We start from the raw sequence: 288,358 nt of genomic DNA, 5'->3' as shown, positions 1-288,358 counted from the left end.
GGTAAAAGACAAGTTACCACTGTTGATAACAAACTGAAAAGTGTATCTTGATGAAGGAGCTGTACTTATCCTAAATTCGGTTTCCTGTCTGAAATACCTTGCATTAGGAGGGAAAGTTCCTCCCTTTGTTTTAACAGCTATTTTTATGCTCCCCAGTTTGCAATATATTTTCTGAAATGCCTGCACTGGAAGTAGTGTCTAGCAACTGTGGTGTATCACTAATTCAGTAGTGTCCCCATAGTTTAACTACAAACATGTTATTTTCTTTGCTTCAAAAGCAGTGAAGTCAACCTCTTTTCAGATACATGCAGTTGATCATCTGTCAGCAGTGGTATCTGAAAAGCTGCTTCCTGGATTTGATGGCAAGCAACTGCATATTGTGCAACACACAGCACAGTGGGAAGTTCTAAAGAACCAATTGGCAAAGGTAAACATTTGAGAAGCACTTACCACCTAACTTTCCACTTTCATAGGAGAGGTCTGCTCCCTTGTTTTCTTGCAAGAACCAAGCTTTGCATTTGTAGTGCACGCATTTGTTGAACTAGTTGTGCCTAAGGCACCAGGTCTGGCAAGCTACTGGTTCCACTAGTTAGGTTGTGCCCAAGGCACCAGTGTCTCATTGTGCTAATGTACTGGTTTCACTAGTTAGGTTGGCCACAAATAATGTTACAAACAATTGTTACAACAAGTGCTGTATGTGGCTTGCTACTATTAGAGATACAATACAGTAGTCTGAATTACAGTGGTACCTCGGGTTATGAACTTAATTCGTTCCGGAGGTCCATTTTTAACCCCAAATTGTTTTTAACCTGAGGTGCTTTTTCGCTAATGGGGTCTCCCACTGCCGCCACGCCACCGGCGCGCGATTTCCGTTCTCATCCTGGGGCAAAGTTCTCAACCCGAGGTACTACTTCCGGGTTAGCGGAGTTTGTAACCCGAAGTGATTGTAACCCGAGGTACCACTGTATAGAGAACTCTTAGCAATCTACTTCTATGTATGTCTACTCAGATGTAATCTCCATCAAATTCAATGGGGCTTACTCTCAGGACTGCAGCTTAACTTAGAATGGTAGAATGTTACAGCCATAGGGGGACAAATGTGGATCATTTGGTCATTGAGCCAATTAATCGGTAGAATTTATCTAGTACTGTATGTTAAAACTACCACCATAATTATTGGTGAGAGGATAGAACATTGGATGAAGTCACTGAGCTGTATTTGTAGTTGCTTTTCAGAGATGGAGCTTGCATATTTAGACAGAATATGACAATTCCAGATAAATATTGACAGTTGCTCAGATAAATATTGGCAGCAGTTTAGTTCTCTACTAGTTGGATCCATTGGGTCTGACCTGTAGGAAAGCCTCATCTTTTAATATGTAACTGATGGAAGTAGTTGTGTACATACAGTATGTGAAATGAAGTGGAATCAAGCTGTTGAACATATGGTTAAAATTTATTCTTTATTCTAATGAGTTCAGTAGTTATTCTCAGTTTTTCAATTGAAATTCAGAAGACCCAAAAATAAAAGTATTAAAGTGCTAATGTGGGGGGACACAGAGAGAAACAACTTACTTTGAATGTAGAATTTGAAGGACAAGTTTTTTTTCCTGTGGCAAAAGATAATGCAGTAATCAATACATGGCTTCTATTCAGATCTTGTGAGGGAACACCAAATCTATACAAATGATGAAAAAAGCAAACAGAATAAAATGGGGAAAAAATACTGTGTTCTTGCTGAGACTAACAGAAAATGATACTGGCTTCTCCTCCCATTTTGAGCTTATTCCAGTCAATAGTACTTAGCAATAAGGGATACTCCATTTTAAAATTTGCCATGAGGGTAGTGTTTTGTGCCTAGCAAGTGTTGGTGTATTTCTTTCCCCTCCCCTCTTCTAGTAACTCAACATTCCAAATTGTTTCGTTTTCCTGTTTTCATTTCCACATTTCCCTTCCCTTATTTATCCCTCACTTTCCCCCCCTCTTCCTATCTCCATTTTACATACTATGTTATTTATGTTATTACTGAAGATGGCCATCCATGTAATGACCTGGTAAGAATCATAAATGAAGCAGTGCTCTTTCCATTGACAATATATCATAGCCCCTGTGGTTTTTAACAGTAATGTTTTTTAGGTGGAGACCGAACCAGATCTCATTAGGGGCAACATCCACATCTTGCTCGATAGCCACTTCCTTAGATAGTATTGTCTTCCAATTTCCAGCCACTGCTTCCTCTAGCTCACCTTCATTTCTATAAATGTTTATATTCAGCAGTATCAGGATTTGTGAGTAGCTTTTTTGTGGTAACAAAGTGAGGCATTCTATCAATGTGAACAACCAGACAGAACTGGAAGCACAGTGATAGAGTATTTTAGTCACTTGGAACCTTCCTGTGGTTGAACTAAGAGCCATTCAGCATCTGTTTTCATCACTCAGATGTTGAAGCTTTACCATTGGTTTCCTTTCAAATTTATTTTCACTATTAGTCCCGATAGCTTTCATCAGCTTGCCTTTCACTGAAAATTTTTCAAGTTTTATTTGTGTCTCTGGAGAATGAGTTTTCCCTTGGTTTGGGGGCTAAACTGTGACGAGTGCTGTCTATATCTAATGCAGGTAATTAGATAGTTCAGGAGCCCAACCCTCCAGCCTGGAATCCTATACTGTCCTCTTTCTTCACCCTCACATTCCTATAGAACCAACAATTTCCCTGACCATCCAGTTTTAATAGAAAATTCAATGAGTGCATATTTAAAACACTTTTTCATCCCCATATCCAAAGGTACCATAGCAGTGCATTTTAATTATTAATGTTATGCTTTAATTCGGCAATTTTTGAAGGCAGACTGCCACTTATCTACAAGATCTTTACAGATGAGTTTTATTTTGTTTTTCTTTGAGGAGCTCTGCAGCAACTGTCATCTCCCTTTTGGTACTTTTGACTGCTTCACCATTTTATTGGCATATGAGATTTATTTCACATCAGCGGTACCAACTGCCAAACAGTTTTCTGTTAAATCATGTCCATTCGCTAGTTGTCCTATGTTCAACATACACTTCCTGAGGCTGCTTCTTTTATTAAGGAGGGGTGATAAAAGCTAGTGTGGTGGGCAGTTTTTCTGCTATGGGAGGAAACGCTTAGGCTTCCATCTTTATATGTGTGTGTGTGTGTGTGTGCGCGCGCACACCCCTTTTGCCTATCATGTAATGATTACAGTATTTTTTAAAAAAATTAAAAAGTTATGAATGCTATAGGACACTGATTCATTACCTTCTTACAAGAAGGGGAGAAAACAGCCTTAGAAATAGTTGGTGTACATAAATAAAGAATCAAGAGCAATAGGTAGACAAATGTAGAAATGTTCAGTATTTTATTCAATAGATTTCTTTTTCCACTAGATGATGCTTTGTATAGCCACTCTGTACCACTTCTGATATTCCAGTATGACATTTTGCCAGCTAAAATGCAATTACAACACATTCAGAAACATGTTTGCTCAAAAAATAAGTCCCACTGAGTTCAATGGGTCACCCCCAGTTAAGGTATATACAGGATTGCAGCCTTAGAATATTATGTGCCACCTATATAACAGAAGTATTATACATTATCCAGGGTTTGATAGCACTCAGATTTCTAGTATATATTTTCATAGGGATTCTCCATGCTCTGAATTATACCCATCTCAATCTAAATGTAGTGGTGTTAAGGGCAGCTAAATAAGTCTTAACAGAATTATCTCAAACTATGCTAATGAGTGGTAAAACTTAAAGGAAATAAAGTTTCTTCCTGCAGCAATAAAACATATATTTTGCAATGCCTTAGGGAAAGCAACTACCCATAGTAGAAATGGCATGTTGTACAAAAAGTATTAGAGACTTGTCAAGAAGGAACAAAACATGGCTTGGATTTAATTAAGTAGTGCATATCTATTTTTTTGATTTGTTGTGCCATAGAAAATCAGGCACAGCATTTATAAGAATATATTCTTTTAGTCACAATTCTTTTTAAAACCTGGCAATCAGCAAAGACTTGTGTGACATACAAAAAACATTACATTTTCAGCAAATTCCTTTGGATACTCCTATTTTCACCTCTATACTGTATTATTTTTTAAAGAAATCTTATACAAGCTGCTGCAGTTATAAGATGCATTTCACCATATTTGCTATACATTTACTCTAGGTTCTACAGAGTGACTTCTGTTTCACAGGCAATGTACACAATATTGTTCAGAATTTGGTGCTGGTACTTATGGTTTGCAGATTCACAATACCATCCATAGTTACTGCATTTTGTCACCCCACGCTATAGATTCTCATGTGCTCACATACACAAAACGTTGACTTGTGCCTGCAGGGTGCCTCATTTTATTGAGGAACCTGATCTGGAAGTACATTTTCTACAGAAATGAGAAAAGGCATTTGCAGACTGAACTCCATGTGCCCACTGTGGGATTGGAGTATTTAGGACAATTTCTATTTAAAAGCAAGCCCCTTAGCGATGACAGTACCGGTAATTTTGGATTAAGCTAATTTTTGGTTTGTGTGAGGGTATTGTTAGCAGAATGGGAAAATGTATATGGGTGCTTCATTTAACCACACACTACTAATGTATAGTTTTCCTGGCCACACTTTATTACTGTAGCCAACTAAGAATAGTAATACATCAATCAAATCCAGACCATTCAGCTGATAAAGCACACAAAATTATGATACTATAGATTAACAAGCTAAAGCCTTAAATGGTATGATTAAGGGTAGGTTCATATGGAAACAGCCTTTGTGAATTCCCTCGAGAGTACATGCAACAAGGTTTAGAGGTGGGCTGTACTGGTCTGCCATGGAAGTATGATATGTGAAATCATGCCAATATATGTGAAGCATATGCAGATGCAATAACCACAGGACAACAGCTTGATGAACTACTACTACCGTTATGGGAACAGGGGCTGCCATGTACAGATGTCAGTTTATGCCAGTGAAGTATTTCCAGATGCATCTGGCAGCAGCCCTGCACATTTCAAAGGCAATTGTGTGGTCTCTTACTGTCTTATATGAGAACCAGCCCTACAAAACAGAACTATTTTAACAGTATAACTAAGACCATGTGACCTAAGCATTTATGTATAGCATATATGGATCTAGATTAAGTAGCATAGGTTCTATTAAATCTAACTCCAGTTATCATATATGTGCCATAGTCATGATTTGTGTATATAAAAAAATATTGATCCTTTGTAGGATTATAAATACTCTTCTACATGTAGAAATATGCATTTTGATTCTGATTATCTTGCTGTACACTTTTCCTGTCTATTTTACAAAAGCTCTGTTTCACGAGTAATCCCGTTTCATGGCTTTATTGCTCCACGTTTTAAAGCAAAGTACTGCAAAAAGAAAGAATAGCAATAGATGACTCCAAATAAATGGGTCAATTTGATGAAGAAATTTCTAAATATTTAGTATTTGTTTTGGTATTCAATTTTGCCATTACCACACAGTTTTTCTAGCCTTCCTTCATTGAATCAAGACCATCAGTAGTCCTCAGCCTATGAATATACACCACCGATGCAGTTAATTATATATTCCCTTCATCTAACATTTTGTTGACACCATCACAGAGTCTCTGAAGGTGAGACTTGTAAGATCCAAATGGATTGTACAAGGCAGCCAAAAATTCACAATCTGAGAAGTGATCAAACACGTGGTTGACTCGTCCATGAGATTTCGCAGTTAGGTGACGCTGAATGATTTCATGAAGCAGGTCTCTGCATTCATTCAAGAGTTTTGACAAAAACTTTCTGTCAAAGGTATAATCCACTTGATGGAAGCTCACCACAGTTTTGGCCAACTGGTGAACTTTCTTCTTGAATTTCTCCATAAGGATGATCTCTTCTTGATTAAACTGGTTATTCCTGTAGAGGATTGCTAACTTGATTACAGTCTTAATGAGATTTTTAATGATCTTCTCCGCTTCCTTTTTGTTTTGTGTGTATTGCCTTGTCACTCTGTAAAGTTCATCCAACACATCACTGCTAGTGTCATCTATCAAAGCATTTGCTATGGATTTAGATGCCATTTTGCCAAGGATTTTCTTCTGGGCCTGGATGGCCAAACCTTTGGAATTGAAGACATCTGTTGCCACTGGAAGAAAATGAGTAGATGTTAGTAACTTCAGTCCATCTGATGCAATCTATTGAATGTAAAAGCATTTTAAAGCACTGTGAGGGGAAAATAACCAAAGTTTCCCACTTCATATATTTCATGTATTGAAATGCTGATTAATTTCCTCATGTAACAATTAAAATTTGCTGATTTACAAAGAACTAAAACCTTTATACTACTTAGGAGGGTATATTTTTTATATTTAAGTACTGATGTTGGTATTGCTATTTCAGTGAATAGTACCCTGTATTGCTTGCTTGAAATATAATCATAAAGGAATCCTGAAACCAGGGGTCAGCAGACTTTTTCAGCAGGGGGCCGCTCCACTATCCCTCAGACCTTGTGGGGGCCCGGACTATATTTTTAAAAAATAATGAACGAATTCCTATGCCCCACAAATAACCCAGAGATGCATTTTAAATAAAAGAACACATTCTCCTCATGTAAAAACATGCTGATTCCCAGACCATCCGCGGGCTGCATTTAGAAGGCGACTGGGCCGCATCCGGCCCCTGGGCCTTAGTTTGGGGACCCCTGCCTGAAACCAATATGGGAACCTAATTACAGACCCTAAAAAAATAAAAATCCTAAAAAAAGGATGGAGTACAACTGAAGAACACAGAGAAATATAATTTATTTCTAGGCAAAATACCCAGAATTTTCAAGAAGCAAGGGTGGCACCTACTGGGCAAAGCAGTTTATCATGAGATGAGAAGAGGCTGAGCAATGAAAGCTTCGCTTAAGTTGGGCTGGGGTACTGATTGAGCGGAGGCTTATCTGTGCCAGCAGCCAAACTCTCCCTTCTGCCTACCAAACATGCTGGTGGGAGCGATTAGAAAGTCCTGAAATGGGATATTCTGAGGGCTGTGGAATGGCTGAATGGCTGAGCCAATCCTGGATCTAGTATATCCTGAGCCGGTCTCACTGCTATTACATGATGGCATCTGGCTGGCTGGTGCTCCAGCATGAAGCTGGTGCAGGCACAGCGCCGCCACCATTAAGCTCTATCATCATGCCCTCTCCACTTCTACCACTGTGAGCAGCAGGCCCTGTTGCTCCAAAAAGCAAAAAAAGTAGTTAGTGGGATCTTGGATTGCACCTTGAATGTACATATTTAAACACTAAATGAGCACTTTGGTTGGTAAGAACAATTTGTTTGTTTTGCGTGGAATATAGGATTGTGGTTCTTTGTCTTAAGTGTCAGATTTCCATGCCTGTGCTGACATACCCTCCATAGGACACATGACCCATGTGCAACACCACAAAAAGCTGCACTGTATAAAGAAACACCTTGTCTGTCCTGAATCTAGTGCCAAACAATTCAGGATTTTTTTTGGGGGGGGGGATTCTTTCTATTCATCTTCTTCATATCACAACATTATTTTATAAACTTCTATTATGCTCCCTCAATTGGTTTTCCTAAATCCACAAAAGCTTTAGCCAATGTTTCCCAACACAGCAGCTGTGGGCACAATACCTGCAGAGAGAAAACTAAAGTCCATCATGAGATCCATCCTTATCTTGGAAAGTTACACAAGTGGGCTAATTCAGACACACTACTCCACTGGAAGAAAGGTAGAGCAATTCTGAGGAATATACTAAAGAAATATGATCTGGCCCTCCAAAAGACTGTTTAGATCTTGCAACAGCTAAGTGGAATACTGCTTTATTTGTTTTTTTTTTAAATCCAGCTAATCACATGCATATGGATTAGCACAAAGCTTTACACATGTCTTCTACTCCTAGACAATATTTGTTGAGAGAATAGCTGATGAACTTTGAATAAAGTCTTACTCAAAAAGCAAACTATGTACATCTGGAAGACTTCTACAGATCAAATCCTGGAACTTGGAATGTGTCCAAGATAGCCTACTAGCGCTCATGACAAAGAATCTGCTATTAGACACAGTCTAAACAGTTTATTTTAACTCTCAGATCATTTAAACATGTCTTTTAATAGCCCAATTTTCACAGATGAAGCTACTCAGATGCCAGATGAGCTATTGTGATCTATTTTAAGAGAAGCAACTGGGATCACATGATGGGCAAACTTGTGTTTTAACCATGTGGTGGGGGGAGAGTCAGTCAATTTAAGAAATGAATAGTGCACTTAATGGCTCACTGGTAGTCTCAATTGTTTGTAAGAATCAAAACTCAATTTTCTCATATTAAGTGACAGCAAATTTCTTTTCCTAACACACACATTCACACACACAGCCTTTCCTGTGATTGCAGTTTATGTCATTTTCCTATCACCAGATCCTTTAAAAGTTGCTCTAAAATGACTGACATTCCACTTTATAACTACCCTAGGAAACCTATTTACAGTAGAATTAAGTAATTCTAAGAATAGCAAACTAGTGCTAGAAGTTTTTAAAATATGACTGACATTATTATATATAGTTTTCTACAATTACTATTACTTTCATTGTCCAATACTTCCAATATCTGATACAAATCTAATACAGTGGTACCTCGGGTTAAGTACTTAATTCGTTCCGGAGGTCCGTTCTTAACCTGAAACTGTTCTTAACCTGAAGCACCACTTTAGCTAATGGCACCTCCCGCTGCCGCTGCTCCGCCAGAGCATGATTTCCGTTCTTATCCTGAAGCAAAGTTCTTAACCTGAAGCATTATTTCTGGGTTAGCGGAGTCCGAAACCTGAAGCGTCTGTAACCTGAGGTACCACTGTATTTTATGTTTTCCACAACAATCCTATAAATGTTTTTCTAAACTGTTTCAGCCTTTGTTATTGAGCAGTGAGTGATTTCTTCATTAAAATAAATAAATAAATCCAGGGCTTAAGTCTGATGTAGTATGAAGGATTAAACAAATTGATGGAGGATAGGATTACCAATGGCTACTAATCATGATGACTATGTCCTGGGGTCTCACTTTACACTAAGCCAGGCATGGCCAAACTTGGCCTCCAGCTGTTTTGGCACTACAACTCCCATCATCCCTAGCTAACAGGACCAGTGATCAGGGATGATGGGAATTGTAGTCCCAAAACAGCTGGAGCGCCAAGTTTGGCCATGCCTGCACTAAGCCAAGCTATGTCTTAAAGGAACATTGTGCCTGATTTCGTTTTCCTTGGGGGGTGCTGCTGCTGCTCTGTTGTGAGCAAAACCATGATTCAACTTAGAATGTCATCCTAGCTGGATTCATGGTGCTTCTTGCTCCAGACAAAAACAAAAGCTATAACCAAAGTTTGATCTTTGGTTTATAGCTCATGATTTGTCATGGAGGCAAGCTATAAGACTAGGTTGGACAACATGCTAAGCCAAAGCATGGCTTGGCTTACAGCAGCAAAGCAGAAGGATGATCGGGGGAGAACCACAGTGGTTGTGATCTCCTTTCTGGGAATAAACTATGGTTTGGCTTACTGTTTTGTGTGAACCAGCTAATTATAATCAATGTCAGGATCAGACACAGCATGAACAACAGGAGAGGGCCACTGTGCTTATGACCTGCTTTTGTGGGCCAGGCTTCCCATAAGGATCTGCTTTGCTACTGTGTTTAACAGGATACTGCACTAGCCAGGGCTTTGGTGTGGTCCAGTGGGACTTATGTTCTTATGTTGAGGTCTCGCAGTTTCCTTAGCCACAAGGAAAATGAATTGCTTTAAACTTAATTCATAGTTTGTTTTAACACAACCCCCGCCCCCATACAGAGACAGAGACAGAGTGCAGAGGGAATTTAAGAGGTTGCTATGGAAAAGTCAAATTCCATCTTACAATGCTTAAATAAGCTTTGAGCCAGTTTACACATGCATCCTGCTGTTTTGTTATTATTTGATTTGAATTCTCTTTCTTCTAAACTGCTCTGATTTTGCTACATATAAATAAATATTCAACTCAACTGGACTGGACTGTTAGACTGCAGCTCATGTAATAACTTGCATGTATGACTGAGGCAGAATTTTCATTACTTCAAGCAGAATCCTCTTTAATGGAATATTGAAAACCAAGTGAGGCACATATATGTGTGAACCAGTCCGTTGTTTTTTTAAGGGTCTGATTCAGTGAGCACATTTATATACACATTCTTCCTTGTAGACATCCACTACTGTGTGCTCTCAAATCCATACTCCCCCAAATATGCTATTGGTCAGCAATCTGCAGGGCTTTTGGAGACACATTTCACACAGCAACAAGCCTGCAATCTAGAGTCATGTTTGAAATTAAAGTTGTGCGATAAGATTGTGTCACTTGCTTAGTACAACAAAACTGCATAGAATACAAAAGAGGCAGCAGCATGCCACACTATAACTAATAATGTTGCCTGGATAGCTCCATTGGTTAGAACATGGTGCTGAAAATACCAAGGTGGCCGGTTTGATCCCTGTACATATGGGACAGCTGCAGACAAACACAGCTTACTGCTTGACCAAAGATTTTAAAACAAATGAATGTGGGTGGACAGGGTGACAGTTGGCTATGGTATTTGTGGATTTGTTGCTGCAGGCTTTGCCTCAACACAACCTCTATGCTAACATTCCAAATTTCTATCCCATCAGGCCTAGATTTTGCATGTCAATGGCAGTTGACAGTTTTAAAACACTATGTATTAACATTTATTTAACTCCCAAAGCACTCCGTTTTTCTTTGCACAAGAGTCACGGGAACATTATCATTAATTTTTAGTTGCTTTTCCTCACAAAAGTGATGCAAAGCGGCTTACAAAAATAGTATAAACGTTAAAACCAGTTATAACACAAACCAAAAATACCAAAAAAGCACATCTATGCAGATGAACGACAGGTCATACTTATCCCACCACACTAAAAGAGGCAACAAATGTATGAAACCCTTCAAATTAAGTAAAAAGGAAAGCTTTTGCCTGGTGCCTAAGAAATAAATATGGCACCAGGGAGAGCATTCCACAAGTGGGGAGCCAACACTGAAAAGGTCTGTGTTCTCATGTGGCCATCCTGCCCTCCTGAGGAAAGGACACAAAGAAAATACCTTTGTTCACGTGGGAAGAGGTGGTCCTTGAGATACAGAGGTCCTGAGCAACTTAAGGTATTTCAGGTCAAAACTGGCACTTTAAATTGAGGCCAGAAACATAATTTGTAGCCAGTGCAGTCATACCATAATTGGTGTTATATCTTTGGACCATCTTGCCTTGGTCAACCATCTGGCTGCTGAATTCTGCACCAGCTGCTGTTTCTGAACCATTTTTAAAGCCCCACATACAATGCAGTAATCCAACCTAGAGGTTAGCAGAGCCTTAGCAATGGAAGCTAGGCTATCCCTGTCCAGCTGGGGGCACAGCTGGGGCACCAGTCAAAGCTGATGGAAGACACTCAGTCCCACTGAAATCACTTGAAGCTCATGCGATAGCAGTGGATCCAGACATTTTCCCAAGCTACGTACATACCTGCTCTTTCAGAGAGATCATAATCCCATTCAGGGCAGATTAATCCCATCTATCCAGTACCAACTAATACTTCCTCAGCCTTATCTGGGCTAAGCTTCAGTTAAACAAAGTCAAGGAATTGAGGGGTAGAAAAACACGGAAAGGAAAAAAAACGGGGTAAATGAGGAACATGATAATGCATTTGGGCAGATACAAGAGAGAGGAGCAAAAGTATGTACTATATGTATGTAATTTCTATACTGCCCTATACCTGAAGGTCTCAGGGCAGTTCACATAAAATATCAAATCAAAACAACAACCCAATAACCCCCCCCCCCAAAGAGCCAGCATTTTAAAAAGGGTATACAGTAGTATGTAGATCAAGTCAGGCAAAGGCCTGGTTAAAAAGGAATGTTTTGCCTGGCGCCTAAAGGTGTATAGTGAAGGCACCAGGCGAACTTCCCTGGGGAGAACATCGCACAGACAGGGAGCCACTGCAGAGGTCCATTCTCATGTTTCCACCCTCCTGACCTCCCGAGGAGGCACATGAAGAAGGGCCTCAGGAGATGATCTCAGGGTCTGGGTAGGTTCATATGGGAAGAGGCGGTCCTTGAGGTATTGTGGTCCTGAGCCGTTCAGATCAAAATGAGGAAGAAGATGGACATGGGAAATAACAGGGAAGGAAACAACTAGAGATGAAAGAAAGGACTATTAGGCCAGACACAAAGAGAACACTAGGCGGTGGAGGTGTGAACATATACAGAGCAATGGGTGGGGGGAGGCAGAAGTGAACTGGATAAACACACTGGAGAGAAGGATGTCATTAACAGCCAGAAGAGACACAAAGATCAGCCAGATATTTCCTCTCCTCACCCCGCCCCCGCCCCCGCCAACTACAGGACCAGAGTGATGCTAAACAGACACAGGTCACTTCTTTTAACTTGAGTTCAGACTTTTTCTTTTTTAACCATGTCTAATTCCACATCCTGACATTTGGATGCTGCTGTCAAACACCTGATAACCTTCAGTTTTAAGGACATGTCTTGCTCTCAGAGATGTAAAAGAACACTTTGGGCATGTTTATAATTGTGAGCTAATGACCTGGAAACAAAATATAAAAGAACCCCAATGGTTAACTTTCACTTCATAATGGAAGATGACATTTTTGAACACTGGCCCTGCACAACACATTTTCAGCAGTCAAACTACTCTCACCCTGACGCTTTCTTTCCACTATTTGCTTTGGCATTTTAACAAACTAATTAGACAAGATGTAATATATAGGCTGGAAACTGCAGTGGGTTTTTTTTTTTTTCTCTACTGAAGCCTGGCCATAGACTACTTAAACCTCTGTTCTGAGTATTTTTAGGATCATAGTACCAAAGGTGACCCGCTGAGACCACTATATTCAAAATGCATACATTCAGAGTTGCCTTTCTACTATGGCAAGTGATTATGACTAAAACAATGAATGGATTATCATACATCACCATTTCATGCTCCAAGCGTTTTACCATTTTTTATCTGGAAGAGAATGAGGAAATTATGCTTAATAGCAGAATTTGGCTGGCTAGCAGGGCCATCACTCATAATAACTTTATCAAACTGTCTGCTTCTGCACTCAGACCATCTCTATTCTGTATCATGTCAAAAAAACAAAGTGGCAGACACTGACCTCACACAATCACATGGTAGATTCTGCTGTTAGAACTGATAGTACCAGAATGAGATAGCAGCTTCAGTGATCCAGCTTATTCCCAATTTGAGCTGACAACCTTAGAAACAGCTCCTGTAGCTGCCCTTTAACCACTAGCCAGGTCTGCAGCAGTTAGCAGGTGGAAATGTTTAGTTCCATGCCTTAAAAACCTTCACCTGCTGATTTGCACATCTCAAACCTTTGTTTAAAAAAAAAAAAAGGAAGATGAGTAGGCCAAGCTGCTTTTATCGGGTCAGATGGCGACTGCAGTTGCCCAGGAGGATTATTTTACCCGAAAATTGCACAGAATTTTTCTGCCGGGGTCCTCACAGGTTATGACACCTTGTAACGGGGGAATGCCCCACCACTCTGTATCCTCAAGTCAATAAAGAAGCAGCCTAGGCCCACTGATCCAGGTAAAATCCTAAAGTCCAGGTATCAACCTCACTGCTAGTAATGAAGCAAATGGCTGCTAAGAAGTTTTAGTAAACTGTCCTACACCAGGCATGGGAAATTTGTGGCCTTCCAGTTGTTGTTGTGCAACTCCCAGCACAACTGATTACTGGGCCATGCTGGCTGGGGCTGACGAGAATCTGACTCAAACAATACCTAAAGGGGCCATAGGTGTCCGCCCCCCCCCAAAAAAAAAATTATTCCACATAGTTATCAGTACAAAGTCTTTGAGTGAGAGTTACACCCTTTTGCACTCAAGTTAGTTTCCTGAGTATTTCTAAAGTCATTGCTGCAGGATACATATGGGTTGCAAGCAAACTGAGAATATTAGAAATATTAGCTTTTTCCAAGAGGGAGACAAAACAGAACATGGGGAAATCTAACCACACTTATTTTCTAGCAAATATACTCAAGCCTCTTTATTGCTCCATTTGGAAACCATAAGAGGTTGTGGGGGAAATTTGCTACAGGATGTGGGTAAAGGTGCAATCGGACACAAGCAGGACAACACAAATTCACATACTACTCTGACAGTGCCATGCTATACAGTAATACTGATCTCATCCTCCAAGTGTTAATCTTTATGTAGCCAGAAGAGGGTGAAAAGAACGACGAACCATCCTCAGTTGGTGTTGGATGATGACTGACTTGCGGGAATGGAGTATCCTGGGAAAGGACACAACTGGCCAGTGGGCACTTTAAACATTCCATGCTGCAACATGTGTTACAGGCCCCATTTGTATAACTAACCCTTGTTTAACTTCTTGGAGATTTTGTCTAAAGTTTTTAGGGCTATAGCCCTATTTGAGTGTCCCAGTTACCCTATGCAATTAGAATCACATGAAGAAGAGTGGCAACAAGTTGCTAGCTCAGCTCCCTGTCACTGTTCTCACCACTCTCTCCAAGTTAGAGGCAAATGTCTGCAATGCAAAGTGGAGCTGGGTCCTAAACAGCACAAGGAGCCTATACATGTAGAAAACATTCCATACTTCAGAAATTAATGCTCCAATTTGTGGAGGGTACAGCATTTTATTTTATTTTATTATTATTTTATGAGAGAGGGGGGAACTAGCCAACTAATATGAGGTTTCAGAACATCTAAATAAGGCTTTGTTGGATGGACCAATAATATAACCCAGAAACACACATTTTATTTTAATCACATAGCTAAAGCATATACTTAGCTGTCCAAAGCTGTGGCAAGAGAAAGCTTAAGTGAACTTGTGGGCTTCAAGACATTATGTGGGGTATATCACAGTCACCATTTTTATTATTGTGACTGAATTGCATATTCTGAAATATTTACTGATTTTGCCTTGAAGAACTGTTTTAGATAAAATCCTATTTTCCCCTTAAAACCATCACACTCACTCATTTCTGCAATACAAGAATTATAAGGCGGACAAACGCAACATGGAAGCAACCTTCAGAACAAGGTATAAGACTGTAACTTCTCAATACTCTGAATGACATTAATCTACTTAACAGGAGAGTGCACAGAGTATTGTTAGTGAGACTATTCCTGTGAGATACCGGTAGATGCCAGTGATTAGTTTAAAACACACAGCTACTAACATAGCTAGCACTGGGTTATCATAATCAAGAACTGCTCTTTTCTCATTTATGTGTAATGACTTTCTTCCTTCTTTTACAACTAAAACATAAGGCAGTGATTCTTAAGTGCTTTAGCCTAGGCATTCATATATTCTAAGCCAAGAAATATGTATGCAAATACAGAATGCTGATTCACAGTTCTTTCTATCTATATGAGGGAACATAACAGAACGTTAACACATTTCCTTCCTCTTTGCCTTTCTGTAACAATAAGCGCATCTGCACAAGTACTGCTGTGCTACAGTTATTAGTTGGTACATCAGGTAACATTAAATTCTTAAACTTGCAGAATGATAAGCACTGCCATTCTGCTGGGAGAACCAGCATCAAAATGAGCAGGGGAAAGTCATGTGATTGTGTAGTAGTAATTTCAATTTACTAAAGCAGATATTTAAAAACTGATAATACAAGTCTGATCTCCCTGCTACTATTCAGACACTTTTACCACTGCACCACACTAGCTCTGGATATGCTTCCTGCCAGTGGTCAGCAGAGAGGGGTGGCACTGAGCACCTGGCCTCCCAGCAGTGGTGTCTCTCCTGCTTGCTGAGAGGGACAGAGGCAAGGTGGCAGTGGAGATGGGAACTGCATGGATGCACCAGTAGAGCTAACCTGGTACTCCTGCCAATGAGCCCTCACAGACCCAACCTGGCATCTCAGCCCATTCAGTAAAGAGCAGCAGCAAGGAGGCCAGGTGTACAGCAGCGGCCCTTCCTGCTGGCCACTCCCTGTCTCTTGACTGAAAGGCAACTAGCTCAGAGCAGTAATACATTGTGAGACTCAATGGGCAGCCTCTTCTGAAGATAGGCAACTCTGCTACATCTCTACACCTGGAGTGACTGAATGATCCAATCACATCAGATGCACATATATGAAAGAATTATCTTGCCCTAGATTCTGTAGAAGATTACTGGAAGGAGGCAACAACAGAACAGGAAAATGTGCAAAATCTCTGATCAGGCTGCCAACTTTGTGGGAGGGTACTCTGAATTAAAGAAATCCTCACTGCACTCTGGTAGTGGTCTGAGCACAATAGAATGTCCTTCTGGGATGTGCACAATGAACATGTATGAAATACAAACACTTACATTTTATAACCTATAGACAAATCTAATGACTGAAAACACCGTTTTCAACGTAAGTCAATCTACAGAGCATAAAGGGGGGCATTCATTTCACCAAACCATAACACAATCCAGTCAAAATCTGGCACTTAAAACTTAGCACAGTGGGCATGTACTGTGGAGTCAGGAATAATCCATGGCTTCATGGTATTCATCTACCTTATGGTTGTTCTTATCTTGGATCATACATGATGTAGCAGTCATGTTTGGGGAAGTAACATGTGATCCGGGTGCCCGTGCTGGTGTCCAATTCTCCAGAAACTCCATTTGTGGTTTCTCTCCTTCAGGGGTATGTGGGGAGTGATATAAAAAGCACGAGTGGCAGCATGAACTCTGGGCTCAAACTTTGTTTCCCTCACGTGGATGTTGCAATGAAACTGCTGTAAAGAGGGTTGTGTTTTTAAAGTATAGTAGACCCACACTTTATGAAGGGGTTATGTTCTAGGGATAGTGCATAAAGCCAAAATTGCATATAGTCAAAACAAGTTGGGTGCAAGGTGGGTGGGATTGCCAAAGTATTTTCCCCAGTTGCCCTCTCCCTTTTTAATTTTAAAAAAAATGTTTGCCAAGCACATAAAGCTGAATGCACACAAGTTAAATGTCCATAAGTTGTGAGTATACTGTTAGGAAGCAGGGAGGCTTTTTCTTCAGTTTCAAAGCATAGGCAGCTGGTATAATAGTTTATTGTGGAGTTTCTCTTGAAGTTATCCTGCATGCAATTCCATCCCTGCCACACCATCACCCCCCTCTCATGAGCTCGGAGATAAAGCCATGACATGCAGCTTTATTCTCATTTAAAACTGCTGCAAAAGAGCTTGTGACCTCAAGCATCTTGCACAGAAAATGCTTCTGGAAAAGCCACAGTTCTCAAAAAACAAAGGCTAAACCTCTCCAGAAAGGTATCAAAAATTCTATGCTGACCTCTCAAAGTAGTTTACAGTTTGCATTTTGACTGTGAGTCCACTGGAAAAGTGCCACATTCTTTTCCTGATCAGTGTAAGGCCAATTGTGAGTCATTGCTTCTGTTGCACTATTTTACTATTCAGGAAACCAATGAGCTGTACAGCAGCTTCACTTTTTTAGTTTATTCATCTCTCTGCCCCAAAGTAATGTTCCACTTCCTGCTGAACCAAGCAATACCTTTAGGAGGAAGTAAAGAGAAAAGAAGTAAGGTAAGGAGGGAGGAGAAACCCCTGGAGATACTGTAGGACTGCCTGAATGCAAAGTTTACTTCGAAGGATGAGAAAACATTTTCTGGTGCACATCAGGTTGATTCTTCATTTCCTTTTCAGGTGTGTATAAGCACAGCAGGGGTTTCATGGTGCAGGTGTCCAGATCTTATACTGTTCCATGATCTAGATTATGTTCCAAGCACCCAATCCTTCAAATGTCTGTTCAGTTCAAGTGAACAACAGGTTCAGTGTCACCTCATTGGAAGGATGTGAAAGAATTAACTGTGGTAGGGAACCTTTGGCCTGTGGGTTCCCCAATATTCAAAGCAGATTTTCAGGGAGCTCAAGAGACATCAGAAGGATTGAATCCAAGCAAATGTAACTTTTTAAAAAATAGTAAAATTAATTACCATAAAAATCATTATGGACATTTTGATATTTCACTGTTTGACCTAGTCATGGTATCCACTCCCATACACCGATTAATTTATGTATCATTTACCTTTGTATCCTGTACTACTTTGAATGGATATATGCACTAACAAAACATTTGGAATATTTAAAGTCAAACTTGTAGCATAGAGATTTATTTTACAAATTCTATTTTTAAGTCAAAAATATGCAAACTTCCAAAACTAATTCAAGGAGAGTTTTTGAAGGTTTATTTACTCACTTGGAGGGAGTTAGCAAACTTAGGTGCAAATGCATTTATTATATGCAACATTTCAAAGATAGTATTTGCTATTGAAAAACTCCCAACACCCTTATATTTGCTCAAATCACCAAACCTTATGAAGCATTTTTTGATAGTTGATCTAGGTATATTTGTACTAGCTTTCAGTGTACCTTGCAAACAAAGTGTTTAACATTTACCACCCCATGAAAAAAATGAAGCCATGTCTCTATTGTTACTGTGTAAATGTTGCTGTTCACATGCTTGAATCCACATGCTTGAAGGAGGAATGTGTGTGTGTGTGTGTGTGTGTGTGTGTGTGTGCATTAATAGTATGTTTGTCTATCTGCAGTGATCCAATGAAAAGAAGTGCCCCTGAAGAAGGAAAAGAATAGTGAAATGTCTTGGACCTTTAAACTACAATAAACTTTGAGAACACTTCCCCCTTTCATTTTCTTGCTGTTCACATAACTACACAACCCAGAAATTATAAAGCTTTGAATGTGGTTAGCTTCATGCTAAGACTGGCTAAGGTATAGGAAGTACATTGCTAACCACTTAGAAATATTTTGCTACTTTTAATGGTAGTGATTCTAAGAGAGAGGTGAGCCTCAGCAACTCAAATGGCAAGTGCACGTGTAATTTGCTTAACCACATGCTCCTTCCCAATCCCTCCCTTGTAGAACCTGGCTATCCTTAACCACATAATCACATTTCCCATAGGGACATTATTCCCTGTGTTTGTGGTGTTCTTTTAAGTTGTGTTAAAATTCATTTACATTTTGTGTTCAAGACTGCCTTAAACCTTTCACAGGGCTGTACTGTTCCCCTGAGGCAAGGTGAGAGACTTTCAGCTCCCAAAGTGAACTTCTGTATCTCTAAGATCAGGGATCCTCCTTTGGCTCATGGGCCGATCTTGGCCCACCAGACTTCCCCATTTGGCACATGAGTCCACCATGCGTAAGCCATGGGCACCCCCATGTCACCTGATGTCATACAGGTAAGGGTGGGGCTTGACCAAAGCTGCTTTGTCCAGCTCCGAAAGCAACTGGCAACCAGCTGGTTGTCAGGATCCTTTGAAGTGCTACACAAAGCAGGAACCCAGTGCTAAGCAGAATCACTCTCCCTTCAAATCAGCTGATCCAAAGGGAGATCAAATTCTAATGAACTTCTGAAGTCCTTTAGCTTTTTAACTTCTCTTTCTCTCTCTCTTAAATATTTTTCTATTCCTTTTTCTCTTTCTACGTTTTCCTTCCTTCCTCCTCCTTCTCCCCTCCCTCTTTTTTGCCTTTAGATTAATGTTTCAGTTTGGATAAAGAAAATATGTTTGACAATAATCTTTGTATTTTTCTTTATAAACCTTAATAATTAAGAAAAAAACATAGGGAGACGCTGAGGTCAGGCTTTTGTGGCAAAAATAACAGGCTCATTCAACATAGGTTGTTCTTAACCTGAAACCGTTCTTAACCTGAGGTACCACTTTAGCTAATGGGGCCTCCTGATGCTGCCGTGTTGCCGCCATGCTGCTGCCGCACAATTTCTGTTCTCATCCTGAGGTAAAGTTCTTAACCCGAGGTACTACTTCCGGGTTAGCGGAGTTTGTAACCCTAAGTGTTTGTAACCCGAGGTGTTTGGTACCACTGTAGAACATGTTAGCTACCGGTATATATGGAAACAAAAAATGTGTCTGCAGGTAGACATTTTAACAGAATTACACAACTCTTAAAGAAGGACATGAACAGGTAACTTGAAGGTTGTGAACATAAATTATTACTGAAATTAAGTAACCATTCAAATCAATGCAAATAAGGATGTAGCAAGAGTCCTGCTGGAGGCTGGATCTGATTTAGTTCATCATCCTATTTCTCAGAATGCTCAATCAGATGTCTATGGGAAGCTTACAAGAAGGGCTCACTACTAAATACATGTATAAAATAAGTACCTTCCAAGCAGTAAACCCGTGTGGGTATGCTGGCTAATCATTTATTGTCCAAAGCACCACTAGCTCAGTAAGTTCTATATTAGAAATCAGACACTAAATTCAACCATTATTTTTCAGCTCTCAAAACTGATCCCTCCTTATAAAATCAGGCTTTATTTAATGTACGTAGATAATGTGGATGTTTAATGCAATAGTTACATGAAATGTCCACATCATTGAATAAGTCTTCTAGACTATCATTCATGCTGCGTTATGATGTAGTGTGTGTGCAAGTTGGTTCAAGACCTATTGAGGTATCGATTGGTTTCTCTTATTTAACTCTAAGCAACAACCACAGGTCAGTTTCTGACCTTATACTGTTTGCCACCTCAGTTCAGTCATTTGCAGAAGAGTAAATGGTTAGATGGGATGCGGGTGGCACTGTGGGTTAAACCACAGAGCCTATGGCTTGCTGATCAAAAGGTCGGTGGTTCGAATCCCCTCAATGGGGTGACCTCCCGTTGCTCGGTCCCAGCTCCTGCCCACCTAGCAGTTCGAAAGCATGTCAAAAAGGCAAGTAGATAAATAGGTACTGCTCCGGTGGGAAGGTAAACGGCGTTTCCGTGCGCTGCTCTGGTTCGCCAGAAGCGGCTTTGTCATGCTGGCCACATGACCCAGAAACTACGCCGGCTCCCTCAGCCAGTAACGCGAGATGAGCGCCACAACCCCAGAGTCGGACACGACTGGACCTAATGGTCAGGGGTCCCTTTACCTTTAAATGGTTAGACAATCACAGAATAATTAAGTAACTTAAAGCAAATGCATACTAATTTTGGATCCATTTCCTCTTTCTAAACTACAGAAAATTGGTACACCTTGACCATGAAAATCTAGCTGAGGAAGAATTAGCGAAACAGGGCCTTGTCCTGGAATTTATTTCGACTGGGAATTTGCTTCTATATTAATAAAACTGTTTGAAGACTTTAAAATTGATCTGCCGCCTGGCCAGAGTTCTTGGATTCTTTAATTTTTGACTTCTGGGTATTACCAAGAACTCCAATTTCTACATGGATGCAGAGGAGTGCAGCAGGCACCAGTAGGTACCTTCAGTTCTCGTAACTTGCCTCAATGGGGCAAGATCTACTGGAAAGAGTTGCTGCACTCACTAGCCTTGAGCTGTTGTGTTTCTCTGAATAGAGAGAGTTAACTTCACTGACAATGCCCCACACCCAGCACAGCCAGCTTTTATGGCCGGTGGTGGACCAAACAGAAAACTGGGACTGTCAGGTCCGCCACTGGGGAACTGCCCCCCCCCACTAGGGTGTCAATTGGTCCATTTGCCAGCTACCCACAGCCGTCAAGACCATTGCTGACATCAGCGGGCCACACAGTTGAGTCTCACCCCCAGCTCTCCTTGTGGCCCCATGCCAAGCTGCAACAACCACCACTACCTGAAGATGGTAAGCAGTTTTAATATGAACCACCAGCACCACCACAATTATTCTGGTGTGAGTTTATTGATTATACAAATAATGAAGCACTAGTAAGTTCTCATTAACTATGTCCTAGTAGTTCAAATACAGTTTTATATCTTACCCAGAAGCAAACTGTGAAAAAGCACAGAGGTGAGGCTGCACACCTAACAGATTCAAACCCAAAAAATAAGTGTCAAAATACCTCTTTTTTAACGTGGGATACACGATTTAGCAAAGAATGTCCTCCAACCTTTCCCACCCCATCTATCCCAAAATCAAGGAAGTAGCTGAGACATCTGTCTGACTTAATTCTAAACCTCCCCTAACTTTAACCCTGCCCACTCTATACTGCAACACAACTGTGTTGTGCAAGAAGGAGAAGCATTACTACTAAATTGGGGAAAATATGTGTTCCAGCTCAACTAAGAAAGCAATTATTCTAACCAGGATGGCAATTTTCACATTAACTCACTCCCCCCAAAGTATTTAAGGGAACATGATGTTACAGATATTTAGCTTAAAATTAGTTGTGCTGAACATCAGTCCAGTACAAATACCTCTAATAATAGTTTGTGGTCAAAAATTTAATACAAAATTTAATACAGAATGTAAGAAAAAGCACAATTCTATTGATCCGTTGAGGTTTAGAAATCAATTACTGTATAATGTTCCAGTGTAATTGCTCCTTAGCAGCATCATTTGTTTTTGGATATTAAAAGGCCAGTATGTGAGCAATTTTCATCTGGAAAATACAGAAAACAGTGAAAGAAACAAGCAAATGCTGCAAAGCCATGGAAGAATGAAATGAACAACATTAACGAGTCCACTGCCAAAACAAAAATTAAGAGCCCTATTTTCCTAACTCAAATTTCCTAACCCAATACATTATTTTATGTTTTTTTTTAATCTCTTCCCTTGCAGCCTTTCTGAAACTGCTTATAAGACACACACACACACACAATGCAGCTTAAATAAAAAGCCACACACACAGTAATCAGAGTCAGGAATAGCATCAACACTGTCCAAAGGCCTGTCTGAAAAGAAAAAGCATAGATGGCCAGCAAAAGATGGAAAACAAACAGGCCTGATTCTTTTTAGGAGAGTGTGACTACCAATATGCTACCTTGCTGTTCAAGGCTGGAGTCCTCTGCATTCTTACCTAGAAGCAGCTCCCCATTGGGAACAGTTATTTCTGAGCAATAATACACAGGATTGCATTGCAACTGAGGCATAGCACTGGCAAGAGGAGCTCATTTATGATCCCAGCATCCACAGAGGAACAGGTTAAGTTATCATCAGGCCCAAAAGTTTACAATGCTTTTTTCTGATGACACACATCAACACAATTAGCAGAAGTTTGTTGTCTTTAATTTAAACACCTGAGTGGAACTCTGGATACACCTCTTTATAACAAATATATTGTTTGGTTTCATCATTATTTTCCTTTTTCTCCATTCTATGTCTCAAATCGTAAGCTCTAACTATACAACAGGCATCAATCCCGCTTAAAACTGAAATATTGCAACCTAAATTTTGGGTGGACAAAAGAAATCCATCCACAGAATTGGGGGGAGAGGTAATTTCCTGCTATTCTCCCCTCTTCCTATAGCCCCTCCACCCAAAGTGCCCTAGAGGTGCCCCCAACACACTGAAACAGGTTTGTCAACTGAGACACAATATACTGTATTCAACTTTTACAAATGCCAACATGTGTTCTACTTTGTTTTCCTTAATTACCCCCCTTGAGAGAAGTTTCACCTTGCTCCATGTGAAACTCAGGAGTTTTGTAGAAAACAGAAGCACACAGGGGCATCTCAAGATGTCAGCAGAAGAACATTCACCCTGTATCAAAGATAGCAGGGGCAATTTGGATGTTTTATCTTAAATCAACTGAATGTTCATGTGAAACGAAGGCCGCTTTCAAAAGGTTTTCCTGCAATCCTTGTGTCATGTCATAGCATGCATGCTGCTTACTCATCTCGCATACAGGAGGGTTGGAATGAACGTGCCGCCAGGGGAACACTGCACTGAGGAGTTGCCAGAGGAGAAAGGTTTAGTACAGTTTCACAATTGTTCAATGGAATTGGATTCACATTTATCCTCTTGGTTGATGAGGAAAGGAAAGGGATAAGTATTAAAATGTTTTTAGCCTCAATGTATTTGTTAATTAGCTATGCTGCAGTTTGTGGATTTCATTTAGCAGGCTGTGTTTTTTTCTGTGCTAAGAAATACACACTCCTTCAACTCCAACTGGAAGGATAAGAGCTATGTTGAAAACATTGGCAAGGTGGGGGCATCAGATAAGCCATGGGGAGAATAGAGGAGCATTCCAGTGTTTTGAAAAGTTTCCTGATTTACTACAAACTGGTGTTCTGACTAGCTTATACCAGCCCTTTATTTAATGCAAGTTTATCTTGCTTAACAAGTCAGGAAATTCCAGTTTTTAAAAGTGTGCCCACATTTTTAATGCATTGTCCTTACCCCATTCCCACCCCTTCCCCAAACCTCTGATTTAAATGGTTTTTGTATTAACATTTCAGAAAGCCATTTCTTTGCTTCCTCCACCAGATACCCCCTCCTCTATGTTTACACAGATAATTGGGGTATTTCCAGCTCTCCACATGCTCTTCCATCTCATAAAAGTAAATGAAATAGTTTACCACATTGACAAGCCTTGTTTCAGACCTAGTGTTACTTAAAAACATACATACATCAAGAGTATATACCCACACTGGAAAAAGAAGTTGTTAACGCCAAGAAACCTCCTTCCTAAAAATAACGATCTTTCAGTTCTCTGTATTACACAACTTCCTTTTGCAAAAGGAACACTGAATCTACTTTTTAAAAAGTATCTTCCCCTTTCAACTTAAGCCATTGTTGCTTGTGTGAATACATAGCACTCAGCCCTTTGAACATTAATAATACTGTGTATTGTATTTAGTTATCATTGCACAAACAAAACGCCATTGGCATCAAGGCTCGTGTTTCTGCATTTTCAGTGAAATCTGAACAGCAGTCTTTAGATGCCTTTTGCTTTCTCCCCTCCCCTACGAAGAGCTCAGTGCTACAGAGAGCACAAATCTCTATTCATCATCTCATATTGCTGCCACAAGGAGCTCTGAAGGAGACGCCAACTGTTTCAAAAACCAAAACCCAAATCTTAGAAAACGCTAAAGTCATACCTTCTTTAGATTCATCTGCCTCGGCGCTCATGGTATCACACTAAATCTCTGGAGATTGCAGATGACGTGCGTGTCTGAGAAGCAGCAAAGTCAACTTCTCAAAAGAAAAAAAGGGGGGGCTGGGATTAAGAGAGGAAAAGTTCTGTGAAACCAACGAATCACAGCTCAGCTGCTCTAAAAGTTTCCGCCTCTTTCGGAATGGCATTCTGAGCAACTGTCTGAAAAGGAGCACCTTTGCAGACACCCATTTCATTTCCAAGGAATCACAGTTTATATATTTTATTCCATTTTAGCCTTTCAAGTGGTGGACTTCTACTCGTTAGAGCCTGCTAAGCAGTGCGAGTGCACACATGCACATGAAAGGCAGTTAAGACAAAACAGCAGAAAAGCCACTCAGTTTTTAATATCTCATTAAGAGGCTGACAAGCAGCATGGGCCTACAACCTCCAATTGTAATTGTCTAAAAAAGTGTTTGGAGCTATTAAGAATTAACTTGATATTTGAGTATGAATTGCTTTATAGAGTGGATGTGGGTGGGAAAGACTCAAGGAAGGAAAAGGTATATTTTTTAAAAAACAATATATATATACACTTTAGCATTGTTTCTTCTAGCTCTATTTTAAAATTCAGCCTGTGGCTTTTTATCTGTCCATAACAGGAGCAATTTTGGTGAAATATTTTTGCCCCTGCCCCCATTATTTGTGCATTTCACACCTTTAATGTCTCAGATCAGATAGATCTGGTGCTAAACCACTGTTTGTTGTAAGCAGAGTTTAGAACCCAAACCATGGTTTGAGAGACCTCCAGGTATAAGGCAGTATATTATTATTATTATTATTATTATTATTATTATTATTATTGGTTTGTGCTTCCAAATGTACAAGGGAAACCATGACTTGCAGTACTTTGTCTGCTTTTACATTCTGCCCTCTCAGCTTTCCCAAATTGAAAGGGGCAGAAGCATATGGAGACAATGTCTGCAACTGTGGTTTCTAAGACATTATACCAAATCTTGGGGCTGGTTTAGATGATACACACCTGCCTGATCTACTGGATAGAGAGGAGAGAACAAGCCTGCCTGCCAACCTCACCCAGACAGCATGCAAACACCACTCGAGTCTCACTATGTGCATGGTTGAGCATGTGTATGATATTATGCCTATGCATATACCAGATTTCATTTAGGAAAAACAACTGGGAGGTTTAATTTAGTGTATGTATGTGGACAGCATTCACATATTATGTCCCTACATGCAGGTGTGGAGCCACCACAGGTGGGTCAAGTACTCTGGACAGGCAGATATGTTCATGGTTCTCAAGGTACTTGGAGCCCTGTCTCAACTGGCTCAAATTGAGTGTGAACCGTAGTTTCCAACCCCACTTCAAACTATGGTGTCCAATTGCAAGCAAAGGTTCATCGTAATACAGACGTAATACAGAATCATAATTCGGTTTCCTTAACCATCATTTAGCGTGGCATCTGTATTATTATTACTACTACTATTACTTATTAAATTTGTATACTGCCCTTCATCTGCAGGTCTCAGTGCGGTTCACAACATAAAATTACAACGTTGAATACTGAACCTTTACTGTTGTAGGAACTATCAGTTTTACTGATAGTGACCTAGCTCTGTAATTAGCCTATTCTTAAGTTGTTTAAAAGTTTTATGCTTTTGTTTTGAAATTGCTTCTAATGAAGTATGTCCTAGGTAAATTGTTTTAGTGTTACAGTTCAGGATGACAATATCAATACTAATGTTGCGCTTTCTTCTTGCAACAAGTCTGCACAATCTAAGTGTCTTCCACAATAGGCTTTTGTGGTGCTCTGTAAGACCAAAGGCTGCTACAATTGTGTCAGGCATGGTAACTACCATGAGATGTATTGCTCTCTTGTGGAAGAGGCACTGTTCATACCAACAGTGCCCGAGGTGATTGTTAGACTACATGTGAAGAAGCTGTCCCTGTGCCCTGTCAACTCAAACAGCAAATGGCGAGTTACCAATCTCCTGAGCATTAAATACTGTTAATGAAAACAAGCAAAACAGAAAAATCTAAGTTATGTTGGTAGAGAATTTACTTGAGCAATGGAACAATATTTAACTTGGGGTTTGTTTGTTTTTTGGTTTGTTTTTTAAGAGTGCTGTATTTTTCCTGAAACAGCAAGTTCAAAGCTCAGGAGTGCTTTTGAATCTGGCCTTGTCTTGCTCTGGTAATATCCAGACTGGATAGTTTTTAATTCATGACAAATAGGGCTGCCTTTTAAGTGTTCACAAAGGAACTTCATCTGGTTCTGAATGCAGGATGATATTAACAGGATTTTTCCACAATTAACATTTTACCACTGTTGAAATATCCCTATTGTTTTCCAGTATATTTCTGACCTCAATTCAAAACTCTCCTTTTGATTGATAAGGTCTAGCAGTCCTCAAAATTCCCTCCTAGGGCCCACTTGAGATGGCCCATGATTCATAAAATGGCAGTGAATGAGCAGAGTTGATAACAAATTGATGGTCAATAGAGACAGAAATAGGTATAATTGATGAGCAATTACTGACACTAAGTTCTATCTAATCTCTTTGTCACAGCAATTTCCTTGTGGCAGGGAATTCCAATACAGGTAGTTAAGTACATATATTGGCTTCGGAGGCAACATGATTTAGACTCTCCATTTTATTTTATAGATTTGTTGTTAGTCATACAATTATTTATAGACTATCTTTTTAGGCACATCCAATAGTGGTTATGTTTTATTTTAGGCAGAATTTGCTGATCTATAGTAAGGTTACCAGACGTCCCTATTTTCCAGGGACAGCCCCTGGATTTACAAATCAGTCCCCTGACAAAATCCTATCATTCCTATTGAAGTTGAAAAGTGTCCCCGGATTCATTGAAAAAAATCTGGTAACCTTAAGTCTAAGCAGAGATGACGTTTATATTTTCCCTTCCACATGCCTCTCAAAATAGTTTTACCCATCCACAATTTCATCTTCCCGTCTCGTTTCACCCCTTTAACTTGTACCCTTTTCCCACTCCACAAACTGTCAGTTTCTTTAATCCCTCCTTTAACAGCTTCCCTCGCCCTGCTTCCCCTTTATTCCCAGTTTATCACTACTCATTTTATAAATACTGGATTTTCCCTAAGTTCCTTTAATGCCCCCTCTTCAGAGGAGGCTCAAACCATCCATTCCTTTCACTGGCTCCTCCTTCCTTCCTTCCTTCAAAGCCAGTTAACCACACTGCCCATTTTCTCACTTTTTCTCCTTTCTTAGCCTCCAACTTTGCATGCTACAGCCCCACTCTTGCTGGAAAGCATAAGGCATTCTGGGCACAACAGCCCATGCCCACCCACCCCAGCTGGCTTAGCCTTTCAAGGCCCAGGGCAAGTGTACCCAGCTACTCTCCACTATGCACAGGCAGTATCAGAAAGTAGCCAGGCACAAGGCACATTTTCCGACTGCTGCGGGTCCAACTGTGACCACGCAGAGATCTCTGGATGCCAGGCTGGCAACTGACGTCTCAATCTGGCTGGTCTCTCCAGCTTTCTTAAGCAGGTAAACAGAAGAGATTATTGCATTTATATCCCACTTTTTTTTCCTCCAAGGAGTACAAGGTCCAATCCCCTCCTACAGTGATCCTGTGATTTAGGTTAAGGGGCTGTGACTGGCCCAGGGTCACTCAAGTGAGTTTCATGGCTGAGTGGGGATTTGAACCCTGATCACCTAGGTCTCAGTCTGACACTCGAACCACATTGGCTTCCAAGAGTACTTCTGCTATGGGGCAGCTATATATATAAATTAAGTAGGTAAATAAATATGGGGGAAACAATATGTAACTTAGAGAAACTTCTGAAATATTTTCCTTGAAGCTTTTCCTGACAGCAGGAGGAGGAGACGGTGGAGGAGAGGGTTCCACTCCCAGCAGCACTGCCACACTTCTCCCCTTGCCAGGCCAGGATCCAGAGGCACCAGGTGCATGTCAGATCAAGCAGTCGGCAGGCGTTAAAGTCTAAGGAAGGAGAAGCGCCAGTGGTGGGTGGCTGTGTTACTTGACTCCCCCAGCCTGGTGAATGCATCTCCCCACACGCACATCACCAGCATAGCTAGCCTCTCGAGCACCCACATTGGGGAAGGAACAAAACACCATGGGGGAAGAGGTAGCTGCAGGGGCCAGCTTGAGGGCAACCGCAGCTGGGAGGAAGGCGGTGGCTGGGGCAGCCTACAGGCCACGCTCCACATGTGTCCCATGCTGCATTTACGGGCAGTGCTGGGCCCATCCGCTGGAGGGTACCCTGCAGCCCCAGTGCTGCTCATGTCGCCCACCCCCCCATCCCTTCCTCCACTACTGATGCCTCCTGTTCTGGGTGTTTTCCCAAACCCTCCACAGGAGATGGGGGGGGTGGATATGGAGAGGGAAGGAAAGTTCTGCTGTGCAAGCAAAAGTCCTTATGCAAATGGTACAACTTTATTGGATCCAACCCTTAGGCTACAATCCTATATCCACTTAAATGGGAATAAGCACTATTGAATTCAAGGCACTTCTGAGTACACAGGTATAGGATTGCACTGTAAGTGATGTTGATGAGAGTGGCAATACATTGACACTGTAGTGCACAGTAACAGACCATGGCATGTCAGTCCCTTTTCCTACTAAGATTCACAAACTTCCAAGCCCTATGGTTCAGTATTTTGTGTAGCAAGAGTTCTACAGGACCCGGAAGTTTCACAACTCCTGGGTTAAAAAAAGAAGAAGACATTTTTAGGATGCTTTATTCAAGGAAAAGTTGAATTCCCATACAGCTATTGGTTTTAATGTGCTCAAAATCAACGTAATTGGTTCCTGCCTTCCACAGATGTGTGATAAGGCGAAATGAAAGTTAATCTGCAATGCATTTATGCAAAACAGGTCATCTAAACTGCATACTAAAACACAGAAGACATCTAATGATGGCTTGGAAGCAAGCAGCTACTTTTGGCACTCACTCATTTTAAAACCTTAAACACATGGCACCTGCCTCTTTCTTGAATGTCTGCTTTTATCTTCAAAAGAGTTTTGCCATGCAGCCGTATCTGTGTATGAATCCCATATGAAATTAGATAGAATTAATGTTACAGATTTGATCTAGTTCTTTCCCCCAAGATAAATGCATAATTCAATAATCTGGACTCAGTTTAAAACTGTGTTAACTGACCCCAATTAAAGAATTCTTATCTTTTCTAAATTTGGTTCAAGCTTTAGAAAATGTAGTTGTATCAACATGCCACTAGATGGCACTTCATCACTAAGAAAGCATATCCTTTTACAAGGGAACAAGTTTGCTGCTGGTTCCTGTGTAAACAACCATTAGAAGCATTAAAACTTCACAAGAATTTTACACAAGTTTTTTTTTCAAACATGAAAAAACTTTATGCCTTGATGGGTGGGATACAAATAAATTATTATTGTTATTATTACTATATCAGTTAAAACGATTAAATTTCAACAAGGTTATTGGAGGCAATCCACATAATCACACAAATGCATTAACATAATTAAATATCAATTTCTTTTTATGGCCACATTCACTAAAATACAGGAGAGAAGAATTAGATAAGTTTGACACAAGTTACTATGGGCTGCATTCAACTAAGCCATTCCCAGAGTACACCTATGGAAATTAATGAACCTAAATTAATCATGTATATAACTTCAATGGGTCTACTCAAAGTAGGACTAGCAATGAATACTACTCTATAGTAGTATCAGAAGAAAAGTAAAAATTTCATCAAGTCTTTCCTATATATAGTTTGAGATACTTTCTAAGTTTGTTATTAATATCGATAAAAGGTAAAGGTAAAGGGCCCCCTGACCATTAGGTCCAGTCGTGTCCGACTCTGGGGTTGCGGCACTCATCTCGCTCTATAGGCCAAGGGAGCCGGCGTTTGTCCGCAGACGGCTTCCGGATCATGAGGCCAGCATGACAAAGCCGCTTCTGGCGAACAAGAGCAGCGCACGGAAACACCGTTTACCTTCCCGCCAGAGTGGTCCCTATTTATCTACTTGCACTTTGATGTGCTTTCGAACTGCTAGGTGGGCAGGAGCTGGGACCGAGCAACGGGAGCTCACCCCATCACAGGGATTCGAACCGCCAACCTTCTGATCGGCAAGCCCTTTCCAAATGTTTGCATCCAGTGTGCTGAAAAACAGAGTGAAAATGACTCGGCACCATATTAACAAAGCTATTTTGCAGCCGTTACATTTGACCTCAAGATTCTGCTTTCTTCTTGTTCAAACCAGATCATTCCAATAGCCATGTAACAAAGCTTATGCACAGTGCAAACAAATACATCTGAGCAGCAAACAAAGTATATGTTTAGTCAATAAAGAAATAAGAATAAAGTGGTACTTATTTTTTCTAGATGTTTAGCTTCACAACTCCTCGGGGAAGCTACCTTACTGTGGTTCTGTATAGCACAGTATTTCAAACTCAGACTAATCATTACTTTTTAAACAGGCTCGCAATGCTTCTCGGATGTTTGTAGACACACAGCCTTTCCCTTTGTTCATGCATAGGTGATTTCACAGCTGGAGATCCACATAAACAGCTAGGGATGGATGGAATTTCAAGTTTGGACACTAGATTTTGGAGTGCCTGTAGCCCTCCTGTTTTATTATCAACAGGTCACTGGAGTACCAAGGTGACATACATGCTTAACAATGATGGTGAGGAGTAATTGTGTGAAAAGCATGCATGCTGAAGTCCCCCAAAACCACAATGAAAGCTTTCTCCAACACCACAAAAACTCATCTGCCCAGGTCTCAGCTATATATGCCAAGCCAGCTCCCTCTCTCATGATCAAACTGTGGATGACGGATGTTTTATTCTGGACAGACCCATCATTTAATACCACCACCACCACCAGGCCACGAGAACAGCTGATAGGCACTCCCAGATTCTGAAGTGCAGCAGACAAAGCAGAGGGGGAAATGACTTTGATGTAATTAGCCCTTCTCTCCCATTTATATACTTTCACCCACCTCTGTATGTCTCCCTATCCTTGGCCCCAGCCTAGATACAAAACTTTCCTTACCCTCACTGTTCAGCCATAATCGTTTAAGGCTTGGAGAGAAGCAAAGCATATATGGAAGAGGCCAGAAGACTCTGCCTTCTACTGTACCAGCTGGTGCACTGGTGCATCAGTCTGAAGTACTTAAGGCACTTCAGCTTTAGCAGCCACCAGGATATGCAGTTCTAGGTCTAGAAGCAAACACAAGCTGCATACATTATCATTAAAAGTGGAGAGAGAGTGAACAGAACAGGCAAATCTATGATCAAATTGATGAAACGTTGACAACATTTCCATATTATCTGGATTGAGATGAAACATTATTCTAAATTATTCTGCAGAATTATATACCTAGTGATAAGATGCAATATTTGATTGTTCCCAGTTAGAGAACAGCCCTAGTACTGATGCAACCATGACCATAGCATTTATCTTAAGTGGAAACTGATGAGGTGGGCTGGAATGCAATCGCAGTTCTTGCTCAACAACAATAAGCAAATGCATCCCAAGTAGTAAGAATGACACCACTGAATTTAAGCCTCCTTGCAAATAAGAACAAATATTAGTCATGTTACAACATGGGTGTTCCCATATTATCACTGCTCAGACATCTAATAGTCACAGAGTGAATTCTGAAAACATTAAAAGGGAGAGTCATAAAGACTCTTAAGAACACAGGAAAGAGAGGAGTGAAAACATAGTGATGTGTTTTGTAAGCTCATCTAACGATTTCAAGGATCCTGCTATAAAAGTGTTCCTTAAAGTGCAATGATTCAACAACAAAAAAGGGCAAGACTAGAATTGTTGCATTATAACATTTGGATTTTAGTGGTCTTTAGAGCACTAACACACACTTTAAACTGGCCCATTAACTGGGGGGGGGGGGAATTTGGGTCACTGAGCATTCAAGAAAAAAAAAAAGAGATATTAACTGCAAAATACTGCAAAATGTTAAGTTATGCTGCGGAGTTCATGTTCTTACAAATGAGGTATTAACTCTTGACTTATACTTTGTACACAAATGCAAACCACACAAATAGGCACCTATGTGTTATGTTATTGTTCAGAAATAATAACCAATACAATTTACTATTCATGCATTTCTCATTGCAAACTCTTATTTATATTGAGCTTAATTTGAAGTCAGGAGTCGAAAACACACAAAAGCTTGTCTCTACCTTTATTAGGACCAATTAGAAAGCTGGCCCTACTAAAAGGTTCTCATTGGCCACATTTGCACATTGCAATAAATCACACATGAGCCACAGTGAGGTTCAGTGGTAGATTAATAATAATAATAATAATAATAATAATAATAATAATAATAATAATAATAATAATAATAATAATTTATTTATACCCCGCCCATCTGGCCGGGTCTCCCCAGCCACTCTGGGCGGCCTCCAACAAATACCAAAATACAATACAGAGTCACAAATTAAAAACTTCCCTAAACAGGGCTGCCTTCAGGTATTTTCTAAATGACAGGTAGTTGTTTATCTCTCTAACTCATGATGGGAGGGCGTTCCACAGGGCGGGCGCCACTACCGAAAAGGCCCTCTGTCTCGTTCCCTGTAGCTTTGCTTCTCGCGGTGAGGGAACCGCCAGAAGGCCCTCGGTGCTGGATCTCAGTGTCCGGGCTGAATGATGGGGGTGGAGACGCTCCTTCAGGTATACAGTGTTTGTAGAGTGTTTGCTCTGCATACGGAAAGTCCCAAGCTCAATTCTTGGCATCTCCAGGTAGGGCTGGGATAGACCCAAGTCTGAACTCCTTAGAGAGCTGTTGCCAGTCAGCGTGGACTATATTGAACTGGATGAACCATAGGTCTGAGACAGTTTAAGACAGCTTCCCAAGTTCCTATGCTTTAAGTGAAGCTTTTAGTTTCACTTTTTTAAAGCAATGGCTTCTCATCTCTTTCAAATTGGGAAGTGTGGATTAACAAGCTATGGACTATGAAGTTGGCTTGCTTAAATTCCTTCTCCCAACAATATGGCAGGAGGAGAGGTGGGGAGCTAAGAAGTCTGGGGTTTGCTGTAGCTCATGTACATAACCCATCCTTTTTTTCTGAGGGTACTCAAGGATACGCAGTACCCACATCTCTTTTTTTCAAATGTTAAAAGTGTGGCACTTACTGTGACAATTTCATGGTGAGTAAAGGCACCTTTTTTGCTTAAAAAGCACTGCACATAACAATAAACCATGGTTTAGCATGACATTCAAACTAGGTCATTATCACTTTATTTGCATACTACTTTTCTAGACTATGTAATTTATTACCCGTCCTTCACAAATGAGCCTATGAGGACTGCTGCTGCAATAATTTAAAATTCAGACATATAAATACTTTAAAACAAATCACAGTCACATGAATAGGGTGGGTCCTGAAAACACACATCTAAGGTGTCAAAGACCAGGGTAAAGAGGTGCATCTTTAGTATTTGCCGAAAGCTGCATAGCGAAAGTGCTAGACACACTCAATGTTAAAGGAATACCTGACAGACAAACGGCAACAAGGAGGGCAGAACACTGCTATACACTGCAATTACAGAGCAGTAAAATCAAAGAGAGAAAGCACGATTCCCTTCTCTGACCTCATTTGGAAAGTATGCAACTACAGCATTTCTCTTGGTATCAATAGATGATGTTCATCCCTCTGGCATATACATAGATACACACTGGTAAGCTCTATATTGTTTGCCTTTCCCAGTTTAGCTCTCTGCAAAAACTACCCTCCAGCATCAGCCAGTGGAAAAACACGATCAACAAAAGTAGATAAATAAATAAACAAGGGTCTGGACAAGGCAAGGCCTAACATAGAGCCAGGGGATTAGGGGTGCTTGACGTGCAGACCACTTGTAGCAGCTACACAAAAGCTGGAGTTCATGTAATATAAAAGCAAAGCACATAAATAAGCAGAAAGCTTCTACCATGGCAGAAGACTCTTTGATCCAGCAGAGATTTTATCAGAGGAACAGAGAAGGAATGTGATTTTCACCCTTCCTTTAGCAGCACCGATCACCTCCCAAAACCTTCTCCAGAAGTTTGGGAGTTCCTTTACAACAGCATGGGGAAATGGTGTGAGGAGGAGTACAAATTGGTGAAAATAGCCTCCTTTCTTTTTGGCTGACAACACCTCTGCTGGAATCAAAGAGCCTTCCTTCGTTAGAGCAACCATACCGCATGTAACCCACAGTGATTTCCCCCATTCATTCTGTGAACTTTTGACTAGGGGGCAAAATGGTATTTCACATACAGTTAATGTAATTCTTTCAACACTTCACTACTTATTCGCCTATTTATTCTGGGAAACCTTTCTAGCAGTCAGCCTAACTTGTTTGTCTTTCAGGTTATTATGTGTTAACTAGTATTCAAATAGCTCTATTTCCATCTGCAGCACAAAGCTATTTCCCTCTTATTCAAAGAAAAGACACTGATATGCACATGGATGCATTAAATACTAGGCGAAAACATGAAGAAAATCTACTACTAAGCTGAAAATAGATTAACTGAGGCAGAAGAAAGGACAAAGACACAATATGTCATTTTGTCATGGCTCATCACTTCCTGATTCTTTGAAGATTTATTTTAATTTATGTATTATTTTATTATATATTATATTATATATTAGTCTAATAAAGTATTCTTTATTAAGTAAATTACAGTTTATAGTATATATGTGTGTTACATTATAAAATGCAAGAAAATATGAATGTGTTTATTGTCCCTTTAAAGGTATTTGACCCATTATTTTGAATAATGTAAATTCAGTGCTCCTCACTTCTCCAAACTCCCTTTTTACTAACAGGTAAAAAGAGGGCAAGCCCCCACCCCATTCCTACTGCAGGCCTCCCAATTATCTTTTGTGTTCTCCAACCACTGGACCCCTCCAGCTCAGCTGACACCCTCTAACTTATCCCTCACCACCTGCATGCCATAGAAGCCAGTGGTTACAGAAAAAGACAATGGTCTTTTAAGAATAGCTCCTCAGAGGAAATAGGGCTATGTGGTGGGTTAGGCCCACCAGCCTTCAGGGGTCCTTAAAAGGCATCAGCATGCTACTGAGACAACAGCTCTCCCAGAGCGAGTCCTAGTCAGCACTGGCCAATGTGAGCTCTCCAGGGGTACTAACAAGCTTTCTTTTGCTCTTAGGGGCCTTGCTGTCTTTCCTGGTTGAAATGTGGCAATGCCAATTTTGCCTGGACCACTAGTCCACTGCCTCTGCCCTGCCCCTGCTCTTCAGGCACATGGCCTCCATGGTGCAGAGCATCAATCCACCCTTGGATGGGGCACTATTTTGCTTCCCAGGCTCATTCAATAAACTGAAAACTTTGCCACTTCCGAGTCATACTAGGAGTTTTAGTCCAAAGCATCTGGATGGCAGTTTGCTAAAGGACATACAGCTCTCTGGTCTAAAAAGATGACTGCCAGCTTATCATAGAAAGGAATCACCACAGTATTCGAATACAAAGGAATACATCTGAGTATCCGTGTGGCAATTTTCTTGACTTCTTTTGAAGGCACTCACTTTCATCCTGCCTGAGTGGTGTTGTGGTAGCTCCATTGCACAGGTTCTTGGAGAGGCAAACAAACCTGGCAGGGCAGCAAACAATCATAGTGTAAGGACAGAAACCTAAGCCAGTGTTAAAACATAGTCAAGTTTTTCTTAGAACAAAACTATTGCTTCATACTGCAGTTCGCTGGACATTAATAACCATAGTTAAGCCTCTGGGCAGAGTTCAGATGATGGAATAGCCATAGTTTAACAAAATATGAAAATAAAGTGATCTATATGAACAAAGTCAAACCTTAATGTCCAGTAACTTTTCTCATTCATGAATAGAATTCTTCTTTTGCTACCACCATACCATGCTCAGTCTAGACAAATGCCTCTTCCATATTCAAAATGAAGGCCTCCCACTAACTTTCTTGCATACACCAATTGAATTATATGCTTAATTCATTTGTGTAGCTCATCAACAAACTAGTTCCAGACCTGCTATGCAAATCTAAATAAGGAGCTATGCAAAGAAAAGCCCTGTTTACACTGCTGTAAGCGTAGACAGAAGATCAGAGGACAATATGAAATACAGACCCCATTATGAAAATGTATTCCACTTGTCTCTATGATTCATGTTTCTATAATGAAAATTATATTTTGTTTTTCCTCCATCTTATATACAGCACCATTAACATTCAGTTGGAAAATTCAAATTTAATATAAAGGTCAACATTGGGGGGGGGGCAATGCAGCTGTATGTTTTGTCATACTAAGGAAAAAGAAAAGCACCAGTGCACCCCACACTGCTAAGTGAAGCCTCCCTTAGTACCAAAGGCGGTGGCTAGGATCATTTAGGATGAGGTGGGGGACCCTGGACCAAAATCAGCCTCCTAGGCCTCTCTATTCAGGCCCTCTGGATTCTTCCCAGATGGTGCCTCCCTCATTCCCAGGCTACACATCATCATGCTCTAAGTGCTTTTGGTTGGCTGTAATGTGCCCTTTAACTGTGTTAATATTACCTGCTTGCCTGTATGGCAAGATCTGGTGTAGTAATTTCTGCCTTGTGTGGCTAGACATGGGTAGGCAAACTAAGGCCCGGGGGCCAGATCCGGCCCAATCAGCTTCTAAATCCAGCCCACGGATGGTCCGGGAATCAGTGTGTTTTTACATGAGTAGAATGTGTCCTTTTATTTAAAATGCATCTCTGGGTTATTTGTGGGGCATAGGAATTTGTTCTCCCCCCCCAAAAAAAATATAGTCCGGCCCCCCACAAGGTCTGAGGGACAGTGGACCGGCCCCCTGCTGAAAAAGATTGCTGACCCCGGGCTAGAATATACTGCCATGGATCTCACTGAAAAATCTGAATGTGCCCATTGGTCTAAATGGGTTGGTGATTTGTGGATGAATGTCACAACAACAGACGTTGGCCAATTTCCAATGATCAGTGATGGGAGTTTTAGCCGAAACCTACAGGCTACACATACAGCTTGCTCCATACATAATAGCATTCTAAATGAACACAGTAGCTGAAGAAACCACAAGCAAGCACCTCTTGAAACAGCACCAAGAAAGGTCTAGTTACCTCCAACCACTCCTTGGTGCCCAGAGAAGTGCACTAAGAAGGTGCCCCAGATAAGCACAGGTTACAGATGTCAAGTTTCCTCACTCCCATCACTCTTGCCTTTTCAACATCTTTGAAAGTCTAAGCTGTGAACAAGAACTTAGCAATTATGCTCATGTAATGAAGAATTTTCTTTAACATTAATCATCAAACACCCTCTTATTAAATGGTTATGTTGGGAAACTGCCAAAAACCTGTAGGCTTTCTGCACGTTTCCTGGGTTCCACCTTGCTAAATGAAGGTGCTGTTCCTCCCAAACAGAAGCAAGATCCAATCTTCTGGCCTGCAGGTGCGGATGGGACAGCGCACAGGCGCATGCGGAAGAATGGGAAATGAAGTAAACAAAGAACCTCTGTACTTCATAGTATTTGTAGTACCAGTCATTACAGGAGATTTTGCCCATAAATTCTGCTATCCTACATTGTGTTGAGACGAATGAACACGCATAGATAGGAAGTGCCATTACACATGTGGGGGGGAAGAAAAATCTGGTTTACATCATACACATAGCATATATATTTTAAGGCAGCATGGATTTAATGAATTTTAACTTGACCCTGGAGGTTTTAACTTTGTCTTGGTATTTAATGTTTCTGTTACTGTGCCAGTTCATCAATTTTTTGTTCTTTCTTTTCTTGTAAAGTGCCTTGTTAGAGCCAATGGGACATCCATTTTTGTTGTTTATGCACATCACCTGGGGGCTAACATTTACAGCAAAAAGTGTACACATGTAAAGAGAACTGAATCTTCTTCCACTCACCCTCCAGGGGCTTACCATCTGAATGACACTAGAAGCGCACCAGGTTGTGGGGAAAGGGCTCTTAGCAGTGGGCCATGGGAAGATGTGGAGGGTTCAGATGTCAACTATACCACCCCTTTTGATGTTAAATATTACCCACAACATGCTTTTTGAAAATACAAAAATGGAACAGATATGTGAACAGCAAGGCTGCAATAGTCACATCTAGTTTAGCCCTTGAAAATGAAGGATACAGTTCCTCAAATGAGGTCCACTTCCTTACCAAGGACAACTTAAGGTAATGCTTCCTGTCAAGTTCCTTACTACATGATGTACATGGAGCGTCACCAGCATAAGAGTATTGACCTATCTGCCATTGTCATTTTCTCCCAATTGAAGCGAAAAAATCATAAACTTTTCCCAACCCATTTGCCCTTGTAACTAGCTCTCTGAAAATTCAATAGTTATTAAAATCAGGTAATGTATTTTAGATTTACTTTTCTCCCTTCACCACATTTGGGCAGCATGTAGAATTATGTTTGCAACTTCATTTGGTAAAGATAATAGAACTTGGAATACACTAGGACAGCTAAGGGCTGCTTTATATACTAAAATATTTTACAAGTACACCAAAAGGTTATGTATGTACATGGCATGAACACCCATAACTTTATATAAGATCCAAGTTCCACATCACATGACACTATGGAAGCAAATACACATTTGCTGCTGAATATTATGTGTTGTTTCCAAATTAATCACTGCTGTTGTAAAGGCAGCAATTCCAACAGTAACTGAACTACTTTTTTTTGAAGAGTATACTGGGTATAGGGAAGTATGCCCACTACTTCCATCAACAGTCAGGAGAGCTGTCCAGATGGTCGCTAGAAAGACAACTAGAACCGAACATTGCCTCAAATTGTGGGAGAGTTAAGCCATCAATATGTTGATCAGGCATGAACACAGAATTGTAGAGTAGGAAGGGACCATGAGAGTCATCGAGTCCAATCCCCTGCAAGGGGGCCCCAACTGGGGCTTGAACCCATGCCCCTGAGATAGCCATCAACACCCTGCAGCCCTATTTGGAAATAATCTTCATGAGAATAACATTCAGATGAGGGGCTGCACCCATTGGCCTTGTACCAGTATCCCTACCAACCTAGCCCCATCATCCACTTACTGCAGGGACATGCCTGTAGAGGAGCCTGTTCTCAGTGCACAGTCTTTGTTTTAAGTCTGAGAGGGAGTCTACTCAGGTAGACCAGGCTCCTTTCTACAGTTTGCCCCAAACAGGACTCCAAAAGAGAGGAAAATTCTAATCACAGTGCTCTTAGCAGTTGCTGAACTTACAACCAGAGCAGAACTGTCTCCTGTCAACATCCTGTTTCAAAAATTATTCCAATCTATCCAAATCTTGGAAAACTTCAATCTGATTTCTGAATGATTGCTACCCGTATCTCAAAATAAATAAGGCTGTTCACACCCTTTCCAGACATTTCTTCCCTAAGCAGTGGGCCAGAAACTCCTCAACCTGTATTACTGGAATGTTTGCCTATCCTACAATTGCCACACATTACATTGCCCCAAGTCTTTTTCTTTCTTGAATTGTGCTTAAAAGATCCAGGTAGTTCACAAATCACATTTCACAAGTACAGAGATGGGTACTGGAATGCTAATACTGGGGGTATGATTTTTGTTTGTTACTATGGTATATATTTTTGTGTTTTTATATTTTATTTTTTTATTTTTTATAAGAATTTATTGACATTTTTTACTTATAATCACATACACCCATAACCACACCTACATTTATACACATACAGAACAAAAACAACTGAGAAACCAAATACAAACATTGCCAGGATTTCTCTTCTTTTTAAGCATCTCATAAAAAAAAAATTTCTTGTGCTTAATCTTGACAGTTGACTTCCCCTGCCTTTTCACCTTCGATTTTATACCCACAATCTACTTTTTAACCTCTCTTTTTTTGGAAATTAAACATAGTTATACATATAAAATAGAACATTCATCTTAATCTTAATCATCCTGATCTATAAACTTAATCCACTCATCTTGTCTTTACATACAACACATCATCATAGATCTTCATTAATCATTTTTATCAAGTCTACACTATCAAATCTACACTTATCAAATCTATACTATCTTCTCTGTCCATTAAACTGCTGCTAATAACATAGGAACTTCAAATATCTCCTTTCTTATTCAAATAAAAAATAAAACTCAATATTGCTGACAGTGTTTACCTTCCGATTTCAAAATACCATGACCAACTATTTTAAATTTTATTTAATACTTCACCCCACACCCCCTCTGTCCATTGTCCTTCTCCTGATGACGCCAGAACCAATCTTCCAAGTGGCTTCTTTCTCCAGATATCCACAGATCCAGGCATAGTTCGGAACACTCCTTGCCACGAGCCTCAGGGTACCCATCTCATCTTCTTCCAGCTGCTCCATTTCTTTATGCCATTCCTTTTCTTCTTGTGAATATCTTAATTCTTTGTCCCTTGCCCCCGAGCTCACACCTCGGGGACTGGATATAACAGATCCTCTCATCGTCTTGGGGCTGCCACCCCCAAAAAACGAATTTTTTTCCCGGAGTAGCTTTGTCGTTTCTTTCCATCCTTCCAACAACCCTCTCAGCTCCTTAGCAAGGCTTTCTTCCAATGTGTCAAAGATTTTAAAAGCCTCCTCTGTGGGCAATTGATTTCTTCTCAAACCCCCACACAAGGCTCTCACTTTTTGATAAAGCAGTTCCAGCCTCAAAGCGTTGAGTCTTTGTTCTTCCGTTAGCCTAGAGTTCATAACAAGTTCAAAGACGAAACCCAGCATGGTGGTAGAGGAGGAGGAAGTGGGTATCAGATTACTATTCTGTCTTCTATGTTCGTCGCCATTTTCCTAAGCCGGAACGCAAACGCCGCAGCTTTAAACGGAGATATTTTCCACTAGTTTACTTCTCAAAAGAAAGTTTCAACAGTCTCATATATCGAGTTTTAGAAACTTTGTAACCAGTACTGTAGCGGCAGTCCCTCAGATTGGTTAGCTTCTTTCACTCGAAGGGAGGGAGGCAGGCTACCTTTCCTTCCCCCCGGATCGTCCAAATAAAAAAAAACCCAGTATCTAGTCCAACAAATACTCACGACCCCCGGGTTTCTTTAGATCCATACATCAAAGGTAGAACTTAGACGCTCATCACAGGCTCTGTCGCCGCATTTGCATCCCGGTTGGGGCATGTCCCCTAAAGCCCAGCTCCGTCGTCCCTTCACCCCCACTCCCCCTTTACAGGGGGGGCGAGGGAAGGGTTCGGAGCTCAACGGGCACAGCCGGGGAGCCCAGGGTGCGGGACGCTCTTCCCGCACCCCAACCGGAGCCCGCTTTGCGGTAGCGGGGCTCCTAACCCCCGGGATGGACTGGGCGCTTCGCAGCCGAAGCAGCCCACGACCACCCGCAATGGCGTCAGCCGCCGGAAGTCTCCGCTTGTTCGTGTTTTTATATTTTAAACTGCCCTGTGACCTCTGGGTAAAGGGCAGTATAGAAATTTACATACATACATACATACATACATACATACATGAATATAAAATTGAGCATCCTGAAAATCTCTTTTTTCTTTTTAGAAACAGTAAGGATAATGCCTAGTGAAACCTCAGGTATGAGAGAGCAGTGAGCAAGATTTCTGGTTACCAAGAGGCATACTTTCACTGCCTTCTATGTTTTGTCCCTCCACTGACTAGTGGAAGCAAGGTAGGTAATATACACAAATCAAATGTGTAAAAATTGCACTGTCACAGAATTTAGTTTTCATTGAAAGAGAATAGAGTATCAGTACATACTCTTTTCTTTTCCCTTTATTTTATTTTTAAGTGAAGAAAATGCAGAGCTCTGGATTACTGGCATGCAGGGAAAAACAGCTTTGGCCTACGCAGGATTTTTGGTTCTAACGTGGGTGCTTTCACTGATGTTTAAGGCAGAAGTCTGGTACAAGGTGCAACACAAGATTGTTCTGAACTATCTACCAGAACAAACTTGAATCACTGCCAAACTCAGGATGCATGTCTTATTCTTCCTGCACTACACCCAACCAAATACACATTATACATACAAAGCGGGTGTATCAAGTATATACCTATTAAAAAGCAAATATTTGCTTTAGATGACAGGAAAAGCAAAAGAATGATTACATTGGTCACCTTAGTTTGCTTACAAATGGAAAACATTGACCAGAGAAATCTGGTTTAGCCACATAACCCAAAACATGTTATACAATGTATAACAGATGTGTGCATGCACATACACATAGACACCTATTCATTTTTTTAATCTTCTTTTTATCTTCTTTCTGAACAACTCAAGAAAATATATTTTGGTGAATGAAGCAAAATACACCTGTTTGAATACTTCCATTCCCCAGTTTCCCCATGGCAGAAACCCATGAAATAAATACCGGTACTTTGATTACAATCACCATCAAACTTAGTATTTCTCCCATTCTATAAACTTGATCATTAAAACACCACCATGTGTCAAGCATTATGATCATGCCTTTTTTCTTTTTTTTTACAGTTTCACAGCAGTAATTTAGTTTGAGCAATCATTGTTCTCGGGAGGTTAATCAATAATATACATTATTCTCTAATTCCTTGAATAGGTTAATATTGTTTCCTGCTTTTAGGCTTGCTCAAATTAGAAATCAAAATGCAGTTTATTTTGACAGAATATGTAAATTTCTAATTACACCCATAAAACCCCCCAAGGCATTTGTTTCCTTTCTTCTCATACACACACACCTTTCATATATAGCAGACATGGGGAAGATGTGCCTCTCCTGGTGTTGCTGGGCTATAATTTCCATCACCACTGATCACTGGCCATGCTGGCTGGGACTGATGTGAGCTGGGGGGTTTGACAACATCCCTGGTAGGATCCCTGATATATAAGCCGCAGAAGCCTCCCACAACTTGGTGCCCTCCAGGTGTTTTAGGCTGCCACTTCCATCAGCCTCAGCCAGCAAAGCTAACAGTCAAAGATAATGGAAGCTTGAACTGCAAGTTGGGGGTGGTCGATATATAGGTTGCATTTATTTGCATAGGAAGCTGCCTTAAACCAATTCAAACCATTGGTCCATCTAGCTCACTGATTGGGAGCAGCAGTTCTCCAGGGTCTCAGACAGGGATTTTCCCAGCTTTACCATTAAATGCCGGAGATGAAATTTAGGACCTTTGCTTTAACACTGAGCTATGGGCCTTCCTATTATTTGGCAACTGTCTTTTGAACTGCCTTGCGCGTACAAATGCAGCAGGCAGGACAGATAGTACAGCACAGAATGGCAACCCCCGAAGCTTTTAAATTGGTATCTGATTGCCTTAAATAGCCTTAACGATGTACATTTAACATATATTTAACATTAAATATTTAAGGCTGCAGTCCTACTTACACAGTGCAGTTGCTTAGATCCTAGCGACCTCTACAGTCACACTTAGAAGCCTTTCTAAGCACACTGAACAGGCTAGAAGTTAACCCATCATTCAGGTGGTGTGTCTGTGTTTTTAAAGGCCAGCCCCACAATGAACCCCCCAGAAAGGACAAGAACAGAACAGAAAGGGCTCTGGGACTGCAAGCCTCTGGAAATTCCAGAGCAGCAGCAGCCATACGCCTTTCACAGCTACAGGATCTGACCCAGCAACCCAACCTGCGAGAGTTGGGGAGACAGTCAACTTCAACAAGAAGCGCCCCTTCCGATGATCCCAATTGCTCAATGGGATTGCAGGAGCAACAGCATCTTATTCTCTCCCCCGCCCGCCCTCCAAAAAAAGAGGAGTTTGCAGAATCGTAGAGTTGGAAGGGACAAGGGTCATCTAGCTCAACCACCCTGCAGTGCAGGAATATTTTGCCCACAACCCCCGAGATGAAGAGACTCAGCTCCCAAGGTTTCCAGCGTCTCACCCCCCCTTAAAAACAAAAACAAAACAAAACAAAAAAAACAGAGCAGCAAAGCCTGCTGAGCTTGCTCCTTTGCAGCCCTACTTCTCCTTGGTATTCCAACTGGGGTGCCAATGGGGGACAGATATATGTTGCATATAAATTCAATTAATAATATCTGTGAACCACCCTGAGACCTCTGGGTTTAGGGCGGTATATAAATTCAATCTAGAATTTCCTCCTGTTAAAGTACTCCTTGAAGCAGTGCTTCAAGGAGTACTTTAACAGGAGGAAATTCTAGATTTTACTAATACACACATACAATCAGCCTATGAGTTTAATTGTTTCTTTGTGTATATATATTTTAAAGTTCCTGTATGCGATTCTTTCTCTCGCGATTTTACATGTAAATGCCTAATAAAGGTTTGATAAGTGTTATATAAATTCAATCAATCAATATAAGCCCTGCCTGGCATAGTTGGGTCACATGGTGCAACACACACACAAACACACAATTTGAATGGCAATGTCCATCAACTTTGGGGGAGGGGCTGGCCCCCTCAAATATTTTATTTGGGGAGGGGTGAAGGGACCTTGGCTCCTAGGAGTTGGCTGCTATCCCAAACCAGCAGGACTATTATGTGAGCGTCATCTGGGGGTGGTTTTCGAATGAGACCAACATGGCAACCTGTGATTTTTAATTTTTATTTATTTATTTTGTTGTGTGTGTGTGTGGTGTGTGTGTGTGTCTACTACTCACTATCTCGCGAAGCCTAAAACGTTTCCCCAGCCAAGAAGGGAAGCCTCCCCTCAGAGCGCCCGCCCGCTCGCTCGCCCCCTCTGTAAACTATTTAAAAAGAGCTACTTCTCTCTTTCTCGTCATAAAGGACCCCCCCCACACATACACACACAGCGACCCCTCCCTCCAGGGTCGCAGCCACGACGTCACACTCACTGTGTACGTAGCCCGCGGAGAAACCGTTGGGACGGGGAGGGGAAAGCCAACGGCGGCGCAGCAGCAGCAGCGGCAGCAGCACCTTGGCGACTCCTCACACAACTCTCCCAATTCCCCGGGGCGCGCGAGAAAGCGCGGCTCGGAGTGACAGGCGGGTGAAAGAAAGAGGTTTCGCCCACAGGGGGAGAGGGAGAGGCGGGGCTTGAGACTTTGGGCCAATCGCAGAGCGGAGGAGAGGGCTGGGGGCGGGGGTCTCACCGGAGTTTTGAAAGGTGCGCCGCGTGAGGTTTCGCCCCCAGTGGCGGCAGGGCGTTGGCCGCTGCTCGCAGCGGGGGAGGGGGAGTTTTGTTGGCCGCTTGTCTCAGGCGCAGAGCGCGGTGGTCAGTCTCTCTCTCTCCTCTCTCTCTCTCTCTCTCTCTCCCCCCCCCCATGGTTTAACCCTTTGTAAAGAAACGGGAATGCGAAACACGTGTCTCTCCATTCTGAAGGTGCTTCAGCCAGCGCTCCTGTTGCTTCAACCGGCACAGGACGCCCGCCTGCAGTGTCATCATCATCCTCTGTCTATCAGATCCGCAACGAAATGTCTCAATAACAACTGTTTATAGAGTTGGAAGGTACCCGAGGATCATCTAGTCCAACCCCCTGCCATGCGGGAATCTCAGCTAAAGCATCCATGGCAAGTAGCCATTAATATCGCTTTCTTTTGACCCCAAGTGCTCAGGGAAATCTGTCAAAATCTTTCTACAATGTCTACTTTTAGTTAAGTATTTTTATTTGTTTGTTTTTTGAGGGGGTTGAGCAGCCCCCCCCCCAGCTATGCCCATGTAGCTAGGTCATCTGGCTTCGTTTTGCAAGGCGCCCACTACCCCATTTTGTGTGCGCGTGTGCAAATACATATATATTTATATAATATATATTATATAAATATAATTCTTTGCTACCAACCATTGGGGGACGGACGGTGCGCTTGGGTTTACGGATCCTAAACCTGGGGGCAGGGTGTTAGGGAGAAATAGCCTAACATTGCGTGCTCAGTGGGCACATCAGGGCTGACCGACTCTTGAGGTCGGTACTATATAGTATGGAAGGGACGCTGGTGGCACTGTGGGTTAAACCACAGAGCCTAGGGCTTGTCGATCAGCAGGTTGGCAGTTGCTCGGTCCCTGCTCCTGCCAACCTAGCAGTTCAAAAGCACATCAAAGTTCAAAAGCAATCGCCGGGTGGTCGAGGGCTGCTTCGGGTCCGAAGCGCCCTGTCCATCCCGGGGGTTAGGAGCCCCGCTACCGCAAAGCGGGGCTCCGGTTGGGGTGCGGGAAGAGCGTCCCGCACCCTGGGCTCCCCGGCAGCGCCCGCGGAGGCTCCGAACCCTTCCCTCGCCCCCCCTGTAAAGGGGGAGTGGGGGTGAAGGGAAAACGGAGCCGGGCTTCGGGGACATGCCCCAACCGGGATGCAAATGCGGCGACAAAGCCCGCGGTGAGCGTCTAAGTTCTACCTTTGAAGAATGGAGCTAAAGGAACCCGGTGGTCGTGAGTAAAGAATCTGATTAGAATTCGTGTTTTCGGAACGATCCGGGGGGAAGGAGAAAGGCAGCCTGCCTCCCTCCCTTCGAGCTCAAACTAACCAATTTGAGTGACTACTGCTACAGAACTGGTTACAAAGTATTTAAAATTGACACATGAGACTGGCAATCTCTTTTTGGGGAAGTTAACTAGAGGAAAATATCTCCATTTAAAGTTGCGGTATTTGTGCTCCAGCTCAGGAAAATGGCGACGAACAAAGAGGCAGGAGTAGAAATATGATACCCACTTCCTCCTCCTCTGCCAGTATGTTGGGCTTCATCCTTGAACTGGTATTGAACTCTGGACTAACAGATGAACAGAGACTCACTGCCTTGAAGGTGGAACTGCTTTGTAGAAAAGTCAAAGTCTTGTGTGGGGGTCTGAAATGGAACCAATTGCCCACAGAGGAGGCTTTTAAAACTTTTGACACTTTGGAAGAAAGCCTTGCCAAGGAGCTGAGAGGGTGGATGGAAAGATGGAGAGAAATGAGTGAGCTACTTCGGAGAAGAAATTCGCTTTTTGGGGGTGGCAGCCCCAAGGCGACGTCAAGATTTTTTATATCCAGTCCCCGAGGTGTGAGCTCGGGGGCCAGGGACAGAGAATTAAGGTATTTACAAGAAGAAAAGGAATGCTACAAAGAACCGAAGAAGCTGAGGGATGATGAGATGGACACCCCTGAACTCGTGGCAAGGAGAGGTTTGGACTGTGCCTGGATCTGTGGACGTTTGGAGAGGGAAGCTACATGGAAGTTCAGTGCTGATGCCAACAGAAGAAGATAATGGACAGAGGGGGTGTGGGGTGAAGCATTAAGTAAAATTTAAAGTAGCCTGTTATGGTAAATTGAAATCGGAGGGCGAATACTGTCAACAATATTTCTTTTTATTTTTTATTCGAACATGAAAGGAGATATTTCAAGTTTTTATGTTATTAGCAGTGGTCTTAAGGATAGAAGAGATAGACTTGATGTGAATGATTTGTGAAGATCTGTGAGGTGGAGTATAAGCAAAGTGAATTTTAGTGGATTAAGTTTATGGATTAAGATTAAGATGTAGATTAAGATAAGAAATCGATAAGAATAAGTGAAGAAGAATTACGACGAGGTATTATTATGACGATGTATTCTTAGCAAAATGTTGAAGATATAAATTGAATGTAATTATACAATTGAATTTAATTTTCTTTTTTTCTCAGGAGAAATGGTTATAAAGTAGATTAAGGATATAAAATCGAAGGTGAAAAGGCAGGGGAAGTCATAGTCAAGATATGGAAATAGAAATTTTTTTTTTTTTAGAAAGATGCAGTAAGATAACTTGACATTGTTTGTATTTGTTTTATTTGTTTTGCATTTGTTTAATTGTAGGTGTGGGTGTGGGTATATGTTGTTATAGAAAAATGCTAATAAATTCTTATAAAAAAACAAAAAACAAAAGCACATCAAAGTGCAAGTAGATAAATAGGTACCGCTCCAGTGGGAAGGTAAACGGTGTTTCCGTGCGCTGCTCTGGTTCACCAGAAGCGGCTTTGTCATGCTGGCCACATGACCCGGAAGCTGTATGCCGGCTCCCTCGGCCAATAAAGCGAGATGAGCGCCGCAACCCCAGAATCGTCCGTGACTGGACCCAAAAGTTGTAGGAACATTTATATATAATATAGCAGGGTTAAACGTTTCCTTATTTAAGTTTACACAGCAGCAAGCGGATTGCTGACTCGTTTGAGTCCTTTTTAATAATTATTTCTTCTATCTTCCTGCCTTCTTGGTTGTTAATCCCTTTTGTCCCTCTTAAAATAAAAATACACATGAATCTGAATGATAACAAAATAAATAGTTTACTGTCAGATTCATTGAGTACATACTTAGGTTACAAAAGATATAAACTATATATTAGTTATTAGTGAATCCTAAAAAGACTTCATCAGAGCATTTACTACTTAACACTTCTATCAGCAGCAGCCTAACCGATCAACGGACCAAACTGACTGTCACATAGAGGCAGTTAGTCCTCTCTTAGATTTGACTGACATATCCCACAAAGGTCAGGCCTTTACCTTTACTGAAGGGCAGTGGCGTAGGGAGCCACTTTGCCGCCCAGGGTGGCAAACGTGGGGGCACCCCCTTGGGGGCGGGGTGCCGCTCCCTAGCATGAGTGCACCCTGCCGTCACGGCGCGTGTGCAGCATCCCAATAGGACTGCGCATATGCGGACATGCGCATGTCCACCCAAGATGGAGGGTGTGAGCGGCTGGCACCCCTTCCAACCGTGCGGCGTCGCGGCAACTTTTAAGGCTGCAGCGCGTGAACAGCAGCACTGTGCTGCTGTTCACGCGCTGCAGCCTTAAAAGTTGCCGCGACGCACACACCCTGGCTTTGGAGGCGCCGATTGCGGGGGCCCGCCCTGAGTGTCACCCCCCCGGGCGGCCTGCCCCCCACGCCCCCCTCACTCCGCCCCTGCTGAGGGGTGTCTCAATGTGTACATGCCATCTATTTAAAGTGCATGACTCCTCCCAAATATTATTGGGAAGTGTAGTTTAAGGATGCTGGGAATGTAAATTAAAGTTCCCAAGGTTCAAAAAGGTGTACCAGACTGCCTCCTATGTGGTCTGAAATATGCTACAACATTTTGCTGCAGTTCCCACTCGTGTATGCATAATACATACCCCCCCCCAACACACACAAACACAATAACAAAAAATCAACAATATCCAGCGAGGCATAAAACCTAAACATATTAAATAACGACACCCAATTTAAAATCACAACCTTATTTCTGTAGATAGTGTGGTGAGAGATACAGTTTAGGTTCAGGTTTACAGGTATGTGCTATTTTTCTTCAATAACTAAATTTCAATAATTTTTTTATGCCATAAGGATATGGTCCATATTTATTTATTTGTTAACAATTTCCACTATTTTGCTATAGGGATCCTGGCAGCACCCATCTCAAAATTTCCTTTTGGCAAAATGTATTCATGGTGTATGCCCTCATATTTAGTAGGGATAACTGGGGAGAAATTTGAATATGTGTTTTAATAATCTTTCATATTTCCTGAATAACTTCATTCCAGAATAAAGCAACCTGTAGGAATCCCTGTCACCATTCATCCTACAGTTTGGTGATGTATTGGAAGTAATATTTGGAAGTGCACAATATTTATAAAGAGGTAGTGGGGCTTTGGGTTTGGTTTGGTTTGTCATGAAAGGAATCTTGAAGGAGCTTGAAACAACAACAAAAAGTTGTTGGTATCTCTTTAGCATTTATATAGCAATGTAGGAAGTAGGCTAAACCTAGACCTGCTGTATTATATGGTCCCAGATAATTTGCCATTATTGTAGCTTCAGCTCCCCATCTGTTAAAGGGGGAAAGCAACACAGAATCCTAGAATTAGCATTGGAAGTGACCCTAAGGGTCATATTGTCTTCAGTATACCATTTCAGACTGTAATGAGGCTGAGCACGAGTAAAAATCTGGGTTTTAGCTCTTTAAATAAACCACACACTTTTTCTACCAAAACATACAAAATACTATACAGAAGTTTAAAAAACTGTAAAAGGCTCAAGTTTAAATGCTATTTTTCAGCTCAAGTTTAAATGCTATTTTTCATAGTAAACGGAAACATTGAAATTTCTGGCTTTTAGGAGCTTAATACCCTGGCTCTCCTTTTCTTGCAACGACAGATTCCCTTATTAATCAGCTGCACTTCCAATTTAAAACCCCCCTCCCTTTAGATCCACAGTCTTCACCTATTTAGGAAAGCCTAAAAAGACCTACCTAATCCTGAGAGAGAAAAGAGACGACTCATTTTCTGTCTGAAAAATGCAGTTTTAAATTGCTGTTACAGGCGTCACGTCTCCTGTTTGTCTTGCTTTCTAATTTTGCAATGTTGCAACACTTATCTCACAAACTTCCTACTAGTACACAGTAATTAAAAGCATATTAGTCTGCTTCAGGTGCAAAGCTTCTGCCAGTCCCAGAGTTCATAAGTCTGAAGCAGAAGCAGTCTTCCTGGCTGGCATAGGAGACAAAATAAAAATCCAAATGTTTTATATATGTGGCACAATCAAAGCTCAAGTAGAGTATTAAACATTGGTCATAGGACCTGTTTGGAGAAAGATACTTATTTTCCTCCTCCTCCTCACCTGAGAAACTCACTTTGTGCTTCCTCCACTTTGCTCTCATAGTGTTTAAAATACAAATTTGAAGATGGATACAATAATCACTTGAAGGGGGGGTCAGTACAAAGGATCCTTGGCCCTAACATCCATATGCTGGGCATAGACACCTCTATAGGTCAGGGTGGAGAACCTGTGGCCATTCAGATGTTGGATTACAACATCGGCTCAGTATACCTGAAGGAGCGTCTCCACTCCCATCATTCAGCCCAGACACTGAGGTCCAGCTCTGAGGGCCTTCTGGCAGTTCCTTCATTGCAAAAACTAAGGTTACCGGGAACCAGGCAGAGGGCCTTCTCAGTAGTGGCACCCGCCCTGTGGAATGCCGTCCCATCAGATGTCAAGGAAATTAACAACCATCTGATTTTTAGAAGACATCTGAAGGCAGCCCTGTTTAGGGAAGTTTTAAATGTTTGATGTTTTACTGTGTTTTTAATATCCTGTTGGAAGCTGCCCAGAGTGGCTGGGGAGGTCTGGCCAGATGGGTGGGGTATAAGTAGTAATTATTATTATTATTATTATTATTATTATTATTATATTATTATTATTATTATTATAGCTAAGATTCCTGGCCATTGGCTGTGCTGGCTGGATCTGTAGCGAGTCCAACAAGATCTAGATGGCCACAGGTTCTCCATCCTAGCTCTATACTGAGAGAGCTCAAGACCCAAATATGCCATTTAACTTGCATCAAACAGTGATTCCCAGTGTGAAGGAAACTAGTGGTTTGGAGGGGAGGGGGTTAATAGCTTTTCCTTTCCTTCTATACATGCATTTATTTACGTAGTACTTTTTTCTGTATAATTCTAAGCACCATATCATGGGTTCCCTGGTGGTCTTCCATCTGGGCACCTCAGCAGACCTGACAAGTGTCCCTATTTTCCAGGAACAGCCCGATTTACAGAAGCCATTGTGACACCTCCCTCTACTGGCTCACTGGTCTCCAAAGTGCTAAAAGGCCTGGTGAGTTCCTATGGTTGGATCATTTCGTATTCGTTACAGAAAGAAGATAGACATGTAAGTAGGATTTCTCTCAGGATCTTCATTCTATGATGATAGAGAATTCCTCTTGAGCTTTGAAGTGTGAATGCCAAAATCAGTTTAGGGATGTAGATCAGGATTGTACTAACTGTGGGTCCCATTTCTCACATTTTTCTTTTTCTTTTCTAGGCTTTCAAAGCTGAGAAAAGGGTTTTCCCGGTTGGGGAGGAGAAGTAAGATTTCGCCTCTCCCTGAGACCTCCACCTCACCCACAACCTCCCCCTCCGCCTTCCCGTCTGGATCCTTCTTTCAGAGGACAAAAAAGGTAAAACGCTTCAGCATATAGATGTTGCTTCCAGAGTAATATTACAGTCATACCTCTGGTTGCGTTCGCTGCAGGTTGTGTTCATCCCAGGATACGAATGTGCCGAACCCGGAAGTACTGGAATGGGTTACTTCCGGGTTTGGCACTTTGTGCATGCGCAGAAGTGCTGGATCGCACTGCACACATGCACAGATTCTGTACCTCAGGTTGTGCTCTTTTCATGTTGCAAACGGGCCTCCAGAACGGATCCCGTTCCCAACCAGAGGTACCACTGTATTCTCTAAGTAAGGTTTCTGAGGAAAGGTCTCTCTGTAACTGTCTGAGGCCTATTTCGAAGTTCAGAAAATAAACATATCCCATGTGGCTCTTTGTTTCCCTGTAGGCTCTGCAGACCTCCTGCCAGCCAGAACTGAAAACCCCAGGAAAACATGAAGGCAATGTCTCTTTCCAAGGATATGTACAGGGTATATAAGAAAGTCCCTAAAACAGTTATAATTGCTAGCCTTCTCTTCTTTTCCATTTAGATGACATAATGTCTGAAGACCTGGAGGGTTCAGGACTATCCATATACAGAATAGGGCTAAGTAACTGCTGCAAGTAACACCTAAGTCAAAAGCTGCTGTTCAGCTTAGAAACACAACTTGTCTTGATCAGCGCCAACTGCTACATCAGGGTGGGGAACCAGCCATAGTTCCCAATTGGGCCTCAAATCCTCAATTTCCCTCAAATCCTGTGACCCACACTGACGTCATATGTGATGTTAGGTGTAGGGCAGGCAGAGACTGGGCAGGATCAGCTGCAAAACCAAGTTCCTTATGGAAAGTTTGTGCAGCGAAACCCTGTGGAAAGTACCACCCATCAGCTGACTTCAACCCTGCTGCATCGGTGGCATAACTGAGTTTCTCATGGGAAATTTGACTGCACAGCCACTCCATACAGAAAGCAGCTCTGTTCAGCATAGGGATTGCAAAGCCCCTTGCACTGCACAGACACACCAAAACAGCATGCAAAACTCATGTTCCATGATGCTGTCTCATACATAGGCATGCCCCTTCTCTGGATCCAAGCCTTGATGTTTCATGTTTGATATTGCTAGATTCCCAACTTCCCATCAGCCTCAGCTAGGTGTGGGCCAATTTCCAATGGTCATAGGGGGAGTTTTAGCTGAAACCTACAGGCTACATACAGCTTGCTCCATACAGGACAGCAGGGCTTTTGTTCAGCCAGAACTCATTGTAACCCATTTCCGACACCTCTCAGGTGGGCGGAATTGCCATTATAAGACAAGGGAGGCGTTCATGGCGAGTTCTGACACCTCTTTTTCTAGACTATGCATGATTGCATTCTAAATTAGCTCAGTAGCTGAAGAAACCACCAGCAAGCACCTCTTGAAACAGCACCAAGAAAGGGTCTAGTTACCTCCAAGCACTCCTTGGTGCCCAGAGAAGATGCACTAAGAAGGTGCCCAGATAAGCACAGGTTACAGATGTCAAGTTTCCTCACTCCCATCACAGCTCTCCTGACTGCTGATGGAAGTAGGTAGCGTACTTCCCTATACCAGTATACTCTTCAGAAAAAAAGTATTTCAGTTACTGTTGGAATTGCTGCCTTTACAACAGCAGTGATTAATTTGGAAAAACACATAATATTCAGCAGCAAATGTGTATTTGCTTCCATAGTGTCATGTGACGTGGAACTTGGATCTTATATAAAGCTGTGGGTGTTTGTGCCATGTACATATGTAACCTTTTTGTGTACTTGTAAAATATTTTAGTATATAAAGCAGCCCTTAGCCACAGGCGCATGGGGAATAATGGAAAATGAAGTAAACAAAGAACCTTCTGCACTTCATAGTATTTTGTAGTACCAGTCATACAGGAGATTTTGCCCAATAATTCTGCTATCCTACATTGTGTTGAGACGAATGAACACGCATAGATAGGAAGTGCCATTACACATATGTGAAGAAAAATCTGGTTTACATCATACACACAGGGTATATATTTTAAGGCAGCATGGCTTTTAATGAATTTTAACTTGACAATGGAGGTTTTAACTTTTCTTGGTATTTAATGTTTTCTGTTACTGTGCCAGTTCATCGATTTTTGTTCTTTCTTTTTTTGTAAAGTGCCTTGTTAGAGCCAAACGATGGCATAAAATGTTTTAATAAATACTCTATACAGTGGTACCTCTGGTTGTGAACGGGATCCGTTCCAGAGGCCTGTTCGCAACATGAGCAGAGTGCAACCTGAAGCGCCGTGTCTGCACATGTGTTCGGCGCTTCTGTGATTCCGGTACTTCCGGGTTCGGCGCATTTGTATCCCGTGACGAACGTAACCCGCAGTGAACACAACCAGAGGTATGACTGTATAGTATTCACATTAATGAGGACAAGGACTTTTGCAACAGGGCTTCCTGCCTCCCAATGTCGTCCCCCCCCCAAGTGGCCTACAGGGGTCAGGAGAACCCCATAGCAGCATGTGTTGGGAGGAAAGGGTGGATCGTGGTGTCTAGCAACCTGAAATGTTTGCACTGACAAGTGTTGCATCAGAAGAGCATGACACTGAATTTCTTCCTCTGCTATCAGTCTGATGTGTTAACCACTCTTGGTACAAATTCATGATCACATAAGAAATCTATATTTCAGCAACAAATTGATTAGAAGGGTGGGAAAAAGTGCACACCTTACCAATCTTCAACATCATACCATGGTTTCCCCAGTTTGTGAATGAGTCAGATTGAGCACTGAACTAAGGATACCAAAAGGTGAGTAGAATGATACATCTTAAACAAACTGTTACACCCGATTTCAAGGAATTATGGTTTATTTAAGCTACGGTTTTATATCCCGGGCATTTGAAACAAACCACAATTCCTTGAGTTCAGATGTAAGAGGGAACAGCGGTTAGTTTCAAAATCGGAAGTTGCATTCTTCAACCTCTTCACTAGGAGCACAAAGAAGAATGGTGGGGGGGAATATATTAAATTGGGGACAGACATAACATTATCCTTAAAATGACCTTCATGCTAAGGAAAGTGTCTTCATAAAAAGTTCATAGCAACTATGGCATTTTCGAACAATGAGTGCCTACATGACTTTTTATTCAGGCATTACGGGTGGGTACTAAATACATGACTATTACAAAATGTAAGTTATTAGCTGAAGAGTATTTTTCATGAACACACTCATTCACCCATTTTCCTTGTAGAAGTGCAGAACAGTACACAATATTGGAATATTGGCATACTTAAAGTGCAACTTGTCAAAGGGTTTACTAAAAAATAATAGTACTTCTCAAAATATAAATTTCCATCTTAAATTTATTATTTTATTTTTTTTAAAGTCTGAACTGCTGGTACCCTGAACTGTAAATTTTCAGTATGCTTGGCTGCCTTTGTGATTCAAATATAAAACTCAGAAACTGAAAAATTAGGGTTTGCCTCTTTTAACGTTGAAATCATTTCCCCATATTTGTCTTTTGAATTAAAATGTGAAGGGTGACAGTGTTTAAAGAGGAAATGCTTTAATACATACATGAAATATAATCGTCACAGCACTCAAACTCATGATCTGCTCCAAAATAGTTGCGCAGGTATTCTGTCCAACATAAGCATAACTTTCCAGAACCCTAGCATGTATCATCCTCGTTGATGACTTTATAGAAGCCCCACAAGGGACATAGGTCACTCTTCAGGCCACTCCAAGCACTTATTTGCTGGTGCTCCTTCCTTCATAAGCAGGGTATTGAAAGGCATGCCTTCCAGTCATTTGACTGCTTCATGGCACATGATAGAGCTATTGTCACCAAGTCACCCCATGGCCTGATCATTGTGTCTTAAAACATCAATTGATTCACAGGAATTTCAGAGGAAAAATTATTAAAATTCAATGTATCAAACAACTGTGCTAGTTCTTTGAAATGCCGCTGTGCATTTCTTCTCTACAATAGTAGCATATATGTTATTGCACAAATTTAAATGTAGGCTAAGTGCTTAGAAACCACCCCTCTGCTCCTTGCACAGAAATCTGCAAAAAATGACATTTAAAATCATATAAAATGTTACAAAATATTAAAATTAAAATGTTAAAAGTATGTGTCCTGAGAATATTACAAAATTCATTATACAAGCCCTTCATTTTTGTTTTATTTACAGCATCCATTCCCATTTTTTTTACAATTAGCATTGTATTGACACTGTTCCCACCCCCAATATTATAGCAAAAATATTATTTGCATTTGAGTGACATCTCTTATCTAGTTTACATACTTTTCTTTTCTACACTTCTAAAATGAAAGAGTAACCCAGAATAGTTGTTTTAGCACATAGAAAACGTTGAAGGCTTTGTGCATTTCTATATTTTGGTCAAAACAGTTAGTGTGTACACTTTTTACATTTTGGCAAAAGAAAAGTGAAAATCTTACTTCAATATACATTGATTTCCCCCATTATAAATCTATAGTATATTTCATACCCCGCATTAGTCATTTTCTTTTGCAGTATTTTCTAAATTTGCTTCAGAAAGGCAGTTACAATGTAAACACTATGATCTAAGTGCTGGGGAGAAAACAGCATCTTTGGGCTAAATGAAAACAAATTCACCAGAAAGAGTAAATAGCATTATTTGTCTATTTCCTGAAACACTCAGCGTTTTACAAAAGAACAATTCGCATCCAGTATCCTATGCAGCACATTCCTATGGTTCATTTCATCAACACTAAAGGTTCATGTATTAATTTTTTTAAATATAATTCTTAAACAGTTTTATGAGAGAGTAATCACATATTTGCATATTTTTAAACAGGGCTTCGATAAAAATATATTCTGTATGTCTCTTGGTTTAAGGAAAAGACTGCCATCCTGATAGCAGCCGTTCAAGCATGGAAAGTTCTAACACAAAGTCTATCCAATTCTTACTCTGTATACAGAGTTCAAATTGCAACAATGATCAACTTGGATTCCAGGGATTAGGTAGCAGCGGTAGCTCAACTCTCAAGAGGTGCTTATTTTAGACAAGTACAACCCATACTCATAGCTAGCTAGGAGGAGGAATTTGGCAACAGATAGTTGTATTTATCAGGCTAACATCATAAGGCTTCCTTATGGTATGGGTCTTTAGAGAAGAATAAATGAAAAAAGACCACGTTCACCTACAAATTAAAAACACAGCAACATACATAAAAAACCTCAGCAACATACATATTTTAAACATTTACTGAATGATCTAATATGGTTTAGGCAAAACCAGAAGCAACTTATTAAATCTTTAAGGCATCAGTGCATCGAGGACTGAAGCTCCAAGAAATAAATATAAACATCGAAAAATGTCATTGTGGTGTTATCTGTACAATCGTCAACATACTTTACATACAATTGTTACCCACTTATAAAATATTTTTCAGTATTAACACCATACTAGAGCATGAATTTCACATCACTTTTCAATACTTCACTGAGTGAGCTAAATCGATCTGGCAAGATTCTCATCTTCACTGTCCCATCAGCTCCACATGAAAATATGTGATTTGCTGGTCCTGTCTCAATCTGCATGACACCTGTCCCAAGATTTCTGAAAATAGACTGTCGAGAATGTTCATTGATGAAAGTGTGAAGAAGACCAAAGTTAGATAGGCTCCATACCTAAAAACACAAAAATATTTCAATATGTGGGTTGGTTGGTTTTTGCTATTGCAAGGACAATACTGTTTGTTTAATCCATTACTTCATCAATACTGTAACTTTGTTTTTTTTAATATATATTATTTTATGGTTTGTACTGCAAGCCTACTTCAACTTCTATAAAGATAAGGCAGGGTATAAATATTTTAATAAAAATGAATTTATAGTTAAGGCAATACTAAATAGTCTCAGGTCTAAGGTAAAAGCAGAGGAGAACAAACATTAAAGTCCTACTCAATATAATTCTTAGGCAATGCTCTAATGAATGTGTAATAAATTTATATTTATCAAAGTCTAACAAAATGGAATTTTACAATGTGTTACCTTTATGTTTCCTTCAGCAGATCCTGTGACAAAATATTCTTCTGTAGGATCCACAGCAATTGCTTTAATTGGAGAATCATGACTCTGGAAAAATTGTCGTTGTTGCTTCTGCCGAAGATCTATTAGACAGGTATAGCCTTTTCTGCCACCTGATATTAATAGCTGGTGTTTGGGGGCATATGCTAAGACAGTTGCTCCAGTATCATGACAAGTAAAGGCTAAAATCCAAATCAATAAAATTGAATAATACTGTATTAGTATTTTATTCGCAGTCTTGTATAAAGCTCTGTGTAACAATAGCGCACATGAACTACAATATTAAACCTAGGTTTTAAAGTGCCAAACTCATGTCCAAAGAAAGTAAAATGTTGCTGATTCTCCTGTTGGCTCTCATGCACATGTTCATAGGATGCAGAAAGTTCCCCTCCCTAAGCAAATGACTATGAGGAACCACTTAAATCAAGAAATTTGTCTTCTATTCATAATGCACGTATTCAACAAGATATTGCCAATAATCTCTAGCACAAGTTCCAGTAATCTATTGGTCAGTTGATTGCGTGTTAAATGAATAGTGTTTTGTGAGGCTAAGACTGTAATAAGACAAGGAACAAGAATGTAAATCTAGACCACAGTATTTGTTTTCCAGAAGCATGATAAAGAATGTAGCAAACTTTAAGGGAAACATAACAATTATCTGAAATATAAAAGCTCTAACTACATATAAATCTGTAGTTTTAAGTTGTTTGTATATATGCGTTAAACTTACCATGCACTAAGCTACTAGAATGTGCAACCAGAGTATCCCACAGACAAATATTTCTAAAAAAAGAGAGAAAGAAAAAAATAAGTGATTTTTTTTTATTGCACTTGCTGGTGCCCTCCCTTTTTATACACATCAAATAGTGTTTGTGTGTATGTGTGTCTACTTCACTATATCATGATAATGCTTCCTGCATTGGATAAAATGGACTGCCTATCTGCAGCCCCTGACAGATTGCCTCTGAGGGAATTACGCTGCTGCAATAATAATTAAGTTCTACTCTGAGTAGACCCACTGAAATGCATGGCTATAATTTCAATTCACTAATTTTAATGGGTCTGCTCTGTTTGATGGTTTTATGCTTATGGAAATCATTTGTGCATGGCAGGATAATTCATTTTTGCCAATTCTTTCCTACCTACTGTAGTTTCCTGTGCACTCCGAAAAGCTGGTCTCAAGGACTGGAGGGCTCTAAGTAGTGTGAAATATAGGGTTGAGGACTGCAGGAGGTTGGTGGAACTGGTGAAATTCAGGTGTCCCGCCTTGTGCGAGTGGAAGCACTTTCCCCCTACTGCAAGCCACCACTGGCATAGCTCAACATAAAAAGTACTTTTTTCAATTGAACTCAGTTTACCACTGTGATCTTGGAACAAGTTTCAGTACCTGTTGTCAGTAGACTGCCCAGCTGTGGCTATCAAAGATGAAGAGCTGATGAAAACGAAGTCACTGGCTGTTTTGTTATGGCACTGCCATGTCTGGAAATTGTAACGGGCATTAGTAAGTAAAGGTTGGAAATAAAATTAATATATAATTTGATCTTATAAACAGCAACATGTATGATATTGTCTAAGGGCTTTCCATAGTCATAATAACAACTTGAATTTGGCCCAGTAACAAATCCTCAGCCAGTATGGCAGGAGTGTTACATGCTGATTCACATCTGTCAGCAACCATGCAGCATGCATCATAGAATCCTAGAGTTGGAAGAGACCACAAGGGCCATCCAGTCCAACCCCCTGCCAAGCAGGAAACACCATCAAAGCATTCCTGACAGATGGCTGTCAAGCCTCCGCTTAAAGACCTCCAAAGAAGGAGACTCCACCACACTCCTTGGCAGCAAATTCCACTGTCGAACAGCTCCTACTGTCAGGAAGTTCTTCCTAATGTTTAGGTGGAATCTTCTTACTTGTAGTTTGAATCCATTGCCCCGTGTCAGCTTCTCTGGAGCAGCAGAAAACAATCTTTCTCCCTCCTCCATATGACATCCTTTTATATATTTGAACATGGCTATCATATCACCCCTTAACCTTCTCTTCTGACCTAACTGTAGTTTCTGGGTTAAGTGCAAGGGAACTGTAACATTAATAGTGCATTGCATTAATCCCACCTTGAAGCCCCAATGCCACAACTATTGCGGTCAAGCTCTCCCAGTCCAGGAATAGTCACATCTATCATACCAGCCAAAGCTGGTAAGGTGTTTTTTTGTTTCGTTTTGCTTTTACTTCTTTTCATTGAACAGAAGGTCCCTAAAACCATATCATAAAATACTTTTAGAAAGTCCTCCTGTTTCAGAAGTGGTTTCCCATTTGGCTTGTGGGCTGCTGTTAAGAGAAGAAGAACGAGCACAAAACCTGCAATTTTTCAACCAAGTATATTTAACAATAGATGTTTAATGTCTTACAACTATTTACTTCAAAGTATGTGTGCAAAGCATAGGAGGAAACCACAGTCAAGAATATAAGCAGCTTATAACAATTAAAATACAGCTTTTCAGTGTCATGGTGCTATCAAACAAAAGCAAGTTGGGGGGGGGGCTTTTTAGGCTCACCAAATATGGTTTGGGTGTGCTTCCATTAAGTAGAGACGTTTTCCAGTTTGTTTGATACAGACTTATAAACCCATCACCATCAACGATCCCAAACTGGGGGGAAAAACAACATTAAGACTATAACACTATATGCAGTTCCAACATATATGTTTGTGTTTGTGTGTTTATATATTGGCCCATCCATTTAAACTTATTGTATCCTAAACATTTAAACCCGTGGTTCCCAATGTTGGGCACCCCCCCCCCATGGGGGGGCCATTTGATTTATAAGGGAGGCAATTTGAGAATGAGGTATTAACAGTGAAAGGCCTTTTAGGCTCCCTCCACGAGAATAGGAGTTTACTTTTTGAATAATAAGAATTATATGTCGTGCGGGAGGGGGGGTCAGGATTTTACAGATTATTAGGTGGGCCATGGCCCAAAAAAGGTTGGGAAGTACTGATTTTAACTTATTGTATCCTAAGCTACTGGAAGGAGCAACCAGAGCATTTCATAGAAACACATTGCCTTCCCCCCCTTTAAATCTCTATGAGATGCAAAAGGGACGCTACCTATTGCCTTGATAATTGAATCTCATCCGTGTAATCCTGGAGTTGCCACCAGACCGGAAACATGTAATTTGTTGAGAATGGCCCCACTCAACATTCTCACACTGCCATCCTGGGCACCTGTCAAATCTGGAATAAAAAATAATCCACAAAGCTTCAACACTTCTTTAAAACTAAGGTATAGTTAAAATGGCCAAAAATAGATTCAATCCTGAATTAAGAATTATAACTGCCTACAAGTATGCTGTTTTCTCTCTCCATCTTTTTAAACAAGGGGCTCTTTTCCTTGCTGGATATTTTCAAACATTTTTTTCCATATACTGTATAATAAATTGGACTATTGCAAACATCAAAATGGCCTAGAAATATTAAACTTACAGTAAGGTAGTGTTGGGTGGGAAGCCATTCTTCGAACATTATTGATAGCCTTCTTGATCATCTGTTAGATGTGCAAAAATAAATAGGTAAGCTGCAAAATTGACCAGAAGCCTTTTAAAAGTAATTAGTGATGTAAAATGCAGACGCTACCAAGTTTGTTTACCTTCATGAATTTGGGGCTGAAACATGGATGCAAGTCAATGAAAGCTACATAATTCCCTCAGCATTAGTGCACACTGATATCAACAGAACTTAACCCCTGAGTGGGGGAGCTTGTTCCACAGGACTAAGGGTCCCAACAGAGACACTCTAGGCTGCATTCTTACCTCTTTTCTTGCCAATTCCTTTCTGATTCCATTAAAATTATTGGAATATCCTGTATATTGTAAGGTAAGTAAGACAGAGGTAGAAGCAGAAGCATGTAAGAGAGAGGCAAACAAACTTTTACAGAAGTTACTAGGAATGAAGAACACGTTTTGCATTTAATCAATCACAGAAAAGTTAGTTGTGAATTATTTGCATTAACTGGAAAATTATGTGTCTAAGTAGCCTTCGGTTAAAGAGCATGTATTACAGTAGGTAGTAATGTAACAGCTATGTGGCACATTCATAAAGTCTAATTTTTAAAGAGTCTCCTAAAAACTCCTGCAGCTTCTCATTCACACTTACATTTGTCTCCCCTGCCCCCATTACTTTTTACATATGCTTCTTCCTCCATTTCTTATCCCCATCTTCTCTACTCCAAGTTTATTTTTTTTAATATTAACCTTTTATCTCTTTATTTTCCATCAGTACCCACTTTGGCTCTTTGCCCCTCAGAAAGAGGGAGGAGAAGCATTCTGATTTGGTAAATGATTAGCAGGGAGGATAGCAGAACTGGAGTGTGGGAGTGGGATTTGGAAGGGCCAGAAGATGCAGCAGCAGCAAGCCCAAATGTTTCCTTCTCCCTCAGTTCATCCATTCCCTCCTCCTTTTCTCATATTTGGCTGGGCACTCTGTCCTCCTCCCCCTCCTCCCCCCCTCTCTTTGTCTGTCTGTCTTTTGCTCCTTTCCACTTTGCGTGGTGCATCTCACTCTCCAACCCCCTCTTGACTTCTGTGTGTGCTTATGCACTCACGGGCATGTGAGCAGCTACTGTACTGGGAATGGTGTCAGTCCACGAAAAGGCTACGAAGCCCACTGGTGGTCCCTTGCCCACAGTTTGAGAAAAAATGTAGAGCAAAAACAGAGTTTAAATTATGTCAAAAGGCAGACACATTAAGGAAAGTGTTTCATCTGCCAATGTCATTTGAAAGAGGCATTCTTCCATAGCTAGCAGTGCCCATTTCTAGGTAAAGATTAGGTAACACAAAACATGTACACATCCAGCTTTGCTAAATACCGCACACTTGCTTTGGTCTTCCTAGTGTAACAGCTGAGGGAGTACTCAAAATTCCTTCTATGTGGATGTGTAAATTGCGCCAATACTTTAGCATGGGCAAGATGCCCAAGTTCTCCCTTTGGATGTTACATAAAAACTAAAAAATTGAACTGAGAATTCAACCTTGCAGCAAAAGAAGATATATGGTAATCACAATACATAGGATCACAGGCCTTGCTACTGTCTGAGCAATTACTATCTTCCTGCAGTATCACTGGGCTCAGATTACACATGCCTCAGAGATTATTTGAGATCTTAGTGTAATCCATTTTACTTTTGCTTTATTTTCTCTACTTTCTGCAAAGGCAAAAATGACTGAGCATGGATACAAAAATCAAAACCAAAGATACATATAGAACCCTTTCAAGCATTTATTTTAAGTAACTAGTTCCAATATTTATAAACTGAAGCTAATCCCTGCTAATTGCATCAAGTTTTATTTATTTTGCTTGTGTTTGGCAACTTTAACTCACATAACTGCAGATAAACCTGCCATTTTTCATCCATCAGGAAATAAAGGGCATGAATGAGATTTGTAAATATATCCAGTGCTCAATATCTTCTGGGCTAATATACACATAATGGCTCATGCATGTCTCTTTAAAAAGAATCATCAACTAAAGAGTGTAATAAAGAGGTTAAATACAAAAACAGTGAGCTTCCCTAATGTAATAGCAAGCAGCTTGCACAGCCTCAGATTCCTACTAGCAGAGCTGATGTGAGAACTCAGAACTGGTGAGGATTTAAAATGTTGGAGAGTAAAAGTAAGAGAGATGTTTTCAGAAGTGTTCTCTTTTGAGGAAAGTGTCAGAAAAGTTGGACCAGAACTAAAACTTCAGAATCGCTTTAGAGACAGCATGAAAAGGTAACCAAAGCTAAGGAAGAAGAGGTCCCTAAGAGGTTGGGGGAATCTAAGGGGATGTTGATGGAGTCAACAGTGGACTAAGTACATTGGACCAAGTGAAAACACAGATGGAGAAAGAATCCTGAAGAAAACACAAACAGAAATGCACAACTGAGGACTCTCTAAGTGACTCTCAGTTCAGCACTCCCACCCCACAGTAAGCGCACAAAATACTTGCCCCTATTGTAAGAGTTTTGTAAGGGGTACAATTAGATGGTGGCATGTAAAGCATTTTGAAAGCTCTAAAAGGTACTATATCAATGTTGTTTTGTAATGAATTATTCTGCTTAAAGGAAACTGGGCTAGGCAGTAAATAAAACTAGCTGGGAGTAACAGTGACTGTAGTAACAAAAGGGACAATTTTACAAGACACAGCTTTTCTATCATTGTAACACCAAGATGGGAAGATCCACAGCTAGTAAATTCTCCCAAGTGCAAAGGTCATATCAAGAGCCAGACATGGAGATCAGTGAACTCAAACAACAACAAAAAAGGACAGCTCAATCATGTGTAAAATAGAAATAAATGGCCAGGGAAGGAAGGCAAGGAAGTAACCCTAGGCTGAACTTGGATCTCTCTCGACGTTTATCCTTTGCACAGCATAAGAAACTTCTGAATAATGGGCATCAGTACCAGGCTCTACCTTTGCCTCCCTTCTCCATCTCTGCCCTTTGAAAGGAACCGATGGCAAAAGAGGCAAGCTGAGGAAACTTAGTATTAGCATGGTACCTTTGGGAATGTTCAAAATGCTTCATGAATTTGTGTCACATTTTCAACCACCATATATGGACAGATTAGTTTTATAATTTCTATGCTACAATTAGGGATTGAGAATTCAACCAGCAACTTCTTAACTGATATATCATGTTCTTAGACAATGTACTATTACTAAACTTTGCTGTTGTTTCCAACAGCATTTGGATTGTCTGCACTGAAGAAAACTGTTATATGTATGGATTCACACTAACAGAAGTGCTGAGAGTTTCTTAAGTAATTATTGTTTTAATCTTTAATAGCATTAGAAGTGTATATATTCTGAATATGATTTATAACACCTAATAAAACTTAAATATTCAATATTAATTGTGCAATAGTGTGTAATTCGAGGCTTATTCTATTGCAGGTGACTCACCACAGCAGCACCTCTGCCAGTCTGGGTACTACCAAGCCAAGGCATGTTGATTGGAGTGCCAGGATTGCTGTGAGTATAAGGAGTAGTTCCCTGAATGTTTCCCAAGTCATCACGAGCGTGGATAACCAAGAAATCATCAGCTCTATAAAGGAAAATGTTCTAATGAGAATTTTATGTCACAAGAAACGGCAGTTCAGCCAATCTGCATCTACAAAGTATAATGCAACATCAATAATTTAGGCTACCATAAAATGGTAAGAAGGGTCTGTGTCAGGCATTGGGGAATCAGCTTTCTCCCCCCCCCCCCCGGTGGTAGATAAGAAGATCAAACAAAAGGAACGCCTTACCAATTAGAATATTTAATAATCACAGCAAGAGAACAAAGAGCACATCTAGAAATGGTGGTGCTCCCAATTAAAGATCACACACCCCTCCATCCCTATTAATCTACATCATTCCTACGTCTTGTAATCTGAGCTTGTACCCTGTGCGCTTTCTGTTCTGAGACTTTCTGAGCTCTCTGTGTCTTTGGGGAAGGGGGGGGGGGGTTGAATGCTGCCCAGAGACTGTGAATCTGTTAACTCTCTTCTAGTGTTTCTTCTACTAGCTGTTCCCCATCCATTATTTTCCAGCTCTTGACTTCTGAACTATGCTCTTCTGCAAACCACTGTTCCAAATCTATACTGTCCTCCTGCTCCTAGGAAGATGCAGGAGCAGGGGGAGAGGGTGGCTTCCACCGTTCCTTCTGAGTGCAGCCGTCCTCAGCATGGTCCCTGACAGTCTGCTGTGTCTGGCCAATGGTCCATCTAGTCCAGCATCCTGCTAACATAATGCCACCCAGTTGCCTGCTTATACTTGGCTCTTTGAATTCAGAATTAAGGTGAGCATATAAACACTTCAGTGTCTGGGTCAAAGCAGACCAGTCTTTTGAGACACCAGGGCAGCTAAGCCAACAGCTGCCAAGGGGAAAAAATGATTGCTTTTGTCAACACAGGTAGACTGTAAAACCACAGCAAATAAGGGTAACAGAATGGCGGTGCTAACATTGGGGAAAAGGTGATATGGGAACTGAAGCAAACAGAGAGGGGGAAAACCCAAGGCTGAGGAGATGAAGAAAATCAGGAAGGAGATCCAATAACACTCTTAGATAAATGTTTTAATAACTTTTAAAAAACTAGTTGGATTAAGAAATTAGCAATGTATCATTATAAGGTATTATTATTATTATTATTATTAATAATTTCATTTCTATACCGCTTTATATTTTTAAGAAAAAAATAAATTCATGTACAGAAGACAATGTCAGGAGATATAGCCAACAAATGAAAAAATATATACCCTTTAGCTTCCACTTCTACAGCATCATCAACCCAAGTGTAGATCTGTGTAGCAAGAATTCCAGAAACATCTAGTTCTTGAACATCATGACTTGAGGCTATTGCAATACAATTCCTGTTGGCCTACAATATACAAGTGTAAGGGGAAAATAATAAGCACAGGACACCACTGGTTAACAATACATTTAATTCGACTACTGCCTGTTCACTAATGAATACAAAAGCCCCATGGAAGCGTGAAGTTATGAGTGTGACAGGGTGTTTAAATGAATCCGCATTGGCAGAGTTCCACATAGCTTCATTATCATTTGGGTCCCCAACCACACCAAACAGCTACTCTTCTTTGGGTGGAAAGTGCAGAAGGTTAAAAACATAATATCCATGCTATGGTCAGGTGCATATGGTCCAGCAAGCTTGTTTCCAAAATTGACCAGCCAGCTGCCCCAGGAAAACCATTATGAGGGTATGACTGAAATAGCTATCTCCTGTCTGCTATCAGTTTTTCAGTTAGTATTATTGCATTTCAAAGGCTCAACTGCATGAAAATCTGCCCATATATATGACTTTTCATTTTTGTTGTACCCACACAGTTCCATTGCAACCATCTATTTTATGTTGGTAGTACTGTAGACCAAAGTTTCTAGAACAGCAGAATTACTGCAACAGAGATCACTGTGCCTTTTGTGCATGCAGAACACAACATAATATTTACTGTAGGAGAAATAAAAATGGTGTTATTACCTCTAGCTAAGGTCTGACTATTTTCTTTAAATATTACAATAGCTCTTCCTTCTTGTGAGCCTGAACTACAACATTCCAAAATATTCATTTTTTTTAAAAGCACCCCATTTGTGTGCATACCTTGTTGACAGCAAAAGCAGTGATAATGTCAGACTCTTTATGGATAATTCTAGCTTTATTTCCAGGGTAGCCCATATCAGTCTCTATCTGTATATAAAAGGGAAACAAAGAGAGAGGGAGTCACACACATACCCTTTTTTAATCAGTAATATTTCTATCTTTCTAGCTCATGCTGAAATATAAAAGCTAAATATTAATCAGAAAGAGATCTGTGCTACTTGAAAGCATGTTACTTTCATTAGTTCTAGATAGTCCAGTAAAAAGGTAAATTGTTATAAAAAATTAAAACACATTTTAAAAGGTGTATCAACTTTGCATCCTATCTACCTTATAACCATTTATCGTCACATCACTGTTATATTTAATGCATAAATAGCCAGAAAACTAGAGAAAGAAAAGCAATTTCTCATAAAGATGAACCATGTCTACCTATGAAATATTTAAAATTGACTCAGTATCTACCATTTAATAGCCTGGAACCAGTCACTAATAATGTGAAATTTGTCAAGAGCAGCAAAAACCATATGAACAATTCTACAAGTCACGAAGGTTTATAAAGTGAAACCTTCTGTTTTTGTATGTTAGGCCTCTGTTACCAAGCACAGAAATACCAGTATACACATTTACCTATGCACTTGTCTGACACATTAGTCAATTAGAAGTATCTATGAAGGTTTTACAGCTTGCTGGTCTAGCCTTCAAAGATAATTACAATTAAAGTCTGCACAATTTATCACATACAAATAAAACTAATCCACAAATCTGCAAGACTTGACACAGTTGACTCTGGGGAAAAAACTCATACAAAAGAGACCAGACAATTGCTGGTATTAGTCCACTTTGTATCTTCCCAATCAATACCAATGAACCACATAATGTGTTACACAGTTAAAACACATACACACAAACAAACATTTTGAATGTAGGCTATAGTTTTCCCATATTACCATTTATTTTATTTCACATATACCTTATTGATTCCAGGCTCTTCCACTGAAGTACTTTTGATATGGTCATTTTGGTCTTCTAATGACTACACCAGAAAAGAATAAATCACATGACAAAAGACAAGATGAGACTAACATGCAACTATGAGGCAAGGTTAACAATTACATAGTAATTTTATGAATATGCAACAACATTTAACTTAGTGGAACAAAATTGTGGAATGCTGCAATAAACTTCTTTAAGTACATTCTCAGAAGTACATAAAAAGAGTTCTAAAGGGAAATTGGACAAACTATAATAAATGTATTTATACCAAACAAATAATACACTCATTATACTGTTCTCCAGCCAGTGAACTTTACTGCTTACACATTAAGCATATGCAACCTTTGTATTTGAGGAATGTGGTGCCTTGGAAACTAAAACAAACTTGGATGGGGGTTGGGGGGGAAGAGACCCTTTGAGTTAAAAAATTTGAGGAACGCTGGCTTAAGAAAAGCCAAGTTAACGGTATTAAATTTCTGTATAAAAACATACAATACATACCTCATTCAAGCACCTTTTCTTTGAAAATATGTTTCTGATGAAGGTTTCCTGGACCATTTCTTGTTTAACGAGGTATTGCCAAAGTCTCTTCACAGATAGTGCATTATTACTTTTAGACCTAAAAAATTAGAGAAACATGTTTTTAAGCATGCCACAGTTTCAGAAGCTTTTTCTGTAAGCCCAGTTTAGTCCCACTACCATTGTAAAACTGGCAGAGAATCCAGATTTGCTCATTGCTCAAATCAAGCAGGCAGGACGCAGGTGACCGCCAAAGAGAATCATTTTTTGCCAGCATGAAATTAATAATCATATTAACCTATTCATATGGAGCCAAAGAACTAATCCCTCAGGTTTGTTTTGTTTCAAGGAAGCTAGGTTTGAAATTAAGATGACCCAGTCTGCGCAAGGAGTGCAGATGTCATCTGGAAAAGCAGCAGAGTGTCTTAGCAAATTTTGATGAAGCACAACCAAGGCAACAGAAAGAAGAAGAAAATTATAAGTAATAGTGTAAAAGATAAAATAGAAGAAACTCGATAAATAAAAATAAGGTGGGTAAAGAAGCTCTCTTATTTCCATAAAAGTCCTTATGTTTCCTTGCACATTAAGGTGAGACTTCCTCCAGAAAACAGCAAAAGGTATTTCATTTGATTTACTTAAAGGTAAAGGGACCCCTGACCATTAGGACCAGTCGCGGACGACTCTGGGGTGTGGCACTCATCTTGCTTTACTGGCCAAGGGAGCCGGTGTACAGCTTCCAGGTCATGTGGCCAGTATGACTAAGCCGCTTCTGGTGAACCAGAGCAGCTCACGGAAATGCCGTTTACCTTCCCACTGGAGTGGTACCTATTTATCTACTTGCACTTTGACATGCTTTCGAACTGCTAGGTTGGCAGGAGCTGGGACTGAGCAATGGAGCTCACCCCGTCCGGGGATTCGAAGCGCTGACCTTCTGATCGGCGAGCCCTAGGCTCCGTGGTTAGACCACAGCGACTTATTTGTTTGTATATGTAGTGTTCGGTTTTGGAGGACTGACGGAAAGACACAACAATATATAACTTAAAGCAGCAGAGGGGGTCAGAGTAAAAGTCAGATTTGCCACCAGCTACAGTCCACTCCAACTCCCATGTTTATCTGCATGATTCATGTTTGCAAACTTGTCGTTTCTTTGCCTTTCCACTTTTAAATATACAATTTTAAGTGTACATTAAAATACAATCTACACGTGCGCACACACAAAATTAGTGAATTGTCCTTAAGTACTATCTGCAGGGGAAACTTGCTTTGAGGTAACACATCCACGCTATGCTGACGTACGCTTACAACACTTTTTAGAATGTATTGCCGATATGGAAACGTGAATGACAACCAGTTTACAGAGCATGAAAAGTACAAAAACGACAGAGCCACTGTGCACACTTACTTAAAGGGGCTGTTTGTTGGCTCTAGCAAGGCTTTGTGGCGAAGTAGTGCAGGGCCTGAAGAGGATGCATCTTGAGAAGTATGAACAGAAATGAAGTTTTCTGGTGGGCCGCCATGCATCTCAAGTCGCCTAAGAAGAACTTGCTCCCAGCGTTGAAGTATCTTTAGTACTGCATGACACAGTGGGGAGCTAACGGGAAGCTCTAAAACAAGAACAAGTTTTCCCTTAACTGCAATATATTGAGGAACTTTACACTCTATTTTCTGCTACAGTACTGCTGTCACATCAATAGCAGATTTTACTCTATGGGTGGAGGCTGCACATTTTCCTGTCAAGATGCACACAAGCGAGACAACCAGAAAGTAAAAACAAAATCGAAGGAGACATAAATTTACATGCTAAATTTGGGCAAGGGCAGTTATATATTCTAATGAACTGTAGGAGTAGCTGTCAAAGCAAAGTTGGAGATGGCAAACTGGATACAAAATGAGAAATAACAGTTCTTTAGCCCAACCCTAAAATCCTTTATATATGTTGTTCGTGTATGTATAAATATTTTTTAGTTACATTTGATCCTGCCTTTCCTCAAAAGAGCTCAAGATGACATACACACCTTTTTTATCTCTGTGAAATAGATAGTGACTGGCCCAAGGTAAGCTAATAAACTTCATGAATAAATGTACATTTGTATCTTCCCAATCCTAGTCTGGCACTCTCAACTAGTACACCACACCAACACCCTGGTATTAATGAAGTTTAGTTCCTCAAAATTATCCTTAATATGACTGCATCTGAAAATTATTTTCAAGGTTTAACACAAAACAGACCCTTTTCACAGTTACATAGATTTTGGCTGTTAGCTGGCCATATGTGCTTTTTATAAAGGCAGTATAAAAATATTACTGCTAGAACATGACTTGGTATGTAACTTAAAATATATGTTTGTTCAACAGGAGCTCAGGTTTAGCCACACTTAATATTTTAGCTGGCTGTTGTACTGGAGGATGTAAAGAAACAGCCTCTCTAAGAAGCTCTGTAAAGGGAGGCACCTCTTCTCAGCTTTAGCACCTGTGGCTCATGATGATATTCTTGCAAAACGTTTACCCTTAAAACTCCTGTCACTCAGTCCCTTTTGAATATTCACTCACAAAGTTCAAGAGGGATCATTACTTCAGCATCCGGACCTTACATTAGCTTCTGATCCACATATTTCAAGAAGGAAAAAGAGAAGGCTAATTTTCTCAGTCCTTAAACAACCCCATCCCACAATGTCTTTCAGGAAAACAAGTTTGCCTTTTACACCAACTAATATTCAACTAGGCTTGTAACTGCAAGCAAGGACTAAAAAACATTAGCAGTATTATGACAACTGACAGAATCAAATATGTATAGATGGAAAATTTAGATATGGACATGCATGAATGAATTATAAATATAATGGAACCATGGAGAGGATAGAGGGAAGTCAAGGGATTGGAGAAATCCCACATTGTGATATTGTATTGATGTTTATTTTATATTGTTTGTTCTGAATAAAACCAATAATTTTTTTTTAAGTAACTGCAAGCAAGGATGTACACTACATATAACAGTTATTTTTTAATAATCAAGAGCTGTATAAATTTTATGAATAAAAATAAGTAAAATGGGTTAATTAAGGAATATGAGGGAATTATATATAAACAAATCCAAAAACTCTCTAAGACAGACTTACCTGAAAGATCATGCCCAGCCATAGGGTAGAAAGTCTTCAAATTCTGGAGGACAAGCTGAACCATAGCCAACCGCATCAGAGACCAACTAAACAGAATATACAAACAAGTATACACGAGCTGTGAAAATATATTACTGGTTTCCCTTTCCTTTTTATTATTAACTAAGGGGTGTTTCTCTGCTTGCTCCACACACCAACTCCCTTCTCCCTGCCTCAGTCGTCTTCCCCAGTGTTTTCCTCCTCAGGACCTCAAAATTTCCCCCACCTGCTTCCATATTCCTCCCCAAGACTACAATGTGCTCTTCCTTCCTCAGCTTCCAAACCCGCAAAGGGTTGCAGTATCACTCCACATCACCCCCCTCTCTCTCACCCACAATGTAATCTCCCCCACCTTCAGTTTTCCCTTCTTTCTCCTCTCTCACTTGCCACAAAATCTGCAAGTTCCACTTTGTGTACAGAAGCACTTTGGGAGTGTGTAGGAGAGAACTTTGCCTCTTCCCTAGATGCCTCCCATTTCATAGATGAAAACAAATGTAGAAACAGTAAAGGGAAACAAATGAATCAAATAATTTCATACCTATATGAATTTGAATTTGAATGTTCCTGACTCTTTAAGTCTGGTGAGAATTCATCATCACCTTCATCATCGCTGCTTTCCTGACTCTCCTCTGAGTCATATTCAATTCTAGTTTGCGATGATGGAAGAAATGGCTAAAAGGTAAATGGAAGTCTCAATCAAGGTAAACACAAAACAAAACACACTTGCTTCAAATACTTAGCGAGATATGCTTATTTAAATTTCAGATTACTTTTAGTATGACTTGGCTTGAAAAGGGTAAAACCAATAAAGAACTTATTTTTTAAATTTCTTTTAACCTTAGAAATACAAACAGGAAAAATGCCAGGCTCCCTCTTTCATTGATACTTACTGTATTTTTCCGTCTATGACGCCCCCATGTATAAGACACTCCTTATTTTGGGGGACTAAGATTTAAGAAAGTGGGGGGAGATGTATCCGTGTATAAGATGCCCCCTAACTTTTGACATTTTTTTGGGTGGGGGGAACCTAGTCTTATCCAAGGAAAAATATTGTTAATTCACATATTCTGCACACCTTTCCTTTTATTTCTTGGCACCATTTCCTTGCCTCCTGTGGCCAGTCCTTAAGCTACTTTACTAATTACCTGGCTTTTTACAAATAAAAAAGCTATTCTGATATGCTCATTTTTTCCACCTGCTTAGCCAGTAATTTAAGGCTAAGAGATTGCTTTTCAAGCAGGGTTTTGGAATAATTCAAGTAACATGTCATATTAAAACACAATTTTAAACCAGAGGTGGAGAGCCTCCTGCTCACAGAACAAACTTGGCCTGCTAGCCCTGACCATTTGGCCCACAAGACTGTTTTGGGAAAGTCATATCTATCTGCCCTACATCTGATATCATACATTTCGTCAGGTGGGTGGGTAAGGGCTTAAAAGATTCATTCAGTGGTGCCAATGAGGGTATCTGCTTGAAGATGCAGGAGTTGATTGGGCTTCTTCTTGAAACTGGATTCTGCTTTTTGCCATGTAAAACACCCACACCAGTAAGGCCAGTCAGTATGTTACAGAATGAGAATCACTTTTGCTTACGGAAAATATTCCAAAAGTGAATAAAAATTAAAATAAAATACCTTTGCTATGAAGTAGTCCCAGATACTAAGTTCAGGAGGAATAAATTTCTCTTTGTAATTCGGGGCATCCTGTTCTATTGAGGGTAAAGTAGTCTGTGAATTCTCTTTTAGAGAGGATTTTGATGACATTCTAAAAAACTTCTGTTGCTTCTCACCATCATCCAGAGGAGAAGAGGCTGCAGAGAGAAAAAGATGCATCTTTTTAGTAAAGTTTGGAAATGACTTACCAGATATTCTATCATCAAACTATTTAAGAATAAATGTTAAAAATCAATGTCTTAATTGCAACACCAAGCACAAGCCTAGTACAGTATTAGCAATTTTTAATATCTCTGGCTTCCAAACCTAGCTCCCTTAATCTTTTGCGTGGACAGCAGAGTCCCCCAAACCCCAGGCGACCCCTAAGCAGAATAATGATACAAGACAATGTGTTACGGGATTAAAACTGGCCACAACTTTATTAAGATTCAGATGTAGGGAGACCTTGGCTCAGGCATTGGGTGTTTTTTCTACCCAGCCCCAAGCCGGGGATCTGGGCAACGTCAGGGTTATCCAGAATGTGTGGGGATTGGGCTGGCTCTGGAGAACATATGTTCAAGCAGAGAGCCCGCCCCCCCCCCATTTGCCGCCATGGGTGGGGGAGAGCAATAACAATCTCTCAGCGTATGACCAAAGCCTCCCCCAATACCTCTTTAACGGGGAACCCTGTTATCACCGCCACACTGGGGGCCCGGAGTCACCGCCCCATGCCCCCCCCCCATTTAGGAAGATTTCTAAAGGATTCCGCCCAAGGCCTGAAACCGCCAAAGTTGTGACAAATTGCTACGGGAAAGTGAAACCTGCCAATGCAGGGAAATTCCTTTCTGACCCTTCAACAGCGGCTTTGACATAGCAGTGCCTGCGTACCTGTGAAGAAGAGGTTAACCTGCAAAATAAGCATTAATTGAGGGAGTGGAGGGTAGGAGAAGCTCTGGAGCTGACTGCTGCTTCCTAGATAAGCTACACCCTCTATTGTGTGGGCTGGGTAGTCCCGCCCCTTACCTGGCCAATCCCTTAGCAATGCCTCCCCCAGGCGGGATTGGACGGTTAACTTGAGTAGGCGGAGACCCCAGGTATCCCTTCTGGGGGAGGGCGCAGCCAGCCGAACTTCCAGCTGTTGCCCAGGAATTCAGGGGGCTGCGCGCGACCACGCAAACATCAACCCCCATTTGATGTGGGGAGCGGTCATTATCTATCGTCTACCTTAACCCTACACCTCCAAAGAGGTGCAATTATACTGCGAAAATTCTTAGCAAAAATTGCAACTTTCATTTCTGCATACCTGAGAAATCAAATCTCCAACTATCATATTACAATGCAGACTGTCAATTTCTATCCCCATAGAAGAGCAGCATGTGGTGCTGCTATTTGCCAATAGGAAATAAAATCCTCACTGGCATGCAGGTTTTAAGAGTACATAATCTATAAATGGAAGTGCACGATAACACAGAAATAATTCAGATTTATTTTTCCAGTATATAATGTCACAAAACGTGCTCATAAAATTCTCCTTAAAAATGCAACTCACTTACCTTGAAGATAAAAACATATCTGTTATAATACAAAGTACTTTAAAGTTTTCTTAAACTTTGGTTTTTAGCTAGCACATCAAACATGCACATGCATTGCTTAATATGGTGCATTAGTTTCTGAGCTCAACAAAAATAACAAAGCTTTCTTATGTTTGAAATGAAGGCATAGGAAAATAAGCTTACAGAAAGTGTTACATGATACAGAACTTGAGAAATAATGGATCTTTTGAATTCTTGCTTCCATTCACTCCCATATAAACAGTAACCACTGTGCTTAACTGCTTTCTTGATTTAAATTTTACTGTTTATGCCTGCAGCACTAGTAGGCTATTTGTTATGGAACTACAGACAAATACCAAACTTATTACAGGAAATGAAGTCTCGCTGACAAAATTCCTTACTCTACAAAATAACTAAGGAAATTTATCTAAAAATGGTTTAGGATTGGTATCTTAAATGGTTAGGAATATTCTTGTAGTACTTTTTCTTATACATGGCAGAGAAACAGAGAAAGAAGTTAATAAAACATGTATATAACAAGACTAACAAAAGAACATAAATAAGTGACAATATAAATAAGTGACAAATTGAATCTAAACATCACCGGATAATTTAGATTGTTCTGTTGTAAAAAACCCCGACAAGTCTTATGTTAATAGTCTATTTAAATGTATAATGTTAATTAGGCAAAAATTCCAAAATGCCCTTTTCTTATTAATCACCCCCCACCTGTATCATGTTTTACACAAGCAGCAAGATTTGAGCATTCCTTAGCTTGCATTGGAAAACTGCAACCATCAGCACAGCCAGTTTGCATTCCATTTGCTATCTAAAGTCCCAAACTGCTTGAAATAACTTTAGGGAGGTTGCACCCACAGAACTACTTTGACATGGCACTTTTCTCTTTTATTTTACTGTTCTTTTTTATCGTCAAAACAACTTGAGCACCCTAAATGAATAGGAATATGGGCTTCTAGTTATTTTTTAAAGCTTGACAATTTGCACTGTACAATATCCTTACAGCATTCAGGACTACTCAGCAGGCTGTTATAATAAAATAAGAAGAAGTGTCATATATATATGTTAAATACGTAAATATCTGAATTTAGCCGAAGGACAACCAGCAGAATCCAAAATGGGTTGGAATAATAAACATCAATTTTGTCTACCCCTGCTTCCAGTTCACAGTGCAACACCCATTTATGACCAAACTGTGGGAGGCAGTGGAAGACAGGAGTGCCTGGCATGCTCTGGTCCATGGGGTCACGAAGAGTCGGACACAACTAAACAACAACAACAAATATCCTCCACTAAATAATCATCACTTTAGACATTTCAGGAATTCAGATCTATTTATGGAAGACTGCCAATCATTCACTCTCTTCCAGAAGTACTGTTATTAAAATATTTAGTCCAATGAGTCAAATATACTGGGCTGGATCTTGGAGGTTTACTCCACCCACCCACCCCGGGTCTCTTGTCATCTTGGCCTCCTCCAATTAGGCCCCTCAGTGTGAGGCCATCCCAATTCACAAATACAAAAAAGGTAACTTTTTAAAGTATTAGACCCGTGACATTTTGGAAGACATCTGAACATAAACTTGCTTTTTATACCAAATCAGAGTACAGTGGTACCTTGGTTTAAGAACAGCTTAGTTTATGAACAACTTGGATTAAGAACACTGCAAACCCGGAAGTAGGTGTTTTGGTTTGTGAACTTTGCCTTGGAAGCAGAACAGGTTCCGCTTCCTGTTGACTGTCTTCCATTTGTAAATTGAGTCCCTCGCTGCTAAGGGAAAGCACGCCTTGCTTTAAGAACGCTTTGGTTTAAGAACAGACTTCCGTAACGGGTTAAGTTCGTAAACCAAGGTACCACTGTAATTGGTCCATCTAGCTTACATCTGCCCCAACATTCAATGGCTTTCCAGTAATGGGAAGCCATATCTGGATCTTTCTTCCTCTGAAGCTTCTGACAGTGATTCCTGCCTTCAAATACTAAAGGTGGCTCAAGTCCCACCTGAAATCATCTTACAAGCATGGAAGGAACACAATTTTATCACTGAAAAATCCACTGTAATCCAGAGTTAAGTACAAACACTGACCAAATGAATTTCCTCTTTTCTAAAGTGAGCTGCCCAATGAAAAGCAGTTAATCCTAAAATATATACTTGGATGAAAGTTCTACTGAAGTCTGTTTTGCTTACTTCCAAGTACATTCACAGATGACAAGAGCCTCAAAGGAATCCATTATCAGACTCCTTTGGAATCTAAGTGTTGACATTACTCGTATCTAATCTGCATACCACACAAGTTTACTGTAGGTTATAGATAATAGAATCATAGAGTTGGAAGGGACCACGAGGATCATCTCTATAGGAATCTTTCACCCAGTGTGGGGCTCACACCCATGACCCTGAGATGAAGGCTCATGCTCTACCAACTGAGCCATAAGCTATTATTCAGGATCATTTGTTTGATGTAATAAAAAATATCTATAATGGATTATATGTGGACATTTGAATACAAAGCAGCATTTTGCTGTGGTCAAAAAAGCAGGATATGTGAATGATGATGTTTAAATAAACTCCTCTCTGCCAAGGCCATTTTGTGTCGCCTATGCGAATCACAAATCAAATGATAAATCAGCCAAAATGAAATGTTAAGCAGGTCACATTACCAGAGGATCTGTAGACACCAAGTTTTACGTTTATATTATTTGCTACCCTACAACAATCTTTGATGGTGACTGGATTCATTTTTCCTATGAACTAAAGGCGGCTTTTATATGCTAAATTAACAGTTAGAAATCCACAGCCATATGCATGGTCATGTGACACAAAACAAGCAGTCTTCATGAGCAAAAAAAAAAAATGTATTGGAAATATTTCTGGTAATTGCAAGCCATGTTCTTCCTTCAATAATGAAGTTATTTAAAACTGATTAAAAGGGATTGTTCCAAATTTATGAATGACCAATGTGGTGTTTTGTTTTGTTTTGTTTTTAATTTTCAACTCCAATTCATATAGTTAACCTGATAGAAATAAAACACAATAAAAACCTGAGGTCATGACTTACAAACAGAAATTTTCCTTTGTATCTTTATTCCTACATGTGCAAGATCACATATCAGCACTGGATTTAAAAGCCTAAGACTGAAGCTAGTATCTTGCCTGCAGGTTTGGTAGGACTATGAGTACTGACGGCTGTTAGAGATTTGGTAAACCCCACACATTCCATGGAGAATACTACTACCTGGTGTGGGCTAGGCATAGAGAAGTGCCTACCTGCCAAAAAGAGAAAACACAGGCTGCTCTTAGAGTAAAGGAATATGGCTACATCAAACAAAAATAAATTATTTTTTCACCAATCACTTAAATATCATGACTATATTTTTAAACTGGCATTTAATAGGCTGCATAGAAAATTAGTTTTAGACTATCAAATACTGGAACACCTAGAACTGTTTGATTAATTTCACATCTAAGGTATGAAGTGGCTATTTCAGTTACGTTAGAAGTATTTACAGCACAAACCAATGTATGTTTACTTTAGAACCAAGCTCTGCTACTTCCATGTAAGAACTACATAGGATTGCAGCCTTAATGCAGTTATTTACTTAATTTAACTATAGCAGATATGAGGAAAGACAGTGCCAGACAGCCTAGCCAGTTTATGCAGAAGGAACAGGAAGGAACAAAGTTCACAAAAGTTTTATATGTCAAGAAAATAAAGAGCGAACTAACCCATCTTTGATGTTTGTTGAACCTGCCCTTTCTTTGGAATCTTTGCTCCTCCACCAAAGACAGCAAACCACATTTTGTCATTAAGAGGGTGGGCCACAATTCTGTACAGCTCATTGCTGGAATGGGTGGCTAGACCGTGGATGAAGAGGCTAAGGTAGACTGCTGTCAAAATTTCACAGAGCAAAACTGTGATCCCAGATTGTGCTTCTTCTCCGGTATGATTTAATAACTGTATTAAAGCCATTATACCTAGAAAGAGAAAAAGCACTACCTAGTTTTTAAACACACACACAAAAAAACATAAAACAATTCTCCCCAGAGACAATCGTAAACTTACTGTGAGCTAACATGTTTATTTGTTATTAGTGCAACCCACCCAAACCAACTGAGTATAATGGTGTAAAAAAAAATGTAGTTTTTTCAACTGAAAATAAATCAATGGATCCTCAGGAACAGGCCTGTTCCCCAGAATGCACTTAACAGAATCAGAGTTTTGGGGTGTTCTTGGAAGCTCAGTTACCCTCAGTGGCTAGCTGTGACTTTTACCAGCGACTGCTGGTACATCAACTACGGCAGTTTTTGGATAGGGCTAGTCTGGCCATGGTAATTCATGCCATAGTATCATCTCAAGGCTTGATTAATGTAATGCACCCTTGGGCCTGCTGTGGGGGCTCCAGTTAATGCAAAACGCTGCAGCTGGATTGTTGATGGGGACAGATAATCACCAGCACATAACTCTGGCAAATGCTTATACTGGCTATTCATATGCCACTGAGTCAAGTTCAAGATTATTGTATTAATTTACAAGGCCCTTAACAACTTGGGACCCAGGTTACCTGCCCTAAGGTATTTGCGGGACTCATTGAAAGCGGTCCCCCATGGCTCAGATATAAGTCTTGTATCCACCAGGAGCTGTGTGCATTTAAGTCCTGTATCCCCAATTTTGGGGAAGAGGCTTCATCCTGTTCACATTCTGGCACCAACTGAAGTATGTTTTTCTTCCAGTAGGCATTTCAACTGAATTCCGATTTTGTAGTTTTAACTGATTTTTACCCTTTCTCTGTTTTTTTGAAGACCTTTCAGAGACAATTGTAGTTATACAGTATATATTGTTTAAATAAACCAAAAAAAAGAAGAGCACTGATTATTGTCAAGAAAGCCAGATAAGACGAATAAATTAAAATCATTACTACCTGGCCACTGAGATGGTGCCGTATTGGGAGTTACTGTTTCATCTAAGCTTGCCGTCCTTAAGGAATGCCGGTGAGAAAGCAGCAGTGTTTGGTAAACTGTTCCAGTGAATTGGTTTGCTTGTAAAGAGCTATTAAAAAAGAAAAGTTAAAATTAAATTAAATTAAGCCACTATTTCTATTAATCATGGCACTTCTTTTATTCTTTTAGAGCAGGCATAGGCAAACTTGGGACTACAACTCCCATGAACCTTAACTAACAGGACCAGTGGTCAGGGATGATGGGAATTGTAGTCCCAAAACATCTGGAGGGCCGAGTTTGCCTATGCCTGTTTTAGAATGTCTTTCAACCTACAAACCTGGTTCACATAATGCTAAACTATAATTTGTTTAGCTTAAGTCTAATTTCCTTTTCCACCAAACTCAACCAGGATCGCTACCATGGTTTGAGGTAAGCACACCAGGATCATACACCAAGGTTTGAAGTTGGTTTGTGAATCTTGTTTTACGCTGTAGTTTGTAGTTATGCTCAAATTTTGTGTGCTGGTTTAATCAAAGATTGTTATACCACTCTACCCATACTACCCACCTGGTTACAGAGTCACAAGCAAAGAATATAAAAGGGTGGAATCTGGGGTCTGTAACTTACATCTACAGAAGGTATAAATAGTAAAAAGGACTGAATGATTATCTTACCATAAGTAGCTATAGTGCTGTTAAATAAGAGATGTAATTATGTTTGTCCATTTACACCTAATACTTCAAAAGACCACAGAACATCACAACCCTTTATCATAGAATACATACAGAGGCAGAGGCTGGGGGGGGGGGAGATGTGTGTATTTTTATACCTTAAGTAGGACTGCAAATAGGGAATTATTTCTCTCGCTGAGCATCAAAGCTCACATTCATTTATTTTAAAGATCATTACCTGTAGCTGTGACCACCACAGAGAGACTGGTATATGCAAGCTGACAGAGATGCAGCTAATGTATGCATTACATGGATCTGGAAGAAAGTTTTAGAGGACACATTACACATCAGGCAAGAGTTGTTGTTTATGCAATGTCGGGACTTCTCGTTTCCAGAAACAAATTATCAAGTCAAACACAGTATGCCACATGGCATAATGTGCCAGCATCTACTTAAAAATGAACAAAACACACTCACACCAACGTGGTCTTAATTAAAGTAATTCCAAGGGCAGACTTTTGTGCCAGATAATACATGTGCGTAGATATAAATGGGTGAAATGCAACATAGCATTAAGTGCAGTATGCGTAAACGGAAGTAAGTTCTGTTGTGCAAGTGGACCCTGTTCTGCTTGCGCAGCAACTTAGCTGAATCCCACCATATTTCCATTTTTTTTTAAAAAAAAAGACTTATTCAAAGACAAAAAAGAAAGTTACTTGTAATAATACTTGCCTTATTATTTTGTACATCTGGATTGGGAGGCGCATGAAGGTTTACTATAGCATGTAGTATGTCATGAGTCAGGTTACTAAGATGCAGCAAAGGGTTGGCCACCACGGTTTTGGCACTTGCAGTACAGGCAAACAGAAGCGGTATTGAACTCTGCTCAGATACGGTATTAGTAGGCAAATGAAGCAACAGTTCCTTGGGCAGGGGAGAATAATAGAAAGCATATTTTAATAGCTGAATTCCTGTAAATACTAGCATGGGTTATTGACAGTGATTGTTTCCTTCTTACGAAATTCCTACTGATGATACGTATACACACTTGAAGTGATAACGTTAATGGTTTGCCTCTTCTCTCTCAAAAATTACTCAAAAGCTAAAGGAAAACAGGAATCCAGTATGTTATTATATAAGCTGGTGACCAGCCTGGCAAATTACTTGCCCTCTTGAATAAGCGATGTTTCGGAAGTGGCCTTGGGATTGGGCAGGGAGCGTAAGGTTTCTGAATTGACCAGGCTAATTTATGATCCATGTCTGATCAGTAAAACTTTCACCTGCTGCACCCCAAAGTTTCGATTTAAGCCCCAGCTCCAACAAATGACTACTGAGACCTGAGCTGGAAGGGCTCTCTCTAGATCTGGTTGCAGGAAACTCTGCCTCAAGCTGGCCCCTATTACGTTTTAGGCATTGCAACACCAGTAATGGTGTTAAGCTAAATTGCCAGTTTGTGTCCACACACAGCAATGAATGTTGCATGAAGCATGTTTCTTTTGTGAAATTCTGTGTCACGTGGTGATGTTTACAGAGGGAGGTGCAGGAGTGAGTGGCAGTTTCAGAATCATTTTCTCTCTCATATAGGAGCATGTGCACCTTTGCCAACGGTTACCTGTTCAGAGTATTTTGGGAGTAGATTCACTGCTGCCTCTTTTTGGTGGTTCATCACCCTTTACCATTTAATGTCCTTCAGTTATGCAATTTTGCTGTGACTGTCTTAGCTTCTCCCTTGTTGTATTTGTATCTTTTTGCTAAGGTAGTCCTCCATGCCACTCTTTAAGATTACAATTCATCTATCTGGGAGTAGGTCCAACTGAAATCAATAGGTCTGACTTGTGAGTAGACATGTAGAGGATTGAACTGTCAACTTCAGAGTAGTTTTTTCAGGAAGGGGAATGAGAGATGGAAGGTGAAACCAACATTCCAAACCTTATTTTCCTCAAAGGAGGAATTTGAAAGGGGAGAATGAGAACAGATCCTTTAGAAATCACAGGATCCCCCCATAGAATCTGTGATTTTTATAGTTCAGTCCATATGCATAGATATAATGCATGTGAGATATAACAGTACTTCTGACAGCTTCCTTTATTAATCAGAGGTGTTATTTTTGCAGAAAACTGAAGTTATTCCTGCTTTGCTGCTGTCCAGATCCATATTGAAAAATGTTGCCCCCCCATTAATGGCAGACTATCTAATATTGCAGGTGGAAGCAGAGTAAATAAAGGACAAATTTGTGCTCTTGGAGCTACTCAATGCATACACAACATACACAACAGTGGGAAGGTGAAGATGCAGCAGAAAGATTGCCAAACCAGTTCAGCAACCTGAAGGCACTAGTCCCAGTTAAGTTAGAATAAACTGTTGCTTGTATTTGTCTACTGTGTAAACAAAGTGACAGTGCAATAAATAGAAAAAAACATGTCTGAAATGAGAAAATGAGTTGATTATTGTGGCATGTGGCATGGAGGTCAGCCATATGTTACAACAATGGGAAATGTCACTTGACACACAAGCTCACTTATAATTCAGTAAGCTTCAACATGACAAACTGCTCCTGTTTTTATCCTAAAAAGGGTGAGGCATGCCCAGCTTGCAGGCCAATCTTTGCCCATCAGGGGGTCAAATTTTGCTTGCTGGCCATTTCCCTCAAATCACGCTCACCCACCCAGCAGTTAACATAACCAGATAAACAGATACTTTCTACTTCTGTTCAGCAGGGAACAGGATTGTACAGCCAAGGCAAGATTTTAATCTCCACTTATTAGCTGATAAACAGGGATTAAAGTGCTTCTCAAAAATGCTGCATAAAGCAGTTAATGTACTTCTGGAAACAGGTGGGCACCAGTAGCAGCAGTGGGGAGAAAAAAAGTTTCCCTCCCCTCTCCCCAGTTACCACCCACCTAGACAAGTGTGTGAGCTGCTTCAAACAGCCCTTTTGTGAAGTAATGTAAGGCACCTCTGATGTTCCCATGTCAGCTGCAACAGCAGTGTGGGGACTGTCTTAAAGCGCTTCCCAAAAGGGGAGTTTTATGCAGCTGCCCCCTTCACTTAAAGGAGAAGTGGTTGAGTGCTTCAAAAAGCGCTTTTGGAAAGGGCTTTAATACAGTCCCCATGCTACTATTTCAGGCTGAAATGGGAGCATGGGGGCTTTCTTAAAGCCTGTGCCAAGTCTCCCCATACCCTCCTGCTAATCTTCTGAGATTGGGAATTTTAAAAAGGGAAGGGGGAGACATGCAAAGTAATGCATCTGGCAGGTGGATCAAATTTGGCTTGCAAAGCCAATCCTGAGAAGGTTCTGCCTCCCCTGTCCTTAAAGAGCTGTGAAGATACTAGGTATACTAGTTAAATACTTATGTGTAGGTGCAAAACTATTTAGGCATGTGTTATTTGAAGAAGAAATTATAGAGGTATCTTTACATACTGAACCAGAAATACATCAATGGGCACTATAATTATATTTTGCCAAAATATACTTTTTCTCTTAACTATTCATATTTTAATACTACATCTATACTACAAGGAGAAAACTCCATACCTGCTGAGATTCTTGAAGCAGTAAAATCAGTTCCATACGTACAGATGCCAAGCCTCCACCATGAGATCCATGAAGGATACAGTAACTTAGAAACATTCGCAAAAGTGATTGATATTTTACAAGCCACTGTCTTCTCTGAAGGTATTCTCTCTGCTGCGCATTTTGCTGTGTGTCTGATAGTTCTTCGGTCATTTCATTTGATGAAGCTTCATCCATTACTGGGCTAATTCCTGGCTGAACATCTTCTGCTTCAACACTATAGTCACAGGTTTTCTGAAGAGCTACCACTTCTCTTTCAAGCCAGTGATACAGCTGGTATCTTAATTTTCCACCATCTACTTCATAGCCAGTAGATAATGTACGAAGCTCCACTGTAAGGATCTTCAAACATGCCCTAAATTTCAGCTGCGCAGAAATGATGTCTTCTGATGAAGCGAAAACCTCATTTTCTGCACCTGAACTGTAGGTTTCTGTATAGCTAGAACTAACTTCATTTGGTTTCTCACTCACTTCCTTCGTCAAAGGTTTCATTACAATACAAGAATCTTCACTTTCGTCATCTTTGTCACTGTCCCACTTTAGCTCAAAAGGCTCATCCTGGAAAACTGTGCTTGGTTGACTCCAGTCGAGCGAAAGAGCAGAATTTGAATGTTTACCTGATGACCCATCTGAAGATGATTCCAGACCATTGACGATAGGTTGTGACCAGTCAATGCTGAGAGGTTTGTTATCTTTTGATTCCAGCGGTACTGGAGAAGAGGGTGAGCAGCCTTTACTAGTGTCCATTAAGCTAGGTGTTCTTCCTAAAGGCTTTGACCTTTTTACCACTTTGGGCATCTTTGATAACACTTCCAAAGCCAGCATGGGACAGCCAGCTTTTAAGTGAGCATACGCAGTTGTAAAAAATAATCTTCTTTCCCCTAAATTGATTTCATCTGCCAGTCCATTTTCTCCTGTTACACAAATCCTCGTGGAAGATAAATCAGAAGACCCAAAATGGCGTCTCAACAAGAGAGGATGTGTCCTTAGGTAATTGTAAAAATTGAACACTGAAGGGTTACATCTTGACACATTGCCTTCATCTGTAAAGACATTGCATCAAAGATTATTGTTAATGATTTATTTATTTCATAAAAAACCCAACCATTTCCAGTTCTAATACAATAAATCCCCTGGAACTACAATTGTATGTAATATTATCCCAACACTATGTTTATAATGTGCAGTAGACTCCCCAAGAGTTTTATATTCAAAACATGTAAGAAAATTATATTTGTATCTGCCTTATAAAAAGAATCACATCATGAATTCATTTAGCTCCGTACTGTCTCCATTTCAAACAATAAACAATTAGTTTATTATTATGTGTAAGAACTTTGGATTCATGCACTCTTGCTCTCTTCTCATATCCTCCAGTGTGACCATGTGAACAGATTTGTATTTCTGAAAAATTACTGTTTCTACAGAAGAAAGAAGTTCGTGTCGAACAGAAAAAGTACATAGCAGATGTCTACAGATATACTTCAAATGATATGATCGTATCAAAGTGAAGGTTTTCAAATACATAGTAACATACCTGAGAATCAGCACTGTAATGATCACTCAAAGCTCCCATTTTCTAACTAGAATGAGACTGTGACAGATTTTCTTTCTGACCCTGCCCACTTTCCCCTTATTCCGTTGTTGAGAGATTCATTTCTTATGTTCTGTTGTGAACAATGTCCACCTGGACTACCAGTCTGAACCAGAATAGCAATTCTATGCTGTCTTTTACTGATATAAACTCAAAAGTTATTTTCTTCAGATGATAGTTTCTTTATATGTTTCCTAACGAAGAGTATATATAAAATGTCCCAGCTTACCTTCCTCGTCCAAAATGGGTTGGCTTATAAGAGTATCAAGAGCATGGCTATAATCCTCCAAAATCCAATAAGCCATACTCCGAAGGAAAGGATCAGCATGTGTGCTTGATGGACTCTCTTTAGCATGATGTCTGCTTCCCAGAATTCTCTTCTGTAGAATTGATTTGTAAGTCCCAGATACTTCAAACTCTGGCTCATAAAGTCTTGCTATTATAAGAGCCAATTGAATATCATTTAGTTTCTCTAGGCAGACCTTTTTGAAACAAACATAGGATTACTTTTAAAAATTGTTTCTGTCAATTTGTATCTCTATTGGGTTTTGTTTTAAGAAACTTAATATGTAAATGGAAAACAAACGTTGGATTGATTACAGCTCATTATTTGGACAGCTTTCTAAACCATCTACCTGCTGATATTTTGCAGTAATATCAGAAAAGGGTATTCAACTAATACCCAACAAGTTAATTAAAAGCAAAGCTGGCTTAAGAAGCTTTTTTCCAATAAATGCTGTTCTTACCTACAGCTTCCATTTTCAATTAACTGCAGTTTATTGTTTTGTCCGAATTTGGAACTGCAATTAGTTGAATTATGGCTTATCTCCAAAAGCCAGAATCAGAAACCAGAGCCTGAAATTGGCTTGTTCAGACAACTATGAAATGACCAATTGCAGTCTGTTGAAAATGGAAGGGGATGCTTTTAATTTTCTTGCTGGTGGAAGAATGGGGAGTGCCCACTAAATCTAAATGGAATCAATATTTATTACAAATGTGGCACATTGATTGCCAGAGAACAGTGAATACAAAGTGACAAAGTTATATACACAAAAGAGTCAAAGAAAAAGTCAATCCTAGACCCATTACCTTAACGCCAGTACAGTGGTACCTCAGGTTACATACGCTTCAGGTTACATACACTTCAGGTTACATACTCCGCTAACCCAGAAATAATGCTTCAGGTTAAGAACTTTGCTTCAGGATAAGAACAGAAATTGTGCTCTGGTGGCGCAGCGGCAGCGGGAGGCCCCATTAGCTAAAGTGGTGCTTCAGGTTAAGAACACTTTCAGGTTAAGAACAGACCTCTGGAACGAATTAAGTTCTTAACCCAAGGTACCACTGTAGTAGCTAAGTCCATGAAATAGGTTATTTTTTAAGCAGTACAATGTCACTAACTTGAAAACATGAGTATCAATATGCACATTTTGAACTGAGTAGAACACTGGGTTAAAGAGAAAAATCTTAAGTGCGTTGAAGATGATGTCACAGTCCCTTCTTTGATTCCAAGTACAGAGGCATTTGAAATCTTCAACCATAGTAAGCCAAGCCAATGGCATTTTTCTTTTAAGAATTCAAGCCTAATATTTTTTCTGCAACAGCACATTACATAATTATGGTAATAATCATAGCCCCTGTTCTAAATATTTATCACTAGTCTCAAAAGTTAGTTTCATCCTGCTTACCTCAACGGCATCTTTTAGGTGACCAGCCAACAAGAAAAACGCTGCAGAATGTTCAAAGCGTTGCTTGCCTAGCAGTGAAAAAGCATTCTTCAATGCAGCTTTACGCCATCTGTCTTCAGTAAAATTGTGTCCAAAGAACTGCGTCATCTTAGTGTCGTTTAGAGATCTGAAAATGCAAATATTTAATACACATGATTAAGTCAGAATGTATTCTAGTAAGTGAGTGGTTGGTTGAGGAGCACCGGGGGGGGGGGGGGATGCTGGTAAACATATTATCAAAATATCACAGGGTAGACCCTACTCAAAGTTCAAACAGCAATTCAACTTGCTTCTGAAAATTTCTAAGTACAATAGGAAAAGATAGGACCACTGGTCTTATCTGCAAGGTATTTCTATGTGCATGCAAATATGTTTTCTCATGGGTCTCAAGCTCACCTAGAGGATGAAGAAAGGAACACTGTTTTGCTTCAAAATAAGTTTCTGGATTTTACTCAGTCTGAAACTATCATCAGATCATTCATGCCTTCGAGTGAAGCAGATGCTGAGTGTACTCTCTGTCGGGTCTTCTGTGGCTCAAGCAGGTATATTGCAGTGTGTGCAATTAGTTTTCAACATTTGCTTGTGTTACTTTATATCATTAGTTTTTGTCTATCATTCCTGTTTTTGTTTCTTAGTTGCGATTGTGGTCTATATGTTTCTCCTCAGTGTGAGTCTTTCTAGTTCCCTCCTGGCCCTGGTGTGATCTAACTCAGTTTATCAGTACAGTACTGTATTTTAAGTAATCCCTGTGTTCCCCATTTTTTTTGTAGAGTCCATTTTTCTGAGTTGCTGTTGTTTAAAAAAAGAGCCATTTATATTCTCACATTTTGTCTGTCTCTTCTCTATTTTTATGATAGTCCTAGCCCTTCAGTTTTATGATAGTCCTAGCCCTAAGTGTGTTGTTGTTGTTGTTGTTGTTGTTGTTGTTGTTGTTTTAAACCTGTTCCAGGCTTTGTCCCTTTAGTAGTGATGAACAAGATGTAAAATTCAGAGCTAACAGCTAGAACCCCAACAGCTTTCTTGGTAATAGATGAAAAAGAGTAACAGAGCTGCACGTCATCTGCATGCAAAATCCTCAAATGGCTTCTCTCAGTAGAAGTAGACCATGCATCAATGGCAAAGGTGCTAACAGGAATCTAACACCTCCAGTATGACTGGTAAAAACTTATCCAACATACCAGAGTCTAGAAAGGACTTGTTAAATAAAGGTCCTATGCCGCCAACTTAAGGTTAGATAGAACTACACCCTCCTGAATGTCTTTGTAAGTGGGACTAAGAAAACATACTTCATGCTTTGGGCCATAATATTTAAAGTTCTATTTCAGGCACCTGAGTTTTCTAACTCCCGCTTGCAAGTTGGCATTTGTAATGCTACTGGCAGAACAGGTGTGCTATGACATCAATAATGAACAGCTACTGGAAATCACAGAAGCTTCAAAAATGGATAGTAAAAAAGTAAAAGTAACCCGGTTAATTATCCACATGTACTGAATTAAATCCAGTTATAAATCTGTACCTGTATAATCCCCAAATCACAGCCTTCTTTTTCATTGCAAGGTAAAAAATGGCTGCATCTAAAGGGTCATTGTTTCTTTGAAAGGCTGCTTTAGCGACCTGTAAAGATAATGGTGTTACCTAAGCATTACAGATTTCATACATTTCTATCTGGATGAACTGCAAGCAATATTGAACAATAATATTTGAGTTAAGGAAAAAACATTTATGTCAGTGCTGCTCATTGTTATAAATCTTCTTCTTCTTTGGCAATCACTCATAGCCATGAACACGGTCTTAACAGCGAGTCCGTAAGTGACTGTGGAGGCTAATTCTGGATCCACACATCCTTCCACAGTGGGGATAAAGGTTTCCAGGCGGGAGTTGATCATGGTGAGGGTTTGCTAAACGTGCCTTCCTCTTAGCACATTTATCCCTTTCGTCCTGAGATTGAGCACCTTACAGAGTGCACTTTGTAGAGTGCACCATAACCATCAGCAAAATAAACTTCTGCTTATTGTAAATGGCTCAAGGCCAGGCGACTCTAAAAACAATGGTTTTAATAATCTTCATCTTATATTTCGATTAAACTTGAAGGTCACTGGTGCTTTTTTTTAAAGAGACGTAGTATGAACTGAATGACTTATTAAAATGAATTAAAATAAATTCCTACAATGATGTATTGCAACAACAAAAAAGCCACCTGAAAATACATGGTACAATGCATATGTTAAATGAGAATTAATGGTTTGTAGCCAACAGAATGGAATTCAGTTTGTGCAATGGGACTTCGCCTTCCTCCCCTCCCCTCACGCACCCTCAAAATCCAGGGAGAGAGATCAGGAACAGGCTTAGGTTCTCATACTTGGCTCCCCACTCCCTTCAGTGTATGAAATGATTGAACTAGGAAAACCAGTGCTGGCTTGACTATGGAATCTCCCTTCCCATTAGAAGAAACCCTTTTTAAAAGAGAGAGACGCTAAACTCAGGTCCTTCTCCTGGTCTTTCACTTGCAGGATGTGAGCACACGTGTGGCCTTCCAAATACAACCATTACACAATGCAGTTCCATACATTTAAATTCAGTGCCAAACACAGGCAGAGATCTTTGAAAATGTGGTCTGAGCTTAAAACACAGTTGGAAAAGGTATTTTCTTCCACTGCACTCCCAGCTATAAATTAAGCAGGGGCTGCAAAAAAAAGAATGAATGAATTGGAGAACACTTATGAGTGTGCTTACAACTGAATCACCTGTAAAGGTGAATCATATAATGCCAAATGACAGAAAGGTGGATGGCCCTGTCCACCTGTTGAAAATCATGGATCTAGCTCGCTGGCTGGATCCAGTTCCTCGCCCCTGATTTAGCAGAAAAGGCTGAGTGTGAAAGACCCTTTCCATTGGTTTTACTGGTAAAGGTGCTACATGCCACCGTCTCCTCTCAGACTATCAATGACTGCAGGACCAAGCTTCCTTTCCATTTGTCTAGATTGGTTCATTTGCCTTTTATATTTCTTTTCTTATCTACTTATCTTTTTCCTATTAAAAAGGTAAAATATAAAGAAAGTACACATTTTAGTTTTAGTTACCCATGCTGAAAACACTGGCGTTTTTGCTTAAGAACATTCCAAAATCATAAAGCAACATGCTATCAAAGTATTTACCTTCTCAATGCATCTGCGTAAGCTATGGGTATTTCGAACCCACCATCCTACACCCATAGCTCTGAGCTCTGACCATGTTGGATCACCTTTTTGCATTGCAGGAAGCATGTTTAGCAGTTCTTCTCCTGCTACTGAATGAAAGGCCCAGGCAAAATGACTAGAAGATAAGCCTAAATTGTTCAAAGAGATTATATTGTTACAGCTGTATAGTTTATAACATGCTATCATGCTAAATGCTTCTTTTTTGTTACTTGTAATCAACATTTCAGAAGTTCTTTGGAGATTTTAGGATAACATCCAAAGGATCCACAGCACATAATTTGGCTTTTTGCAAATAGGCACATTAGATTTACCAGACTAAATATGTTATGTGGGCATTTGATTCTTAAGTTGAACACGGAATTATGCCAATCTCCATGAAGTCCCCATAAGCCTTACATCAGGGGTGGGGAAACTTTTTTCAGTCTGAAGGCCACAGTCTTACTTTGGGGTAGCTAGAATATAGCCTAAAAAGTCAGACCACATCACTCCATTCAGGAAAACAAGAGGCATTGTTAAGAGTTAAATGACACATTCCAGTCAGGCAAAAGCATGAAGCAGTCAGTGCCAGTGAGGGGATGTGAAGTGAAGAGGATAGATGAATTGGGGAGAATCCTAGAGGCTAACCGAGAGGCCTTGAGAGCCACATCTGGTCCCTGGGTCTGAGGTTCCATATACCTGCATTACATGAAGAGCCCCAAACCAAGCCAAAACAACAATTGACCAGGCAGTCCTAGTTGTGCAATCATATGAAGGAAATCCAGTTGCTCAGTGGAGAACTATGAAAGCCTACATCAGCACAATGACAAAGCTCCCGGAGGCTAACATTTCCTCAAAAATCAATTGTTTCTAAAAATGTTGCCCCACATAATGTAAAATTGATAATATAGGCAGAGTGAAAATCATTACCTTGGTGAAGGAGCTGGGCTCTGTGAGCAGGTGGCAGTGAAGTTGTCATAAAAGAGTGAAGACGTACAGCCAAAAGAAACTTTAAACCACATTCATCAAGTGTTTCTCCTCCTATGATTAAATGTTCAGTGTATATAATTTAATTCTTCATGGAAAATCTAGATATTCATTCATCCATCATCTTGTTTCACATCATTTAAATCGCATTAGGAACACATAGACAATTTTATAATGTCAGGAAACCAGTGTGCAGTAAAAACTGATTTATTAGCAATCAAAAACTATTGGAAATTAATATTGTAGACCATTATAGTGTCCATTAATTTGCTTACAGGCAATAAGTATAGCCGAAGTCCTACGTAATTATATTGTGGGATTTTTCAGTGCACAATTGTGTTACATATTACATCCAGAAGGAATATAGTCTGGATACAAAGGAGATTAATGTTGGAAATTTGCTAAATAATACAGTCCAGATACAACGTTGGGTAGCTGAGAATGACACTCTCCTTCATCTCTAAGTACCTACCACTTAATCAAAAGCTGTAACTGCTCTATTTCACTCACAGAGCTCTTTGATTCTCAGAGAGCAGCTATCATGTTATATGCCTAAGCAAGTGTTTCAGTGGCAGGCAACTTCTGAAACAAATCAACTAACCATGTGTAAGACCTGACAAATATAAAATAAGTGTAAAAGGTTCCTAAAGGGCTGAAGCCTACATGGGCTGCCATAGTTGAACTATATCCCAATATGATGCTAAACCACTGCATCCTTCAAAATCAATCCAATTAAATCCTTTCTATTGTATGCCTGTGGAATTAAGTTTCACCTACTTTGGTTCCTCAGATTTCATAGACTTCCAAACCCTTTCATAATTAACAGATACATTCTGTGACTATTAGCAACACTAGCTAATGGATTATAAAAGTATTGGCCTTTGTATTTCAAAGTGCAATCTAAACATGTTAACTCAGAACCAAGTTACATTCAAAGGTTTTTAGCCTAAGAGCTACATCCAACATCACAATTCTCACAACAGAATGTCTCCTTCTTCTCTGCCCCCTGCAGCCTCTGTTCACATGCCCCAAAATCTGCTCTGGGTCCCCAACCTTCTCCCCACAAGCAGTTTTCTGGGGCACAGAGGGGGAGGAGGACTCCATTCTGCCAGTGGTGTCTGTTCCCCTGACAAATGGATATCATCAGATTTCTAAAGCTTGGTTTAACTATGGACTTTTAAGTATATAGCACATCAGATGAGTGTCTAAACAAGCATACATAGAAATTCTGAAACAAATCATTAGAAAACTCACCCTTGCTTTTGTCTCTGCTTTCTCCTATATCAGTACTGGTAATGGCAATTGTATCGACCAAGGCCATCAAAGACATCTGCTCCATCCTGGTGAGACCGGGTAAGCTAGAGTGAAGCAAGTGCCGCGAAAGAACCTGAGCATGCTCCGGTCCAAAGTAAGTTGGACTGTACTGAGAAAGATCAATAACCTTGGGCTTTTTATCTTCTTCATCTACTTCAAACATAGTGAGATCATCCGTATGTAGACTGGAATTCTGAAAGAGATCGTCATAGTTTTCATCTGCCACCTCTTGCTTCTTTATGGTTCTTTGGTTATTAGCCTTCTCTGTACAGGATGTATATGAGCATTCCTCATCTGCGGCAAGCAATGCATATAAAGGTAGTGGTGGAACAGAGTCTATTTCTGTATAGTCTGTAATAGCACATTTGCTAAATGTCATGGGGTCCCGCGTACTGCTCCCACTGGCACAGATTGAGAGAGAACGGTACCGCTTTTCAGGCTCAGGATCGTCGATGGCAATAACTTCTCCAGCAATGCATTTCACAAGATGAGAGAGGATGGCTTTTGCTCTACGCACTTTCCCTAGATCCATGAGTTCCAAAAGCTGCAGAGGATGGTACTGAGGTAAAGTAGGACATAATGTATGTGCTGCTTCAAAGAGGCCAGAATCTTCCATCTCCAGGGACAGATCATATACAGTTCGTTTCCCACTAAGTTTCTGAGCGAGACTTGTCATGGATCTAGTCAATGTCCTCTTGGGTGGGTGACCACCAGATGACTGACTTTGTTTCATTAAGCTTATTATGGATGGTGTACTCCCACTGTAAGAGTCTAGAGTAACTGGTTCTTGCTTTGTAGGAGGCTGCCACTGAGAATAAACATGCATTTCACAATCCATCCCAACTACGAGGATGCCATCACGAACCCAAGATAAAGAAACAGGTAAAGGTGGTGAACCTTCTACTGATGAAACTAAATCCACACATCTTAGCAATATAAATCTAGAAGAGCATGACGTTTTAGCATTTTCCCACACAGGCAGTACGAGCATTTCCTTACCACTTTGTTCTTGCATCTTCCCAGACAGCTGACCAAACATATACAGCTTTGCCCCAATGCCTACTGTTAGGATATGCGAGCCGTCTTCTCTAGACATCCAGTCTAAGTGAACCATATGATTTGTTCTGGGTATTAAATTCTCATTTCCATCTATCACTGAACTGCTGTCAACACCCAGAGAGTCCAATGTTGGGTTTAGCTCATCTAAGTGAAGCGTTTGTTCCAAGATCCAACAAGAGCCTCCTGTAGATTCGCATTCAAAAATTCCAACCGTCACCAAAAAGTCTTGAGATGAACGACTGTTTACAGTTGGTGTTCGCTTATATGCCACAGCTAAGCGATTTGTATGTGCACAGCTGATTTCCAGAGCATGGCCTGGCACAAAAAGAGCACTACTGCTAAGAAGTCCATCTTCTATTAGTAATGGCCATTCTTCCCATATATACATACCACTGTTCGTAATACTCTCTGCTACAGAAGTCACACCTGATTCCACTGCTAATCTGCACCTCCAAAACCTAACCTTACCATCTGAGCATAAAGTTGCCAGAAGATAAGGTGCACGACATACAGGATAAATGGAAGAAGAACTCAGGTGACCTGAAATTAGGAAGAAAGAAACCCTCAGGATACCAGATAAATATATATTTAAAAATACTGTAAATCTCCTAGAGATGACCAGCATTAAATGATCAACAAGTTTAATAAAGTATAACAAGAAAAATACAGAATTTTCAAACTGATCCCCCCCCCCCCGAAATCAGGAAGTACAAAAAGAATAGTACCTTGGTACTCAAACGGCTTGGCTCCCAAAAAAAATCGGCTCCCAAACACCGCAAACCCAGAAGTGAGTGTTCTGGTTTGTGAACATTTCTCGGAAGCCAACTGTCCGACGCGGCTTCCACAGCTTCTAATTGAGTGCAGGAAGTTCCTGCAGCCAATCAGAAGCCGCAACTTGGTTTTTGAACTGTTTCGGGAGTTGAACAGACTCCCGGAACAGATTAAGTTCGAGAACCAAGATACCACTGTAAATCGAAAGTTAACCCCCCCCCCCAATAAATTACAAACCTGCTGATGGTTTGATGCTTATGATCTCTACTCCTTCTGGTAAATTCAATTCTTGACTATAGACAATTTCAGAAGAAAGAGTAAGTTGGCTGGTACTCTGAAGGTTCTCTTTGCAGGCTTGATATTTCTGGGTAAAGGAAGACTGGAGCTTCTCTTGATCTTGAGAAGAGTAAAGCTCTTCTTGAGATTCTGTTTCACATGCCTTGGAGTCTATTTTTTCATCTACAGAAAGTGGACATTTTAGCTAAATGTACTATAAAAGTAGTTTAAAAAAATACAAAATCTATACCCTGTGTATTCGAATTCTAGTCTAATCCTGGCATTGACCTATTTTCTTACAATGGGTTTAAATGTTTGTGAGCTCGGGGTCATGTAACAGCTATCATAAACTACCCTTGGCACACTAAAAGACCTCAAGTATCCGCAAACTGTTACAACTATTTATGTAATGGTTTAGTAGTCTGTATACTATATTTTATTACTGAAATACATTAGCAAGGGACAACAGTCACATTTTATCCCCTTAAGGTCCATATAGGCAGACCCTAGAGAGAGTGAATTTGACTTTTCAAAGCCACACATAGCAATAAGAGCCAAATTATCAGATGGAGCTGTTGACAGAGTTCTTCTTTCAGATATAGGAAAATGTGTAGCCCACAGCAAATTGTTTCAAGACTAACATAGCTCACATGATAGTCTGAAGATGAATGATTTAAGAACTGTAATGCATTCATTCTTGTACTGGAAATGTTATGCTGTCTACAATGCAGCATCTTGAACAATGCAGTCATTTTGGATTATTTACACCAATACAAACTGCCATATTTATATATTTGTATTGATCAAATTAGTGCTACGAAGCACCCTTTAAGGCTCTTTAAAAAATATCAGGTAAAGGTAAAGGGACCCCTGACCATTAGGTCCAGTCGCAGACAACTCTGGGGTTGCGGCGTTCATCTCGTTTTATTGGCCGAGGGAGCCGGCGTACAGCTTCCGGGTCATGTGGCCAGCATGACTAAGCCCCTTCTGGCGAACCAGAGCAGCGCACGGAAATGCCGTTTTCCTTCCCGCCGGAGCGGTACCTATTTATCTACTTGCACTTTGACATGCTTTCGAACTGCTAGGTGGGCAAGAGCAGGGACCGAGCAATGGGAGCTCATCGCAAGGATCCAAACTGCCGACCTTCTGATCGGCAAGCCCTAGGCTCAGTGGTTTAACCCACAGCGCCACCCGCATCCCATATAATTAAAAAATTAGGCTGCTCTCAAACTCTGGATATGATTCAGCCCTTTTGAGTACCATTACTTTCAGTAGGAGGTGTGCTTAATTGCCTCCTTAAAATAAAACACATGCAATATGTTTAACTTTAACTGAATACTACCCATGGCTGGATTCTACCCATTGCTTTTTAGGCAGACACAAACAGACAGAAAATGACTTGTTTTACTTTACTAATATTGGCCTGGTTTGCATTTCCCAAGAATTCTCTCGGTGTGTGCCTCCCTTCCTTTTGCCATGCTGCTGCTGCATCACTGACAAGCTAAAATCTACTTTGTTTTGTTGTTTGAAATTTCCTCCAAACTAGCATCAAGTCATACTATGACCTTGTATTTTCTTAGTGATGAAGCAGCAGGGAAGTAGCAATGTAGAAACTTTATAATAAAGGATAGTTTCTTTGAGAAGATTTTGAGGCAAGGACAAAAAGAAAAGAAAAACTAAATCCCATGCTCCCACACAATTTGAAGAAGAACAAAAAATATTATTGAACTACAGCATTGCAATAATAAAATAAGCAAGCATCCTATCAATGAATGTGCTTTATAACTTTAAAACTTACATTACAAATATAAAGAACCTACCTACTGACACTGGTATGGACTTCAAATGTAATTTCCACATATGTAACATTGAACAGTTCTGAGTATGTTCAATTACTATTAAATAGAACTTTTCAGAAAACCCATTTTTCTGATATCCTGCAAAAATGTAGACAGATTTAGTTATTAGTAGACAATAATTTGAGCAGTTGTTAACTACTGACTGGATAACATTCATCCCTCTGTTTTATGGCATGTATGCATTCAACTTATATACTTGAAGGACCATACATTGTATCAAAAACTACACAGTTTGTTACTTGTTAAGGAATCCTGTTTTTGACACAGATTTAGTATAGCATAAGCTTTCATGAAATCCTGTCCACTTTATCAGATGCATGAAATGTTATCCTGGGTTGTAAGTACATATAAACATTTGGAGGGGGGGGGAGAACATGAAAGTCAGAAAGAAACGGGGGTGCAGAGTAATGTGAGTAGAAGATGGTGTTAATCCTGCTATTTTATTAGCAGTGACCATTCATGCACACAAACACACACACAATATTTAACAAGCCAGACACTCTGGCACACCATACATTTCAAAGGGATTTATTATCTCATGAGAGAGAATAAAAATTGAGCCTTGGGTCACAATTCTATGCACAATTAGTTCAGAGTAAGTCATACTGATTTCCGTGTTGCTAAGAGCCAAACAAGATGTGACAGTAAAGGTGTCATTAGGAAAAACATTATTAAAAATAATAACAAGAGCATGAGGGATTTTCATCAGGTTCTCAGCACACAAGAAGGGAAGATTCAACTTTTACTTCCTGAAACACTATTCTGATTAGGTAAAGGCAGGCTTCTTCAAACTCAGCCCTTCAGATGTTTTTGGCCTACAACTCCCATGATCCCTGGCTAGCAGGACCAGTGGTCAGGGATGATGGGAATTGTAGTCTCAAAACATCTGGAGGGCAAGCTTGAGGAAGCCTGGGTAAAAGTAAGATGGTTAAGTCCAGTCAAAGGCGACTATGCAGTTGCAGCGCTCATCTTGCTTTCAGGCTGAAGGAGCCAGCGTTTGTCCACAGACAGCTTTCCGGGTCATGTGGCCATCATGACTAAACTGCTTCTGGCACAATGGGACACTGTGACGGCAACCAGAGTGCATGGAAACGCCATTTATAATCACACAACCACCCCAAATTGGCTTTGAGGAAGAAAAGCTCTCAGAAGTGAAAAAGGGACTTTTCACATATGTGGGAGGGATGATTTTCACTGTGATAGTAGCTAGGGATTTAAGTCTCTTCCTTCAATGTGGCTCCGTTGAAAATTCCTTTACTTTTGCCACACTAAAATAAAAATTAAAAGAATTTAATTTTCTAATGATGCACGAGTTCTTGGAACTAAGGGCTGAACTAGATGCAACTCTAAACATGGGACTGGAATGCTGGTCAAACTCAATCCACTGAGTCCCTTTATACATATACAAATGATTATACACGCCATGGCAATTTAGCACTGTTGAACAGCAGCTTCTGAACAAAAGGACTACATATTCAGAATTTCAGATTATGCTTTTCTAGACTGAGCCTGTACAATAACTGGTTTACATACACAGCAGAGTGAGAGGAGAATAAAATTCAATTGTAATACAATAAAAGAAGCAATAAAATACAATTAACAATCGGTATGAATAATGGGATGGGTGTGCTGTTTCCATCTTCAACCACAAATCCAGACACAGACCGCCTAAATGAAGCTCATTGACCAGTTTGAGGAAACCCTGCTTTAGAGGTAATTAAGACATTCAGTTTGGCTCTTAGCAACATTTGGCCTTCTGCATTGGCTAGCATGGGAAATCTTTGGCAGATATGCCTTGTGGACATGAACATTTGTGAAACTATTTTGTTTTTAAAGACTAAAAATGAATTTTAGGAAACACGATTATAACTAATGATATTACAAGGTAAATTGTCAAAAAACCAGAAGTTAGTATACAGTCATTTCAGAACGCTTATCATTCCACAGAATCTGTAAGATGTTTAAATTTTAAAATAAAAGGACAATTAAAACAATACCGCAACAGCACACCACATTACAATGGCTACAGCAGGTAGAAAAATTGTTAGGTGGTCCACCAAGACCTTCAACAATCTTCAAGTAGTCCAAGGGGGGCAAGTTCGGGAACCACTGCTCTAAAACATTAACAGTATACTAGCATAAGCCTGTTGCTTACAGGACAGGAATCCCATTTTCTTACTATAATCTAGAATACAATCACTGCTTTAGATTTCATATTTTTACAAATTGTTACACAGTCATAATGCCATTGTACTGAGAAGTTACTAAAGATAGATATGCTTTACCAGAGTCAGGTAGCATGGTGTTTTTCTCAGACAGTCTATTTTCATGATTATTCAAAATGAAATCTTCTTGAAAAACGTGAAGTAGCTGCATTTTCCCACCACGCTAAATAATAAAAAAGCATATTAAAATACATTCTGCCCAAATTAAAAAGTTTCCAATAGAATATGCTGAAAATGTGTGATACTTTGCTGAACACATTTTCAGGAGGCAAGGGGTGGATTAGCCCCTGAGAGGTTGACAGAAAAATCAGGGAAAAGGAGTCCCTAGAGAAGCTGTGAAGTGGAGCTAGAGCAAAGGAAACTGCTTCTTCTGTTGATTCTCTTATGATGGGACCTTCTCCCCGAGAGTGGTAATAATGCCTACTTTTATTTCTTTCTGGCCCAATCCTAGAAGCCGTAGAATAAAAGCAGGAACGGCTATACCGCTCCACCTCCACCGGTGTAATACTGCCTCTCTAACCTCCTACATGATGAGCTGTTGCAGCCATCAAAGGAAATTGGCGCAGACTGAGTTCCTACTACAGTCTGGAATCACAAGGTGAGATGACCCAGGGGTCTCAAACTGACTCACCACTGTGCTGCCAATAGTGTGTGACTCATAATAGGCTTCCCTTAGCATCACTGACACCTCCTCCTCTCCAATGTGTTTCATCTTCTTACACAGGCTGTGTAAAAGCCTCATCCAACTACTGATTAAATGAGGCAATTTTACGCGAGGTGGCAACTGGTTAGTAGCATCCCCTGACTCTGGGCAGAGAAGGGTGGGGCAGTACTGTTATACCTATGCTAGTAGACTCATGCCCAGTTAGAGAGGGCAAAGAGATTCCAGTTTTCCCCACACCAGCTGCCAATGACTGGCAAACTCACTGCAACCCTGGCAGGATACTGTGGTTCCCCTTCTTCACTTCCCTGCTGAGCTGAGCTGAGCTGAGCTGAGGGGGCCAAGGCTGGGAAGCAGTGTGCTTACGGCCAGTTTGGTGGTGAGAAGGAAGGTTAGTCCTTCTCACAACATAAATAAAAAGACAATCTTTGCAAAGCCACTCCCCATTCCTGAGCCAAGACCCTGTTCTTACAGTGCCAGATAGGGCCCTTCTCCTTCCCCAGGATGGGATCATAATGATTAGACCCTGCCTGGCCTCGGTTGGGATGAGCTAACCCTAAAGGTATTGGAATGCCCTCTAGGATAAGGTTATCAGATTTTTTTCAATGAATCCGGGGACACTTTTCAACTTCAATGGATTTTGTACGGGGACTGATTTGTAAATCCGGGGACTGTCCCCAGGAAACGGGGACGTCTAGTAACCTTACTCTAGGAACCACAGAAGAAAACATAGCATTTTGCTCATTTTTTCAGAAGGCATATTATTTCTAGAGAACAGGTTATTTCTTTTGAATAAAATAAAACAATGATGTTTCCACCCACAAAATGCAAGCGCCTTACCAGCTCTGTAATGGAATTCAACTCTACAATGCATCCTGGTCTAGCTGTGGATTGTTGACTTATGATGTTAAAAACTTCACCAACGTATTTCTGTAGAGTTATAAAGGTCAGTAGTTACAATTTGTGAGATTACATCCAGTCATATCTCATAAACCATTGTCTGAATCTTAACATAATGTAATCACTTGGGACTTTACGAGAAGGTATTTCTGCTTTACTTAACAAAGAGTGAGAATTTTTATTTTTGTGAATTCCTTAGGGCAATACAAGTTTTTTTTCTGTTAGGGTCAGGGATGGGGAACCTGCGGTTCTCTACATGTTTTGTGATTACAACTCCCATCATCCCTGGTCATTGGCCATTCCAGGTGGGGTTGATTAGAACTGGAGTCCAGAAACATTTAAGGGGACACAGATTTCCCCATACCTGATCTAAGCGAAGCTCAAAAACATAAAAATCTCCATATAATTTCAGGAGCCAAGATAAATCAAGCCTGAAAAAGATTAGTCATACTTTTTTAAACTACAGGGCAAGCTAGACTTGATGCATGTGGCAGGAGTTTAATCCTCTCCCTGTGATCTTTCTGTTAGATATTATGTAATTAATAAGCCTACTGGCCTTTACTTACAGAAATTCCTGGATTTGATAGTTCACAGAGAAGTTTTTTGGCATCTATTATAGCTTGATACAGTCTCAAATGTTGTCCATCACTTGCAACAAAGCAAGCACTTGGTGAATTACAGTATGCACCTAAAGGCAATTATGAACAGTCCAATTTAGGTAAAAAAGATCAACGAGTACCGATACATTTACACACATTTTTATTCAGATATCATTATGAGTTGTTGCTATGTTCCTTATTTTATTTATTTATTTATAGGAGGGACTTACCTAGGCAATAACTAGGTATAAGGGTAGGCAGCCATGCCACATTTGAAAAGGCAGAGACATGAAGAGAATTAATTCTTGCAAGCTCAGAAACTCCACCAGAAAAAGATAACGGCCCAACTGGATCAACTCTCCAAAGGATAAGTTCACTGTAAACAGCAGTGAGATCCTGTGATGTGCTTGCTGTGCCTGCATCATGAAGTCTCGATGGCGAGAGGTCACACGACTCTTTTATGCTGTCAACAGCCGGTGTCCTTATTGCATTATGATGAGAGGTGGTAAGTAGCAATGGAAGTACTGAATGACAAGCCAAGTCATTAAGATGGAAGCGATGACCACAATATCTTGATTTGTGGGAAATACTGAGTACAACTGAAAAGGCAGATTCCTCTGCAAAGCTGACCAGCCATTGGTTTAGAGACCCATCTGCATGTTTGGAAATCATCATCACATTTGGGGTGAAGATGCTTAATTTTAAGCTGTTGGTTGATTTACTATGGCCTGAAGAGATTAACATCGAGCAGGAACGCCCAAGGCTAGATGGTTTCTGTTTGCCTTGTTGAAGAGCAAGATCCACATTCTTTGTACAGGCGTACATCACTACACTTTTGCAGAGCGAATTTGCATCACCAGTAGGGAAGGCCACAGGAATCCTCGAAACAAACGATACCTAAAAACAGAAATGGTACAGAGAAGCATTAGAACCAGGTGGAACACCTCAAAACTATTTTAAAATTTTATTCAAAAGAGCCACAGTACCTGTACTTGGCGAAACATGCCTGGCTGGTACTCATCTAGCCAATCTACATGCCATACTAACAGTGACCCATCCATAGGATGAATACTAAATAACATGTCTGCATTTTTATTCCATTCAGACAGCTGTACTTCAATCTCATGATCAACAACAGAAGAAGACAAGGGGATATAGCTTGAATTTGTAGCTGGTTTTTCACCAACAAGTTCTTGATTTCCTTTTTGATCTTCTCTATTGCCATCGGTTTCTGGGGAGAAAAAAAGTGTCACTGTCAAGAGATCTGCACACTGAAACCATCCTTATAGTTACAGGCAATGTGATGTTCGACAGCATTTTCTAGAACTCATACCTTGACCTAGCACACATGTCACTTTAGACCTCAGCTAAGTTTGACTGTAGTTTAAAGGTGAAGTGCAGTGTGCAAGTGAACAGGGAGGAAATAGCTGCCACTTCATGCCACCCGTCGCTCATGCCGTGATACTGGGAGTTCAATCAAAGTTACGTTCAAACCAAGACTTGGAGCTGACTCTCTCCAATCAACCCACAAGCTGTAACCAAGACTTGTTCTTGACTTACACCTCAGACTTTGTCTGGCAAAGACAAGCCACAAGTCTAGGTTCAGATGTAATGGTAGCGTGGCAGCAGTGGGAGAAGGGAGAGAAAATTTGCTGTTATTTTTTCCTTGTGCACCTGCATGCTGAGCAGTCACCTTTAAACCATACTTAAGTTTAACTTTTTTTTCAAGTGACATGCAAATGAGACCACTTAGTCAAATATCCATGTTCAATATTCCCATCAATAATTTCCTATGCCTGCCAATAATTTACTATGACTATTTTCAAAAATATTTCATATTTGGTTTATCTAACAAAGCAACGTCCACGTGAGAGATATTCCTTGTTCTGTGGGTAATTCATGTCTAATTTAAAACGCTTTAAATGAAATAATCAAAATCTAGAGGTCATGGCTTCAAGGTTAAGAGTTACACAGACAATGAGCTCTCTCATGAACTTAGGGAAAGAATCCAAAATTTTGCAAATGGACTTTCACACATACAACAGAACTCCTCCTTCCTCTCCTCCCACCACAACCTTCTATGTGCTCTCAAAATCTGCTGGAGAAGATTCCAATCCTCTGGAGCACATTTTAAAGGTGCCTGTTAAGACATACAAACTAAATATTAAATTGGTGTATTATAGGCATCACAATGTTTCCAAAAAGAGTCAAACAAATCAACAGTAGGCACTTTACCTTCATCAGATTTTATCTCTGTCTGATTAGACTCTTCAGTGCTGACCTCTGAAGAAATATGCTCAAAACTCTTTTTTAGTTGCTGTAGAAAGACTTCCATTGATAGGGTAAAATGCAATTCTTTATTATTCAGCCAGTGTACAACAAAAGGCCCACTCTTTTCTTCATTTTCATTAAGACTCAGAGACATGATGGAAGGGAGCAAAGGAATGTCTACAAGCAAAAGACTAAACTTACTTTCTCTTCAAAGATCTACCATAACTTTTAAATTATTTCCTTTTTAGTAAGTAAAACTTAACTGCATTAGAAGATGGACATTAACACACACATGCAAAAATCACAGGACAGTTAACCCTATATTTCTTAATAAAGCACACCCAGAGATATACATAGACCCCACTCCCCTCTGTCCACAAAAAAGAGAATACAAATATGACTGATTGAAAGTAGGTTATTAACACCTCAATGATTCATGTCCAAAATTCAAAGAGCTTTTTAAAGTACACCTGGAGATTTTGGGCATGCCCACTGGGATTTCCAATTTTCTTTTATTTCAGCAGCAGAAACTAAATGTTATCTGACACAAGTAAGGAGACGTGTCCAATGGACAAAGACCAGTCTAGTTTTCTTCTCTTTGGCTGCAAGGTGCCAACATAACCCAACCATGGCATGTGTGATTCACTTCCAAAGAAACTAAACAGATTATATGGCATAGTTTCATTTGAGGTTTTTGTTATTGTTATAAAATTTATATACCACCCTTCATGCAAAGATCTTACGGCCCTGCTTGAGTTAACATAAATTATCTTCTGTTAATCATCTTCAGCAGCAGCCAAAGCCTTGAACTGAAGCCATGCTAAGCTTTATTTCATCATTATTCACAATCTGACAGTATGTCTATATTACTTTTGCAGGATAATTTTAAAATGAGTTGTACCCACTTATAAAGCAAAAATTGGCATTCGCATTCACCTGTAGCTGGGTTGATGCTGGCAGCAATGTGGAAGTGGCAAAGTGCATTTGATTGCAGTGGAGTGTTTCGATGAACTTCGTGAGCGTCTTGCTGATGTGGCAAGTATCCAGTATGTGCAAGTGCTATTGATCTCCTCCTTCCTCGTCGAAAGGGCTTTAGATTTAACTGTTGAGAAAATGACATATTATACAAAAGCAGAAAAGGAATCTAGCAGCAGCAATATAGCTCAGATTGCTATTTCTCAACAGTCAGCAAGTTAGTATGGTTGTCACTTTAAATACAAAACCATAATGATCTGGGAGGCTTACTCAAAGTCAGGTAATTATCTTCTTACCTCTAAAGCATTTTTCATGCTCTCTTTACTAGAAGCATTCCTCTTAAAATTATTAGTTGACTTCACAGGTTCAGGCAAATGGTTGTATCCACCTCCATATAACAGACTGTCATTTGGCAACAAAGTCTCTGCCCAGAGACGGCATATATTATCTTTGCAGCACGTCAACAGCACATTACATACGGCACCACTAGGACAGAAAAAAAGTTTTTAAAATTCCGCAGGGGTTTCTGAATTTTATACTGTGCTGCTACCATATTTTTCTGCTTTGAAGTCAATACTACACATGCATGAGAATGAATACTTGGAAATAACATTTTTTTAAAATGCAAGACATGTTCCTGCCATGTTTCCCCGAAAATAAGACACTGTCATATATTTTTTTTTCCTTAAGAAAACACACTATGGCTTATTTTCGAGGGATGTCTTATTTTAACCGCTCAGCGTCGGTACGCTGCATAGCCACGCCTATCCAGGCCGTCTTAAGGAAGGCGCCGCATCACTATGTCTTATTTTCAGGGTATGGCTTATATTGCGCAAATGCATATAAATCCCGCTACGGCTTATTTTATGGGTATGTCTTATTTTCGGGAAAACACGGTATTCCCTTACCACCCTTCTACTGCAGCAGTATGGTGCAAGTTAGGGCAACTCGAGCCACAGTGGGCTTGGATATATTAGGTTCCTGCTTTGTTTCCCTATAGCCAAGGATATTCGGATGCTATTTGTGCAACACTGGTGAGGACACAAACTTCCAACGTTATATGTACAGTGATACCTCAGTTTTCAAACGTAATCCGTTCCGGAAGACCGTTCGAGTTCTGAAACGTTCGAAAACTGAGACTCAATAGTTGACAGCTAGGTCTCCAGATCTTGCACTCAGCAGAAGCCACGTGGCACAAATGACTTCCGAGGCTTGTTCGGAAACCAAAGCATTTACTTCCGGGTTTTTGGCATTCAAAAACCAAAACGTTCAACTTCCGAGACGTTTGAAAACCAAGGTACCACTGTATAAGTATTTCCTACAATTAGTGTGATTGTTATTAAGTGACTCTCATTCGATGACTATGTTCCGCTCACGGATCTGTAAAACTAAGCAATTACTCAGTGCCGAGGCAGTGATGGAGAACCAAAATGTGGCCAGACAGCGCGCTGCTGAAATCACTTACTATTACTGTGTATTATAGGAACTTTTATGCCCACCAGCCAGGTAGATTAAGGTGATTTTTCATTTAATGTCAGAACACTTGTACGGAACTGATGTCAATGTTGCAAAAGTGTCATCCAGCAGACCTTCAGTGTGTTACGAGTGCGGGATGGTTCACGAGGCTTTGCACTGTGGCAGATATTTTACATGCTGCTTGTGGCATTTTAAGGAAGCCTATTACATGCAGTAGCAGTGGACAGCATGGTGGAGGGTACGCCACTCACCTGACATTTCTATGTTCCCGTTGCTGCTAAATACTGGGGTGTAGAAGGGGAGCAATGAGGTGGTGGTAAGGTCAGTGCTGTGCAAACACACTGCCAAGAGCATCGTATTGGCTCTACCAGTTTGCACTGCATTGACCTTAACCCTCCCATTCTCTGGCCTGATTGGCAGCAGCAACTCAGCTGGAGAGAGGTCAGGTGTGTAGCACAGACGAACCTCACGGTCTACTACTGATTATATAGCTCCATAATCTGATCTTATCTGTTTTGGGATCACTACCGGTGAAGACTTACTTAGATTCATCTGAATAATTACCCAACCATGGCTGATTAAATAATATTGGCACAATTTTGGGAGCACAAGGCAAAATTTGAAAGCATTCACAATTTCTACCAATTCAAAGATGGAACAGTGAAAAAATGCTCACCGTGGCATGTAGTTACTTGTCTTTCGCCAGGAGAACCCATTAACAGACCGAGGATGAACCAAGTAAATAAATGAGAAGCCTACTTCCTGTGTGATTGCTTCTGGTGCTGTAACTGGAGGTGTGACTGCTGATTTCCAGCTATCAGTGTTATACCACACCTTTACAAGACAATCATCCTAGCAAAGAAAAAGTGATATATATTAGTACACCATTTTCCATAATTGCTATACAGGGCTAATTCTTTTGCTTTTGCTCACTCTAAAATAAGCTTTTCAATACAATTGAATAGAATTATTTTTGATAGAATTATTTAATCATGTTAAATGGAGGATGAAGCCACCTTTTCCCTCTTAAAAACAACTTTTAAAAATTCTTCTTAATCTGTGGTTCATAATTTTTGCCAATTATTTTTAACAAACTCCATCCCTTGTCAGAGCTACTTCTTTTTGAAAAATGTAAGCAGCAGCAAAAAAAGTCCATACTCTTTCTGCAAGAAGTGCCAAAGGAGACTTCATTTCTCGCCTGAGTTCTCTGCCCTTGTCCAGTCCTGGTTTGTGTACATGCTAGATTCCCATGACACTCATCCCCCTCTGGTTGTGAGCACAGAAACATAAATATAAAATGCTTTGCACTAAATGCTGACCTGCCTCACTTTGCATGAACTTCTCAGCTATTGACAGATTCATAGCTGGCTTATTTTAACTGAAACTCGTAACTCATTTCTATGTGTGTAAATAGTATGTGTGTAAATAAGGGAAAAGTTTGGTATTTTAGTATGCCATGCAGTTAAGATATCTGAACCATAATCAGAGCCCAGGAAGAAAGAATCACTGAAAAAAATCCAGTATAATAGAAAAAACTGTTACAGAAAATAATAAAGAGAAAATGGAATGTGAATGATGAAAGATTAGATAAATAATCATTCAAGAAAGAGATAAGTAGTTGTAAAAATTACAGAATTAACAGTCTGTAAAATAAAAATGTAGTCTATAGTCCAAGGATGCCAAGAAGTTATGACTACCGTACATGAGATAACAATAGAAAAGCATGAGCATAAAAAGTATCAATGAAGCCCTGGAGAGAAGCTGCTGAAGGACAAGATTTATCATGCTGTTTTGAAGGGCTGTTAAAGGCTTATTTGGAATTGAAATAAGTACAGTATGTGCATTGGCATAGAAGGTGCTATTAAAATAAATTTAAGATCTGAAAAAAGAAAAATATCAATTGAAGTTTTCATAAGATTTGCTAATTACAGAGTAAAAAATGCAATTCAGATAAATGTTTGGGCAGGATATTCACTTAAAACAGACAATACAGAGGCTGATGTTTTAGCAGGTATGCATCTGAAAATATTAAGAAGAAACCTGTAATTTTCGACCATTTGTTTAAGAGAGAGACAGATGAGGGACTACTTTTATTCTTAAGTTTTTGTTTGGAAAATAATGGATTGCACTGCAGAATACCGAAGGTCAACACTTGTTAGACATAATCAATAGTTCTTTCCCACAAGCAAATAAAACCTAACCACTTAATGCTAGGCTGCTGTTATTAATCCTTTCATCTCTCTCAAGCAGAAACAGTTAGAATTTCTTGAGAAAGTAAGGGAAGGGAAGGGAAGGGAGAAATGAAACATGAACAAAATAATTAAAGGAAAGAGAAAAATGTATAACTGAATAATGGATAATTTAAGATTACCGTCTGTTAATGTACAGAGACTGAATTAACTCAATAAATGCATAAACATCATTAGGCTATTGAAAAAAAGAAAAAAAAAGCTTCAATAATTCTCCTCCAGTAAAAACATAATTTAAGAGATTAAAAAATATTTGGATGCCTTTACACTGAGCTCAGATGAGATAAGAAAAGAAAAGAAAAGAAAAGAAATATATTATTGCTGAAGGTGTAACCTCCATTAAGAATACAGAATGGATAAAAGACCCATCTGAACATTAAATTTTTGGCATAGATACAATAGTCAATAAACCTTTTATGATATTTATATCTATCTTTTATTGGAATAGTAAGAGTTCAAGGCACAAAAAATTCATAGGCTTGTATCTAACATGTTCCATGCACAGACAGTACAAACTTCAGCTTGTGCAATGAGACTTTCACCTTTTTCTCCTCCCCACTGCAGCTCTCTTTGTGTCCTCAAAATCTGCTCCAAAGGGGTTGGGGGGCTCTGATTTTGGGGGTGCACAGGGGACTGGAGAGGAAGATGAAGTCTGCATGAGCAGAAGTCTGTTTGGGCAATGCTGGATTCTATGCATACATTCTTTTGGGGGGAATTAAGTGAATACAATGCATTACATAAATTTACACATTATATTTTACATGAGTTAAGATTAATAACCATTGGTTCTAACTGGCAACTAACTATCTATGATTAATCCATATTTGTGTTGCATTATACTATCCTTTTACCAACTTACTATTGTATATTGTATTTGTATTGCAAATAATTCAAATAAATGTTTTTTTAAAAGAAAATGAACACAAACAGGCATATTTCTATTTGCAGGGATGAAGTCATACAAAATAGCTAAGGTAGTATATCTATTAGAGCAACTACTGTCAGTGTTAAAGTATTTTCTTAAATGGGCATCCAGTAATAAATAGCAGCTACCCATTTCCCTTAATTTTGGCACTGTAGCCAAATATGTCAATTTCACAGAAAGTCATTCTGTCTGAAAAACAAGCAGCATCACATGATTGCATCTTAGGCCTTAGGGGAAGTGTTAGTTGCTTAAAACAGATCACCATGTTATTGCAATATTATGCTTCTGTGCTGATTATTCATCCAAAGAGCACAAGAACTGTGAAATCCAATACATTAAGAGAAAATAACATCACACTGGATTTTAAGTTAGCTGATCTTTTATCCAAAATTTAGTTTATAAGGATGACTTATTATAACGAGCAATTTATTTTATTTATAAATTTGCATAGCACTCTTCATCTGAAGATTGCAGGGCGGTCCGGTCCACAACATAAAATGGGAAATTATATTGTATGACTTCTTTTTAATATTCTTGGAGGAAACTAAATTATAGTTTGTGAAATCTGAAATTTGCTCTTCTTTCACAGTTGCTCCATGGATGTGTAGAGTTTGGGAAGATAAGGGCTTTCGCAAAACCACAGATTTGAATAGCCAATTAGCTATGTGGACTACAACTTTCCAGTCTTTGGCTTGTCAACTACTTATGCATGTTGAACATTCTACAAGGCATAGGAGTCTCACAGCTAAGCTCGCTTTGCCCTGCCTTTAAAAGCTTGGTGGTGGTCACGTTAACCCATTGGGACAACTGAGCTTCTTGCCCTGAACTATGACTCAAATTTGGACTGCTGCTTCTAGCAGTCCTGTCATTCCTGTTGCCTAGTCCAAGCTCTGAGGCTGTTATGATACTGTGCTTGTTGCTGAGCCTGTACCTTTAATCTCCCTGTATAAAGATCTCCTCCTTACTCTCAAATAAGAACCTCTTTCGCCATGGTCTGAGTGGAAACCAAGATAAGTAGTACCTATGAACTGCCCTCACCTCCTCTTACTATAGTCACATGAGATAGAAAATGACTTAAAATGTATGTGTAAGAATATCAACATTGTATCCCTGGTTTTATTGGTTCTTTTCATTTTATTGCTTTTTTGGAAAAATGTTTTATTGTATTTTTATTGTAATTACTCTAGGTGTGAAGTTAAAATAAGAGATATATTTCAGATCCTATGAAACTGGTTTACCTTTCCTGCAGTAGCAAAAAATTCCCCATCTGGTGAAAACTTCATTAGCTGAATTTCAGAAGCAGTTCTGTGAACAGCAGAAAAGAAAAGGGGTAAAAAAATGTTCATCATTATTTGATACCTCAAAAGCTTAATAAAACTGAACTTGAGCTAAATATTAGAGCTGGCAAAATCACTTATTTGAAATTCAATTGTTTTTGTTTTAGTTGCAGATGATTAATTGCAAAACTGATGATACAACTTATGTGGTTTGCTTGGCTGTTCACCTACCAAAAACAAAGTTACAACATTAACACAGGTTTTACAATTATAAAGCTTAGTAAAATCTGTTGAAACTCTGTTTCACTTCTTAGCATTTGCATTGTTTGCTTTATTTGTGCTGGATGGCCCTTCTTAGAGTAAAAGGGTGCTAAATATTCATATGCACTTCCATATGCTCTATGCTGTAGAGATGGAACATCTACTACATATTTTGGAAAGTATCTCATATATAACACTTTTTAATCTGGGGAACAACATACAATGATTGGCTCACACCAAATGAACTGAATTGCAGTATATTGCATCTTGTTACTTTCTCAGTTTACCAAATATGAAATTAGACCCGCATTGAGGAAAAAGGAAGTCTATTAGAAAAGAATAAGAATTGAAATATGGATATATGTTTATTATTTGTTTTGTATCTGTATTTTTAAAAGTCTGTTCATTGTGTGTGTTTGTGTTGTAATAATAAGCTAATAAAAAGCATATATTAAAATTGAATTGCAGTATAAAAAGGTACAGGGACCCCTGACCATTAGGTCCAGTCGCGGACAACTCTGGGGTATACTTATCATTTAAATATACTACTTTGGAGTAATGCACCGGTCCACCAGGTTCAAAAATAAGTGTAAATTGGTCTTAATATATTTCTTACTTGCACTGCCAAATGATTCTCCAATTCCGAGCTTCTGTTTTTTCAGGATTTTCATCTTCTGATGGGTTTTCATAATTGACATTGGACCAAAGCTGCAAACAACTGCAAGCCGTCAATAGACGGGAGCCTAGATTTTGAAAATGTGTACACATAAATTAGAATAATAGTAGATGAAGTCAAACTATAGACTCTGAAATAACTGTAACAAACAATATAACTATAAACCAACTATATACTCTGAAATATACACCAGAATCTATAAAGTTTTAGGTGATCAATCTGAACTACTCATAATGAAACCACTTCATTTGCATACACAAAGACTAGAATTGGCAACTGTCCTGCAAGATGGCAAATTGGCAAGAAGTCAACTGGCAAAAACATGCATGCCAATCCAGCTATCAGAATTCCATCTTTATTTGATGTTGCCTAGAGGAAGGGAAGAGATCGATCTAGCTTCACTTACCAGCAAGGTACCTCAGCAGCTTCTCTGACTACACTGACTCAGCTAGTAAAATTCCATTTTTAACTGCCAAGTGCCTTATGAACAGATGGGGCAGGCCTGTGTAAAGGATTCTCTTTAGGAGGCAGGGCCGTCTTAGGGAGATCGGCTGACGTGGCGTGGCGATCCCTCTGGCGCCCCGGCGTGCCACCTCTCGGGAGGGGGGTGGACAAGCAGGGGATGAGGGGCGTGGCACTGGAGCGGCGCGGGGCTCTGCGCGCCCTTCCAGTTCTCCCGGGACGGGAGGTGAGGGCGGCTAGCTCACAGCCTCTTCGGGAGCGGCATGGGCTGCAGCGGCTGTGCTGCTGGCGTGTGAGCGCCCGGCCGCCAGCCCGCCCGTGGGGGAGGGGGTGGGTTGGGGAGGGGGGCACCCGGTATGCCGGCGGGCTTGCGGGGGCGCCCCTGGGGGGCCGGCGCCCTGGCGCGCTGCGCCACTAGCCCCTATGGATGAGACGGCCCTGTTAGGAGGGTAAGCATTAAGAGATGTTGGGAACTCAGTAGACACATACATGAGGAATGATAGACCAGAAGGACTTGGAAGCATGAAAGAACAATGATGGCTGTAGGGAATCTCAATGTCACTCAACTCTTGCTAACTAGTCAAAGAACAGCTTTTTGGTGTCCAGCCGAAGAGTAAGGGATAGTAGGAAGAACTTCTAGATCAGAGTAGCCAGATGTCACTGGTCTCCAGCTCCAACCAGTCCCAGCCAACATAGCTAAAGGTCAAAGCTGAGTCCAACAACATCTGGGCACCATATTGGCTAATTCCAAGTTAGATACACTGAAACCTTAACTGCACAGTATCATGCATAGGGGAGGGGGGAGGGGATGAGGCTTTGAGTTTGCTAGGAATCCTGTAACACAAGTTAGGTGAGCAATATGCATTGTCCTGGTCAATTTCTTTCAAATTAAAAATACTGATAAAGTAGCATGTGAATTCTAAGATTTAGGAAGTGGGGACCGTGTTGTAAGAAATGACTGAAAAGCAGTGCTGTTTATATCAAATTTCCATAGAATCATAGAGTCCTCTAGTCCGACCCCCGTTATGCTATTTAAACGTGTTTTTTTCCAATTCATTCATATAAATGCCTCTTATTCATCCACCCTCAAGCAGAAAAAAATAATCAATTCTGCATAGCATCACAAGCTTCAACATATATTCAAGTCAGTCAGTTACAGAAATACAGAAACCAAGGTTGGGGTGTGTGGTTTGAGAGGAAGAGAGGAAATTTGGAAAAGAAGGGTACTTGAGAATGGTCTACTTCAGGGGATGCTTGGGTTCCCCTGGATTCAAAGCACTCCCACTCCCCAGGCATACCCCTGAGATGGGGAGGCAGGGTGGAGAATTATGCCAGTCCTTCCGCTAACACACTTATTTCCCCTCTAGCCATTCTCTATTCTCCCTAACCAGCATTAATTTTATGCTGTGAACTGCTCTGAAATTTACGGCTATATACAAATTTAATTAATAATAATAATAGCAGTGAAGCATGAGATTGGGTGATTTTTCTATTACATATACAGTGGTACCTCGGGTTAAGAACTTAATTCGTTCTGGAGGTCTGTTCTTAACCTGAAACTGTTCTTAACCTGAAGCACCACTTTAGCTAATGGGGCCTCCCGCTGCCGCTGTGCCGCCAGAGCACAATTTCTGTTCTTATCCTGAAGCAAAGTTCTTAACCCGAGGTACTATTTCTGGGTTAGCAGAGTCTGTAACCTAAAGCGTCTGTAACCTGAAGTGTCTGTAACCCAAGGTACCACTGTACTCCCCCCCACCTCCATCCTACAGGATTGCTCTGCCTAACACTACATGCTTACATGTTAGAAACATGCCTAAATATGAATTCCATTTAATTTGTTTGTTTGTTTGTTTATTATTAATTATGTTAGCCACAATATAATTTATTTAAAGGCAGGGAGAAAGGAAAGGCAAACATTCAGCTGTTTCTGTATTTACCTGTCGGATCCCATGTTAAGTTATGAACCGCATCTTCCAGTAAAATTTGGTCTGACTTCTGCCACTGATAATGTAATCCCTAAAAACCAAACACAAATGCAATACAAATTGTTTCTAAACACTTATATTCAGTTGGCATAGTTGTCAATTAAAGCATAATGAATTCAGAAGACTGATCTGCCAAACTTCCTTCAGCAACTATTGGATAGTATTTCCAAATAACTGAGATCAATGACAAGCTCTAAAAGTTCAGTTCTATAAGCTGAAACTAAAACTTCATTACAATGAGCCCAAAACTTACACAAGAGTTTTGTTCCAGGAGTCCGCATGCAAAGGGGAAAACATTCGAAGTCAGGAACCCCAGGAACCGTCCCACCCCACCCCAGTGAGGCAGAGGACTGCTCCCCATGCGGCTCTGGGAAGGTCATTGCCCTCCCATGACTTTCCCAGAGGCCAGTAAGCAAGTCGGCGCATCTGAAAGAAACTGCTCTATGTTTGGAAATACTTGCATCAAATCTACAGCACGCAAAAGAAACTGGTCTATGTCTAGAAATGTTTGCAACAAATCAAGAAATAAACTGGCATGTGAAAATGCAGAAGCTGATTTCAACAGTAATTTGTTTTACCACCATTTTGATGGTTTCTGTTTTTTATGTTTTTTGCCCGCTCATCATAAAGTGGAAAAACCACATAGATGCTAGTTCCTTACATTTCAGCAGCTTGTAGCTCCATTTGCAACAAAAACTTAAAAAAATTAATTAATTTGTAATTATTGTCTGCATATACTGTACTTTCAATATACCACAAACAATAATTCTATGGTAAACGAAGTTACACATAAGCATAGCTGTCAAGTTCTCTCTTTTTTAAAGGGAAATTCCATTATGCCGAATAGGATTCCTCACAAGAAAAGGGAAAACTTGACATCTATGCATAAGGCATTTTATGTTCCTAAAGTAATAAAGTTACTTTTGATATTTAAAGAGTGCATAAAAAACAAGTATTGCATTTTTCCACTCCCCCCACCCCCACCCCCCAAAATTCTGTTCCCTCTGGAAAAACACACACACCTAGAACATTTTCCCTCCATGGCTTCAAATAAATTACAATTCACAATGCAAATGCTTAGCAAAGGTAGAAAAGATAAATTACTTACAGTATGATGACTACTCTTCTGTTTTAGGTGTTGAACTGGCTCAAATATACAAATCACATTCCCATAAGAAGCTGCAATCTAAAGCAAATAGCATTTTAAAATTAGTTTGTATTTACTCGCAGGCTGTGTTGCTTTCCTTCCATAGCCATAAACTTGTTTGTATCTCCATGCAAAGAGTCGCCATCACAGAAATGGCAACTAAGTTATTCCAAACATACACAATATTCATTTGTTTAGGAAATGGCTACATATAGCTCTATTAAGACTCACAATATATCTAAATACCCTGAGGCTGGAAGCTAAAATGCACAATTACATTTGTTCAATTTATATGGTTCATGTATTTTAAATGGGGTGAGGAAGTGATATGCATGTAAAAGATACTCTGAAACATGATAAGAAATGTGTGATACAGATCAGAATTCAGCATTCCTGGGTGTCAAGAGTTCTTTGAAAAAGAATACATACAAGATGTTAACATGTAAGGAACATTTGCAAAATCTAAAGCAAAAAAGTAAAAAAAAAAAAAAAAAACCCCGTCAGTTTGAAATAAAAGGATGAAAAACAAGCAAGGGTAAAAAAAGAGCAAAGAGAAACAACCTATGTATACAGTATTTGTATGTGAGGCAATAACAGAGACATAAATAGCTATTTTACATATTGCACGGAACTGGAGAAGCAGATCCAAAAAACTTAGGGGAAACTGATGAAAAGAAGTTTAAATATTTTAACTTCAACTATCATCATGTCAGAACTATATTCCACTTTCATGCACAATATAAAATTATATATATATATTATATTATGTATAATGCACTATTATTTTCATGAACAGTTCTTTTTTTAAAAAGAAAACTTTATAGTGTTACTTTTGCAGAAATTATGGAAAAATGCAGTGAGAAGCAGAATCAAGATTAAAAATCTATTACAAAAACAAATTACAAGGCAAAGCAATCTACACATGAGCATGACCTAAAAATGCCAACTAGAATCCTGTCAGAACTGTACAAAATCTAGAGTAGTAAAGGCAATAAGAAGGCAGAAAGGTATTGTGTGCTTAATAAAGAAACTGATAATCTCCAGTATTTCATTCTCACGTCGATCTCAACTGCGAAGAGACATCTTATGTTGGGGGAAAGTTTATGAATTTGGTAGTGTCTTTAAATCCACACCTTTCCTAACAGAAGGATGTTCATTTTCCTTTCATGATCTATGCTTATGCAGTTTCAGAAATAAAAAGAAAAAAGGCAAGAAGTTCAGAGAGTGGATGTATGAGCAAAATCAAGCACACCTTATCAGCAAAGGAGAAAGCAATGTTGGATAAAACAGAGAATCCAGAATCCTAAGACAGTTTCTTAAACATCAAGAGAGGCTAAGAGAGCTCATCAAGAAATCTGTTTTAAGGTAACTCTCAGCTGATTTTTTAAAATTGGTTTTAAGTTTCACTTACAACAGTAAATTACTATGTGTGTCTCCTACTATACAACCATCTCTTAACATTTCAAATAGCATGAAGAGACTTCTCATTCAGGACTTCTCTCCAAGGTGCTATGTTTTGATGCTGGCATGGTTCATGTGTTATATTCAAACACAGTTAAATATTAACTATGGTTTAATGCATATCAGCAGAGTGCTGCTGCAGGCTGCTCTAAGTTTGTTTCACTTTCGTCCCATCCTGGCTATGGCAGGAACAACAAACAGCAAAGCCCTGTATTGTGTCATCAAAATCGTGGTTTGTTTCTTGCCCAAACAAACAACATGTGATAGCCAAGAAAACAAAAGAAGATAGTCTCATGAAAAATCCTGTACTAACTCAGCCACAAGATGTCTTAGCTGGCTATGTACCCACCGCTGTTGGAAGTGCCTGCCTTTGTGTGGACTTGGGCCCACATTCACAAAGAACTTTGTAGCATAATGATGACCAAACTGTTCTTCAAAAACACAGTACTGTATCAGACTCTAGAACACGGGTCCCTAAACTTAACTAGCCTTGGGCCGGTTCCTCTGGCGCCGATCGCGCGGCGGGCCAGAGGGCAGGGGAGCGCATGCCCATATGCGCGCACACTCGTTTTTTCCGGCGCGGCACCGGAAATAGCTTGTGCGTGTGTGCATAGGCCTCCGCAGACCTGGAAGTGCACCGGAAATGAAACTTTTGCATGCACACAAGCTACTTCCAGTGCTGCCCCGCGCCAGAAACGACGCTTGCGCATGCGCACAAGCTATTTCCAGTGCTGTGCCGACCCGGAGATGGGCAGCCGTGCTGCACTGGTAAGTGCGGGCGGCGGCAGCATAATTGGCTCGTGTGGGCTGTATCTGGCCTGCGGGCCTTAGTTTGGGGACCCCTGCTCTAGAATATAAACAGGAGTCTCTAGCAGAGGAATTGAAATAGCAGGATAGCTGGAAGCATAATTTTATCTACTTACATGCAGGTCCTTGTGAAGGGTTAGTACTAAAAGTATTTGAATAGTTTAATATCACCTTCAGACAGGATGGCATTGCAAAAGACATATTACAAGAACAAATCAGATAGGTAAATTTAACAAGAGTAGCACTACTACTTACCTTCCCTTGTTGCATAGAGCAATCTACACATCCCACTTGTATATTTCCATGTTTTGCTCCAGGAATTATTTGTAATCTTTCAAAATCAGTCCCCAATATCACAATATCACATCCTGATGCGTATGCCTAGAAAAAAAGGAAATTGTATAACTGCTCTGTATTTTTTTTGTAAGACAATTCAAAGGAAGGTGTATTTCAGTAATTAATCTTTAAATCCCATTTACCTAATCATCTGGTTTATATGTGTGGCCACATATTTAATCCACTGAACCATCCTTAACAAAAAAATTAAAGCTTTGTATTGCTGCTATGAGAAAAGCCACTTTGTAAGTAGCATACACATCCTGACTGGATAACAGTTAAGTTATTTCAATAACTAGGTAAAGGTAAAGGGACCCCTGACCATTAGGTCGAGTCGTGTCCGACTCTGGGGTTGCGGCGCTCATCTCGCATTACTGGCTGAGAGAGCGGGCATACAGCTTCCGGGTTATGTGGCCAGCATGACTAAGCCGCTTCTGGTGAACCAGAGCAGTGCACGGAAACGCCGTTTACCTTCCCGCCAGAGCGGTACCTATTTATCTACTTGCACTTTGACGTGCTTTCGAACTGCTAGGTGGGAAGGAGCTGGGACTGAGCAATGGGAGCTCAACCCATCGCGGGGATTCAAACCGCCGACCTTCTGATCAGCGAGCCCTAGGCTCTGTGATTTAACCCACAGCGCCACCTGCGTCCCAATAATTACCGGTACTTTCACACAAATTCAGCAAAATACATCTCTTGTGAACAAACACAAGCATTTATACACTTATATAAAGTCAAATCCAAGAAGTTTAGCTTCTGCTTATGGTCTGCTTAGAGAGAGACAAACCATAAGCCTGGGCTCAAACTTCAGACTCAGACATGTTTCTGGCCCCATGCAGTGCAGTAAGGAGCAAAGGGGAGAAAAGCACTTGTGTTTAAACATATAGTTTATTTGGAACAATGGTTTAATGTTTTGTGAGAACTTGGTCTATATGGGGGTGAGAAAATTTTCAGAAGGGTGTGGGGAATGAAGTGTACCCTGTTTCTCTCCTAGCTCCTGCAATCTCCCTGGAGAGGTTAATCTCATTGCACGTATACCTACAACACTAATCTGCCTTTAGGATATTGCTAGAGACTCAAGTAGGCCAAAAAACTGAACTTCTACATTTAGGGACAATGTTAGTTAGTTAGTTAGTTAGTTAGTTAGTTAGTTAGCTTATTATCCCATCCTTTCCTTCAATGAGTTCAAGATGGTATACATGGTTCTTCCCCTCTTCATTTAATCCCAACAACAACCTTGTGAGGTAGATTATGCTGACAGGTAGGGATTGGTCCAATGTCACCCAGTGTGCTTTATGGCCAAGTGGAGACTTGAATCCTGGTCTCCCAGATTTTAGTTCAATACTCTAACCATTATACCATGCTGGCTCTCTTTTGATTACAGGATGCTGTTGTAAGAATTTTAAGGTATTTTATTTATATATAATAATTGTTATTAATGTACCAAAACAAATAAGGCCACATGTCTGAAAACCAGCACAGGAAGACAGGCCTCACTCCCAATTGACCAAGTAGGTATTTCTTTGTCTCAGGAACAAAGGGGGGGTTGCCCCTCCAGCTACTCAGCAGACCTCTGCCTGAGTGATAATCTCTGGCATCCTGATATCTGAGTGTCAAAAGGTGTGATTAACTTGGCTGGGAGATAGGGAAATGTAAATATCTTTTGTTTCACCTGATGGGTTTTTGGTGGAGGGCGAGAGGAGACATGGGGGCAGGGTCCAAGATGCTACCAGACCCTCCCAATTTGTGACATAATTCTAATGTATGGAGGGGTGGTCTTGAGGTGGGGGGGGGATTTCAAAAGTCTATATAGGAGCTTGCGCACCTTTGTTCGGGGTCTTTTGCTTGCAAAAACACCCTGCTGCAGCAGTAATAAATAAAGGGCTACCGCCTTGCTTTGGGAGATTCTGTATCGTCTCTATTTATTCATAAGTGCTCTTGAGAGGAGGGGAGCCCTACTAAGGCTCTCTCCCCTGGGTTCATGGACTCCCTTTCTGGGGTTGAACCTAATTTTTATTACATTGCTATGGACAAAAGTAGATTGTTATATCATAATCTGCTTGAAAGCTTCCAGGAGCACCTAGCTGGTCACTAGTAAAGACACATTGCTGAACTACACTGCAAACTAACAGGAAGAACTCTTATGGCCTTGTCACCCATTAATGCAACTGCAACATTATATTTTGGGTACTTGCACAATATAATGAACACAGAACACTTCTTAGGAATGCAGCTGTATTTTAAATTGTGGCTAACTGAATCTGGAAGTGAAAGCTTTTGGTTTCCTCTTCACACCATCACTGGAGAAGCATATGAGGTTTGCTCAGATAGTGTTACAACAATTGTTGTTTGAGCGGCTCCCAACTCAACCCTGTCTCTCTTTTGATAAGACTTTTGACCAGGAGCCACATTATGCTTTGTTAAAAGAGCATAATCATAACATATCATAGAAGATGTAGAAACTGGGCTGTGCGTTGTCTTAAACCTTATCAAGATCTTCCAGGGCAGCTTTGGAGGACCAACCCTGTATGAACATCCGCATTACAAGTCTCCAAATATGTATTGCCAGGTAATAAGACTAGACACAGCTGCTAAATTCAGAGAGAAGCAACAAGTAAAAAAGCAACAGAAACTGCAATGTTTCTGGAACTCATATTGTTCTTAACATGCAATCAGTCAGACTGGCAGCCTCTGTAGGCAGTCCCCAAAGGGGACAACAGACCACCAATTCTATTGCTTAAGGAAGTTATTAGGAAAATAGCAGAGACTGATGAAAACCAAAGTATCTCCAGCTCAGGCTTAGCAACTCGTTAAGGATACAGTTAAATCCTAAGACTCCTCACTCTTCAGTCCCATTCTGAAGCTGCACCCCATCAACCCCTCAAATGGCAGCGAACTCAAGAGGCATACTGCTGCAAGCACTGAAAATGTGATGCTAGCACTTTAAAATGCTGGCATTTTGTTCTTTTTTGCATGGATTCAGTACCTCAAATTGTTATGCTGGCTCCTAAAGTATTGATTCTGATGCCTAGGAATTTAAATATGTTGCCAATGCTGAGCCACAGTTTTTAATACATTGGCTGAAGGAATTAATAGCCTGTTCAGTGCAATAAACTTAACAGAAATCAATTAAAATATTTATGCAGTTGTGTTAGTCAAGTAGAAGAAAAATATCCACAAAGCAGTAGTGCAGTAATACCTGCACTAGGACCAAGTAAAACTTCCCAAAACAATGAGCAATCTATTGAGTTTATCAGATTTTTTCTTCATGTTACCTTAAACAAAAGAGTGTGTGGGACTTCTTTTTTGCTGGGTATAATACAAATACCTGTCTTAGTTTTTAATAGTCTAAAAATGGAAATAGAGAAGGATGCTGTCACCTAAATGTTTGGTCTTGTCTGATAATAGGCATGTTTCTACCTAATGAAATTAATGGGATTTACACCTACATTTAAGGGTTGAATCTTAAATTAGATGGTGCAAAATAGAAATGTTTAGTCTCCCTCTGAAAAGCAGAAGCTGGAAGACATTCAGAACTTTCTTTAGCAACACAAATCAATGCATATCATTGCTATAATATTACAGCAACAATGTCCATGCACTCCCAATTGCACTGATGGTCAACACTGCTTAAAACAAAACAAAACACCCACAGTTTTCCTCATTGCATCTCTTGACATAACAATATAGAAAGGGGTGTTGGGAGAAAGAGCTTTTCCTATGACAAAGATACAATCTTAATAAAACATCAACTTATCCTCCACACCAGTGGCATTTTTTCCTACTTCTAGAAACTTTTCACAACAGAAAACTTATGAATAAATAGTTGAATTTTCATTTAAACAAGGAAAAGGCCTTCCAGGTCACCTCTAAGATAAAAATGTCCCAAGCTACTTGTGATGTAATCACTTCCTTGAATTCACACCAACAAGCAGTTACTGTTGACATTACTATGTTCTTGGACTATTTGATAAACAGTGCTTATGTTCATTTGCTCATTTTTAAAACAATGAAGAACCTGTCAGACCTTGAAGAACTAGAATTTTACTAGATGGTGCCATAATAAAAACATGGAGGGTGGCTCATAGAACTCAGCAAGCACAAGGTCCCAGTTTCAATTCCTGACGTCTCCAGTTAACCATCTCAGGTAGAAAGGCAGGGAGTAGTGGAATAATTCTGCAGGGAACTTTAGAGAACTGCTGCCCATCAGAGGAAATAAATCTAGGCTACTTGATCCACTGATATGACTCATATATGGCTAGATTTGGAAATTTGAAGCATTTAACAATTTTAATTTTAAGAGTGTACTTTTTGTTTTCTCTCGTAGTCTGATTGTTCTAACTCCTTTTAACATGTCTTAAGAACTTCTTGCTATTTTGCCAATCCAATACTTTGCACATGCTATGGGAGTGGAGTTACTTTCATGCCCCTTAGACTATTATGCAGAGGACCATCTTTTTATTATTGTTTACCTACTTGCACAACTATTGCAGGGATGGGAGATTAAAAGATAATATAATATTTTCCAAGACACATGCTACAACTACTTTGAATTAATAGCTAGTCTACAGTTTGCATGTATAAGACACCTCCATGTATAAGACAATCCCTATTTTTTTGAACCCAAAATTTAAAAAAAAAAACCCAGTTAAACATCAAACAGGGTGGTGGGGGGTGCACACGTGTGGGCAGCAGCAGAGCATGCTCCACTAACACCCAAAATTGGGCAAATTTGTTGAGCTTTCTTCAGAGTTCACCAAAGCTGGGCTCCCAGGAGGGACAGTGGCTACAATGTTCCGGCAGCTTCTTCACAGAATATAAGTGGTTTTTTTAAAAAATAAAAACAAAAACAACAACTGTGCATTCACCATCTGTGTATAAGACAACCCCAAACTTTTTACTAAACTTTTAAAGCAATTTTTAAAACATTGTCTTATGCATGGAAAATACTGTGATTTTAAAAGATCAGTTGCATTTTACTTAAGTTCATAACTTGGAAAACTTTCACTTTTCCTGATGATGTACAAAGTACTGGCAAAAAAGAAATGCTACGAAGTTGAATATAGAGAGATAGAAAGATACACACACACACACACACCCCACAGCAAGTCTGGAACACACATTCCAAAATAATACTTCCCATGTTTCTGTTATGGTATAACAACTGGAATCAACACAGTAGGTTTTCAGAACTTCCAGCACTGTCTTAGAACAAGTGTTGCAAATACTCTGAAAGACTGTAGTAAGACTCATCAGCTTTTTCTGGTCTACCTCTGCAACAAAACTTAAGAGTTTAACCATTTCATTCCAATAAATATGCAGACAAAATCTCAGATAATTAAATGTTGTAGCAAGGAGATATATGGCAGAAAGAGCCTAGAAACCAAACGTGCTTAGAAGTTCAGGCCCAAGTAACAGAGTTGTTCAATAGTGGAACAGACTCCTTCAGGAGGTGATGGGCTCTCTTTTCTTGGTGGTTTTTAAGCAGAAAGTGGATGGCCACCTGTCATGTATGATTTAGTTAAGATTTCTGCATCACAGGGGGTTGGACGAGATGACCCTTGGGATCCCTTCTAACTCTATGATATCAAGAAATATATTTTATTGCCATCCTATTAAGTAGCGTTAAAACGCAAGAAAAAAGTCTCACTATGAAACAAGTTATGAAGAATAAATGTTTCCAAAGACCACCAAAATATGCTTTATTCTCATTATAATTAGTCATAACTCAGGGAGGGCTATTGTTTTGTTTTTGTCTTATTATGTATGTTGTGTGTTGTTTTTTTGTATTTTATGTTTCTGTGATTCAGGAGTACAAAGAATATACAGTGTACACGCAATGCAAATCCCTAAGGAAAGGAGTAAGATCAAACTGTATTTCCCACACAGCTAAAAGGAGGAATAAACCATGTTTCAGTTTCTCTATCTCCAATTTCTAACTTGACATTATGTATAAAACAGGAATTGTGGCTTACAATCAATTCCAATCAACTGCAAAAGCAAGTGAACTTTAAAATACAAAATGAGAGCACAAAGTACATACTAATACAAAAGCAAACCAATAACTCCTCTCTCACAAACACATTTAAAAGGCCATATAATGTTTAATCAGGCAAAGGTCTGGTTATAGAGAAACATTTTTCCCTGGTACCTAAAGATATGTATGAAGGTGCCAGGTGAGCCTCTCTGGGGAGAGTATTCGACAAACAGGGAGCCAACACAGAAAAGGCTACCCTCTGGGACTCTTACAGAGAGGGAACACCAAGAAGAGCCTCAGATGATGACCAAAAAATAGTACTAATAATTAAGCCATAAGGAACTGTATATGCCCAAAAGTTGTTTCTAGCACGACCCTTTGTCTTGATTGCCCAATCACACACATTTTGTCACAAGTGCACAAGAATGCGAGTACTGCATTTCAAACCTCAAAGCCAAATATATAAACACCACGCTCAAATGTCACTTCCAGATGTTTTCGATTGGAAAGCACAGCTGTTACATAACAGGCAGGGTGATCAATAACAGCCTCAGAAACAAGACAATCACAATCTAGATGTTTCCAGGGGCCCACAACTGCCCTATCTCTTGGCCAGTTGTCCTTGATCTCCCTTCAAAAGAAAAGGAGAACTCTGCCTCCCTGAACACGTTTCAAACCGTAAGGCTCTAAAGCAACAACAACAATAATAATAACAATACAAATTAATAAAAATAAAGGGAGATACCTCTGAGCATGTGGAGAATGCCTCTGTGGCATTAATGCAACCCGACTCACCCTTACGCCCAAGCACTTCGGAAACTAACCACAGCTCAGATGAGGAGTGCGCATTATTGCAAAAAAAAAAAAAAAAAGGTAGAGCAGCGGCAAAAATGCTTGCAGCAGGAAAATAAAGGGAATTGATCTGCCCCGTCATGGCAAAGCAAGGGCCCGATCTCGTGCACGCTCAGCTCCCGACGCCAACACAGGCTCGGCTCCGGTCTCGGGCGTGTTTGAACAAGGCACCTGCCGGCGGCCGAGCGTCCCACCCGCACCGGTGCCATCGTCCCTGACGCAAACTGCCCGCCCGCGCGCCCTCTTCGCCTGCCGGCCGAGGGAGGCCGAACGCTGCCCGGGGAAGGGGCGTCGTCGGAGGCGGCCTGAGAGGTGGAGACCCGCTTGCCGCGGTGGCACCGGAGCTGAGGAGGAAGAGGAGGAAGACTCACCGTGAAGGGATGCCCGCCGACATTCCCCACGGAGAAGCAGTTGTCCCCGGGGTTGACAGCCCCCGTCAGCACCTGGTGCAGGTTCATAACGGCGAGGCTTGCCTCCCGCTTTCAGAACCGACGCTCTCCCCCAACGGGCAGGGCAGCTGAGACACCCGGAGCCGCTCGGCCGCGGCTAGTCCCGCAGGGGGCGGCGGCGGCAGCGTCGGTGGCACATAGTGGGGGGCGGGGCCTTCCTCCGAGGCTCCTCCCCTTTGCGGGCAGAGGCAACGTCCGTGACCTCAGGGGGCGGGCGGAGGAGCCCCTCGCGAGCGCGGACTTCCTCCCTCAAACCGGCTTCCTACTGGCCCTCGCAGAGCTCTCTCTCGCTCAGCCTACAATAGCGGACCGACCCTCTCATGCGAATCGAACCATCGCGAGAGCGGGATCGACCATGACGTCGTCCGGTTCACCCAGCAACCCGCGAGCTCCCTCCTTCCCCCCCCCCCCATTAGGGATCGTTTATGTACGCGTGCGCTAGGACTATGAGAGAGGGAGGGAGAGAATAAGGTCCGGAACATGCGCAGTTGCGGCTGCGTGCCTCTGGGAGCAAAAAAGACACGGAAGCCAGAGCCGCCCGCGCGCAGGCGCATTGGTGGCTCGGGAAGGAACGTCGACTTAAGGGAGGAAGGAGCGCAAGCGCAGTAGAACCGTTTAGTAGTCCATGGCGGGGTGTGGCTGTTGTCACGTATTCGTCATGACCGTGAGGAAGGGTGGCGTGGAGTGGAGTGGGGTGGGGGAGAGTGTGTCGGGCTGGGTGTGGTAGAGGAGCCGGTGTGTTCTGTTCCCGCAGGGAGGATCCTGGAGCCAAGGCTACGCAGCTGTGAAAGTGTCCAGTGAGGATGTGGGAGGAGGATATGAGGAGACTGGGAGCCAAGGGATGTACGTGGCAAATTGGTGAAGAAGCGCGGCTCTGCTGTTAGAAAATAAAGCCTTGGAGAGGAAAGTTAGCTAAAAACTATCCCTACCTTCCTCTTCACCAAAGTCTCGATCTGGATCTCCTAATTCCATTTTTTTTAAGCCACTAACAAATGTCTAGGAAGCAGAACACCGTTAGCAATTGCATGAATGGCACTGCATCTGGTCTGGCCCTAAAACGACCTTGTACCCTTGTTGGTTGGCATCTTGTCAGTCCCGGGACGGCTTCGGGGGTGAAGTCAAAACCGTTGGAGAATGGCATTCACCTGCTGCGGCTTTCATAACTGCTGCCTCCTGCATTGCTTTTGCTGCATAAGCAGCATCGAAGTACCAAGGCAGTGTGTATGGAGAACTTGGGCTGCCCAGATGATATAAGACCTTGCCCCCTCCCTCCCCATACCTCCCTGATATAGTCCAAAGGAAAGCAGAGCAATACATTTGACGCAAGCTTGGCTGCAGGAGTTGCTGGAAGGAGACAAACAAGACACATTCCAACCCCCTTACAGGCTCCACTTTGGATTTGTATAGGATTTACTCCTCCTTAGACTTTTTCTCTTGAAGATGTCCCACAAGGCAGTGAGTACAGATGGTTCCGCAGAGTTTACTCCTGAAGCCTTTCTCACAAATGAGTATGGCCACAAGGCAGTGGAGGTTTAGGATCGGAGTTTTCCTTCTCCTATATGGGGCTACCTTCCCATGTTGAGTAGCCTCATCTGCCCCACTCATTTCCCTAAACAGCACATGCAGAAGTCCGCTTCTTGACTATTGGATCCACTATTGGTGTCCACTCAATCAGCTGGAGTCTCTTCACATGCAGGGGATACCTTAATGTGTGGCAAACCGTAACACCTGCCTTCTGTTTGTCCAAAAACAAATTAACAGTTCTGGATAATTTGTAAATAGTAACTGACCCCCCCCCCCATAGTAATCCTGGAGCACTCTCATTGTTACAGTATCATTACACACTCAGCTTCCTCTGCACTCAAAAAAATAGTTCAAACTGTTTTTGTGCATTACGTTCCCATTATTAGTCTGCCACTTTGAAATATGCAGTAGCCATAAAGTGCAACATTTTTCATATTTCAGTGGGGCTTACTGCTGAGTAAATGTAAATAGGATTGTAATTATATTAAGTGTCACTGTAGTTTGAATATATTTTCAGAAAAGGTCAGGTTAACTCGTCTGATGCAACTGGCATTATGAATTTAGCTTTAAGTCTTATATAAATGTGAGGTGACCTTATTGTGCTATATGTCCTGAGCATTGTTTTAAGGCGAAGCTGGTTTAAAAACATTTAAAATCAATAGAGTATATTTTCCCAGATAATGTGACATGACCTTGTGATGCTGGCAAGGAGAAGGTATTGGGGTAAAGTGAGGGAAAAGTGGTGTGTAGAGAAAACAAAAATGTGTTTTTATAAAACTTGATACTTTAAAAAAATTATCTGAGTTCAGGTCGGTGGAGTAGTAGAAGAAGAGTTGTATACATGGAATATAGTTAATCCTGTGCATTTTCTGGTTATCCCAGTTACTAACAAATGCTAAAGAGAATAATGTGGGATTCCAAAATAATTGTCTTTTAGTATAATGATTTTAGCAGCACTCTCTTACACATGTCTACTTATTCCCAGTAAGTAAGCTTACTCTCTGGTACATGTATATAGTATTGCAACCTCAATTTAAACTTAAAAAATCAGCTGGTTTCCAATTCAGCTAAAGGTAGTTCTGAATATATACCATTGACACCAATGTGACAGTCGTCATTAAAATCCTAATGCTTTCAGTGGAAGAAAATTCTATGCATGGTTTATTTAGTGCAATCCTATGCATGGATTATTTAGAAATATACCACTGTGTTAACTGCTAAGTATGCATAGGATTTCCAGAATAACCTAAGCACCTTTACTCAGAATTTCTGATGAACAGTACCAGCTCCACAATAATCTACTGTGTGGAAATGTCCTTCGTCTTGACTATTTTCAGCAGAATTGAGGTCTTGGTATAAAGAAACATGAATCTGTTTCTTAAAGTTTAGGACTTCATTTGTGAACTTAGGCAACTTGCTATTTTAGTTTTTGTTCAACTGTCTAAAATCAGGCAGCAGTTCTTTCTGAAGTTCCCCTCTTTTGGTTATCATAAGCAATTAACTGTATGGCTGTTCATGATCATATGTTACTGACTACTGAAATCCATGGGATGGAAAGCAGAAGGCTTAAATGAGAATGCAGAAGAGAAGAGTTTCAAATTGGGGACTTTCCATGGTGTTGGCAAACCTATTTAACAATTATTTCTCATAGTTCAGAAATATCTACAGAAAAGGGACACCTTCAGTGAAAAATTAACATTGAGCTGCAAAAAAAGAGTAATTTCTATGCAGTATTCGAGAACATATTGGCAGAGCTACTCATGGAGAACATTGTTTTAAGAAGTGAAATCATGGTTTTAAAGTTTCAATACCAACAAAATTAATCACAATCCTGAAATATCAAATAGGTTTGGGGCAGAATATTTTGCTCTGATTTTTTCCCCCCTGTGCAATACTATACCAGAAATGGTTCGTGCACATTTGAAAGCCTTTTTAAAAAAAGAAATGTAACTAATGTATTCATGAATGCCTATAAAACTTATCTTCAGTATCCCACTACAGAGATATAAGCATTGGTGCGTTTCAAAAAATACTTCACTATACCATATTACAGGAATGTAAACTGCCCGCTTATGAGCACATGCCTCATCTACCTTACAGTACCTCTCTGTCTCAGACATAGTTCTTTGCTAGCACTTCCTTTGGAGAACCTTTAAGTGGAAACTGAACCTGGAGGAACCTCATGAATGCAACTTATGAGCTGTACTAACGAGCTCTAACACCACCTCTCAAAATCACTAACTTGCATGCTTTGGAACAAACACACTAACAGCCTAGTAATAAATGTCTATAGATGTAAAGGAATTCCCCTTCTTTGTGCCTGCTCCATGAGATGTCCGGAGGTTGGCAAAACAGGAACAGGCTTTTTCTGCAGTAGCTCCTTGCTTCTGGAATGCCCTCCCCAGGGAGGCTCGCCTAGCACCTGTTACATATCTTTAGGCACTAGGCAAAAACACTCCGCCCATGCCTTTGGCTAATATAAACAATGGCCTTTTAAGCTGTTGGGGGGTATTGATTTTTTGTTTTGTTACTGTGTTGTGTGTTTTGATACTGTAAACCTCCAAGTGCTCCTTGGATGAAGGGTGGTATAGAAATTTAATAAATCGTAGAATCATAGACCCGTATAGTTGAAAGGGACCCAAGGGTCATTTAGTCCAACCCCCTGCAATGCAGGACTTTCAGCCAAAGCATCCATGACAGATGGCCATTAATAAAAATAAATAATAATTACTTAGTAATACTAAGCAGAAATATTTTGGATCTTTTAAAAATATACCTAAGTGCCTAGAGAGGGATAGAAGTCCTGTCTAGGCCAAAGACATTGAGGCAGGATACACCTGTCCTCTTTGTTGTGAGCACTCCCTTGGAATGTTTTCCCAGTCTGCATCTGTATCAAATTGTTTTTAAGATGTTTGTTTTTAAGGTGTTTTAGTGTTTGTTGTTGCCAGCCTGAGCTCCTTTATTTATTTCATGAATAAATAAATAAACAAACAAACAAACCTGAAGTTACTGGGAGGAACTGATGGTCTGGGGGGTTTTGAATTTACTCCTGAGGAGACTGAAGTGGAAAAGGGAAACTTTGCCACTCTGGAGAAAGAAGCACACTGAAGCAGCCACCCTGGGAGAAGAGGGCCGCTGAAAGCTTTGTTGTTGGGAAAATATGCAGACCACAGAAGTGAAGCAGCATTTCCGAAATGAGGGCTTGCATACAGCTGACCCAATGTGTTCAGCTGCTTCCTTTGACCCCTTTGCCAGGTATGGCCCATGTACCCCTTCCCCAGAATTACAACACACTGTGTATAAGCAATTCTATGCAGTTAGAATATCTTGATATTCTATATCATTGATATTAACTTCTCTTTTTGTTACAGATCAGTATCGTGCCATTTAGTAATTTTATTCAGTTTCACTTTTCACATTGTTTGGATGTATTTGTACTGAAAACACCTTAGGGCCTCCCTGGCTATGTTGACACATGATACTTCGGCACACAAAGTCCTTGCATGTGAAAGCACAGCGTGGATTTCTGGGCAAAGGGGCTGTTTACTTCTTAATATTAGCAGCACAGAACCTGTTGGCATATGAAATCTTCTTTCCCCCTTAACACTGCAAAGAATTGTGCATGGGACTTAAGGAAATAAGCTCACATATCTGCTGTATCAGATGAAAGGCACATCTAGCATCTTATTCTCACAGTGACTGACCAGATATCTGTTGAAAGCCCACAAATAGGCCATAAGTGCAATGAACACTTGTCATTCATAGCAACTGGTATTAACTGGCATATTGCCTCTAACATGAAGGCTCTAAACTTAGCCATCGTGGATAGTTACAACTGATAGCGTTATCCTCCATGAATTTACAAAACATCTATTAAAATCATCCAGGTTGGTGGCCATCACTACATCTTGTCAGAGAGAATCCCATCATTTAACTATGCATGGTGGGAAGTATTTTTTTAATTGTCTATCCTGAATCTTCCAACAGTCAGCTTTACTGGATGTCTATAAGTTTCGTGTATTGAGGGATATTTTCTCTTTAAAACTAGCCCCTCCCCAACTAACCTTTCATCACAAGTAAGTTGCTTCATCCCCTTGCTCTTTTTGGTTGTCCAGTTGTGAAGCCTTTCCAGTTCTAGTCTGATGAGAAGTGACCATAACAATAAACATCATCCCAAGTGTAGTTGCACTGTAGTATTGTGTAATGGTGTGACAATACTGGCAATCTTATCTTCAATCCCTTTCCATTTATCCCTATCGTGGAATTTGCCTTTTTCAAAGCTGTTGCACAGCTATCCACTGTGCCCCAGTCTCTCTCATTCCTAGTCAGCCAGCACCAGTTCAAGCTCTCTTAGCATAGCATAGTATGTGAAATTAGGATTTTTTTGCCCTAATGTGCCATCAGTTTTCACTTGCTTACATTGAATTGCATTTGCTATTTTACTATCCATTCAGTTTGGAAAGATCCTTCTAGAACTCCTGGCAATATTATTAATATGCACAATTTGGTGGTTATCAGCAAGCATGGCTACTTCACTGCTCACTTGCAATTCTATAGGGGTGTTCTTTTTTACATTCTATAAGTGTGCAGTCTTTGAACCTGGGTACACAAGCAGTAGAGCTGTACATTCATAGTTATTCACATGTAACATTCAGCAAGTGAACAATCTTTAGTATGCACACATCTACTGCAAGCAAAAGGAAACAGATTCAATGACTTCTTACAATTGAAACAATTCCATTTTACTGGCAACAAGGCAGGGCATGTCAGTCATGTTGTACTTCCTGAAAAGGTTTCTTACAAAGGTTTACATTCAATAATAAGAATTGTGGCAGTGTGGAATCTAGTGTTGCTCTTCATTTCCCCTTTTTCAAACTTGCTCCAGTGAGCTTTACAACTGAAGTTGACCCATGGGGGCGAGAAGAAGAGAACTCCTAAGACTATTAAGTCCAAGGTCTAAAATTAACTAGCTTCACCAATGGAGTTTGGAAAATAAGAAAAATAAAGAGCGACATTGCATCCAACTCTGCCACTATTCTTACTTGGTAGGAAACTGTTTCAGGAAATACGGTACATCGGGACTGGCATGCCCTGCCTTGCTACCAGCAAAAAGTAATTGCTTCAATGACGCATGTGATAAGGCTCATTGAAGCCATTTCCTTTTGGTGGCATCATTGCGATTGCACATTCTGTGAATGACGTATGTGAATATATGAATGAGTGTACATTCCTTGAATGTACTAATATCACTAATGAGCAAGTTAAAAAAAAAAATCTTGTTCATAAAGCTGATCTTTGGAGGATCTGCACCTCCTACATCCCCCCTCTGAGAAAACTGTCCATTTTCTTATTCTCTTACTTCCAGTTCCTTAATCATTAACTGATCTATAGGAGAACTTGCTGTGCCGCAGAAACAAGATTTCCTAGACGTTACTACAAGCGGAGAACACATCTGAACTCTCAGGATCCAGGTAAAACGGTGATTCGCACCCAGCACTTAGCACAGGTATTTCCCGGCTCAAAAGAGGCAAAGGCAGCATTCTGCCGGGAACAGCCAAAGCCTTTGAAGAGCACGCTGCTTCCCGATTGGCTGGAGCCGCGTTTCTGATTGGCTGAGCATGTCCGGCGGGGGCGGGAGAAGAAGGAAAGCCCTTTCCCCCATCACACGGCCGGCCTCGGCGCGTTTCAACTTTCGGGGACCGGCGGGGTCCTAGCGCCCTCTTCCGAACGTTCCGGCGCAGGCCAGAAGCGATGGAGGAGAGGGAGACGCCGGCAACGGATGCGGCGGGGGGCAGAAAAGACGAGGAACCGCTGCTGAGTAGGCCCGCGCTTCCCGCTCCGGCGAGCGGTCCCGAGGAAGAAGCGGAAGACTGCGGGGGGCTCTGGGAGCTTCCCGTGGAGCTCAGCGCGCGGAGGCCGGAGTGCGGCCGTTGCGGGTGAGTGGATAGAATGAAGGCAGGCCGCCGTTGCGCGCGTAGGTCACGTGACACCGCCTGTCCGCCCGCGTCCCCTAGTGGCAGAGAGGCTACGGTGCACCTTCGCCACCACTTTCCCCCGCTTCTCAGTTTTATGGTGCCTCTGAGGAAAAGAAGGATCTCTCTCTTCTCTTCCCCTCCCCTCCCCGCTTTGTTACTACCTTTAAAAGATATATATATATATATATAATATTAGATCAGGCTTCCTCAAACTCGGCCCTCCAGATGTTTTGGGACTACAACTCCCATCATCCCTACCTAGAAGGACCAGTGGTCAGGGATGATAGGAATTGTAGTCTCAAAACATCTGGAGGGCCGAGTTTGAGGAAGCCTGGATTAGATTGTTGGCTCGTTTGGATAAGATAAGTTAAGGTACTGCTGCTTCCCCCCCACCCACCCACCCCCCGCCATCAAGAGAGCCAGCAGTGGCGCATAGTGGTTAGAGCGTCCGGCGGCGAAATCCAAAGTTCAAATCCCTACTCAGCCACGAAGCTCACTGGGATGCAGCGAGACATACCTCTGAGGAAATATGCATAGGATCCCCGTTACATTTGGGTTTGACAGAATATTACATCTTATGATCTAACCATATAATGTGACCTTTTTGAAGGCATATGCGATAGCCACAAAGCATCATGCATTGGTTACACTGTGCTGCCATCTAGTGAGCAAATGTGTTCTTGCAAGTTTTTGTATTAAAAAAAACACACCCCTGAATCTAAAAACACCCCTATGCATCTTATTTATTTTGGCAGTTGAAGTAATAGTGGTTGACTGTGGTCCATGAATTTCATCACATCTATTCAGATTACTTACTTAGCAGTATGCAACCCCTTACATGTTTATAGAGGCACAGTTGATCTAGGAAATTAGACAGACAGACACACACACACACCCAAACACAATTTGCCTGTCTGCTTTTCCTCATAGGCTTTCTTGCTGCCTCCTCAATTTTCTAATTGGATTATGAAATCTTAGCTTGCATTTATGAAAGTAGAAAAGAAGAAGAAAGAAACCTGTCTAAAATTATTTATGTATAATATGTATGTATGTGTCAGTCCAAGAAACTATGATTCAAATGTTTTAACAGACCAAGTGGAGGATTCAATTAATTTGCATAGTGGAGTCTTGCAAATAACTGCCTTGTGCTCCATAGCTATGAAGTTGACTGAACTGGTGAAATTTAGTAAACCAGAGTTCCTGTTATAAACTATTATTTCACAGTTCCTCTGTGAACTTTTTATCATACTCATGCCAGTGCTTCTGGGCTTTAGAGATATCTGCTAGCCTTGACATTTTTGCTCATAACAAAATAAGAAATAAAAAAATTCCTTCCAGTAGCACCTTAGAGACCAACTAAGTTTGTTCTTGGTATGAGCTTTCGTGTGCATGCACACTTCTTCAGATACACTGAAACGGAAGTCACCAGATCCTTAAATATAGTGAGAGAGTGGGGAGGGATATTACTCAGAAGGGTGGTGGGAATGGGTGATTGGCTGATAGGTGTGGAAAACCTGTTGACGACTGTTAACGACTGCAATTGGTCTTACAGGAAAAAGCAAGGGATGAGATGGCTAAAGATAGCTTTGTCATGTATAATGGGATAAGAATCCAATGTTTTTGTTCAGACATTTTTGCTCATGTGAGTCATGGCCACCATCACCAAGAGAGGTTTATTAAATTTAACTTTTGAGATTTGTCAGTCAAAGAGAGAGAGAGAGAGAGGAGTATTTGAAATAGCTCATTCGTAATTCAGCGGAAAGGCTGCCTTGACTTAGAGAATTAATGCACTGGCTAATTTGCTAGATGGAGGGAATAAGCTTTGCAGGTGAAGAGAGATGTTTTAGTCCCTCCTAATTAAGTCCCTAATGGGTATGTTTCAAGACATCAGGGCTTTTCAGATGTAAGCTTTTCAGAAAAAGATAGGCCTTTCTGTCCATCTCGTGCCTGACAGGGTAGAATTACTTATATGTACTTCTTACAGTGCTTCCTCTAACATAAATTTGACCTTGATAATTGTTGCATGGTGATGTTAGGTGCTCTTTTTGCAACAATTTCCATCATTTAATAGATATATCTGTATAATCCACCAGTTCTTTGAAAGACTCTGCTATTTCAGGAAGCCTGTTGTTGTTGTTGTTCAGTTGTGTCTGACTCTTTGTGACCCCATGGACCAGAGTATGCCAGGCACGCCTATCTTTCACTGCCTCCCGCAGTTTAGCCAAACTCATGCTAGTCACTTCAAGAACACTATCCAACCATCTCATCCTCTGTCGTCCCCTTCTCCTTGTGACCTCCATCTTTCCCAACATCAGGGTCTTTTCTAGGGAGTCTTCTCTTCTCATGAGGTGGCCAAAGTACTGGAGCCTCAGCTTCAGGATCTGTCCTTCCAGTGAGCACTCAGGGCTGATTTCCTTCAGAATGGATGGGTTTGATCTTCTTGCAGTCCATGTGACTCTCAAGAGTCTCCTCCAGCATCATAATTCAAAAGCATCAATTCTTCGGCAATCAGACATCTTTAGAAACAGTTTTTAGTTCCAGTCCTCTTTCAGACATCCCCTCCATGTCTGTCCTAGTAATAATCTCGGTTTGTAGCAAGTATTTGCATGTTTTGGTCTTGTGGTAACAATGTTACCGTATGTATTGACACTTGAGCAGTGCTTTCCAAACTTCTCCAATTCCATTTCCCCTTCTAAACCTACTCTACTTTCCCCTTCTCCCAATGCTTTGCATGCAGAAGGTCCCAAGCTCAGTCTCTAGCATCTGTCCCAAGCTGTGAAAGACCCCAGTCTGAAATCCTGGTGAGCCATTGCCAGTGCTGAGCTAGATGGATCAGTGGTCTGATTTAGTGGATTGCCGGTAGTTGTTTGATTTGGTATAAGGGCGCTTCGCCTGTTGGTTGGCAGATGTGCCGAGATCCTCATATGTAGCAGAGTGCATGTTAGTCTGCTTTTGTGTACAAGGATGTATAGATGAGATAATGGGGTATTATTTTGTAATAGAATGTGTCCCGGTCCTCCAACTCTTTTTGCCCATCTTCTGCCATTCGTCTGCTTATCCGATACATACAGCTCTGAATTTAGTATAGGAATTGTGCTTTGCACTCCCCTAGAGCATCTAATGCCTGCGAAGGGGACATAAAGATGCTCTTGGAATAGAAGAGGATGCAGAGGATGCACTTTTTCAGGAAATGACCTGAAGAATGGGAGGAGAAGTGGTCCTCCTCCTGCTCCTGCCTACTTAAGCTGCTAAGTGTTCCCAACTCTCTCCTCAATGTACACTCCATGTACCAGAATCAAAGTTGTGTGGCTTATAGGGATGAGCAGTTCTGGCAGTGGTAGCTATGGGATCTAGGCCATGTTACAAGTGTGTGCACATGCTGTTCATCTTGCCCAGATGCGTTGGACCATCGTCTCATAGTTTCTGTACCAGCCTATTTTTCTCATATTGGCGAATAACATCATTTCACTTATATGAAAGGATGTAAAGAAAACCAAATGGATGCATCCTTGGAATAGTTTCCTGCCTCTAGTAACACCAAATGAGCCTAACTTCTGAACACTGTATTAGGTTTTGTTTTGAAACACCGCAATCCTTTGCATGTTTACTCAGAGGTCTTTTGAGTTGTCACACAGTGTTTAATCCTGTGGTTTAATCCTAGGTAAGTGTGCAGCTTTGTCACGCAACATTGGTAGTCTGGGAAATGATATTGGGAATTGGATGGATAGGTAGATGTTGGGAATTCTTAGAAAACTTGAATAGGAATAGTTGGTTTCACATACCTTCTGATTTGTTTGGCATTTGTTTAACAATTAGGATTGTTGCCAATACTGGAACATCTTTTTGACTACTAAAATCTAGTCACTGGAATATCCCTTGGATATCTCTGGCACCAGAGAAATGTGAACCAACATATTTGTTTTTATTTCAATCTCATACTTGCATCAATATTACAGGTAGGTAGCCGTGTTGGTCTGCCATAGTCAAAACAAAATAAAATAAAAAAATCCTTCCAGTAGCACCTTAGGGACCAACTAAGTTTGTTCTTGGTATGAGCTTTCGTGTGCATGCACACTTCTTCAGATACTTTGCACACAAAAGCTCATACCAAGAACAAACTTAGTTGGTCCCTAAGGTGCTACTGGAGGGATTTTTTAAATTTTATTTTGTTTTGCATCAATATTGGTATACTCAGGGCTTTTTTCAGCTAGAAGTTGCCAGACCTTAGTTCCGGCACCTCCTGGGTGGGCACCATTGCCATTATAAGAGAAGGTGTTCATGGTGAGTTCCGGCACCTCTTTTTCTGAAAAGATTACACTGGGTATACTACATGTTCAATTCTTAAATGTGGTAGCACAGTGAGTTAGGATCACATTTTAAGACCTGGTTGGGGGTTGATTATTACATGATGAGTTCTGATCTTTTCAGGCCATCCGCCCCGCGCTCATTCCATTTGGCTGCTACCTGTTTTGATCTGTTGACATTAAAACACACACACACACAATTAGACATCATTGGATGGCCATGTCCCTTGACGGATGAGAACAAAGAGCCTCTGCCTGTAGCAGTGACTAATCTTGTTAATTAATGTCATTACCTTTTGATTTGCTTTGTCTTCTGTGATTGTATTAACTGTAGCCTTGCCTTGAGGAATGTGTCTTATTGTATGGGACTGAGAAAAGAAGGATATTTCAGTGCAGATTGAAACATCATAAACTGTATCAGTATTGTTATAAGAATCCTAAGGTCCCAAATATAAAATAAGCGTTCATAAATTTACAAGGCAAACACATACATAAGTATATAAACCACGTGTCTAAAATAGCACAGGAGAACAATCCTGAAGTCATTTTGACACTCCCAGTGACCTCAAATATTTCTCTGCAAGGAGGAAGGCAATGGGAAGGCCTCTCTCCATTGTCTTTTGCTTACCTTTCTTAAGGGCGTATTTGTGTGGGCGAATAGGATGAGCTTGTGACCTGGATTCAGGAATTAAAGTATTTACCATCACAAAAGAGTGGCCTGGCTGTCCAAGTAATGCAATCAGTGACCATTTTCAGGTATCCTGGCAGACAGGATTTCTTCTGTAGACCGCCTCTTTCTGTGATGTATGTATGGTGGTTTTTTTTGGGGGGGGGTGGTCTCTGGCTACAGGGTGGGCAACTTTAAAAATCTTTAAAAGAGTTTGCACACCATTTTTCTGGGTTCCTCTCACCCCTCCCTGCATGGCGGGAGTGGGGGACCCTGTTGCAACAGTTTAATAAAGATCATGTTTAGTAGCTGCTTTGCTTCTCCATATTCTCTGGTTGGCCTGTTATTTTCTCCTACCAATACAGAACCTACCGTGTTTCTCCTAAAATAAGACACCGTCTTATATTTTTTTCGCTCAACAAAACACAGTATGGCTTATTTTCAGGGGATGTCTTATTTTAACCGTGTCGCATCGGTACGCTGCATAGCCACGCCTCTCCAGGCTGTTTTAATGGGAGGTACCACGTCACTATGGCTTATTTTTGGGGTATGGCTTATTTTTGGGGAACGGCTTATATTTCGCAAATGCATAGAAATCCTGCTATGGCTTATTTTATGGCTATGTCTTATTTTAGGAGAAACAGGGTACATAAGGACTCTATACAGGCTCTTGGATACTCCATAAGGGATAAAGGAGCAGTTTTTTCCCCCCTTAGAACAATTATATTCACTGAAAAGATGACCTATTTTTGAACAACCTATTTTTTGCCTTTCACCACATTTCACATATTGTGGTAGTGGAAAAAGAGAACACCCCCCCCCAATTGTCCACTTACGAAGTGTATTAATATTTCCCCAAGAACATTCCATTTAATGAGAAATTTGAAAAAACCACAAAAAAACCCACTGTTCCCAAGATTTGTATTAATGAGCCTTTGAATCATAGACTGGAGGTATCTTTTTAAACATGTTGGAAAATGGTAAAATGTTTTTTCTCTATAAATATACACTCTTATAATTGGTGAAAGGCTTTTGTAGTATAGTTTGTAAACCCTTACAAAAAACAACAACACCGACAGCAAAATAAAGTCAATGCATGATAAATCTATTGATATCATTGGAACAATTATATTTGCTTTTGCATCCTGGAAAAATACATATTTGATTGACATATACGTTGATCATTATCTGGCTGTAATAACCCTAGTAAAGGTAAGTCGCCACTTGCCATTCTTTAGGCAAAAATGTCTGTCTTCATCAGCATTTACATCCTGCTTGATATCTCTTTAATCTTAATTGCTTCTGCCAAGTCCTCAAAGTTTAAACAAAGATTCTGGCTGCAGGCTGTGCGTATAAGACATCTAGCCAACTGCAGGAATGAATTGTTGCCTGAGACAAATGTGATAAGGCCTTCAAAATACTGAAAGAGAAATGTTCAAGAGGCTTTTGTTTAAAGCAGCAAACAGTGTAAAATACTTGCTATTATTCTTGCCCTGCCACAAAGATATGTCTTAAGTATCGGATGATTTTTTTTCAATGGAATATAGTGAATAGTTTTCAAGAGGAAATAGGCTTTTGGATAATCCCCTTGCTGCTGCTCTCACAATCAGTTTTGGTACTTTTCTGTATTGGCTGCTTTTTTCTTTGTTTTGGAAATTCTTGGCAATATTCTCGGATTTGCAGAGTAGGGATTTGCAGTGACAGAAAAGGGAGCAGTGAACCAAATGTATTTTCTCTGCAGGTACCACTTGTAGAGAAATATTAGAGCAGGTAGACCTGCGGCAACACACCTGTTCTAAAATGGAGATCTCTCTCCCATGAAGGATCCACAGGGAATAGCAATGAGAGGCTCCTGCATCCCGATTGACAGTGTTCTAGAATCTGGCTTTGACAAAGTTTTTTGGGTGTGGCTGCATCTCTAAAGGTACTCAGGGGGCAGTATTCAAATAATTGCACTTGTGGTTAAATAGCTGCTTGCAAAATGGGACTTTGCCCGCTCGCCTCCTCCTCTGTGTCCCCTAACCCTCCAGGGCAGAACAAAAAATAAATAAAAATAAAAAAAATCCTTCCAGTAGCACCTTAGAGACCAACTAAGTTTGTTCTTGGTATGAGCTTTCGTGTGCATGCACACTTCAGGGCAGGTTTGGGACAGCAAGGGTGGAGGAGAGGGGTCAAAGTCCCACTGCTTCGAAGCCTCGAAGTATATGTTAAAGATAGACAATATGTTAAGGAGTTTAACAATAAAGAGTAGAGTGTTTTGAAAACTGATGTATGATACCAATATTTTTATTGTAAACACCAAATTACACATGTATTGACAATTTCTGATAAAAACGTGATATTAACAATGTGTCTCTTACGTGAATTGTGTATTAGTTCATGCTTATCAAAATAAATAAAAAGTGTTGCTGACACACACACATCCCCAATGACAAGAAATTCTGTTTTGGCGCCCACAATCCAGTTCCCAGGAGCCATTTGGCTCCTAGCTTTTCTATCACAGTTTCTAACACTTATGAGGAGATGCGGTTTTTAAGGCATTGAGGTCCTGAGCTGTGTACAGCTTTATAGGTCAGCACCAGCACTTTGAATTGGGCCCAGAAACTAATTGGCAGCCAGTGACACACACACACAAGCCAGATTCCCAATGTGGAATGAGAATGCATGGCAATTGTTGTTGTTGTTGTTCAGTCGTTCAGTCGTGTCTGACTCTTCGTGACCCCATGGACCTGAGCACTCCAGGCACACCTATCCTCCACTGCCTCCCGTAGTTTGGCCAAACTCATGTTAGTAGCTTCAAGAACACTGTCCAACCATCTCATCCTCTGTCGTCCCCTTCTCCTTGTGCCCTCCATCTTTCCCAACATCAGGGTCTTTTCTAGGGAGTCTTCTCTTCTCATGAGGTGGCCAAAGTACTGGAGCCTCAACTTCAGGATCTGTCCTTCCAGTGAGCACTCAGGGCTGATTTCTTTAAGGATGGATAAGTCTGATCTTTTTGCAGTCCATGGGACTCTCAAGAGTCTCCTCCAGCACCATAATTCAAAAGCATCAATTCCTCAGCGATCAGTCTTCTTGGCAATTAGTCACACTAAAATTAGCCATCCCAAATTAATGTATGTAAAAGAGAGAGAGAAACACAAGTTCACAATGTGAGGCACACAAAGTAGTTGCGTGGCTCTTTGGGTTCAGAAACTCAGTTTTCTACTTACTGTAAGGCAGAAAGCAAGCGGGAGAAGACTTCAAACAAAGACACTACGCGAATAGGATTGAGCGATATATCAATATTATCCAACACCGGTTTTAAGTACACATCATGATAATTGTTTCATAATATTTGAGCTGGCGATATATGGTGAATCACAATGTGTGTAAGGGCTAGGCTAGGCAATATCTGGTTTTCAACATTGTGATAACTCACCAGCTAGACTGATATATGGTGAGTCCAGCCAGTGGTAATATAGTAACATCTTTATTCATGGCAGCAAGCAACTAAAAAGACACACAAAACCCCAGCCCTGTTGTAAGAATTTTAAGGTATTTTATTTATATATAATAATTGTTATTAATGTACCAAAACAAATAAGGCCACATGTCTGAAAACCAGCACAGGAAGACAGGCCTCACTCCCAACTGACCAAGTATTTCTTTGTCTCAGGAACAAAGGGGGGGGGGTTGCCCCTCCAGCTACTCGGCAGCCCTCTGCCTGAGTGATAATCTCTGGCATCCTGATATCTGAGTGTCAGAAAAAAAGGTGTGATTAACTTGGCTGGGATATAGGGAAATGTAAATATCTTTTGTTTCACTTGATGGGTTTTTGGTGGAGGGCAAGAGGCATGGGGGCAGGGTCCAAGATGCTCAGATCATTGCTACCAGACCCTCCCAATTTGTGATGTAATTCTAATGTATGGAGGGGTGGTCTTCAGCTGGAGGGGGGCAATTTCAAAAATCTATATAGGAGCTTGTGTACCTTTGTTTGAGGTCTTTTTGCTTGCAAAACACCCAGCTGCAGCAGTTCTAATAAAGGGCTACCGCCTTGCTTTGGGAGATTTTGTATTGTCTCTATTTATTCATAAGTGCTCCTGAGAGGAGGGGAGCCCTACTAAGGCTCTCCCCCAGGTTCGTGGACTCCCTTCTGGGGTTGAACCTAATTTTTATAACACTACCCAAACCAGGTGAAGCTAATTAAAAGCAATCACTACCTCCCTTAACTAATTCCTGGCTGCTCTGCTACTGTGCTGTGCCTGCAAATTCAATACACAACATAAACATTGTAGTGTTATCACAGCTAAACATTGTAATCTACCGCAATGTCTGAAATAAGGATGGAACTATACAGAGGTGAACAGGGCAATGACCTGGCAACTGCTGCTACTTAGGAGTCGAAAATGAATAAATGACAACATTATCAATCATCACACACTCAGTTTTATCAGCTGCTTCTGCTTCTGTCACCTAGTAGGCCTGCTGGTAGTCCGGCAGTCGCAGATTATTTGTATTCACTATGACTCATCACTGTATTTTGGATTGTCCTGAATAACAACATTTGGTAGCCAAGCCCAAAACCAAAAGTCTTGACTGGATGCATATTGGCTTGCCTGCTGATGAAAGTTGACCGTGAGATGATTGATAATCATCATTTATCAATTTTAGACCCTTAAGTAGTAGCAGTTGCCAGGACATTGTCCTCTGTGTAGTTCCTTCCTTATTTCAGATATCATGATTTATCGATATATTGCGATGTTTAGCTGGTGATATATTGCAATACTGAAAACCAGTTATTGCCCAGCCCTATATGCGAACAGGAAGAAGTCTCAGTGGTCTTTCCTTGGTGCTTTGTAGATTTAAAGGGATAAGCATGCTCTCCATTGCAGGCTAATAAAAATACATAAGCAAGGTAGATACTGTGTGTATGTACTTTTGTGACAGGCTTTTATTCTCTTTAAATAATTACCCTGAACACTTAGAGTGATATGGACAGCTCTTTGTGGTTCTCAAGAACAGAAATCAATAGAGTAAATAAATAGAGATGAGTGTCCTTTAAAGCTTCATTGAGCAAGTGATCGTCTCAATCCTTCTCCACATCTTTTCATTTTGACGTGCTTGCAAAGTAAATCTATATAAAGCTTTCTTCATAAATCATTATAGGCAAGGTGGGTGGGTGATCCAAAATACACAGATAACAATTAAAGAGGCTTAACAAAACAAAACAGGAAAAAAACTCCCACAAGCTTCTGTCTTCCTTAAAGCATAAAAGTACTCTGCAAGAAAGTATTTGACAGAGATGCTGTGAAATAGCAATGCTTTGTTGTTGTCTAGATTGTTGCCAAGGGACCAGAAATCACACTGAGTCTTCTCCATCCAAGCACTCGTTGCAAAACATATTTACCTAATTGTTTCTCACTTCAGAGAGATAATCATTTTATTTGGCAGTCTTGGATTTTAATATTGCTTTTCAGTGAACTTTTCTGAAGTTTGACTCATAAAGGGCATACCTTTGGAAAGCAAGCTGTCTTGTTAGCTTTCTTAATAGAACAGCAGGTTAATTATACACTTCGGTAGCTCAGGTCTTTATAGGATGATGAAAGTAGCTGTATGTTTAAAGCCAGATGTGCACTTTCTGCTAAAGGACATAATTCTCCGTGCATTTTAAAGCCCCATTTCAAACACTTAGGTTCTCGCGGTGAAGACATGTGAAGGCGCCTTCTTTTATTGCATACGGTATATGACATTCTTCATGGCAAATGCATGTAGCTGCCTGCATCCAGACCCAGACAAGGGACATAATCTTGGCTCTCTGTACTGAATAGTGGATGTGCTAAATGGTTGTCTTACCTTGGTAATGGACTGGATGAGAGCCGTCAAATTGAAGCTCAATGCAGATAAGAATGAGGCACTGTTAGTGGGCAGTTCCGTAGACTGGTTGGCTGGAGGTTGCCTGCTCTTAATGGGGTTACACTCCCTCTGAAGGAGCGGGTACACAGCTTGGGGGTCCTCCTGGATCTTTTGCTGTCATTTGACGCTCAGGTGGCCTTAGTGGCATGTAGTGCTCACTAGAAGGACAGATCCTGAAGTTGAGGCTCCAGTACTTTGGCCACCTCATGAGAAGAGAAGACTCCCTAGAAAAGACCCTGATGTTGGGAAAGATGGAGGGCACAAGGAGAAGGGGACGACAGAGGATGAGATGGTTGGACAGTGTTCTCGAAGCTACTAACATGAGTTTGGCCAAACTGTGAGAGGCAGTGAAGGATATGCATGTGTGGCGTGCTCTGGTCCATGGGGTCACGAAGAGTCGGACATGACTGAACGACTGAACAACAAAAGTGCCTTCCATCAGCTTCGGCTGGTGGCCCAGCTGTGCTCCTGTCTGGACAGGGATAGCCTAACTTCTGCGTTCTATTCTCTGGTAACCTCTAGGTTAGAATACTGCAATGCATTCTATACGGGGCTGCCTCTGAAGACGGTCTGGAAGCTTTAGCTGGTGCAGAATTCAGTGGCCAGGTTGCTCACTGGGGCAAGATGGTTTGAGCATATTACACCGATCCTGGTCCTACTGTACTGGCTGCACTGGGCCCAATTCAAATTTCTGGTTTTGATCTATACATCCTCAAATGGCTCTGAACCGCAATACCTCAAGGACAACTTCTCCCCTAATGAACTGATCCTGACTGGTATGATCATCATCTGAGGGTCTTCTTCATGTGCTTCCTCAATGAGAGACCCGGATGGCAGCAACACAATTAACAGTGGCTTTTCTGCAGTGGCTCCCCGTTTGTGGAATGCCTACCCTAGGGAGGTTCATCTGGCACCTTCATTCCATACCTTTAGGCACCAGGCGAAAGTTTCTTTATATTCAGCCATTTGGCAGATTAAACATTATATGGCCAGTGTGGTGTAGTGGTTAAGAGCGGCAGACTCGTTATCTGGGGAACCGGGTTCGCGTCTCCACTCCTCCACATGCAGCTGCTGGGTGACCTTGGGCTAGTCACACTTCTCTGAAGTCTCTCAGCCCCACTCACCTCACAGAGTGTTTGTTGTGGGGGAGGAAGGGAAAGGAGAATGTTAGCCGCTTTGAGACTCCTTCGGGTAGTGAAAAGCGGGATATCAAATCCAAACTCTTCTTCTTCTTCTTCTTCTTCTAAATGTGTTTGTGGGAGCCGGTTAGTTGTTGTTATTGTTGTTGTTGTTATTATTATTAGTAGTATTATTATTTCTTTTGTGCTTTCATTTTGTATTTTTATGTTGTGAACTGCACTGTGGTCTTTGGATGAAGGACAGCATACTAATTAAATTACTACTACTACTACTATTACTAATATTAATAGTAGCAGCAGAGCAATTTGTTCTCAGCTACCTGGTGTTCATAATACACTTGTTAACATGAAGTGAGGAGTTCCAAAAATATACATGTAATAATAATATTCTGGGCGGCTTCCAACAAAATATTTAAAAATAAAATAAAACATGCTAATCCTTAAGGAAAGTGGTAAGATCAAACTATATTTATACCACAGCTTTCTTGTGGTTGAAATTTAAAAATAAATAAATAAAAGATTCTGGGTGACAATAGATCAGTTTTCAAACAGCAAATTATAAAAAAGTAGTTTTACCCTGGGCTGAGCCACATAAAGTCTAAACCATGAATAAACGAATAAATTTAAAAAAAAAAAAAACATGGTTTAGTGTTGCGCATGCAAGCTTCTGGGAGCCTGTGCAAACCCTTGGATTCAAGCAATCCCCTCTCCTGCTCTTACACAGCCAGGAGGCGTAAACCTCTCTCCCCGATTTCTGGCTTGTCATTATGTACAAACCAGGAATTGTGGTTTACAATGAACTCTAATAAACTGCAAAAGCAAGTCAGCTTAAAACTGTGGGTTATGAGCCTGTTTCATTTAACACACTGGAGTTTATTTTAAACCATGATTCCTGATTCACATGTAATGAAAAGCCAGGAATCTGAGAAAGTGAAACTGAATCCTCCTTTATTTCTTCTCCCAGCCAGGCAGCAGGACGTTAGCGGAGAGGAGCAGAGGACTTGAGTCTGAGGTTTCACTTGGATTTGCAGAGGTTTTGTGCACATCAAGTTAAATCATGGTTTAGTGTTGCATGCAAACTGGGCCATTGTCGCCTCCTTCTCTGGTCCCTCGTCTAATACATCTGTTAGTTGTCTGGCACAAGGCTGTATTCGGTCATCATCAGACATTTTGAATGGGTAAAAATAGATGAAGAGGCCATTTTTTTATCTCGATTCCAGACACAAATTTAGTGCATGAGATACCGGTATGTGGAGCTTCCAAACTTGCTTTGCGAGTTCAGGGCGTCATACTTGCACTGGATCAATCTGATGTGGCAAATATGTGTCTTTAGCCTTTCTTATCCTATTCCCTTCAAGTATCATAAAATTTACACACCGCTTGTGTTAGGTTGTGGGTGGACACAGCAGATGACACAGTGATTTCCAAACAGCTCTTGTTTACTCTCAGGCTGGAACAGAAGTGAGCTGAAGGGCTCCGCAACCTGCTTATATAGAACTCAGCTACAAAGCAACAGTAACAACTTTCTGTAGTTACCCAATCCCTGAACGTCAGTTTACAATCCTTCATTTGCATATGCGGACCTGAGTGAAAACTGCAGCAGAATGAACTATATACACACACCCCTAGTGGCCTAGGGTGAGAACTTCTATACATAACAGCTTGATTGTAAACAAACAAACAAAACTCTCAAAGCTGTTTACAAAAGATAAAACAGTATAATCAAGGGAAATCCACAACCCTAAATTAAAACACACAATGCTTTAACAGATTAAAATCCCCTCAACTTTCAAAACTCCTGGGTAGGTTTGTCTACAGAGGAATGTTTTTAGCAGGCACTGAAAAAGAATACAATGAAGGCACCTGCTTGATATCAATAGGCAGGGAGTTCCAAAGTAAGTGTCAGTTCTACCACACTAAATGGTCAAGTTCTTTCAAATGCAGAATGGGTGCTGTGTGGCACCTGTAGTATTGCCAATTCCACCCATCGAAGTGGTCAAGTGGGCACTTGTGGGGTAAGGCGATTTCGTAGATAAACTGGTCTCAAGTTGTGGTCCTGTGGTGCAAACCACTGAGCCTCTTGGGCTTGCCGATCAGAAGGTTGGCGGTTCGAATCCTTGCGACGGGGTGAGCTCCCATTGCTCTGTACCTGCTCCTGCCAACCTAGCAGTTCGAAACTCCACCACTGCAAGTAGATAAATAGGTACCGCTGTGGAGGGAAGGTAAACGGCATTGCGGCGCACTCTGGTTTCCATCAGGGTGTCCCGTTTCACCAGAAGCGGTTTAGTCATGCTGGCCACATGACCTGGAAAGCTGTCTGTGGACAAACGCTGCCTCCCTCGGAGTGAAAGCGAGATGACTGCCGCAACCCCATAGTCACCTTTGACTGGACTTAAGCGTCCAGGGGTCCTTCCCCTTTACGTTTTTATACTAATAGTAACACCTTGAACTTGGCCCAGTAGCAAATTGCCAATGTGTGCAGATTTATGAGCACAGCTGTTATCTGCCAACAAGGCTGGATAGCTCAGTCCATAGAGCATGCGTCGCTTAATCTTAGGGTTGTGGGTTCGACTGGACAAAATATTCCTACATTGCAGGGGGGTTGACTAGATGATCCTCGTGGTCCCTACCATTATATGATTCTGTATGATTCTAAGGCCTCACTTCTGTCAGCCATCATGCTGCAGCATTCTGCACTAACTGCAGCTTCTCGATCAGGCGTATTGCAATAATCCAGTCTTTAAGTAACCAGTACATGAACTTCTGTGGCAAGGCTTTCCTGGACTAGGGATGGTCAGAGCTATGGTTTTGTACTGATTGTGGTTTGCATCTTCTCTAAGGCCTATTCTTTTTGAGCTTGGGCAAAAATTGAGCTAACAGAACATAAAACTAGACTGTAGAGGGCAGTGGTGTATTTCATTATCACATATTTTTCCTGCTTTAAAAATTTGATACCGAAAAATTCTCACTGGCTCTTTAAAACAATTTCCTTATGCCAGTATATGACACAAGAATGCTTAATGCTTCTCTCTTTAATTCATTTTAAAGATATCTCAGCTAATGTAATCCCATTCATTTGACCTACAATATATGCATTCCGTGTTTTATAAACTAGTAGGAAAAATCCATGTAGTAAGTTGTGCAGAGACTGTAAAAGAAAACACAAAGCACATATTTTTAAAAGTATTTCACAGATACTGTTTTTTTTTAAAAAAAACACAACAGATTTTCTGTAATGGACGGAAGGAGGCAGTTTTTGAAAATTCCACCTTTCTCTTGCAGCCCTCTATTCCACCTCTTTTCCTCCCACCAAATGCTGTCACAAGGGTTTCCCCAACCCTTGGATCAGATTTGGGGATGGGGACAAGGGCTGCAGAAGGAAGGGGGAATGATAGAAAATAGGCCTCCCAGCGCCCCTTCATGGAAGCCTCCACAGGATCAAACAGCTTCTATGAATAGGAACCAATGGCTAAAATGTTTTGATTTGAAAGACAGTTTGTTGTTGTTGTTGTTCAGTCGTGTCCGACTCTTCATGACCCAATGGACCAGAGCACGCCAGGCACGGCTATCTTTCACTGCCTCCCGCAGTTTGGCCAAACTCATGCTAGTCGCTTCGAGAACACTGTCCAACCATCTCATCCTCTGTCGTCCCCTTCTCCTTGTGGCCTCCATCTTTCCCAACATCAGGGTCTTTTCTGGGGAGTCTTCTCTTCTCATGAGGTGGCCAAAGTACTGGAGCCTCAACTTCAGGATCTGTCCTTCCAGTGAGCACTTTCTTTAAGGATGGATAAGTTTGATCTTGCTGCAGTCCATGGGACTCTCAAGAGTCTCCTCCAGCACCATAATTCAAGACAGTTAAAATGATCTTTTAATCTACTCCTTGACGATACCTGATGGGTGCCTATTTTTACATGTTTTATTACAAATACTGTGTGTTTTAAATTCTATTTTCCCTCTCTGATTAATTTTTTTTGGGGGGGGGGTTATTGGGTTGTTCTTGTTTTTATTTTGATTATGTATTTTGTGGTTTTTATATTGTGATTTTATCCTGTGAACCGCCCTGAGACCTGCTTTTGCGTGCAGTGGCGGGGAGAAACGAGCAGCATCTCCTCTGCTGCCCGCCACCCGCAAATGCTGCTCGTTCCTCCCCGCCTCTCGCAAAAGCCTGCCTTCGTTCCATAAGATGCACAGACATTTCCCCTTTTTAGGAGAGGGAAAAGTGCGTCTTATGGAGTGAAAAATACGGTACATTAATCTCAGGCATTCTCCTCCGTTTTGCTTTGCATAAATTGTGAGCCAATTTGTAGGATTCAGCAGATAAACAAAAGAGCATCAGCGCTCCATCAGTGGTGTCAGGATCGTGCGGAAGCCTCCCATGAGTAAATGCACTTGCTAGGCTGGCTGGGCGTGAGTGATATTTATTATGTACATACTTACAAGCCGGAGCTCAGTTCTCACGCATCCGATCCATCACTCTCAGTTGCCAGCAGTGCCAGCTTACGGGACCGCCTCCAGCAGAGTAGTCTGGGTAAAGTGACACACCTACGCTGCTCTCATTGCTTCGTCTCCCTTCGCTCCATTGCCGAGGGAACGGCGACTGGCTCTCCGTCCGTTCCTGAGCTGCTGGACGGCTGGCGGTGCTGACCCTCTGCAGCATCAGGGACTGCCTCCTCCACCTGACTGTCTTCCTTTAACCCTTTCTCTTCCCTCTCTCGTTCCTGCCTACTGCTTTCCAGAGCCAGTGTGGTGTAGTGGTTAGACTCGTAATCCGGGGAACCGGGTTCGTATCTCCACTCCTCCACATGCAGCTGCTGGGTGACCTTGGGCTAGTCACACTTTGAAGTCTCTTAGCCCCACTCACCTCACAGAGTGTTTGTTGTGGGGGAGGAAGGGAAAGGAGAATGTTAGCCGCTTTGAGACTCCTTCAGGTAGTTAAAAGCGGGATATCAAATCCAAACTCTTCTTCTTCTTCTTCCTCTTGGTCGCTCCTCTCTCTCCTCTCTGCTTCAAATCCCTTTCTGACTGTCCCGTGACAAGTGGAGATAGTCCGTCTTAATGAGTACCTGTGTATTATATAAATACACAGATGGGCTTCTGTGGAAGAAAGTGGCGTCTTTCACTTGACCCCTAATCCATAGATGACCTACTGGTTTCTAAGTGCCAGGGGTATGGCAGATAGATGGTATCCAGGGATAAGACCACCTCTGGGGTGGTACACTGAGGTTAAAAAAAGAAGTCGATAAAAATGCATAACTTTCATTCTGTAGTTTTCTTTTATGCTAAATACACACCTTTTCCCCTAGCCTGAGATTGATTTCTGATACACACACACACACACGGACCCACTCTTTGCTTTTGACTGTAATTCATTTTAATAGATTTTAAAATAGTTGAAACTTGGGACTCTACAGTGAAGGGCAGCTAAGAAATCTAATAAAGATAATAATTTCAAGTACAGTATAGATAAAATCTAGCACTAAAGATCTATTATTATTCTCCCATAAAGCAAGTAGGTCTATTCTATTGTTAGTTTGCACACATTCAGTATATAATATAATTTCAGAGCATATAAAGACACTGAGCTTTTAATGTGTTACAAGATTTCCAACTACTTAAAATATATGTAAGTTGTCTGCACACATGCTCCAATACTCGTTTTCCAGAAGCTACGCTTCATTTTTCTGGCCCTAGTCTTGTCCCTTTTAATACCAACTTAATATGCAGAAATTAAGCAGCTACAGTGCTTCCAATATTTTATATCTGTTCCAGGAAAGAAACTCCATCAGCCTCATTTCTGCAAGTTCTGCTGAAGGTACTGGTCATTTAAAAGAAAGTTGGCAATTCTAGCTCCAACATAATGAAAAGCAGTGTTTTTTAACCCAAAGTTCTGTACTGATGTCCTTTAATTACTTGGGTCCCATTAAACTCAGCTGGAATTCAGTGTATAATTTACCTGATATTTTAAAATTCCATTCTACTTTGCAGAAGAAAATACGTGAGCTACAAGTCACTTTTGATTGGTGTTGGTATGTCAGTGTTGGGAAACTAGAAACATATTCCAGAGCTGGGATGGCTCAGTTGGTAGAGCATGAGACTCTTAATCTCAGGGTCGTGGGTTCAATGCCCACACTGGGTGAAAAGAGGGTTGGACTAGATGACCCTTGGGGTACCTTCCAACTCTACAATTCTGAGATTTTATGAGAAAGTGGTATAGACCGCACTACTTTAAACCTGCTTTGAGGAAATTGGGGAATAAACAAAGTGAATTGATGCTGACCTAATCTTGGAACAGAAGGTGCATTTGAGAAGTTTCTCACCTAATAAATGACTAAATAGTCATACTGCCGCTTTAAATAAGGTGTATTTATAGAAATATAATGGCAATTCCCAAATATACTATTACCACTAGAGGGCATAATATACTGAGACCTCTTTATCCAACAGACCTATGTAAATTAAAATGTCCCATGTAGTAGAAAGTAATGTTTGGGTACATATTCTTCATATTATGCAGATCATATTTTTTTTGTAAAAAAGTCTCTTCTGTACTTTATCACTTTCTGTTCCATTTTAGTTGATACTACCTGAGAAGTCATATTCTGATTTTTCATGGTCAGTGGTCAGGCATGACAGAAGCTGCAGTCCAACAACACCTGGAGGGCCAAAGGTTGACTACACCTGTTATATCAGTTTCAGTGAAGAGAGTGTGTGTGGCATTGTTCAAAGAAATTGGTAGTGACTGGAAAGTGGCACAAAGGCATCCATTTCAAAATTCTGAAACACTGCTTAGTGTCCCCCCCCCCCGAAGTCTTTCTTAATTAAGTTTTCCAAAATTTAACACATACATTTCAATACATAATAAAAAACCTTTTTTTCCGACTTCCCACCGCCTTTTCTATGGTGTTTCTGTTTCTCTCCCTCTGCTGCACCATATCTTCTATCTCTTTAACCTTAACAAAACTACTATAGGTAAAGGTAAAGGTAAAGGGACCCCTGACCATTAGGTCCAGTCGTGTCCGATTCTGGGGTTGCGGCACTCATCTCACGCTAGGCCAAGGGAGCCGGCGTTTGTCCGCAGACAGCTTCTGGGTCATGTGGCCAGCATGACAAAGCTGCTTCTGGCGAACCAGAGCAGCGCACGGAAACACCATTTACCTTCCCGCCGGAGCGTTCCCTATTTATCTACTTGCACTTTGACGTGCTTTTGAACTGCTAGGTGGGCAGGAGCTGGGACCGAGCAATGGGAGCTCACCCCGTCACAGGGATTCGAACCGCCGACCTTCTGATCGGCAAGCCCTAGACTCTGTGGTTTAACCCACAGCGCCACCTGGCTCCATAACAAAACTACTGTACCAGTAATCTTTAATCCCTTCTGTTGCTCATCATTCAAACTCTGCTCATGTGTTCATCATATAATAATATTTCTTTAAATAATCTGAAAAGGATTTCCATTCTTCCACAAAACCTTCACCATAAGGTTCTCTTATTTTAGCTGTTAACTTTGCCCTGCAAGGACTGGAGTTCTAATTATTTCTGGAGGCCCAATCGCAAAGTTAATTCCATCAGCCTACCATGAGGTTATTTTACATGAAACGTCTGCTAAGTTTGCAGCCCTGATTAAAATTTCTCTTTAGAAGGAAGCATCTTGGATTCAAGATGCAGTGCCAGCGGACGTTTAGAAGGTTCAAAACATTTCTATAGGGTCTTATTTTAAGGTGTAAAAAAAGGAACTTGCACACCTGGGAGGGCAGGGAGTGAGAAAGTGGTAAAATTCTATACATCAGGTGTTGTCAGACTGCAACTTCCATCATCCTTGACCATTGACCATTTTGGCTAGGCCTGATGGAAGTTGGAGTCCAACAACATCTGGAGGGCACCAGGATGGGAAGAGCTGCTCTACTTATCTACTCAGAAATAAGTCCTACTCCCAAGGGGGTACAGAATTTCAGCCTAAAACATAAAGGGGAGAGGGCTATGAGATTTGATATCTAAATGGAACATTCCATGTGCGTGAGCTGTATACATCTTAAGTACCTAATGCTGGAGACAAATGAGATGATATAGACTCTGTTTTCAGAGACTGGCAGTGGTTAGAAATGGAAATTGGACACTAGGCCTAATTTAGCAAAGCTGTTCTTATGCTGTCAGGTACAGTCGATTTCCAAAACATTCGGAAACCAAAGGGCGGCTTCTGATTGGCTGCAGGAAGCTCCTGCAGCCAATCGGAAGCCACGGAAGCCCTGTTAGGCATTCGGCTTCCAAAAATAGTTCAAAGACCGGAACAGTCATTTCCGGGTTTGCAGCGTTCAGGAGCCAAATGGTTTGAGAACTAAGCTGTTCAAAAACCAAGATACGACTGTATACATTTTTATGTTTGTGTTCATATGAGCTCTGAGAGGGGAACTGGAAATTTCAGCCAATTCCCTTTCTGTGATTTTTATTTTATTTTATTGGTGCTCTGAAAAAGGTATCTGACAGGGTGAATATTGCTGCCATCAAAATCCACAAACTGCTGACTGATAACTCTCACTGCTCTTAGAAATGCAGGCGCTGGTGGTGATGTGTGGAACAGAAACATCCTCTAAAGTTTTCATTAATGAATTGTTCTTAATGGCTACGTTTAAATACCATTAGCACTACACCTTGTTCAGCAAAATGAATATAATAAGTATCTCATGTCATACTCACCACTAAGTCAACTCACACCACTAAGCAAGATGCATTAAAAATGACAACACTAAGGTTCATTAGTTCTTGACTTTCCCCTGCTAAGTTAAAAACGAAAAAACAATAAACTTCAGCAAATTTCCCTGGCATGAGATTGGTTTTTAGTGCTCTTGGTGTCGTCCAATGCCATTCAATTAAAATATAGACATAAGTCAAGTAATCATAACACTGTTCCCTTTTTACTTGTGGGCAACTTGCATTACAATTTGTTAATGGAAATTACCCGCATAAATCCTTTCTTTTTAAATGAGCCAATAGAACCCATAATCCAGAGTTATTTTCTATTCTTTATTTAATTCTCTCCTCACTTCCCCCCCTCTGTTCCCTTTCTATCAAATGGTCATTGGAATGGAAGAGTGAAGAAATGCTTAGTCAGATTTTCTGTCATAGTAATGTTCGAGTAAATAATGTGTTACGATTTGTTCTTTGCAGCAATGGATGGGCAACGTTCCCCCAGGCTAGATCTGAAGTGGGCTTGACTGAGACATACTAATTAGGACTCCATTTTGATTGGGTCTAGATTAGTTTTAAATTTTAATTGGGACCCATCATCTCATGGCTTCAGATTGTCAGGATCAGCCACCTTCTCCTAAAGCCATGTTTGCAAAAGGGAGGTGGGGTGCCATGGCATTCCAAGGCCTCAGAATTACGACCTAAATTCTGTTGTGCGAGTATGCACAGCCTTATCTTTTGTTCCCAGGAACAAAATGATGCTTTTTGTTTTTTCAGCATAACCTTGGCCTTGATCAGGAGACCTGAAAATGCTGTGAGCTCGTCTTGCTGCTGCCCAAGTTTGCGGGAAATGACAGGCTGGCAGGCAGCTTAGTTAAAAAAAGAACTTATTTTGAAATGGGCATGAATTTAAAGGGGTTCGTGGTTGTGGGAGTGAATAAAAGAAATTTGGCTTTTGAACTCTATCAGTATCTAAACTGGGTGCTACCACTAGTTCTTTGCAAAGCAGATCAGTCAAATAGCTGTTTGTCTTGCCATTCTATAGCAAATTCATCATTGCATTTTGCAGGGATTAGAAGCTTGAGGAAATAACGTATTTGTTATTTCCAAATAAACATTGGAAGCTTCTGCTGCCAATTGGAAGCCCCATCAGACGTTCAGCTTCCAAAAATAGTTTGCAAACCGGAACAGTCACTTTCAGGAGCCAAAATGTTCAAGAACTAAGCTGTTCGACTTCCAAGGTACGACTGTATTTAATAACGAGTTACCCACTTTTATATTTTTCTTACATATTATTTTAACCTTTTACTTGCTACCTATTTTCCTCGCTTTCTCTTTCTGTACATATTTATCTTTCCTTCTTTTTCTCCAAAATATGGTTGCGGCACCATAGGTGCGGCTCACATGGCAGTTCACACCTTATCATGGGTGAAGCTCACCTGGAGTATGGAGTTATGGAAGACTTACACAAAGTTTTAATGATGTTTTCTCCCACTGTTGGGATGCACTTAACCTCCACCTGTGGACAGCAAGTTAAGACATTATTGGCTGTTTCTGCAGCAAATGTAGACAGCTAATTACTTTGCACCTTTCCCCAGGAGGGCCTCAGAGCAAGGAAAAGGTAAATAGAAGAAGATTAAAGCTCTTCCAGATTACCGTATCTCTGGACTGCATTCAGAATCAATCCTCTGATTATCATAATTTTCTGTACGGGTGCATTTCGCATCAGCCCTGACTATTGGCTCTGCTGGGTGGTGCTGACAGGAAGTTAGAAGTCTCCTGGAGGACCAGAGCTTCCTTATCCCCAATTTACTGAGTCTTGACCAACTCAAAAAAAAATACAAGCAACAGATGTCTTCACAGAACAAATCAGGAGACTTCTGACAGGAAAGTATTAAGTTGTTGAGTTCATTGAACACAGAACTGAACATTTTCTCTTTTTAAAGAGCTACTGCAGATTATGATGCAAATCAGAGCACCAAGGCACCACATGGTTGCCTTGGGTCAGCCCCAGTCGCTAATGGCAATCTATTTGTGGCAAGCCTGAACTAATGGACACCTTGGCCTTTGTTGCCTGTGCAGATTCTGCTTTCCTCCAGACACCTGTCTCTCTTCCTCCCTCATAACATTTTAAAATGCAGCCCAAAGACATACAGGTATGTACTGTATATTTATGCTCCCAATTGTGCAGAGATGATTTATCTAAAGGTAAAGGTAAAGGGACCCCTGACCATCAGGTCCAGTCGTGTCCGACTCTGGGGTTGCGGCGCTCATCTCGCTCTATAGGCCGAGGGAGCCAGCGTTTGTCCACAGACAGCTTCCGGGTCATGTGGCCAGCATGACAAAGCCGCTTCTGGCGAACCAGAGCAGCGCACGGAAACGCCGTTTACCTTCCCGCTGGAGCGGTCCCTATTTATCTGCTTGCACTTTGACGTGCTTTCGAACTGCTAGGTGGGCAGGAGCTGGGACCGAGCAACGGGAGCTCACCCCGTCACAGGGATTCGAACCGCCGACCTTCTGATCAGCAAGCCCTAGGCTCTGTGGTTTAACCCACAGCGCCACATCTAGCGTATCTTATATTTAAGCATAAGCTTGAAATGTGGTTCTTCTGCATTCTACTGTCAGGAAAGAGGCTCCACTTATATACATGGAGAGTTGTGTCTCCAGTAGCCTCAGAGCTACTTACCCATACATTGATTTGAGACTAAGAACTTCCAGTGGCTCGTCTTACTTATTTAGGGAAGTTCTATCCAGCCGTCATAAAATATATCCCAGGGTGGGATAGAGCAACCGTGGCTTCCCCTTTCAAGGGCCTGTAATTGTGTGCCTTGCAGACCTCTCATTTACCCATTTAGAAACACCAAAGAAGCTTTTTGCCTTGGTATTCTCAATCACATCAATTATAATTATTGAAATAAGGGGAATAGCTGTAGCCAGATTCCCAGGGTCCATCCCAAATCTGAGTTTTGTGTAAGCCTCAGCACGATAATGTCTGCTTCACCCTGCGGTCCCACAACCAGTACTCCCTGCCTGATGTAGATAGTTAATGCAGCTGCTCAAGTAATTTAATACTGTCCTTCCTTCCCAAGAGTTCATTAGCTGACTTTGATGTCCTAAAAGTTGAGCACGAATATTAAACTCACCAGGAAATATATTGGCTGCTTTAAAGGCCTTTCCAGTGGGGATGTACTTTTATGTGTCTCTTCTGTTATTAACTCCAGTAAGTGACACTCTACTACTGTAACCAGTGTCTTTCAGACATTTTTCCACATTTGTCCCAATTTGGACTTGTTGAGTTGTGACTGAAAATCATTACAATCTGATGGATCTTTGGGAGTAATGAGAAGTGAATTGATGATGTCAGGCTAGGTGTCAACGAGAGAAGAATCAGGATCAAAGCTGTCATTAGTTGTCAACCTTTTCTTTGCTTAAAAGGAAACCAGCAATTAAATGCACGTTGAATCCTGACTGAAAGCAAGCAGTTCCTTTCTTTGAACTTTTAAGATGTGAAACCCTTCTCCTGTATTTGCCCTAGACATCTGGGTGAATAGCAATTCACTTTGCAGAAAGCCTTAGTGTGTCTAGACTACTCTGCCATTAGTCTTGACCACCACCCTTAAACAATCTTCCTCAAATCACCGCCTTCCTCAAATTTTCTGTGTATACCTCTCTTTTTTGGGGTATGTTTATATGGCTGTCTCTAGCCCTGTTCAATCATTCATATTCACACGGTTCTCATATCATGAGGGAGCACGGGGGCTGTGCTTGGTGGCCTACTGCCATGCATTGGTGGAAAAGTCTGAAAGGAAGAACCAGTTTTAAATGTGTTGGTGTGACGAAAAAGTTGGTTTTGCTGGACAGGTTGAATCAACAAGTGTTTCTTTCCCTACCATCAAATGGTTAATGAACGGCAGCCTCTGATTGGCCTTGGTTCTAGGAGGGAGAGTTTAAAAGGAGAGGATTTGAGGAGAGACAGGTAGTTAGGAGTTGGGGGTTGGCTAAGGATTTGAGGGAGTTAAGAGGGTTGGTTTTGCGGGGTTGGAATTGAGGTTGGAGAGGTTAGAAGACAGGTAGGGAGACAGGCTGGGGTATAAAGAGTGAATGGGAGAAAGAGTTGCTTCTGGGTTAAAAAAAAACAACTTCCGCTCTGAGCATATTGTGAAGGACAGAGTCTGGTGTCCTGTAGAAGGAATAGACCAGAATTTTACTGGGAGGCAGAGGTTGAGCCAGGAGAAGTAGGATCTGGAAGGGAACAGCCTACTTGGGACCCAAATCTAGTCTGGAGGGGAGAGATTCTTCCAAGGAAAAGAAGAAACTCCCAGACCCAGTGAAGGGAGGGGATGTGGAGAGCCCTTTGGTCTATTACTTAAGGCATAGCTGTCAACTTTTCCCTTTTCTTGCGAGGAATCCTATTCGGAATAAGCGAATTTCCCTTAAAAAAGGGGAAAAGTTGACAGCTATGACTTAAAGTACCTCAGGAGAAGGATTGTTAAAGGGGGTGGGTAACTGAAAGAAAATCTCACTGTATGAAGGAACTAAACCTATAACTCAAAAACAACTGAGGACGAATTAAAGTGAAATTGCACTGTTTTCTTGAAGTAACCTAAGTTTAATCCATGTGTGTTATATACTATCTTGCTTGATATAAATCTTTATTTAAAGAAAACCTGTCTGAGACTCTAACTTACTAGTTATCCCCTCAGAAAGCACCCCCCCTTCCCGCGCGCAGGATACTCAGGGCTAGAATTATAAGAGGAAAGGAAAGGAAACATTTGAGCAAAGGGTTGTTTAGTAAGGTGGGGGCAATTTATTTGAGTGAGAGCGGGCCCACCGGCGTGAGAGGAAAAAGTCCCAACGCTCCCGTCGCAGTTGGCTCCCATCATGATTAAGAACCAAATCGTGCAGACCAGGTGCCCATGTATGTAGAGCAGGATCTCTGCTTCAGACCTTGCCCAAACACATGTGGATGTGGATGTGGGGGGGGGGGGAGGAGGAGCAGGGGTTGCAAGAGCAGAACCAACTAGTGCAACCCTGCTCTGCCCCTTGTGTATATAATGGTAGTCTTGCAAGTATGATTGCCCAAAGAGGGCTTCATTTTCAGGCACTCTGGCTGCTTCCCTGTAGCTCACACAGGATCTCCACCCAACCTCCGCCCCGTCCTGCCACTCAAAAAATGACTAATCTTAAAAGTGATTCCAAATCTACTGGGCACAAAGTGAAGCGATATGTCTCAAATTTGAGAATGGACATGATAAGAGGTGGCAGATTGGCAAGCTTGACGCAACATAAAAGAACTTTTAACGGTTAATCCGCTCTCCCGCTTGTCTTTGACTCTGACTCATACTCATCATCTGCATTTTGAAACACACAAGCCTCTTGTTTTGGGCAATTGGATTATTAAAAATGGATGGCTTTCTCTAGAGAATTCCCTGCTCATTTTCAAATATCACACTTTATTGAATCATTCATTTAAGAGGAAAAAAACGATCTACAATCTCATTCTTATGTAGGAAATTAGATGCATATTATATCCCTATGAATAGATTGAACTGAAGATTGTGAGCACCTGTTTCGGTGTTTTTCTATGCCTGTTTTTAATTTTTACAAGAAACATAATTCAGTAACTCTGATTTCTCCCCCATTCTTTTCATATAATTTTCTGATGGTTATTACATTGGAAACAAGAAATGTTTTGAATATTTTTCTCCCCAGTTTGTTTTTCTGTACACCTGTGATCATATTATTTTACTGCCAGCTTCAAAAGAGCCATATGCAACTGTGTTTGAAAAGTGTCCTAATGATAGAGTTTGCAGTTGGAAAATATTTATATGAAGATGGGAATTAGTAAACATCCTTTTGAGTTCTAACCAGGATTATCCCTTTGGGTTTTGGTGCTTAAAACCATTTTATGATCTAGATGGTTAAGCTGTACTGAGAGATTAGCACACATATACAGCTCCTATTTCCTAAAACTAGCCACAAAAGCTCATTTAGAGAAGGCTTTTATCACTTCCCAAACTTTCAAGCACAAATATTTACAGAGTTCCTGAAGGAATTGTAACATGGGCTGGGAACCTCAGATTTGGACTCCTAATATGGCCTTCCAGAAATCCTTTTCCGCCCCCTTAGGAAGGAGGGGGAGTTGCGTGCATCACGAGCCCAGCTGTTGGGTGTGGCCGGCCTCATTTAAGCCGGTGCGCGGCCAGGGCTCAGCCTACTCTTTCCTGCTCCCCTCAGCGCGATTTCCCACCCTCCCACTCTCTAGGCAGCGCCCCCTAGCACCCCGTTAGGCAGGTTCGCTATGACCTTGCTATGGACCTCGGTTGGTCGCCGTTAAGGGGCCTGGTAGGAATTTTCCCACTTGGCAAATTGGCTTCCGCCTGGTGGTTTTTCGCCTACCTCGTAGCAACTCGTCACAACTTTGGTTTGGCGGTTAGGCATTGGATTATCCCAGTTAGGATCTCGGTGGGGGGGGGAGGTTCGGCCATCACCTCCCCCCAAGGCTCTGAAGGGTACGTCAGTAAATGAGTCCGGGGGGGGCGTGTCCCTGTCCGAAGCTGCGGTGGGTGAGGGCCAAAGGCACGCCCCAATCCGGTGATCACTGGGTGAGGCCCTAGCTGATGTGCAGCAGCAGGGTCCCTTACCTATCGGTGGTTAACCCTTCCAGGACTGCCAGCACAACGTGCTGGAGTCGGATATTTGTTAGCTAGTTCCAATGCCTAAGCCAATACCGCTCAAATTCGTAACCAATAAAGTTGTGGCCTTTTATGCCCATTAACTTTATTTCTGGTGTCCTGTGTCATCATTTCTCCACGGGAGGGATCGGGTATTGACATGCAACTTTCTAGTTCACTCTCAGAAGTCTCCTCCAGCCACATCACCTCCCAAACTCCACCCCTCATCAGCCTTGAATAGAATTGTAGAATTGGAAAGGACCATAAGCACCATCTAGTCCAAACCCCTGCATTGCACCCTGGGGCTTGAACCCTTCTCAAATGTTTTTGCCTGGCTGATCTGTGTTATTTAACGGTTATCATTATTAATTTTATGACTTGCCATTCACCAATAGATCCCAAAACAGGTTACGGCAATTTAAAATTCAGAAGTAAAAACCGGTAAAAACAGATTATGATCACAGGAATAGGGTGGGACGCTTTTATCAAAATCTGTAAAAGGTTAATGAGACTGCATTTACCCTTACAGAAGCCGTGCTGATTCTGCTTCAGCAAGTCTTGTTCTAATATAGGCTTTTTATATTTCATAAAGCTTTTCACCATTTTTCCTGGAATAGACGCTAAGCTAGCCATCCTGTTGTTTTCCAGATTCTGGCTGGTTCCCTTTTCAAACATGAATGTTACATCAACCACAGTCCTTGGGTATGGAAGCTGATCTTAGGGATAAGTTACACATTTTTGTTACAAGATCAGCAATTTTACATTTCAGTTCTTTAAAGAACCCAGGAGAATGCCAATGATTTGTCCATTTTTAATTTGTCAATAATATTAAAACTTTGTCTTTTGTCACCACTATTTGCCTTAATTCCTCAGATTCCCTTTCTGAGAAATAGGGATAGGATCTGCCCTATCTCCTTTGCTGTGTAGACAGAATAATTCATTATAGCTCTTATGTGATGTATTTATTTTTAACGTTCATACCCCCAACCCTTTTGTCAATCAAAGACCAAGGTAGCTTACAGAGTTAAAATTTGCAGCAGCACAAATTGAACAGAAAAAATGGGAATGCAATAAAGCAGCCAATTAAAACAGTTGGCTCATAAGTATTAGGAATTGGCTGCAGCCTCCAACTGAAGGCAGCCTTGTGTGGAATATGGCCCAAAATTATCCTCTGGATTCATTTTCACTCGCTTTCATCTTGCTGCCAACATCAGCCAGGCATTCTGTACATATCAAACAAGTACGATGAAGATGGAACGAAAAGAAACAATAGTGTTGGAATGGATGTTGCACTTATGATGATCTTAGATGGAATCTCCACAACAGGGAGCCTTCTGGCTTCACTTGAAAGGAAGGGAAACAAGATGGAAACTGGTTGGACACAACAGGACGCACTTTTTATCATTGTTTGACATTCATATTATATCATATTGAAGAAAAAATCTTTCAGGAGTGGGGGAGAATATAAAATTCTTATCTATGAATGTCATCATACCTGACTATTACAGGCTAGAATTGGCTCAACTGAAAGCTGTATAATTTACAAAGGCTTTAATCAATATTTACTGCAGTGTGAAGGAAGCAGGGATCAATATTATTGAACAGGCCTCCACATCATAAGGCCCATGGGCTGACTATGGCCCAAATCCTGATAATTCATGCCGCCGTAGAGGAATTCCAAATGCGCGCTGTTTCTGGCCATTTCGTACCACTTCAGGGAAACATTTACAATCCATATAAGACCATGAAAAGTGTTGTCTGTGGTGCATCATTAGGTCTGATTGCATCGTTCCTACTCTCCCTGGAATTTAGATGCACGTAACAGAAATGGTGCCAGCTTTTCCAGACTATTCTAGCCAGCCATGCTACGTAGCCTGCTTGCATCTGAAACTCCCTCACTATGATTTTCTAGGAGAGTGAAATCCTGGTGTGCTTGTGCTGTTTAACTCAGCAAGGACCATAAACAGAACAAAAACGATGGCCCAAATGAGAAATACTACTATGCTCACATGCACTCAAGAACCCAACTAACACATACAGGTATCCTTTTGAGTCTTTAACTCACATGCCATAGGGTAAGTTATACTAGAAGAATTAGCATTCGGACAATAGACAAAAGCTTAGAACCAAAGAATTTATGAATTTACATCGTGCTATCTGGGGCTAAAGGGAGTTCCTCCAACAGCATTTGAAGGGCCAGAGGTTCCTCATGCCTGGTTTAGCCAAATACAACTTAGACCCTATTTGAATGCCTACTGTATGAAGGTGACAATGGTGAAGACATTTTTCACCTGTCCTTAATGTCCAGATCCATGAGGACGGCCATCACCATGGATAAGTGATGGCCAAAACAAGGAAGTAGTCCCAGGATTCCAGAGAGACAGGAAGGTGAGACATAGCAGGTTCAGGACCTTGGAGAAGAACCATGGAGAAGATTTCAGAATCACAGTTAGTACCATATTGGCCTGAATATAAGCCGCACCCGTAAATAAGGTGCACCTTTAAAATTCGGGGGGGGGGGATAAAAAAGACAATACCTGAATATATGCTGCTCCCTTGAAATTCTGTAGGCGCTCACACCTGTAAATGGCAAATGTAGAAGAAAATCCTACGGGTACTAGAGAGGACCCACAAGTGGGTTAAACACCTGTTCGTAGCACCGTAAATGCAAATAAAAAAATCAATACTGCACTGTAAAATATGGGGAAAGCGATGAATGGCATTAGAATTAATTGCACAACAGTCTCAAGCTCGTAGTTCAGCAATAAAACATTTTTTTTGTTCTGTTTTACCATATGTCTGTTTCAGCAGCGATATCGTAAAAGCCCATTTTTGTAAGGTCACAAATTTAAGCCGCACTTTAACTTTTCACGGTCAGAATTTTTTTTTTGGGGGGGGGGAGTGCAGCTTCTATTCAAGCCAAAAGTTAGTAAAACGGTGAATTGACTTCTTGCAAATCTTCATGCTAGATCTTTGGTTTTGAATAATATATGTTGGGGAGGGGGAGGTGTGTAGATAATTTATGAACATATAATAACTGCCTGTTGCCATAATTGCAAGCTGAGATTACTTGAACTCTTAGAATGGTAAACAAATATAATTTTAATTGTCTAATGTAAGTATAAGCATAAATAGTTAACACCACTTGATGTTTCTTTAATGAGATTGCATTTGAACAGAAAATGTGCAGTTACTATAGAAGTTACTATAGGAATCCATAAGGTGTGTGTTGACCTTCAGACTTTGTAGCATTTGGCTTTATCTCACTTTCTCTCTTTTGGGCTGTTGAACTCCTAAGTATCTTTTACTGTTTAGTAAAATTGATTTCCTTCAATATGTGACACGACATCTGATTGAATCACAAATGAGCTGCCATCATTCAATCAGAAACATCTGCTTCCTAATATTGCAGACATTGGATTGGATCCAAATAATCTGCTGGGCGAGTGGAAGCACTTCTGCTAGGGGGAGGAATGTCAATTTCACACCTACATCTTTCTGTGCTCCCTAAAAACCCATGCTGGAAAGTTGTAGATCTGCCATCTGCAGCATTTTGTACCACACCCTCCCGCTTGGGCAAATGTACTAGAAGACCCTCAGAAGTATATGTGCTCCTTCCAGATGTACAACAGAATCTTAATACGTTGCTGAAGTACCTCTGTGCCTGGGTGGGAGATTTATATTTGATTTTAATATTTGTATTCCATTTTTCCAATGACAAATTCCAAGCTCAAAGTGGTTCAAAACCACTATACTGTCAAACACAAGAAAGCAAATTAATAACACATTTCATCAAAATGATTAATGCACTTCCATAGTAATTCAAAATATCAGAAAATATAAGATATTATTTATCAAAATGATTAGTACAATTCAACAAAGTCATAGCAACTATGTACATTACGTGGAGTGCCACTGAAGGAAATGGGATATAAATTTAGGAACATCTAAGACACTATGGACTTCCTTTCTGTAGGACTATCAGGGCCGACCCTGCTATTGGGCAGAGTGATTTTGTGTGTTATGAAAAGTGAGCAAATTGTGAGTTACATAATTTAGTATTCATGTCATTATTCGCTTCTGGGAGGAAGTGCTTGTGGGATTTTTCATCTCGGAGGAAAAGAACTTGGCCAAACTTGGATACTATGCTCCAAGACTTGGGAGAGAAGATGCTATTTTCTATTCCACCTCGGGCAGTAAAATGTCTTGGTCCAGTGCTGACATTTATGCCATACTGAGTGATGGTGCCTTGCTGAAAGCAAGGATTTGAACACGTTGCTGGAACCATTCATCCTCATTTATTTTCTCTGGTGTGAAGAATGAATGAATGGTAGATACAGACTTCTGAGCTCTTCTGTTGCACAATCCCCAATGACAAATGTAAGGGCAGAAGCAGTGCTCTGTAGATTTACCCTAAATGATAGGTATGGTTTCTGAATACATGGTCTTATGTCTGTGGAAGCTGGTGTGTTCAGGCACATTTAAAAATTACTATGCTTGGAGGGTGCGTGTATACGTGGTACAAGTAAGATATTTCCAACTGTTCAGTGTTTCTGAATTTTCACCTAAGATTTTCTTTGCTTGTTTTAGAGCACCTACAGAACCACACAGTTGTTTGGGTTTTTTAAAACATAGCAGAAAAGCACTCAGGCAAATGATGAATTAAGAAAATAATTTAAGAAATGGATAAGATATTTTGGAAAATATAGTTGGACAATGTAAAGAAATTACTAAAGATGAAGGACAATGAACGCAGGAAGGGTAGACGAGAGGAAGTCAAGCAACAATGTTAAGGAAAGAAGCAATCTTTAACAAATAATTTTTTGTTTTTCATTTTGGTATTTTGTAGTGTGTATAGTTTTTGTTTTTGTATTTGTGGTGTGTTTGTAGTTGTTGTATTGGTTTATTTTAAGTGTTTTGTGGGTGTTTTGAAAAAAGTTAACAAATATATTTTTTAAAAAAAAAGAAAAGAAAAGAAAAGCACTCAGGCAAAGATGCACATGCTACATAATAAAACTGCATTTATACATTAACTCCTGATATATATTATATATTTCTACTCCTTTCTATCCTGTAGCCGTCCTGAGAAGGTGTGTTTGTGTCCATTCTTGCCAGTCCACCCACTGAAAGTCTCCACCTGTTTGTATATCATCCAGCATCCAGCAGAGGTGAGTAAGGTTGTGGGAAATGCAAAGGTTCAACTAGCAGTTAGCTCAACAAAGAAGAAATAACGCAAGTGAAAACTGGCTTAAGCCCTGTGAAATTCAGTCACTTTTAAAGCTGTTATCAACCTCAGCAACAGTCTCTAACCTTATATGCTAAAGCTTACTTGTTTTGTGTTTGCTCAAGCTGTTTGCTGTTTTCTCCAGTGATGAGAGAAATAATGCAGTTTAGAACATACTTCCTTTGTTTCATTGGAGCTCTTTTGAGTATTGGTTTGCAGATATTCCAGATTTTAAGTGTGAAATAACTTTCCTTCACTCTATTTTTTCTATCAGCTAGAAATAGTTATGTATACATCATATCTCCCGATCAACACACATTATTGTTGCAAGCTGCACACAGCACATGATTATTAGGCATTGCAGAAATACTGTAAATACAAATATAGGTATGTGTGGTTCATTTCCTGAATATTGTTGTTTTCCTTCTTTGTACATTTTCAAGTTCAGGTATATGTTTGCTTGGTAATAGGTTGGACCCAGTTGTTTGGGGATAGGTATACCATTATTTTGTCAAGGTATATTGGTTTTTAGAGGTTTTCTTCCTTTTCCAGTGAGTCAGTTTTTTCAGTTTTATAATACAGGCAAATCCAGTTTTGCGTGTGTTCAAAGAATGACGTAAATCTCTTTGTTTTGTTTTTATAACCATATGAATTGAAGGAAAGTCGAGTACTACGGACTGTACCCCTTCTGGCTGCTTGTCTACCTGAAGAAAAATGCAAAGTCTTGATTGGCCGTCGCTTCAGTGAAGACAGGTAAAGAGCACTGATAGTTTAACTTCATTTTTTTTTCTATGAGCAGTTACTTGTAATTGTAAATTAACTTTGTTTTAATTGGTTCAGTGTTTTATAGTGCACATACAATGAAGGTGAAACAAGCTAATGTTCCAGTGTGCCTAAACAAAATAAAACAAATTTTAGACACTCCCAAGAAAATGGCAATTCTCATTGCTACTTTTTACATCTCTGAATCCATTATTCATGCCCTGTTTATTTACTATATGAATTCTTTCACATCTGCTTCTTGGCTTTTTGCTATATATCTGCTATGTATATATTCTCTGTCCAGTAAGTTGACAGTGCCTCACATAAATGTGTGCTTCACTGCCATTTTCTTTGAGTAGGAGTCACCTAAGTTGTTGCGTACATGAAACAATGTCTGCTCACACAGTAAGAAAGGCATGGCCAAACTTGGACCTCCAGCTGTTTTGGGACTACAACTCCCATCACCCCTAGCTAACAGGACCAGTGGTCAGGGATGATGGGAATTGTAGTCCCAAAACATCTGGAGGGCCCATGCCTGCAGTAAGACTTTCCCCAGTCTTCTGCCTGCTCTACGCCACTGCACCCCCTAAATTTGTTTTGGCAGGTTGGGGGAACCCTCAGAACAGGCTTAGGGGATGTGGGGGGTGGGAGCAGTGGGAGGAAAGTCTCACTGCATGAGTAGTCCATGCATGGATACCACCCTATGTTCACATCTAGTATAAGTCTCTGGCTTTGTGTCAGGTTTGCATCCATTCCAAACTTCTAAGTCACATATCCCCTAACTCTGTGGGGGGTGGGGTATATCGATTTTTTTGCCCAGGACTGGTATGAGGAGCAGACCGCAATGTCAACTTCACTCAGCGGTATATCACTGGTGAAACCGCCACCGCTCCTGAGTCCCTCTGCTAGCAGCATCCACTGGAGGGAGCCAAGAGTCCCTTCCTCCAGCAGGCACTGCAAGTAGAGGGACTTATGAGTGGCAGTGATGGTTTCACCAGAGATATGTAAAGGTAAAGGACCCCTGGATGGTTAAGTACAGTCAAAGGCAACTATGGAGTTGCAGCGCTCATTTTGCTTTCAGGCCGAGGGAGCCGGTATTTGTCCACAGCCAACTTTCCGGGTCATGTGGCCAGCATGACTAAACCGCTTCTGGCGCAACGGAACACCGTGATGGAAACCAGAGCGCGCAAAAATGCCGTTTACCTTCGCGCTGCAGCAATACCTATTTATCTACTTGCTCTGGCATGCTTTCAAACTACTAGGTTGGCAGGAGCTGGGACATAGCAGCGGGAGCTCACCCTGTCACAGGGATTTGAACCACTGAGTGAATATATTACTGAGTGAAACCGCCATCCCACTCTGCCATCATATGACACAGAGGGAGAAACAAGCTGTATCGGCAAGGCACCAATACAGCTTTTTCCTCCCTCTGCATCTTTTAAACTGCTCGACTGAGGAGTGTGCAGCTGCCCCTGCCTCAGTCGAGCAGTTAAAGAAGCCCCCAGCCCATGCTGGCTCCCACAAGCAAGCGCTGGGGTGGGGGCACCATGAAACTGCTCCGCTGAGGGGGGCGCGATTGCTGTTCTCAGAAGCAAGCAGTTAAAGGAGCCCTGATGCTCTGCATGCAAGCAGGGAGAGCACTGGGGCTGTCTCAGCTGGGGAGCGGTGATCTTCCCAATTCCCAGTTGAGCTGCGCAAACATGCTGCGTTGTCCCAGCCCGCGAGCCCCTGGGTGAAACCGCCTCAAGGTGAGAGCTGGGGCAATTTCATCCAGTGTCTCGCAGGCAGAGGGCAGTGCATCTTGTTTTTTCAACATCATGGTATATTGCCAAAACGCGATGTTTGGCTGGCGATACACCGCCATGTTGAAAAGCTGGCATTGCCCAGCCCTGCTCTGGGCAATGTGTCATCATCCAGATGTCTACTGATCAGGATGCAAGTTACTTCTCTTTTCTCAAGGAAATAAACCAGGGGTCAGCAACCTTTTCCAGTCATGGGCCGGTCCACCGTCCCTCAGCCCATGTGGGGGGGATGGACTATATTTTTTTGGGGGGGGGGAGGAATGAACAAACTCCTATGCCCCAATAATAATCCAGAGATGCATTTTAAATAAAAGCACACGTTCTGCTTATGTAAAAACACCAGGCAGGCCCCACAAATAACCCAGAGATGCATTTCAAATAAAAGGACACATTCTACTCATGTAAAAACATGCTGATTCCCGGACCGTCCGCGGGCCAGATTTAGAAGGCAGTTGGGCCACATCCGGCCCCCAGGCCTTAAGTTGCCTACCCCTGAAATAAACTATAAATGCAAGAATTAGTATTAGTAACTCCTGAACCTGCTCGTGGAATCTAAGGCATCCCAACCCTTTTTAAGCTACTCTTAAGTGTTCAGCTGTTACCTCATTAATAATAATAATAATAATAATAATAATAATAATAATATTTATTATTTGTACCCCGCCCATCTGGCTGGATTTCCCCAGCCACTCTGGGCGGCTTCCAACAGAAACCAAATACAAAAATATCAAACATTAAAAACTTCCCTAAAAAGGGCTGCCTTCAGGTTTTTTCTGAATGTCAGGTAGTTGTTTATTTCCCTGACCTGTGATGGGAGGGCGTTCCACAGGGCGGGCGCCACTACCGAGAAGGCCCTCTGCCTGGTTCCCTGTAGTTTTGCTTCTCGCAGTGAGGGAACCGACAGAAGGCCCTCGGCGCTGGATCTCAGTGTCCGGGCTGAATGATGGGGGTGGAGACGCTCCTTCAGGTATACAGGACCGAGGCCGTTTAGGGCTTTAAAGGTCAGCACCAACACTTTGAATTGTGCTCGGAAACGTACTGGGAGCCAATGCAGATCTCTCAGGACCGGTGTTATGTGGTCTCGGCGGCCACTCCCAGTCACCAGTCTAGCTGCCGCATTTTGGATTAATTGCAGTTTCCGGGTCACCTTCAAAGGCAGCCCCACATAGAGCGCATTGCAGTAGTCCAAGCGGGAGATAACCAGAGCATGCACCACTTTGGTGAGACAGTCCACGGGCAGGTAGGGTCTCAGCCTGCGTACCAGGTGGAGCTGGTAGACAGCTGCCCTGGATACAGAATTAACCTGCACTTCCATGGACAGCTGTGAGTCCAAAATGACTCCCAGGCTGCGCACCTGGTCCTTCAGGGGCACAGTTACCCCATTCAGGACCAGGGAATCCTCCACACCTGCCCCCCTCCTGTCCCCCAAAAACAGTACTTCTGTCTTGTCAGGATTCAACCTCAATCTGTTAGCCGCCATCCATCCTCCAACCGCCTCCAGGCACTCACACAGGACCTTCACGGCCTTCACTGGTTCTGATTTGAAAGAGAGGTAGAGCTGGGTATCATCCGCATACTGATGAACACCCAGCCCAAACCCCCTGATGATCTCTCCCAGCGGCTTCATATAGATATTAAAAAGCATGGGGGAGAGGACAGAACCCTGAGGCACCCCACAAGTGAGAGCCCAGGGGTCTGAACACTCATCCCCCACCACCACTTTCTGAACACGGCCCAGGAGGAAGGAGCGGAACCACTGTATAACAGTGCCTCCAGCTCCCAACCCCTCTAGCCGGTCTAGAAGGATGTTATGGTCGATGGTGTCAAAGGCCGCTGAGAGATCCAGCAGAACTAGGAAACAGCTCTCACCTTTGTCCCTAGCCCGCCGGAGATCATCGACCAGCGCGACCAAGGCGGTTTCAGTCCCATGGTGAGGCCTGAATCCCGATTGGAAGGGATCCAAATGGTCCGCTTCTTCCAGGCGTGCCTGGGGTTGTTCAGCAACCACCCTCTCAATCACCTTGCCCAAGAATGGTAGATTTGAGACTGGGCGATAGTTGGCCATATTGGCCGGGTCTAAAGATGTTTTTTTAAGAAGCGGTTTAATGACCGCCTCTTTCAGCGGGGCTGGGAAGGCTCCCTCACAGAGGGAAGCATTCACCACCCCGCGCAGCCCATCGCCCAGCCCCTCCCGGCTAGCTTTTATAAGCCAGGATGGGCAAGGATCAAGGAGACAGGTGGTTGGTTTCACTCGTCCAAGCAGCCTGTCCACATCCTCAGAGGTAACAGACTGAAATTGATCCCACGCAACTGGACTAGACAGGACTCTGACACTCTCCCGCCCTGGCCCTGCTCCCACGGTGGAGTCTATCTCTTTCCGAATCTGAGTGATTTTATCTGCAAAAAACTTTGCAAACGCATTGCAGGAGATCTTGGGGTCCGTACACTGTGTTTGTATCTATTGAGTTTTCCACCAGTTTGGGAATTATGATGATGATGATGATTGTTTATTGAATCTAAATAGTGCCCTATATTCAAGGGTCTCAGGGCAGCAACCCAATAGCCTCCCCTCCTTTCTGACTTATGGCTAGCATAAAGACCTTGTGCATCCTCCCTGGTCCCCTAGTTTTTGGTCCTCTAACCAGAGCCATCTTCAGAACAGAGTGCCCTTTGCACTAACCTCTCTTGTCATTTATTGGGCTTCTGTCTTTAGTGAAGTTCTAGCCCAGTTTATCCTGCTTCCACCTAGGTAGTTGCACTCCCTAGTCTGTCACTATTTAGAGAATTGCCACCTGAGGAATTCTGACGCTGAGTCACAACCACTGAATGAAAAGGCCCTGGAAATGTGCGTTCAAGGTTTGGAGGTATAGTAAATGTGATGGTATGAGCGGGAAAGATAAGATGTTTTGAGAAGTGCAGAGAAATGAAGTAAAGCACACCCCAGCCCAAAGGCACGCTGAAGCAGCATAACATGCACCTCAAGATCAAATTTTAGATTTCATAGTGTGCCTACTATTGCTCAGTGTAATCTTCTGGCAGAAATCTTTTCAAAGAAATGTTATTAACTTCATAGCACAGGGGGGGGAAACACCAAGCATTTTATCTATTTACCGTCATGCTTAATTTAAAGTATCCCATAAATAAATAAAGCCATATCCTGTAATGTATAATACTTTATTTAATTATCATTGTGTATTTTTGGCCAAGTGCTTGTTCTATTATTCATCATGAAAGTCCTGATGAAGTAGTGAAACTATTATTCTAGGATTTACTTAACTCTTTTGAGAAATATTTTTACAAGCATTTTTAAAACCATCAATGCTATTTCAGATGAACAGCAGAGTATCCTAATACAGTGGTACTTCGGTTCTCTAATGAAATCTGTTTGGCTTCCGAAATGTTTGGAAACCGAGGCGCAGCTTCCCATTGGTTGCAAGAGCTTCTTACACTCAGCGGAACCCACGTTGCATGTTCGGGTTCTGAAAAACATTCAACAATGGAAGCATTTACTTCCAGGTTTTCGGTGTTCGAGAACCGAAACGTACAACAATGGAGCGTTCAGGAACCAATGTTCCACTGTACTTTAAAGCAAACACTACCAACAGATTAGTAATAAAATAATCAATTTTTCCTGTCATTAACTTATTTTATTGGAGCTTCTAGGGTGATTTTGCACTTGGTTAAGCAAACTTTTGTGCTAATTAAATTCTTTGAAAGCCATTTTTCGATATTATCATAGCTCTGCATTTTTACTTTTTAAAAAGTTAAAATGAGCCCATTTGTATTTTCTGATATCTCTTATGTATACTGTATATCCTCCCTTTGTTATTTTAGCTTTTTTAAAGGTTCCCCCAAGACCTTCAATTTTAATTTTAATAAATTAAAATGCTATTGATGTTTCAGAAGTACTTACAAGAACAAACTCTTCATATTTTGTGCAGACGAAAAGCAAAACCAATCTAAATCTTCAAAATTCGTCACAGATCAAACTGAAAAAAATCAATCTGAAAAGTTTTCTATAAACTTGCAGCACTGAACAGCCGAAATACAACAAAAATGTATTAGAAATGAACAAGTTCAGTGGGGGGGGGGGGACACATTGAAAAGTTGCTGAGACTTTGCAGAATGGGCAAGAGTTTACCTCTCCAAATTCAAGGTGGAAGCAGCATTTTTGGAATGCTCATGTCTATAGAGGAAATCTGAAGAAAATGAAATAAATGTAGCTCTCAAGTGCAGTTTTGTGGTGATGGTGCCAACTAATTATGGGATGTATTTTACTGAGTACATCAGCCATAGACAATAAGTATGGTAACTATTCTAGGAAAAATATAACTTTGGAGATAGAGTGCAGAGAGCAATCCCTATCTATGTTACCAAAGTTTGTTTCCTTTTTGCCACAAAGAGATGCCTAAAAATAGAAGAGAATGGCAAATATAATATGGGATTTTCTTTATGAAATATAAGTCTGATAAAAGTAACCTGGGGTCTCGGTCTGTAAGTCATAACTGGCATTACAGCAGACAGCATTTTAGATTTAACAAATTCTGCTCAGGAAAGCGAACTATATCTAGGAATAGCATGAAATCCCTGTCCTTTCTTAGATGAAATTGCATGGCCGTCTCAGCCCTGCCTTAAAAGTGGAACAGCAAAGGTGACACTCTTCAGATAAATGCATCCCATGTGGCATTCTAAGCTGCGAAGAAAAAATATGGTTCTATATAATAAAAATATGGCTTCCAAAACAAAAAGGACTTAGAATTTTAATCTCTCTTTCAAGATGGGTTTTGAAAATTCCCATACTGCCCTACAAGTATCTGTATGCATTCTTAAATGGAAATTCTTCTGCTAATATATCAGCAAAGGAGTCTGGTTTTTTTTTTTTTCAATTTGCCACAACACACCACCCACAAATGTATGAAGGATCATTTATACTCATATCAACCTGGCTCTGCACCAAGATCTTTTGAAACCATTCTGCATGGATTCCATACTGTCTGAGATGGGGTAGGTAGCAGTTAGGGAGAGGCCCTTATCAGTTGTTGCGTCCCACTTACGAATTCTGCTCCCGAGGCTCATCTGGTACCTACAGAGGTGTGTTTTTAGCAGCCAGGGAAAACCTTTAAAAAATAAATAAATCTAGACTCTTTAACTCAGGCATAGGCAACCTCAGCCCTCCAGATGTTTTGGGACCACAATTCCCCTCATCCCTGACCACTGGTCCTGTGAGCTAGGGATCATGGGAGTTATAGTCCCAAAACATCTGGAGGGCTGAGGTTGCCTATGCCTGCTTTAACTTGGGCAATGTTATCCTACTGTTTTTGGTAGTGGTATTTTTTAATAAAAAAAAAATCCTGCTGCACTGTTGGTGGTTGTTCTATTATGTATTTACTGTTTTATATCTTTTTGTATGTGAATCACCCTGTAAATATTGTTGTTGTTATTGTTAATTGAATATATATACCACCCTATACCTGGGCATCTCAGGGCAGTTCACAGAATAAAATCAAGCTATAAAACCACAAAATACCTAATAAAAATAAAAACAACAACCCAATAGCGCCCTCCTCCCCACAAAAAACCCCACATTATAAAAGGACATAGGATGCAAATCAGATTAACAAAAGGCATGGTTAAAAAGGACATTTTTGCCTGGCGCCTAAAGACGTATAATGAAGGCCCCAGGCAAACTTCCCTGGGGAAAGCATTCCACAAACGGGGAGCCACTGCAGAGAAGGCCTGTTCTCGTGTTGCCACCCTTCAGATCTCTCAAGGAGGAGGCACATGAAGAAGGGCCTCAGAAGATGATCTCAGGGTCCAGGAAGGTTCATATGGAAAGAGGCAGTCCTTGAGGTATTGCGGTCCTGAGCTATTTAAGGCTTTATAGGTCAAAACCAGCACTTTGAATTGGGCCCGGAAACTAATTGGTAGTCCATGCAGTTGGACCAGGATCGGTGTAATATGCTCAAACCGTCTTGCTCCAGTGAGCAACCTGGCCGCTGAATTATATAAATCCATTCAATGAATGAATAAATGAATGAATGGGGATATATGAAAATTCACAGAGGGTACCCACCTTGCAGTCCTTTCTTTCACCATGGAGGGAGCAATTCATCATCGCCAAAATGTGCTACCCCCATGGTGCTTTTGACACCCCCGGAGCTAGTTCCAAGGAGTGTGTGAGGAAGAGGTGGGGGGAGCCCCATTGTGCAAGTGAAAGTCATTGTTCATAGCTTCCTCTGATAGGAATCATTTCTTAAATCCTGCCCAGAGAATTTACTCCTCTTTGTTACTGAAAGAATTGGGGCATTTGGACTCCGAGGATGCCCAGTTTCCCCCACTTTGGACAGTGAAGGCATAATCTTTTAAAGTGTCTTAGGGGTTAACGCAGGGGAATTGAGTTTCAAGGATGAATGTCCATCTCAACTCCTGGGGCCGAGGTCCCTTTGCCCTCCCAATAAATTATTTAAGGGGCCTGCCACCCCCCAAGTTGATGGGCATTGCCATTCAAATGGTGTGCATGTGCTGTGTCTCGTGTTCAATTATGTGGGTCGGGGCTTAACCTGTGCCCCGCCAATATTATATTCAAGTTGGCACACCTGGTCCGTCTACTGTGCAGCTCAAAGGATTCCCCCATAAGTGGAAACACCATTTTGCCATTGAAATTATTTTGAGCAAGGATGGGGGCCTTTTTTGTCCTGGTGGGGTGACCCTTATCTGTCCCCACCCCTGCAGGCCAGCTCTGACAGTAGCAGGACAAGCTACCTGTCAGTGACTCAGCATATTGATGTCAAATGACTGACAGGTGACTTGTCCCATCCACCTGTCAGAGTCCTTTGCACGTGCTTGCAAAGTGTCTGGCAGCCAGTTAGTTGTCCGGCACATGTGAACCACAACAGAAGGGGCATGGCCAGCCCTATGCTTGTCAGCACCAAGTATATGGTTAGCAATGCTGCTTTCTGCAGGGAATCACTGTGCAATCAAGTTCACCATAGGTATTTGCTCTTGCAGCTAACACAGCCACACCCCTACCTGACCCACACTTGATGTTACATATAATGCCAGGTGTACAGCAGGTAGGTGGTTTGGGGTACGATGGCCTCATGGGCCAAACAGCCCTGTGGGCCAGAGGTTGCCCCAGAGGTTCTCTGGATTTTGTGGTGGGATGAATTGGACCTTAAAAACATTACAAAAGAGAGCACATGTGCTCACAGCTCTGTTGTCCCTACTACCCCTTCTGATTGCTTCCTGAGTCCTAGCAGACAAGGGCTTAGTGCTTGTGCACACGCCAGATATCAAAAGCTGAGATTTGTGACCTTGTTAGTTTGATTAACTTTATCTTACTATGTGAAAAGTATGTTCATTTTGGGGTTGGGAGGACCAAAGAATGGAGCATGTGCCTGTGTATGTAGACCAGTTCTGTGAAACATGCACCACTTCTGTGGAGACATTTCCTTCTGGCTTCTCATATCAGTTGAGGACTATGATAAAGGCACAAAACCCACTTTCATTTATTTTTAGTAATGCTCCGTCCTTAGCGGCTGGAAAATGCTTGAAGTGGAGTACCTCTACCTCAATCAACGCTTTCAGTTTGTCCTCAGTTTACATTGAAGCAGCTGCCGGGCTTTTCTCAGCCTCTTTGAAGCACATAAGGCTCAAGAGGAAAGTCCTTTCTTTGTAAGAAAATCACGTGTATATAGAATGCAACTTTTATTTTCCCCCTTACATCCCAAGATGTAAGATCTTTACAAATCTGACTCTGATCTGGAGGGGCAGGGGAATGTTGAATTTTGGGGTTCCCCCTCCCTGTGATTCCTTGAGTCTTGGGAACTTCAAAAAGGATGAAGCAACTCTGATTGAAGTGGGATTTACTATTAAAACACCTGCCACTGCAATATCTTTGTTTCATAATGGTGTTACAGTCTTCTATGGATTCACTCCTGCATAGGTTGGTATTGTAGGACAGGTTTTTTTGTTTTGTTGATTTAAGTAATCTCTATGTTAAACGCAGACTATTGAAGCTTTTATTTTAATAGTTAATACTACTGTATGATTGGGTCAGGGATGAATGTCTTCTCAGGATCTCCCTCAGCTCAGTGATTCTGTAGTTGCAAGCCTTTGGCTTGTGAATATGGAGGACTTCAAGAATGATCAAACCAATTTCTTTTGCTAAGTAGATAGCCTTCTCCAGGTCTGTTAAGTATCTTTTCCTAGTTGGTAAAGCATGATTCTCTTAATCTCAGGTCGTGAGTTTGAGCTCCATATAGGGCATAAAGATTCCTGCATTGCAGGGGTCTGGACTAGATGACCCTCGTGGTCCCTTCCAACTCTGCAATTCTATGATTTTAATGTAAGCTAAGTAGCAGCTGACATATTGAGGTGGCAGTGCTTACCCCGACTTCCCGACAGCTGTGTCACTGCTGATTACTAGGAGGAACAGACCACAGCGGAGGAAGCCGCACGGACGCCTGTAGCAGCGCGCCCAGGGGCAGGGTGAGCCACCCATAGGGGTGGGGTGGGGTGCACCTCCCCCAGAGTCTGCTTGCTTTCTCCCACTCGGCCATCCTACAGCTAGGGGGGGGAGAGGCAGAGGGCAGACCATTTGGGCAGCGCGGAGCCTGCACACTCCCAAGCCACTGCGTCTCTCCCACTGCAGGCCCCACAGTGAGTGCCACCTAGCATTTCGTCACCCCCCTCAGTGGTGACACCTTGCTTGTCAGGAGGTCAGGTGAATGCTGCTGCTGAACTCTGCCGTCCACTACTATTTAGCACCATAAGTTGTCACAGAAACTTACTAGAGTGGGGGGGGCATGCCTTTCTTCTCCCCTATCCTGGCTGGAGGTGGTGTCAACAAGCCTTGTTGGTCTGTGGCAGGAAGAATAACAAAGAACCCTATAGCACAATAAAGAGCAACAGAGGTATTATGAAATAAGCTTTGCGGGCTAGAGTGCGTTTCATCACATCCTGGCAAATGCGTACATAACTGTACCTCGGTGGTCCCTCGGGTTACATACGCTTCAGGTTACATACTCCGCTAACCCAGAAATAATGCTTCAGGTTAAGAACTTTGGGCAGCAGGAAGTCCCATTAGCTAAAGTGGTGCTTCATGTTAAGAACAGTTTCAGGTTAAGAACGGACCTCCGGAATGAATTAAGTACGTAACCAGAGGTACCACTGTAGAGGAAAAAGTGTAAACTGTGAGACCAGAGGGAAGCCTAATGTAAAATTTAAATTGTGCCAAGGTTAAAGGCATGTAAAATAGGCACTGTGGCCATTCATAAAGTTGTGTTGATGAGAATGCAGATATCCTGGCATAGATATGAATTAAGAAGTCATCATTAAATGTGTTTAATGCACTGTTCGGTGTCCCTAAATCTAATCTAACAACAACAACAACAACAACAACAACAACAACAACAACAACAATAATAATAATAATAATTTTTTATTTGTGCCCCGCCCTCCCCGGCTGGAGCTGGGCTCAGGGCGTTTAACATCATAAAACTATCACAGTATACAAAGAACATAAGAACAAAAAAACAGGCAATCAATTAATTAAAATACACCTTAAAATTAGTTCAGAGCAAATTAAAATCTGGACAGATGGCAGTCCACAGGTAAAATTGTGAGTGGTTAATATTCTCCAGGGCCAAGTGTTAGCACTGGTCTTATAAAGGACCTGTGAGCGGGCTGGGAGGCCTCTTTAATGCTTGTTCTTATACAGAAAGAGAAGAATCAGACTGAACCCCAACCAAAGGCCTGGCAGAACAGCTCTGTCTTGCAGGCCCTGCGGAAAGATGTCAAATCCCTGGGGCTTTGGTCTCATGTGAGAGAGCGTTCCACCAGGCCGGGGCCATGGCCGAAAAGGCCCTGGCTCTGGTCGAGGCTAGTCTAATCTCCCTGGGGCCTGGGATCTTCAGGGTGTTATTATTTGCAGACCTTAAGGTCCTCCGTGAGGCATACCAGGAGAAGCAGTCCCATAGGCTGAATGCAGCCATTGGATCATTTTATAGCAACCGCCACTCCCTAATGTCCATACATGGTTTTTGCTGCCTCTGAAGGAATAAAACTGTTCCACCATTTTATGTTTTCTTCTTTGTTATAAAATGGTTGGCTGCTTCCTCTTTTTTTTTAGGGGCTCTTCTCTTCGAAAAGGTCTACATTATACAGGAGGGTTCGAAGCTAAGCCCGAGAATTTGCCAAAGTGAAATGAAACTTATAGATTTAATGGGGGGGGGGAGAGATGTTTGGGGAAATGGAAACTATACCAAGGTTCCACTTCCCCCTCTGATTGACTAAGACATTTAGGGAGGGACTTGAAATAATTTATATATAGGGAAGAAAGAGAGAGAGTGGGGAAAATGCTATAGGGGAGAGAGAAAGAGTTGGGGCATAGGAAGCTAGCACCATTGGAGCAATGTAAAAGGAAAAGCCTAAAGAGAAGATTGCAAATGGAAACAGTCACTGAAATCTGAAACAGATGGATATTGATAAACACAGTCTTGTCTGTGTTTAGGATCAGTTTGCCTTGTATTGTTACTATGCTCTAACGGGGAATTGTTCAGTTGTGGTTTTTTTAAAATAGGTGTTTCTTTAAGAACATATTTTTCCAGAATGTGTTACCATATAAAAACCATAAGTTGAAAATGGTGCTTTTTTGAGTTTAAACAGCCCGACCCCATGCCCAGAAGAGAGGGTTAACTGAGACATTAAAAAATAATACTTCCAAAGATCAAAGAGCTGTTTAGTGAAGGCAGCCAAGGAAAGAAGACACCTGATTGCTAACAGTGGAGAAGTCAGCAAAAAAGGAGGGGTTGGCAGAGCTGGTTTGCTTGTTTCCCGTCCCTCTCCTGGGGACGTCTGGTCCATCACACCGCTCTTTGCACACCAGTGTTGTTCTGCCTCCAAAGGCTAATAGCTTTCTTCAGTCTCATTTACCAAGTTGATGGGAGTGCAATGAACAGGTTTCTTTCCCCATGCATGTAGGTAGTCCTTGAGAGAAAATGGTGTTGGGTGGAATTATTTGGGGAAGACTGTAAATAAGTAGCTTCATTCCGATGAATGAAGAATTGGAGTTTCCTAAACCAGTGGGGCTAAGTATGTTGAACAGATTTGATATGTGTGAATACTTAGAATCCAGGTTTATCATGAGGTGAGATGGGATAGACAGGATCGAAACAGATGAGCAAGTTCTATATTTGTACTCATCAGAAAGAAAGAAAGAAAGAAAGAAAGAAAGAAAGAAAGAAAGAAAACAAACACTCAAGTCACCTTTTCAATATTTGTGTAGGTACCCTGAGCTGGCATCTGTGTGCAGAAATAAAAATACCTTAGTATTATATCCTGGAGCTGGAGCAGCAAATTTGGAAGAGGTCGACTTGAGCTCACCTGATCCCTATGTGATCATTATCATTGATGGAACATGGAGCCAGGCCAAAGATATATTCTTCAAGAACACCCTTTTTCGAATACCTAAACAGGTAAGTTTTAACGCTCAGACTTAAAAATGAAGTGTGCTACTGCCTGAGTCAGTTCCCTTTGCAGACTTGCAGACACCTGCAACAGAGCATTTGTGTAGACCTTTTATTATTAATTTAATATGGAAAATGCTACTCCAAGAGCCCCCTCTGCACATTATGCATGGAACTGCTAAAAGTTGTTACTGTTGTTGTTGTTGTTGTTGTTGTTGTTGTTGTTGTTGTTGTTGTTGTTGTTGAAAACAGTTTTTTTTTAAAAAAAATAATCATTGGGGTAAAATTATTGGAAGAGATGCTTGAATAACTCAAGACTGGAGTTTTTGCTGACCAACGGCTTTACATATTCACATGTTAATGTAGTAGGAGGGTCCGCGACTCCTTTTAGTAGCTGAAATACTAGTCCTGTTTCATGTTGTTTTTACTCAACTATGCATGTGATCAATACCATGACCTAAGAGAATTTTTCACAATGATGGCTTCTGCAGCAACACCTGGTATAATCTCTTTATCAAAAGTTATCTTCAGCAAAGGTAACCTTTGGTTACATTGACAGTAGCCCTTGTGTGCTTGATAGAAATTCCACATTTAGTATGCTGTAAGCCTTTCTGACAGGTTTTAGATCAGGCTCAGAAGTCCAAGGTCAGCAACTCACAGAAGTATAGAAAACTGCCTTATACAAGTCAGATCATGGGTCAGTCTAGCTTGATAGTATCTTTATACTGACTGACAGCAATTCCACGGAGTTTTAGGCAGGAGTCTTCCCAGCCTTATCTGAAGATGTCAGGATCCGAACCTGGAACCTTCTTCATGGAAAGCATTTACTGTACCACCGAGATGCAGTTCTTCTCTAAACCACAAGCCTTTTAATATTAGCGTAATACAAATTTATTTAGTTATTTTGTTTATAGAAGAATATTGCATCCTGCTTTTCTCCTGCGTTTGAAAACTACCCTGGCTCCAAGAAGGGGTTGCAAATGAAGTATAAAACCACAAAGGTAAAAACCAAAATACTATTATCATTAAAGCAGTTGCAAAAAAAAGCTAAAAGCAGCACACACAAAAACCCCACAGGGCACAAAGAACACAGAAACTGGAGGTAATGGTAAATTAATTAAATTGATCAACAGCAGAATCGAAGGCTTTTTCTCCTTCTTTGAAAAGAGTATTCAAATGCCAGTGGAACACAAATAGAGGAGAAAGGAACAGTGGAGAGGGGAATTCCTGACAAAGGAAAAAAGAAAGGCAAAGTGACATATGTCCAGATTTGTACTTCTACTGAGATTCAAGAATAGAGGCTAGAATGGAGGTCTGTGAATGGAGTGCCTTATATCTCAATGTATGGCCTGGCTAACCCAATTGGTTAGAGGGTGGTGGTGATAATGCCAAGGTTGCAGGTTTGATCCCCAAATGGGACAACTGCATATTCCTGCATTGCCGGGGGTTGGACTAGATGATCCTCAGGGTCCCCTTTCAACTCTACAATTCTATGATTTGATAGAGGTGGAATACTGATCGTCCGTGTAGTGTTCCAAGTGAGTAAGAATATATATATATTTTAAAAAAAGATTCTCTACCACAAGCCAGGTTTATTACCTTCTCATCAGTTTAATGTTTGTTTTGCTTTTGTTTATTAGTTTTATTAATTTCAGAGTGGTTTTCATGGCTGAAATAAAGCCTGAAAGAAGAGCAACTTAAGTTAAAGCATTATATAGAGACATTTAAAAATAAAAATGAATTAATGCATCGTTCCAGCTCACAAGCTCCGTTAGTTAAGCTGGTCCCTATCTGCTGTAAAATTCTCGTGCAATTTATTATCACGTTCCTTCCGCATATCATTTTTATTCTTCTGTTACAATTTCTTTTTTAAAAAAAAAATTGCTGAAGGTTTTGCCCGTATGTGGAACGGGAACCATCAGTACAGTTCTGAGTTTGGTCATCTTAAGCATGGTGAACGGGTGGCTGAGAATTTTGTCAAGTGAACCTAATTGATTATAGGTTGTTTGTTCCTTGCCCCCCCCCCCCACTGGACGGATCTAACCCTTGAGGGAAGCAGGCACTGAAACAGTTTGGAGCCAGGTTTTTCAGTTTGAAGGGAGAGAGAATCCAATAAGGAATGGCGGAGTTTTCAGGTGTGTGTTGGCGTGTTTAGTGCATTGTATGAAATACAGTGGGGTGCAAGGGTTGTGGACGCTGACTTAGAAGATCTGCTCCCTGTTTAGGAGTGCATGTTTTCTTCCAACACAGGCTGCTTATATATTTGTAAAATGAAACAAATATCACAAAGACACCCTAAGTCCCCAGTGCGCATTCAAAGGGTCTAAATCCTGTAGCATCGCTACTGGAACTTTCCACTACTTGCGGGGTAGGGAACATATTATCTTGCTGTTATTGATGTACTATTAAAAGCAGAAAACCTTGAATCCACATATAAAAGAAATACAGCCATACCTTGGTTTTCGAACAGCTTAGTTCTGGGATGTTTTGGCTCCCGAACGCCGCAAACCTGGAAGTGTGTGTTCCAGTTTGTGAGCTATTTTTGGAAGCCGAACGTCCGACGAGGCTTGCAGGAGAAACCGCACTTTGGTTTGCGAACGTTTTGGAAGTCAAACGGACCTCCGGAACGGATTCCATTCGACTTCCAAGGTACGACTGTATAGGATGGGGAATTAATAAGTCTAGCACTCTCTTAGCCAGTTTAGGAATGTGTTGTGCTTAAAACTATTTAGTTGTGACTGTACACCTCCCTTTTTGGTTTGAAGGAACTTGAAGTCATGGTTCAGGAGAGTCTGCTATTAGTAGGTGCAGACAGTAGAAGGGAACTACTATTGCAAATGCTATTTAATAATAAAATCCTTTCTATTCATGGCATGCTTTTTTGAGAGATACTTTTAAACAACATAACAGATGCAGGGAGCTCTCAAATCTTACTGTATCAACTAGCAACATGAGTTGTCTATAAGGAAATTGTTTCCACTCATTCATAAAGGAGCGGCTTAAGGAAATGAATATCCCATACAACTAGGGCAAAGTTTATATGTACTGTACTGTGTTACTAAGATATTGGTCCACACTCCCCTCAGGCATGAATAGGCTAAAAATTATTAAGAACCAATAGCTACAAATATTTTGCCTGTTTGCTGTTGTTGCAGAACCTGAATACTCGTGATGTGGTCAGTTCTCACAGTGAAAATTGAATATGGTCAGAGAGAGTCAGTCAGAGGTTGGCATGTAAGAAAATGAATATTTCAGTTGCTTTGCTGCACTTCCAACACCTAATTCAACCCTAGCTTTTTAATACAGTAAAACTACTTAGAATGGTTGGGTCATGGCATGGTAAACAAATATTTTTGGCTTGGTGAAGGGGAAACAATCTTACAGTTTCTTCAACATTTATCACCAGTTGACCATAATATTTAACCTGTCAAAGGTGTGTGTGTGTGTGAGAAAGAAATTTGCTAACCTGTCAGTGCTAAACTCAAACTAAGAGCTTTCTAATAACTTTATTCATTAGCTGAAATCTCTTCGGAACTGTGCTAAACAGCTGAAAATGAGACATAATAACTGCCTGCAAAGTTCATAATAATGTTCTTTTTCATGAAATTTACATCTGAGGACTGTAATATCCGGCTGCTGCTATCGGTAAAAGTTATTGTTGCATGAACTGCAGCTTCCTTTTATGGCCCCAGAGATCAGCCAAACACGGGTTTAAAAAGCATCTCCCATATTTTACTGCCATTAATACAAAGGTTATATTATGACACTATTTTCTTATAATCAAGCTGTCTAACCCTTTGAGAGTAACCTGTATAACACAGAAGTAAAGCGCAATCCATGCTTTGCTTCTGCACAAATTGTGCAGTATTTCTCTTTGCTCTAGAGAATTACTAAGATCTTCTTCTTTCAAAATAAGTTCTCTTTTTCTGCCAGCATTTATTTGCTTCTGAAGTTGTTGAAGCATAGTTTTTATTACTAGAAATAATTTAAATTTTAATATAACAGTTGCCACACAGAAACTTGCAGTAGTTGCAGATTGCACTTTTGCCAAAAAGTACACCTGAGCAAATGTGTGTGTTGAGGCCAGAACTTTGTTACATTAAACACAAGTCCATCTCTAAAATGACAATTGTGTGTTTAATTCCCTTCTTCTCTTTCATAATGCCTCCAATCCTATATTCACTTAACCTAGGAGTAAGTCTCATTAAATTTAATGGTACTTACTTCTGAATAGAAATGTGTACGATAGTATGCTAAAACAAACCACATAGTACATTTTTCTCCCATTCCTAGAAGCAGATAACTCATAAAACACTTTCAGGGTAATACTTGGAAGATGATAGATAGATAGATAGATAGATAGATAGATAGATAGATAGATAGATAGATAGACAGACAGACAGACAGACAGACAGATAGATAATTTTTAATGAAAAATATGTCAAACCTCCCAGATCTAGAAACTTCAATTGTTTGTTAACAATGCAGCAGACGTTTCAGCTGTTTGATAATTTTTGATATAGTTTGATACTATGTTTTATATATGCTGTAAGCTACCCAGAATGGCTGGGGAAAACCAGCCAGATTGGTGGGGTATGATGATGATGATTATGATAATAATAATAATAATAATAATAATAATAATAATAATATATTCATATGCATTTGTTCACACACTTTGAATTGGAATCAGTGATACTGAAAACCTCAGAGCTGTGGTTTGTTTTTTGTGTATTCAAAATGGTTGACATACATATCTGTAGCAGAGGTAATTATCTATGTTGCGATGGGGCTGGCAAATAATTGCTTGCTACCAAAGGTACTTAAGTGAATTTGAACCTTATCCAATTCATAATCAGAGTATGACTTCTGAAATCAATGGACTTCTGTGTGACTTAGCTGAATGTCACCTAAACTTCCTGGTCCCCATATAACTCTGCTTCACTAATTATTGGTCATTCTGATGTTTCTGGGGTCATGAGTAGCAGTTAAGGGATGTCTTTCCTTAGAGAATCCTAGATACTGCTCATTTATTATTATTATTATTATTTAAGTGGCATAATTGGGATTGAAAAGATAAAGGCCAGTCTTCTATCTGGTTTTTAGTTTTCTATATAGGGAGAGCTTTTGATGGATATTTCTACATTCGGTCTCCACCTTCAGCTACAAGCAGTATATAATACAATCACAGTTGCATGGTGTGAATCTGCTGATTGTGTGGCTCAGTTTTTAGTGTGCTGTTCAGCCTTATGGACCTGAGTGGATGGAGGAGAGAGGCAATTGTTTAGAGTTAAAATTTTCATTAAATTGTTGGAAGCTGCTTACATGCGTAGTTCTCATTCTTGTTTCAGATTTATTGCTGTTTATCTTGCAGGTGTTGATCAGACTTTCCATAGAAGAGCTTATAATTATGGTTTAAGCCTTTTTCAGGCTTAATAAAATGCAATAAATAAAATGCAAGATTCCTCTCATTTTCTTGTCCTAAAGTGTAAGTGTTGCATATTCCAAAACGCATAAAGAATGTTCTAGGACTATAACAAAACAGTTTCCCCATCTTTCTCCTTTTACATGTAAATTATGTATATGCATTTTGTATTTCAGCATACGAGTAATTCTAGCATACTATTTTTGCAAACAGCATTTCTTGCAGATAATCACATAAAATTACAGGTTTCTAAATGTATCCTCTGTATGAGAGATTCTGTTTTATTTTCAGGATAAGGAGTACATTTTATCTAACATAGCCTCCCACCCTTTCCTATCTTACATTTTTGCAGAAGTTAGTTCTGCTAAATTCAGTGGGATTTGCCATCTAAAAAGTGCCTCCAGCTTTTGTGTATTTCCCCCCTCCTCCTACTGTTCTCAGATTCTAAATAGTGCCATTTGAATATAGATATAGAAGAGGATAAGATTCCTCTTAGTTTACAAAATACATTTTGAATGGGGTGTTTTTAGTGTATTTCTGTTTCCACTTGGTTTTAATGTATCTATGTGGGAGTTGTGGTTATTTTGGTCTGTTTTTTGGTTGTAAGTTGCTTTGGGTTGCCCTGGGCAAGATAAAGTGGCTGACAAATTTAATAATAATAATAATAATAATAATAATAATAATAATAATAATAATAATAGATCAATGCAGGTGCATAGAGTATTGCATGCATGAAGCTTCAGAAAACCAAGTTGACAGAGCTTGAAGAAACAAGATAATGTCTAGAAAATCCCGGACCATTTGACTACTCAGTTCTAAACTCTTGTAACTATGTCTGAATAATGTTATTATTCTGTGTGACTGACTTTTATATCTGTCTGGGAAAAATGCATTTTTTCAGTTAGAATAGGTCACTGGTCGCAAATCTTTTGAAGACCGAGTGCCCAAACTGCAACCCAAAACCTACTACCATAATTTATCGCAAAGTGCCAACACGGCAATTTAATATGGCAATTTAATTAATATACCGTAATAAAATGAGTGGGGGGGGGGGCCTGCCAAACACACACGCCTTATAAACGCTTCCTATGGCACGTGGAGCAGAGACACACAGAGTTTTGGGGGGGACATTGCCCAGAGTTTTTTTGGAGGGGGGAGATTGCCAAAACTTCCAGAGCTTTTTTGAGAGGCTTGGATCACAGTTGTTGTTTTTTTTTGTGGGGAGAAAAACACTCACATGAATTATAAACGCGGAGCCGAAACAACACATAGAGCTTGGGGTGGCATTGCCCAGAGTTTTTTTGGGGGGGATTGCCAAGACTAGCAGAGCTGGGGGGGGGGGCTTGGATCACAGTTTTTTTTGGGGGGGGGGAGAAAAAACACTCACACGAATTATAAACGATTCCTATGGCACAAGGAGCAGAAACAACACATAGTCTCAAGGATCGCAGGCAGCAACCAATCAACGAAAACCCTTGACAAAGCCACCAATCACGCAAACTACAGCCTGCTGGCTGTAAAAAAATCCCACCAATGGCTGGGGGCGGGGAGGCAGGAATATAGCTGCTTTGGGGAGATAAACTGCCTCTAAGCTTCTGCTGGCCGGGTGGGAGCAGTTTACTCATAAGGAGGTGTGGGGGGAAGCTGCTGGCCAATTTGAAAACCCCAAACAACAGCACTGCTGGCGTGATGGCGCGTGCCAACAGAGGGCTCTGTGTGCCCACTCTGGCACCCATGCTATAGGTTCTCCACCACTGGCATAGGTAGTCTGTGTGCCTCGCTCAGAGGATGGAAGGGAATGTATTGTCATAGTAAGTTGATAGAATATGTTTGCAAAACATAGCTTAAAGTTGTCCCCCCCTTTTTTTTTACTGAGTATTGTTGTGTAAAGCCATCGTTTGTAATGCTTCATATACTTTCCAGGAGCACATCCATGTGCTTTACAAAAGCATACTACCCTGTGATGTTTTGGTGCAGACACAACTGAGAGAGGCTACGAAGGGGCCTCGCATGTACCACAGGCCTCCTTGCAGCAGCTGTCACGGTTGGCGAGGGGGATGCAAAGGAAGCGTTGCATTAAGCTGGCCCAGCAGATGCAAATTAGTTCAGCGAAGGGAACACGTTGGTGCGCACAGCAGGCGCGGCTGCACAGTTAGGCTACTGGTATTTTGCACGAAGCAATCACTCCGCGCTGCGAGAGAGGCTGCATTTCACGAAGGGCGATATCCATAACAGAGTGGGGAACAGATGGCTAAAAAGCACTTGACCTTATCATACTTCATTATACGAATAAACAAAGTTGCCCAAGCTTTTTCCTCAGTAGCAACAAACCAAATAGTAAACAGAAAACACACACTTTTAATCTTTCAGCTGTTGGAAGCCTACTTTGGAGAGCACAGCAAGAAAGGTGTATCTAAAACAAGCAAATGTTGTGCCCCCTAATAGACCTGCAGGCATATCCCAAAAGGAACAAAGCCACACAAATGTATAGCATTGCATTGTGTTGTAATGTTACTGTTAGGCGACTTCAAGAATGGTTTCTTTTCAGCAATTCAAGAAAATAAAAACCATGCCAGGCTTCTTTTACTTCACTGGGGTTATGTTTGTGAGTAATTGTTCAATCACAGAAGAAAGGATGGCCCACAGCCCAACCCAGGGGCCAGGAAACTTTTTCAGCAGGGGGCCAGTCCACTGTCCCTCAGACCTTGTGGGGGGCCAGACTATATTTTGAAAAATAAATGTAAAATGAACGAATTCCTATGTCCCACAAATAACCCAGAGATGCATTTTAAATAAAAGCACACATTCTACTCATGTAAAAACACGTTGATTCCTGGACCGCCTGCGGGCTGGATTTAGAAGGCGATTGGGCCAGATCCGGCCCCCAGGCCTTAGTTTGCCTACCCATGGCCTAACCCGGGGGTCTGCTCTTTTACACCTTTGCCGCGGCTCCGGGGCGGATACGCCTGTCCACTTCTCCAGCTGGCCAGCAGCAGCGGCCGCCCTCCGGAGGCTGAGGGTGCTGCTGCTGTGCTGCTCTGCTCATGCGTCGTGCCTCGTTTCTGCCAGCGCAGGCGCAGCAGCAGACAGCAGCAGTTTCCCTCCAGAGGTGTGGCTGCTGCTGCTGGTGTGGAGCTGCTGCTGGCTGCTGCATCGAGGCGACGAGGTAGGCAGCTGTGGGCTGGGCCAGGGGCGGCGGGTGGTGGGCGAGGGTGAGGGGGGAAGCCCTCCTTTTAAAAATGGTCGAGGAAGCTGTGCCTGTTTCCCTGCCGCTGCCTCCTTCACTCCTGGTTCCGCTCGCAGCCTCAGACCGCGCTCTCGCGGGCACGTGTCTCTCTCCGCCCCGTAGCAAGGCCGGGACTCACCCTTGCCCAGGACCCGCGTTTCAGGAGCCAATGGGTGCATGTGTCGCGAGGGGGCTTGGAGGCTCCTAGGAGCCCGAGCACGCACAGCAGGGACGTGGCTGCTTAAAAAGGCTGCATGGAGGAAAAGGCAGTTGTGCGTTCTTCCATAGCAGCGTCGAGCGGAGCCGCCGCCGGACCTCACCAGGCAAGGTTAGTCACGTCGCCCCCGCCTTCCAGGGCGCAAAGCTGGGCTGGCTGGGAGGAAACCACCATCGAGCTCTCTGCCTGCCATGGGCGGGGGGCTTTGCAACCCCCCAACGAGTCCCTTGGGGTGGGGGACTGGGACTGGGGAGGGGGAGTCCAAGTTGGCCGCCTGCGCCGCGCCCTCCGGCTGTGGCCTCTCCAAAGTGGCCTCTCCAAACGCGCGGCGCAAAGAGCGGCGCCTTGGCTTTGCCCCGGTTTGGTTGGGCAGCCTGTGGCTGGATGAGATCCGGGGGATTCCTCCTCGGCGGCTGAAAGAGGGGCTTGTTCTCCCGCGCTTTCTTTTCTCCCAGTTCTAGGTCACTCGACCCACAATAGCACTTCTTTAGTCTCCTTGCCGCACGCGCTCTGGCAACTTTTCAGGCTCCGGCTTGCGTAAAAACTGGGAAAGCTTTCTCTCGCTTCCTTCCCCCTCCCGCTCTCATTTCCTTCCCCCCTCCCCCTCCGATGCTGCTCTCCAACCACCTACCTGCTTGTCACAAGTTTTGACCCCCCCCCCACTCCTTGGAAGGGTTTCATTATTGGAGCTGAGCTTGTCCCCTGCTGAGGTAAATGACTTATTGCTCTGCTTCGACCATGGGCTGGTAAAGAAAACCAAACCTGAGTAACTTATGCAGAGGCAGAATTTACTAGGTGGGGGAGAAGCCCCTGTCGTGACTTCCAGGTGTTTGGAAGCACGGACAGCCCACCAAAAAGAAAACTTGTGAAAATGCTTCCTTCGCGAGGGCAAGGAGTAATAGGGGTGGAGATGGGCCGAAAGTCCAAAGGAAATGATTTCTTGAAGGGGGAGGATGTACTACGGGAGGCAGAATAAAGGGCTGGTTCTGGATAGGAGAATGACGCCCCAAAAGGTTGCAGTTTTTCCTCTGTCCTGAGTGTGTGTTAGGGGAGCCTTGACAAAGCACTTGTTGGCGTGGAAGAGAGGAGTCCTAACTTGGATCTGTGTTCATGTGCAAAATCTATCGCCATTGTCATTAAGGGGGCAGGGAACACCCCTAAAAAGGTTTGAACACTATGAACTACTACAGCCACCTGTATGCAAGTCAGCACAAACATCACAGGCTTCTCTGGTGCAATTCTGTGCTTTATTTAGCAAGAGAGGAGGTTGGAAGAGGTGAGCATAGCCTCTGGTCTGGAATATTAAGGGTAAAAGACACTAAGATTATTGTAAAAGCCAGCAGTCTTCAATTAGACATGGGACAAACATTTAACACAAGTGTGCAGTTGAGGACTCATTTTTTAAAAAAACAACAACAAATCAAATATTTGTATGCTGTTGCAACCCACCTTGGATCAGGCTGTGACCTGGTAGTGGTCCCCAGGTTGGATAAAAATGAATGATTTAAAAAAATAAAAAATAAAAAATGGATTTTTTTTATTTAAATCAGATTTTTTTTATTTAGATCGGATTTTTAAAATTTAAATCGGATTTTTAAAAATAAAATGCAGTGTTATATTTGTTTTAAATGTCGCAGTGGTTTTGCGGCTCCCAGTTTCTTTTTTTCCCTTCAGAAACGGGTCCAAGTGGCTCTTTTTGTCTTAAAGGTTGCAGACCCCTGGCCTAACCCTTTGACATATTCACTTAGTGACCTTTTCAGAAAGTACACATCCATTCATTTTATAGAGAATACATTTTTTTCCAGAAAAAAAGGGGGGGAGCAAGAGTTCAGACCCTAAATCAGGCATAGGCAAACTCTGGCCCTCCATATGTTTGGGACTACAATTCCCATCATCCCTAGCTAACAGGACCACTGGTCAGGGATGATGGGAATTGCAGTCCCAAACTTCTGGAGGGCCGGAGTTTGCCTATGTCTGCCCTAAGTTCTTTAGTTGTACTTTAAAGCTGAACAATCATGAAAGGTGACACATCAGTAAGAATTTTCTCCATTGTTGTTGCTCTTCATTCCAATAACAAGCAGAATCCTGTTCCCAGCTGATGTGAGGCAAATCGTAATAAAATTTCCCTGGAACCAAAGAGGATCAGCATCTGTTTCCAGCACGGGTGACCAATCCAGTTCCCTGTATTCAGCGAGAGGCAGGCTGTGCAACAAACTGCTGTCTTGTTGGTTGTTTAGAGATGAGCTGAAATTTTGTAAAGTGCAGCTTGCATATTGAAATTTTAATTTTAATCTGAGGAGAACTTTCCATTGAACTAAGTAGATTAAAAAAAACGGTGTGTTTATCATTCAGTCAAATTCTAGGCCACAGCACTCCTCTTGGGAATTGCGAAAGAAGTTAATGCCTCAAGGAGCCCTGCAGTTCTGAGCTAGCTCCCAAGGGTCTGCTGGAGTAAGCAACTCAGAGAAGAAAAAGAAACTCTAAGGCAGTGGTGGCCAGACTTGACCCTCCAGTTGTTTTGGGACTACAATTCCCATCAGCCCTGACCACTGGCCCTGTTAGCTAGGGATGATGGGAGTTGTAGTCCCAAAACAGCTGAAGGACCAAGTTTGGCCACCACTGCTCTACAGGGATAATGTATCTGGAAGTAGAATGGGTGGGCGGGCTCAGCAGCCTTCCTGTGTTGTGAGTTGCAATTTCTCATTCACTTTTCTCCTTGCTTCTGTTGTAACCAGTAATGCGTGGTGATACTAAGTAAAATATCCAGTTTACGCATGCAGCCGTGTCTGTCTTCCTTGAGGTGAGACAAAGAACCTACTGTACAACAGGGCCAACCTCAGGAAAGTTTCCGATCTCAGGAGTAAGGAAGCTATATAGTCCATAAGCTAGTTTCAAGGCCCAAGTTTGGGGGAGCTCTCTGACCTGACTCTGCACAAACTCGGGCACTTATGCTGTGGCAGTTTACCCTGTGTGACCTTTCTCCCAACCCGTATTACTATGACTGAGGTGCAGCAGTATATGATGTGGTCAGGACTAAAATCCTATGTACACTGCATAGCAACATGTGAAAGGTTATGGACAGAGCTACATTTGCTTTCTGAAGCCCTTGACTAAGTTTTACATCAAGTCTGTCTATATTTTGTGATCCATAGTTATGCCTTATTCATGTAACTGGAAAACTCTGTAGTCTTCCCGCAAGAAACTTTCAGGTAGCTTCAAGTGTTGTAATACAATGGTACCTTTGTACTCAAATGGCTCCCGAACAAATCAGCTCCCGAACGCCGCAAACCTGGAAATAAGTGTTCTGGTTTGTGAACGTTTTTCAGAAGCCGAACATCCGACATAGCTTCTGTGGCTTCTGCTTGAGTGCAGGAAGCTCCTGCAGCTAATCAGAAGCTGCGCCTTGGTTTTCAAACAGTTTTGGGAGTCGAACGAACTCCCGGAATGGATTAAGTTCGAGAACCAAGGTACCACTGTATACAGTTATTGACTCTCACGTGTGTGTGTGTGTGTGTGAGAGAGAGAGAGAGAAAGAGAGAGAGAAAGGGTTAACCTAAGCCCTGAGCTCAAGTTACCAGTGTGGGTAGGGCTTAGCTTGCTCTCAGCAGCCTCTGCTCCCTCCTCCCACTGGCTTCCCACTGTGTTTCTGGGAACAAGCAAAGGAGGAGTCATGTATCCGTGGCTCCCTGCAAGTGAACTGAATCTCTCTAAAAGAGAGATTTAAAGTCTGCATTTTTGCTAACCCAAGATTGCATGTTTCCTGTAACTTCTGGAAACTCTCTGAGTTTCCCTTATTTGCAAAGTGAAAGATTATGTTATTCATTCAAGCCTAAGTATTTTAATGGGGAATGTTTGTTTAAAGGTGGATTAGAGAAGATGTGCTTGGAGCTATCGCGATTGTGCTAACTCTGCTACGAGAAAATAGATCTTTCTCCCAAACCTTTCTCTCAGTCATTGAGTGCAAAGCCCTTGGTTTATTTCCTTTTGTTCATATTCATATGGTTACTGCAAACTTATATGTATGGAGAATACCTCTATATAAATTCAGAACTCAGATATGTTTTCCTGAATATGGACTTTCTCAATCTTTCCTCTTCATTATGAACAAAACCATAAATACTTGTAAAATTTGCAGCACCTTCACTCGCAAGTGCCATCATTTATCAGCTTTATTTATTTTCTGCCAGTTTTCACTATTGGAAGAGGTTTAATCTTCTCATGCTGTCACTGATAATTTTTTTCTTCACAGAACTGAACCGCGGGCTTCTGATAAGAACTAAAAGATGTTGTCATCTTGCTGGTCATTAGTTGGAAAAATTATTTTATACTTGAGGTTGTTGGTGGTTGATAAAACATCTTTCTAAAATAACCTAGTTCAATAAGTCTGAGCATTGCTTTTTAAAAACTGAGCTTCTGGAGAAGCTACATGTACGGCTGATTCTTGTGCAAGGTTTCTTCATGGAAGGCACAGAATATTATCATGAAAGCATACACTTGTTGCTTAGGCTTTTTTTTTTTTTTAACCTTGGGGCCTTAGGCAGATGTCATAGGCGATGCTGAAACTGGTTATCAGGGAATTGTAAGAAACCTTAGCCTTGGGAGCAGAGCATATACTCAGGATATTATAATAATAATAATAATAATAATAATAATAATAATAATAATAATAATACCCTACCCATCTGACTAAGGACATGGGTGGTGCTGTGGTCTAAACCACAGAGCCTAGGGCTTGCTGATCGGAATGTCGGCGGTTTGAATCCCTGCGACGGAGTGAGCTCCCGTTGCTCGGTCCCAGCTCCTGCCCACCTAGCAGCTCGAAAGCACATCAAAGTGCAAGTAGATAAGTAGGTACTGCTCCAGTGGAAAGGTAAACAGCATTTCCGTACGCTGCTTTGGTTCGCCAGAAGCGGCTTAGTCATGCTAGTCACATGCCCCGGAAGCTGTACGGCGGCTCCCTTGCCCAGTAAAGCGAGATGAGCACTGTAACCCGAGAGTCATCTGCGACTGGACCTAACAGTCAGGGGTCCCTTTACCTTTACCTTTACCTTTACCCATCTGACTGGGTTGCCCCAGCCACTCTGGGCAGCTTATAGCATACAGTCATACCTCGGGTTACGTACGCTCCGGGTTACAGACTTTTTGGGTTACGAACTCCGGTAACCCGAAAGCGCAACCCGGAGCGCGCACAACACGCGGATGTGCAGAAGCGTTCTGCGCAGTTCACACATGCACAAACCACTTCTTCCGGGTTTTTTCTGTGCTTGTTTGGGTTGCGTACTTTTCAGGTTACAAACTGTACCCTGGAACCAATTACGTACGCAACCCAGGGTACCACTGTATACAAAAACGTAATAAAACATTAAACATTAAAAACTTCCTTATACAGGGTTGCCTTCAGATGTCTTCTAAAAGTCAGATAGTTACACATCTCCTTTACAGCTGATGGGAGGGTGTTCCACAGGGCAGGCACTGCTATTGAGAAGGCCCTCTTCCTGGTTCCCTGTAGCCTCACTTCTTACAGTGAGGGAACTGCCAGAAGGTCCTTGGAGCTATGTAGATCTCAGTGTCCAGGCTGAACGACAGGGGTGGAGATGCTCCTTCAGGTATTCCGAGCCAAAGCTGTTTAGGACTTTAAAGATCAGCACCAACACTTTGAATTGTTCTCAGAAATGTACTGGGAGCCAATGTAGGTCTTTCAGAATCGGTGTTATATGGTCCTGGCGGCCACTCCCAGTCACCAGTCTGGCAACCGCACTCTGGATTAGTTGTAGTTTCCAAACACCTTCATGTAGAGCACATTGCAGTAGTTCAAGTGGGAGATAACCAGGGCATGAGTTGCCCCAGCTTTTTTGGGAGGGGCAGTGGCTAGCAGTTCCTTTCTAACTCTCACATGGATGATACTAGCTGGCTACCACTTGGCTACTTGTAGCATGGAATGATAGCTTCAATTTCGCAGACTCCATGTGTCTACTTCAGTGCAGGCAAATCTGGGATTTGAGTTGACCCTTCTGGCTTCAAGACAGTAGATAGGAAACCATACTATTGATTGATTGATTGATTGATTGATTGAATTTATATCCCACCTTCATCCTGAAGGAACCCAGGGTGGCAAACACAGTTTAAAAACAAAAACATTCTAAAGCAGTTAGAACATTCTGATTACAATTACAGTTAAAAAATCTAGAAGCAGTCATAGTTAAAAACACACTAAAAGTAAAGGTAAAGGGACCCCTGACCATTATGTCCAGTCACGGACGACTCTGGGGTTGTGGCGCTTATCTTGCTTTCCTGGCCGAGGGAGCTGGTGTACAGCTTCCGGGTCATGTGGCCAGCATGACTAAGCTGCTTCTGGAAAACCAGAGCAGCGCACGGAAACGCCGTTTACCTTCCCGCTGGAGCGGTAACTATTTATCTACTTGCACTTTGACGTGGTTTCGAACTGCTAGGTTGGCAGGAGCAGGGACCGAGCAACGGGAGATCACCCCATGGCAGGGATTAGAACCGCCGACCTTCTGATCGACAAGCCCTAGGCTCTGGGGTTTAACCCACAGCGCCACCCGTATCCCTTCATACTAAAAGTAGTCACAGTTAAAAACATCATTTCATCTCCTGATCTCAGGGTTGCCAGGAACAGTATTCTTCAGCCACCAAGTGTCTGGGTGATGCTTTTAAATTGTTGCTGAAAGTTAATGATGGAGACAGATGTACCTCACTAGAGAAGGCATTCCACAAACGGGGAACCTATATCAATATTGCCTGAATCTGTTGAGGGCATAACTCTGAGCAGTTACAGTTTCCCAGCATTTTGGAGCTTGAAGGAACATAGAAAACCCTTAAAATGAAATATTAAACCAAAAACCTTTTCATTAACTGAATACAAAATTGTATTTGTGGTTATGTGTAATGTTTGTGCTGTAAATTAAACAGAGCAACTTAGGTTTGTCTTTCCCTTTGACACTGCATGCTGCCACACAGGGCCTGCTCTACCATTAGGCAGAATGAGGTAGCTGCCTCAGGCAACAGATGTTGAGGGACAGGAAGCGGACTGAGCTGTATGTGCCATCTGGCCCCTACCCTGTGACACCTAAGCTAGCTGACTGCCCTCAAGTACATTGCCCCATTGTCAGTGTTGAAGAAAGACCCAACTACCCGTCCAGTCAGCCTTTGTCTAGGAGGGGAGGGGTGCCACCTTGTCGTTCACCTCAGCCCAGTTTCCTAAAGTTAGGGGAAAGAGAAACGCTTTCACTCGTATTTCCTATTGGTTAAAATGATAATTTTATGTTTTAACAGTGCAGTCCTGTGCATGTTTGCTCAGAAATATTGCACTGGGTTTACTAAGTGAGTATAGGATTACATGGTTCATGCTACCTCATCAGATAGGTCAGCCATATTTACCTTAAATACATTTTGCTACTGCCTGTGTCTTCTCAGTTCATAAAATGTATTTGTTTACTATAAAGGGTTCTTATATTTTTGTAGTGTATTTTTACATGCAAATGATATACAGTAGAATTAAAAAAAGACATGCTCTGTCACTGCAGAAGGAGGACTATCCTTTGAGACATTTTATTTTTGTTTCAATCTATGGGCTTCAAACAAAAGTGGTAGTCACTGGGACTACGTAATGTTGGTCCTTTTGGTATGTTTTTGGAGCGGTGTTGTACAGAATTTCCTCAAGAAGTTTTCTTATTCCTTTCCCCTGTTGCTTTTTATTTTGTTTGTTTTTTAAACTTTTAACCTAACAGCACAATGTACAGTAATTGGAAGTGAATGCTGTTTTCTTGTAGAGCTGGCTATCTTATGTTTCTGGGAATCCTTTAATCTTCTTGCTCTTTCTGTTTCCTCCTGGATTAGCAGGAAACTGTCAGTCACCATCATCTGCAGTGATGCTGGTGGCCTTCTTTCTTCAATAGCTGTGTATTTTGTCTCTGTAAGTATGGGGGAAAGGTAAAGATAGATGCACCAGCCTTGTCTTGGACTGCTAGAGCTGGCAGATAAAAAGCATTTCCTCTTTTATTATTCAGCGGCTGCACACCCATGTTATTCCCTGTTCCTTACCAGATTTAGACTGCCACCCCTATTGGAAGAAGGATTTGTGCCACGTTCATTGTGCTAATTGTAAATAATGCCGGTATGTTGTAAACGATAATGACAGTGATGATAAAATAAGTAGAAGCCAGAAGAAGAGACAAGGGCTCCTTTTACATCTTAGAGGCTGTTTTTTTAAAAGAAGAATCAGGGAAAAGATAGGTAGATTAACACTAGTCTTGAAGCCTGATGTTTTACCAGCTGTCTCTGAAGAGATGGAGATTTTTCACCCTGTCAAGCTAGAGGGGAATATTCAGTGTACATAAACTACATTTTCCCACTACAGATATAGCAACACTTCTTTTTTCTTATGGTACAACATATTATTTCCTATCTTAATTATTTTTTTCCTTCGGCTAATTACTCACTCCTTTCTAAATGGCATTGAAATGTGTATGGTATAAACACTTTACAATATCATTTTTAATTTTAAGAAATCCTAGGCATTCCTAGCTCACATTGGTCTACCTTCATTTCTGAGCTGCTGCATTAAAAAAGAAATGTATTCAGTTTTACTATCTAGTATATGCAAATAAATAATGCTGATGAAATGCACATGATAACAACATCACTCAGCTAATAACTTGACACATGCAGCATATACTCTGCAAGCATGGTTATTTTCAATTAATTCTAATATATGACTCACAGCACATGTAGAAATGAATCCTTCATAGTAGTAGTTGCCAAAATACACATTCTTTTGCATTAAGTGAGGGTAGGGGCCTTACACTCCAAGGGCAGAGGCCAACATGGTTGGGCAGAGGGGCATCTATCCCCAGTCCAAACCCACAACTCCAGCTTGCACAAAGGCAGTTTGGATTGCAGCCCCACTTGAGTAATTGAGACCTCCAGGTATAGGGCGGTGTATAAATTGAATAAACAACAACAACAACAACAACAACAACAACAACAACAACGCAGTTGTGTTCTTAGTGATTATTCAGATAAAAGGAAATCTGATCATAAGTCAGAGGGTTCCTTGGAAGATTTAGACAAACCTGAACAACAGACAGTGTATGCACATTTTATATGTGTATTTATGCATATATTCATATTTTTAGTTAAGAGGGACTTGCCTTGAGGGCAAATGGGGCAGTCTTTACATGCATTCACTCTGTAAGAACTCACCCTGCCCTGGTTTGATTAAGAAGTCATAGGTTTGCCATATTTCAGAAAGTAAAGTTGTTGAGCCTTCTTAAGGAAACCACAAAAATTGAGAGAAACCTACACTAAAAATAGTGATTTTGAGCTGTTCCCACTGCTTTTTCCCATTACATTGCCATATATCAGGGTTTCCCTTGACATTTTGCCACTTCGGCAAAATTCCCTCCTGGCACCATTTTTACACCCGAATACCAGGACAGAATTTTCCTGATATATGGCAAGCCTAGACTAGTATAGCAGTAGGAGACAGCTGCTACTGTGTGGACCTCTTTTGTCTTTTGGCTCACCAGAAGTACATATTTTTCCCTCAGTGTAAAAATAGCCTCAGGTTTGGTCCTGAGAGCTACCTCTCAGTCCTTTGCCCAGTTTCACTGGGGTTGGTCAAAAAGGCATACCCAGAGGCAACCGGGGCACAGCTTTTAGTGGCTTCCATTGCTTAAGGAAGATCCTGAAGTTGAGGCTCCAGTACTTTGGCCACCTCATGAGAAGAGAAGACTCCCTAGAAAAGACCCTGATGTTGGGAAAGATGGAGGGCACAAGGAGAAGGGGACGACAGAGGATGAGATGGTTGGACAGTGTTCTCGAAGCTACTAACATGAGTTTGGCCAAACTGCAAGAGGCAGTGAAGGATAGGCGTGCCTGGCGTGCTCTGGTCCATGGGGTCACGAAGAGTCGGACACGACTGAACGACTGAACAACAACAACAACAACATTGCTTAAGGACACCTCCAGCCAGTCATTTGGCAAACAGCATTGTTGCTGCATTTAGCAAGCAAAGCTGTGGGGCTTAATCCTTGGTCAGCAGTGATGGGAGAGACTGACACTGCAGAGCCACCAGCCAGCACGACTTGTGCAAGCTTCTGGCAGCTTAGGGGGCACAGAGACTGCTTTGAGGGATGAGGGGAGGTGGTGGAGAAGCCATGAATCCTCTTTCACCTTCTATTTTTCAGCTAATTTTTAAACAAGCTTCAGAGTTTGTTTCCAAGCCTGCCCCAGATGAACATAGCCACTTGAATTCTTTTACTCTGATCCTTGTGAACTCCAGGAGCAGCAAAATGTGCATTTCCAGTAAGGTGCATGCAGATGGGTGCTGTCAAGAGTGCAACTCTTCATGCTGGCTTGTATGGGGTTATGCATTCATTAGCTGCTTGGTTAATGCAGTTACTCTAGCATGCCTGTGCCCACCTAATATAAGCCACCTTCTACACATGGATCCTGCTCTCTGCATTTGATTCTGAAAGTTGTCTTTCCTGATAGAATTGGGGACAAGGGCTTGTATCCTGTTCGGCTGGGGTTTGAACCTTGCAGAGGAACGGGAAGCAGTAACAAGCACTTATTTCAGTCAAGTCAGACAGCTTAAGAAAGATCAGCACCATGGGCAGCTCCCTGTAGGTCCTTTTAGCTGAGCTATACACCCAAGGTACCACTGTATATAGAAGATGTCTCAAGAAAGGGTAGAGTCGCCTTCAGGCATGGGTAGGCAAACTAAGGCCTGGGGGCCAAATCTGGCCCAATTGCCTTTTAAATCCGGCCCACGGACGGTCTGAGAATCAGCGTGTTTTTACATGAGTAGAACGTGTGATTTTATTTAAAATGCATCTCTGGGTTATTTGTGGGGCATAGGAATTCATTCATCCCCCCCCAAAAAAAATATAGTCTGCCCCCACACAAGGTCTGAGGGACAGTGGACCGACCCCCTGCTGAAAAAGACTGCTGACCCCTTAAGGCTTAAGGAAGCTGGTAGGACCTCACTTCACCCCACCCAGAAACTGCCTGCAATTATTTAAGAGCCCTTAAATGATTCTGCAGCCTTGTTTGTGTAGGTTCTCTGTTGTTCGCTTGTGTTTCTTTGGTGGTGAGAGAGGTCGGGATTGGCGTAGGGTGTGATTGTTCATTTGTGGTTGGCTGTGGTGATCTTTGGTTTTCTGTGCATATATTAGAAACATTGTCTCCCCATCTCACCCATCCTACCCACCTCTTTTCCCCTTCTCTCCCTAATGTCTCAACAACCAAAACTTATTTGTAAAAATGTTACATGGGGGGGGGGATAAGAGAGAGACATTGCACACACTTTTGTAAATTAAGAAAATCTTTAATAAAAAAAAGTGATTCTGCAGCCAAATGCTCCTATGCAGCTATGGAGTAGGAAATGCTACAAGGAGAAAATTCAGACACATTCTCAGGATGGAACGGTAGAAGTGGAATGACCTGTAAGTTGTCCGAAACAGAGTCCTGTTTTGGGTGACCGTGGTGTCCCAGATTCAGGGGACATAATAGTTTGGGGTGCAGTATGATGGCAAATAAGGAATGGAATATGTTTTTTTCTGGCAAGGGGCAGGTGAGGTGGGGTGGGGTGGGGGAGATCTTACAGTTGAGAAGAACTTCTATTGAAGTTCTAGTAAACTTTAAAAATCATTTTTTAAAAACCCATTAATTATCCCATTTCTTACATTCCTATCTTTTCTGTGTGTTCAGATTAATGGTAACCTATAAGTAGGGATTTGTCATTTTGTTTCTTTTGTGTACAGCAACTAACACAATGTTAAGAGCATTAACAGCAACTACAATATACATGGCAGCTCTTCACTGAGTACTAGGACAAAATTAGGCCACAGAATACTTTTAGGCTCTAGGTGTTGACCCTGTGGCAGAATGTCTTAAATGGGATAAAATTGGGTTTGCTTTTTATCTTTTATTTTTCCTTTCATACTTGTATAATTTAGTTCCATATGAGGAAATGCCACTGTGGGAGTAACTGTGTGTGGTTAAATGCATTTCGCAGATGGCAGTTTTTTTTATATTTCTTGGATGTATTTTGATTTTAATATCAAATGGAGTATAAAGAAAAAAATAAGCATTGCAACTGTTTAAATTATAATGCAGAATGTAACAACAAGCAGCTGTGGCGCAGTTAATCTTCCAAAGCAAGACCAAGTGTTGACAAATTTTGGAACATCTCCATTTTGCTTCCTTACAAACCCAGCTAACTTGGCCAGCGGTACTATTGCCTCATCAATCACTCCTCCTAGTAGCGAACTCAGCTGGTGAGTGCTGACAGGATTGTTGCCAAAACAGGGCTACTGAGAAAGAAGGTGGAGGTATCAGCACACTCAGGTGAATCTCAATATATGCACAAATCCATTTTTTAAAGCCTCCCCCCCCAAAAATGTAAAGAGGCGACCTCATAAAAAACAGTGAGGACTGAGCTCAGTAGCCAAGGAATGTAGTTAGGATGGGAAATAAAGCATGGAGAAGTGGGAAGTGGAATGTCCCACTTGACGGAGATGCCTGGCGAAAATTCTGAACAGAAGCACTTATTTTAGCAGTGAGGCTGCACTGCAACATTTCGTTGCAGGCCCTACATCTTTCCTTCTCTTTTGTATGTGTGTCATAGCAGCCCTTCTTAATTCACAGCTGTGTTCACTGAATTTCATTTTATTGCTTTCTGTCTCCTCTTCCTACTTATTTAGAGCAAAAGGGACACATTCAATGCTATTTGGTAATCTATTCCTATCAGCTGAATCATTTGCCATCCCTTCCGGTTAGATTTTATCCATAATTCTGAATTTTTAAAATCTTCTTAGATATTCTTTTATAAACATTGCCCTACATAACTTCCTTCACTTCCCTTTCATGGGTCAACAAATACTCAGTGCCATTAACAAAGAAAGAAATGGAAGTGTAAGTAATTAGTAGCCCTCAAAGCATGCCGTGCACAGGTATTATTTTTGTCTTTTGGCACTTCTGATATTTACAGTTAATTTAAAGTTAAATAGCTCTGGCAATCTGCATAATTACATTTCTTTTCTTTGTTTCATGGCCCTGCCTTGAGATCCGTACTCTGCTCTGTGCCTGCGCTTCCTTGCAGCACTTTTCTTGTCCATTAATTATTAAAAGAATAGCACTGCATAAAATATTGATCTGTTGCCTGACATTCATTTCAGAAATATATGCAGAGCAAAAAAAGGTAACATGAGGAGCCTTTTCAAAAGCTTGCCATTCCACTGTTCTGATGCCTGAGCAAAGACTTTTAAAAATGCTAATTCTGCTTTACTCGCTATTAATTATGCATTCCATAACTATTCAGTATGAATATTTTTCAATGGCGTGCTATTTTTTTTTAAATTAAAAATTGACATTTTGACCAGTCAAAAGCATACGGCTCTGTAAAGGGATGTCATCTTAGTGATGTTTTATGCCCCAGAAACCAAGAGGATACTACTTGACCACATAGTAGTGATGCCTGGTGATAAAAAAAATTTCTTAGCGTAGACCCAGAATATCTCATAGTCAAACTTACCTATGGTCAGCTCCTCTCAGGGTAACTGATACCTCTGAGATAACACGCTAACAGAATTGCACTAATTTACCTGATTTGATAGCAATACAAAATGTTGATGGCACCAGCCTGCCAAAGGAATAGATTCCAAAAATTAGGCAATGGTTTCCAAATACGTAGGATGCTGGGATCATGAAGAAAAGTGTTAACCAACTCTGTTTCTCTGAACAGAACTAAAGTATCACACTTTTGGATTATATGGCACCCTTTTCTGAAACAGCCCCAAACGTGGACCCCTCATATCCCGTCCTGAGGTGAAGCTGCATCACTCTGCTTCAATATCATACATGCCGGCTCCTATGGGCCGAAACACCCCCTTTAAAAAAATAATAATTAGGGAGCCAGTCCCCCTCAATGTTCAGAGGACGTTCAGCTCTGCTCCCTGGCTCCTCGCAACATCAGGACGTCGAGCAACATTGCGAACGTGATGTTAGGCTGTTAACGTTGGGCCCTCTCTGTCATCTTGTACTGAGACCCCTGGAAAATGTTGGCTCGCTTCAGAGTACAGTTGTACCTCGGAAGTCGAAGGGAATCCATTCTGGAAGTCCGTTCAACTTCCAAAACAGTTGAAAAGTTGAAAAGAAAGATCCTGCAGACGATTGGCTGCAGGAAGCTCCTGCAGCCAATCGGAAGCCGCAGAACCCCTGCCGGACGTTCAGGTTCCAAAGTCCGTTCACAAACTGGAACACTCGGTTTGCGGTGTTCGGGATCCAAAACGTTTGACTTGCAAGGCGTTCGGGATCCAAGGTACGACTGTACTGCAAAGCCATACAAAAAAACATGTTACCGAATTTATATGCACAGAAGCAGTTTTCCCGTAGGGAGACTAAAACCCTTCACTTGGGAAATCTTTGGGTTGTCTGTACAGGCTTCCTACCTGCAGTTCCATGTTAGTTGAAAGAGAGAGGCGCTGTAGTCTCTTTTCCGGCAGCTTGGTCATGCAATTCCTCTGCCACTTTTCTGATGGATGATATTTGTGCATGGCCAGTGTGGGAGTGTCATCAAGTAACATTTTGATTAGCAAATGGCAGAAGACTTTCCAGGTACACTTTGAGAGTGTGGCAGCCACCCAACATATGGGGACCATACAATCACCTCGCCCATGTTCCTTATTCCTTAGCTTTGAATTATTTTATTTTAATTCAAGTTTCTTCTAGCAAGCAAACTCCTGTTTCTCAGATGCTTACTGATAACTCTCCATCTTCCAAAGTTTTGGAGCAAAATACTTCTCATTGATTCTCTTGTGCTGTGCATCAAGACTAATATAGGGCTTTGTCTAAATGCCAGCTTCTAGCTGTAAAGAAATGCATTTAATAAGATGAGCTTCCATACCTTGATAGCAGCAATCATGTAGGAAATTATAGGGGAAAGGATTTATGACCAAAGTGGAGATGGAAATTTAATAAGAGGCTTTCATCACAGCCATGGAAAAGTCATGGAGTTCTTTTAAGTGCAGTTCACATAATGCATAAAATGCACTTATTTTCCTAACATTTCTGTAAATATCTCATAGGTAGCGTGATTACATACTCATATGGAAGCATAAGAACATGAAAAGCAGAAAGGTTTCGTGACATCAATTTACTTTTTCTGCCTATCTATTCCTAACAGTTGCATGGCAGCTATTCCCTGTAGAATATAGCAACATGGAGCTCTTAAAATGCCACTTTAAATTAAAGTCAGGATGTTTGAAATGGCTAACTTATTTATGCTCTTGATGCAAATTTCAGCAATGGGCTGAAGCTTACTTTTTGCATTGCTTTCTCTGTCAAGAAGGCAGCTGGTGGAACTTTAGCAGCAAGCAGAGAGAAGTTAGAGCTATATAAAAGCAAAAGGAAATATGCATCCCTATTCACCTTAAAGAAGGCATTTTATAAGATTTTGACACGCAAAGCTATACTTTTTACGATCTGGGCCATATTGACAAATAGGTAATACCTGCACGATATTTCACATTGCCTAAGACCTGTATCTTTTGCGTGTGCTGTTTGGATTCCTTGCTTCTCATTGCTTTTGCATTCCATTTAATCACCACTAATACGTTGCTCATTATATCCGCCTGATTTTAATATTTATTCTGTTAAAACCTCAACATCAAATGTTGCAAAAGAACCATTTCCCCACTTCATCTTAGAGAAGAATGAAGGGGTCTTTATTTCTAAGAGATACCTTTTTCTGGGATATCAGGAATCTGCAGCCTCACCGTTCCACCTCTTTTTGGCTATCTGCTACACCTGTCCTCTAATCCTATTATAGTAGTCTTGTTCTACTGTTATGGACCAGCTGGATACAGAGGAATGGCAGGAGGCACCAGCTAGGGAACCCCCAAGGTAAAGAAGGCTCAGAGCTTGGTGGTGGGACAATAATGAGTGGTTAGAGGGAGACGGAAGCAGACTGGGAGGAGGAGGTGTTGGAAGCTGAAGAGGTAACAGGGTTAGGTGAGCAGGAAGAGGCCGTGGCAGAGAACAGGCCAGAATCAGAGGCAGAGGCTGGTAAGGAAAGGGGCCAAAAGGCAGAGGGGAGGGGGGCTGCTGAAGAATCCAGGGAGTCTCCCCCTCCCACTGCAACTAGCTCCTCTTCTCCCTCACGATCCCTTCCAACTACAGTTTTATGATTCTATGATTCCTCTTGATCATTGCCATATCCTTTTGGTCATGTGTACTAATGGTTGAGCCTGAGATTCCTGCCAAAACTCTTTCACCTTTCATTACAAAGTTAGGTGAACCCAGGGCTCTGTCTTGTGACAGTACTTGTCAGTAAAGGGTATCAACACCCACTTTTTTGCTGCCTATGGCAACCATTTTGTGCTAGCACCTATGATACTTTTATTAATACAGTGGTACCTCGTTTTCCAAATACCTCCATTGTCGTACATTGCCGAAAACCCGGAAGTAAATGCTCCATTTTCAAACATTTTTCAGAACCCAAATGTGTGATGCAGCTTCCGCTGGGTGCAAGAAGTTCTTGCAACCAATGGGAAGCTGTCCCTCGGTTTTTGGACACCAAACGGGCTTCCAGAACGGATTACGTTCAAGAACTGAGGTACCACTTTATATGAGTGCTGGCATGAAGTGGGGAAACCCATATGTGTGACTACACAGATGACCACTCAAAGAACCAAAGATATAAAGGCTAGCTATTTTCCTTACCTACTCAGCCTGAGCTTAGAGCTGGTTTACCTAAAAGTTATTTATAGGGAAGAAAGTGAGACTACAGAAGTCTATAAAAGAGAAGTATGTGTTTTACAGTTCTCAGGAACATTCAGATGCATTTCTTTATAAGCAGTAGCCAAGAATTGGATTCTGCCATCTTTACTTACTTGAACACAGCTCTCATCTGTGTTTAGTTCCATTGACGTCAATGAAATCTACTCAGTAAGCACTCCATTCAGATCAGGAATGTGAACATTTTGAATAGCTGTATTTTAAATTACAATCAGACTTGTGATTAAGGACAGTCTGGATTTCTCCCTAGATCAGCAATTAACTTTAAAAAAATGTTCTTTCATTTAAAGTGACACATAGTTGTCATTGTGTAGAAACATATTTCAATATATTACAATGAGCTACTGAGGATAGCATAAAAACAAACATAATCTGTTAATGAATCATTAGGCAATAAGCCCCTTTGTGAAGATAAGATTTAGTACAAAGATTGACACTCTGGTCCTGATTTTGCAATTTTTTTTTTTATAAAAAATGAACTATTCTGTTCTCAGGATAATCAGACACTTGTAATATATCTCTTACTTGCTAACTATAAAATTGTAATGTGTGCATTAACTAAACTATCAGTCGTATGCTTTGCTGATCCATTTGCAAAAAGGTGCTGACTAGCAGCTGTAGATGAAAATGACGTTAAATAAAGTATTATAATGAATCTGCAGCAAGAAACTTCAAGCTTTCTCCTCCACTCATTATAAAATGTATTAAAGTAACCTGCAGACAGGGCATATATTTTCCAAGTCCCTCTAAAGTATTCTAATCACTCACTAATAATCCATATCCATTTTGACCCATTTTCCCCTGACAGTCCTAAAAATAAAATAAAAAACCAACGAAAGCTAGTATTGTCGAGTTGGAACTAAAGTAAACATGACTGTCCTTTTGCTCCTCTGTGACTCCCAGTTGTATACAGAGTTGCCTTTTCTGCCACAAATGGAAGAAAATAATTAATGCTTCTCACGATGAATGGCATTCGCCCTGCAAGAAGGATCATCTGACATTCTAGATTGATAGACATGGAAGCACAAAGTGGGCAGACACTGTCTTGTACTATACTTTGAGCCATCAAAAAGGAAGTCCTGGAACTATCTTACTGGGGCACGTTTTCATCAGTTCAGTATATGCTGAACATGTTATAAGGCTGGGGTAGCTTAGTTGGTAAAGCATGAGATTGTTAACCCCAGGGTTGTGGGTTTGAGCCCCATGTTGGGCACAAGATGCCTGTATTGAAGGGGGCTGGACTCAATGACCCTCATGGTCTGTTCCCACTCTACAACTCTATGGTTCTATGGATGATTTAAATATTCCATGAATTGTTTTTATAATGAAACAAACTATTTCCCCACCACTTTTACTAAAAGGTATTCTCTGCAATTGCAAGTATGTGGGTGGCAATCCATCTGCCCTGTGATCATGTGTGGTATAAAGTTGTTTTTTTTTTTAAATGTATATAAATATTTGAGATCCTGATCAGCTGTTGAGTCTGGCCATATGGAGAGGACAGTAGTACCATAGTCATACTTCTCCACAGTTATCATTGTTAGCAGGGAAGCTAACCTAGGGCTTGCTGATCAGAAGATTGGTGATTCGAATCCCTGCGACGGGGTGAGCTCCCGTTGCTCGGTCCCAGCTCCTGCCCACCATGCATTTCGAAAGCACGTCAAAGTGCAAGTAGACAAATAGGTACCGCTCCGGCAGGAAGGTAAATGGCGTTTCCGTGTGCTGCTCTGCTTCACCAGAAGCGGCTTTGTCATGCTAGCCACATGACCTGGAAGCTGTACGCCGGCTCCCTCGGCCAGTAACGCGAGATGAGCGCCGCAACCCCAGTCGGACACAACTGGACCTAATGGTCAGGGGTACCTTTACACACACACACCACAAATCTAGGCTCCCACATAGATTTAGGTGTGCATCAGTGTTGACAAACCCTGGAATAAATTCTCAACTAGATTAGAAAACATTTTGTTATCCCTAACATCTTGACTCAGGTGAAGGCGTGCCTGTTCCTTGGTTCTAGAGAGACTTACAGGTATGAACTTGTCATTTGGTTAATGTGACTGTCAAGTAGGGTTTTTTAAAAAAAATAAAAAATAAAAAAATCCTGTATTTCCTTGACACTACAAGGTGTCTACTAAATTCAAATTCCATAGAAGTAGAACAATCGCAAAAACTAAAAAGCCCAAGGAATGCTGAGCTTGTAAACCCCTAAGATATCTTGCCTCTCCTTCAAATGTCAATTCTGCTTAAGTGGGGAAAAGGAGTTGTGGATCAGCGAGCACATTAGAAGTTCTAGCACTGCATAGCATTTTATAGAGGTTCTTTATTTAAGGACTTGAAAGGTCAAGTAGACCCCCAAAATACCCTGCAACCAACCACCCCGACAGCTGAGCAGTGTCCCTTCCTTTTGATGGTTTTGTCTGCCAGCCCCAGTACTCACCTTGCTGTGAGGATCCTGTGGCTTTATTTCCTGTAAACATCTGTAAAGTGAGGGAACTGGTAATATCCATCAGACATTTTGTCAAGGCTTTTTATTTCACTATGCTTTTAATGTTTAATTTTTAGTCTTCTAATTACTTCTAATTACTGCGGGAGGCAGTGGAGGATAGGGGTGCCTGGCGTGCTCTGGTCCATGGGGTCACGAATAGTCGGACACGACTGAACAACAACAACAACAACAATTACTGGTTTTTGCTTTTCAGTCTGACTCCTGGTTTTAAGCTCTCTTTTTTATTATGCAAAAGCCGAAGTATGGTAACAGCTTTATTAGAGAACCGACCAAGGTGTCACAATGCCATGAGCGTTCTCCAACTTTTTGCATATATGAAACCTTGTAGTTACTTGGTTCTGTTTACTGTTCTAATTGGAATGCTCCAGAATAACTGTGAGCTTTTGTTTCCAGAAATAAAAATGGATGAATGTCCATTGTTGCTTTTTCCCAGTGGTCCTTTGTGCAATCTAAAATCTGTTAACGCATCTTTCATAGTGTAATCTAATTAAGTTTGCATAATGCCTCCTGCACTCCATCTTAAGAGGGCTTGTTGCAAGCTGCAGACTTTGGGACTTTTCCATCATGTGTGGTTTTCCTTTCTCATTCCGCCCCCCCCCCCCCCGGATGTTTTGTTTAGCATCCAGCAGCGCTCGGAGGATCTCAAAAGCTTATTATTTGGTGACATTTCAGATGATGTTAATGAAAGCTTTACCCTACAGTGATTTTCTCATTTATTTTAATAACTTAGCATTCTTTTGTGGCAGTGGGTCTGAAATACATGCAGAGCCCCAAACATGCAGGGACATCCCATTATCTTAAATGAGTGGAGCAGGTTGCGGTGGGGGGTGGGGGGGAGAGACACTCCATATCTACAATAGGATACCTGTACACACATGCATAGGACACGGGTGGTCTAAACCACAGAGCCTAGGGCTTGCTGATCAGAAGATCGGCGGTTCGAATCCCCGCGACATGGTGAGCTCTCGTTGCTTGGTCCCTGCTCCTACCAACCTAGCAGTTTGAAAGCACATCAGAGTCCAAGTAGATAAATAGGTACTCCTCCGGCGTGAAGGTAAACGGTGTTTCCGTGCGCTGCTCTGGTTCGCCAGAAGCGGCTTAGTCATGCTGGCCACATGACCTGGAAGCTGTACGCCAGCTCCCTCGGCCAGTAAAGCGAGATGAGCGCCACAACCCCAGAGTCATCTGCGACTGGACCTAATGGTCAGGGGTCCCTTTACGTTTTAACCAAGAGGGGAAGGGGCAAGGCAGCAGGAAGGTTGGTCTGGTACAGCCAACACAGCAAAGACAATCAGCCACTGTGTTTGTGCTTCCTTCCTGCCCATCTTACTCTTCTTGGTTACTAACAGTGATCCCCACATTGGGAAGCCAGGCAAACAATACTGTTCTACCTTCACTGGCTGTTACTTTTAGAGACCCTAGTCAGTCTCCCTCCCCTCTTCAGTGGCAAAGGTTGCAACAAAATCCACCCCCATTCCCTTCTTCTTTTTGTAACTGCGGCTGTGTTGTGGAGCTCATGTACACACAACTCCCAGATGCACAACACTCTGGGGGGAATGGCAGTTTGGAACTTTTCCTGCAGCATACCCACTCTCTCTCTCTCTATATATATATAAATATGTGGAGGGGAAAGACATTGCAGCAACTGCAACTGATAGCCATTGTCATTTGGAAGCCCGTATACGCTATGGGTGGCTCGATCTTCACTCCATAATTGTGTCCTAGCAACACCCCTAAACTGTCAGAGCAGCGAACCTATCACTGTTATCAGGCATCATCAGCAAGTTGTAAGTATTGAACACTTAATAATAGCCAAAACCCCCATTTTAAGAGTAGTTTATAAATTCACCTGTGAGCTTCACTTGTTGGCAGTGGAAATAAACATTGGCTAATTTACCTGAAGTCCACACAGCCAGCCTACCTCTTGTGTATTTTCTGTTGCTTTAGTGTTCCTGGATGTTTTTCATCTGTAAGTGTGGACTGTGATGCTCAACACTCACTCAACCTCGGATGTTTTTCTCACCAACCTCTCTAATCATTTTCATTGAAAACCATCATTGATTTTGCCTGCCAAGCTTTTCACCTTGTCAAACATCTGAAGAGTTCTGAGAAGTCTGTTCTTTAAATATTATTTCCAGATTGTTCTGTTTGAAATTTAAATTAAAATAATAAGAGTTTTATCACCCCAATTCACTTCATAGCATTGATCATACTCAGAAAGTGATCCTTATAAAACAGCCCGAGGAAGGAATTGCGTTCATTTTTTCCATGTTACAAGTACAACCAAAGGGAAATAATAAGGTAATCTCCGAGGAAAAATATGTTATATCTGTGTAGAGCAAGAAATTAAATTAGTAAATCAATCATAAACCTGAGAAAGAGGCTTACTATTAGTGTTCTATGGGGAAATAAAAACTTTGTTGGAGAATCGTTATCGTAAGCTGCCCAGGGAACTTCATTATTGGGTGGCATATAAATACCATTAATAAATAAATGCTGCTAAGCCAGGTAACAAAATGCTTCACATGGTCAGACACCCCTTCTGAACACAACACCACAGTGCAACTTGAAACTCGATATTTGGTTGGCTGCAGCTTTATTCAGTCCCTTAATGGGATTAGAAATCCCCTGCCCTGTTTGGGCATTCAGTTTCCATGTGTGATTGGAAGCCATCGTCTCTCCAAGGCATTAGAGGAGGGATGCTTAGAGAGAGACGAGAGCGCCCCGAACACAATGACAACATACAAAATGCTTATACAAAAACTACAAGAATTTGTGATAAAACCGAATCCTAAATCTACTCATCACAGGAAAACCTTCAGGAAGTGGTTCGACCATGATTGTATAGTCGCCAAGAAAACACTAATCCACGCCTTCATTTGTCATAAGGAAATCCCATCAGAGGCTAACAGACAAACTATGCTAGAAGCTAAAAGTAGTTATAAAAAACTCCTGACAGCAAAGAAAAGAAACGCAATTAAGTTAACATGGCAGCAATTGATAGAGGCCTCCAATTCCAGTAATCCATCATTATTCTGGAGAATCGTTGCTGCACAGCCAGATAGGGGCCTACCACAACTGTCCTGCTGTATATCAATGAAGGCCTGGGAAACATACTTCCATAACTTATATGAAGAATCTAGCATTGAGTTCCATGCATTAGACATATCACAAGACCAGCTACAACCATGGCCACCAGTCTCAACAACAGAGACTCATCTACTGATTGACCAACTAAAGAACGGGAAAGCCCCCGGAAACGACTGTATACCAGCAGAACTTTTTAAGAACAATGCTAATTGGTGGGCCCCCTTGTTAGCCTCCCTGTTCACATATATAGATAGAACAGCACAGATTCCAGAAGACTGGGGGACTTCCATTATTATTCCTATTTATAAAAAAGGCTCTAGGGCTGATCCTGCCAACTACAGACCTATAAGCCTCTTGAACATTATAAGTAAATTATATGCCAAGCACCTCAGCGAGAAACTGTGCGAATGGATAGAAAAAGCTAACATTCTTGACAAAGCACAGGCAGGATTCAGACAAGGGAGATCCACTATGGATCACTGCTTGATCTTACAACACCTAGCTGAGAAATACACGTCGCATCACAATATCCATCTATTTGCTGCATTTGTAGACTTCAAGGCAGCCTTTGACTCCATCCCAAGATCTCGACTCTGGGACAAACTCAGTAAGACATCCATAGACCGACGTCTGCTGCTATTAATATCCAAACTTTACAATAACACACATCTTCGTGTAAGATATAACCAAGAAGGCCAACTCTCTAATTTCATCAGAACAACCAAGGGAGTTAAACAAGGATGTATACTAGCTCCCTTGTTGTTCAACATCTACATAAACTCCCTTATAGTCCACCTACAAGGGGCGGATCTACATGCCCCAAAATTAGCAGATAGAAAAGTGCCTATTCTACTTTATGCGGACGATGCAGTTATCCTGTCCCAGACCCAGATGGGCCTCAAAAGAGCTCTTATCAGTCTAGCCCAATATTGTAGAGTGGAGAAATTAGTAGTGAATTATCAAAAAACAAAAATTATGGATTTCTCTAATAAAAGGAAAACATTCAGATGGCACATAGAGAAGCAAGAGATTGAACAAGTGACGTGTTTTAAATACTTAGGAGTTGTATTTCAAGCATCAAGAAAGAAAAATGCCCACATTAACTATAGCTCTGCTACAGCACAAAAAAGCACAGCGGCAATTTTAAGATTTCACCGTACTACGGGAGGAAACTTCATTCCCGCCGCTATCAAATTATTTGTAGCAAAACCAACAGCACAAATATTATATGGAGCACCACTTGTTTCTTTCTCTAATTTAGATCCGTATGAAAAGATACAGTCAGGTTTCCTCAGATCAATCCTGCAGACACCAAAATGCGTTCCAAACGCTGCCCTGCGTCTGGAAGCAGGTTTACAAAGGATGGAAGCCAAAGTATGGGTAAGAACCCTATTCTCTTGGCTAAGGATAAACAAATCGCCAACTGGACTGCTTCCCTTGTTGCTACTTGACAAATTTCAATCTAGGTTGGCGTAAGGGCATTCCCAGAAAACTGGCCATATATGGTCTCTCCCCAGAGTATCTACTAAGCCTAGACATGGGAAGGGCCAAAAACATAATTAAAGAAAGATTCAGGGATATTGAAGTCCAAAATGACTTCAATCAACTTTCGATAATGTATAAATCCCTGTATAACTCTCAAAGGCCCCATCTAGCAAATTATTTCAAAATACTAGACAACGCCAAACACCGATGGGCTTTCTCCAGGGCTCGCTTTAACGCTCTCCCGTCAGCCCATCTAGAGGGACGATACAACAAGATCGCGATCGAACAAAGATTGTGTCCCTGTAATAGCAACGAGATAGAAACTATTGGGCATGTTATTTTACATTGCCCATTATATCGAGATTCAAGAAAAGAGCTGATTGAACCGATTCTGAGGAAACTGCCTGGTAGCATAGATGATACCTATACCAGACTTCTCCTAGCAGATAAAGACCCCGAAATTACCAGGGCTGTGGCAAAGTACTGTTACATCGCGACTAGAATCAGACGAGTAGTGATGTCAACAATAGACTTCGAACTTTAACCCCGATGGAACGATAATAGTTAGCAGAGACCAATGAATTTAAATTTTAAACACTAAAAGGCTGAAATTTGGCTTGGGTGTGGGCGTCGGTTTTATGAATTGGCCCGCATTCCTGTTTTTGTTTGTGGCATAACACAACTTACACCAATATGTGGTTTTATAAATTGCTTTCTGGTCCTTGACCATAATAAAGATTTTACTATGTGTGATTGGAATGGCGTGAGGACAAACTGGCTGACTGCCCTCTCCACCAATCTCTATGCCTATCGCCACTAACCTCCATGCAACGGAGGGTGAATTTCTGCAGCAGGGAGCCTGATGTACACATGTAGCCACCCTGTATGGTTGAGAACCCTGATCATGCATGAAATACTGCAGCTAGTCCTGCAACAATGGAGGGACAGTGGTGCCGAGCATATCCACACTCATGTGTGGGGAAGCTGAATGCCTGAATAGGGCTTACCTTGATTATGATTCTGCAGCCTTCTTATATGTTGTACCTTAGATCTGCTATCAGTTACTGCTTTGGGGCACGAAGTGAATATAGCAGGTGCAGAATCGCAGTGTCCATTGCTCAAATGCTCAAGAGATCTCCCCCACCTTCGATACCCTTATGAAACAGACTCAGATATCGAAAAGGAATCCATAGTGATTTAACAGACACGATCTGATCCGCACCACACATTTAAAACAGATCCAATGGACATTTAAACCACGCGACTTCTCCCAAAGAATTTTGAGAACTGTCGTTTCAGGGTGCTGGGAATTTTATCTCTGTGGTGAGGAAACTGCACTTTTCTGTTATCTCAGGATTCTTTGGTGAAGCCATATGCTTATAAATCACCATCTTTCTTCCCAATATCTGGTACAGTGGAACCTCGGTTTTCGAGCGTCTCAGAAGTCGAACGTTCCGGCTTTTGGACGCCGAAAACCCGGAAGTAACTGCTTCGGTTTCCGAACGTTTCGGAAGTCAAACGGTCTTCTGGAATGGATTACGTTCAAAAACCGAGGTTCCACTGTATTGGGAAGGGGTGCTGGAGGTGGGTACTATATTTGTGAAAAAAAAGGAGTCTCTCCAGGATGAAATGTTAAGAAAAATTTCAAAGGCAATGGATTTTGCATGTGTCTTGACACTTCAGACTCTCTCTCTATCAACTCTTTTATCATCATTGATATGAATATTAAGAGGATGTGCTACTTTGGCTTTCCATCCAAATCCATTCCATGCTATTATGTCTGAATCTGAAGGATCATAATGAATAATGTCTGAATACTATCGCAAAGGCTACTGTGTCATTTTTCAGAGGCTGTTTATAAATCCAGTAAAAGCCTTTGCAGCTGATAAAACACACAGCCTAATGGGAGATTGGCATTTGTCTTTCTTGAAAAATGTTTAAACGTATGTGATAGTGTGAAGTGCTTATCATTTAAGGCAGAACTAATTAATCAACTTAAAGTATTTTTAAAGTCTGCAAATATATATTAAAAACTCTCCAATAAATCACATGAATTCATTTTTATTGTACCTTTTTATAACAGTGTGCTAACTTTCATTTATAAAATATTTCGCAAGTACATTTTTTAAAAATTAACCCTATACGGTATTTTAAAATGGTTTAGGTTTCGAAAAAAGTTTTGCTGTGAAATATAACACGTAAACAAATAGAATGGCAGGATCTAAATCAATAAAGGAAATGATCATGATATAGCAGATTCAAACCAGAGTTTCAGAATCACGTTTTTCCAAAACATTATTATGCTGACTTTTTTATTTATTTAAAATCTTTTTAGACTGCTGTTCAGCAAAGCTTCATAAACAGCTGTGCTAAGTGCAAAAGACCAAATTTATTCTAAGTACTGTTTGCCTTACTATTTATTATATAACTGTTTTTAAAGATTATCAGTGAATTATAACAAAAAAATGTTGCACTATAGCAGGCATAGGCAAACTCGCACTCCAGATGTTTTGGGACTACAATTCCCATCATCCCTGACCACTGGTCCTGTTAGCTAGGGATCATGGGAGTTGTAGTCCCAAAACATCTGGAGGTTGCCTATGCCTGCACTATAGTATATACCTATGATAATTCTCAACTACAACAAAGTATAATGGTGCATATTTTAAGGACAGCTTTTCAAAATAGAGAGCTCTTGTAATAACCTGTTCCTTTAATCTACAATTGTTGTTTTCAGGTGCAGCTGAGAACTAGCCTTTCAAGTCAGTATGTAATTCGTACCCAGCCTACAAATGCATGCCTGTCAACACTTGAATGTGCAGCTATTTCCCTGGCCATCATGGAGAAAAATGATGGTATTAAAGAAGTAAGTAATTTTACTCTGCTAATGGAATAATAGGGTGAGAACAAGGCTATTTCACAAACAGGGCTGTATTTATTGGCCAAGGACCATATACTGTACTGTGCATATTTGTAGTTGCAATTGGTTAACTTCAGAGATTTAACAGAAGGAAGAAGCAAAGTTCTCATAAGCATTTTACACTTCCTTGCATTCCATACATCAACATCTGTCAAAAGCAGCTGCATAAGTACTGCTTTTGGGATACTTCATTCTATACATTTAACTGTGTTGTTAGTAAAGTTGCAACCGTAATCCCATTTACCTGGGAGTAAGGCCAAGTTGAATTCAGTAGGACTTACTTTGAAGTAGACGTAGTTAGGATTACGGTGTAAATTACATCTTTTTTAAACAAGATATTTTAAAAACTCAGCAAAAATATTTACAGGTTCTAAAGTGAACCACAGACATATGTATAGCACCAAATTTAGACCCCTGGTTCTTTGTTCTTCTGACATTGGCTATTTACAAAAGCAGAATAAAGGTATTAGTGTTGTTAGGTTGAAAAATGTGCCACTCCTCTTTCCCTTTGAGGTTATATAACTCCTTTTCTTATATTTCATAACATTTCATGTCGAACCAAAGGTTGTTGAAGTCAGGCTAAGCAATTATCTTCTTTCACGGTAATGAAATACATAAATGTTTATAAATAGGTTAAACAGTTGCTCTGTGGTCCAAAGGCATCTGTGGTGAACTCCGAAGAATAATAAGTCACTGCCAATCCAATTTCAACCAAGCAATTAATAACAATCATTCCTGCATGAGATACTCTGCAAAGATGACCTGAACAACCCTTGAAGTGAGCTTGAAGATTAAAATATATTTGTAAACTCATCCCAATGACTTGAAGCATTCTTCTAGCCTCTGTGTATGACCCACTGGGTTATTTCAATCTACTAATCAGCTTAAAACTGTCAGATGTCATTATAAGAATTGGGAACATGACAGCTCTGGAGTTTAAGTTTATTCTACTGGGTCAAAGAACCAACAATAAGACATTAGCCTTTGCTGTGCAAGTGGATCTCATGGGTCTGTGATGGAAGACTCTGTCAAGATTCTAAAATGTCTCCAATACACTTTGGTAACTAACACTGGAAACGCTACATGATTGTTAGCACTCCAAATGAGAATCCTAAGAAACAGTACCATAATGACTGCTTCTCGTTGTGGGCTTTCAGAATAAATAGGCTTTGGGACAGGGCTCGGGAACCTTGGCCCTCCATCTCCCATCAACATCCATCACCATGGCCAGGGATAGGGAGAGCTGTCATCCAGCATCATTTTGTCAGCCACCACGCCCACCTGCCCTACACCTGACAGGTGTGACTCAGTTGAAAGTTGGGTTTACAGGCATTATCAATCACCTGATTATCAGGCGTGGGGCAGAAGAAGCTACAGCTTGGATGGGACCGGAGTTTGTGATGCATGCAAAGCCTTGTACATCTGCAGGTACAAAGCGTTGCTCCTTGGCCTGCATGGCTTGATTTCAAACCATGCTGGCAAGGGGATATGGGTCACCTGGTCATATTGTGATGTCAAGTGACTGACAAACCTGACCCGTAGGTGATGAGGGAGATGAGGATCTGTGCCCCAGATCCAGTTCCTCACTCCTGGTCTTTAAATGAGTTTGTGGCCTTCACAACGATGGATACCCAATCTTAGGTAACCTGCCAGGTTTCTGTTTCAAGCTGTTGAGATTTGTAACCAATTTTTTGCTGAATTGTTAATGGGCATTGGCTGTTTCAAACCTATCTGAATTGCGTTTAGCAATGAAAAACATATTGTTAGTGAACCTCCCTGTATTTTGGTGTTTCTTTACTCCCAGTTTTATGGAATCAAATATATCCTGTGTGTATTTGGAATATGTTTGCACATTCAGAGTAAGAGAGTGGGTGGCACTGTGGTCTAAACCACTGAGCCTCTTGGGCTTGCTGATCGGAAGGTCGGTGGTTCGAATCTGCGCTACAGGGTGAGCTCCTGTTGCTCTGTCCCAGCTTCTGCCAACCTAGCAGTTCAAAATCGCACCAGTGCAAGTAGATAAATAGGTACTGCTGTGGTGGGAAGGTAAATGGTGTTTCTGTGCACCCTGACACTTGTCACGGTGTCCTGTTGCACCAGAAGCGGTTTAGTCATGCTGGCCACATGACCCGGAAAGCTGTCTGTGAACTAATGCCGACTCTCTTGCCCTGAAAGAAAGATTAACACTGCACTCCATAGTTGCCTTTGATTGGACTTAACCATCCAGGGGTCCTTTACATTCAGGGTTGATAAAGTTGCATGCAGTTCAAAACTCTGCCTACCCTTCTTTTATTTTAGCCTTTGCAAGAAAAAATGTAGTTTTCTGTTGTGTTCCCCCCGCCTCCACCTTCCCACTTTTACCTAGCACCAACACAGTAGAGCCAAAATTAAGAACACAATGAAATATGTCCAGGAAGCTTAGAGCACGACAACAACAAAAACATTGTATTAAGATCTGCAACTACTTTAAACAATGTGCTTGGAATTCTTCTGATCATTTTTATATCAAGCACACATTTCAGTATATTAAATATTCCATCTCAACATGTGATAAAATCCAGCCTGCAAGCTTGAGCATAATTCAGTGGAAGCTCCCTTTGAAATCAGTGTGAGTTCCAGTGTGCTCAGGAGTGGGATATCAGTCATTTACTTGGTGCCATGACAAGCCTATGTGAACTCAAGATGAAATAGTATCTGAAACCTATGTATAAAAGCTTTTCTCTCTCTCTTTCTCTCTCCATCTGTCTCCTTTTTTCCAGACTGTCCTCCGTCCTCTTCAAGCCCTCTGCTCTTTCCAGCTTCAACACGGCGCCCAAGTTCATCACAGCAAGGAGCACCTTCTTAAAAATGGTTTATATGACAAGCCCATGCCAAAAAACAAGCGCAAGCTCAGAAGAATGGAGCTGCTAGTGAATAATGTTAAAATTTAGCAATGTCATGTAGAATTAGATTTATTTATTTTTTAAAGAAAGAATCTTTAAAATAATGAAGTGGAGCTTGATATGGATTTAATCCAGACAATCATCTCTTTTGATAATGGACAAAGTTCAGGTGGCAACTTGCCAAGGAGTTCAAACCTTATAATAATAATGAAAAGCAGAATGCCTGGACCATCAGGGAATAAGCAAGAGATATCCGCCCCCCATACTCTCACCCCTGTTTATCAGTCTGTGATCTTTAGTATGGCTTCTTTAAAAAAATTTATGGGAGGCTTTTGGCATTACTGCACAAGGAATATATATTTTTTACAAGGCAGCGGTTAGAAGAGAAAATTCCAGTATGGGGATTTTGATTTGCAACAACAGTGGGAATGAAATAATAATTTTAACATTTCCCCCCCGTTTAATTTCTTGTTCTGATTAAACAATATATCATATAAACCTTTATGTCCAGTTCACATTGCGAGATGTCGGTAAGAACAGACTAGTAAATGTGATCATCGGAGAACAAGGTATTTTGTCCTGTAACTCATGAGAGCAATTACACACTGCGATACACTTGTTTATGATGGTACATTGTCAAGGGAGAAGGCATCTCCAAAACATGCAATGGATGTGAGCTAGGAAGCTGCAGCCAATCATAGATCATGATTAGGGAGCAGAGAGCTTAACCATGATCAGGCAACACACTAAGCCAGTGATGGCCAAACTTGGCCCTCTAGCTGTTTTGGGACTACAGTTCCCATCACCACTGGTCCTGTTAGCTAGGGATGATGGGAGTTGTAGTCCCAAAACAGCTGGAGCGCCAAGTTTGGCCATCACTCCACTAAGCCAAATCCTGGTTTAGCTGCTGCACTGAGCTAGAAGGGAACAGGGAGCAGCAAAGCAGGTGCAAACCTCACTCCAGGAGCCTGCATGCTTCTGCAGCCCTGATCAGCCATAGTTTGGCTTTCTGTGAGTTGCAAACTGTGTTTCCCACAGCCTGGCCATAGTAATCCATGTTTGAAGAACCTCACAATGGGATTGCTACAATGCACTTTACATGAGCTACCATTGAAGGCAATCTGATAGCCTCACCTCATGCAAAATGCAGCTAATGCAAAACAGCCTAGCTGTTGAGCAAGTCAGCTAGATGGGACCAGGAGGCACTGATCCTTAAAGCTCTTCACTGCCCACCTTTGAGCTACCAGGACAAATTTAGGACATAGGTACTGATATGAAGAAAAAAAGCTGAAGGAGCATCTCCCCAATATCTGCTAGCCTGTGTTCTAAGTTTGGCAGATAAGGCCCTCTTCATGATCCCACTGGTTGATATGGCCTGTGGGGCAGTTGGACTTCACAGTGGTGGCACCCTGACTGTGGAATTCCTCCCCAGGGAAGTGCAGTTGCACCTCACAATGTTAATATTCAGGTGTTGATTAAAAACCAATTCATGTGTGCATTTGGGCAACAAACTCTCTGGGATTCCTCAGTTTTGTTATTAATACCAATTTTTAATCTCATTTTTAAAGATTGTAATTTTTAGTTAATTATTAATTATTGACTGTGTTTTTTACGTCGTGCACTGCCCCAAGCTCCTTTAGAAAGAAAGGTGGTATATAAGTGTAAATAAATAAATAATAATGGGTGGTATCTGACAAAGTAGTTCCATTAATGCAAGGACTTCGGGCTCCACGAAGGAACTGTGCCTTACGTCTTTCTTGCACCCCACATGTGCCACCTAGGTGTGTTCTGGGGGTTCCCTCAACCCTCCAGAGCACATTTGGGGAGGGTATGCAGGGAGAGAAAGAGGAAGTTCAGTTGCACAAATGTAAATCCTTGCGCTGACGGACAGGGCCGTCTTACCGATAGGCGCTAGGGGTGCGGGGCACCCAGGTTTCGGGCTCTCAGGGGTGCAAGGCCGAGAGCCCGGGGCCCGAGAGTTGAGTCTGGGGAAGAGCCCGCCCGTTGGTTGGAGCGCCCCAGTGGGCTCTTCTGCTGCGGGCGGCTCTGTGCCGTGAGTTCAGGGGCAACCGAGATGCTGAGGCGGCCAGCCAGCTCCAGCCTCCTGCACGCCTGGGACTGGGCAACCGGGGAGGGCGCTGGGCGGATCTTTGCACCCCAACACCGCATATGCTTAAGACAGCCCTGCTGATGGAACTACTTGGTTGGAAACCGCGCAATACTTTTTAGTCATGTGTCAGGGATTGACATTTTATAGCAATGTTACTATTGTAACACAAAATGAATATGTGGTAGAAGCTGAAGAAGAATGTCCTGAATCAATAATGTATGGTTAACTGTATTTTGTCTAGATGAAAGAAATTAAATCAATACTACTGAAAATATAGGTTGCAAGGAAACACTGTTAATGCTGACATAGAACATTCTTACTGTAGATGTATCCTGGCTGCAGCAGTTGTTCCTGTGAAAGCAGCAGCAATTAAGCTTTGTAGCCAACATATTCCTCTTAATGGAGGATACACTCGCTTCCTTTGATTAATTTTTCCTTGCTTCAGACTCATTAACGTAATAGTATTTTCTTCTGTACCAAAAATATCCCCCCCCCACCTTCAAGTTCTGAAGAAGAGAGGAAAATCTAATACCCTAGATTCACAATTAAAAATGTCTTGGTATTATTAGTCAAATAACCCCTTCCATTTATAACACCACAGTGTGATTTTTTATTAAATGTGGATTAATGTTTCATGTATATGAAAGAGGTCTGTTTTGGCACCCTTTGCAAGTCTTCTTAATACTTTAGTATGTTTTTACTCCTTTGGAACTACTCAAAATAATGCTTTGTATAATGAGATCATTTGGAATCTCAATCTTTTAATTTTGTTGAGGATTTTGTACATCTAGAAGTGGAGCTCTTCCTGTTTGCCACATAGAATGTAGCTGGATCAGCTTTCTTCATTGTTTCTCCTCTAATAATTAGTTCTATTAACTCCATCTTACCGTATATACCCGAGTATAAGCCGACCTGAATATAAGCCGAGGCACCTAATTTTCCTACAAAAACCTGGGAAAGCTTATTGACTCGAGTATAAGCCGGTTCACCTTTGCCGCTGTGGAGGAGGAGGAGGAACGAGCAGCCCGAAAGCAGCCCTTTGGGCTGCTCCTTCCTCTTCTTCCTTTGCCAAGTTTGCATTTATGCAAGCAGTTCAGGAATGGAACAAACTGCCTGGGGAGAGTAAAGAACCGCCGTTCTTGTACACTTCTTAAGGAGTGGTTGACTGGGGAGAGCGGGTGGCGGTGCGAGCGGAGAGAAAGGGCTTCTTTCTCACCACCCCCACCGCGTGCCTCTCTCGAGTATAAGCCGAGGACAGCTTTTTCAGCACAAAAAATGTGCTGAAAAACTAGGCTTATACTCAAGTATATATGGTATATCCATGTTTATTAGAAGTATAGCTCACTGGTTGCTACTATTTTCAGGAAATGTTGAACTGCTTTTCAGTTTATAAGTTACTAGCAGCCTTATACACAGCATTGTTGGGAAATTCTAAGAAACAAGCAAAAAAATGAGTGCAGTTGTGAAATAAGTGGTCAAAATTGGTGCAGTTTTGAAAGGTTCCATCCGCCATCTTGATTCAAAATGGCATCCAGTTGTAGCCAAATATAGACAGAGTTACTGCTCAGTGCACAAAAGGCTCCTTCCATACACTGATGGGACTCTGAGCCAGTGGAGAATCCTGCTAGAGAAGGGATAAGGAGCCTGATTCAAATTAGGTGCTTGCTGTATCACTCTGGGGACCTCTAAAAAATGATTGAACACATGCCAAAATTGCCAAAATGACCAGAAGAATCAGAAATCAGGAAGACCAAAATTTTAATAAGGAATGAGGAAAAATTATAACTTATCTTAAAGACCATTGTAAACAGTTAAAATCATTAGTAGGGTTGGAATATCACTAGTAGTTTAAGGGTGAATTCTGGACACAATGGAGATGTAAAAGATTTGGATCATCATAAAAGATGCAGAAAGAAATGATTAATAATAAGACCCACAAAGGGGAGGATGGAAGTGCAGGAGATTCCTAGGAATCTTGTTTTTAAGATCTATGTTCAATATATAGCTGTAAAATTTTGATCTGAAAAACCAAATAAATTTAAATAAAATTATTGAACACACATAACACACAGCTTAAACACATATAGGTCTATCAAGATTAGTGACACAGTGTGTTTTATGGTTGATTGCATTGTCTTCATTATTTACAGAAGAGATTGTGTTCCTTGAGGAGTCAGGCTAAATGGACATCTGGGAGACCTGTATAAACCTTCCACTTCCTGTAACAGCCTTCCTGGGCATACATGGGAAAGGAGAAGAAATCCAAGCTCTTGTTTCATGTGTAGCAGGGATCATGTCCATTGACTGTGCAAATGTATTAAGCAATTTATTTGTCCTCCAAGTTGGTCTTCAGTTTTGCAGTATCTTCTTTTAGTATTTTGGGTTCTTTCTATTCAATTTGTTGATGACTCTTCCCCATTTGTTAAGAGAAAAACACTTCAATCTGGCCCTTGTCTTATTTTAGTTTATCTCTTTAGTATTTTCCCCCCCAGAAATGGTATTGAAAGAAAGCATCACGAAAGTCTGGACTTTTTACTGATGCAACAGTTTTAGGGTTTGTGGTATAAGTTTTCTGAGCAAGGATTGAGCTCTTAACTTCACTTTTCCCTCTATTCCTCATTACTGTTAATTATCCAAATGAGAGAACTTACAATGAATTAATGTTGCATTTGAATACTTGAGTAATTTCCTCATGTTCCTTTTCTGTATTACATAGATGAGTTTTGTTATTGCAAGTACAAATTACATGAACCTTTTGTCAAATGTGAAGGCTCGGTGTGTTTCTTTAAAATGTTCAGAAGTTGCAATCAAAGAACTGCCGACTTGCAAGTTATTTTAAGGAGACAAACTTTTTTTTAAAAAAAATGCATTGATAGAAAACAAAGTAAAATTGACTGCAATCCCCTACCTACCTACCTTGAAGCAAGCCCCATTGAATTTTGTGGGACTGCTAAAGTGGACATCCATACAGTTGCACTAGCATGAATGAGATTTGTGATTATGCCTACTCCAGAACAACAGTGTGGCTTTGTCGTTCACCGCTCTGGTGAAGCTGTGTTGATTTGTTGCCTCTGTACTGGCAACAAGTGAACTCAGTTGTTCCTCTCTCTACCTCCTAGACCAGTTTTGAGGATAGAACAGATTGCAGTCATACCTTGGAAGCCGAACGGAATCCATTCCGGAAGTCCGTTCGACTTCCAAAACGTTTGGAAACCAAAGTGTGGCTTATGATTGGAGCTCCTGCAGCCAATTGGAAGCCACGGAAACCCCGTCAAACGTTCAGCTTCTAAAAATAGTTCACAGACCAGAACACTCACTTCTGGGTTTGCGGCGTTCGGGAGCCGAAACGTTCAAGTACTAAGCTGTTCGGAAACCAAGGTACGACTGTATTACCAGCTATACCACCTGGACATCCTTAGCAGAAAGACATGGCACTGGGGTGTGTGTGTGTGTGTGTTTTAAGCAACGTAACAATTTGTTGTTGTTATTCATTTTATAACCTGTGGAATCCTTTGGAGAATCATTAGCAGCAGTTAACAAGAAGCGATTATCTGTCATTGAATAATCTGCACCTATCCTGTAGCAAGTTACTCTTGGATACGAATATGGTCTCCATGTGCCCAAGTCCAAATCCTGCTATATGTACCTATATAGTCATTGTCTTGCCATTTAAATCAGATGTGGTAAAACTTCACTGACCTACAACTCCCATCAGTCCCTGCCAGCATGGGAGTTATAGTTCAGCAACTACTGGAAGGCCAAAGGCTCCCATGCCTGATTTAAATATTCAACTCCATATTTGCTTCAAAGCACATTTTGTTAAGGACATCACTGAAATCAACGTGCCTTTTAGCAGAGCAATTGGGGCACCAGCATTTTAGAAGAAAAAAGTATTTATTTTTTCTTTCATTCAAACTGCTGCTTCGGATATGTGCAGGTATTAGACAGGCATAAATACCTCATCCATGGTGTGTGTTGGTGGTGGTGGGGTTTAAATGGAAGAAAATAAATGTTCATTTCTTAACTCTGTGCTCAGTTCAGGAGACAAAAGAAAATATGTTGACACGGCAGAACGGTTCCCGTTACATTGGTGATTTCTACATGAAAATAGCCAATACAAAATTTAGAGAAGGCAGAAGCAAGTGCCTGGGTGGCCAATGACTCCAATGAGAAAATCATGTTGGAACCAAAACAAGCTATGTAAAATGCATGATAAGACTTAGTGCTCAATTTTAAATTTTAATTGGCTTTGGTCGCATGAGGCAGGCCGACGTACAGTTAAGGTGAATTCCCAAACAGCTTTTTGACATGCTAGCTATTAGAAGTGTTGTAAGTAGTCCGTGGTAATAAAGGGGGGGGAGAGGTGGGGGGGGGAGAATCCAAGAAAGATGCATTAGTTAACCTGAAGTGATACCAAGTGGTCACTTGACATGAACAACAAGCCTTCATTATAACATTAAGGCTATAGTGTGCAAATTTGGAGTCATTGCTACTAAAACAAGTTTTAAAAATCTCCTTTTCAAGTAGAGGTATTAAGAATTTAATGCTGCATGCATTTTTCTGAAGACCCGGAATTGGTGGCACTGCCGTCAGTATTGTTGGTAGAAGGCTGTGGCTTTCAAACTTTCTGCCTTCAGAGAACCCTTTCCACATCAGCCGGTCTGCCAAAAAACCCTTTTGCATCTGCCCACAAACTCATGTATTGCACAGAGTTTTAATGTATGTTCCACTTCACAGAAGACAGTGCCCAAGTAGCATGCATGGAGCATAAGGAAATGGCAGAATGCTGAGGAAAAATAGAAAAATGTGTTAAGCCAGTCCAAAGTGGCGTGCCTCACAAATTGCCTGAATTTGGGTGGTACTGTTACTTACTAACAACTCATCTCCAGCTGATACTACAGGTGTAAATACAGCCTGAGTATACCCAGAAGCACACCCAACCCTGTGATTGCATGTTGCAGGGATAGACCCGTTGTTCAAAGAACTGTGTCTGCTGTAGTTGTTGTTGTTCAGTCGTTCAGTCGTGTCCGACTCTTCGTGACCCCATGGACCACAGCACGCCAGGCACGCCTATCCTTCACTGCCTCCCGCAGTTTGGCCAAACTCATGTTAGTAGCTTCGAGAACACTGTCCAACCATCTCATCCTCTGTCGCCCCCTTCTCCTTGTGCCCTCCATCTTTCCCAACATCAGGGTCTTTTCCAGGGAGTCTTCTCTTCTCATGAGGTGGCCAAAGTACTGGAGCCTCAACTTCAGGATCTGTCCTTCTAGTGAGCACTCAGGGCCGATTTCCTTGAGAATGGATAGGTTTGATCTTCTTGCAGTCCATGGGACTCTCAAGAGTCTCCTCCAGCACCAGTCTCCTGTCTGCTGTTACTGATCTCACAGAAGAACCTCAAAGAAGTTTCTGAAGGACCCAAGAGTTGGCTGCTACGCTGCTTGCAAACAATAGGCATTTGAGATTGAACTGAAACAGACTGGCTTCATGGTTACAAGGAAATGTGCCAAAGAAACCTTAGCACAGTTTTAAAATTTAGAACAGAATCTTTGTGTCTTTAGCATAAAGAATATGAATAATATAGTATGTACTGCTTGTCTTAAATGCTTGTGGTACCTTATCTCAAAATCCTTAGAACAACCTGGCAACTACTTCAAGACTAAAACTTAAAGATAATGGTTTGTCTGATCCAGTGAGTTTATGATGGAGTTGAAATATGAAATATACTCGCCTCATGCTCTTAAGCACGACATCAGAACAGCTATCAAACTTCTTAGAATATTCTTTCTACTTCCAAAGTTCAGAGGTGAATGTAGATACATACTGCATGCAAGGAGGAGGTATCAGCAGCCTGGCGGAAAGGGTAAAGAATGGAGTATTCTGGAAGAGGGGAAGTGACTGACTGGAACACTGAACAGGAACACTTCACACCACAACCTTTCGTTGCAGGTCCTACTTGTTCAAATACAAATGTCTACATGTCAAGAGAATTCTCGGCATAAATATATTGGATGAACAAATAGATGGACCACTTGTAGTGTGTGCCCCCCTCAAAAAAATTGTGGCATTAAGGCATCTTTTACTCCTGATAATTGTTTCTCCCACAGGCTATAGAGGCAAAATTGGTAGTTCCCAGATTTCTTCAAGGTGAGGGGGTTTCCCAGTCCTGTCTTGCCAGGATCCATGGTGTTGGTCAGTGAGCAATACTGAAAGCTGCCACAAGCCAGGCTTTATCATAAACATAAGGGAAGCTTGATAATGAATCACAGAGTTGGAAGGGACCCTGAGGGTCATCTAGTCCAACCCCCTGCAATGCAGGAATCTTTTGTCCAGTGTGGGTCTTGAACCCATGACCCTGAGATTAAGAGTTTCATACTCTACCAACCGAGCTAGGTCCTAGCTCTGAAAGTGTTCTGAAATTTTATTTTACTCACCAAAGCAAGTGTGATTGTTCCTAACTCAAGAAAGAAAATACATTAATGTATTTTCTTGCACCGCAATAACGTACAGCTTCAGACATCTAGCACGCTCTCACCACTGTCCTGCTGCAAATATCATTATGAAGGTTGCTGTGCTTAGCAACTCTGTAGCTTGAGGGTTTGGGCTTCTGGTGTCTGCTGCCTCCTTTTTCATTAGTTATTTTAGCCACAGCTTACAGCTGTGGGTTAGGCCTGGGAGTATTTAAGCAGAAGCACTGTCCGTGTAGCATTGACATGAAAGTGCTGCAATAGCAGGGCCTGTCAGAAACCAGCATTAAAGAAATATATGGGAGTTCAACTTGGAGAAACTTCTCTCCTTCTCTTTTTAAAAGTTCATTAAAGCATCTTAAGAAGTGTCAGCACAAAGCAGCAAGTTTAATGGGGCCATACAAAGCCCCGGTGATGCTCAACGCAAGATTTAGAGGCAGCTCGTCTCCTATTGTTCCTTACCTGCCAGTAAAATGTTTATAACTGTGCCAATTTATGAACGTATCAGCATCTTGCCAGAAACTAAATGTAAGGTGCTCAAGTCTCTCCTGCAACTGTTATTATTTGTTGTTGTTCAGTCGTTCAGTCGTGTCCGACTCTTCGTGACCCCATGGACCAGAGCACGCCAGGCACGCCTATCCTTCACTGCCTCTCGCAGTTAACTGTTATTATACTTTGAGATAATTTTACACGATAATGATTCCACGTGGCCCCAGCGCATCACATTTCAGTACAGATTGGCTGTCAAATATACTCGGAAATGTAAAGCGATTTTGACCAGCAACAACAAAACCACAACTGGCAGGAGAAGAAGAGAAGCAGAAGAGAAGCAAATTTGTTCCATTGGTTGCAATCTTGAGTAAGTTATGTATGTTCAAGATTCATTAAAGACTGGGATACTTCTGCACTAGACTCGTACTCGAGGGGCTGGGATCGAAAGACACATGGCTGTTGGGTCCTCACTCCACCCTCCCCGAGCCACTTTGCGAGGCTGGGATCTGATCAGATCCCCGGCCTTGCAAAGCAGCGCTGGGCTGGCTGGCTCAGGGAGGGTGGCATGAGCACCACAGACACACACACACCCCAGCATGAAAAATGCGCCTGGGGTGATTGCCCCGGGACACACACACACCCCATGCTACGCCCCTGTTGGGTGTTGTTGCCAGGTTGCTGAAGGCTTCACCGCAGCATCAGAAGAAGATGGCTTTATAGAGCTGGTAGGCATTCTCTCTTTTTGCTGTGCCCTGCAGATTGTGCCAGGAGTGGTTAGTGCAGCAGGTCAGTTGCCTGCTTTTGCTCCCCCCATATGCCGTTTAGTAGCATCCTGACACATTAATGTAATGCATCATATTTTTCCAGACACAGAAATAAGTGACGGGGAATAAAGCTGCTAAATTTCTCTCTGTTAGGCTGCCATTAAAGACACATGAGCAGGTCCAGTTGTTTTGTCTTTTTAAAGGTAAAGAGATATAGCACCAGGGATGATGAAATGGAATTGGTGGTGACAACTTGCTTTGGCCATCACTCACCTCTTGGAAGAGCCCTTTGAATTATCCATATGACCACTGTCTGAGTCTGTTGTAGAATAAGGGATGGGTGAAATAAAGAGTGAATTAACTATTGAAATTCCAGATAGATTAACTCTAATGTTTAGCACCCTTCAAAGGTTTGCCTCCACACTTGTTCTGAATTTTCATCCGTGGCTTTGTGGCATGTGGCTGTCAGGAGAGCCTTGTCTGCTAGAGAGGGGTAGGGGAGGCTCTAACCCAGGTTAAGAACATGCTTGGTAGAGACACGGCAGGTTATGTTGCCTCTCTAGGAAGAAGCTAGCTGACTTTCAAGAGAAGCGGTGGAGGCTCGTGGCTTTCCAGGTGTTGTTGGTCTAAACTCCCATCTATTGATTTTTGATCACACTGATTGGGGGTGATGGGAATTTCTGCAGCTTCTCTATTCCTGTTCAAGAGATTAGTTAGAATAGATAGCTGTCTGATCATATTGATACCCTGTTTTAAATAGTTTCATCTTCTGTTTGTTCTGTGTATCAGAGCAGCAATTTTTTTACAAGCTCTCCTGTACCACACACAAAAAAAAAATGTTCCAGTTACAGGTGGGTAGCCGTGTTGGTCTGCCATAGTCAAAACAAAATCGAAAATTCTTTCTAGTAGCACCTTAGAGACCAACTGAGTTTGTTCCTGGTATGAGCTTTCGTGTGCATGCACACTTCTTCAGATAAAAAAAAAAATGTAAATGTAAATGTGTAATTCTTTGTATTAGTTCCTGGGTATAGTGCATGATTTGTTATATGATCACAGTCATGCTATTTCTCCGTTCCTCTGCTTCTATTATTATGCATTGCGCAGCACGCTTCCAACAGGACTATAAATTAGGACAATAATTCCATCTGGGTTTCTGGTGACAAAAATAGAAAATTTAAGCTGTTTCTGAAAGTTCCTGATGATGGTGAGACCCCTCAAGTGATATTAGCAGTCTCCTGGTGTGTGGCTGAGGCAAGTTTATTAATTCCCTTCCCTTCCAAGAAGATGTAATTAGTAATTAACCACAATTGCCTTGTCCAGAGGAAAAGTTACATGGTGTAATTAAGATGAATGCATGTGGTATTACCAGGTGTTCAGATGGGTAAAAATGAATTAATAAACAAAGGAGCAAATCCATTGTGAAACTCAACCGCAAATGAATCATTGGCTCACTTCATAGGATATCTGTCCAAGGTCATCACGTTAGGAATCACTATGGCTACCACCCGGGCTAAAGGGGGATTAATTCACCTCCGAGGTATGCTGATCAGTGTCTCCATTTGGTATAAGAGTCTACTTTGAAGTCAAGCAGCTCTTTGAATGTCCATAATAGTTGTGTTTTATTGTATGGCTGCTGACAATTGGGACAAAAAAAGTGCCATTGATCACAAGAGCTGATGTAGATAAGCAACAGAAAATTATTCACAGAACAGTTGAAGAAGTTCTGGAAGTATTCCTAACAAATAAATTAGGCACTTGCAATATTGAGAGAATGTTGACTTTGAGACAAATGCCACTGGACTTTGACCCAAGTTGAAGGGTCAACTTTTTTACCTATTTAATTTTTATTATTTATTAAATTTGTATACCCCCTTCATCTGAAGATCTTGGAGCGGTTCACAGCGTAAATAGTCTTACCACTATAGACAAGTATATATTTTTTCTGGCATCCTAGCTACAGCCCCATCTTCTGTATAACTAAGATGAAGCAGAGCCAAGATATCCTAGAACCAGGAAACTAGTCAACAAGCTACCTTTATTTTGCCTGTTTGATAAATTGGCTGTTCTTAGTTTAGTTGTCTGCTGCATTGCCTTTATGAGCCCCCAATTAATATGTGGTTCCTTGATGTGGCAACATACCGGTACTACAGTTCCTGTTCATTTGTGCCATTGATGCATATCTCTTGTACAGTCAAGTCTTCTATAGGTGATGCGCTGCATGCAATGAGCATCCAATTTGCCTTGCTTTCCTTCTCCAACTTTAGAACATAAGAAGAGTCTTCCTGGATAGGACCAATGGTCCATCTACTCCAGAATTCTGTTTTTCATACTGGCCAACCAGACACCTAGCAGGACCTGAGCACTCTCCCCTCTTGTGCTTTCTTGCAACTGGAATTCAGAAGGCTACTTCTGTTTGTCCGCCTTGCCCTATGACATTTTCAGTTCTGGGTCATACTTATTTACCTTCTCATGATAAACTTGCCCTATATTTCCTGCATCCTGATAAGGATCAAGCTCTTCAGGGCCCACTAGCCACCTATTCCGCCTCTTTGTCCAATTGATGAAGGAAGATGTTTATCAGAAGAAGGGAGCATACTGGCAAAACTAATCTAGTTGAAGTTGATAAGAATGGATCTAAATTTAATGATTGTTGATATGCCATTTTAAACGTTGAAAGCATATTGCATTCTCTGGGCTCATCCACACTTCCGCTTGTGCCATGTCTAAAAAGCATGGGTCCAAGTGGTTTTCCACTTGACTCATGCTTTCTAGGCATGAATCCCTGCAGTTTTCGCCTTGCCCTGCTTCTTTCCTAGGCAAAACCTACTCTCATGTGTTAGATCAGAACTAATGGCATTCTGGGGGAAATCTGAATTGCTGTTTCTTGCGATTGAGCACTAAAGAGCAGTTTTTCCCAGTGGGAAAGCAGTAGAACAAGAAGAAAGGTGAATAAGCCCTCTGTTTCATCCATAATCCTGTAAGGCAGATAATTCTCACTTCTGTTGCCCTGGGCTCCTTTTAGAGGAAAGTCGGGATATAAATAGAATAAATAAATTATGTACTGAGCTGCCCTGACCGTGATTACTCTGAAGTAAGCCCATTAATTCAGCAGAGCTTTCTTCCAAACATACCATATTTTTCCGTGTATAAGACTAGGGTTTTTTCCTAAGAAATAATGTCAAAAATTAGGTTGGCGTCTTATACACAGATACATCTCCCCCCCATTTTCTTAAATCTGAGTCCCCCAAAATAGGGGGTGTCTTATACATGGGGGCATCTTTAAGACAGAAAAATATGGTACTTGCATAGGATTGCAGTCTGAAACTTGAACAAGTAACTTCAGCAAAACTAAGTTTTGTTTTTATTTGCATTCCAGATATCCAACTTGTATTTCACCCCCCAGTAATATATACTGAAAAATAATGATAAACTGAGGACATGGCTAAGAATGTGCACCAGATTTAGGCTTTAAATTCTCCTCATCATAGTAATCTTTAACCAACATTAAAGCATTCGGCATTTTTTTGAGAGCTTAATGTACAATCAGCAATGCCTGTTTCTGACTTATTATTACCCCCATATATTTATCATTTAATGTACATACATGCTTCCAATCTGCATTCTTCTGGCACTGTAAAATGGCCTTTATAGTCAGAATATGAATGAAAATAATGCCTGCGACCTCTAATAGCTTAACTTTAACAAAACCCACTAAGAACTTTAATGGGCACCATTGCTATTCCGCTTTTAAATAATAACTTCTAAAGGGCCCTTTTGTAAGGAAAAAAAAGCATTGTAGCAACATGAGCAAGAAGTAAAGTTGCCGTGACTTTCTTTACTCTTCGCTGGGGGAAAATGAGCAAGTCACAAATATGTCATCCTAATGAAGTCTTCTTGTGATTATATTGCAATTTGGTCCCTGCTGCTTGCAAATGGAGAGTCACTTCCCTGCCCTGACTTTCTAGCACCCAGCCGAGTTAATGCAAAACGTGTAAATCTCTTCAAAGCAAGAAGGTTTGCCATGGCTGGATGGAATTCCACTATGCTGAGGTATCCATTAGGTTTGGAGACAAGCTAATTAGATGTCTGTCTTTTGGTGGGGAGATATTAAGTCTTAAATTCTAGGGCGTCTAAAGTTTGTGCAAATCCAGGCATCAATCAGTTAGACAAAGGGAGAAAAAACAAGTCAATTTTATTAGACTACAAGACTCAGTCAGTTGATTATACTGAGAAAAAACAGGACTAGTTACTTTAACGGAGGGTTTGCTCTTGTAATTGATTAACTGCCGCCATCTGCTCTATTGACCTTGGTTAATTTGTTGTATTGCCTGTCATTCCTTATCTTGTGCTGTGTGGAGAGGATTTTTAGGTAAACACCGACATTGCTAAAGTCAGAAGGGAACTTCAGCTGCCTCTGTAGTTTAAATTTAATTGTATGCATAGTCAGACTTTCTTGTTGAAATCACTGTTGTGCTGTTACTATTTCAAGCACAGAAGCTTATGCTTGAAGCAGAGGAGAAGAAAAGGAAGATGCTTGCCGAGCTGATGTGAAACAGGCCACAACTTTAATTCATGAAATTTCCATGAGAGCAGCATAAGAAGAATAGGGAAAGGGCCCCATCACCCTTCTCCCCCCCCTCCTAAACTGAGTTTATGCAGAATCAATTTCTGGTGGCTTTTTGTTTGAGTGGTTACTAAAAGAGCAGATCCAATGTACAAAAGACAGCCATCCTTCTCCCACAACCCACCATTTCTATCCCGGGAAGATCATTAGTTTAGAAAACGTATGGAATGCTAGAACTCGGACAAAATGTGCTGAGGTGTGGGAACGTAGAGAACAAATTAGCTGCCATTGATTTACTGGCTTCCTTGTTCCAGAAGATTGCTTCTCGTAATAATGCTAAGTTTTTGTTTTTAGGCCTTCGATAAATGTGGAGTTCGAATGAAGAAGTTTCTAAAAGCATTGGTTTGTAATCCCCTATAGACCTCTTGAACTTGAACCCACCCCCTTATACAAGTACATAAATGTTAGAAATGTGCTGTGTAAGCTGGAAAAAAGTACTATGCTGATAGTGAAGCTAGGACTGTATTAAAGATAATCACATATGGAGCTGTTTTAGGCTGTCCAAGCATTCATTCACCTAGACTAGGAATAGGTTGGGTTGTTGTTTTTTAACAGACAGATGCAGCGGACTGCATCATTCCAATAGTTCACATAAAGTGAAACATAACACTGGTCCTGAAAGACCAACATTGGCTCCCAGTAAGTTTCCAAGCACAATTCAAAGTGTTGGTGCTGAGCTTTAAAGCCCTTGACGGCCTCGGCCCAGTATTTCTGAAGGAGTGTCTCCACCCCCATCGTTCAGCCTGGGAACCAGGCAGAGGGCCTTCTCGGTAGTGGCACCCGCCCCGTGGAACGCCCTCCCATCAGATATCAAGGAAATAAACAACTATCTGAAGGCAGTGCTGTTTAGGGAAGTTTTTAATGTTTGATGTTTTATCACATTATTATTATTATTATTATTATTATTATTATTATTATTATTAGGGAGTTGCCAAGAGTGGCTGGGGAAACCCAGCCAGATGGGTGAGGTATAAACAATAAATTGTTTTTGTTGTTGTTTATTTACCAATTTATTCTGGAACCTGGAGGTTAGAAAATGTCAGACAAACAAACAATTAGTATATGGAGTACCACTGAGCATTAGCCAGAGGAGGGAACTACAAATTGACTCTTGTCCCCTACAAGAGGTTCCTTATAGGCCAGAACAGCTCACACTATGGATTTGATAGTGGAGAAAATCTTTGATCTTGATCCTCACCTTGTCTTGCTCGTTGGACCTTGCTTCCCACTGGCTTTGCAGAGAAAGGGGCATTATTACATTCTGGGCCTGTCCCCTTCAATTCCATCCTGTGATTCTTCCTTATGCTGCTTAAGAGGGAAAAAACTGTACTCAAAGGACTCACCTGTACAGCTGCAAATAAAACGTTTTAAGTGTGTCAATTGCAATATACAATGTGACACTAGATGGCAATGGTGAGCCTTATGGAAAATTCAATGTATTTTTAAGAACAGCATTTTCAGACCGGTTTTTAAATGTGTGTAGATTCCACCAAAGTTTGCTTTAAAATTTAATTCTACCAGTCTCTGATCATTTTAAAGAGATACCTGTGCCTAGGTTCTTTTAAATATTGTTAAATAGTTCCTTCCTATATCTTGTCTAACTTTCTGAGGTCATTAAATATTTTTTTCATGTCTTCCCTCTAGAATTCTGCACATACAATGTAGCTTCATCAGCATATTTAATTAACACCCCATTTAATTCTTCTTCCAGCTCATTAATGGAGATAGAGAAATGGTGCTATGATTTGCATTCTCTAATTAAGTAAGGGGGGGGGGTAAAGAACTTCTTGTGTTATACTTAAAACACTTGGATGCAGGGAGGGGAAATCCTCATTTAGTCCTACCATTTAGTGTTATTTGTCCTACCATTGCTAATATAGGAGGAAGAGATTTTGTTGGAATTAATGAACAAAAAGCGACATTCTTTGACAGTTAAGAGTCGATGAAACTCCATTTAATGGCATTATCCAATGTATTCTCTTTTCAGACTTCACTATGAAAAGCCAACAAAATCTTAGGATGGGAATGCTTTTAAAACCACGCAGGATGCTAGAAAGCTCCTGGATTCTTTTCTTTGCATCATGATGACTAATTAATAGAAACAGCTTGATAAATGTTCAAGTTCAAGAGTCTGGCTTTCTCTGAAGCTATTGCATTTGGGATGGCAGTCAAGCTGAGACGAGAAAGTTATTGCCTCCAGACTCAGAACTTTGATCCTGCTTTGACTGATGTTGTAGAGAACTGAGAATTCTTCCAGGTGATGCACCATAAATTCCCAGAAGTTTTACCTTCAGGATGAGGCTGGAGAAACAGTAAAACAACCAGTATACATATTTAACCCTCAAAGTGCATTGTTACATCTTGTTCCCCCCTACCTTATACCGTCTGCCACTATCCCCCGCTTTACCAAGATTGCTGCAGGTGAGTACCAATATTTATGGATAATGTCAGGAGTTTAAAGCTAATCTTACTTGTCTGATATGACAAAGCACCCCGGGTGTCTACTACAATGGCGAAACCCCAACACGAGAACCTAATAGAATGAAAAATTGGTACTTAGCTTAACAGGCTGGAGAATCTTCAGCTCAAGCTGAGTTCAGAGCGATAACAATATGTCTGTTTGAAAAGCTGCTCTAAAATACTCAACTCGCAGGTACAATTTCCACATTTATAGGTATGTTAAGAGAAAGAGGCACTCTCAGCAGGGTGAGGGGACTGGCTGAGGTCAGTAATACAAAGTGTTTCTTCTTCCCTGTCTCCAGAAAAAGGAGATGGGGGTGGTGATTTTTGTCATAAAGCCTTCTTGTGTGCAAGTGTATTTTCTCAATTTCTCAGAGCTTACCTAGATGGCACTTCCCACTTCCTCGGTTGCCCAGTTCAAGGAAGGTTTCTGTTGAGGCGCTAGCTAGAGGAATTACAAGCAGGGCAAGAGCCAGTAAATGCATGCCTGGTTTCAATAGGTATTTGGAAACCATTCAGAAGCAAAAACCTTTCAGAGCATTTTCCCACTTAGTAGCTGTTTTACTTGACCTCACTTTTACGTCAATAACTCTGGGGAAGAACAGAGTTAGGACACTGGGCTTTTTGTTTGTGGGAAGTAGAGGAGGGTGTGCTCAGATGCATTAGCGCAATACATCTAACCCTACAAGGTGCATTATACCCATATCAAGACATGACTTATCACCTTAATAATCTACAGGACAATATAATACTCATGAAACCAACATAGGTAACAGTATCCACAGCACAGTTGGTCTCTAAGGTGCTACTAGAAAGAAGTATCCACAGCAGGCAAACATACAAAACCGTTTTTTGTAGGCAGAGTCTGTTTGTTTCTGCACTTCCATTTGAGACATCGTGGGTTCTAGGAAGCTCCTGCATAGGTAAATTCTAAGCCCATAATTTAACTCTGGACAATGCAAGCTGTAGGTTTAGTCGATAACATTGCTTATTAGGTTGGAATATAGGTTCAAGACTGGATGTTATGCTCCCATAAAAAGTTACATTCAACTGCATAGCTTGATTTTCCTTGTATGTGTGTGTTGGGACAGAGGGGAACTGCTTTAGTTGCAGTAATTCAAAGAGTAACTGTTGCTGCAGTGTCAAGTGACACCCTGTGCTTGCTTAGTAGCATGGATCTGTGTAGTACGCCTCACTGTTAATTCAAATATATTTTGTGCCAAGGCCCCATGACCAACGGTCCCCTAGTGGATGGATAAAACACACAAACAAACAGATTTTGGTTTATGGGTTCAAATAGGCCACAACTTTATTGGTTACAGATGAGTGTGGTTTGGCTTATGCATTGGGTGAAACCAGACTATATATCGACTCCCACCTGTCTGCAGGGACTCCATCTAAGGGTAAACCACCGATAGGGGGAGCCCTAAGACTTATATCAAATAGGGGGTCCCCATTGGGGCAGTGGCGTGGCCCTAGCCCACCCTTGGCATCAGACAGAATCCACACCCTTGGATCCCTTTCCTTAATGAGGAGGGGCAGGCGGAGGCTACAACCTCCCCTCCAACTAAACAAAGGCTTACCCAATGCCTAACCTCACAGCGTTGTGACGATTGCTACGAGGTAGGCGAAAATCAAATGGCGGAGCCAATTTGCCGAGTAGAAAAAATCCCTGCCTGGTCCCAACAATATGGCAACTGACGATTAGTCCATAGCAAGGTTGTAACGCATCAAAGCAGAAAAAAGAGGACAAGGTGGGTGGGATATCTGGCGAAGGGCACAATAGGATGGCCTCCCCACTGCGCTGGAGTTTAAATTCCCTGCGGACACACCTTCTGTTGGCACTGAATGGTTGGTGAGGCCCGCTTCTTGAGCGGGGCCCCACCCAGGACTGATGGTGTGGGGAGGCGACAGCAGGACATGCTCCAGTCTCCAGCCCTCAGCTGGGTGATGCAGGACCTGGAGCCCAGCCACAACACCACCCACCAGATGACATATCGCATAGCACTAAGGTACTGGGCTGGGCTGGGCTGGAACAAGAGATCCCATTGTTGGGGTCACAGGGAGCTGCCATTTGCCATGCTGTTGTTTCAGGTGACTGCCATTGCAACAAACTTGGTAAAACATGGACCCTAGAACTCAGGGTTTATTTGTGTTATCGGAATGTTATATTCTGGGTTAGGCAGCAGCACAGGAAGTCAATATTTGAGCTGTGCCCTCAAATGCCACTGAAATATAGATAAAGAATAAAATAAGAATAGTGTTCTATGAAGAATGGGTGGAAGAGCTTTACATTTTACGATACTGCAGGGCTGGGGAAATAGATTCAGCAAGAAAGGTGGATCCTTATCTTCCCCCATCCGCTACAGGCTAAATTTGACAGGTGGATGAGGCCAGTCACGCATTAATCAGCTGATGACACAGTATGCAGATAACAAGCTATCATTGGGACTTGCAAAATTCTGTGCATGGAACTGTAAGGGTCTGACAATCAGCTGATCACTGGAGCTTTCACAGTGCTGTGCATATTATAACAATTGACTTCCTATAATGTTATCTGGGCTTGTTTTTCATAACTGCATTTATGTATTTTTGCACAATTGCATCTCTGACTTTAAAACAACATACCTTGTTGTAACTGGGTGGATGAATAAGACTTTGCATTGGGTTTGTATGGCCTTTCCTTACTCTTCTGAACATAAACACATCCCTTATCTAGAAAGCTAACATGTCCGTAGACGACTGTTAAAACATATGGGGGTTTTAGCTCCTGAAAATGTCCACATATCACAGTCTGCAGTTGGGATATATATGCATCAGCCAGGTGTGGACAGGATAGGAAAGAGATGAAAGCAGAACATAAGAAAACCCCTGCTTTATGGTCCAAGGAGTCCATTTAATACAGCTTTCTGTTCCCAAGAGTGAGTGGCCAGGCAATTCCTTCCAGGAAAACAACTGTTTGTCTCAGTCCCTTAACTGACATACAGAGGTACCTTTTAGTTTCTATAGCTACTGAGGGACATATCCTAGATGCACAAGTGAAACTTCCTTCCCACCCTCTTCTCTGCAGCTCTCCCCATCCTGAAAAAAATATCCAGATCAGTAGGGGTTTGTTGTATGGGGCTGCAGTGAGAAGAAGAAGAAGAAGAAGAGTTTGGATTTGATATCCCCCTTTTCACTACCTGAAGGAGTCTCAAAGCGGCTAACATTCTCCTTTCCCTTCCTCCCCCACAACAAACACTCTGTGAGGTGAGTGGGGCTGAGAGACTTCAAAGAAGTGTGACTAGCCCAAGGTCACCCAGCAGCTGCATAGGGAGGAGCGGAGACACGAACCCAGTTCCCCAGATTACGAGTCTACCACTCTTAACCACTACACCACACTGAGAAGGGAGAATCACCTGAAATCAGGCAGAGGAATCTTCCACCTTTACTTCTTGTGTGCTTGTTTTAAGCTGTATTATTAATTAATTAATTAATTAATTTAATTTAATTTGTATACCACCCTATACCCACAGTTCTCAGGGTGGTTACAACATCAAACCAATAAAAGCAAAAACAACCCAATAACCCCCCTCCCTTGCACTAAACTATAGCGTAAGGTGCACAAGAAGTCATGCATTAGCTGATGGAAATTCTTTTATCTGTCAAGGACCAAGTGAAGTGTGTTGTTTGACATAAATTCTTTGTTTTGAAAACTGTTTCCTTGTAACCAACTTCTATTATTTCCGTAACTTGGGTGGAAGTGAGGTGAGTGCAATGTAATGGGGCCTAATATCTATAAGGTGGCAGTTATATAATTTTTATGGCGTGACAAAGCCCAGGAGCCATTAGTTAAATATTGCTGCCCTTTCCAGCCTTGGGACTTGTTATAGAGGTGGATAAAATGATACTTTAAGCGGCTGAAAGGAAGTGTCTTAATGGAGACATGCTTTTACTCAAACCACCTCAAGCATCCATTCCTGTAACACTGTGGTGTTAACCATAATGAATTCAAAGGTTGGCAGGCTTCATTTCTTTGAGATGTGATGCTCAGGTTCCAGCTACTTTCCCTTCCTTTGAAGAACACTGCTTTAAATATCACGGGGGTAGAACATAGCAGAGGCAGTGTCTGTTTTGTTTGGTACCCTGGAAAATTTCTTGTTTGTTTTTTTCAGCCAAGCATTTAGACTTGTTTCTTGAGAACAGTGCGATGGCCGTTTCTCATTAGTCTTTCTTGGCAGTGATCTTAAGACATGCCTATCCAGTTCGGCTTAAACGGTGTCAGCACAGTTACCGCATGACTAACAAAACCACCCATAAATAAGTAAATCTGTATGCACCCCTCCCTCCCCCTGAAGCTGTCAACCAGGGCATGGAGGGATGAGATATCCAGCCAGAATTCTACTCACATTCTCCATTTGTGACATTTCTGTTGGCTGCCAGAAAGGTTGAGCAGAAAGATACTACCTGCAATTCTTTTAATGGCTGCATGTTAACCTGCCGTTTCACCCACTTTCATTGGGCAACAAATTACTGACAGTCTCTTAGATTCTCATGGACCAGAAAATAGACAAAACAAAGAGAGAGAGAGAGAGCGCACATTTTATTCTAAAGTGCTTTGTTTTAAAACAATGGGAGCACTGTTACAGTTCTTATGTTCCATTACTCAACATGTTTCTTTTTATAGATTGTTCCTTGGTATTCTGTTCTTCTTGGGCTTCGGGCTTGCAGGGAAAATAGTAATGAGTACCAGACTAGGCAGATTAGGACCCTGGACAGTTCCCTGTGGTCCCTGCTGTCTGAATTAAGGAAAACATTGTCTCAGCCATGGACCAAGATCAGATGAGAATTTAAGAGGGCTGGCAGGGCCTTCCCTTCCAGGGGCTCCATCCCACTGGAAGATCGGCAAGCCATCTTTAAGGCGCCTGTAGCCTATTCTCTACTTGCATACTCCTGCAAAATAGAAGAAGAATATTTATTTGCATCAGCCACTAACCATAGCAATAAAATAAAATAAAATAAAATGTACTGAAGATAGAGGTAAAAAGTTGAGTATAGAAAATACATTTTGGGGGTTTACATCAATAATCAAATAATAGATCTTATTCTAATTGCCCCCACTAAAAACCTTGCAGTTTTTGCTGTCACCTAATCATCTTGATTTGTTAAAAGAAAGGACACAGTAGCAATGGTTGAGCGACAATAATAGTGGGGTAATAACCTCCTGCAATCTCTGGAGTCATTCTCAGACTCTGAGGATGATGGGAGAGCCATTTCCTCACACCACAGAGAAGGAACAATCAATCAAAGTTAAAACCATGGCCAAGGCTGCTTACAACGTATTTTAAAAAATCACAAAACTACAAACATAATAAAAGTAGTCATAAACAATAAGCAAACCATCAAAAACTACACAACCAAATGCAACAATTTCCGCATAAATCATAAGATCCAAAATAAAGATACAAAAATGAAAAGCAGCAACAACAGCAACAACCGCTCTCCCCCAAATCTCCTAAACAGTATTCCAGCCCAAGATTCTGTTCAGCAGCCTCAGCTTTTATTGCTAGAGTCAGTCAGGACTCTGCTCTTCCCCTCCCCTGCCCCCAGCCAAGTGGGAAAAGGTCTGCAAGGCAAGCTGCAGGTCTTCCAGGACTCACAACCATGATGGTCTCTGGCCTCTTTAGCAGTTTGAGGTCTCGCCCTTGAATGGGCCATCTAGCGTAGCATCTGAATCTGAGTCCTCCACAGACAGATACTGAGATTCTGGAGGAGAGGGAAATGACACTTGATAGGCTATACTAGCAGGGTGTTCTCAAAATATGCCTATAGTCACATATTAAGACAGGAGAAAGCTGAAGCTTCCTCTAGAGTTGCTGCTGAATTTTGGGTCTACCTGGAGTTTTCAAGTTCATTTTCTCTGAATCAAGTTGGACTGAGCTGATTTCTCAGCGCTGGGGCACGAGTCACTGGCAGAGGAAGTGACATCACAGCCTCAACATAGACAAGTATGTCAAGAAACAGTTGGGAAAATGCCAGGCAGCTGCGTTCTTCCTCCTCAAGTGCCCCTCAGTATGATTCATCACTTCTCTGTCCTGATGTGCTTCTGCGATACATATCCAAAAATATGTGCACACAATACTGTAGCAGAGTCCAAGCAGAAACTAGGCACAGAGGTGTGGAATCTAAGCTAATTTATTATGTACAATATCAAGTGTTACCGAACAAAGGAAACATGGCTCCTCTCTCCTTCTTCTCAGAGAGAGGACAGCAAAAGCAAAAGTACAACAATAACGGAACAGTGTAACTGAACTTCCGTTCTCACGACTCCAATAGTATGGAATGTCAACACAGACATGGGATGAAAACAATCACACATCAGCAGCGGAGAGAATGAAATCCCAACAATTGACACATTTTAGTAAGGAACGGCTCATAATCTTCACAAGACATCTCCATGAATCCTCTGGAGAAGCCAAACATGGATCCAGTGCCATTAAGAACATGCAACCTAATGTATGTGTTATTGAATGAAAACATGAGGGGTGTTTTTGAGGAGACATCTGTTCAATAGGTCAGCACAATGGAAGTGAAACACATTTATGTCTTAGGCAACTTCACTTACAGAACCTGGAGTTATTTGCTTCCAAAGCTTCCATAGGTGTGTAATGTTATCTAGTATGAACATTTCCAACAAGCATCTGTTAAGCCATCTGTGTTAGTTAACAGCATGCTGTGCTCACTGCAGTGCTTCATATATGTCCTGTTCAACCCCCACTTGCCTTTTCACCTTCAATATAGCTGTCTCCTGTCTAATGTGACAATTCCACTAGGAGCCTGCATATAATGGGTATTCTTTATTTTGACTTTGTCAACCACCTTGGGCGTCTCTTGATAGACAAACAAAGTAAAAAACAAACCACAAACCACTGTAATAAACTTTTTGTTTTGTTTTTACATTTCTGCTAAAAAATGTCAACTCCGCTTTCCCCTTCCAACAGACTGCCAAAAAACCCCAATCAACAACATCAAAAATAAACATAGCAACAAGCCACATCATTAAAATAATGAAATGCATAACACAATACTAAACTAAAAGCAGCAAAGAACTCGGAGCACCCACTAACAAATAACAACCCAAACAGCAGGAGAATCAAAAGCCTGCTGAAAGAGAGAAGTTTTCAGCAAAACACCAGTAAAGAAGAGACTAATATAAGTTCTTAGGGTAGGCAGTTTCATACATCAGATGTCACTGCAGAAAAGGCTCTCCAGCATGGTGCCACCAATAGTATCTCAGAAGGTCTTGGCTCACAAAAGGGGGCAGTATCAGCTGATCTCAAAGGACAGGTAGATTCGCAGGGAAGGAGACAGTATCTCAGTTAGGTTAGTTCCAAACCACTTTGGACTTTAAAGGTAATAATCAGCGCCTTGAGCTGCACCCAATGATGAACCCACCCCAAACAGATGGGAATGCGATTCAGTGGCCTGGTTCTTTTAATCCCATTAGGTAGCACCCCTGTTGCATGGGATGTGAAAGCAAAAGCCTGCTGCCTTTTCTGACGACAGCAGCACGCTACACATATCTGAAGAAGGCCTTGGAGGCCCCCAGCACAGTTTAAGGTAGGGGTTGCAAGTATGGTCTTCTTCTTTGGCGATCACTCGTCGCCGAGTAAGATTGTCTTCCATAAACACGGTTTTAACAATGAGTCCGTAAGTGGCTGTGGAGGCCAATTTTGGATCCACACATCCTTCCACAGTGGGGACATTGGTTTCCAGGTGGGAGCTGATCACGGTGTGGATTTGCCAAGCGTGCCTTCCTCTTAGCACATTTCTCCCTTGCGTCCTGAGTTTGAGTGTCTTCAAAGCCCATGGCACCTTTGGTAAAGGCTGTTCTCCAATTGGAGCGTTCGCAGGCAATTGTGTTTCCCAATTGTTGGTGTTTAGACTACATTTTTAAAGATTTGCCTTGAGACAGTCTTTAAACCTCTTTTGTTGACCACCAGCATTACACTTTCCATTTTAAAGTTCAGAATAGAGTAGTTTCTTTGGAAGACAATAATCAGGCATCCACACAACATGACCAGTCCAACGAAGTTGATGTTGACGAAGTGTGGTACCCTGTAACTTCCATCAGCCCCAATGCACAGTCAATTGTCAGGGGTGGGGTAAGTAGAAGTCCTCACTGCCAGGTAGGAACCAAATTGACTACCCCTGGTTTATGATCCATGATCAGCAATAACACCATGGTTTTGGTATTTTTAAGGGTGTAAGACTGGCACGTGTAGTGGGAAACGGACAAACCTTGCTATTTTAATACCTTGTTTTATGTATTTGTGGTACCCTGCCCTGGAGTCTTGTGACAAAGGGTGGGGTATATAAATCTTTTTAAAAAATCTTCCACCATGACAGTGGCTGCATACTATAGCTTTGCTCCCTTGCAATCACGACGTTGTGTTAGGCCTCACTTCCTCTTTCCAAACCAGACACAGAACTCACATAGAAACACACACACACACAAACTTCTCCTGCACTCTATAGGCTCTGCACTTCCTGAACTGCAAAAGCCCCATGGAAGAAGTTATATTGCAGCTTCTTTAACTGAAATGTGGGAAGCTGGAGAAACTGGCTACCAAAGTGCCTGAGATCGCTGATTTTGTTTCTGAGGGAAGTCCTTCCTTTTAATTTTCCACACTGATTCTGCAGTTTGGCTACAAGTCCTCTGCCTTTTTCTTGAATTCGCATGACATAATTTGGATAAACCAGAATCCCACCTGTGTTCCTTGGGCACTCTCACCAAATTCTGGGCAGTCCTGCTCACTTTTCCCAGATGCCCAGCCGATCAGTCATTTCTGTTCCCATTCTGCTAAGCAGAATGAGATGTAGGCTGCATCAGGCTTTCTGGAGGAAGAGTAAAGCCTTTACTCCCCAGCAATCCTGAATTTGCCCTTCCCTTCCCTTCCCTTCCCCAGTGATCCTGGCACAGCCAAGAAAGCAGCATCCATGCTGTTAAAAGTAGTGTGGTGTTGCCTCTTTAAATTCATGCTGGTTCTCAGCTGAGAATGGGCCTTCAGCAGGTCAGCACCATCACTTAAGAACTCAGTTGGGCTCAGTTGTTGATTTCAGAGTATGTACTCTGATACTGCTTTCTGAAACCTGTCAATGCTACCTGTAACCTTGCTTGGGCTGCATATACACTATACATCATACATTTGAAGCACATGACGACCCCCCCCCCCCAATATCATGGGGATTGTAGCTTACCTGCCACCAAGTGACAGTTCCCAGCAATTTTAACAAATGACACTTCTGGGATTATTTTGGGAAAGTCATGTGCTTCAAAGGTTTGGTGTATATGTTGCCTTGGTGTTTTAAGTGCTCTTAGCCTAGCCAGGGAGAGGGAACAGACCATGGGAAAGCAAGCTGAGTTTAAATCCCCCACCTCTTTCTACCTACTTTTTTGTAGTATTTTTATGTCAGTTATTCCCACCCACCTACCCACAGCCTATTTGTGAAAATAGTTTTGACACATGAATTAATATACTGTAGTCACATTGCAATATCACATATTCATGACTATTGAAAGTTGTTTTCTTTTTTTCCGCCTACATTGTTTGATTAAAGGTAAAGGGACCCCTGACCGTTAGGTCCAGTCACAGGTGACTCTGGGGTTGCGGCACTCATCTCGCTTTACTGGCCGAGGGAGCCGGCGTTTGTCCGAGAGACAGCTTTCCGGGGCATGTGGCCAGCATGACTAAGCTGCTTTCTGGCAAACCAGAGCAGAATACGGAAACGCCATTTACCTTCCCGCCGGAGCAGTATCTATTTATCTACTTGCACTTTGACGTGCTTTTGAACTGCTAGGTTGGGAGCAGGGACCGAGCAACGGGAGTTCACCCCAATGCGGGGATTCAAACCGCCGACCTTCTGATCGGCAAGCCCAAGGCTCTGTGGTTTACTTAGTAGCAAAAGATGTTCAGGTGGTTCCCATTAGCTGCAGCTTCAAAATTAGGAGGGATCTATCCCTTAAGGAGTTTTGCTTTCTTACTCCCTCATATTTCCCCTTTCCCCCTTTATAGACAAAATTGGTTTTCTTTCTATACAGGAGCTTCAGCTTAAGTAATGGAAACACTGGTGCTTCGGCATTTCTGACCAAGTGCTTAAATGTGATTTATTGCATCTTGTGTGCAATTCTTGGAACTCGCACCTTTAAAATAAGGGGTGGTGGTGGAGATGTGAAACCAGTAATGGAAATCTTGGGTTGTACACTTCTAAAATTAATGCTGCTGTTGAAATGGAATGTATGGGTGTACACTCTCACATTTTAGCTCACTTTCCTTCTGCCGGAGTGGCAGTGCCAACAAGCCCTCCCAGAGTGATGTAAACAAATGACAAGGCCCCAGAGCCCTGTCAGATCTGCCCCACTTTAAACACATTTCATGGTGGTCTAATAACCCCCTGGCTGGGTCCAGGACCTGCCATTCTACAATGTCATGGAGAGGCCCTATATCAAGAGAATTGTGGGAAATTAATGGCATCTTCCCAGATGCAGCCACCCAGTGTTCACCAGTGTGTGGTTGCTGCTGCCCTGCTAGTAGTGCCACTCCCACCAGGGGTGAACTGCTGCAAGAGGAGGGTGCCCACCTGTTTGTGGAGGACTGGGACCACCCCTTTCTCAAACCTGGGGCCACATTATTCCTTGACTCCCCAAAGGCCTAGCTCCTACTCTGACCAGAAACCCATCAGACAGTTTTGGCCAAATCCTAAATCTGCTCCCTCAGCAGTATTGCACTGCCATCGAAGGGATTTGCTGCATGGAGTGATGGGCATGCATGTTTTAGTTTCTCATTTTTTTCCAATCTTAAATTAAGTCAGTTGTTTGGATAGCTCAGTTGGTTAGACTCTGGTGCTGAAAAGGCCAAGGTTGCAGGTTCGATCCCCATACGGGACAGCTGCATATTTCTGTATTGCAGGGGGTTGGACTAGATGATCCTCAGGGTCTCCTCCAGCTCTATGATTCTACATTTCCACATCAGTTTGCAAATTGTGTGCTCTTTTTTTTTTTTAAAAAAAAAGGTCTCACAAAAATTCACCAGCATTTTAGTGAAAAATTCACCTAACTAGGGGTTGATGTTCCTGCTTGCTTTGACCCCAACCCCACCAACCCACCTTCCCCAACCCCCAAAGCCCCCTCTTCCTTTACTTATGGTCCATGCCCCCCCTTATCCTCCCCTAAAAGGTAAAGGACCCCTGACAGTTAAGTCTAGTCACGAACGACTCTGGGGTTGCGGCGCTCATCTCGCTTTACTGGCTGAGGGAGCCGGTGTTTGTCCACAGACAGTTTTCCTGGGTCATGTGGCCAGCATGACTAAGCTGCTTCTTGCAAAACCAGAGCAGCGCACGGAAACACCATTTACCTTCCTGCTAGAGCGGTACCTATTTATCTACTTGCACTTTGACGTGCTTTCGAACTGCTAGGTTGGCAGGAGCTGGGACCGAACAATGGGAGCTCACCCTGTTGCGGGGATTCAAACCGCCGACCTTCTGATCGGCAAGCCCAAGGCTCAGTGGTTTATACCACAGCGCCACCTGCGTCCCTTACTCCTCCCCCTACTCCTTGCCAAATCTCTGCAGCTTGCCTGCACTCCCTTGCTGCCATGCCACCCTTCTCGCTTGACCCAGCCTCACCACCACAGCAACACCAGCTCACTCACCCAGACCTCCCCCACCAGCCTTTTCTAGCCCACTATCCTGCAAGGAAGGCTCTAGATTCCTCACAAGTCGTTGCACACTGTACTTGTCAACCTCATGTACATACAAGCACACTCCCAACATTTGGGTGCCATACCTGTATTGTGGCCATTTATGCAGGATTTATTCTATTTGTTTTAGGAGATTTACAGCACCAGAGTCAATTTCTGCCAGAGTTTTCTGCCGGTTCCTGCTCTGCTAAAGCAGTTTATCAAGACTTTTCTGTGCTGCTAGGTTGCTGCTTATCAGTTAATGATCTGTGCCATTGAGTGGGAAGCAACAAGAAGCAGCTAATAAAGGCAGCTTAACTTCCTGGGGTTGCTCACAGCTAGCTTCTCTGTGTCTGTAAGCCAATTTCTCTTTTCTTCCCCCCCCCTCCCCCAATCTAAATATCCTGCTCAACCATAACAGTTTTCCTATAAGTTCTGCCAAAGCAAATATTTCCCTCCTGTTATCTCTTGAGGCAAGCTGAAGTTCTATAAATTTTACTTTCTAGATGTGCTTTCTACTCCACAAAGACTCTGTGTCTAAATGGAGTTTGTTGTGGGGACTTTCTTCTATGTTGGGGTTGTGGGGTAGTCTTTTGGGAGGTGCACATCAAAGGGTTCCATGTCTAGTCCCCTCCCCTCAAATCTTGCTGCCAAGAAAAATGTGACATGATGGAAGTCAGCCAAAAATACATTTATTATGCTAAGTACCAGCACACAAGCCCACCAGCCCTTTAAGGCATGGGTAGGCAAATTAAGGCCTGGGGGCTGGATCCGGCCCAATCGCCTTCTAAATCCAGCCTGCAGATGGTCCGGGAATCAGCATGTTTTTACATGAGTAGAATGTGTGCTTTTATTTAAAATGCATCTTTGGGTTATTTGTGGGGCATAGGAATTTTTTTTTTCCTTTTCAAAATATAGTCCTGCTCCCCACAAGGTCTGAGGGACAGTGGACCCGGCCCCCTGCTGAAAAAGCTTGCTGACCCCTGCTTTAAGGGCTGTTTCAGAACCATGCCCACAGTCTGATTCAGAGATTAGGAGGCAATCCAGCCATTTCTTTGTTTAGGGTGGTTAAATCAGAATCTGTGTAGTTATTGCTCTGTAAGTTTCCTTCGTGGGATCGCATCTGTTAGATTCAGGACTAATGGACCTGCAATGGTGGAACTCAAGACTGTAAACCTCTGGATTAGGAAGAAGAACCAGATATGTCTAGGTTTTCCTTATTGGCTATGGGCTTTCCCTGTCAATGAAGTAATGGCTCCTCCTTTCCTATTCTAAGGCCTGGACTGGAAGCCTCCGCCCCCCTGCAAGCATTTTTAACCTGTGTAGGTCCCTTGGATGAAACCAGTGCTGGTTCCTGCTAAACTAAGGAGCTGGCTCTTAGCTTTAGGCCGCATCTGCACTGTACATTTAAAGCAGCATCATACAACGTCAAACAGTCATGACTTCCCCCAAAGAATCCTGGGAACTGTAGTTTGTTAAGGGTGCTGAGAGTTGCTAGGAAACCCCTGTTCCAGAGTTTCCTTTGAAGGGGGCTTGATCGTTAAACCACGCTGAGAATTTTAGTTCTCTGCGGGGAAATAGGGGTCTTTTCAAAAACACTGCCGCATTGGCCCGAATATAAGCCACACTTTCCCCCAAATTTCCGACTGTGGAAAGTTAAAGTGCGGCTTATATTTGCGACCTTATGATATTGCTGCTGAAACAGCTGCCTGTGAGGGCCATCGGGGGTGCAGGACAACGGCACCCTTCCCGACCACAGCTCCCAAGCCTCCCCTGAACTGCATAAAAGAAGGGGGAAGGCCGCTGGCAAAGCAGTTACTGTGTTTGGGCTTCAGTGGTGAGAGAGTGCTTGTTTGGGGCGGGTGCTTGTTGACCCTCTTTTGATTCCCCCCCAACCCTCCCTGGGCAAGCCCTGTGTGTGTTCCTCGCTGTGTGATTGTGCTTCATTGGGTGGGTGCCTTTCAGAATTCCCCGCTCCAATTTTAAGGGAGCGGCTTATATTCGAGTGTGGCTTATATTCGGGCCTATTTTATTTTATTTTATTTGTATGCCACCCATCTGACGGGGCTGCCCCAGCCACTCTGGGCGGCTCCCAACAAAATATTAGAAATGCAATAAATCATCAAACATTAAAAACTTCAGGTGTCTTCTAAAAGTCAAAGTTGTTCATTTCCTTGGCATCTAATGGGAAAGCATTCCACAGGGTGGGTGCCACTACCAAGAAGGCCCTTAGCAAAATACAGCTCCCAGGATTCTTTGGGGAAAGCCATGGGACTTTAAAGTTTTATGGAACTGCTTAAATGTGTTGTGCATATGGGGGTTTATTGAGGATTGTGACTCTTGTCATTCTGTTGGACTTACCTGGCATAGTGGGGAGAGGGTTGAACTATCCTGACTAAGGGACTGTTCCCTTTTACTTCCTGCAAAGGAGCTTGCCTACTCTGCCTGGGTGATGGTGTCCTTTTCTCCCAAACAATCTCTGTTGAATGGGAATGTATATACTATATGTTGCTTGTAGACACACGGCAGAATTATATCCCAAATAAGCACTGGAAGTGAAAAAGGGACATGTCAGAATTCATTGTTTGTTTTCACTGCAGGTCAAAACAAAAGCCATACTTTATGACTGCTGTACATTATAGCAGTCAGTTGTTTGCAAAGTGCTATGTATAATGTTGGTGAGCTGTGAAGTGTTCCAGCTTTTTTGCTCTTGTTTTTTTAATGCCCTGGAAGGCTTTCCCCATCTTGCAGCTGCAACCTCTGTGCTTGAGGGGAGAGGTGCTTGCTGACATATGAACCAAAAGCATATGCTGCCCCTCAGGTGCGAATATTTTTTACACCTACATCATTGATGGAGTCAGTCTTGTGGAAGATCCACGACCGTGATGAAATATAGCGCAGAGGGCATGCCCTGCTATCAGCAGAACAGTGCAAATGTCTTCTGATTTAAACAATTTTCTATAGTATCCCTTTCCCACAAGCATTTGCAAAAGGGTGCTGAAAGACACTGACCTGTTCCTTGTACGGCATTTCACTTCTCTTTCAATATTCCAGACCTCGAATGAGTTGGCTGTTAACTCCAGAGTACTAAAATATCTGATATTTGTGAGTTCTGAGTCCTGCCTCATGACAAGCTCTATGCAATTGCTATTAAATAATATCGGGACAATTGCCTCTTTCTGAAAAGCCCGTTGTTTTCTGCTTCACTGGAGACTTGAAGAATCGGGAACCAAGCTCACAAACACTAGAATGTGTTCGTGAACCAATCCATCTGTCAATCCACGTCTTCCCACTAGGCAAGCCTCCCTTTCCCCGCACACCGTCCTTTCCCCCAATGGCATGTGTGCGCCGTGTGAGTAAAATGCACACAGTGCTGCAGCAAAGGCTTTGCAAGAAGAGTGACTGACCCCTTGTCAACTTTATAGACGATACATCTACTTGTCCACAATGACCCTCTTAGGGATCAGCTGAACGCCTTGCCAAAAGTAACAGGTTTAAGCAGAGGACATGCGAGATCTGAAATATTTTGCAGCTCATAAACAAAGCTGGTGGAGTAAGAAGCAAAGAGGAAACGCAGTAGCTTGCTGTGTTGCTTGTGGCACCTCTGTGGCAATGTGGGGATATTTACTAGCCTGCGATCACTTCCCATGAAAGCACTGTATGAATAATTCATGGCTATTTGGGGATTTGCAAGGATTCCCACCCCCCTCCCTGGCATCTTATCACATTGCACTGGTAGATACTTTTATTTTATTTTTATTTTATTCATTAATGAAGCTAGACGATACCTTCATATGAGGTCCCCAAAACTGGAGCCTTTATCTAATGCTTTTGATTCTGCCTTACTCCTCATATATATATTTTTTTCTTATCTTATAATTAGGACTGTCAACTAATTAAAGTCCTAGCGGCCAATTAATTGGGCTGATTTAACTTGGCGCTTAATCAGTTTAAGCAACTAAATGCTACAGAACCTCGATAAATCTCTAGGGGCTTCTTTTCAGAGAAGCCTGGCACTCTGCTGCTCCTGTTCTAGCACAGTGATGCCCTACTGCAACACTGCATACATAAATGAATAAAAAACACTGATCTGGAAGGGCTTTTTCTTAGCAGAGTACGTTCCCCTGACATGCCCGCAGTCAAAAGACGTCTGCCTTGATCACATGCATGCATGATCCCGTGGAGGCTGTTGTACGTGGATGGAATTAATTGCATTTTCATAAATAAAAAAAACACAAGTGTCCTGCTGAATGAGGCCAATGGCTCTTCTACTCCAGCATCCTGTTCTCACGCTGGCCAACCAGATGTCTGTGGGAAACCTTCAAGCAGGATTCAAGCACAACAGCAGCACCCCCCTCCCCTCCTTTGGTTTCCAGCAACTGGTCTTCAGAAGCATTGCTGCTTCCTTCCAACCATGGAGGCAGAGACACAATAGCTGTCTCCTCAATGAATTTGTCCAATTCTCTTTTACTGCCATCTGGGTTGGTGGCCATCACTGCCTCCTGTGGAAACAAATTCCATAGTTTAACTAGGAAAGCTACATCCCTTTAAAAAAAACACCAAACCAACAACAAAAACAGGAATGATTCTGGCTATACCTGGAAGGGGTTAATTAGCTAACCTGTATATATTTAAGTATAAAAGAACTTTTTAAGCTTTGCCTTATGAAACCTCTCTGTAAAGCTGTGAACTTTGATCTGCATTGTACTTCTTTCTGGCAAGCTATGACTAAGAGTCTGGAGATAACACAGAGAGTAACTGTCCTTGCACAGAGAGGAACTGACTGTGTAGGTCAGAGATAGGATGGCCTTGCTGGAGTGCGCATGAACCAACTCAGGGCTAAATGTCCTTTTGCCTTATATGTACAACAGGAAATGTTCCTTATATGGACAAGAGGAAGATTTCTGGGGTGGGAAGAGAGCCAGAGAACTGTCTATAAGAACTGTCTGAAAATTGACTAGTTTTGTACTTGCTTGGATGTCTGAACACCGCAGTACCTCTGCATGCAGGAAATAAATCTTTCTCTGAAGCCAGCAGCCTCAGGTGTCTTTCTGCTTCCATGTTTTCTCACCGGGCGCAACCATGGGAACCTGTAGGGGCAAATAAGGCTCCATACCTACAGTATATAAAGATTGCTTCAAGGTGATTCCTACCACCCACTTAAATATCGAGGACAATTCTAGGGTGCTCATGTATGCAGGAAGAAATGGGAGAGGCACTGTGTGAACCAGTCTTTAGGACAGTTCTTGTACTATAGTATTAAACCCCTTCATTGTTTTGATTATTTTTTATGATGCTCTGATTATTTTTTGTGATGTTTTGATTATTTTTATGATGCATTTTGTGCTCCGTATATTGTAATTTTGTATTGTGAACTACCCTGAGACCTACAGGCATAGGGCAGTATACAAATTTTAATAGCAGTAATAATAATAATAATAATAATAATAATAATAATAATAATAATAATAGAATGCTCCTGACATAAACCACTTCCTACTGGAATGAGGTTGTGCAATGACTGTGATCTTCCCTCTTAAGATTGCATAAAACTACTGTATCAGGGTTCAGTTGCCCCTGTTGGTACACATGGAACAGAGGCAAGATTGCATATATATACATAGACTTTGTGGGCTGGAGCTTTAAGCTGATTAAAATGTCATATCTGAGCAAGCATGCATAACATACATGCTGCTGTTCTTGAGGGTGCCAGGATTTTTTTTTCCCAGCAAGAGAAATAGGAAGCTGCCTTCAAACAGAAGCTCTGTACAGATCGCCATCTTAAAATGCAGCAAGGTTGTTCTTTTTTCTCAATTCGGATCCAAGCTGGTTTGTGGGGAAGTACATCAAAACAAGCCCCCCCCCCATGACATGATAGATATGGATTGTGGCTAATGTCGTGTGTACACCACTTGCCAAACTAGTGGTGAGAGCACACAGGATGCAGGGCAAACACATTCTATTTGTCCATCTGGCCAAAGCTTGCTACCTCTGCTGTGACTCTCCTACCAGCCACTAGGAGCCTTTCATGCCAGACCTACCGTACTTGTGATGAAGTGGCACTTTTGGGATGATGATCATAGCTGAGGAGGCAAGGCTGAATCTTCTTCCATGCACTGTGATGACACGCTCCAATGGACACCCTCCATGCCACAATTAGGCTTAAATATCCCTTCCTATTGTCTCCAACAGAAAACTATCTTTTTCCAACCTAAAAGAAGTATATGGACTTTAAAAAAAGTTGGTGGAATTGGGGGTGAAAGCACTAACCTTCTCACGTGCTGTGATCTTTCCAGCAAAAATGGATCCCAGTGCAGCAGTTATCCTTCTGCTGTTGCTAATAAAGAGGGGTTTCCATAGCCAGTTTAATGCTTTCACCCCCGGCTGCAGTCCCCATGAAGATAACACCCATCCTACCCCACCCCAGCACCTAGGTTTCAAAACAGCGGCCATGTTTTTTCTAAGTCTAACTGCAGGGAGAAGGAAGAGTGAGAGCCTCTCTGTATATGTTTATGTGCCTATGCAGGCAAGCATGTGCAATTTTCTGTGTGAGTTTGCTGTATGTATGTATGTATGTATGTATGTATGTGGAAGGTTGCCCATGAGAGAATGCAGCCCTTTGGCGGAAGAAGGGTCCCCACGCAACTGGCAGTGACTCTTACACAGGTGCCGTCTATATGGGACACAAGGGGCTCCAGCTCCCATGTTTTGGGGCAGAGGGCTGTGTTCCCCCTCCCAATATTGAAGGGGCTGCCACCCCCCGCTGCTGGGCACCCTTCACACGCCCCAGCCCCAGCCTCCGCCCAGGAGCTGGGCAGTGGCTTTGACGAGCAAGCGTGAAGATCTGCCCTCCATGTGTCCCACCCCACTCCACCCCACAGCACCTGCTACCTGCTACCTGGAGATGTCAGGGACTGAATCTGGGATATTTTTTTTTACATGCAAAGCATCTAACTCTGTGTGCGTGCAGCATGGTGTGTATGGGTTATATCCCACCATCCTTGTTTCACGCCTTCACCCCCCCCCGCTTTCTTCCCACTGTTTCAGCTTTCAAGCAAGTATCCCACCCCCACCCCACCCCGATTTTGCACACGTCTGTGGGTACGAACAGATCCTGGTGCTGATGAACCAGAAGAGGCAGTTCAACCAACCGGCATCTTGGTTAGAGCCTGGAGAGGTAGAAGAAATGTACTAATTGACAGAGTGATTTACGGATGTTGATAATCGTTCTCCCTGTGGTCGGCTTTGTCATTTACTAGTGGAACCAAGATTACTCTGCGATTTATAACACTGGACTCCTTTTAAACTGGTAATAACTTAAAAATAGCCTTATAACTGGCAGTACCCACAGCTGTCCATGCTGTTGCTCTTCCTAACACCCTCATAAGGGAATTGTTGTGAGCATATTTCGTTATATAGCTTTGCCTTCCTCATTTGCTCCTGCTGGCCTTCACAAGGGGTGCCACAAAGCCTTTCCGCCACAAATTTTCCTGGCCAACTCTTAAGGTTCTATTTTATTCACAGGCTCCCCTCTTTCTTTTATCTTTAAGCTGCCCAACATTTTTATTTTTTGTTCCCATAAAAAACGAGGGTATAGAAGCTGTTTCTTAGTCCCCCACAAATCTCCCTCTGATCCCTTCCACTTAAATATGAGGAAGAGGAAGTGCAGGGACGAGGCACTCTGCCCTTGTGAGGAGATCTTGAAAGATTACTGTTATCCTTCAGAAAGAAAATGAATGAATATCCTTGCAGCAAGCCAGTCTGGCTACGTCTGCCCTAGATTCTGTTTCTCCCGTTGTAATTTATATCTTTCTAAACTTGCTAAAAAGCACAGCTGCTAAGCCAAGCTGAAAAGGACATTTAACAATTTGTGGCCCCATCTGCACTATGCATTTAAAGCATAATTACAAATTTGAACATTCGTGGATTGCCCCCAGAGCCGTCTTAAGGGGATCTGCCGCCCTGGCGCGGCTATCCCTCCGGCGCCCCCGCCATGCCGCCTCTCCGCCGCCTCCCTCCCGTGCTTGCCGCCCCTTGGGAGGGGGGTGGGCGAGCGGGAGATGAGGGGCGTGGCGCTGGAGCGGCGCGGGGCTCTGCGCGCCCTTCCAGCGCTTCCGGGACGGGAGGCGAGGGCGGCCGGCTCGCGCTCCCGCGCGCATCCAGATGGCGCGGCGCAGCCGGGCGGCGCGGTTGGGCAGCTTATGCTCCATCGGGTGGGCGGCCGGCTGCGCGCGGAGCGCGAGCTGACCGGCTGCGCCGCGCCACCCGGCTGCGCGCGGGAACACGAGCCGGCCGCCCTCGCCTCCCGTCCCGGAAGCGCTGGAAGGGCGCGCAGAGCTGTGCTCCTGTGCTCTGCTGGGCAGCCGGAGGGCGTGGCATGGCCGGTCAGCTCCCTTGCGGGGAGTCAGAGGGCGCTTCCGGCAGGCGCTGCCAGCGGGGCTGGAGGACGGAGGCGCCCTCCAGGCCATTGCGCCCTGGCGCCCCGCGCCACCAGCCCCAATGGATGAGACGGCTCTGATTGCCCCAAAGAATTCTAGGAAATTAAAGGTGCTGAAGGTTGTTAGGAGACCCCTATCAACTCCATCCGGCACAACCAATGGGCAGGGATAATGGCAGCTCCTATGCCTTTGTTGAAACATTCATTTATTTATTTGGAAGCCAATGTAGACTTCCGCATCTGAAGGTCATTACTGACTATATTCTCCAGAGTTGACATCCTTTGACTTCCTCACACTTCTGGCATCCTGCTATTGATATTCCCTTTGTTAGGAATCCTCATTTTTTCTAACAACCCACTCTCTGGAGAAATTTCACATGCTGTGTGCTTTGGGATGGGCCCTCCATTCATTTGTTGACCCAAGCCCAAGCGTAACTTTTCAAAGGCTCGTGTTGTATAACTCTACTAGAATGGCTAAAAGGTCTCTTTTAGCACACAGTGATAGGTGAGGAAGAAGGGCGGACACTTTCTGCGAGTAAGATAGAGGTTACACTTCAGTATCTGGTGAGGGACAAAGCCTCCCACTTCCTGTCTAGTTTGTTGGATCCTTGTGTTTTTCAGTTCCTATCAGCAATGTTCCATTGCTCTACACCCAACATAAAAATAAGCTTTGTGGGAAAGAACAAAATTATGTTTTAAGGGTATGTTAATGTGTGCTCTTCTTAGAATGGCCTTTAGTCCTGTGGAGCTATTTATATACTACAGAACATCTTTGTGTTATTGGACCTAACTGGCTGACCCACCCACCCACCCACATGTTTAATTGTTTTCTGAGATGTGGAGGAAAAAGGAAAACTGGGACGTTCCAGGATCAAATCAGAAACCGGAATGGCTTCTGTAATTCTGGGACTGTCCCTGGAAAACCAGGACACTTAGAAGGGTATGTTATACACAATCCCACTTTCAATACTGTTTGTGGCTGCAAAGGTATTGGGGCAGACTGCTTTGCTTCCAATCTGTGTGTGTCCCATAGTTTTCACTTGAAATACTGTAACGTTTCGAATGAGAGTATGAAATTTACTGCATGTGTAACCCTGAAAGAAAATGTATATAAAATGATGGTAGATGGTATTTGACTCCAGTTAAGTTGTCGAAAATGTATAGGATGCATGATAAACTGTGCTGGAAGTGTAGACAAGAGGATGGTGAATTTTATCATATGTGGTGGACATGCGATAAGGTCAAGGTATTTTGGGAAGCGATTTATAATGAATTGAAGAAGATGTTTAAATTTACCTTTCCCAAAAAGCCTGAGGCTTTTTTGCTGGGCTTGATGGGAGAAGAAATAGCCAAGAAGGACCAAAGACTGTTCATGTATGCGACAACTGCTGCGAGGATACTTCTTGCCCAAAAGTGGAAATTACAGGAATTACCAACGATTGATGAGTGGCAGACGAAGATGGTGGAATATGCTGAAATGGCAAAACTGACCGGCAGGGTCAGAAACCAGGATGATTCAAGGTTTCAAAGAGATTGGAGTAAATTTGTGGATTATTTAAGATTGAACCGAAGAAGTTTGAAAACACTAGTAGGATTGGAATAAACCTTTGACAAAGGTTAATAGATTGAACTAGTAAAAACTGAGCGATAGGATTGGACTAGAAAACCTGCTGACGAGAGGGAGGGGAGTCAAAGGTCAGCAGAGCATAAATTTAAGTTTGTATGTTTGCAGATGTTTTATTTGATGTAATTTGAATTAATTGGAAAATAATAAAAATTGATATATATAAGAAAAAGAAATACTGTAACGTTTCATAGTATAAAGGTTCCAAGTTTGTCATTGTTTTGTCTCGCTTTTGTGGCGCTGTCGTAGAAAAGGATCCCTCCGGACAGTAATAACACGGTAATGTTGGGGAAGCATCACAGAACAATTAATAAAGTGGAATGAAGTGTGGATGGTCCAGTAAAAATCTAGCACTTAGTGCAGTATTATCGGTCAATGACAATGACCACCGGTCTGGAGTGACCTTCTATCTGTTAGATTGTACCTATGATGCTGACTGTTCCTAACATAACTTGGCAGTCCCTTGAGCTGGGCTGGTTAATCTAGCAATCAAAAGCAAGATGGCTTTAGCTCTTATGTCAATAGTTCTTTTTGCTGAATGGCAGCGGAACAGTGAGGATGCCTGGTTTAGCTTACATTGGCTTATGACAAATATTTGCCCTTAATTACCTGCCGCACACATGCACAATTCCCAAAGAAGGGGTTTGGTCTGTCTAGCACAATGTAAACAACCGCATTTGGCAAGGAATGGCTTAGTCACTTCACACCCAAGGTACTGTGTTAATAAAAGAACTAATCACTCTTTATAAAACTTTATGCAAATATAGTCAAATTAGATTTATTAAAATGATGAAAGAGAGCAGGGGATTTTTTAATAAGTAGTTATGTTGTGCAGTATCTGTTCATAAAGCAGATGTAATGATGCATTATAAACTCTGGGAAAATGTAATCAGTCTAGAAGAAAAAAAAATTATAATGAAATGGTTGTTTAAACACTGTAAAGCTAATGTTATAGTAATTACTTCCCAGCGAGAAAGGCATGGAAGGCATTACGCAGGCTGTGTTTGATTAGTGATCTTGCCAGCAACATCTGGCTATTTGCTCCATTTTATTTTAATACGATTAATTTAATATGATTATCAAACTTAACGTGAGGGGCAAAATAAATAAATAGTTAGTTAGTTAGTTAGTTGCAGGTTGGAAATGAAGTCTTTGCAGCATCCATAGTTTCACTACACAGTGTGTTTCTTTCTTTTGTACTAAACCAACTTTTGAGTAGGAACTTGATGTGCAAGTGGTTTTTAAAATTTTATTTAGCCTGAAATAATTAATTGATTATTTCGTATATATTATTTTGCCCCCACCAGTGAGTGGAGAGCAATACACGTTATGGGGTTATCCCATTAATGACCTTTCAGAATCTCTGAAAGGAAGTTAACATTGAGAGACAGTGATCGACCCATGAACACATCGTAAGGTGAGCTACGGGCATTTTGCTACCTGAGAAAAAGGACAAGGTGGCGCTCAGTAAACTGAGCTGACCAAAAGTCCAGAGGTAGCATTATTATCAATTTGCGATGGGGTGGATGGTTCGCAGGCTATGAAGGGCTTGCTCACAAACTTATTGACATCTGCATGAGTTATGATAGCTAGGAAGTAGAAGCGGCAAGCAGAATATAAAATGGAAGAATAGTATGAAGAGGTGTGGGATATAGCTATTAATGATAAATTAACATGTGCCATTAAGGTAAGATGGGGAATACGCAGCAGAAATGATTTTGAGGAGATAGGGAAGGTGTTTGTAGAATCTGTACTGTTAAAACAAAAAGGGGTCAAACCATCGCAAGAGGTGTTGAAATTTTGGGAGGCTGGATAGTTACAATGGAATGGTCTCCGGGGTGGGGTGCACATTTTTATTCTTATTTATTTGTGATTATTACTTTGTCAAAATATAAAATAAGAATTAAAAAATTAGAGGAGAAGAAGCAGCAGCAAACTGAACCGCAAGTCGACTCTTACTTCAATAGTGGTGATGGCAGTGCCGGATTTACGTATAAGCTAAACAAGCTATAGTTTAGGGCCCCACTCTCTTGGGGGCCCCTAAACATTTTAAAGGGAAAAAAAACTGGATGTACATTTCCAATTGTATTTCATTCCAACAATTACTTTGATAAAATACATATTTTGTTATGTGCAAATTGCTTTAGATACCTATTGGGTCCATAAATTACCATATAGCATATACTCAACACAAAAAACAGTGATAATTTGTTGTTGACAAAGGACAGCTGGACATATAAAGGGCCCCATTACCTTCAGTTGCTTATGGCCTCATCAAACCTAAATCCGACCCTGGTGATGGGGCAACATCCTTCATTATGACCGAGGACTTCAGGCTAGCTTAGAGGGCGCAGGGCAAACTAAGTACCACACCCAGCTCTGTCCACCAACACCTCGCCACTGCTCTGTGTCCCAGTATCTCTTTCCTTAGGCTGCCTCCTCACTCTGTATAATCGTAGGGATGACCCTGATGCAAAAGCAGTTATTTGAACTCAAGTTGTCCAGTCCAAGCCCAACATTGTATCCATGGCACTTTCTGGATCATGCGTGTTTATATCATGTTGTAAGGTGTTTATGGATGAATCCAGAAGGATTTCAACGACGATGCTCTATTGTATTTTTGTTTGTAACCTCTTGATTGTGAGCCTTTGGAAGGACACTAGGCTTTGAAAAGCAGCATATAAGTTTAATAACAATAAAGTTGTTGGTGGTGTTGTAAGAATTTTAAGGTATTTTATTTATATATAATAATTGTAATTAATGTACCAAAACAAATAAGGCCACATGTCTGAAAACCAGCACAGGAAGACAGGCCTCACTCCCAACTGACCAAGTATTTCTTTGTCTCAGGAACAAAGGGGGTTTGCCCCTCCAGCTACTCGGCAGCCCTCTGCCTGAGTGATAATCTCTGGCATCCTGATATCTGAGTGTCAGACAAAAAGGTGTGATTAACTTGGTTGGGATATAGGGAAATGTAAATATCTTTTGTTTCACTTGATGGGTTTTTGGTGGAGGGCAAGAGGCATGGGGGCAGGGTCCAAGATGCTCAGATCATTGCTACCAGACCCTCCCAATTTGTGATGTGGGGTCTTGAGCTGGAGGGGGGAATTTCAAAAGTCTATATAGGAGCTTGCGTGCCTTTGTTCGGGGTCTTTTGCTTGCAAGACACCCTGCTGCAGCAGTTCTAATAAAGGGCTACCACCTTGCTTGGGGAGATTTTCTATTGTCTCTATTTTATTCATAAGTGCTCTTGAGAGGAGGGAAGTCCTACTAAGGCTCTCCCCCGGGTTCGTGGACTCCCTTCTGGGGTTGAACCTAATTTTTATAACATTGGCATCTATTTTTTGACCATTCTTTTATGAACTGCACTCGTTAACTCCCAATAAATGGGAAACTAATCATGTATTTATTAATTGTGGTCCAATAAGTTGTAGCCTATAACTGGGGAACAAGGAGAGTCACTTCATCAAACCCAATTCACAATATGGTATGTGAACTTTTGAGTTGTACAGAAGTCTTCCTCCAGCTGGATTTTTAAAAAAATAATGTGGATCTTTAAATGTAGCGACCATATCCTAGCAAGGAATAATTGATCAGCAGAACAAGAAATAATTATTCATCAATGCTGTAAGCTGTGACTAATTTGACCAAAAACAACAGGGCATCTGTTAAACAATGAATGATCCATTGAAGGTCTCCAAGGATCTTCCCTGCTTTTTGGAACAGTTGTTACTAGATGGGAATTACAATGGAATGAAGAGCAATTTCATGCTATTTTGAGATTGGGACAGGTGAAGTTTGAATAACTTTAGGATCAAGAAGGAAAGGAACCAGTGACGTCTGCTTCAAGAAGCATGGGCTGTGCCAACAAATTTGTGACTTTATCTCTTTGAGAATGCCTCCCCTTTCAAATAAACAGAGCACATATGGTTCCCACAGGGATAATCTACAAAGTGGGCCTGAGAGATTTGCCCTTTTAGTGTGTGTTTGCTAAGTGTGCTTGAATAATAAAACACTATCCTTTTTCTTTATTCTTATTAATTTGAATCAATGCTTTTATTACAGTAATTTTGTAGAGGATGATATTTACAGAAGTGCTTTTAATGGATTCCTGTTTATTTTTTGTTTATTGCTTTTTTATATAAAAAATAGCAATATTACAGTGCTTTACATTATTTCAGAGGGGCATGATAGGTAGAATTGTCCAAAAGGGAAGCAAAGTGTAGGAACAAGGAGTTCAGCTTAAAACACAGTCTATAAGTGCGTTTCGGAATCATATCTGTAATTACAACCATGCTATGAAAATGCAGGAAAAAACCCTCCAGCCTGATTTATCTTTGTCAGAGTAGTAATAATAGTCTAGAAATCCAAAGGTATACATGATTCTAAGAAGAGCAATTTATCAACCATTTCATTTGACACAAATTGAAATTAAGCTACTTCTCAGACTCTAGAGGTCACTTTGCAACAGGAAGAATTCACGGTATAATGTATAACCAGCAGCAAAAATATATAAATGAAGTAAGCACAGTTGAATGACATTTGTGAGTATGAAACTAAAATGGCAATGGCGCCCACCTGAGAGGTGCCGGAACTGAGTTTCGTCTGAAAAAAAAAGCCCTGGTTATTAGCCTCCCTGTGATTGGGAACCTGGATAATAAGTAACGTACTGATGGAAGATGGAAGGAAGTTCTCACTGGGACAGAAAGGGTGCTGAAGGACAGCATCCTCCACAACATCTCAGGGTTGCAAGTTGGTTAGGAGATGTAAGGACAGAAGCAAGGAAGCTTTGGTTCTGTTGGGGCACTGCCTCAGAGGACGGAAACGTCTGAGGTTGTCCCCCTCTGTACCTGTCACCTGCCTCATTCTGCCTAACAGTAGCCCCAGTCCTTACATCTGGGGACTATGTGTGTCTGAATAAGCGCTGCGGGTACAAGGCAGCTGAAAGTACTTCAGTACCACCTTTGGGGAGTGGGGCACCTACATTTCTGACTCAGCTCAATAACAACAAAGTTATCCTTTTAAAATTTATTTCGTGGAGCAAAATAAAGCTACACTAGTGGTAGCACCTCACTTTCTTTTATTCAGCCCCCAGCATCCGTTGTGCTATCAGTATAAGGCAGCAAGTGGAATAAAATATTTCAAGGCATAAATTTCAAGTAATTTGGCAGCAAGAGGAATACAAATGTATTTTAATTGGAGACGTGAACATAGAAAAATTGCTGCTGGTGCAAATAATGAAAGGATTATGGAGTTTCCTGCAGACTGAAGGAACAGTAAAAACTGAAATATTAACCCCACGTGAAGGCTGATATTGTGCAGGGTTTTTTTGTGTTTTACTAGCTTCATCCATGTGCATGGATAAATCCAATTGTTCTGCTATTATTCACAGAGGAATGTTGTTGTTGGAACACGTCTGTCTCGAGAGACAATGGGGTTTGCTTCTGGGAGGTGAAGTCAAACTGCTACATTAGCAGCACTGAAGTGACCTCCCCGGGGTGCAAGCCTTGGTGGTTGAGTATGGAGGTTCTGGGATGCCCAGACAAGAACTCCCCCACCCCACATCCCTGCTGATGTGGTCCAAAGGATAGAAGAGCAATACGTTTGGCACCAGCTTGGCTGCAGGAGTTGCTGGAAGGAGGTGTACAAGGCATCATTCAACCGTCTTAGGGACTCCAATCTGGATTTGTGCGTTGTATACTCCACAGCCTTTTCTTCTCCCAAAGATAGCCTACAAGACAGCAGAGGTTTAGAATCCAAGTTTTCCTTCTCTCAGATGAGCTATCTTGCCATGTTGAAGGCTACGTATTGTAGAGTGGAATCCATACTGCACAAACCGTGTGAATGACTGTCGCACCAACCGGACATTGATATACCAGGTTTTGAGCATCGGGGTCTAAAACTCATGGGGTGGCGTAGACCAGAGTGCATGGCTGGCTCTTGTGATGCCAGGGGGCTAACTCAACAGACAGCAATCTTATGGCTGTAAAAAAGAAAGAAAGAAAGAAAGTTGTGGGAACATTGAAAGAAAACCTTATGCATTAAAAAAAAAGATATTCCATGGAGATTGGTGAATTTTTAAAAGCAATGTTTTAACATAAGCCAAAACACCTGGGAATCCTTTGAGTCTGGCTGGTGGCCCTGAGACCAAACTTGCCACCCTTTGAAAGGCTCTCAGTGCCAAAGCCCTGAGCACAATCATACTATTGGCTCACTTATTTACACGAGGCTTTCACATGGAACCACCCATGATGGTTCTTAGAAACCTCATAGGTTTCCCCCTTTATATTATGGTCATAAAAATAGGTTTGTGAGTACCACCCATGCCTTTCCAGTTGGTTTTGCCCTGCCTTTCTTTCACATAGATAGCCCCGGGCCCCCCACTACCGTCATTCTTGCATCTGATTTCCTTCTCATTTGCATCCTTAGTTCAGCAGCAGCTTCTTCCTTCCTCTTCATATGTTATCCATCTCTCTGTCCATGTTTGAGGGAATGTGAGTGTGCTGCTGGGCCTGGACTGAGGGCAACTGGTCCTACCAGGCCAGATTTAGGGCCTTGAACCAAGCAGCCATTGTTGAAACTCTGTTTGATTAATTAGAGGTCGACTGCAGCAGATCGGGCTGTGAAAGTCATAGAGAGTGGAAATGCCATAAACTTTTTTAAAATGTACGGACTTATATATGGAAAGGCTCCCACTCTTGGAAAGACTTTGAAGCAGCCAGAATGATTTAAGCAAGCGCAAAATATGGAATTCATCGAAGTTAAGTTAAGATGGCGACCGTTGAGATGGGACTTTTGGATAAGAACGAGAGGCGCCGCGCCAGGGGGGTGGAAAAGAGTATGGACATAAAATCCACACAGTCAGGATGGATTTTGGTTGTTTTATCTCACTTGTGAAAGCACTCAGTGGCATGAAAGAAAATGAAAAGAAGGACAACATCAGAAAAGAGATGGAAGACACCGGACTACGGAAGGCAATGAAATTAAGAGGATGATCGAGATCCTGATTGTCTGAAACAAGGGAAGTCTTAAAAGAAAAATCTAATAATTCGGCAATTTATTTGGACTTATTTGGACTAATTGGGTTATATGGATTAATTGATATTTATAAATATATGATGTGATTTTTATGATTGGAAAAGCTAATAAAAATGATTTGGAAAAAAAAGAAACTCTGTTTGACTTAAGATAGCTTTTTCGATGAGGACTTTGAGAGTCTATTTCTATCGCTGTCCCTGCATCACTTCCAATCTTGATAGGTCGGGAGGGCAATGGGCTCCCAGCCTAAGGGCTTTGTTGCTGCACACCTGCCCAATTAAGGGTGCTTTTCTTTTTAAAAAAAAATCCTGCAAAGAGGTATGCTATTTGATCTCAATTGCAATTCTGCCATTGTGCATTCATGAAACTCTCTGCCCTTGGAACCCTGAGCTCTCGACAGCATTAAGGTAACAAAACATGCTAAATTTTGAGTGAAATATCAAGAAAGAAAGTAATTTATTTTTACACAGCTGTCCCTGCTCTATCCGACTCCAGTTGTGTGATATGATCAGTGTTTAATTTCAAGTATTTGGAGAGTTTGAAGTGGCAGAATATTTCCCAAAAGCCGAGACAGCTTTAGGGGGCATGTGAAATGAAACTCATAGCTCTGAGGAATCTGATTCAACAGAGGCCCCTCAGGAACTCTAAATTAAACTTCCTCTCTGTGAAACAAAGGAATTCTTTTATCTACTCCAAATGCTGTTAAACACTAGGCATTCTCCTTTTGGACGTACTAAAATTTCACTTCATACCAAGCCAAGAGCAGAAAGAGATTACTGAAATAAAAATAAGCTAAAACAATTGTAACATTTAAAAACCGGCCCTGGAATCTGCTGAGGTCTCCTCAGAAGTCCAAAACACCCAGAGAGCTGTGCTGCCAGAGGTAACACACCACATGGTTCTTGCGCCTTGGTCTGGTATATGACATGGCAGTGACATAACAGACTTGCAAGTTTCTGTTGGCAATTACAATACATAAAATATTATGTGGTAATTATATACAGAGGGCTGGCCATGATGCTGAGGAGATGCTCCTGCATGTCCTGAGTGCTCCTCTCTGGCTTGCCCATGTTCCTCCAACTCCCTCCCCTATTTCCCTCCTCCTTGAGGGAGAAGGTGGTGAGGCCTGGCAGGGTCAGTCGGGACTTTGGTGATGGGAATTGGAGGTGGGTGAGGTTGCTGCTCCTTTGCACCTGCAACGCCTGGAAGGGCCCAGAAGCAAGCAGGGGAGGATCACAAAAGGCCAAAAGGATCAGCCCGGGCCAGGCTTTGCAATTCTTCCCATGCGCTCCCCCTTTCAACCTCCGGTGTTGGGATTCGGACAGATGAGCGGAGCAACCTGCCTGCCTATCACTTGACATCACAATTGTGCCATGCGAATTGTCTTGCCCACCTGCCAAAGTTGTCCCACAGGGATCCCCACCCTTGGCCTAATGGGTTAGTGTTCTTGTGGTGAGAGATTGGCAATGTCTAGGGGGTGGGAAGGTTGTTGGGGAGCAGGGTTGTAAGTGAGGTTGGTGAGCAAGCAGGGGTGGAGCCTCTAGTACAGTGGTTTTCAACCAGTATGCCGTGGCACCCCGGGGTGCCTTGAATGATGGTCAAGGGTGCCGCGGGCAACACTGGCCTCTGTCCCTCTTTCCTTCCCTCCATCATCTGATTCCGTCTTGCATCTCTGCCTCCCAAAGGCTTGAGCAGCCTTGGCTACAAGCCACCCAGGTGAATGGTGCCCCTGGGGCAGGCCAGGAGGTACTTCCCAGGCCCCTGTGGGGCAGTGTGAGGAGGTGCCTCTCTTTGGGGAAGGGGGGCAGCTCAGAGACCAGGGGTGGCAGCTGTGGCTGCCTAGAGGACACCCAAGGAGAGGAGATTGGAGAGGAGGCTGAGGGAACACTCTACAAGGGTGTGTGTTCGAAGAAGTGTGAGAGGCCGCCAGCTCTGCAGGCAATGGGTGACATAACTGGACTCCTGAGCCCCACAGGGGTGCTGCAGAAAGAATGCAGTTGCTCAAGGGAGGTGTGGACTCAAATAGGTTGGAAAACTCTGCTCTAGTATATGACTACCTGCCAGCTGATAACTCCTCACAAATGAAAAGCTTATGGCACCATAAATTTATTAGTGTTTGAAGGTGCCACTTCTATTGCTGCTACTAGTAGGAAGCATCTATATAGCAAGATTCAAGTGCTCAAAAATGCTTCCTATATTATCTCAGCAAAAGCTTAAAGCAGCTTCAAGTTTTTGGCATTTCAGCAAATCCAATATTTATACATTATCCTGTCTTATAAAGAAATGGAAATTGCATATTGCATGTATAAACCTTGAAACACACTCTAAATTTCTTCCTGCCTAGCCTATATTTCTATGTTTTTCATGGATGGGTAAGTGCAAGTGGTGTGAGTGATGTACCCTTGTTTGCTAGCTCGTTGCTGGAAATGGTGGAGTTCTGACTGACTGCAGGAAAAGAAGCTTGCTGCTTGAGGGTATGTCCCTCAGAAGCCATCTTGGCTATTCTCAATGCTGTCTTCTGGAGACTAAAAGGATGTGGACCAGAAGCACTCAGATATTTCCAGCTTACCTACCCAGCAGTTTCTTTACCTACTGAGTATTTACTTAGGCTTGTGGAAAGATGTGGTATTTTACTGCCCTGATTTATAGTGAACAAGTTTCAATCTTGGCCACTGCACCGGAGTTTGAATTGTGGAATTAAAATGACACATCTGTACAACTGGAGTTGGAGTTTGATTTTAAATTATTGATTCTCATACCTTCAAGGAAGTGGCTCAAAGAGGTTTGTAAATCCAGGGAATATTTCACCAGGGGGTAGGTAGATTGGGCTTTCAGATCTAGGTGATGGTATATTATGTTTAGAAAGTGCATGAGTAAAAAGAACTGTAAAGGGAAATTTTACCTAAATAATAACACACATGCACACCAACAAACTTGGCTCCATCTTTGTATCGTTCTCCATTTTTATGTGACTATAATCTGCTAAGTTGTCCATCCTGGTCAGTCTCTCGTGAATGTATATCTTAAGGGTCTGAACAATGTTCGCATGAACTAACATAAATGACTGATGGATCATACTTGGATTAATTATAGATTAATTATGTATATCTGGGACGCGGGTGGCACTGTGCGTTAAACCACAGAGCCTAGGGCTTGCCAATCAGAAGGTCAGCGGTTCAAATCCCCGCCACAGGGTGACCTCCCGTTGCTCAGTCCCAGCTCCTGCCCACCTAGCAGTTCGAAAGCATGTCAAAGTGTAAGTAGATAAATAGGTACCACTCTGGCGGGAAGATAAACGGCGTTTCCATGCGCTGTTCTGGTTCGCCAGAAGCGGCTTAGTCATGCTGGCCACATGACCCGGAAGCTGTACGCCGGCTCCCTCGGCCAGTAACGCGAGATGAGCGCCGCAACCCCAGAGTCATCTGCCACTGGACCTAATGGTCAGGGGTCCCTTTACCTTTACTAATTATATACATAAGGGGTTAATATCTAATATAGAATCATAGCTGAAAGAGAAGTTCAGAGTTGGGAGACAAGGACCTGTATAAAAGTAGTTGGAAAATTAGACTCGGGGAGATCTCTTGGATTTGGTTGCATTATTTGGTTGTTTTTTGGTTTGGATTACTTATTACTTGTTGGGATGGACAGAATCCGGCTTGACAGGTCACCTCAACTCATAGATTATTTGTGTCTGGGAATGTAAATGATACCTATCTTATATTTTTGTTACCTGCCCGTGCGAAGCTTGTGAGAAACTTCTTGTGCATGCATTCTTCAAAAAAATTGTTAACCTGCAACTCAGATTGACTCTGCCAACTTGAGTTTAGTAGGTCAGTGAGTTGCCAGGGACTAGCGAGGGCACCTAAATGAGGAGGTTGTAGGATAATTACTGGTCCAAACTAAAAAAACTCCATAAAAATGAAATCCTACAATATGCACCCCAAAGCAAAATATTCACGGTGCAACACCCACCCCCCACTCAAATATAAAAGTAAATAATGGAAACTTTGTCTCCTAACAGCTTCCCAAGCTTTGTAAGAAACCCTGCCCATTTATGAAATCCTGTTGTCTTTGCTGTGCAACATATGCAGTATGCTGGGCAAGAGTTGGTCACCTCCATGTAAGGAACTTTTGCAATAGAGGCAGTGACTATTTTAGGTGGGTCTGATATATGCATGAGTACTCATGTGCACTGAACCTGGAAGTGACCCCAAAATGCCACCAAAAATGGGTGGAACGGTAAAAGGACCCCTGGATGGTTCAGTCCAGTAAAAGGCGACTCTGGGGTTGCGGCGCTCATCTCGCTTTCAGGCTGAGGGAGCCAGCGTTTGTCCACAGACAGCTTTCCAGGTCATGTGGCCAGAATGACTTAACTGCTTCTGGTGCAACGGGACACCATGACGGAAGCCAGAGCGCGCGGAAACGCCGTTTACCTTCCTGCTGCAGTGGTACCTATTTATCTACTTGCACTGGCATGCTTTCAAACTGCTAGGTTGGCAGGAGCTAGGATGGAGCAATGGGAGCTCACCCCATTGCACGGATTCGAACCGCCGACCTTCTGATTGGCAAGCCCAAGAGGCTCAGTGGTTTAGACCACATCGCCACCCAAGTCCTCTTTAGGGTGGAACGGTGCAGGGACAGAAATGGGTGTTTGCAGGCTTTTTCAGTGGGTGTTTTGATTAGATGTGATTGCACATAAGTGTGCGGTGCCTCAGAACATAACCCTTGCGCAAATCAGTTGCTGCGTGTACTCTAAAACAAAAACAAAAAATCTGGTGGTAAATTCCTAGGTCAAAATGAGTTGACAAGGGCATCCCTTTTTATTATGAATGATAAATGAGCTATTCTCTCCCCCCCCCATTATAACTGACCTGGAAGCTAGTCCCCCTCCCCATCCTCCTCCCTGCTGAGTTGTACAAGGACAACACTGAATCGAAGGAGTTAAGATGATAGGCAGGGCTACAACTGGGCTGGTTCTAGGTAAGGAGCTAGGATGGTGGGGCAGTGACCCATTTGCCTTAATGGACCAGCCTCCACTGCCTGGAAGCAAACCAGGTCCATAGCAGTCACACAGACCAATGAACAGAATAAATAGTCTCCTGCAGGGTCAAGCTATTGGGCTGCAGCCCGCATGAATATAATTTGAACAGGTGAAGTTTTTTTTTAAGGTATGCAAATACTATTATAATAGCATTTAGATAGCAAGTTATGGAATCTTGCCTTTTAGAATGTCCACATGGATTAAAGCAGGGCTGCCATATGCCTGGATTTTCCTGGACATAACCAGGATTTCAAAGGTGGAATTGATGTCCAGGGGGAATTTCCGAAAGGTAGTGCTTTGTCCTGGATCTTAGGCAAGTCAGCTTAGGCAAGTCGATTGAAAAATCACATTTTGTTTGAATAAAGAGGCTTGGCAATGGGAAGCAATTAGAGAAAGGAAATCGACCTGAGCCATTTTGGCTTCTTTCATAATGGAGCAAATATAAGATCAAAGGTTGGGGAACATATCAAGGTTCATTGAAACAGTAATGTGAAACTTGGCAAAATAAAAAGCTGGTAGAATGAACAAGGTGATCTAAAGGGGGAAGAGCAGAGTTCCTAACCACGTGATGATTAGTCATTGTTCTAATTGCTATGTGTTCCACTGATTTCATTGTTCCAAAGTGGTGCTACTTCTGGGCATATTAGTATTCTTTCTCTAAATGAAAGCATGATAGTAAAATTGTGTGCATTGACATGGCTCATTAAAGGCGGTTCCACTGAGTTTATTTCCCTGCCTGAAAAGATGGTGAGTCATATAGCCAAACATTAAGGTCTGTAGACTGCCCCAGAGCTGTATTCAAGTTGTTTTTTTTTAAAAAATGAATTTCATAACATGTTCTTGTTGCATTTTTGTCCCTCTTTGCTAATAGGTCTCTTGACCCATTCTGTTGTGCAGAAAGCAATCATAATGTCTGACGGAATAATTTTCTGTTCTGCATTGCCGATTAAGCAAATACACAGAGCAGGACTCCAAAAGTCTTTGGTGTATAAAATCACTGGAGCCCAGCTGCTCCATTAAGCTCTTCTCGTTTGCTTTTAAAACGTGCCCCGTTTTTACAACTTTGGCTTTTATTTTCTGGAAGAGGGTACTCACAGGTACGCTTCACCTAAGGAATATGCAGCACATCCATCTCTCTCTCTCTCTCTCTCTCTCTCTCTCTCACTCACACACACACTCACTCACACAAAGAGAGAGAGAGAGAGAGAGATAATTACTTATCTTGACTGCTACTACACTACAAACAGTTGAAGCTGGTGGGAAGAAACATACATGGAAGAGATTCTCAAAACAAAAGTTAATCTGTTGGGTTTGTACTTTCCCTCTCTCATTTTTATTTCCATCCAGTTTTTACTGATTGAGCACAAAATCTAGAAAAAAACAATAAAGTGCCTTTTTTATAAGCCTTGGTAGCCTCAAAGGAACTGTATTACTTTTGCTCGGCAGAGAAACGACTTCAGAAATAGATAAAACTCATGCTTGATGGCTAAGGAGAGAGGGAGTCGTTCTGCAACCAACATTCAGCAGAGCATTGCCATGCAGCTCCAATCTGCTTCTTTTTAGGAGGGTATCAGTCACAACAAGAGTGTTTCAAGATGGATTGTTTTGCTTTTTCTTTTTTTTCCTTTTCCATTTCTTGGAAATGTGTGGAGTCGCACATATGAGAGGCCGTCTGGCTCGCTGAGTGTTTGCTGGGAATGGCCGAGGGACATTGTTTATGGGGAGAAACAGGACAGTTTGCTGATTGATTCTTTTATAGATCCATTCTCTGGAGCCTGCACGCAGCAGAGACTGCTGTCTGTAGTAATATAATAATTCCTGTAGTCCCCGAGAGAGCTTGTTTCATATCTCATCAACGCATGCAATCTGATCTGGGTGGAGCAGACAAGTGCTTGATTTACAGAGACCTCCATTGAGGCATTGGGTATCAGCATTTGCGAGTAGACAGCAGTTGCGGTCGAGTCAGAGACAGACACCGACAGATTTAGCACGCCTCAATCTGACTGTAAATGTAGCCCAGGGAACACATGCACAGGCTTGCAGTGTGAAGAAGAGCATGCCAGGAACATGCAAAGGGCTCAAGCACTATAAACAGCACCTGTGCTGCCAAATGGTGACGGACTTGGCAGCCAATTCCTTCTGCCGAGGCCCCTGGAAGGAGGATTCTCAAGGTCACCCCAATGTTTTTGCCAGGAGTGGTGTGGTGCTATAGCATTCAAACACAAAAACTCCTTTCCCCCCTCCCCTTGTAAGACCAATTAGGCAGCTCAAGTAACACCGGTGCCCAAGGCATTCTCAGATTTAATCGTCTAGGCTGTAAATAAAAGCAATGTGACCAGGAAAACAATCACCATTACACTGATTGCTCTGGTGGAATGTATAGTGATTCCAAGTTTGGGGTCAAAGGTGTCTTATAATTGTTTTGCTCTCTGACTTGTTTTCAGTCACCGAAAATAAATAGGTGGGGCAGAGAAGTGACCACAGGCATTTCTTTTCATGTGCACTGAGCGATACAGCTATACGTTGCTATTTTTCTAGGAATAGAGGTGTCTGAACTCATCATGGACTTCTCCCTTGTTCTCTTACAGTGGCAATGGCGCCCACCTGAGAGGTGCCAGAACTGAGTTCTGTCAAGTTCTGGCTGGAAAAAAGCCCCCAGACCTGATTTCATAGCATCACTTAGCAGTGTGATGACAGCATAAGAATGTGATTGTGTAGTTGCAGCTCAGTATGGATTTGTACTAGCCAGGAAACCCACTGGAAAGGAAGGGTCATTAAAAAGCTGCCTTACTCAGATGGGAATTCCCACAGACGGAAATTCCCAGGTGTCCAAAAAAGTTATTTATGTATGCCACTACTGCTGCCCGTGTTTTGTTAGCCCCAAAATGGAGAACGAGCGAGGTCCCAACTAAAGAAGAATGGCAACTTAAACTGATGGAATACGCGCATTTTGTAGACCTAACATATAGAATAAGAGAACAAGAAGAACATACATTTAAAGAAGATTGGAAAATGTTTATTGAATACATGGGGGTACTTGTGTACACTTGAAAACGTTGGCAGCATTAACATAAATTCAACAGTGTAAATAAGTTGTGATGGATATAATAATGGAATAATAAATGGTTTAGTTTATGTAAACTATGCAGGAATTTATGTTATGCAAAATGAACCATGGAAAGAGAAGAAGGGAAGTCACTGATATTTTAAGGTTGTTCAAATGAGTATTCTAAACTGTAAAAAAGAAAATTTAATTAAAAAATTATTTTAAAAAAACCCACACAAAACCCTGCCTTATGGAGATTACAGAGACCAATTCAGCCCGTAAACCCCATCGTCACGCCAAGTCTATAGGCAGGCATTAAGGTGTCAACCATCCAGCATAATTTTTCTATTTTGGGTTCTCACCACCATCTCCTGCTTTGTGAAACATCTTGCCTGACAATATGAGTGTGCCTGAGCACTATTTTGGGACATTTTTGTTTGTCCTAATGAAGAGATTGCCCGACTGTAGCTCTTGGAATTCTTTTTTCTTATGGACCAACATGACTACCTTCATTTTTTAAAAATCTGTGTTTATGCTGAGTCAGAACTTTTGTGCCTCTATAGCAAGTCTGGGAAACCCGAGTTTCTTCAGCTGTTGTTGGGCTCCACTTTCCATCAAGCCTCTCCAGCATGGCCAATGATAAGGAATTATGAGAGTTGCCATCTACCAACAACTGGAGGACCACAGGTTCCTCATCTCTGCTCTCATGGTTTGAGTCTCTCCTACCATTCTACCTGATACTGTTTTCACTGAAGATGCCAAGGGTAGAACCTAGAACCTTACATGCAAAGCCACTGGACCAGCCCATCAAGATGACCAGTGCTTTTTTCCTGAAAAAAGGTAGTGAAACTCACCACAATGTTTGTTTGTTTATTGTTTCCTAGTCACAGTCCCTCCACCCCGGGGTGGTGGCTAAGTATAAGGTGTGATTAATAAACTCAAGCAGACAATGATATGGATTAGAAATGGTCACAGCTTTATTGATTACAGATATAGGTGGATTTTTTGCTCAGGCATTGGGTATTTAAATTTAAAAGGCTAATGGAACTCAGTTTTCCCCCAGTTCCTGCTCACAAAACCTCTTGATGTAAACAATGGATTTGACAATTCAGGGCAGATTTCTGCAGTAGCATGCAAATGATTGGATTGGCCACTATTTGGCAATGTGGCAAATTGTCACTATTCGGAGAGGCAGGCAGAGCTAGAGGCCCAGTCCTTGTCCCATTACTTCTTTCAGGGCTATAAATGCTAGGGATAAACATAATAAATTGCTGACTGCATTTCAGCTGGAAAGGTATCATTGGCATAAAAGATGTGAGAATATGGTCGCAGAGTATTTCTTTTGGTGTACCATCATCTGGGTAGTTGACATTTATTGCTATTTTATTAGAAAAGGCTAATTGGGCAATTAGCGGATGTTTTCCCCATAATGCTCAGAGGCAGGCAGATTTTTTATATTTTATTATTTGTATAATTGTCAACTGGCTCCCTAGCAGAAATGTTTCCAACCTATTTTTTTTTCTTGAGTTGCGTGAAAGAAAGAAAGAGGCTATAAATACAACTAGCTAACTAACTAGCTGAAATATTTAAAATCTGAAATACGGGAGGCACATTACAAACCTGAATTAACTTTAAAGTAAAGAAAAGGAGACCTGGCCCATAGTTTCCGTGATTACATGTTCCAGCCAAGACTCATTAGGAGTATTTTTAAAAGGCATTTTTGCAAAGAGCTGCTACTCTGTTGTTTGCTATACAGAACACATCTGTGAGGCGCTGCCTACAGATTGTTTCTCAAAATAGGCAAGAGTTCCTTGTTTGTGAAATCTGCTATTCAAACATCTGGTGTTTTCAAGATATTTCCAGAGGCATGTTGTTCTCTTTCTTCACATGCCCAGGAGTCAAAAGTACTAGAGTAGTTTCCGACTGTTACTTTCTCCTGGGAAGAGTCATGCTGGGCAAATTGTATGAAAAGAGAAAGCACCATTTGCATTTTTTTTATACAGAGCCCGAAGTGACAACATGTGCTGTTTTGGCCCACAAAGGAGCCATGTGACTATTCCGATCGCTTCAGCATTTTTTTTGTTGCAGTCGCAAAGATTCTGCATAAAGGCAGATTCAGCATTGTCCTTGACTTTATTTAGATTCACTGTCTGTTGAGTCAAAGCTTCACATACAGAAAAACCTGACAAACGTTTCTCATTGGAAGCCATTTTACCGGTCCAGGTGTTTCCAGAAATCCCTGGTGTGGCATCACGATACCTTTTATTAATCAAAAGCATGTCCTTGTGTTAACTAGCATGCTGTGCAACACAAAACATTCTCTCCTGAGAAGGTGTTCCATTCATTTGGTTTCTGCCTAATAGAATGGCATGACCATTAGGTTGGGGTCTGATCTCCCTGGTATTGAGAATGCAGACTACTGACATTTCTCTGGAATGTTGCCATTATCAAGCAACAGAATGCACCTTGCACTGGGAAGAGTTATAAAAATCTAGACTAAGCAAACTTCAACAGAGTGTTGTCAAAGAAGAAGAAGAAGAAGAGTTTGGATTTGATATCCCGCTTTATCACTACCCAAAGGAGTCTCAAAGCGGCTAACATTCTCCTTTCCCTTCCTCCCCCACAACAAACACTCTGTGAGGTGAGTGGGGTTGAGAGACTTCAAAGAAGTGTGACTAGCCCAAGGTCACCCAGCAGCTGCATGTGGAGGAGCGGAGACACGAACCCGGTTCCCCAGATTACGAGTCTGCTGCTCTTAACCACTACACCACACTGGCTCTCCACACTGGCTCTCTCAAAGCAGGGAGCTAGAGTTGCAGATCACATGGAAGGGGACAACTGATGGTATCTTGAAGATAAACCAACAGCAGTCTGCCAATTTAGGTGCAGAAGACTTTTGTGTAGCCAAATTTTCAAGAGAACTTCCATCAAATGTCCAGGTTCTGTAATCTGAATGTAAGATCTGGCCTGATGTCTGTGAGACAGTGATGGAGAAAGATGGACTCAACCAAACTTGGCCAAAGAAATTCCTAGGAGATTGTCGTGGATGTGGGTATCAGTGCCAGAACTGTTTCATGTTCATGCCTGCCTCTGAGACCAAAACTCGGGTGTGGCTGAAGCTCCTGGGAGCCCAGGGACACTTGACTAGAAGGTCAGCACTCAGTAGTGGAGAGTTGTGGGGCTGCGCAGTTTAACTGACCTTCCTCTGCCTGAATGGCTGCTGCATCAGGTCAACTCATGCTCAGAACAATCCTATACAGCTACATTCAGAAGTAAACACTGCTTAGTTCAATGGGACTTGAAGGGCCAGCATGTAGGGGATTGCAACTTCAATGGCGTTTAACTAGTAGATCTTAGGCTCAGTTCTCCAGCAGCAGTATGAGAATAATAATGATCATTGACTTTACAAAAATTACAATGAAATGTATATGAAAACATCACCATCTCTACACAAAGTGATATATGCTAACCATTCAATTAAAAAACAAACAACAGGAACCTCAGAAGGAAGAGTCGATGCTGAGAGGTGAGGTCTTGCCCACGGAAAAGCCATTCAGTTGAAGTGTGGTCTGAAGTGCTTCCAACTCTTAATTCATTCCCAGGCTATACTGGTTCCTTTCATTAGTTATTAGTCATATGACTGAGAGGAACCCAACTGCTGTTGTTTTAAAGGTAGAAAATACCAGCAAAAAGACAAATGGCATTGAATTAAAGGCCCCAAATGTTTCTTCTGACAGCTTAATGATCTATGTATAACTATGATGCATGGCTATTTAATGGTCCTCAAAGCTTTTCTGGGAGCCCTGGACTAAACAGGATTTATCTCTAAAATGAATTATTTGGTGTTTTTGAAGAATCAATGATATGGAGCCCCTCATAGAGTTAAAGGACGAGGAACTCATTCCAATGAGAGATGTTTTCCTGCTTCCAGTCTTGTGTCACATTTGCACTGTGTTTCTTCAAGTTACCAGCAGATTAACAAGTGTTTCTGGGTATTGTCAGTAAAGACCAATCTTTTGTGGCCTTCATTGTGACCCCCAGTGCTTCACAGAACTTCCCAGGAAAATATACCCCTCCTCAATACCATGGAAGAAAGGAAGGTGTGCAACAATCAGTGTTGTTAATACGGTAAATAGTTTTGTTTACTTTGACTGGTATTCCCTTGGAGACAATTGTGTTTATGGGTGGTTGTCTCATGTAGCTCCATCTTCTCCTTTTCTTAATCTGGACAGGGTACAAGCACAGGAACTGGGCATCCCACTGGTCCATGCTGCCCAGTCAGACCAACCGATTTGCTTTTCAGTCCTGTCCTTACCATCCTTGGGTACCAGCACACCACCAGCCAGGCCACCTGGACTAAGGAGAAGAGGTAGAGCTCTTCATGCTACAGCAAGGCCTATGTCTTAACCTCTGCCAGTTTGCCTTTGCTGTCTCTTTTCTGGTGGGATACAACCAGATACCAGCAAAATCAGGTTGCACAATTAAAGTTGCACAACAAATCTGCTTCCTCTCCAAACAAATCAGATTTTTTGTTGTTGTTGGCATCCGTCTGTTTCCAGAGACAATGGAATGTTCCTCTGGGGGTGAAGTCAAACTTCTGTGTTTACAGCACCAAAGTGACCTCCCTGGGGCACAAACCTGGGCAGTGTTTATTGAAGTCCTTGGCTGTGGCCTGGGAGGTTTGCCTGGCACCATTGTTATATATCTTTAGTTACCAGGCAAAAACTTTACTCTTTAACCAGGGCTTCGGCCTCTAAAATACATGTGGCTTTTTAGAGTGGGTGGGATGTTTTAATGAAAAAAGAAAAAGAAAAAAGGTTGTAAGTTGCTTTGAGTTGCCTTGGGCAAGAAAACGTGACTGGCAAATGTAATAAATAATAAGAAGAATTCCATATTATTCTTTCCTTGTGCAAAATTATGAAGGTGTAGACTATCAACCTTTCAATATCAAAGCATAGATTTGAAAGGACCGGCAGAGAAATTAAGAAACATGTAAAAGAAGAGTGAGTTTAACATAGCTATAGCAATTGCTTTTTTTAAAAAAAAAAATGAAAGCAACCACCGCCCCCCCCCAAAAGCTTAAAGGAGTGTGATTATTTATAAATCTGTTTTAAAACTCCTGAGACAGAAACGACCAGAGGGAACACAAACAGGCACAGCAGCCAATGACTTCATCCAGCGCTCTCTTTCTCCGGTTCACTTTTCGCTTGCTTATTATTGGCTTTGCTGTCTGATTCCAGGCAGTGCCTAAATGGCTGATGGGGGAGAAATTATTCAGAAATAATAGAGGATAAAAACCACAATCTATGAACCCGGTGGAAACCTGCAGGGACTGCAGTAGTGCACACCTAAATATTCCTGTTAAGTAGGGAGTTTGTTTTCACAACTTAAAGACTCGAGTTTTATTTCTTTTTGTGGATGTATGTTTTAAATGCTGAATGTAAAGGAGACCTGAGGCGAGGCAAGAAGAAAGAGGCAGCCTCAAGCGGGATGGCTGAATCCTTTCCTAATCTGCTTATCTACCCTGCACATTTGTTGGCAAATTGCTTTCCTAGTAGGCGCCACTTAACCAACTACTAATCCACTTTTATACATTAGCACAGTGCTGTTTTTCTAGAAAATGAGGTGCCAGAACTCACCACGAACACCTCCCTCGTTCTCTTAGAATGGCAAAGGCATCCACCTGAGAGGAGCTAGAACTGAGTTCCTGTGAGTTCCCCCTGCATTGGATGAGGGAACGGCAGGATGAATCCTCAAGCTGCTGGCTCATTAAGAACCCTTCTAGAGGAGTGTGTTTTCAATTTCCTCATGAGTAAATAGAGCTCAGATTGAAGAACTGTCTTGCTTTGCACTTGGTACTGGATACCAAGCAATGGTTGAGTTGTGGATTTGAAAGGCAAGCTAAGATTGAAAACCTGAAGCCCCCTCACCCTTGTCCCTCAGAAGAGATGAACAGTCCTATTGGTAGTAGAGTGAAAAAGGTTCAAGGTGCAATTCTGCACACACTAACCTGGGAGTAGATCCCACTGAATTCAATAGCACTTATGTCTCCACTAGGACTGCACTGTCAGGACTGTAGATAGGCTAAGCCAGGTGGGGCCCTCCAGATGTTAGACCACAGCTCTGGTAATAATAATCATAACAACAACAACAACACCCTGCCCATCTGACTGGGTTGCCCCAGCCACTCTGGGCAGCTTCCAACATATATAAAAACACAACAAAACACTAAACATTTTTAATAAAAAAACTTCCCTGTACAGGGCTGCTTTCAGGTGTCTTCTAAAGGTTATATAGTTACTTATCTCCTTGGCTCAGGAGGGTCACATAACTCCATACCCTCCTGCACAATTTTATGTTCCTGTCTCTTTTTCTTCTCTCTTAAACATGACAGCCATTTTGTATTCTATCACATCCCAAGGCAGCCATCTTGTTATGCCACCCCCCAAATGGCAGCCATTTTGTGATTGGTGCTCATGCTGCTTCCTGTACCTGTGGAGGCTCCCAGTACATCTTTGTAGCCTGGAAATCAGGGTTCCAGAATGCCTGAGGAACAGCTCTTCATTCAGTTCCCTTTTTATTTGCACATTCCCAAAGTACCGTAAGGTTTTCACATCAGCCTGCGCTTCAGTGGTTGCTAGAGTTTTCGTGTGCTTACGCCAGGAAAGATCTCGACTTTTTAAAATGTTGTTGAAAAGGCTGTCGCAAAGTATGGATTTCAGGCTGAGAAACTGAATGTCTACAAGGCATTGTTTACAGTGGCTTTCTCCATCTCAAGCTGCCATATCTGTGACAGCTTTGCCTCTTAACGATTAGTTGACATGACTTTTACTCCTTAGCCTGACGTGAAGCTGTCCATTATATTTGGAGAAGTTTTAATCAGTGCCAGGAACTATGACATATTAGTGAAATGTCCTTCAAAGCTGTTCTTGCAGGCATTACTGCGACTCTAACTCCTTAGGCTTGAACTGAAGACATATCTAATGACTTGGAGTTAAATGTAACTCAGTGAGCCACTGTCCTAGTGGCAGATATAGATTATGTGTCCAGCTGTCAGAGTAAGTTCACAGTGTATGTTTTTAATCTTCAGAGTTAAAGTAAACTTCATATTTCTGTTGAACAACAACACTGCACCCTAATAATACCAGAACTTTAGCCCACTGTGATGTATTTTTGTGCTTTGCAGGCGCTACGCAAAATGGTACTCTTGATTATACTTGTTTCTCAAAGTTGTCGTCTAAGAAGAATGATCTCTGTATTCTTGTCTGGCCAGATGGAACTAAATATACCACAATGCATAAATAGCAATAGCACAGAGTCACAGCCAGACTGCATCTCCTGCCCACCCCTCCCTATCCATCTTTGCTTTACTTTATTCAGAACTTCCTTCAATGCAACTAATTCCCAGCATACCGGTTAAGCACCAAACTAGATGTGATGCACCACCTATATAGCAATTTAATCTGCCTCATTTACCTTAAAAAAGCAGTGTAGGTGAAGATCTAGTATTCACATGACCACCTAGGGAAGTGGAGTGAAACCTGTCTCCACCTTTGCTCACTGTGCAAGAGTGTGCAGGTTCCTCACTGTGTGGGTGTCAGGGACAGGCCAGATGAGGAGGAGTGGTGGAGACCTCCACCCCAGGAGACTTCCAGACAGGAGGAAGATGGAGATAGCATGGACCCAGGTTCGTGGTGGCTGTGGCGTTTGCCTTCCTAGGGTATACATATAGGAGAAGGAGTGAGTAAGGGGTTAAGTGGCTGGCCCTAGGCTGTCCAATAAACAGAGGGGGGGAGGAGCTAGGGGCAGCTGAAGAGAGTCAGTTAGAGTGAGAGTTAGAGAGCGGGGAGTTAAGGAGAGTTGATGAAGAGCTGTTGATAGAGAGAGTTGGTTGGTGGGTGGTTGTTGAGTGTGAGGGTTGGTGGTGAGGTAGAGTGGTGAGCGTAGGCAGGGTTGTAACCATTATCTTAAGTTGTTGAAGTTTTTAAATAAACACTTATTATTTTGTTTAAAATTGCACCCTGACTGTGAAAGTTATTACCAGGGAGGGGATCCTGGTTGGTGGCAGCGAAGCGCGTGGTGGCACAGGGATCAATAGTCCGTCAAACGACCGGGGACCCTGTGTGATCGCCACAAAACTGGTGGCAGCGACGGGATAAGATCAATACGCCAGCAGGAGACATCAATAAGCCCGTGGAGGGATATTGAAATCGTTGTGCCTGTTCACCACAAAATTGGCAGAAGCAGCTGGGGTTAAGCAATACACCTGGAAGGGGAAGGGTAAATCTGTGAAGTGATAACCTAGCCCGGGGGGTGTAGTTGTGGTTACCCAAGGACGCTGCAAGGCTAAGATAACAAAAGGAGAAAAGAGAGCTCACAAATCTGTTCTGGCAGAGGGTTTTGACTTGGGGTCGGAGGAAGTAAGCTTAACGGGTAGAGAGAAGACCCATAGCAGAACTTTGAGGCCCGAGTCTGGAGAAACCTAGCCAGGGGGAACAGTGCTGAGAGGAGATTTCTCTTATTTTGTTAATTTAACTGTCAATCCTCAATCACACAATATGCCACCTAAAAAGACAAAGAACCCTGTGAGGGAACCAGCTCAAGATAGCTCTGAAGGGGAGGAAAATGGGAATCCTCTGAGGGAAGAGCAGAGCTTAGAAGATGAAACTAATATTGTACCTGAGGTGAGAGAGCCACAAGTTTCTATAGAATTAGAAAAGTGGAAACTAGAACAACAATATAAATTTGAATTAGAAAAAGTTAAGGCTAACCAAGAATTAGAAAAGGAAAGAATTAAGGCTGAGGTGAGAGAGAAAGAACTGAGATTGCAAGCTGAGGAGAGAGAGAGACAATATAATTTAGAAATGAAGAGGATGGAATTGTCAGCTCTGAGCAATCAAAATAACAGCAACAACAGTACACCTCAAACCGTTAACAAAGTAGATTTAAAGCGATTCCCTGAGTTCAAGGAGAAAGATAGCCCAGAGGCTTTTCTGATATCATTTGAGAGAGCCTGTAAAGATTTCCAAGTGAAGGATGAGGAGAAAATGGTGATCTTAAGGGCTAGAATTAGTGGGGTACTGGCAGAAATATACGCCCAAATGACAGAAGAACAGTCAACAGATTTTGAGATGTTTAAACAATTAATTTATACGAGGTTTGGAATTACCTCAGAACAACTAAGAAAAAAATTCAGGAGTGTGACAAAGTTGAGAGAAGAAACGTATGCTCAGTTGGGGGCAAAAATTACAAATTACCTCAAAAAATGGTTAGAGCAGGAGGGTGCGGATTCAATTCAAAAAATCAGAGAGGTTATTGCGTTGGAGCAATTTTATGCCACCATAACTGGGGAGCTGAAATATCTTGTAAAGGAAAGAAGTCCTAAAACCATCCAGGAGGCAGCAACCCTAGCTGACCAAATTAATGAAATTAGGGACCATGGATTTGATAGTCCAAAATTTGGCGGGAAATTGTGGGGGAACCCCAGAAACCAATTTCAATATGCTAAAGGAAGCTCTTCTCCGGCAATGAAAAAGGGAAACATACCACAGTCAAAAAGCCCAAGTGACGTGGGCCAAACTAACACCCATACCTCTGAGGTAAAAGAAAATAAATCTAATTATACTGGGGGAAGAGATATGAGGTGCTGGTCGTGCAATAAACTGGGCCACAGAAGCTTTGAATGTAGGACTGGTGAACAAGTTAAATCTGGGAGCACAAACACTCAAAAACACTCTTATTGTATCCACTCAGTAGGGCAGGGTGAGGCTAAGCAGGTTGCCACGGAAACCGAAGCTCTAGCTAGGCCTGAGACAGAGGAGATTCCTGAGGCCTCAGTAATACACTGTTACTTGATTAAACAGAATGATTTGCTCTTGAGAAAGTCAGGAGAAAATATTTGGATTGAAAACAAAAAATATCTAGGGTTAAAAGATACCGGATCCCAAATCACAATTGTTCATCCTGAGGTAATCAGTCCCAATAAAGTAATTCCAGGAAAAACTATAGAAATAAAAGGAATCTCCAAAGAGCCAGTTAGACTCCAAATGGCTGAGGTAAACATTAAGTTACATGACTGGAGTGGAAAGTGGCAAGTGGCCATTTCAGAGGAAATCCCCACTGCGGTGCTTATCGGTTGGGATCTCCTGGAGCATGTACAGAGTGCGTTTGTTATTACCCGCTCCAAGGGGGGCCAACTGTCAACTGATACTGAGGGAAGCGAAACAGTTGCCAATGAGGGCAGGACTCAAAGTCCTCAAGTTGAAACTTTGAGTGAGCCAGGCTTCCTAATACCTTTTAAAACTACTCAAAAGACTAATTTCTCTCAGGAACAAAAGAATGACATAGGACTAAACAGCTGTTTTGAGGCAGCAAAATCTACTGTTCCATTAACCCCTGATTGCCCAGAGAGGTTCTGCTTAGAGGAGGGGCTGTTATATCGTGAAGCCCTTAGCACACCTTATAAAGGGGGAGGAGGAAACCGCAGACAACTAGTGGTTCCTCACATGTATAGAGAAAAAATCATAAAGCAAGCCCATAATAGTATTTTTGGGGCACATATGGGGATAACTCGGACCAAACGAAGAGTGGCACAAAATTTCTATTGGCCAGGAATGGGGAAGCAAATTAGAATGTATTGCCAAGCCTGTGACATTTGCCAGAGGTTAGGACTCGACTTGGCACAACCCGTGCCTAGAGCAACCAAAAAGGGGAATGAAATGCAACTAGCCTGGGAGGAACCATCCCAAATCGTGTCCAAAATAAATAATGCAAACTACCTTATCCAGCAGGGGGATGAGGGGCACAAGGTAGTTCACGTAAACATGATTAAGCCTTACCAGAGAAATGAAAGCTGGGCTCTCTGTGCTATCCGAGAGGACCCAGAAGAAGCAGAAATATCATGCTGGGAAGGGAGAGGGGAGCAAGAATGTAATATACAAGAAGTTAAGCTAGCCCCTACCTTAACCCATTCACAGCAGGAGGAAATAAGAAACATCCCACAAAAATTTAAAACGATTTTCAGTAATACTCCAGGACTAGAAAAAGGGGTAGTCCATCACACTGACACCAGGATTGCAAAGTCTTGTGATTTCATATTTGCTATGCCGTATGATGAACAGAGTCAGATGTGGTTGCAATGCAAAGCCAGAGCCAATGCTCCATATAACCACACCATAATGGAATATGAAAAATACATTCACATGGGCATTAATCCAAAGAAGATTGTGATGGGTGTTCCATGGTACGGCTATGATTATACCTGTCTAGGTTCAATTAAGGCCCGTGTTTGTTCAATTGCAAAAGTTCCTTTCCAAGAGGCTCCATGCAGTGACATGGCAGGACGTCAGCGCCCATATAAAGTAAACATTGATCTAGTAAACAGTTTTATTTCCGGGATCCTGTGGGATGAGGAACAGGAAGCCCCATATTTAGAATGCAAGGTCTTTATATTTGACATTGGGGGGCAGGCCTGGAAAGCTTATGACTGGTCACATATTACCACAGTGGCGATTTGTGAAAAATATGACCCTGAGCTTATGGGTTATGTCCATTCAAGAGGAGTCAGAGTTGTTTTAAAAAGTGACCTATCTGTGAGATCAGTTAGAACAACTATTCAAAGTTATGACAAAACATTCATCAGTTGGAAATATAGAAAGAAAAACATACTGAAAGTTATAGTTGCCAGGGTGTCCCATCAACTTTCTATGAAAGTGAAAGTGTTTCCTACACTAGAGATTGTGTGGTGGGAAGTTGGGTACCCTGCTGCTCATGCAACACAAATGAATGCCCAAAATGAACGTGGTTACACAGCATTAACATGGCCACCACGTCAAAGACATAAAAAAGTAGTCTTCAAATTGCTTGAAGTGGGAACTGATAATTCAACACAGACCAAAGATGAACTGACAGCAAGGGAGATTGCTAAGAGCAATAAGCAATTGGAGCTTTTTAATCTACTTTCATTAAGTAAACCTGTGTGTCCAAAAAGCTTCAGCAAGCTGATTAAAAAAGCAGCTTTCCACAAACTTCTGAAAGCAGTTCCCAATGAATTCAGAAGCCAGATAACCAGTTCTTATGCTGCTTTTGAGGACTTGGAGACGTTTGCACAAGGCATCGAGCTTCAACACTTAACAGAGATCCTGAAGGAGAGAGAGGGTGATCCAAGAGAGCTTTTGACCCTGAGAAACAAAGACTCTACACAGATTGGAATCCACAATCGTTACAGACGCATCGACTGCAGGGATCGGGGTGGGACTGTGTCATATGGCGGAGGAAGACAACTCGCATCCCATCACGTGTGGCAGAGAAAAGACTGGTGCCCAGAGAAAGACACTTCTTGTGGCGGTTAAGGACAATAAGGAGCGTGAAAGGATCCTGGACATCATTGCAGATGCCTTAGCACGAAGACCCGAAGGCAAAGATTAAAATGGACAGTTACAAATTTTCTTGCAGTTAACTAAAGGTTTAATATTGCATGATCTATTGTATATAATGTGGGAAAAAACAATTATTAAGCCAGTATAAGATGAGGAGTTAAGGTTAGTAAACATAGGAAATGTTTGTTTGAATTAAGGTGTCACGCAGTTTGATCAGGAGTATAACTCTGTGCAGTTATCCCTCCTGAATCAAACTTATTTAAGGGGGGAGGTATGTGGCGTTTGCCTTCCTAGGGTATACATATAGGAGAAGGAGTGAGTAAGGGGTTAAGTGGCTGGCCCTAGGCTGTCCAATAAACAGAGGGGGGGAGGAGCTAGGGGCAGCTGAAGAGAGTCAGTTAGAGTGAGAGTTAGAGAGCGGGGAGTTAAGGAGAGTTGATGAAGAGCTGTTGATAGAGAGAGTTGGTTGGTGGGTGGTTGTTGAGTGTGAGGGTTGGTGGTGAGGTAGAGTGGTGAGCGTAGGCAGGGTTGTAACCATTATCTTAAGTTGTTGAAGTTTTTAAATAAACACTTATTATTTTGTTTAAAATTGCACCCTGACTGTGAAAGTTATTACCAGGGAGGGGATCCTGGTTGGTGGCAGCGAAGCGCGTGGTGGCACAGGGATCAATAGTCCGTCAAACGACCGGGGACCCTGTGTGATCGCCACAGTGGCGGCAAACAGGACACACAGAAGAAGAAGAAGAAGAAGAAGAAGAAGAAGAAGAAGTAGTGCTGGGATATAATGAGTAAGGAGAGTAAGGAACAGGAGCAAGCTAGTAGATGCACTAGTCTTGAAGAGAGACATGATTTAGAAGTGGTAGAAACATTTGAAGGGCTAGATCAGGGGTCCCCAAACTAAGGCCCAGGGGCCGGATGCAGCCCAATCGCCTTCTAAATGCGGCCCGCGGACAGTCCAGGAAACAGTGTGTTTTTGCATGAGTAGAATGTGTCCTTTTATTTAAAATGCATCTCTGGGTTATTTGTGGGGCATAGGAATTCATTCATATTTTTTTTCAAGATATAGTCCAGCCCACCACAAGGTCTGAGGGACAGTGGACCTGCGCCATGCTGAAAAAGTTTGCTTACCCCTGGGCTAGATCCAATCTGAAGGGGTCCTCAGCAAATTGTGGGCCTGCTCCTACATTAGCATCAGAAGGCTTCACCAGCAGCACCAGTTGAATGAACAAGACGCCATTATAATGGCGAGGAACCATCACTTGGAGGCATTCTGGGAAATTTAAAAGGATGGTTTATGGCTAGCTGCCTGCTTCCTTGCACCAGGAGCCCAGCAGGTCAGGTCTTGGAGGTTGATGTCAGGCCAGAGAACCAGAAAAGCAGTAAGAAGTGTTATTCCAGTATCTGAAATTCATTAAAGGAAAACAAGACATGTAACTGTGTGCTATACAGCAAGGGTATGTTTAGTTTGCCCCTAAATGGGGAGGGATCGCGTAGTAGTCAAAACAACACAGAAGCTTGCCTGAGTAACTATCCCTAAAGGTAGTAGCAGTAATCTATTCTTGAAGCACTGTTTCTCTAATGAAGGGTTTGCCAGAAAACCACAGTGAGCTTTCTAGAAATGTGACACTGCAAAATAGGCTGTTGTACGTGTACACATATATACAGAGACACCCCAAGAGGCCACTTGTGTTCATCCTGTGAAAACATGCCATTCAGTATTGCCACAAGTTGTTGTCTGTGTTCTCCTGTTCTTCAGTCTCATGGTGATGATACGCAATCTACATTTTGCCTTTCTTTTGTAACCTCGCCTTTGTGTGAGGCAAGGCTTCTGCATTTGCTAATTAACAGCTGCAGTATCTACATTGTTTTAAGACACTGTTTTACCCTGATAAAGAACAACAACAAATCCATTATGCCAACGATCAAAGCTCAACAAGGCTGTAGATTGTTCTGCAGATCAAAGATGATCTGTCAAACTTTATTACAAACAAAATGAAAGCACAGTGACTTCAAACATTATTGAATCATTCTTGATTTCCTCTTCAAAAATGAATTTCCCCCAAAGCTGAAAAAATCACCTTGGAGATCTCAAAATGTGCAAACCTGACACCACCTTCTAGCTTTGCCTATACTTGAGTCTTTTGCTCCTTATTGCTCTTGGTTCCAGCTTTTGAACCACAAGAAACAGCAACCACTTACACTTGTTACTCACCAGTAAATGCTGGATAGTCAAGGTTTTATCACAGTATATTATTTCTTTGTTTATAAGAATCCTTTTTATAATATTTTATTTTTATAAATATTTATATTTTATATAAATAAAATTTTATATTGCAAAGCTATTTACAATGAATATTTATTCAATAAATATATTTATTTTATTCAATAAATAATCAATATTTATTCAATAAAAACCACACACAAATTCAAAACCACACACCGTTGACTAGCTTATTGCAGAAGATGTTTCTGCCTGCTTAATCCTGGCGGTGTACAAAAGTTTTCAGCAGATGTTTAAAGGTTAAAATAGAAGAAGCCTGCAGTCATGGGTCAGGAGTCAGCTTCGCCTGCTGAACAGCAGCCTGAAGGGGGAGAAGGCAGAGTGACTCCACCTGTAGCTGATCAGCCTGCAAGGACTCAGAGAAGAAGGTGCTGATGAGAACCAGCTGGCTTCAGCCTTCTTAAGCAGAGCTTCCAGCAGCAGGCAGATGTTGGAAACAACGTTTGTAGTTGCTGGCCCTACCTTGCTGCTTCCTGCTTGTCTTGACACTTGACCCCCTGATCATTGGATTCCCTGACCCCTGGACTATCTGACCATGTGGATTGCTGTTCGCCTGGACACCAGGACTGGAGTGGACTTTGGATACTGACTCTGCCTCCAGGCAAATACACCTTAGAAACTCTGCTGGTTGGCTGGTCTCCCACTCCACTGAGCTCTGCATGTTGTTGCTCGGCATAAGACTATGACACCGTCTGAATCTCTACTAGAAGAAGACTGGGACCCATGACACTAAAGGGCTGGCTTTGTGTCGATGAGCCTCACCACTTGCGGCGGGGTGGTTGTGGTGAGCAACAATGCTCCTGCAGATGATGTCGATGACAAAGATGGGACATGAGGGTTCAGGCAGGCCCTAAGGGACCTTGAACTTAAGTTGCTCGGGGCTTTGCAAATCAACACAAGGACTTCGAACCTGGCCTGGATTTTTATCAGCAAGAATATTTGTTCAAGCATGGAGTTAAGCTAAGAGATGTTGGTGCCCGATTCTAGCCAGTGAGCCTCAAGGCTGAATGTGGATTTGTTTTTTAAATAATATTTATTAAAATAAATTAACATAACAAAAAAGACAACAACATAACAACTACAATAACAAACATTAAAAAACACAACAAAAATAACAGCTTAATACTTCTTTTAGCAATAATTTGATTTTTCCTCACATCTTGGTGGGACTTCCTCCTATCTCCTCCTTCTGCGTCCCTTGTAAATACCTTTTTCGTAACTTCCAAATTCTTATTAATTCTGTCTATTTTCTAACAACAACTTATCCATTAATATTTCTTATCTCTTAACTTATATTATATCCTTATCAACTTAATTAAAACTATCTCTTATCCTAACCCTTATCAACTTATCTCAAAATCTACTAACTTCCACCCTACAGCCTATCTTATCCTCAGAATATATCTAATTTTCAATCTTACAATGCTCTTTTAAATACAATTTAAATTTTCCCCATTCTTTCTCCACCGTGTCGTCTCTCTGGTCACGGATTTTCCCGGTCATTTCTGCAAGCTCCATGTAGTCCATCATTTTCATCTGCCAAGGCTGAATGTGGATTTGAACT

The 288,358-nt window shown here is 41.6% G+C and overlaps 3 protein-coding genes, 2 long non-coding RNA genes and 1 other non-coding gene across 8 annotated transcripts; 4 read left to right on the top strand and 2 right to left on the bottom strand.

Moving 5' to 3' along the window:
* Positions 1-3,354: 3,354 nt before the first annotated feature.
* On the bottom strand, positions 3,355-45,673 carry TNFAIP8 (TNF alpha induced protein 8). Of its 2 annotated transcripts, none has more exons than XM_033164090.1 (2): positions 45,639-45,673; positions 3,355-6,144 (listed from the first exon to the last, which is right to left on the bottom strand). In XM_033164090.1, coding segments are annotated over exons 1-2 (567 nt in total). In that variant the 5' UTR covers positions 45,640-45,673; the 3' UTR covers positions 3,355-5,578. The 2 variants fall into 2 exon arrangements, with proteins under 2 accessions (XP_033019981.1, XP_033019980.1); XM_033164089.1 differs by lacking the exon at positions 45,639-45,673 and adding an exon at positions 24,837-24,959.
* Positions 45,674-52,629: 6,956 nt separating this feature from the next.
* LOC117055241 lies at positions 52,630-53,160 on the top strand. The gene is made up of 2 exons (XR_004427589.1): positions 52,630-52,670; positions 53,053-53,160. It is a non-coding gene; the product is annotated as an uncharacterized LOC117055241 (long non-coding RNA).
* Positions 53,161-56,177: 3,017 nt separating this feature from the next.
* DMXL1 (Dmx like 1) lies at positions 56,178-125,760 on the bottom strand. Its single transcript, XM_033164138.1, is given in 46 exon segments — positions 56,178-58,310; positions 58,674-58,891; positions 59,440-59,492; positions 60,097-60,188; positions 61,262-61,356; positions 61,814-61,903; positions 61,906-61,938; positions 62,188-62,248; positions 65,644-65,785; positions 66,982-67,103; positions 67,842-67,928; positions 68,812-68,874; positions 69,336-69,453; positions 70,756-70,957; positions 72,470-72,555; positions 73,047-73,180; positions 74,142-74,317; positions 78,883-78,996; positions 79,456-79,704; positions 80,649-80,776; positions 81,577-81,653; positions 82,071-82,262; positions 84,874-85,955; positions 86,736-86,988; positions 88,192-88,357; positions 89,747-89,844; positions 91,386-91,555; positions 92,334-92,444; positions 93,645-95,303; positions 95,772-95,993; positions 97,631-97,747; positions 99,955-100,057; positions 101,396-101,485; positions 102,022-102,143; positions 102,285-102,951; positions 103,041-103,285; positions 104,290-104,502; positions 105,262-105,427; positions 105,597-105,786; positions 107,453-107,628; positions 111,189-111,255; positions 112,105-112,231; positions 114,564-114,642; positions 115,720-115,797; positions 118,282-118,407; positions 125,563-125,760. Coding segments are annotated over 46 exon segments (9,171 nt in total). The 5' UTR covers positions 125,650-125,760; the 3' UTR covers positions 56,178-58,085.
* Positions 60,106-65,463, top strand: LOC117054908. The gene is made up of 3 exons (XR_004427552.1): positions 60,106-60,210; positions 62,980-63,034; positions 65,426-65,463. It is a non-coding gene; the product is annotated as an uncharacterized LOC117054908 (long non-coding RNA).
* Positions 125,761-132,900: 7,140 nt separating the features above from the next.
* Positions 132,901-218,817, top strand: DTWD2 (DTW domain containing 2). Of its 2 annotated transcripts, none has more exons than XM_033164164.1 (6): positions 132,901-133,100; positions 165,572-165,662; positions 166,377-166,471; positions 179,570-179,759; positions 215,258-215,386; positions 218,197-218,817. In XM_033164164.1, exons 1-6 carry the CDS (start codon positions 132,916-132,918, stop codon positions 218,365-218,367), a joined length of 861 nt encoding a protein of 286 aa, XP_033020055.1. In that variant the 5' UTR covers positions 132,901-132,915; the 3' UTR covers positions 218,368-218,817. The 2 variants fall into 2 exon arrangements, with proteins under 2 accessions (XP_033020055.1, XP_033020056.1); XM_033164165.1 differs by having other exon boundaries at positions 218,172-218,817.
* TRNAK-CUU lies at positions 151,205-151,277 on the top strand. The gene has a single exon. It is a non-coding gene; the product is annotated as a tRNA-Lys (tRNA).
* Positions 218,818-288,358: the final 69,541 nt, after the last annotated feature.

This window comes from Lacerta agilis, chromosome 11, assembly GCF_009819535.1.
Source record: "Lacerta agilis isolate rLacAgi1 chromosome 11, rLacAgi1.pri, whole genome shotgun sequence".
NCBI lineage: Eukaryota > Metazoa > Chordata > Lepidosauria > Squamata > Lacertidae > Lacerta > Lacerta agilis.
The sequence above is the reverse complement of the archived record's forward strand: the minus strand, read 5'-3'. Positions and strand labels throughout refer to the sequence as shown.

Excerpts from the sequence above, each read along its gene's own strand:
- DTWD2 (XM_033164164.1), top strand. The coding sequence starts at position 132,916 with ATGGAGGAGAGGGAGACGCCGGCAACGGATGCGGCGGGGGGCAGAAAA. Across the intron at positions 179,760-215,257 it reads TTTTTCGAATACCTAAACAG|GTGCAGCTGAGAACTAGCCT; the intron begins GTAAGTTTTAAC and ends TGTTGTTTTCAG. Across the intron at positions 215,387-218,196 it reads AAAATGATGGTATTAAAGAA|ACTGTCCTCCGTCCTCTTCA; the intron begins GTAAGTAATTTT and ends CCTTTTTTCCAG.
- TNFAIP8 (XM_033164089.1), bottom strand. The coding sequence starts at position 24,867 with ATGAGCGCCGAGGCAGATGAATCTAAAGAAG. Across the intron at positions 6,145-24,836 it reads GGCAGATGAATCTAAAGAAG|TGGCAACAGATGTCTTCAAT; the intron begins GTATGACTTTAG and ends ATTTTCTTCCAG.